At 42.2% G+C, this 288,358-nt stretch overlaps 1 pseudogene; it reads left to right on the top strand.

The window, feature by feature from the left end:
* Window positions 1–4,417: 4,417 nt before the first annotated feature.
* On the top strand, window positions 4,418–6,505 carry LOC142837156 (non-structural maintenance of chromosomes element 4 homolog A pseudogene; annotated as a pseudogene).
* The last annotated feature ends 281,853 nt before the right edge of the window (window positions 6,506–288,358 follow it).

The following is a 288,358-nucleotide window of genomic DNA, read 5'->3' as shown; positions in this document are numbered from 1 at the left end:
CACGGATGTCAACAAAGCACAGCATATCAAGTAAAGGTAGGAATAAGCTCCTTTCTTTGTATTAAGGCTGGGCAAGGCAACCCAATATAGGTTCCCGAAAGCCAGCTCAAATTTTAGGAAGAGGCTCTAATCCCACTGCTAGGAGTCCCACAAATAGACCAAACCACACAACTGTCACACATATGTAGAGGGCCTAGGTCAGTCAATGCAGGCTCCCTAGCTGTTGGTCTAGAGTCTATGAGCTCCTATGAGCACAGATTAGTTGTTTCTGTGTATTCCCTTGTGATGACCTTGACTCTCCCTGGCTCTTACAATATTTCCTCCCTCTCTTTATCAGGATTCCCAGAGCTTGGCCCAGTGCTTGGCTATGGATCTCTGCATTTGTTTCCATCAGTTACTGGATAAAGGTTCTGTGACGACAATTAGGATGATCACCAATCTGATTACCAGAGATGGTCAGTTTAGGCATGCTCTCCACTATTGCTAGGAGTCTTAGCTGGGGTCATTCTTGTAAATTGCTGGGAATTTCTCTGGCACCAGGTTTCTCCCTGATGCCAAAATACCCCCTCACAAGACATCTCCGTCATTACTCTCCTCTGTCCTGTCCCCAGCCCACTCAACCAATCCCTCATGTTCCCATCTCTCTCTTCAGGGTATCTCTTCTACTTTGCCTTCCCAGATAAATCCACTTGAGAACTGAGACTACCTTCTAAAGAAGCCTCTTTGGTGGGACTCACTGTTTGCCACATGGATGTGTTGGAACTTTGAAAATAGGACCCCTGGGGCTGAAGAGGTGGCTTGATAGTTAAGAACACTGGGTACTTTAGCAGAAGACCTGGGTTTGGTTCCTAGCACCCACATGGCTGTACACCACTACCTGTAACTCCGGATCCTGAATATCTAATACCTTCCTCTGGCCTCCAAGGCCATCAAGGACGTACATGGTATAGGTATACACACATAGCCCAAACACTCTTTGCACATAAAATAAAGTAAATAAACCCTTCAATATAGAAGACATCTTGAAAAGAAATCATGTATGATGAAAATTACAAAGTAAAAAATTCCAATCTGAAAACATGTCACTGCAGAATGATCCTTATTGTGTGGTATCTTAGAAAGGTAAGGCCATGGAGGCTATGAAAAGATTAGTAGAGGGCAGGGTGTGAGGCTTAGGGTGGAGGAACTGATAGAATGCAGAGATGCTTTTAGAGTGGTAAATATTTTTCTGAATGATGCTATAATAGAGGTTAGATGTCACCCTATATTTGTCAAAACCCATAGAAAACACAATCCCCATGTGGATCCTAATGCAAACTGTGAACTTCGGGTGATAATGATGTGTCAGTGTTGGTTTATCAACTACAACAAATACATCACTAGGTGTGGGATGCGAATAATGGGCGTTTTATGTGGTTAAAACTATACTTTCTTTCCAATTTTACTGTGAATCTAAAACTGCTCTTAAAAATAGAGTTTATTGATTTTAAGGGTATGAGCCACAGAATTAGTTTAACCCAAATCCAATGACAACAGTTGGGTTAGTCTAGAGGGTGTGATGTTTCTGTTATCTCCATCTTTCCCCATAGCCTGGAACCCTAGACAAGAGAAGAAGCTGAAACGAGTGTCTGTGTACAGAAGTGAAGGGACTAAATAGCATCTTAGCTTTGCCTTAAATTTGGCTTGTTGGGGCTTTTCTTCTCTCTTTCAGTGATGTAATGTTCTCTGTCAGAGACCAGCTTTGACAAAAATAGCACTTACCAGGGTAGGGGCATGGATATTAGAAAAACAAGTAAAGATAACAAAGACACAAAGGAAAAATAATAAAACAGAAAACACAGGATAGTGCTGGGAGAGCGTTCCAGTGAATACTGAAATTGCCCGTGTTTAATTTTTATTTGCTTAGAATACCTCTGACCCCAAAAGGTAAGAGTAAGATAAAACAAAAACAAAAACAAAAAATGGATTAACATTATACAAGGAAATGAAAGACCAGTTGAAGGTTGCAGGCTACATTCTTAAACATTCTGTTGCTAGAACAAGACAAGTAATCTCACACTCTAAACCAAAACATTCTGTAGGCAACCCACTCCCTAGGTGAAATCCATTGTTATCTCCCTGAGGGAGTAGAAACTTAGTTGGATCCTTAGACTTTTGTTTGAGGTAGAAACAGCTACTTCTCTATGCCTGAAATACAAGGTCTGGATATTAGCCACACCTGTTGACAATAACATTGAGAGAGCAGAACTCTCTGGTCTGAATATAGGTGGATCCTTTGTTTGAGGTACAAACAGACAATAACCTTGAAGAAATAGAAGTAAGTTTCAACTCTCTGACCTTTGGTAAGGGTTGACCAAGCAAGTTGAAATTCAACTGAACAAGTTGAAATTCTCTGACCTTCAGACAAGGTGAAAATAGGCTCACAATTTTGGGCCTTCACAGTTCCCTCACCTATTTATGCTATCAGAGACTCCTTGCATCAGTTTCTGCTTCTGTATAGCAAAGAGCATTATGGTTTGACTACGAAATGTCTCTGTGAAAGGCTTATGTGCTGACTGTTGTTTTCCAACTGGTATATACAATCAAAGAAGTGATTGACTCTTGAGGCCACTAACTTCATCAGCAGCTAGATACTGAAGGGGTTATTAGAAGGTGGGGGCTGACTAGAGAAAGTGAGTCATCTGATGTGCCTGTAAGAAATATTAAATATTATTCTTTCTGTCAAATACTGTAAAAGTTTTGTTTATGACAAATAATTCAAGTCTTTTTAACCTCAGCACCTGTGAGACTCTTCTGCAAATCTTTTTGTTTTCCCAGCCTTGAAAACCCTTTATGCAAATGTTTTACTATGCCCATCCTGTAAAACTTTGTTTACATAAAGGTTCCCCTGCATTTTCAGGACTCCAGGGACTTCTGGGACCAGTCTTTTCCTTTTTGCCTTTGTTTCTTTTGCACCAATTCTTTTAAAACTAGCCAATCATGAAGGATTGTGAGGTTGGATCCCAACCAATGGGAAAAAGATGCAGTAGCTACCTACATTAGAATAAAAACCCAAGTGATCTTCCTGTCTCTTTGTGCTGGCCAATCAGGTGTGGTTGATTGTAAAAACCATTGCCTTGCCAAGGTGCTTTTGCTTTGTGCATAGGTTTCTTTGCAAGACAAGACAATCTTTGTTCCTAACTTATATTTGAAAGGTATGGGTCACTCAGACCTCTTCTTGTGTCACCCTCTACCTGCCTACCACCAAGTGAGTGGTTTAACTCCAACACATGCTTCGTAGACTGAAGCACTGCCTCAGACCCTGAACAGACTAGCTGATTATAGACTGGAATTACAAGCCCAAATAAGCCTTCTTCCCTGAAGTTGTTTTCTCGAGTACTTTGTTACCGAGACAATAAATAAATAAATATATATATAACACAGAAAGTAAACTAGATAGAGCTCTAGGGGAATGTTTTAAATCTCACACATTAGTTTGAATCTTGGAATAACTTTTTGCGTAAAGAACAGCTCACAATCCAGAGACATGCTGAGTTCTGTAGCATCTGGAGTTTTCATCATCCCGAGTTCTCAGTAAGGCCCACAGCACCAGCCTGTAAGGGATCCAACCATCCCGCCTCCACCCCCATCCAAGACTAAGGCGTATTTCCTGAGTACAAGCTTTCTAAGCCAGCTACAGCTTTCTTTTGATTACCTTTCCTCTCTATGATGTTTATGTTCCATTACTTTAAGCTTCCTTTTTTCCCCCACTCTGGATCTCCAACTTATCTTTAGGGTATGGAACATGATGCTTTTAAATCAAACAGATGTTTTTTTCTTATGGTGGGGAAAATGTAGCTTTTTGTGCTAAAGATAAATTCTAACAGCTTTAATTGGTTGGGGGAGATGGAGTGTAAAATTTTATATGCCTCAAAGTGAGGAAGAGACCTAAAAGGCAATGAGAGTCTCACGGTCCTCACTTTGGGGCTGACATGGAAGAGTCACTTTTCTCTCTATCCACCGCCCAAAATAGGTCAGGATTTCCTATTCTTCTTGAACATTACCATCTTGGCTGCTTGCCCATTATTTCCTGGGAACCATCACCTTCTCATTGTTAAATTATTTCTAGAAGTTTCATGGCAAAAATAATTTACCAATATTTGGGAACAATGGTTATGGCTTATATTGTTGACAAAGCATAGCCCCTGCTCATGTTTAGATAGGTATTTAATGCTAAAAGTGTTCATTTGAGAGGGTCTAGCTGCTGTGTTCCTCTGGACCAGTGTCGGTCTGCCACAGATAGAGGAAGTGGTGCCTAGAGGAGGGGTGCAATGAATATACTTAGGCTCAGAGAGGGTGGCTTCTTTGCAGGTGTGAGGGAGCAGGTCACAACAGGAGGAAAACTTGTGTCACGCAAGTTTCATCTTCAAGTCCCATGATGAGGTCTGATGCGCTTGCTCTGGTACTGAAAGCAAGATTTCTATCATCCCGTCTCCTAGACCAACAACCTACAGCTGAGGTAGGAAGTCCTGTGGACCCAATTACTCCTTTTTGAGTTGCCGCACTCGCTTTGTACCTCTGTGGGTAAACGCTAATGAGAAACATCCTTTCTCAAGGTCAAAGGATGGCAGCTCTGAGCTGTAACGTGCCCCCGTCCCCTCCTTCTCAGGCTGCAGAGCTGAGCCCTGGTTGTTCTAAGTATCAGGCCCCTCTCAGCTAAAAGTGCAGAGATTTACAGGGGGTAGAATCCTGTTTGCTTAAAGCTTTGTACTTTTAGTATGGACTTAAACATTATAGTTGTGGGAATGGGAACACAGCCTCTTTGGGAACAGTTTGGCACATATATAATATATATGTATGTATATATTGTATGTATAATCCTAACTAGCACTGGAAGGTAGAGATAGGAGGATCAGTTTCAAGAGTTTAAGATCAGCCTTCAATGCATAAAAAGTACAAGGCCAGCTCCAGCCTCAAACAAATATTTTTTGTTTGTTTATGAGTGAAATGTGCAGTTACTATGTTAATGAGTAATGTTACACCTACTTGTTTATCTCTGAGGAATGAAAACTTAGGTTTATATAAAATCTATATGTGAGGGGCTGTAGTAGAGATAGATGTCTCTGAGGTTAGGAGACTTGCCCTTCTTGCAGAGGACGCAGGTTCAGTTCCCAGCACCCATATGGTGTCTCACAACCACCAATAATTCTAATTCAAGGGGATCCAATGGCCTCTCCTACATCTATGGATACTGCACACACATGCATACAGGCAACCATTCATACATGTAATAAAAATAAATCATGAGAACAACAGCTGCCGGCCCACACTAGGACCACGTTTGCTCTCACTCCACTCGTGGTCTGGCTGGCCTGCAGGAGGACATCAACCCATTTGATTTCAGGGACAAGTTGATGGACCTGGCCTGCTTGGAGGCCAAGTACAATCACAGCCTGTGCCACCTGATCCGCCATCTGTACTGTGCTCTCATCAATTCCACCCAACAAAATCTGAAAGACACACTGAATGCTGGTAACAGAGATCCTTGCAGTGGTCACCACTCTGTATAATAAACTATTGTGAGTTTAAGAAATAGTTCTTGATGTCCAGTTTTTTGTTCTTGCTTCAGACTTGGCCAGAGAGAAAGCCAAACTGCTCTACTCTGATCTAAACTCATTTGATGTTAAGACACATTGAAACTCTACTGACACACATGGGTGTAAATTCAGTAGAAGTTGAAGAACTCAACTGTGGGGAAGATAAAGCTGATTTTGATTAATTGTCTAAGACTCCTGAAATTTATTAGGCAAAAATGAGAAAACATCTTTTTTTTTTTTTTTTTTTTTTGGTTTTTCAAGACAGGGTTTCTCTGTGGTTTTGGAGCCTGTCCTGGAACTAGCTCTTGTAGACCAGGCTGGTCTCGAACTCACAGAGATCCACCTGCCTCTGCCTCCCGAGTGCTGGGATTAAAGGCATGCGCCACCACCGCCCGGCATCAAGAAAACATCTTTAATAAAATCCATACATTTCTCTCTCTGTCGGGTTCAATATATGGAGAATTCCCTGTGCCAAAGCCACAAACTGATTGGCTAAGGCAATCTCATAGGCTAGAAGAGCCACGGACAAGGCATGCTCGGTGGAAGTGCATGGAAGAGTCTCATCAAGAAGCGACTGAGAAAGAAGTGGAATCTCCAGATTGTTGCAGACTTGCTTTAGAGAAGACCTTGATACTCCAATGTCCTTATATTATTTTGCGGTTGATCCCTGTATAGTGGAAAACTTCTTTCCTGTTTGTTTCATCATACCGGATGCCTTTGCAAGAGTAAGACTTGATCAAGACTGATTACCACTAATAGAACCAGTGATGAAGGCAGAAAGTGAGGAAATTGACCAAAACACTTAAATTAGGAGTCAAGGAATTATAGCTTTGAGTTATCATGACCGGGAGGAGATGGTGAAGAGCTTTGAAATTTCTGAGCCTGTAATCTCTCTGAGTCAGAGCCAGCAGTGGCTAAATGCCAGCTGACGAACTGAAGGCAATGTGATGTGATGTATCTTGAAAGGGAAGCAGCATATATTGTATACATGTTTTATTAAATGTCTTTAAAGATGAAGATTCAATTAAGTAAAATATAGCTTTTGAGAGTTAGTGGATTTTTCATGGTTATCTCTGATTAAAGGAAATTCAGGGCCATAAAACAAATAAATAAATCAAGATTCTGGAGCGATGATTCAGCAGCTAAGAGCACTGGTTGGTCTTCCAGAGGACCAACGATTGAGTGGCAGTACACTTCACATTTTCTGCAACTCCAGTTCCAGAGGATCCAATCTTTCAGATTCTAAGGGCACTCCATGTGTATGGTGCACAGATACACATGCAGGTAAAACGCTTATACATATGAGTTGAAAAATAATTTTAAATAAAGAATTGTATTTATTTATTTAAATATTTTTAAAATAAATGTTCTGTGAGGAACATTTACATGTGGATTTATTTTTAAATTATTTTAAATAAACCCATAAGGCTTCATTCATCCCCATCATTGAAAAGCTAGAAACAACTGAATATTCTGCAACTGACAAGTGATACGCAACTAAGAACACACACACACAGAGAAAGAGAGAGAGAGAGAGAGAGAGAGAGAGAGAGAGAGAGAGAGAGAGGAGAATGCAATTAGAGATATAAAAAAGGAGTGATATCCTGCACACATAGCTAAAAAAGAAACCTGAAACTCAGATTTATTTTACTCTCCAATGGAGCCAGTCTCCAAAGTTACATAAGGCCAAATTCGATTCATATAATTACCAAAGACACAGGGGAGAAAGATGACAATAGACCAAATATATATATATATAGTAAACTATGGGTTCGTGGAAGTGCCATCTCAAATCATTTGACTAAGAATGCTTTGGGTGCGGTATAAGGGTGTGCCTCAAGGCTGCATGTTCTAGAAGTTTATTCCCTAGGGTGCCTATGTGGAAAAAGCGTAGAACTTTAAAGAGATGGGGCTTAGTGAGAGGTAATTAAGTACTGGGAGATTAATCTCAAAGAAAGTTAATATGAGGGCCTGGGATTGTATAGACCTTTTATCCTAGCACTCAGGAGGCAGAAGCAGGTAGATCTCTATGAGTTTGATGCCAGTCTAGTCTACACAGCAAATTCCAGGCCAGTCAGGGCTACATAGTGAGGGCCTATCTCAAAAAGAAATAATATAACTTCTAACGGACCTCTATAATACTCATAAGAGTATCATAAAAACAAAACAAAGCAATATTGATGTTATGGTGGGGGGAGAATTGCACAGTGTTGATATAAATTATTACAGCCACTATGGAAACAAAGTTTGAATATTTTAAAAACTATTTTAACTAAAAATAAATGTATCTTAAAATGAAGCTGTACCAGCTCTGGGAATATAACTAGAATTTACCACAAAGCTGCCCTGTATCTATGTAACGAAGGCATGAAATCTGCCTTGACCTTCACCAACAGACAAGTGGATTTTTAAATGCCTGCTTTATATGCACAATGAAGTCTCTCTAGGTCACAAATAAGAAAGATGAAATTAAATCACGCTATTTGCAGGAAAATGGGTAGGACCAGTGATTATTTTCTGAATCAAAATTAGCCAAAACATATAGGCAAGTTGTCATGCTATCTCTTGTGTCTGGAAACAAAAAAACAAAACATGGGTGATGGGTTCCTAGGAATGAGGAAGGGGTCTAGAGAAAAGGAAAGAGGCAAGAGAGGGTTGGAAGAAAGGCATATGATCAAAGGTTTGCATAAGCAATGGTAGAAATATGTAAATGTCAAATGCAATCCATTAATTTGACCAATTAATAAATATTGAATAAGCATAACTTATTAAAGAGCCAGTATGACCCATGATTCTTCTCGTTTTGCCTCTCTCTGAACATATGCCCACCACTGTGATACCATCTGCTGCAGGCTTTCATTAGAGCCAAACAGATGTCAGTGCCATGCCCTTGAACCGCAATTACTATGAACTAAAGTTCCCTTTATAAACTAGTTAGCTTCAGGCATTTTGTTATAGTCACACAAAAAAATAAACAAATACAGTGACCTATTTAACAAATTATATTAGTATAACTTAGCAATCATTTCCAAAAAAGTAAGAGGAATAAAGTCATATCTATATATTTTTGTTCATTAGATTATGGAATCAGTTGCACATTTTAATAAGTGAAACCATTAAAATGCTAAAATAAAATGTGTAGAGAAATTTTAACTATGATTAATTTAGTCATTCTAAATGTAGCATCAAAAGTAGTGAAAAATACATGTCTTTGAAACAGCTTATAGAAATGTAGTTTGTGCCAAAGAAAATAATAACAACAAAAATACCTATAGCAAAGGTCAAAAATCAGGAAAAAATTTCAACTTATATCATAGATAAGAGACTAATATTCCTAGCATGGTACTTATGATAAATTAATTGGAAAAAAAAGTCAGCCACATAATAGAAAAGCAGGGCACAGCCATTTCTTTTTCATTTAAACATTTATTTCATGAATAGAAAAAGGGGGCGATTGTATGACACAGGAAATAAAAAACTTACAATGCCCAGGAAGTCCCTGGAACTTACAAAATTCATGAAACCTCTCCATGAGATTATATAGAAGTAACATCTGTTAAAGAGAAGAGATTCTCTGAGCTGACAAGTTGCCTGAAAGCTGTGCCAAGAGCTCTGGGGGTTTAGTTCTCACGAATCATCAACTGCACTGGACTGAGATTTGTTTCTGGTGATGCAGCTGCCCTTGCATCTCTCATGTTCTTATGAATGGCTCCAATAGACTCACGGGTTCTCTCAGTCAGACTCAGGTGAAATCACTTCATTCATTGGTTTGTCATTGTTGCTCTATGTCGGGTGATCAGATGTTCATTCATGTGTCCCCAGGAAAAGTCACACAATAATACCCACATAGAGCTTATAATTCATTGGAAAAATCAACCATACAATAGGAAAGTGGTCAAAGGAAAGGAATTTCAGAAAAGAAATGAATGCAAATGGCTTGTCGGGCACACCTATCCCTGTGAAGGAAATGTACTATGTTCTACGGAAAATTGGTCACAGAGATGGTAAAAGTGTTCAGAATCCATGCACAAATGAAGACTTAGCAACTACAGAGGCCGTTCCCACACAGAGAAAGTGGCTACGCAGAGACTAGGAGGCAAGGCCACAGAAAAAGAGCTGGAACCCTGGTGATGCTGTGGGAAGAGACTGGACTATCGAAGTGAACAATTCCCAAGGGAAAGATTTAGCCAGAGAGACGAACACCTTCCTTCTCTGTTTGGTCCTCTGTTCTGTTCTACCCCTGCTTCATCATGGCCACACTTAGAAGCAAATTGGCAAGGGAACCTGGGAAATGAGATTCCCTATACTCCAAAGGTAAGTGAAAGAAAGCCCAAAACTTGACGGGCCCCAGTTCCCATTTCTGAGTAACTGTGAAAGCAATGGAGGGCTTGGATGAAGCTGGGGGAGGTTCTTGCAGAACCTGCTGCATTAACGCTGTCTGGTGTCCCTGTAAGCAGGAGAAGTCCAGAGACTAGAGTTACCCTTAGCTTTCTGCCTAGGAATCTTTAGCCACAGCACACAGATTCACTGAGTCAATCATCCAAGGCAAGGGCAGAGAGATTCCCTGCAAATCTGACAGGCTCACAGCACTCAGCAGGTTCCACTCCAGGCTTGATTGAAGGAACAAAGGAAGGACTGTGGGGCTGGGATGCCAGGGGAGGAGAGGGACAGCAGGGAGTAAACTTGATTAACAAGCCCCTAGGAAGCTCTTCCTCCAACCCATAACCGATTCTCCTTCCACTCCATATGGCTTTAGTTCACAACATTGAAGTATCCAGATCCCTTATGGAGAATGTGTTTCTGAAAGATAGTACAAAAATAGAAAGGAAAACAGAATCTGTTACTCAACTAACACGGCAGCTGATTCCAAATCATATTTTTAGGTGAATCAAAACTGCTGAGGCTCCAGGAAGTTTGCTCTGGGCGGCCAGCAGGCATCTGAGTGGAGAACAGGGACATTTTCCAATTGGATGCCCAGGGGAACGAACACCATTCTGCATGCATGCACCAGCAAGGGCTGCTAAGAGTCTGACCTCCTGGGCTGCTCATGCCCACTCTGAGCCTTTGGAGCATTTTCTTTTGGCACGCGGAGCCTGCCCTGCTAAATTTGATGCACTTAATACTTAGGAGAGAAGCCTGATCTCTCTCTAAAGTGCTGCCAGGCCCTTCAGTACCTGGCAGGGAAGGAGCCGAGGCCAATACAGCCACGGAGCTGCCATAAGCTATCTCCAGATGCTGTAGAGGTGTGTCCCTGTGGCTTTGATGAACTAGCTTAGGAAGCCTTCGAGTTCAAGGTTACCTCAGAGAAGAAAATCCCACAGGACACACACACTGACACTCCTGCTATCAGGTGTCTCTCTTCTGTACCACCTCCGTTCCACCCTCAGAAATAGGAATCAAATGGCCCTTCGTAGTCTCACAGCAATGGGATACAAACTCCATCTTTGTACAGTCTTAGACAAGTTCCCAAGTTCCATCTTCATGGAGAGAGCATCACAGATAGAAAGCCCCCTGAAGATATAAAATCACTTGTCTTCAGTAAAGAATAAGACAAGAAAGTAGTTGATGTTGAGCTAACTATGCGTGGTATGGCCAGGAAGGCAGACCCAGGTATTCTGAAGGGTGCACACCACTATGGAAGAGGACATGTGAACATTTATCTATAGGCATAAAACAAAACAAGCATACAGTAATACAGTCAAAATAGATGCATTGGTGGGGGCTTTAGGGAGGTGGCTGTTACAGCCTTCTTCTCTGATGTGATAAAGCTCTGACCAAATGCAACCTAGGGAGGAAAGGGCTTATTTTATCTTATATGTCTAAGTCACAAATCAGTCACCATTTATCACTGAGGAAATTCAGGATAGGAATTGAGGCAGGAACTGAAACAGAGACCATGGAAGAACACTGCTCACTGACTTACTTTTCCTGGCTTGCTCAGCTACCTTTCTTAGAGACCAGGATTACTTGCCTAAATATGGCACTGTCTTCAATGGGCTGGGCCCTTCCACATCAATCAACAATCAAGAAAATACCCTTATAGACAGACCCACAGACCAATCTGATAGAAACATCTCAAGAGGGGCTCTCTTTTCTCTGGTGATTCTAGCGTAGGTTAAAACCTAGATATCCCAGTAAGCTACAGTAAGCGAAGAAAATCTTTCCATAGATTTCAGATGTCATTTGGTACCATTCACAGATCTAGAGTTAATGCATGGGAGAGGTCTGCTAAGGCTACTAACAATGTTTGCCTAAGTCACAAGAAAGTTTGCATCTTAGTTTTGTTTCATGTTTCTACCATGAAAACCTTGGCAAAAGCATCTTGGGGAAGGTTTATTTTAGCTCACTGTTTCAGATTACAATCCACCACAGCGGGGCAGTGCCAGGAACGTGGAGCAGCCGGTCACATCATGTCCATAGTCACGAGCAGAGAACAAGTGAATGTACTCATGGGAGTGCTCACCTGCTCTTCTTGCATGTCTACTTTTACATAACTCAGGATTTCCAACCCAGGGAATAGTGCTAGCCACTGAGTGGGTCAAGATTGTGTCTGGTTGACTATTAAAACCAACTGTCACAGGAAAGACACAAAAGTAAAAGTAGACGGGTCATAAAGAGCCTAAGATTACTCAAAGGAAATGTGGCTGTAGACTTACCACATTCTTGTCTGCATGGGTCTCCAGATTACAGGATTCTAGTACGGATATGGCTTCTTCAGGCAACTTCAGCCTCACACTTGTAACCTTATCCAAGATGGACTAGTCAAACATCATAGTAAATCTGCCTCAACCACTCACTCTCCCCTCCATGTGTGCCCCAATCATGCCCTGGACTTCCCTCCCCTCCAGCGTCTCTTAATTCTCCCTGCCTTTTTCAATCCTAGGCCCTTCCATATTGAATTGGAGGACTGAAACATTGTGTGAGGTGACATGAGAGAGACCCCTCCTCCTTGCCAGAACATAGAAGGTTAGATACTACCTCCTCCAGCCCTGCTCAGCACAGCTGGTTATGCTCCTGCCCAGGTCTGTGAGGCCAGCTGAGTGCCAAAACACCAATACATAGCTGCACAACGTACACAGCAGGGTGGGGGCAGGGGAGCATGTGCTCTTTGCGTTTACCAGGGTCTGCAGCAGCAAAAACATTCCTTCATGTGACCTATCTTTGAGGTACAACCTTGACTGCCATTCTCCAAGTTTTCTATGCCTAAGCCCCAGATTCACAATTTTGGTTAATGTAATGTCTACTCAAATTAGATGGCTCAGTGGTTAATTTTTTTTAGCATAAACGTAACCTTTTATTTTAGATAAAGATTGTTTCAGTAGCCAAAATATATTTAATCATTTTTCATGTCTTCTTGATTAGTATTAATATTACTTATACATAAATAATAAGTTTCATTATAACACTTTTACATACATATAATGTATGCTTACCTTGTCCATCCCTAATTATCCTTTCTGTCTTAACATTTTTTAATGATTTATTTATTTTTATGTGTTTGGATGTTTTCCCTGCATGTATGTCTGACTACTACATGTGTACAGTGCCTGTTGAGACCAGAAGAGGGGATCACATTCCCTGGAACTGTAGTTATCGATGAGCTACCAATTGGGTGCTGAAAATCCAGTTGGGTCCTCTGCATAGGCAGCCAGTGATCTGAACTGTTGATCTACCTTCCCAACCCCTCACTATGCTACTTTATCTTTCTTTTCCTCCCTTTGTTTATCTTATAACCCTACTAGTCCCCCTTTTATTTCCATATTCTTTTCCACCCCCTAGAAAACATTCAATATTTAATTTTGTAAGTCAAAATATTCAGTAATTGAATTTGTAGATCTAACTTACCTTGCTGAAATAATCATACCCCTTTTCCACAAACAATCTAATTGCTTTCTTGTTTATGGATGAATAGTGTGGTGGTAGAGGTGGTGTGTGTACCACATTTTCTTCCTCCATTTATTCCCTGATGAACCTCTAGGCTGATTCTATAACAACCATATGGATAATATAAAAATGTAGGTCTTTCTATTGTAGGTCAACTTTGACTTTGATGTTTTGTGGGAGGGGTTGAGTATATACCTATAATTACTTTAGGTGGATTATTGATTCAGTTTAATCCTGGTTTGTCCACTATGACTCAATGGTCATCTAGATATTACCTTCTTCATGAAGCTTTTCTTGATTCTGCCATTTATTCTGAGCTCTCCACACTCAAATACTGAAGCAGCCACATCCTGGCTCTGTTCTCTTGTAGTTTTGTCTAGCCATTGTCAAAAGAACATATTCATTTTTGAAGACACAGTTTAGAACTTTCCTGAAAGTCTCAGAAGATAACTTAAGGCTTATTTTTCTTTTTCCAAAAAACTACACAATGAAACAGGCTAGAAAGTCAGGGGTCATTAAGGGAATATTAAAGCTGGAAGAAGGCCCTCACCTTAGAGACTGGCTAGTCTCTCATCAGCTGAGGCCAGGTAATTGAACAACGGGTAAAGCACTTGTCACACAAAACTGAGGATCTTATTCACACCCCAGCAACCATGTAAAGCATCAGATGTGGTAGCACACACCTGTAACGCCAGCACTGAAGAGACAGAGGCAGACCAGACCTCTGAAACTCACTGGCTAGCCAGTGTAGCTGAATCGATGTGCTCTGGGCTCAGCAAGACACCCTGTCCCAAAAGGTAGGTGGAGATTGATGGAGGAAGACATTGACTTCTGCTTCTGCAAGCATGCACATAAACATGCAAGTTCACCTATATATACATGTAAACATATGTATGAACATATGCAAACAATACACCACACACAAACAAAGATTTAATATGGTTCCTAAACAATTAACATTTACTATGGAGGATGCTGATAGAGAGACAATATTCTTTTTATATAGTAATATTTTCAAATGTTTGAATAGCAATGAATCTTTCTTAAAGACTGGATGTCTATGACCTTGATTATGGCCTTATTCACTTTTCTAGATATTTTCTGGAAATCTCACAAAGAAAATTCTATATACCTATTTACAGTAAAAGCATCCTAATTTCCCTCATGCATAACCCTTGTGAGTCATGGTTTCATTTTATCAGCTGTGATCTCACCCAATGCACACTGGGAACTAAATTGTGGTCTTGCTAAAAGTTAAAAGATTTCCTAGAGTTAGAGAAATGGATATTGATGTTTAAGAGCCCTGGCTGCTTTTGTAGAGGATCTCAGTTGAATTCCAGCACCATATGGCAGCTTACATCCATTTGTAATTCCAGTTCCTGGGAGAGCTGGTACCCTCTTCTGGATTATGCTGGCATTGCATACATAATATATTTTATAGGTGAACACTCACCCACATAAAATAAAAATAAATCCCCTTTTTTTGTGGTGACTCATGGAGAGCCTGTTGCACAATTAATAGAAACCCAGAAACAGAAATTGGGACTCAACCTGAAGGTCAGAAAAGCAAAACAACCAGCCATTGGCTCTTACCTCTACTTCAGTCCAAAATGGTCATCCTAACTCCAGGAATCTCATAATGAGACTGTGCCTGAGAGTTGTCTCCTCTCATTTTATATTCCTCTCTAGGACTGGGATTAAAGGCATGCATGACTACTGCCTGGTTTCTACGGCAAACTTGCGTGGCTACTGGGATTAAACGTGTGTGTCATCACTGCCTGGTCTGTAAGGCTGACCAGGGCAAATGTTTTACTCTTCAAGCAAGCTTTATCTATTAAAATATGAGTGAAATATCACTACAGAAGTCATCCTTTATTCTTAAAGATACATGCTGAAAGATTTAAGAATAAATAAGTATTTATGACATATCATACATATCTCATAATTCTGTGGTGTTTGTAGAAAACCCAGTTAAGGAAAAGATGGCAGTGGTTTTGACCATAAGCCCAGAAGCTAGGAAACCTTAATGTGATTGCAGTGGAGGGATGTTTATAGGATAGATACAAATGATTTCAATCTGTGTGATTATAATTTGGGAAATATTTAGTAGATACCATCAGTGTTTATTATACATAAAAGACAAAGAGTATAATTAACTTCTTTAATTCCATTATCACAATAAAAATATATTATTATATCCATTTCAAAGTTACTATACACAAAGGCTGATGATGAAAATGATTGCCATCTTGTATTGTTTCATAACTCAAAGAGTAATTGTCTAAAAACTCTTCCCCATAAGTCAAAATTGCAAATGTCTTTTCTGATATTATTCAAAACCAAATCATTTAGTGAGCTATGAGAGTATCTCACATCTTTCCATTTCAAATACATTAATGAAATTTCTTATTAAAGCTTTTCTAGAAATAGATGGAGTTATACAGCTCGATTTCTCCCCCCCCCCTTTCTTCCCCTTCTCTTTCTTTTATTTAAAAATACAAGAAAACATTTAGTTGGGCTTATAGTTTCAGAGGGTTAGAATCCATGTGGTTCACACCAAGGCATAGGGGGGTTACAGCAAGGCATAGGGACAGGGACAGCTAAAAGTTTATGGAGCCACAGCAGAAGGCAGGGAACATACTAAAAATAGTGTTTGAAACATCATCCAGTGATAGACCTCCTCCAACAAGGCCACACCTCTTAATCCTTCCCCAAAAGTTCCATAAGCTGGAAACTAAGTACTCAAACATGGGAGTCTGTGATAAGGGCCAAACATGATTTTTTTCTCAATAAATTCAGCTTAATTTCTTAAAAGTTTTCATCAGTCCCATTTCTGAGTGTCCTAGAAATAAACTGGAATGATCCAACCCCACATCCTTCCTCACAAACATATCTTTGTCTTTTACTATAATAATGAAAATGATTCTTTTATCATCTTATTACAGTTAATATATGCTTAATATTTTTTCCATTCATGATACAGAATGAATGTGGAATAGATCTTCAATCTAATGCTTTTTTCTTAATTTCTTCTTCTTTCATATATTACAGCTTGACCACAGTCTCTCCTCCTTCCTCTACTCCCAGTCTCTCTCCGCTACCCCCAGATCCACTCCTACTGTGGAATATTACTTTAACTACGAAAAGATGTGTTACATTTGTTAATGTTGTGGAATATTTAGCTATGTAAAGGTGTGTTGCATTTGTTTATGCTGCATTTGTGTGATGATGTAAAGATGTGTCACCTTGCTTACCTAAGGTAACTAATAAAAGCTGAACAAACCAATTCAGCAGAGGGATAGGCAGGGCTGGTAGTCAGAGAGAATTAAGTAGGAGGAGAAATCTAGGCTTGAGAGAGAAGAGAGAAGAGAATGAGGGAGAAAAAGAGGGAGATGCCTGCAGCCAGATAGCCAGGCAAGAAAGCAGGAAAGTAGAGCTTACAGAAGGAAAGAAAGGTAAAAGGCCCCAAGACAAAATGTAGATGAAGAAAAACAGGTTAAAATAAAAGAGCTAATGGGGCAAGCATACGATAAGCCCAGACATTCAAAACTAATGATAAGTTTCTGTGTCATGATTTGCAAGATGCTTAGGGGCCCAAAAGGAAGCCTTTCATGTCCCTTTAAGAAAGGGCAGGTCTCCCAGGGATATCAATCAAACATGGCATATCATGCTTCAATAAGACTAGGCATATCCCATCATAATAAGGCTGGGAGAGATAATCCAGTAGGAGGAGAAAGGTCTCAAAACAGCCAGAAGACTCAGAGACAGACCCCACTCTCACTGTTGTGAGTTCTGGAAGAACACCAAGATCCATAACCATAATATACATGCAGAGGACCATACAAGCTCTCTGATGGTTGGTTCAGTCTCTGTGAGCCCTATGAGTTAGTTGATTCTGTGTGCCGTTTTGTGGTGTCCTTGTTTCCTCTGGTCCCTACAACCTTTTTTGCTCACCTTGTTCAGGATTCCCCAAACTCTACCTAATGTTTGGCTCTGCATCTTCCTCCATCAGTTGCGAGTTGAAGCCTCTCTGAGGATGATTATGCTAGGCTCCAGTCTAGCAGAATATCATTAGGAAAAGATCAAAGTGTTCCTTCATCCTTTGATATCAAAATCATATTATTGTAAAAGCAACTAAGAGTGAAACAAGGCCACACCGACACATAGATATGTCTTATTCTTTTTTAGCCTTTTTTCCTCTATTAATCCCCATTCTTCAAATCTATGTGGAAAGTTCCTAAGAGACCCAATGGTCCTTCCACGTGTCAGGTCCCCTCATATTTCTCACCTTCACAAAGTGCCTGAACCACTGTCTTCTGTGCTGGGCAGACATCAGCAGAGAAACCTCAGACCTCACTCTTACCTCCGTCATGTTTCAGCCCCTTCCATTTCCAGGATGGAGACTGAGAACCTTTCGGGTGGATTAGGCTCAAGGCTAATGGTCTTCAATGGTGTTTCAATGTGACCTCTGATGTTCTGCTTCTTTACCACTCGTGAATGAAATTTCCTGGACACGAGCTGAGTCTTCAAATGCTGATTAACTTCTGAGAACTATAACGACATGAGGAAGTTGGACTGGTGCAAGTCGGGAGCCTAGTAAAAACACTAGTGAGAGCTTCTGGGAGAAAAGATTCTTGGTCTGAGAGTACATTGGCTGAGCTGCAGTGTCTGCTAATAACACTTCACAGCCTTGGAAGTAGACTTTCATCCAGTACATTGGCACTCTTTTTCATCTTGTGCCTTCCTTGCATAGGCTCTCTAGAGCAGCTGCTACTGTCCTCGCGTGTGAAGAAAGTGAAGCCAGGCATGCTAATACACGATCCACATGGCACAGTCAGGAAGCAGCAAACTCAGGGGCAGGGTCCTTATGCTCTCATGCCAGATTTTTCATTTAGTGAACAAAGAAAAGCATGGAGAAGAGGGCAGAGTCTGCATGGGAAGCCAGACAGAAATGAAGATATTCTTATGAGATACTAGTAGCGTGTTTGTGTCAGAGTGTTGAAACAGTGGGTCCCAGACCAAAAAGAGAGAGACAGAGACAGAGAGTCAGAGAGAATTTCCCAAAGAATATCATTCTGGGATAAGCAAGAGTCATCAGTCAAAGGGAGATGTCTCCAGAAGGAGAATTTACAACATGTCAGAGCAGCTTACAAAGGAGACTAAGGCTGAGCTGATCATGAGCGAGGGGACTGTTGAGATACTTATCTGTTACTGCCTATTTAAACTCTACTCTCACGTTGAGACCTTAAAGATTGACAGGAAGGCTGGATGGCTATTGTCACTGTATCTCTTTGCCTTTTCCCATTGCAGTTACACTGAAGACATATCCTTTTTCCTGCATTTCACTGCTAATTCAACTCCTTTAGTGGGCTTGTTGACAACGAATGGCCGAACCTGGCTTTGTTGGGGCACAGGCTGTGGCCCCAGAGTTTGGTAACATCTGAGCTAAAAGTGTGTTAAGCAGAGGGAGAGAAAATGCCATGCTGAAAAATGAAGGAGTATTTGTTTGGGCTTTAGAGACTGGAAAGGAATTTATCCCTGGAAGGAGAAAGATGTGGGTGCCACAAGCAACATCCCATTTATTGTCCCCAGACTTGTTTGGATACGTTCTAACCCTGTTGAGAGGTATGTAAATCCAGAGTAAATATCACCTTGCTTCAAGCCCTGAGTCCACGGGTAATACTTTTCTCAGTGACATAAACACTCTCTCTATATTCCTATAAAGAATCTCATCTACTGCTCACTGCGATCACTGTTGTAGTATAGCTGCTGCCCGTAGGCACAGCCTGAGCATTGTCATCAAGAAGCAGAGCTGTTATGGTGATCTATAGAAGACTTGGGGTCAGTGAAATAAGCAGAATGATCCTGGGGATACCCAGGACTCTGGTAATGGCAATGAAGCTGTTATCATCCCTCTTCTTCTACCCAGTTAAAGAATGACCTCTGCCATGTAGAAAAAGGCACTTGTGGTGTATTCCTCCACTTGTGTCATACCTTCGGTCACACGTTAAATGTCCTTCCTCTTAGTACAGGACTTCCCCTTACCTTGAGAACCATCAGAGAAAGACACATTGCTTTGTCTGGCAGGGCTCCCATAGTGATGCTGTTGCTTAATAATTCCAGTTTCAGTCAAATTTATGACCCCATCCTTTCTTCTCCCTAAAACCAAACACTCTTAGTTAATTCTTAGGATAGGATAATTTTTATGGTTTAGGGCTTTTTCATTATGTTTTTCTTTTTCTGGGGAACACATTGATTAAAACAACTGACTGCCTCTTTTTGTGGCCATATAAGTATCCTATGCTGAGTGGGTAAGGAAACACAAGGGGAGTCACCAATCCAGGAACATGATGTTCTATCTCAGGAAGCTTCTTCTGAATGGTTAGGTCTGCAGCTTCATAGATAGCAGAGTACTTACGTTCTGGAGCTTTCTTTGATATCTGGGGTTGAAAAGGAAGAAGAAAAGTATAGTCTAGAATGGTGAAGCTGGAGAGGTTTACCTGCAGTTAAGAACACTTGTTCCTACATAGGACCTGGGTTGACATGAAGGTTCACAGCCGTTTGTAGTTCTGGTCTCTGAGGGATCCAATGCCCCTTTCTGACCTCCTTGTGTACCAGGTACACACAAGGTGCACATACAGACACACAGGAGAACATCCATAGACAGAAAGTAAAAATAAGCCCTTCTAAAAATGAGCGGGTTAATGGATCTCATGTGGACAGTGAACAAAAAAGGTGAGTTGTGGAGCCCATTCTCTAGGGGGAGAGACCTCAGCCTAGGCGAGGGATTGGAGATGGAATGGGGTAGGCCTTGGTCCGGCCTCAACTAGGTGATGGGACAGACTTAGTTGTGTTCCCAGGAGAGGTCTTACCCTCTCTGAGGAGCCAATGGGGGGTGAAATGGGGGATTGCAGGGGGAGCAGGAGTTGAGGAGGGAAGGGGAACTGGGAAGAAAAGAAAAAATAAATAGAAAAAAAGTCAGTTTACAAAACCCAAACGGAAAATCAAAACCAGGTCTTTTGGCTGAGATTCGAAGGCCATTGCTAGTTTTTAACTGGAGAGCCCTTAATTTGATTTGCTTTCTCCTGGGAAAGGCTTGAATGGTTTTATGCTTCCTAATCTTTTAATAAAGCTTTGGTTGGAAAAGGAGAAAAGAAAAAAGAATAAAAAAGAAATTTTGTACTGTCTTTATTACTCAAACTTCATTTTTAAATTCATATTTTTGTACAGCATAACAAAAATTTAAAAATAACAGCTTAAATAGTCTTGGAATGGGTTAAAAGGAAAATAGAAGTAAATTGGAATCAATAGTTTTTAGAATTTTTTTCTGAATAATATGTTGGTTAAAAAAAAGCAAACATAATTGTATATTTCTTAAATCATCTTGGAGGCCAAAAAGAGTTAAGCCAAAGATACAATCAATAAAAATTAGATTACTTTGAAAAAAGAAAAAAAGACAACTGATGTCTCCGGGAACTGATGCCTTCCTCAGAAACAACGTGATATATGATATAAGATGTAGCTAAGATCCAAGCCAGTGTCTGTAAATATCGTTTTAATGAACTTGAATTGAGATTAATACAGAATCTCCGAGACAATGAGGAGCTGAGGAGAATTCTTCAGAGGCAGAGAAGGTATAAGATTAGAGGCACAGTTGCCTTCTTGAATCTCCATGCGACTTAAACAAAACAGGTGCGTGGCTGTGTGTGGAAGGTCACTGTCTCAGTCCTGATTGCCTCGATACTCTAAGCTTTCAGCCCTCTCCTCAATAGACAAATCACGAAAATAACCTGACAGTGGAGAGCAGAAGACGAAAGTTTACTCAATGTGGCCCCGTTGAGAAGAGGACTAGCGAGATCCGGGAACTACCCCTACTGTATCTACCTGTGAGCTGAATAGCTAAGGTTCAGGTTTAAATCAAGGATGTCCCAAATGCACCAAGAGGGTTACACATGGCCTGAGATAGCTATGGATGCAGCTCAGCACAAAAGAATAGTCTTCTTCAAAGCATTGTAAGATTGTTCTTTGTTTTTCGAGACAGGGTTTCTCTGTGTAACAGCCCTAACTGCCCCGGAACTCATTTCGTAGACCAGGTTGACTTTGACATCATAGAGATCCTCCTGCCTCTGTCTTCTAAGTGCTGGGGTTTTAAAGGCATGTGCCACCACACCCAGCCTTTTTGTGATTTTATAATAACTTGACTTCACAGTTCTTACAATGAGCTTTGTAATGAGTGCAGTGGTTTAAATGAGAACTGTCCCCTGTAGGCTGACCTATGTGTATACTTTATTTTCAGCTGGTGGCATTGTTTTGGGGGAGGTTATGGAGAAGTGCAGCCTTACTGGAGGGAAGATGTCACTGAGAGTCACAGCCAGTTTATTCTCTGCTTTGTGTTTATGGTTGAAGATATGAGTTCTCCATTCCTGCTTCTGCCACAGTGCCTGCCTGCCTCTTGCTGTCATGCCTTCCTTCGATGATGTACTCTTATTACTCTGTAAGTCTATTTGAACTGTAAACCCAAATAGACTCTTACTTCTGTAAGTAGCTTTTGAACACTGCGCTGGTTAGTTTTTTGTCAACTTAACACAAACTAGAGTCATCAGGAAAGTGACAGCCTTAAGTGAGAAGAAGATACCTCCATCAGATTTGGACTGTTTGCAAGCCTGTGGTCTTGTGTTTCTGGGTTGTATTGGAGAGGAAATTAAGCAAATCGGGGAGAGCAAGCCAGGAAGCAGCTTTTCTCTGTGGTTTTGGCTTCTGTTCCTGCCTCTAGGTTCCTGTCTGAGTCCCTGCTCTAACTTCCCTCATAGCTGGATTGTGATGTAGAAGTGTTAGGCAAATACAACCCCCCCCCACACACCAGGCAAGTTGCTTTTGGTCCTGGTGTTTATCACACAACATAGAAATAGCTAATACAAGTGTCACACAAAGTAATATATATCCTCTCGGGCTCTAGGCTGGACACCACTGCATTAAATGTGTAGCTCAAGGCAATTCTTCATCCACTGTGGCCCAGAAAAGCCAAGAAGTTGGATAATCCTGGTTTAAGTAGAAAGCGACAGACATGCATAACCAAACCACCCTGATCAGGGTGTGGCTACACCAATCTTCAGCTTTTTCTTTCCTGACCTGCATTAGGTTTCTGGAGAAATTTATATTTCTTGGGAACCATTGTTTCTATAGTCTATAGTGTCACAAGTGTCTCTCCTTATAAGATCTTCTTTCTAGTCATGGCAGTTATGACTTTAAGAAGATGTTAGTGTCCTGAAAGGGTATTGGAATTCAAGAATAGATGATTAGTGACCCTGAAATCTTAAACAGGGGAATAATAAAGTCAGCATTGCCTAAAGAGATAACTCATGATTTCCTACAGACATCTAAGACAAAAATACTGAAGACAATAATCTGTGTTTACTTAGGTCCACTCTCCATTAATATTTTAAATTTGTTTTCAAAACAGGGTTTCTCTATGTAGGCCTACCTGGAACTCACTCTGTAGACCAGGCTGGTCTCAAACTTACAAAGATACACCTGCCTTTGTCTCCTGAATGCTGAGACTAAATTGTGGGCTACCACTACCACCAGGCTACTCTCCATTAATTTTAACTCTACTCTTTATTATTTTTTTTCTCTGTTAATTTTTTGGTTTTGCTCATCACTTCTCTTCTAAGACTTTGGCGTATATCATTAGGTTATTTGGTATCTCTCTGAGTTTTAAATGTAGGTATTAATAACTAAGGTCTTAATTTTTAAAGCTCCGCACTGTATCCCACAATCCGCCACATTTTGTTTTAATTTTCAACTGTTCATAAGATATTTTAATTCCCCCATTCTCGACTTCTTCAGTGAACCATTGATTATTCAAAAGTATATTATTGTTCAATTTTCATGTATTCTTAGTTTTTAGGCAACCAGCAAAGCAAAGAGTTAGTTGTTTAAAACCATAGGGTTGGTACTGGAGAGATGACTCAGTGGTTAAGAGTATGAGCTGCTCTTGTACAGAGGTCAGGTTTGGTTTCCAGCACCCATATGGAGGTCACAAGTGTCTGCAACTTCAGTTCCAGGGTTTTTTAATGTCATCTACAGGCACTGCACACATGTGGAGAACATACATAAACATAGGCAAACACTCAAACACTAGCACACAGAAAATAAAGACAAGATAAAAAGAAAGGATTGAGAAAACCTACATCAAAGTAACTTAAAAAACTAGAGAAGATCAAAACAAAGTTACAAAATTAGAGGCAAGAAGGGAGACTCGGAAACCTCTGAAATCCACAGAATTGTTAGGGTTATATTACAACAAAATAAAAGATGAAGATAAATTTCCAGACAAAAAACTACCTACAAAAACTGAAAAAAAAATATAAAGAACAAAAAATTAAGAAGTCAATAAAGAACATAGTCAAATCAGTAATAAAATGTTTATACAAAAACCTAAGACTAGATGGATTCACTGTTGAATTCTCCAAGACCAGTAGGAAGCAGAGTCAAAGTTCATTAAAAGACATATTTATCATAAATCTTAAGCTGTGGCATTAATAGAAAGAGAAATGCTCCTGATGATATTCTATAATATAGAAAGGAATAGTTCCAAACCTCCAGAAATCAATATTACCCTGATACCAAAACTGACACTAAAGGAAAACCATAGCACAATGTACTAAATAAACACAGACATACAAAGTCTCTACAAAATAAACGGAAAGTAAATTTAGCCATACATTAGAAAGATTGTTCATTTCAGTCAAGTTTGTTTCATTTCAGGATGCAAGATTGGTTCAGCATATATAATACAGCATAAAAACAGAATCAAAAACAAAAGTCCAAGATCGTCCTAACATAAGACTTGCATAAAAGTCTTACAACAAAGTTCAACATTCCTGATGGTTAAAAGGTCTGAAGGATGGCCTGGAGAGATGGCTTAGTTGTTCGAGCAATTACTGTTCTTACAAAGAATACAAGTTAGGTTCCCAGCAACCATGGTGGCTGATAACTCCAGCTTCAGAGGATCTGATATACTCTACTGGCTTGTGAACAAGTAATACACATTAAACCACACACACACACACACACACACACACACACACACACACACGGGGGGGGACATAAATAAAACCAAGTCTTCCTAAAAAGACTGACAGATATGAGGACAGAAAGCTCATATGCCAACACAATAAAGATGAACAGCCAATCTACTACTTGATGAGTTAAATCTGAAAGAATTTTCTCTTAAATGAGGCAGAAGACAAAGACATCCCCCTCCACACTCCTATTCAATATAGTGCTTGTAATTTAATAATGGTAATAATGGAAAAGAAAGAAATAAAGAAATTAAAACCAGAATGTTAACAGAGCTCTCTGTCCTGCCCGGTCCCAAAGCTGTTCAGTTCCAAAGAAACACATAGAGGTCTACATTAATTGTAAAATGGTTGGCATCTCGGGCATCTTATTAACTTTTACATCTTAAAATAACCCATAATTCTTGTCTGTGTTAGCCACATGGTTTGGTACCTTTTATCAGTGAGGCATTCTCATCCTGCTTCCTCTGTGTCTGGGTGACAACTGCAGACTGAACCTTTCCTCTTCCCAGAATTCTCCTATTCTGGTCACCCCACCTATACTTCTTCTCTGGTCGACCTGCCTATACTTCCTGCCTGGCTACTGGCCAATCCACGTTTTATTAAACCAATACAAGTGACAAATCTTTACAAGGTACAAGACCATTATCCCACAGCACCAGAAAACAAAAGAATCATCTCTAAAGAAAAGTAGAAAGCCTGGTGAGCTTAGAATACATAATATTAAACAAAATCATCAATCTCAGAAAAACAAAAATAATCCACATGTTTTCTCATGCGGGAATCCTAGCCTACAATGAATGCATGTATATACATGAACAAATGTACGTGTGGGTACATTGTAACATGTAGAAATAAGAACTAGAAAGATTGATATTAGATGACAAGGCAGGATAGAAGACATAAGTGGTGAGAGAGGATATAAAGCTAATTGATTTTCTAGTTTTAGCTGTGCTGTGGATTTTTCATTTTGCGGTAGGTAAGCACATAGAAATGTAATTGATTGATATATTACTTACCTTTCTGTTGCTGTTCCAAAATACTTTGACCAACGCAATTTACTTAAGAAAGAGTTTATTTATTTGGGTTCAAAGTTCCAAATATATAAAAGCCCATCATGGTGGCAAGGCATGGCATTGTGCAGAAGCTCAGAGACTGAATTTCCATCCTCATGAAAAAAAAAAGAGAAAAGTAATTGAAAGTGGAATGTGGTTATAAACTCTCAAAGCTCACCCCATTGATACAATTCCTCCATGAAGGACGCATCTCCTAAACCTCTCCAAACCATGACACCAACTGGAGACCAAGTGCTCAAATACTGGAGCCTGTGGGACTTCTCACTTAAGCCACCACAAAGTGAAATTCCATAGCTTCAGGATGTCTTTGGGTCTGGGCACTGTTGTTTAAGTGTTTGTTTGACACTCTTAGATCTGCTAAGCAATTTAAGCATAACGGGATCAGCATCTTCAAATCAAAGTGTGTTCCTACACTAAAAAGACACTGTAAGAAAAAATTCATGAAAATGATTCCATTAACAACAGCCTCAAAACAAAACAGACAATATTAACAAAACCTATATACAAGCTGAGCCAAGGTGTTCACAAAAATGTCTATGAAGAAAATTATAAAACATCAAAGAAAAAATTAAAGATACTTGAAAAGGGAAAAACTTTTGATGCTCATGGATAGGCAGCTCAACACTGTGACAGTGACCATGTCATCAGCCGTGATCTACAGATTTGGTGCAAGGCCCATCAAAAATGCCAATCAGAAGAGTCTTAAAAATTAATGTGGAGTTAAGAAATACACTGTCATAGCTAGATTACTACTGTTGTTATAAACACCATGACCAAAAATAGCTTGGTTTGGAAGTTCATATTACGGTTCTCCATCACTGAGGCATGTCGGGGTAGGATCTGGAGGCAGGATCTGAAACAGAACCATGGAGAACACTGCTTACTAGCTTGCTCCTCAAGGCTCACTCAGCTTTTGTATATAACCCAGGATGACAAGCCCAGGGGTAGCACCACCCACAGTAGGCTGGTTCTACCTGCCTAAATAGCTAATCAAGAAAATGCCCCACTGTCTTACTTACAGCCCAAACTCATGAAGGCATTCCATCAATTGAGATGTTTTTAACTTGTGTCAAATTCACACACATACATGAGCTATCAGGCATACACCCCCCAATAGGCAAAATGATCCCGAGCAAAAAGAGCAGTGCTGGCGACACCACAGAACCTAATTTCAAATGATTCTACAAAGGCATAGTAACAAAACAATCACGACAGTGTGACCAAACAGTCCTGTTGGTGAGTAGAGAAGAAAGTCCAAAGTAAACCCACACGACTTCAGCCATCTGATGCTTTTAAAGTATATCAAAACACATACTGGTGGAAGCAGTCTCTCTAAGGAATGGCACAAGGTGAGCCAGATACTCAAATGCCAAAGACTAAAACCAGATCCTTACAGTTCTCCTACAAAACTCAGTTAAAAATGGAGACATTCATTGAAGATAAAAGGACCTTAACTGACAACCTGAAGCTTTAAAACTGCTAAAGGAAAATGGGGAAAACCTTTAAGATACAGGCATATAGGCAAGGATATTCTGAAAAGGACTCTAATAGCCTAGGAGAGAATAGTAAGAAATAACACATTAGAACAGATCTTGGTTACTTTTCTATTGCTGTGAGAAACCGCCAGAACCAAGACAAGAAATAAAAACAAAATGTTGAAATTGGGCTTATGATTCCAGAAACTTCGAGCCCGTGGTGGCAGAACAGAAGCACAGCAGTAGGAACATCTGGGGGCTCACATCTTGATCTGCAAGTAGGAGGCCGAGAGAGCAAAACAGGGGTGGTACCTCCTGAAACCTCAAAGCCCTTCCTCAGTGAAACACCTCCTCCAACAAAGCCACCCTTCCAAACCTTCCCAAACAGTTCTTCAGATAGAGACCAAGTATTCAAATATAGGAATCTTTAGGGGGCATTATCACTTGAAAAACTACAGATCATATCCAAATGAAAAAGATTCTAGGGTTGGAAAGATGACTCAGTGTTTGAATGTGCACTGCTCCTTCAGAGGCCCAGAGTTTGATTCACACCAACCTGTTACAACTTCCTGTAACTCCAGTTCTGAGGGAATCTCTCACCATCTTCTGGTCTCTAAAGGTAATGCATTCAAGTGCACGTATACACATCATTTAAAATAATGATAATAATAATAATCCATAGAACAAAAGAAACAATAACCATGGTGTAAAACAATAACCACTGTGAAGAACAGAAACAATAACCACCTACACAATACCCCCAGCTGTATAGAATCCATCAATATGTTTTTTCCTTTCTTCCATTTCCCTTTCATCACAAACGTTGGGGTTTCTCTCTGCCCTCTCTTATCATCACTAAAGCTACTTTATCATTTTCCTGCTAGCCAGATGCCCCAATCTAGCCAAGTTGGCATTTTCCCCTCTCTTCCCCTCCCTTGCCTTTCATCCTTCTATGTGTCTGAGCAAGCAGGTTGTCCACTTGGACAAGACTTGAACATTTCTACTGAATCTTAACACCTCCTCAGGGAAGTTACTGATCCCAGTGGCACAAAAAAATTCTAGCTTAGAAGCCTCCATGTCCTGTAATATCCTCAACAGCCAGGTACAAGTACACATTTCCAGTCCCTACACTGGCCTGGCAGCTCTGGATTCAGGGTCCTTCTAGGGGACAGACCTAGCTAGTGAATACCTAGAATACCAAATACAGAGGTTCTGACAAAGGGGGAGGTGATCGTCGTGAGTTAGCCTAACTCATTTATTCTTCAGCACTGGAGATGTAACCCAGGGACTTGTTGATCCTAAGCAAGAGCTCTCTCTCCTGCTGCTCTGTGACACTGGCTTCTCACTGGTGGGTTCTAAGTAAGCTTTCTACCGTTAGGCCACAACCATCTCTCATTTTACTTTGTATTTTAAGGAAGTTTCTCACTATATTTCCCAGGCTGGTCTTGATCTTGCCTCTGACTCCTTAGGAACTTGGGACCTGATGCTGAGTTGACTGACTTTTCTATTGCTCATCCAAGTGTACACAGTTTACATGGAATGCAAGATTCCAGCCACAGTATGGCAAGATTTCTTTCCTGGTCTCTAGTCCGTAAACCACATCTGCAGCATCCTGACAACTAGTTCAGGACGGATGGTAGTTCGTCTGCAATAGATAACTCCTGCAGAGGCACCAAGATGACTCATTCAGAACAATAACCTTGTAATTCTTCTCCCAGGCCACCAGCCAGGCTCTTTTCTATAATAATGCATTGTGAAATATGTTGGCCCTTATTTTGTGTGGGCTTCAACCTTCCATGTTGATGCATTGCGCTAGAATCGTCCCTTTGCATGGTACACCATGCCTTTGAGGCCCTAAATTGTAGGAAATGTTTTAGAATTGATCCATTTGCAATTTCCACATTGGGAGGTGAGAGCTTCTTGGCAGTGGACACAGCTCCTTCTCAAAGGCAATTATCTTTTACACATAGATCCTGTCTACCTTGTGCAGAAGCCCATCATAAATCTCTACGTTTTTATTATTCTACTTACAATATACCGACTACTGTATTTTATTCATAAATAGCTAGGATTTTGCTTTGAGGCCAGATCATAAGCTGGGATGACATAGTTATGAATAATGTTGAAAGCAAAATTGCTAGAATAACAGATGTCAGAGTGACCCAATTTTTTCCCTTCTTCCATTTCTCCTTAATTGGCAAGGCAGATAACAGTGGACTGCTTCTCCCAGCCTCTGCATCTCGGGCTTTCTCATGCTTGCTTTCCCCCCTTGTATTTTACAACTTCTTGGTTATTTTCCTCAAAATAGGGTCAGGCTTGACTTCTGTACCCAACCTTTGGCTTGGCACAAATCAGCATCAATTTCTCTCCTTCTGTTTGTGTATGTGTGTGTCTGTAAGTGTAAAATGTAGTAACAGTGGATTTTCTATTGTCTACTCTAGGATATATTTGTGCCAGACCTACAAGGTAAAGGCAAGATTAGATCTCAAGCAGAGCACTTTATCAATCAGACTTCACAGAAAAATGGTTCTTGCCAGGAACCCAAAATATTATTATCAAAGTAACTCTGCCAACAGTGCAGAGGATTCAAGGTAACAATGTGCTGAAAGTAACTCTGTTCAGAAGTTTCCTTCTGGATCAGGAACTGTCCAAGCCAGCCAGGTGCATGCTAATCAGGAGGCACCTTGCCCAGCTGGGCCACAGCCCCTCACCGCTGCATCCTAAGTAAATTCTCTCACACTGAGCTATACTCTTTGTACTTTTCATTTGGGATAGAGTCTCACTAAGTGACTCAGGTTGGCCTTGCATTTGTTGTCCTCCTGACTCCTCCTCCGAAGGAACTGTGATTACCAGCCAAGAATCCATGCCAGGCAATCACCATGCTGTTAAGTAATTCAACCTAACTTCAGTAGAAATAATAGTTTAATTCACTAAAATGGCTTTGCAGTATATTAGAAAGAGGGCTAAAATAGGTCTGATGTTATTCATTTAAAAAAATAAATTCCAGATCCCATAAAGTCTTTCAGGTCTACAACTTCCCTACAGATTTATTGTTTATTGCCCTTATGTCTGAAAGAAGTTACATCGTCACTACCGGTAACAACTCATGCGTCTGTCAGACTGCTCCTGGGGTTCCATTACAAGGTGTCTATAGAAGTCTTTTACTTCTGGTCACTCAGACAAGCTATAGCAGGCCATACCAGCCAGCAAAAGTCCTTCCCTAGTTCTTACCTCACAGACTTCCTCCTGCCTCCTGGGTCCCCGCCTCTCTGATTGAAAGACCCTCGACGAGGACCTCTTTTCGGGAGGAGACCTCCCCAATGCCAAGGAACAAGCCGAGACCGCACGGATGCAAATCGCAAGAGGTTTATTGAGTAGACACAGGTACCTGTGGGCAGCAAGTCTTTTGGAGGACTTGCGCACCTGCCAACTGGAGGGCGGGCTTTTTATAGGGAAGAGTAAAAAGCAAGTTTACAGAAGCAAAAGCGTGGTTATCGGTCGACCGGAATGAGGCGGGGGCATGAATGGTTTCCTCTCTCAGCACAACAATCATCCTGTTCCTATCTTATAGCTAACCTGCTTTGTTGACATCTTGCCTTGCAGTCTTCTTATCTCTATCTGATAGAACTCTCAAGCACACGGGATGTTCTTACGGGAGCAGGCTGGCTGCTAATCCGGAGAATTTTTTTAAAAAGCAAACAGGACGTTCCCCCGGGAGCATACTAGCTACGGGTTTTGAGGAGGGGGTCTGTAGGGTCTTTCATGATAAGGACAGTGAAATGGAAATGAGCAATAGAACAGAAAGAGCATTGGAGTCAGAATTACTCACAGCCTCAAATCCTAGCTAAGCGGCCTTCAGAAAGCAACTTCAGCTACTCGAAGAACATTGAATGTGTGTGTGTGTGTGTGTGTGTGTGTGTGTGTGTGTATTGTTAGCACTAGTGCACGTTATACCTCCACTATGACATGTCTGGTGCATGACATATGTTCAATAAACACAGAGCAAAAAGCAAAGCAAATGTGCAGAAGTAGTTCTCTTTAAAAAAAAAAAAAAACAAATCCACGTAAGTCATTTTCAAATACTCCCACATAGAAACTCCATGTTTGTTTTTGATTCTTTCATTGGAAGGCAGGAGTTTGGGGCATCAGAGTTGGTCATGTATGGACATTTTGCCTTTTGGCTCTTCTGTGAGGATGCCTAATCTTGGCTTGAGCACAGCCATGCATTTATTTGACAACATATCACATGTAACCACTTGACGTGTTTGCACAGGTGTGTTAAAATTGCAGCAGGAAGTTTTCTTTTGTCTGTCTATGGGTATGAGTCCATGGTGGTAAAAAGTTAACTTCGGGGCCAGAGAGCAGTGGTGGATCTTCCAGTGGACCTGGACTAGATCCCCAGCACCCACATGGCAGCTCACAGTCATCTGCAACTCTAGTTTCCAAGGATCTTGATGCCCTCTTCCTGCCTCTGTGGGCACCAGGCATGTACACAGTGCACAGACATATATGCAGACAAAATATCTACACACATAATAATAATTTATATTTTTTTAAAGTTAAATTGGCTCCACACACCTGATGCATCTACCTCTATGTAGAGAAATACTCATACACACAAAATAAAAACAAGGAGATCTTTTTTTTTTTTTGGATTTTTGAGACAGGGTTTCTCTGTAGCTTTTGGAGCCTGTTCTGGAACTAGCTCTTGTAGACCAGGCTGGCCTCGAACTCACAGAGATCCACCTGCCTCTGATTCCCAAGTGCTGGGATTAAAGGTGTGTGCCACCACCCCTGGCTAAACAAGGGAATCTTTTTTAAATACTGGTCTTAAAAAGTTATTTTGTTCTCAGGATTAATGACATACTGATTATATTACTCTCCTCTCTCAACTGAGACTCAGAAGAGATATCCTTTGTCAAGAAATTTCAGCCCTTTGGGTATTTGCATGCAGAATTTTAAACAATATGTTTCCACTTGATGTCCCACTCATACTGCGCAGGTTTATGGAAGGTCTCCATGCTACTCCCCACCCAAAGCGTTATTCTGCCTAGTCAGATCTTGAATGCTTCTGTACAGCCTGTAAACACAGAGGCCATGTGACTAGCGCAGCTTTCACGTGCGAGCTTTTCCTTCTCTTTTGCTAAAATTGCACTGGCCCTTTTTTTCCCCCAAGTTTCTTTGTGTGCAAGGGATCCCATCTTGCTGTTTTTGCTGCTCCCCTATCTCTCCTTCCATTATTTTCTTGTAGTAACACATCCCTTAAAACCTCAGCCAGCTGTGGAAATCTCTCCTAAGTACAGTTAGGCATGAACATTTCATTAGTGTTATTTGCATGAGGATAACTCTCTGCATGATAGCTGCTTCCATCTTTAACTGTCTGTGATTCAGCTTTGGAGTAGGAGTACCATCCTCAGACCTTCCCTCACCATCATCCAGGGATTCCTTTCCCTTTTCCTCCCCTCCCCTCCTCTCCCCTCCCCTACTCTTCCCTTCCATGTGTTAGCTGTGTCAAAATGCCTAACTTATAACGAGGGAAGTTTCAATCCGGCTCAGGGTTTCAGAGAGTTCAGTCCATGGTCATTCAAGCTTGTTGCTTTGCATCTGTGGCAGTGAGTACCTCCTGGCAGGGAACATGCAGCTGAGAAGATGATCTCCTACAGCAGACAGAAAGTAACAGGTAGGGGAGGGGATTTCCCTTCAAAGACATCCTTCTAATGACCTAGCTACTTCCTACTAGGCCCCACCTCCTATAGGCTCTTTCCATATTAAGATTCAACTGTGACATATTACTCTTGGGCCTTTGGTTTATCAATTACCAATGCCTTCCTTCACTTAGATTTTGTTAGGGTAGATTCATTAGCTTCTTGAAAACTGGAAGGAGAGGTACCTTGGCAAGATATGAAATTCTAAGTATTGTTGTTGTTGTTTTTTTCATTTGGGTTTTGTTGTTGCTTTTGTTTTTGGGTCAGTCTCATTATTCATCCCATCCTGCCCTATGTAGCCCACATTCTCTATACAGAGCATAACAGAGATCTGCCTGCGGCTGCATTTTTAGTCCTGGGACCAAAGGTGTGCACCACCATGCCCAACCTCCCTTGTTACGGCGTAAACGAACGGCGAACAGAATTAGACAGGCAAGCTCAATACCAGCTTTAATAAGGGGAGAACTTACAAAACCAAAGTTCCAAAAAAAGAGCAGGAAACAAAAGGGAAGGCGGGGAGCACACCCGCCAGATTTATAGGCAAACATACGCCTCAGGGCTACCCGCCCCAAAAGGAAGGTGATTGGTTGGGGTTTCCCCTATACTCCCTGCCTATTTGTAAAGGCCTTTCCCACATATCATTGGTTTATCTTCTTTATTAACTTTCAAAGTTTTATCTTTGCCCCATTATTTTAAAAAATTTACAGCTTTTATGCAGGTCTGTTTCACACGACCAACACATCTTCTCTGTACTTAGCTTTGTAGTATTTTAGTCTTTTCAGGAAAGCTATGGGGGTTCTTATCATGGAGGTCCTTGGAGGCCCTCGACTATCACATGTAAAAAGTAAAAAATGCAAGATTTTAATCCATCTTTATTTTTTCATATACTTTTTGAGACAGTGTTATCACTATGTCAACCCAAGCTTGTTCAAATTTATTTTTTTTTTAATTTATTTATTTATTAAAGATTTCTGTCTCTTTCCCGCCACCGCCTCCCATTTCCCTCCCCCTCCCCCAATTAAGTCTCCCCCCCAGCCCGAAAAGCAATCAGGGTTCCCTGTCCTGTGGGAAGTCCAAGGAACCCCCACCTCCATCCAGGTCTAGTAAGTTGAGCATCCAAACTGCCTAGGCTCCCACAAAGCCAGTGCGTGCAGTAGGATCAGAAACCCATTGCCATTGTTCTTGAGTTCTCAGTAGTCCTCATTGTCCGCTATGTTCAGAGAGTCCGGTTTTATCCCAGGCTTTTCCAGACCCAGGCCAGCTGGCCTTGGTGAGTTCCCAATAGAACATCCCCATTGTCTCAATGTGTGGGTGCACCCCTCGCGGTCCTGAGTTCCATGCTCGTGCTCTCTCTCTTTCTGCTCCTGATTTGGACCTTGAGATTTCAGTCCTGTGCTCCAATTTAGGTCTCTGTCTCTGTCTCCTTTCATCGCTTGCTGAAGGTTAATATTCAGGAGGATGCCTATATGTTTTTCTTTGGGTTCTCCTTATTTAGCTTCTCTAGGATCACTAATTATAAGCTCAATGTCCTTGGTTTATGGCTAGAAACCAAATATGAGTGAGTACATCCCATGTTCCTCTTTTTGGGTCTGGCTTACCTCACTCAGGATAGTGTTTTCTATTTCCATCCATTTGTATGCAAAATTCATGAAGTCCTTGTTTTTTATTGCTGAGTAGTACTCTAATATGTATAAATTCCATACTTTCTTCATCCATTCTTCCATTGAAGGGCATCTAGGTTGTTTCCAGGTTCTGGCTATTACAAACAATGCTGCTATGAACATTGTAGAGCATATACTTTTGTTGTATGATAAGGCCTCTCTTGGGTATATTCCCAAGAGTGGTATTGCTGGGTCCAGGGGTAAGTTGATCCCGAATTTCCTGAGAAACCGCCATACTGCCTTCCAAAGTGGTTGCACAAGTTTGCATTCCCACCAGCAATGGATGAGTGTACCCCTTTCTCCACAACCTCTCCAACAAAGGCTATCATTGGTATTTTTGATTTTAGCCATTCTGACAGGTGTAAGATGGTATCTTAAAGTTGTCTTGATTTGCATTTCCCTGATCGCTAAGGAAGTTGAGCATGACCTTAAGTGTCTTTTGGCCATTTGAAGTTCTTCTGTTGAGAATTCTCTGTTCAGCTCAATGCCCCATTTTATAATTGGGTTGATTAGCCTTTTACGGTCTAGTTTCCTGAGTTCTTTATATATTTTGGAGATCAGACCTTTGTCAGTTGCGGGGTTGGTGAAGATCTTCTCCCAGTTGGTGGGTTGCCTCTGTGTCTTAGTGACAGTGTCCTTTGCTTTACAGAAGCTTCTCAATCTCAGGAGGTCCCATTTATTCAATGAGGTCCTTAATGTCTGTGCTGCTGGGGTTATACGTAAGAAGTGGTCTCCTGTGCCCATGTGTTGTAGAGTACTTCCCACTTTCTCTTCTATCAAGTTTACTGTGTTCATACTGATATTGAGGTCTTTAATCCATTTGGACTTGAGTTTTGTGCATGGTGATAGATATGGATCTATTTTCATTCTTCTACAGGTTGACATCCAGTTTTGCCAGCACAATTTGTTGAAGATGCTCTCTTTTTTCCATTGTATACTTTTAGCTCCTTTATCGAAAATCAGGTGTTCATAGGTTTGTGGGTTAATGTCAGGGTCTTCTATTCGATTCCATTGGTCGACTTCTCTGTTTTTATGCCAATACCAAGCTGTTTTCAATACTGTAGCTCTGTAGTAGAGTTTGAAGTCAGGGATGGTAATGCCTCCAGACGATCCTTTGTTGTATAAGATTGTTTTGGCTATCCTGGGTTTTTTGTTTTTCCATATAAAGTTGATTATTGTCTTCTCCAGATCTGTGAAGAATTTTGATGGGATTTTGATGGGGATTGCATTGAATCTATAGATTGCTTTTGGTAGAATTGCCATTTTTACTATGTTGATCCTCCCAATCCAGGAGCAAGGAAGATCTTTCCATTTTCTGGTGTCCTCTTCAATTTCTTTCTTCAAAGACTTAAAGTTCTTGTCAAATAGATCTTTCACATCCTTGGTCAGAGTTACCCCAAGATATTTTATGCTATTTGTGACTATCGTGAAAGGTGATGCTTCTCTAATTTCCCTCTCTGTTTCCTTATCCTTAGTGTATAGGAAGGCCACTGATTTTTTGGAGTTGATCTTGTATCCTGCCACATTACTAAAGGTGTTTATCAGCTGTAGGAGTTCTTTGGTAGAGTTTTTGGGGTCGCTTATGTATACTATCATATCATCTGCAAATAACGAGAGCTTAACTTCTTCTTTTCCGATACGAATCCCCTTGATCCCTTTATGTTGTCTTATTGCTATTGCTAGAACTTCAAGCACTATATTGAAGAGGTATGGAGAGAGTGGACAGCCTTGTCGTGTTCCTGATTTTAGTGGGATGGCTTTGAGTTTTTCTCCATTTAATTTAATGTTAGCTGACGGCTTGCTGTAAATAGCTTTTATTATATTTAGGTATGACCCTTGTATCCCTAATCTCTCCAAGACTTTTATCATAAAGGGGTGTTGAATTTTGTCAAATGCTTTTTCAGCATCTAATGAAATGATCATATGGTTTTTTTCTTTCAGTTTATTTATATGGTGGATTACATTGATAGATTTTCGTATGTTGAACCAGCCCTGCATCTCTGGGATGAAGCCTACTTGATCATAATGGATAATTTTTCTAATGTGTTCTTGGATTCGGTTTGCCAGTATTTTATTGAGAATTTTTGCATCGATATTCATGAGTGAGATCGGCCTGTAATTTTCTTTCTTGGTTGGGTCTTTGTGTGGTTTTGGTATCAGGGTAACTGTAGCTTCATAAAAGGAATTTGGCAATGACTCTTCTGTTTCTATATTGTGAAATACATTAAGGAGTATAGGTATTAGCTCTTCTTGGAAGTTCTGGTAGAATTCTGCATTGAAACCATCTGGTCCTGGGCTTTTTTTGGAAGGTAGATTTTTGATAACGGTTTCTAGCTCTTCGCGACTAACAGGTCTATTTAGATCGTTCACCTGGTCTTGGTTTAGCTTTGGTATGTGGTACTTATCTAAAAAAATGTCCATTTCTTTTGTATTTTCTAGTTTTGTGGCATACAGGCTTTTGTAGTAAGATCTAATGAGTCTCTGAATTTCCTCTGTGTCTGTGGTTATGTCCCCCTTTTCATTTCTGATCTTATTTATTTGCGTGTTCTCTCTCTGTCGTTTAATTAGTTTGGATAGGGGTTTGTCGATCTTGTTGATTTTCTCCAAGAACCAACTTTTTGTTTCATTGATTCTTTGGACTGTTTTCTGCGTTTCTATTTTGTTGATTTCCGCCCTCAGTTTGATTATTTCCAGTCTTCTACTCCTCCTGGGCGCATCTGCTTCTTTTTTTTCTAAAGCTTTCAGGTGTGCTGTTAAGTCTCCGATGTATGCTTTCTCTGTTTTCTTTAAGTGGGCATTTAGTGCTATGAACTTTCCTCTTAGCACTGCTTTCATGGTGTCCCATAGGTTTGAGTATGTTGTCCCTTTATTTTCATTAAATTCAAGGAAGACTTTAATTTCTTTCTTGATTTCTTCCTTGACCCAGGTGTGGTTCAGTAGTTGACTGTTCAGTTTCCATGAGTTTGTCGGCTTTCTGGAGGTAGGATTGTTGTTGAATTCTAACTTTAATCCGTGGTGATCTGATAAGACACAGGTGGACACTGATATTTTTTTGTATCTGTGGAGGTTTCCTTTGTTTCCGAGTATGTGGTCAATTTTCGAGAAGGTTCCATGGGCTGCAGAGAAGAAGGTATATTCTTTCCTATTTGGGTGGAATGTTCTATAGATGTCTGTTAAGTCCATTTGCTTCATTACCTCCAGTAGTTCTCTTACTTCTCTATTAGGTTTCTGTCTGATTGACCTGTCCATTGCTGAGAGAGGTGTATTGAAGTCTCCTACTACTAGTGTGTGTGGTTTGATGTCTGCCTTGAGTTTTAGTAATATTTCTTTTACATACGTGGGTGCTTTTATATTAGGGGCGTAAATATTCAGGATTGAGACTTCATCCTGACAAATTGTTCCTGTTATGAGTATAAAGTGTCCATCTCGATCTCTTCGGATTGATTTTAGTTTGAAGTCAGTTTTGTTAGAAATTAATATGGCCACACCTGCTTTTTTCTTAGGACCATTTGCTTGAAAGATCTTTTCCCAGCCCTTTACTCTGAGTAGATGTCTGTCTTTGTGGTTGAGATGTGTTTCTTGCAAACAGCAGAATGTTGGATCCTGTTTTCGTATCCAATCTCTTAGCCTGTGCCTTTTTATAGGTGAATTGAGACCATTAATATTAAGTGATATTAATGACCAGTGGTTGTTTACGCCAGATATTTTTATTGTTTTTGGAAGTAGAATTTGTGTGTCTCCCTTCTTTGAGTTGTGCTAGTGAAGGGTCGCTAGATGCCTGAGTTATTGTAAGCAGTGTTGGCAATGTTGGATTCCTTGGGTTGCGATTTTCCTTCTATTACTTTCTGTAGGGCTGGATTCGTGGCTACGTATTGTTTAAATTTGTTTTTATCCTGGAATGTCTTGATTTCTCCATTTATAGTGAACGAAAGCTTGGCTGGGTATAGTAGTCTGGGCTTGCATCCATGGTCTCTTAGCTTCTGCAGTACTTCTATCCAGGACCTTCTGGCTTTCATTGTTTCCATAGAGAAATCAGGTGTAAGTCTGATCGGTTTACCTTTATAAGTTACTTGGCCTTTTTCCTTTGCAGCTCTTAGTATTCTTTCTTTAACCTGTATATTTTGTGTTTTGATTATTATATGGCGAGGGGATGTTTTCCTTTGATCCAGTCTGTTTGGTGTTCTGTATGCTTCTTGAATATTCAAAGGAATATCTTTCTTTATGTTGGGAAAGTTTTCTTCCATAATTTTGTTCAAAATATTTTCTGGGCCTTTGAGCTGTGACTCTTCTCCTTCTTCTATTCCTATTATTCTTAGATTTGGTCTTTTTATTGTGTCCCATATTTCCTGAATGTTTTGTGATGAGAATTTGTTGGCTTTGCAGTTTTCTTTGATCAGAGCGTTTATTTTCTCTATGTTGTCCTCAGAATCTGAGATTCTCTCTTCTATTTCTTGTATTCTATTGATTATGCTTGTTTCTGTAGGCTCTGCTCGTTGACCTAGATTTTCCATATCCAGCTGGGCCTCAGTTTGTGTTTTCTTCCTTGCTTCCATTTCAGTTTTCAATTCTTGAACTGTTTCCATTACCTGTTTGATCGTTCTTTCTTGGTTTCCCAGGGTATTATGTACGTATTTACTCATTTCTTCAAATTTTTGGTTATACTTCTCATCCATTTCTATAAGGGCATTTTTCACATGTTGTTTAAGGGACTCTACAGCTTTCATAAAGTCAATTTTTTCCACTTCTTCTGTGTTATGGTGTTGGAGACCTTCTGTTGTAAGATCATTGGGTTCTGGTGTTTTCATGTTGTTTTTCAGATTATTGGGTGAATTCTTTCCTTGGCGCCTGCCCATCTCCTCCTATCGATGCTATCTAAGGGGTCTTTTAAAACTGGTTCAGGTTCCCCTGCTGGCCAGGGGCTCCTCTTACAAAATGCCCTTGCTCTGTTTCCTGGATCCTGCCGGGGGCCAAGATCCCTCTCACCCCTCAGAAAGGTCTTCAGGAATAGGACCCCGCTCCTCCTTTGCCAGGGACCTCCCCAACCGAAGGCCTACCTCTTTGGTTTAATTGTAGTGGGGCGATCTGTTCTTGGTGTTGCGCGCGGTCCCTGCAGCCTGCTTCTCCTGCTGGGACGGTTCCCGCCGCCAGCAGCCTGTGTCCTCTGCTGCCGCTCTGGTCCCAGTGGGTCCCCGCCGGCTGCGCTGGGCGTCCTCCGGCCGCGTTCCGCCGCCCGGTGGTCCGGCCGCGTTCCGCCGCCCGGTGGTCCGGCCGCGTTCCGCCGCCCGGTGGTCCGGCCGCGTTCCGCCGCCCGGTGGTCCGGCCGCGTTCCGCCGCCCGGTGGTCCGGCCGCGTTCCGCCGCCCGGTGGTCCGGCCGCGTTCCGCCGCCCGGTGGTCCGGCCGCGTTCCGCCGCCCGGTGGTCCGGCCGCGTTCCGCCGCCCGGTGGTCCGGCCGCGTTCCGCCGCCCGGTGGTCCGGCCGCGTTCCGCCGCCCGGTGGTCCGGCCGCGTTCCGCCGCCCGGTGGTCCGGCCGCGTTCCGCCGCCCGGTGGTCCGGCCGCGTTGCGTTCCGCCGCCCGGTGGTCCGGCCGCGTTGCGTTCCGCCGCCCGGTGGTCCGGCCGCGTTGCGTTCCGCCGCCCGGTGGTCCGGCCGCGTTGCGTTCCGCCGCCCGGTGGTCCGGCCGCGTTGCGTTCCGCCGCCCGGTGGTCCGGCCGCGTTGCGTTCCGCCGCCCGGTGGTCCGGCCGCGTTGCGTTCCGCCGCCCGGTGGTCCGGCCGCGTTGCGTTCCGCCGCCCGGTGGTCCGGCCGCGTTGCGTTCCGCCGCCCGGTGGTCCGGCCGCGTTGCGTTCCCGCTTGTTCAAATTTATAGCAGTCCTTCTAGCTTTGCCTCTCAAGTGCTAGGATTGTGAGCTTGGACCACCACAACCAGCTGAATGGCATTTTTAACTGTTTAACATATAAAAATTAAAAAATTAAATATCTTGAGATCTTTGAACTTTAAGAAAACAAAACAAAATAAAAAATAGAGGGCTGGCTTTTCAAGTCAGAGCAAATACTGAGATGTCAGGAGCCAATTTCCTCCTAGGATTATTGCAGGAACCATCACCCTGGGAGAACCCCACACCCATAATTGTGTTAGGAATCGTTCTATTGACAGAGCCTACCCCACACCCAAATTGGCTGTTAATGGAGAGCTATCTGTTAGCGGAACCCGCCCCACATTCCAAACTATCTAGAGAACTAGGTGTGTCAACTCGTGACTTCCTGGCCTACATGACCAACGAGAACCACGTGACCAACGTGAACCACGCGGCAAGAGCACAGGCCCCTGTACCCACCCCCCAACTCCTTACCCTATATAAGCTGTACCCCATCTCTAATAAATGGAGGCTTTGACAGGAACCCCAGCTTAGCCTCCTTCTTGTCTCCTAGCCCATTATCTTCCAGATAGTGCCTCTCCGGGACCCTGGAATTACTGAACTGCCAGGTGGGTTACAACCCCTAGACTAAGTAACCCGCCAAGGCAATCAACACTGAGAGCCTAGTCAGTTTGTGTTTTCTTGCTGACATGAAGGGAGCAATTGAATGCCACATCCTTTTTGCTGTGGGCTCCCACTGCCCTGTGCCAGCTAGGCACCTAGTGTCTCAAAACACCACCACCAACAAAATACTGATAGCTCAGAGCCTCCAGTACTCAAACTGCTATACTTACAGAATCATTTCTTCCACACACGTCTTACTTTCCCTCCTATTCATTACCTTTCATTTATATTTGCTTTGGGGAGCTAGACAGCTTATAAATATGCTAGTAATCACACCTGTGCAAGTTTCCTATTGCTTTGTAATGTGAGCAGCTTCACTGACTACCTGCTCTTATCTCAGAGTTCTAATGTTCGATTGCCAGATTCTAATGTTTTGTCTCTCTGACCTCTTCTGCTACTACCTTTGTTTAAAAGTTAATATTATTATTGTTATCCCTGGATAATATGGATTATACGAGTGATTAGGAAACAAAGGCAATGAATGGTTTGACCCACTGTCTTGAGTGGTAGTTATTATTTGGTTGGTTGGTTGTTGTTATTATTATTATTACTGGTTTGAGAAGGTGTTTTAGTTTAATTCCTATTGCTTTGATATAGACTGTGATCAAAGTATCTTGGAGATGAAAGGGTTTATTTAGCTTATACTAATACCTTGCCATAATCCACCACTGAGGGAAGTCAGGGCAGGGAGTAAAGAACTGGAGTTCTTTACTCAGTTCCTGGAGGCAGGAACTGAAGCAGAGATCACATCACAAAGGAATGATGCTTACCACCCTGCTCTCAATGCTTGCTCAACTTGCTTTTTTATACAACCCAGCACCACCTATCTGCCTTGGGGTGGCACTGCCCACAATAGGCTGGGTCCTCCCACATCAATCAAGACAATGGCTGCCCCACAGAATTATCAACAGTCCAATCTGATGGAGGCATTTCCCAATGCATACAAGTACACTTCAGATTTAACTGTTTATTGTGTTCTATCTGCTGTATTCATTTGTCCTAGACACTGTCATGATGTGGACAAGTAAATTATCTTTTTTGATCATCATATCTGAAACAGTTATTAACATTGTCACTTCATTCCTCTAACAAAGAAACAAAAGTCACAAAGAAGAATAATTTCCTCTGAGACACATTGTTAAGAAGGAACAGTATGACACTGAGTCCCGGTGACCCAAACTCAAAGTTAAAATTAACATTTTACCACACTGACTGCATCACAAACAATAGAAGGCATCTCCTGAAGTCCCCAGTCAGGACTTCCAATGCTAAAGGTGTGTACATTGATGGAGTCTGGTGTTTAAAAATAAAAGAATGAAACGTCAAAAAAAATTCTGTCAAAGCCTAAAACATACAGACAGAAAAATAAAGAAGTTACATTGCCTTTCTATAAACTGAATCTTTACTGATCTTCTCAAGGCCAAACATCTGATCTCATCTGAGTGCAAAGCCAGTAAATAATATGCATGTGCTTTGAGATATATCAACCTGTTTATCCACTTATGCAGCCACTAATGGATTCATTCATTGACTCATCTTTAGCGCAAGTATTTATATCAACTGCCATGGCAGCAATGTGCTAAGTGTTATTCAATTGCTTTCATAGCTCTCCACCTAAGCCTGGAGCACAAAGCACAGATGTGAGGCCTCTCTGGCTCAGAGAGATGTCTCTTTCAGTGTCCTTTGAATAAGAACAGAGGCAGACCCTGGCTTAATGGCAAACAACTCTGTAGATATCTAATAGACTTGGTTTTCCCCTCAGCTAGAGATTTTTCCAGAAGTCAAACACACTTCTTCATAGAAGGAAAAATATCTCAGACATCACCTCGTCAAGAACTTAACTAGAATACAAAAAGAAAAAAAAAAACAAGAGCTGGAGATGAGTCATATTCCCACAGCACAGAATGCATCCAGAGACAGGTCCTGCTCTCTAGTCAGTAGTGTCCTAGATTCCACCCGGAAACCCTTCCTCCAGCCTCAAACCCACAGACTCATGTTGTGGAACAATGGTATCCTACAACAGAGAAGAGGGGAGTTTCTCTGAAGGTGCCATTTGGAATTTAGTTCTCATTTTTTCTTCTAGTATGCCTCTGGCCCATCAGTTACTCTGAAAGAGTTTGAGGCAGAAATGGCATGACTTGCATTCTGCTCCACCTGTAATGGCTGCCCCCTGAAGCTCCAGGGGAAATTCGGGAAAGGGTAGCCTAGATTCTGACTCCAGTGTCATTTTATGCTTGCAATGCGCAGTGGAGGGAAACTTCACACCCACGATGTGGGATCGTGGCCATTTTTATACAACTCCGTTCAGTGCAGACTGAGTCCTCAGTGCTTGCCTGTAGGTAAAGTTTCTCTAGCTCTTTTCTGGCAATCTGTTCCTTCCAAGTCTCACTGAGGCACCAAGCTAGGCATCTGCACATCCGATTTCAGATCCTTCCTTTCTCAAGAATCAGCAGAGTAGTGTATTTGCAGGGAGTGAGACAAGGTACCAATAAGAATTTCTGACCGGCCACATTGTCATTGCTGGCCGTTCAGAAGGACAGTTCATCCATTACAAGGTTGCCAAGTCACACTAGCAAAGAGGCCACCTCAGATGCTCACTGAGGACAGGATGGCCAGAAGAACAGTGGTTACCTCCCAGGATTGAACCTGGATAGCACAGAAACTTGTGTAGAGTCTCTACAGGGATGAATGTCTATTCTGCCACGCCTCCCTTTAGAACTCCCGGTGACCGAGGAACTAGGAGGGGAGAGGGGAGGCTATGGAGTTTGAATCGGCCTGCTCGGTAATTAGCGCGTGTGGAGAAGACAGCTGCTGAAAGGTTGCAGGGAGCAGGGAAGAGATGATAGACTTTTCACATAGGGGTGTGTAAGGGGTGTTGTGGTTTGAATGTGATGTGTTCCCACAAAGAATCAGGTTTGCAGGCTTGTCTCCCAGCTGGTGATGATCCTGAGAAATGAATGGATCACAAATCATAGGACCCCTGGTCTAGCCAACGGACTAAGCCTTTGATGGACTCACATTTGTATGATATTACTGGGAGGTGATTAAAAAAAAATGAAGTTGGGTCTGGGTAATGAAATCAGATCACTGGGTATGGGTGTCACTGAAGCATGCAGACTTTGTCCCAAGTCCTTCCTATCTCATGCTCTGCTTCTGACCACCTTGGGGTATGCAGCTCCCTCCACTTCTGCCATGCTGTTTCTGCCTTGTCAACAGGCCTGAAAGCCATGGAGCAGCTCTCCATGGACTGCTCTCTGAAAGACTATAAATTACTTGTTTTAGGTACCTGTCATAGCAATGGCCTAATCCAAAGGATAATAAGGAAGTTTAAAAAAAAACCTAGCACAAAACCATTTTCAATAATAAGGCATGCTACAAGAAAATGCTATCATGTTCACATGCAGGTCAGGAGCAGAGTTGCTACTAAAACATCTCTTGGGGAAGGAATACAAAGAGAAGTGGTATGACATCGAGCTGATTCCTTAGTGACAAGGAAAGGCCCTAAGGAAGAATAGGCTTGGAGCTCAGGAGAGGAAGGACATGGGATTGAAGAAAGGCCAAAACACAAGTCCCATCCAGAGAACCTGGAGGGACCAATGGACTTTCTTCGGGATGTCAGAAGAGAGATAAGTCAGCTTGGGTCATATTTGAATAGGTGAAAGGAATCAGGCAGGCTTCCTGGAAAGAAGTAGAGGACTGGAAAGTTTAGGGCCAGGTGGCTAGAATTATCATAGTTTGTCCATTGACAGATGCAGACCCTATTTTGGTCTTAGACTAGCGATAATTCCTGGGCCCCAGCTTCCCCATTTTTAACATAGGAAAAAAAAAGCATTTCTGGAAGTTGCATGAAGAGAAGGCATTTAAGTCACGTAAGAAGAAAGCAGTAATTACACTTAAACATATGTATGCTATATTTATATAATGAAAGAGTGGGTTTTCATAGCGTCAGGATCTCCATGAGAGAGAACTTGCAGGAACATGTAGTGTTTGTCTTTCTGGACCCACTCTACATGGGGGATAGTATTACTCCTAGAAGTTACGGTTTGCCAAATAAAAAGCCCAGTGCCAGCTGTAGGGCCCTCCTTCAAGTTGGGGGACTCTCAGAGATCTCCCAAAATAGTTTAGGCTATTGATATGGCTGTCGGTTACCACCAGAGTTTTGTGGTAAGAGAGTTCTGAAGACACTACACACTCTGATCATACCACCTGGAAAAGTCAAACCGGAGCTGACATGTTTCTTCCTGCTACCTTATAACAGAAGGTGCTATGCAGGTTGTTGGGGAAGAAAATCCACCAACAGTCTTACCAAGATTTAGTACTTATGAGATATAATAATGACTGGCCTAGAAAGATATACCCATAGTACAACAGTAATTGATATAAATGTTATGGGGATAGCCAATTCCTTTTTTTAAAAAAAATGGATTAAAAACCTGACCTACGCAGGGAAATGCATGTCTCCTACTGTAAATCTGGCTAATATCATGTGACTGTGGATCTCATAAGGGTGAACCTACTACTATATTTTGCTAAATAAACACAGTACCAAACTGCCTCCTAAATATGCATCTCTGTTCTATAAGCTGATAGAATACCCATGGATTAGTGTACCTCTCAGTCCTCATCAGAGAAGAGTCTTTGTGCAATAGACAGAGACTCACAACTAGTCAAGTGTGGAGAATAAGTGTCTGTGGAGTGTTCAGTCATAAATGGGGCATCTACAATCATCCCCCACAAGGCTCAGGGAACATTGTTGAAGAGTGGACCAAAAGATTGTAATAGTCAGAAGCTGGGTAAGACTAGACAAAACAGTGTCTTCTGGATCTAACAGAACTGCTGCATTCTTCATGAATGCGGGGCAGATGTGGCTGTTACACAAAACCTGCACAGAATTCGGCCAATCAGCATCATGACTGAGAACTCGTCATCAGCAGCTGAGGACATTTTGACAGTTGATGGCTATTACGCAAGAAAGAGACAGTTTTCTTTAGGGTTATGGACCCTGGTAACCTGGTAAGTCAACCATGTTCTAGTAGAGGGCCCCATAGTAATATCTATGAGTAACATGAATCAGACTTAGTAATAAAGAAAACAACACAAAGCAAAAGAAGACATAAAGTTGGAAAAGGGGTGGGCAGAGGGAACCTGGGAGGATTTGGAGTGGTGAAGTGGTAATATGTATAAAGTACACTGTCTACATCTATGAAATACTCAAAGAACATTTTTAAATTCTGTTTGTTTCTAAAAGGAAATGGCCAAAGCTTCCAATGCCCAGCAGAAGAATGGGTCTCGGAATGGAGTCTGTTTTTCCTTGAGCAGTTCATGAATGGAAGACAAGTTAGACTGACTGGCAGTGTGTGGGAAGTTGGGGGCAGTGGTGCAGACAATGGGGAGTGGTGGGACTCTGGAAAGTCGAAGCCTGGTCATAGGTAGGATGTCTAGGTTCACAGGGACCCGAACAAAGAATTTGCATGAGTGAATGATGGGCTAAAAGAGAAACAAAGGGAGCACTGGAGAGTGGGTCACCATCTGTTTACACAGAATGGAGATGTAGGCTACCCTGCAGTCTCACACGGGAAAAAGAGCTAGGGAGGGGAAGCTAGATGTATATGAAAAGCCAAGCGAGAAAAGTGAAACTCAGAGATGAACTTAGGTAAAACTGAAAATCATCCCTACAATGATGGAAAATGTACAGGTTAGAAGCTACAAGTTGGATATTGGAGGAGAGGAAAATGTATAGAGCCCCGCTCACTGCTGGGATTCACTTGGGGTCTCATGCATATAGATCAAGTGCTCTAACACTGAGTTGTTCCACAGACCCCTTTCCTGTGGCATTCTGGTGCTTTATTGATAGCATGGATTCACACACTAATTCTGCAAAATTGTCTTGCGTCTGGGCAGAGATGGAATGGAGTAGGCTTCTACCAGAGTCCAGAATCCTTCCTGGGAAGAGAAGCAAACATTGGGGACCCTGATCTACCCAAAGGACAGGAAGAGTCCTGAGGAGGGAGCTGCTGCAGACATCCATGTGGGGTCCCAACTCTTGTTTATACAATTCTCATTTGGGGAAACAAAAGAAAAATTAAGAGAAGGTATATTACTCTACAGAAGAGCAGAAACTCTTGCCTGGAACTTGAGTAAGACAGAGTGAGAAGAGGCCACTAGTGGAAGGGGATGAAGATGTTTGTGGTGAAGAGTAAGCCAGCCAGTATACATGCAGCAGAATGGGACTCTAAGGGACTTGGGTAGGACTGTATTATCAGGGAAGTTCTCTCCATCTTCAAAATGACTCAGCCGGGGTCTCAGTGCTCACATTGTGGCAAAAGTAATTTGCCTTTTCTACCTGTGCCGTGATGACCTGCTATGTGGCTACTTGGGCAGCAGAGGCCTCAAGGGATTTGGAATGGGTGTTGAGCCAGCAGAGGAAGATGAGATGGAGGTGGAAAGTTCAGTACTGGCCTTTAATTCTGAGACTAATGAAAAATGGGTTCCTTCCCCTCGACAAACATCCCTGTGCTCTCCCTGAAAGAATGCCCATGAATCATACCAGAGTCCATCACAGGAGCAGTGTGGAGTGAGGAGCAGAGGGGCAACTTCATGATTTCAAGTTGTGAGTGAGCAAAGAGCATGACTGGATGGTTTTAACCTCAGAAACGGAAGATGGTTTTTAGCTGAGAAGGGCCCGCTGCTATGTTGTCCATGTGCACAGCAGGACTTGCCCGTGTGTGGATGGAACAGCAGTGCTGAATATGGCAGCCAGCCTGTTTGATGCTCTCTCAGCAAGTCAGATGACGAACGAGCACAGATGACTAGCCAGAACTTTATGACTGACGTTATTGACACAGACCATCTATAGTGGAGGGCTGGCTCCATCCTCTATCAGTTGTGCTTCTGGGAGGTCACATGGCTTGCCAGGGCTTCTGAAGTCTTTCTATGCCGAAGGCGTAATAATGCTGTCCATGTTCAAAGACTGCAAACATTCAATAAAGCAGTGTTTGAAATGTAGATGGCACATAATAAGTTTCCCATAATTGATCTTTTAATTATTCTTTACTCTATCTAGGATAACTTTCTGGTTTCTTTTATGTTTAAGGTGTGCTCATTTACCCTTGTTTGAAATAAACAGACTCCCTGAAGTGCCCCTCAGACCTAACTGGTCATCTTTACCACCTCTACCTCTCTGTGTCTGAGAACCTTTTGTAGGACCACATGTACAAACACTCTGGATGTGCTGGGAATGTCTATCCTCAGAGGCAGTGTGCCGTTGATGACCATCCTGTCTTTACGGTCTACAAGTATCTTCCAACCCCACCTGCTTAGAGACAAACCACGGGAAGTCAGTCTCCAAGCCCTCAAAACAGGACAAAGGTATCTTTGCATAGCTCTGACATAATCTTTCCTCAAGGTGGACCCCTCCTTCCTCAACCACCAAGGATGGTTCCCGTAAATAAACTTAAATGAGAGACTTGTATCCAGCACTGAGACACATTTCTTCTTTCAGGTGATATTGACTCTAATGTGGACAGCATGCCTTTTCTTCTCTGAGCCCAGGCTACTTGCATTCACTACAGGCCACTATGGAGTATTGTAAGGGCTGTGTCAGAGAATGTACTATGAGGACTTTTTCCTGAGAGACTGTGCATTCTAGCACTTAAGGAGATAAGCAAAGATTCTCACTGACAATGCCATTGCCAGACTAAACCTCATAAGGAAATCCTGGCTTACATATTATGGTTGTCTATCTAGATTGTTTATTTGAATAAGCTAAAAAAAATACCTAGGAAGTCAATAAAGTCCACTCCAGTGCCCCGGAGACCAGTTGGCAGCATCTCCCGTCCCCAACCCTACTCGACTCCCCTCTACCATCACATCGGTGACTACCAGAGCCACATTTTGGAATAAGGAAGAGGTAAGAGCCAGTGGCTGGCTGTTTTGCTTTTCTGATCTTTCGGCTGAACCCCAATTTCTGTCTCTGTTTTTTTTAATCATGCTATACCTATCCTTCTGCTGGATACAAGAAACATACCTAAACCACAAAGACAGACATTACCTCAGAGTAAAGGGTGGGGAAAAGAATTTTGATGAATGAACCTAAGAAACAAGAGGGTAGCTATTCTAATATCTAACAAATGGACTTCAAACTAAAATTAATCAAAAGAAATGGAGAAGGGCGTTTTATATTCATCACAGGAAAAATCCAGTAAGATGAAGCTTTAATTCTGAACATTTATGCCTGAAATACATGGGCAACCACATTTGCAAAAAAAAAAAATTTCTAAAACTTAAACCACACATCAAACCCCATATACTAATAGTGGCAGACTTCAACACCCACTCTCACCAATGAACATGTCTGCCAGAAAGAAACTTAAAAGAGAAATAAAGGAATGTTATGACTCAAATAGACTTAACAGACATCTATAGAACATTCTACACAAACACAAAAGAATATGCTTCTTCTCAGAACCTCATGAGACCTTCTGTAAAAATGACCACATACTCAGGAACAAAGCAAGTGTCAATACATACAAACAAAAAGTAGAATAATGCCCTGTATCTTATTGGATCACTGTGGCTTAAAGCTAGAATTCAACAACAATTCTAACTGCAGAAAACTACAAAAAAAAAATGGAAACAGAACAGTGCTCAACTGAATCACCCTGGGTCAAGAAAGAAATAGAGAAAGAAATTAAAAACTTCCTAGAATTCAACAGAAACAGAAGTACAACATACCCAAACTTATGGAATACTCTGAAAGCAAGAGGAAAGTTCATAGCACTAAATGCCTATATAAAGAATGTGAAGAAAGCTCACACTAGTGACTTAACACCGCACCTGAAACCTCTAGAACAAAAAGAAGCACACTCACCTTGGAGGAGTAGGTGACAGAAAATAATAAAATTGAGGGCTGAAATCAATAAAATAAAAAAGAGAGAACAATACAAAGAATCAATTAAACAAAGAGCTGGTTCTTTGAGAAAATCAACAAGATAGACAAACCCTTATCCAAACTACCAAAAAGCAGAGAGAGAACATCCAAATTAATAAAATCAAAAATGAAAAGGGGACAAAACAACATACACTAAGGAAATTCGAGAATTATTAGGTCATACTTCAAAAACCTGTACTTCATAAAATTGAAAATTGTGAAAGAAATAGACAATTTTCTGGATAGGTACCACATACCAAAACTAAATCAAGACCAGATAAGCAATTTAAATAGACTTATAACCCCTAAAGAAATAGAAGCAGTTATTAAAAGTCTCCAACCAAAAAAAAAAGTCTAGGGCCAGATTGTTTCAGTGCAGAATTCTTTCAGAATTTCCAGAAGATCTAATACCAATATTCCTCAAATTATTGCACACAATAGAAACAGAAGGAATGTTGCCAAATTCTTTTTACGGGGTCACAGTTACCCTTATACCCCAACAACACAAAGAAGCAAATAAGAAAGAGAATTACAGACCAATTTCTCTCATGAACATTGATGCAAAAATAATAAAACACTGACAAATCTGATTCAAGTACACATTAACAAAAATCATCCACCATGATCAAGTAGGCTTCATTCCAGAGATGCAAGGGTTGTTCAGCATACAAAAATCTGTCAATGTAATTTATGATATAAAAAACCCTCAGAGATTAAAAAGCACATGATCATCTCTTTAGATGCTGAAAAAGCCTTTGACAAAATCTAACATCACTTCATGATAAAGGTCTTGAAGAGATCAGGGATACAAGGAACATACCTAAACATGGGATAAAGGCAATATACAGCAAGCCAATAGGCAACATCAAACTAAATGGAAAGAAATTCAAAAGGATTCCACTAAAATCAGGGACTAGACAAGGTTGTCCACTCTCTCCATTTCTATTCAACATAGTACTTGAAGTTCTAGTTAGAGCAATAAGACAACAAAAAGAGACCAATGGGATACAAACTGGAAAGGAAGAAGTCAAGCTATCATTATTTGTAGATAATATGTTAGTATCCATAAGTGACCCCAAAAATTCTACCAGAGAACTCCTACAGCTGATAAACACCTTCAGAAATGTGTTCAAGTCCAGCAGACAAGGGTTAATATCCAGAATATATAAATAATAATAAAATTAAATTCCAGTAAATAAATAGCTATCAAAGAAGAGGCACAAATTGATAATGAATTTTGAAAGTTTAAAATCCTTAACCACCAGAAAATTACAGATCAAAACTTCTTGGGGGTCTATCTCACCTTAGTCCGAATGGCTACCATCAGGAAGACAAGTGAGGCTGGAAATATGGATCAGTCATTGAGAGCATGCACTGCTTTGGCAGAGGACCTGGGTGTGGGTGCCAGCATCAACATGGAGCAGCTCACAGCAGCTGGTGACTCCAGCTCTCTATGTACTGATGCCCTTCTCCTAGAGTCTTCGGGCACTGCATTCCCATGCACATACATACCTTCCCTGCACAAATGCAAACGCATATAATGAAAAAATAACAAAAATAAATGATGGACATGGAAGGGACCGGAATGAAGAAAGGGAAGCTGTGAAAGAATGTGATTATATTTTAATTAAGATTTTAAAAATAAACAATAAAAAAACAAACATTTAAAAAAATAAAATAAATTGCAGCATATACTGGTGAGGATGTGGAGAAATCAGATTCTTTATGTACAATGGTATGTATATATATATATATGTATATATATATATACAGCTGCTATGAAAATCAGCACTGATTTGTCTCCATAAACAAATAAATCAATAAATAACTAAATAAAATAGGAGTACCATATGACCCAGCTGTATACCACATGGGTATGTAACAACGACAACAACAAAAACCTCTTAAGTCTCCCTACAGAGACACTTGCACATCCATGTTCACCACTGCCCTGTTCACAACAACCAGGAAATGTAATAAGGCTGTATGTTCATCGATAGGAGAATAGATGGAGAAACTATGGTACATAATCACAATGGAATTTTATTCTGCTTTAAAGAAAAAATTAAATCACACCACCACAAAAATATGGATCAGAAAATTTCTGTTACATTAAATACCCCAGAAAATATGTGGGAATCTCTCTCTCTCTCTCTCTCTCTCTCTCTCTCTCTCTCTCTCTCTCTCTCTCTCCGTCTTCCTGTGTGTCTGTGTGTGTGTGTGTGTCTGTCTGTCTGTCTGTCTGTGCCTATGTGAGTGTGAGATTATGAAGCTGGAAAGGGGACCATGGAAGGGGAAAAGAAATCTTAAGAGAATGATAAAGAAAACAGGAAAGCATATGGTATGAAAGCAGAGGAACACTTACAAATGGGGAGGGAAGGGTATCAGAAAGAGAGGCCCAGGGCATGTGGGGAGAAGAGATGGAGAGAAAGACCCATGAGAACGAAGCATCTATAAAAATGTCACAATTGAACCATGCCTATGCAATCTGAGTTTACGAGAGTAAAAGCAATAAATTCTTCTATAACCAAGGAATTTACTTCAAAGCACAAATTCTCTGTGGCCTCCACATTTCTTTAGGGAGGGGCGCTACTAGGAAGTGTGTCACTGAAAGTGAATTTTGATGTTTCCGAAGTTCAAAACAGGCCTGGTGGCTCACTGTCTCTTCCAGCTATTGACCGATCCAAATGTAGAACTCTCGGCTATCTCTCCAGCACCATATCTGCTCGTGTGCCACAATGCTATCCACCAGGATGACTAGACCTTTAAACTGTGAGCTATTCCCAAATAAATGTCATCTTTTAATGCCATCTTTATAAGAGTAGCCATGGTCATGGTGTCTGTTCATAGAAATGGAAATCCTAACTAAGACAATATCCTTAAGCATTTTGAACATCAACTTTTAAATTGATGACATATTTTTTTTTAGGATAGGAAGAGAAGTATTTTCAGATAGTATGCATTTTCTTTTAACACCAGTATAAAAAATTTTCCCGAGACCAGCCTGGTCTACAAGAGCTAGTTCCAGGAAGGCTCCAAAGCCACAGAGAAACCCTGTCTCGAAAAACCAAAAAAAAAAAAAAAATTATCACATTGCCAGGTGAAAGGTCATTTCTCTGAATCATTGGATCTCTCTGCTGTAATTTCTGTTACTTTTAAATTCATCCAAAGTCCAATATTAAGTCATCTTCTAGGTGCTGTACCAAGAAACAGATGAGGAAGACACAGCAGCCCTCCACTGCCACATCTCACTCTGGAAGTGGCACATCTTCGTACTGCTCACTCTAGAAGCTGGAGCTAGTCATGTAGGCACAGGCTAACTGTAAAGGAAGCTGGGTGTTATGGCTAATCTTGGTTGTCATTTTGACACATCTAGGAAGATAGGAAGCCTCGGTTGAGAAATTGCTTCCATCAGATTGGCCTGCAGAAATATCTGAGGGACATTATAACTGGTGGAGAAGGGCCAGCATCTTAGGCAGTGGGTTAGGACTATATAAAAACGGAAGCTGAGCAAACTATGGGGCACAAGGCAATAAGTGCCATTCCTCTATGGTTCTGCTGCAGACCCTTCCTCCAGGTTCATGCCTTGACGTCCCTCAGTGATAGACTGCAAACTCTAAGACAAACAGACCCATTCATCCCAAATTGATTTTGGTCTGAATGCTTATTGTAGCAACAGAAAACAAAGACATTGGGACTTCCTTGAAAACACAGTAATGGCGGTTAAGTTCCAGATGCCCTTCTGTACTGCATAGTTTTATCCATGCTCAGCACTAAGCACGTTACTACTGAGTAACACCTCAACTCCATACAGTGTTCACACACACACACACACACACACACACAGAGAGAGAGAGAGAGAGAGAGAGAGAGAGAGAGAGAGAGAGAGAGAGACTGGAAAAACACTAGTGTGAAACTTAATTTAGCACCTAACATGATCTAAGAAGTATGATATGTATTAGGGAGAAATTAATAAGAATCATCAATGGATTCTTAAAAGGATACAACATAGTAGCCAAAATTAGCCATATAAATATAATAGTATGATGAAGAGAGCAATATGTGATATTCCTTTCTGCAGAGGGAAATAAGCAATGAGAAGAGACCCCAGGATGAGAGGGTGAGTCTAGAAAGATGAATCATAGCTGGATAGGAAGGGATGGGACTCAAGGGGAATTTCAAGCAATGAAAACACAAGTAGAAAAACGGTAGAGGCACAAAAGTAAGAAATGCAGCTTCTGGAGGTCAGACTATAAAGCAACAGAACAAAGAGGGGAAGATGGGTCCAAGATCCATAGAGTTTCAAAAGCCATGTCTGGGAGTCTGGACTTAGGCAACCACATGAGTTACTTTTTGCTGCTGTGATGAAACACCTTGACAGAAAATGACTTATAGAAGAATGGATGTATTTTGTCTTACAGTTCCTGGGGGATAGAGCCCATAATGGAGAAGAGGCATGGCAGCTGTTGGCAGGAGCAGGAAGCTGCCTGATTATATCTTGAACCACAAAAGCTAAGCAGAGAGCAAACTGGAAATGGGATGAGGACATAAAAATCCCAATGCCTGCCCCCAGTGATGTGCCTTCTCCACCATGCTTGCTTCTCCTAAAGGCTCCATAACCTTCCCAAACAGTACCACTGTAGGAAAAAGAGGCCAAAAAAAAAAAATCACTCTGCCCCTAATCCACCCAGAGACTGGAAATCCCCTCCCTATTGAGTCAACATAAGTTGAGCAATGTTTCAGAGTTAATGGCCAAGCAATACATCTGGTCCACTGTACTTTTCCACCAGCTCACTGCACATGCTCCAAATACCCCATAAAAGCCCTCCCTTATGCCCAGGCCTCTAGAGCAGTCTCTGTTCCCAGTCAAAGGCGATTGCCATTCTGGTCTCCACAACAAATCTCTTGTGTGGACTAATGGGTGTAAGAACCAGGTGCTGGGGAGTAGAAAAAAACCCAGTGTCATTTTCTTTAAAACTCAAAGGTTATTTTGGATTTAATATACAGAGTTCTATAATATCCAGTTGGAAAATACAAATTCATTTTATCATCTTACAAACTTCTTACTCCATGGAAGCTGACCCTCTACCTTTGTGTCACCTGTGGATGTCCAGTTGGTTCTGCTACAGCAGTCTCAGCTGCCTTGTGCGTTGCTTCATGGACCACATGGAGAATAAACTGAGATACTGCATGCCAAGTGTCTCTTGTGGGGGATCTGGCATATAGGATGCTTCAGTCAGTGTTTGCTATTGTTATTAAAATTGTGATGATATTAAGATCATGGAAACTTTCCTATCACCACTTGTTCTCACCAAGGCTTCAGATCAACTTTCAAAGTTTTCATTGGTATATATTTGATGAACAGAATAACGGACTTGATAATGACAATTTCTTCCTTGCGTATCAGGTACTTGGACTGTATCTGCCCATCTCCTCCAAACACACATCTTTCTCTCCTGTCCCCTTCCTTCTAGGCTTCTTCCTTCCCTAAGTCTCAGTTTCCTTTCTTTAATAAGAGAATATCTGTAAAGTATCTGCTTAGACACTTGACCATCTTCAGGTATTCTTTTCCACCGAGTATCAAACATTTCTTAATTTCCCTTCAAGAATCCATTGCTTTTTAAGTTGGTATAGCAAGCAAAAATTATTTAACCAAAAAAATTCACATTTCTCATGATTATATAATAAAAATAGCAGGCTTTCAGAGAGGTCAGCATAAACAAAATATGTAAATAACATATTAGAACTGATGAGGTGGCTCAGTGAGTAAAGGTGCTTGCTGCCAAGTCTGATGGTCTGAATTTGATTCCCAGGATTCACATAGGGAGTGGTGAGAACTGCCTCCTAAATGTCCTCTGACCTCCACACATGCCCAGTGGCACACACACACACACACACACACTATAAATAAATAGCTGGGTGTGGTGTGGTGGCACATGCTTTTGGTCTTCACACACTCAGGAAGCAGAGGCAGGTGAATCGCTGTGAGTTCTAGGCAAACTAGAGCTGTATAGTGAAACTCTGTCTCAAAAAAATAAGCAAGTTAAAAAATAAATAAACATACTAAAAATTTCACCTTATCAAATTTGATTATACCTGTCAATTTGTATCCCTTGTATGATCACTCCTAGGCATGAAAACATCAGACAAGTGTAGAAAGATATAAAGGCCCTGCCAAACAACAGGAGAACAAGAAGTCACTCAAGGTCGGGATTACTTCCTGAAGCAATTCATACCATTCTGGTTCTTTTTGATTTCCCTGGAATTGCCTTTTTCACTTGCCTTGCTACTGAACACACTAGGGAATGACAAGCTACTGATGTCCAAGCATTCTCCATGCACTTTGCTTGTATGATGATGTAATACAGAAAGTGGGCCAGAGACCAAACCCAACAGAAAATTGTACTAAAATGGCCGATGTTCATCCTGGCAGGATGGTGCACACTCACCCCAGCACTCAGGAGGCAGAGCCAGGAAGATCCTTGCATCCTTGCAAACTGAAGCTTAGCCTGGAATACAGTAAGGAGATGACTCCCCCCCCCCCGCCAAAAAAAAAAAACTAAAAAGAAGACTGAAATGCAAAAAGTCCCAGAGACTATGCTTGAGCAAGAAGCTTGCTTACTGTGCCTCATCTGTAAGTTCAAACCCTTGTCAGGCTGTTCTGACTAGCATGGCCTCATAGAAGCAGGTGGAGTTTGGAGCTAGGCAATCTCTTATTGGCTCTGAGGCCTGGACAATGGCTTGACCTTCCTAAATCTCCAGTCATTCATGGGATGTCAGATCAACAGTGTCAAGGCTGTGAAAGTACAGTTTCCTGAAAGTCCATAGAAACTACCTGAAACTCAATAGATCTCATTTAAAGTTATCCCACACCCATTCTGCACATTCCTGGGAACCATGCAGTGGAAAGAGAGAACCCCTCTGACACTTATACTTACGGTGTAGTCTAACAACAAAATAAATTGAATGTAATAAAAAAAGGAAAAAAATCACATTTTGAGTTTTACTTCTTTTAGTATTTAGACATATAAGAGGAAAATTCAACTAAATTAAGCTATGGTAATAAATAAATGAAAAAAATTAATGTATGGTTTGGGATAATAGACTAGGAAATGGGGTGAAGGCCAAATTTCCTTCAGAAGTTTGATTTGCCATACTTTATAGAAATTTGTTAATAATGACCAAATTGGAGAAGTCTGTATCCTGTGAGCATGTCCTGATGAACAGACATCATTCAGAAAGGAGGTCACACTCGAGAGAAGAAAGGAAGGGGCTGAAGAACCCATGCAAACCTCCAAACCCCTGCAGCACACCGTCCTGCTCATTTTTGCTCTTGTGTTAGCGACTTTCACTTCTCTGTGACAGAAAGTGCCTGCCAGAGCAAATCAGAATGAGGGGAGAGTTACTATGATTCAGGGTTTTAGAATCCTCAGTCCATCCTGTCCAGAAGGTAAGGTTGAGATCAAGGTGATGAGAGTTCGCAGTAGAAGATTTCACATCATGTCGGATGATTAAGCAGAAACACACCTTCCCCTGTACCCCTTCCCACTCTTCTTTTTTGCAATAATTGTTATTTCATGTATTTATGCATTGTGTGTATATATATTTGATGAGATGTATATGCTATATTAGACACATTGTATGTATATATATTTGATTATATATACATACTATTTGTTCTGTGTAATTTTACTTGTATGTATGTTTTTAGCACTAAATAAGACAACAAACTTCCTCCCTTCTTCTTAGGGGGAATGTTTCAATTCGGAGGAACCTACAGTACAGTCTTAATTATGATGAATTTTACTCCTGTGCAGCATTGAAATCACCTAGCATTTGATGAATGCTTTTCAGTAAATTATGACAAAATCCTCTCAAGCAAAAGCATTCTGACTGCTTCTAGGATCGGGAGACAAGAGGCAGCTGAGGCTGAGTCTCAGAGCTCCTCTTAAGTTTTGGCCAGCTTCCTGTGTTTGCTGTTCAAATCCCCTTTGTGCCAAATTTGCCTCCCAGACCCAGGCCTGGCTGTTCCTCCTTTCTTTTTGATCCTGATTCCTAGAAAATTTTGCTGTTTATTTTGCTTTAAGGCTAATAGGTCAACACCTGACAGGTTTTTGTTTGCTCGTTTTTATATTTATTTTTAATTGTGTGTGTGTGTGTGTGTGTGTGTGTGTGTGTGTGTGTGTGTGTGTGTATGTGCATTTGAGTGTAATTCACATAGGGACATTAGATACCCCTGGAGCTGGAGGTATGAATTTCCGGAATCAGCACTGGGAATCCAACACAGGGTCTTCGCACGAGTCATATACACTTTTAACCATTGAGTCATTTCTCCAGTCACAGTACTAAACAGTGCCCCAGACCTTGGCTGAATGTGCTATGCATCTCTATTCTAATGCCCAAATACTACAGTGATTAAGAATATATTCCGGCTCCACATGGCTATAGCAAGCATTTGGTAAGAGGTAAAACACACGATTGTCATTACAGCTTGAGTGGCATTAGAGTAACAAGAAGGAACGAAAGGCTTGTAAGGGGTGATTCAGTGCACTACTTTATATAATGGTGGAATTAGTTCCCCAAGTACTGTGGCTTAGGAAGTGGTCTGCTGTGCCAGTTCAAATGCTGCACATCATAAAGGCTGTGAGGGTCTGTGCACATGATGGACACATTTTAAAGAAGGACTGGTTTGCAAAACAAATGTGGTCTCCAACCCTCAGCGCTTGCCAGAGCTAGCAAGAAGGGCAGAGGTCAAAAGGACTCTGAAAATTGCCTGCAAAGGTACAGGGTAAGTGGAAATAGAAAATAAAATAAAGATAAAATCTTTCTAGATCCTCCGAGCCAATATTCATTTTTTTTGCAATGCTGCACTATAGAAATACACCACTCAAGGCTAATTCTGTAGAGCTGCTTTGCAGCTTGAATATTGAAATCCTGTCAGATGTGGAAACTAATTCCCTCGATTTGTATTTTCAATTTTTACTGTTTGTATCCTTCTTTTGCCATTACAACGATTTCAAGAAAGCAGCTTTGTTCACAATAGCAGTATACCAGGAAAAAAAAACCAGCAAAAATCCCACACATTCAAATTTCCATCATTTTGGAAAATGGATAGTGAATTGAACAGTTTTCATATAATGAGATATTCAGAGCAAGAGAACACATATGTGTGTGTATACAAAGACACATAATGTGGTATAAAAGAAACAAAAGACCAAAAGCTTGAGAGACATGAGGATTTTGATTTGAAATCTAAAAGCAGGTGTTATGCTTTAAAAATGAAATGTCCCCCTGAGGACATTTGGGGGCCCGATTGCCAGCTGGTGGGCTTCTGGGAAGTGGTTGGATCCAGGGGGCTCTGGCTTTGGGGATGGATTAAATCCCCTGATGGAATGTAATTAATCCCGTGGTGGAGTCTGGTAGTGTTACTGGGAGGAGGAGAAAGGTTGATGTTTGGCTGGGTGGTCCTGAGGAACATGCCCAGGAAATATGAATCCCAGGTCCTTCATCTTTCCTCTCCATCTGCTGGCCTCATGAGGCAGACAGCCTTCTGCACCAGTCACTCCTCCTACCCCGATTTCTGCCTCACCCCAAGCCCCTAACAAGCGCCAAGCACAGACACTGTAACTTTGGAAGCTGTAAGCCCAAACAAATCTTTTCTGCTTCCAAGTAGTTCTCTTTCCTTCCATATTTTGTCACAGGGATGAAAACCATACCTAGCACAAAGGGCCGTACTACTGTTGGCCAGAGTGGCAATTATCTCTGTGGGATTATTAACATGAAAGGTGCGGGGAAAATCGCATTTCTTGATGGGTGGTGGTTACGGAAATAGATACCTTTATAAAATGTAGCGTGACAGCTTCCATTTTCTTCTCAGAAATACTGAGAGCTGTCAGCCACCACTTGTTCCCATCTCCCTAGAATCTGAGAAGAGATAGGTGCCTGGAGGAAGATGGGATATGTGGACATGGGTGTGTAGGAGATGACTAGCCAGAAGTCCTGGGTAAAACCCAGCCAGAATAGCCAAGATGCAGGCACCTATGGGCTGGTAGCTAGAGAAGGTCCCGAGAGTCACAAATGTGGGTAGAGGGCAGAATAAACTCCTGTTGGCTTTTTGGATTTTTCTCCACAAATTCTACTAGAAATAATGAGGGAGGATTGCTAGGTGAAGGGGTGGAGAAAGCTCCCATACGACCTGGAGTAGATCAAAAGTGAGCAGCAAGGATTAATGAGAAGCCTGCCTCCTCTTTGCCCTAGGAAACAAAGCAGGGGAAATGTGGTTCCTTGATTCCCCTGAGGAAACTTGCTGCATTTGGGGAAGGGAATATAGAAAATATGTTGCTACTTTTGGACAAAGGATGCATGATGACCTAGGAATTATGCAGAGTGAGAGGCAGATATTCCAAATCCACAACCCAGAAGACTAGATAAGAGCCTGAGGAAGACAGATTATTTAATATATATATAATATTATATATTTTATATAATTATATAAATTTATATAATTTATTATATATATATTTGCCAGAGCATCAGAGAAACTAACCTTCAGCTTTCCTGCAGTCAGGAAGACACAATGGAACGTTGTAGGCCACTTTGAGCAAAGGAGACTTGCCTGCACAAGGTACAGTCTATTTGAGGACAGCTCTGTAGGACCTAGAGCAAACCTGCAATGCTCCAAGATGTCTGAACCTATTCCAGATACCACTCAACAGGGCTTTGGGCTCCTGGAAGAGCCACTGAGGAGCTTCTGTGCAAGAGTTAGGTGAAGACTCAGCCACTCTGCCATCTTGTGGGAAGGAGGGAAGTACCCCTTCCCTTGCAACAGTAACAATAACACTGAGCACAAATGTCAATTACTGACTTATTTTTAACCCTTTGCAAGAGCTGAGCTCAGTCAGAGCAGACAAACTGGACACTGAATCTGAGGCAAGGGTGCCATCTGGAGGAGAGAGTAGATAGGAGCACTTGCTCTCAGGAGTGGACTCCGTAGGATTTGAGTCAGAAATTTACGAACTGAATCATGAATAATTTCAGGGTGGGCTGAAGTTGAAGCACATATTTCCCCAGGGCAAAGTCCTTTCTCCACTCATAAATCCAGAAGGATGTTTACCCAAAACAACATAGAACAAAAGCCAGAGGAGTTCGCATTATAATACAGATCAGTGGACAAGGACCAGCACCTGTCAGAGAGCCCTGAACGTCATTTAAGGTGTTCTGCTTGCTAACCAATATGGGGAGGGGTTGATTAAAACTCTCACCCGAGAAGATCAAGGATGAAACCAGAGGGCAAATTGATCTATTTCTGAGGAGAAGCAGGGGTGCGGGCACATGTATTAGACTCAAAATTCTACCTGCTGGGGGGGGGTGGAGCATAAGAAATCTGAGAATTACAGAGACTGGAGGTTTGAATGAGACTGGCCACCATATGTTTGAAAACCTGATCTCAACAGTGAGTGGAACTGTTTGTGAAGAATTGGAAGGAGCTGTGTTACTGGGGATGGACTCTGAGGCTGTAAAAACCCATGCTAGCCCCAGTCTCTCACTGCCTTCTAGTGTTGCATCAGGATGTAAGCTCTCTTCCTGTCAGCATGCTCCTTGCTATGACGATCATGAATTAACCCTCTAAAACTGTACGCAAGCCCTCAAATGTTTCTTCCATAAGTTGCCTAGGTCATTGTGTTTTGTCAGAACAGCAGAACAATAAATAAGACAAACACTTTGCTTACCTTACTGCACTGCTCCCTGAGACCAAAGGCTGGCTCTGTTCTCCCACCACTGAGCTAAATTTAAGACTCTTCTGGGGACAGCTCCTGGCATTAGTGAAAGGAGCCTGAAAAAGGTGAGGACTCATATGCCTGTAGTCTGAAGCCATGTGCCAGCCACTGGGCTATCTCCAGCTCACCACTGACTCCATTTGAGCTCTTCCCGGGTCCCTGTGCCTCTGTAAGAGTGGCTCAGGCTAGCCTTATGCCTCTTCTTTCTGATAGGTTAAAAACTATCATGAGTGTGATGTCACAATTAAGAGTATCTGACCAAGTGCCAGGCCTCCTTAGCCTTATTCCCCAGGGAAAGGTGAGTGCACTATCTGGCTATTTCGCAGCCCCATGATGTAGGACAATCAGACGTGGTAGGAAGTCGAGACAAGTCAAAGCAGTAACTCAGTTTATTACTGTGAGCATCAGTTTATATAGATTAAGTGACATTGTTTTATGTGAGGGTACCTCCAACCAATGAGAGACAGCCAAGCCCTCCCTCTGGCTGGAAGGGTGTCTACCTAGATTTTGCGAACTCATCCTCATTTGCTTCCCTCAGATTTGAGCAAGGCTTTTGTCTGTCCTATAGACCTTGAGGTACAGGTACTAAGATAATTTTGGCCCAACATCTCCCCCTTTTTTGTTTTATATCCCACCCCCTACCCCTGTCACCAAGTCAGAATAGCCCCATGGGGCCACCCCTATCTAGAGTTTCTGCCTGGATACCCCCTCAAATTGACAGTTCATCCATGGGGTGAGATGTATTGAGCCTATCATAACGTACTTGAAGGACCATGAGTTGTACCTGTTGTATCTGTTTTTGGAATGTTGTTTCAGCCTTTGGAGAACACAAGGGTCAAAAAGACAGATCAATAAACAAATAGCCATTGGCCCAATTAGGGAAGAGATGAGTGTGGTAAGCCATGGTGATCAATTAAACCAGGTCTCATAGTGGGTCCTTGACTTAAATGAATCGATATCTTTTCTTAATCCATCTAGGGTTCTTGTAACTATCCCAGAATGGTTTGCATAGAAGCAACATTCTTCCCCAAGTGCCCTGCAGATTCCTCCCTGTTCCATAAACAGCCTGTCCTCCATGGGCATTAACTTGCAAGCAAGCCCCAGCATCTGAGGTGGTTCCTCAGGAAGTATCTCCATTAGAAGCGTAAGTATAAGGCCATGATCATATCCCTTTTGGTATAGCCTTAATCCCCACATCTTCCCAGATAACCAGGATGGGTTCCTTTTCTTCCCCTGATCTGTAAATGTTAATATCAGAGGGTTACATCTAAATTGAGAGCATCTTCCATATAGAGGGTCCCAGGATAGGGGTACCTGGGAGACCCTGGAGATCATTATTTCTCTATGTTGTTTTGTCTAATGTCCAGTCCCAGTCTGCTCACATCCCCAGGAAGAACAATAGTAATTAGGGGTCCCCTCTCCCACGGAGACAGTCTGGTTGTTTCCTGGGCATACATAAAAGGGTGTCTGCAGGAGGGCATGTCTCCTAAGTGTCAGGGACCATTGTCCTAAGGAAGTTTGCAGAGAGCCCCACACCCCAACTATATTGAGAACTATTTGTTAACAGAACCCGCCCCACATTCTAACTATCTAGAGAATTGTTTGTTGTTGGAATCACAAAAGGAACGTTTCTGCTTGCACAGAAAACACTAGGTGTGTTGACTGGTGACCTTTGCTGCCCCGGCAAGGTTCCTTCTTGCCCCTGCCCTGCCCCTGCCCCCCATCCCAAGCCAAATTCCTCATTCAAGGGCTATATAAGCCGCAACCATTACCCTAATAACGTGAGACCTTGAAAACAGAATCTTGCTTGGTCTCATTTCTCTCTCCCGCCCATGATTCTTTCAGGTAGCACCTCTTCAGGACCTTGGAATAACTGAACCTGCTCGATGGGTCCACCTAAGGATATGAGAACACCCAGGCTCATTAGGGTAAGATGCCTGGGGTTGGGTTCACCCCTGACAGCCTCAACATTCAGGTCTCCTTTGATCCCTGGAATCCAGTCTTCCACATCCCAGCTCCCATGTGCCAAATCACAGAGATCAAACCTCAATTTGACTTCTCCCCCTTTTAGTTTTATAAGGACATCTTTGAGATATTGGTGATGTCTTCAGACAATAGCTTGACCCTGAGGGTTGTATGGGATCCTGGTGGTATGGAATATGTTCCATCTCTGGAAGAATCCTTTTAATGTTTTACTTATAAAATGGGAGCCGTTGTTGGTCCTGACCTGTTGTGGTAGTCCCAATGCAGCAAAACATTGTAAGAAGTGGCTTTTGGCATGGGTTCCCTTTGCCCCTGAGTGGGCCGTAGCCCAGCATGCCTTAGAGTATATGACTATGGTTACAAACATGTATTTTAATTTTCCAAAAGGAGGGTAATGTGTCCCATCTGTTTGCCAGATGATATTGGGTCCTAATCCCTCTTGGGTTCACTCCTGGTCCTTGTAAAAGGGAGGTGTGGAGAAACTGTTGCCAAGTCTTACATGTATGAAAAATCCTCTTTAATTCTGTTGCAGGGATCTGGGGGTATAGATATTTGAGTCCTCTCCAGTTGACATGAGTTAAGTCATACATTTAGGTAGAATTTTGTATGGGCAGAGTTGAGGCCTCTATGAGACAGGCCCCTGAAGCTGCAGCATCCGCAGCAGCATTCCCTTGGGAAATGAGGCCAGGGAGGTTTTGGTGTCCTCTGTGATGTTAAATATATACTTTTTTTCTACCTTCTAAGAGTGATCTGAGTTGTATCACCAAGGTAGAAATAGGATTAGCATCCATTCTGATAGAGGTATAGGGTAAGTGTGGCAGTAGGTTAATCTTTGTCTTGGTCCCACCACAGGAAAAACTACAAAGGCGGCCCCATTTTTCCTGCCATCTGTGCAGTGAATGCTTGGGGCAGAGGCCTAGAAGAAAAGACTAAGGGGACTCTCCGGTGTAGTTCTTGATATAGCTTCACTAACCGGACTCCCCAAAGTGGGTGTTCAGGGTCCCCAGAAATCCCCCCAGGGTGAGGCTCAATTGAGAACAATGTCTGGCCACCCATTCTAAATCCTTAATTCTGAATGGAATTATTAATTTAGAGGGATCTTTTCCATAATGTTGGAGGGACGTGTCCCTCATTTTTATAATCATATCAGCTATTTGATCAACTAGAGAGTACACTCTGGGAGTGCCCCCCCCAGAGTGGTGTGTACCCATTCTAGTGGTTGTGACTGCTGAACAAAGGCAGCCAGCATGGACTTTTCCCCTAATAATATCCAGCCTTGGATAGGAATGTTAGGCTATATCTCGCCAAAGAAGCCTGATGGAGCTCGTTGACAAACTCAGTGAGTGACTGACTGCCTTCAGGGGGCAAGGAAATAATCTCATAAGGTTGCCTCCCTTTTAGGGAAACATCTAGTTTCCTGGTCTCTATAGGCCACCAGGGCCTTACCAAGTTCATTTCTCCCCATATCTTTGGTAAACCCAATAAAGTGAGAGGCCCAGGCAGGATTAATTGGGGTCCATTCACTTTGGCTTGAGTGAGTGCTAACTGGGATCCCTGTTAGGCTTCATGAGGCCCAGTGTAACTTCCTAATACTAACTTGAGTTTGGGGAGGAGTGACTCAGCACAGCCTGACCTAGGCCTGCCCAGTTACTGCTGATGTGGCAGGATATTATTGGCTCTTATTCCTTACTCCACCTCACCCCATCCCAAGACTCCAACCCACTACCTCAGCCCTATATAAGTTCCTGCCCTGATGCAATAAAGTGAGATCCTGCTTTGACAGAATCCTGGTTTCTCCCTGGTGGCCAGGGGGGAGGTCTGGGTCATTGGATACCCACCATCCTGCTTAGCCCCAGGGTGAAACCAGTGGGTCCAGCTCTGCCCCCACCCTTTCCGTCAGAGAACCTGGCAGATCCCAGTACATAAAATGGGGGTACCTTTTGTATTTTGTTTAGGGCTATTTTAAAGCCATGTTGTTAGAAGATATCAACAATAGTGGTTACCCAGGGAGCTAGCTCTGATTTCTCCAAATGCCCAATGATCAGATCATCCATATAAACATATAAAAGAGTATTATCTTTGTCAAAATAAGGAGAGAGAATGCTATACAAATATTGCTGACAAAAGGCTGGACTATTGGACATCCCCTGTGGGAGAATAGCCCATTCATATCTCTCGTCAGGTTGAGAGAAGTTAACTGTAGGAATAGAAAAGGCGAACTTTTTATCCTCGTCATGAAGAGGCATTGAGAAGGAGTCCTTTAGATCAATTGCAGTGAGGTGAAACTGGGAAGGGATTGCTGGGGCCCAAGGTAAGCCCTTTAAAGGGGCTTCTACTAGCTCCACATGGGCACTAAATGCTCGTAGGTCCTGTAACATTTTCCAGGTCCCAATAGGCTTACATATCACAAACACAGGACTGTTCCAGGGGCTCATTGAGGGCCTTATCTGTCCTTCTTTAAGCAGATTTCTGGTGATTTCTTTGAGCATCTTAAGTTTAAGTCCAGGTACCAGCTTACCAGGTGCCCACCTAATGAGGGGATATCCTTGGGGCAGTGGCCTCTACTTTTGGGGGTAAATCCAAATATCTGGGGTCTGCCTGATGATGCCTGCTCAGTTTTATTATCATAAAAGGCTAGGTGGTCAGTGGTAATAACAGCATCCATTTGTCCTAATAATTCTTGTCCCAGGAGGTTTGCAGACAACCCCGGGAGGATCAGAGGCCTGAACTTTCCTTTGTCTCTGCCTGGCCCCACCCAAGTGTATGTTTATTTCCTCCTGCCAAGGATGGAGCCCCCTTATTTGTCCTATTCCCATCTCCCATTTTATCCTTTCCAGGATTGCTGGGGAGATAAGAAGGCACCCACTCCTCATCACAGACAATATCTACTTTCCGTTTTGTCTTTGCCTCTGCCTGCCTTATTCCTTCACCCTGGGACCGCTCTTCAGTAAATTGTGTGCATCCTTGTTCTTCCCCCTTGTCTGTCTCCTTTTCTCCCATTCTTTTGGTTAATTGGTTACTTTTGGATTCTTCAGACCTCTCCTGATTTTTTAACTTTTCCTTCCCCGCCATTGGGGGAGGCAGTCCTGTGGGGTGAAAACATGCCTTAAGGGTTGTAATAGTTGGATAGAATCCCAATGGCGGGTGTATATCAAGGTGTTTTTCCCTTTCTCTGTCCAGAGTCTCCACCTGGTTCCATGTGTCCCATGAGAAAAGACTCCTGGTGGATACCAAAGGGCCAGGGTAATTATATTCTCCCATGCTTAGATCGCATTGTGGTCTGACAATTCCAGGCCTCGGGAGAGTAGCATATATCTCAGTGCCTTGATACCTCTGCCCTACAGACCTCGAGGTACAGGTCCTGAGATAATTTCGGCCCAACAACCAAGTAGATGTCAAAGTTTGAATTATTATTCTCAATTATAGCTATTATTATTCTGTTGAATGATTTGACTTTCAAAAAAAACACATCATCCCTAAGCATGTATGTACTAATTCAGAGAGCTTCAAAATATGTGAAGAAAAAAATCAAAACAACTTGGATGTGCGGGATCTATGGTTGTGGTTGTCCACAGGTCTTACTCTGTACGTCCCAGGGAGACTTAAGTGAAATCTGTTTGTCAGTCAGCTTCTCCTAATTGATACTTACTGAATGCCCTTGTGAGCCCAACACACCACTTTTAGTCCAGCTGAATAGAGTACACTCACCAAGATACTACATGTTCTGAACCATAGAAGAAATCCTAAGAAGTGGAAAGTACTAGAATTTTATGAAATATACTCTTGAACCATGAGAGACTTGAACTGAAAATCAATAGCAGATACCTAGGGAAATCCCTATATTTTCTTAAAGTAGCAATAAAGGCCCATTAAGAAAAAAAATGCTGTCTGATCAAGAAAATAATAGAATCTCTGGCCTGGGTAAGAGACCTAACATTCCAGTTGGGGTAGATCAAGTACATGACCAAGTGACCACCCCTAGGAAGACTGACTCACCTTAAGCCATGCTTCAAAAATAGCAGAATAATTATTCCATGAATAAGAAACTGTACTTCCCTGCCCCTAGAACAGCTAACCAGGCCTCAGTGATACAACATCACACCTGCTTACTTCTCTAAATTATTCAGAAAAGGGCAACTTCTCTGTGTTTCCTTTCTCTGTGTCTGTTGGGCCTGCTCCTAATGCTCTGGGCTTCCTTGGCATCCTGGGCTCTGACCCTTTTTCTAAAACTCCCTTCTCTGTCATGTTACTGCTTGCTTGCCATTGTTTGACTTCCATTTTGGCTCTCTCTCACTTCTCTCCTCCATTCTCTTCCTCTAAACAGCGGCTCAGGTTTATAGATCATCATCCCTGCTTGTTTTTAACTCTATAAATATAAATAGTATTTGTATTTCTTTTAAAAAATAAAATTATTCTCAATCCATTCTTAAATTCTTTTATTATTGACACCACAAACCCCAAGAGTTGACCCTAATTTCCCTTGAATCCTCAGATAACCATGAAAAGACCCCAAAGGTCTAATAGCAATATTTACAAACAAAACTGATTTTCCTATGCCCTGGAATACTTTTCAGCCATTAAAAAGTAGAAAGTAGCTGGATTGCTACAATATGGATGAAACTTGACAACATTCCAGGCGAAAGAATCCATACAGAAGGCTATATATGCCACTGTTATGAAATGTCCAGAATAGATAAATTTATAGGATCAGAAATCTCACTATCAGTTTCTATAGGCATTAGATTGAGGCTCAACAGTCAAAGGCTACACATATTTTTCTCTTCTTTTCTCTTTTAGTTTTCTTGAGACAGGATGTCTCTGTGCAGCCCACACTGGTCTTAAAAATGGAATTAGAAGTGTCCGACCACAGAGACACCAAACTGATATGACATAGAATTTATAGTCCTCATGTCTATGCCTCCATTACCTGCTTACGCCAGGGTACCTGACGCATGCTGTCTTTGCATAGTGATGAATGTATTGTGGAATTAGATGATAATGGTCACTCAGTTTGTGAATATAGTAAAGGTCAATGAATAGCAACGATGAACATTTTAAATACTTAAGAATATATAATTTGGAGTATTTATATTCCATCATCTGTAGTCTTTCAAGTGGGCCAAATATTTCTGAAAGGAATATTTATTCTAACATTCAGCCTCTGAAGAATTTCCCTGAGCACAGAAGTCCTCACAAATACTTATGAAGGCTGAAAGGGAGAAATTTGGATTGATCACCAAGACCTGCTTCTACAGAGACATGGTTTGCTTATAGTCTGAGGAAGCCCAGCAAATCCCTTCTAGCATTTAGGAAGACTGAAAAGCAGGGCAAGAATAACACACAGAACCCTTGTGACTGTTGAACCAGAGAGTGCTGTGGACACACTGAGTGTGGCAGAGGAGACGAGATCCACACAAGAGCTTGGTCTGACCTGATGAGGGTGCCCTGTGTTGTGATAAAACTGTGGCAACTGTTGGAAACATTGCAGATTTCGTTCAGATCTTTATAAAAGCCATTTCTTTTAAACAAAGCTTTATTTGCAACACAGTCTGTTTCTCATGGTGTGGAACACAATACAGACCAGTAAGATATGTCTCTCTACCCTTCTTTGCTGTTTAGTATGCCCCAGGTTAAATAGACTACTGGAAGTCATTTTATTTATTTATTTATTTATTTATTTATTTATTTATTTATTGAGAAAAAGTCTCTATGTGGCCCAGGTTAACCTCAAATTCAAGAGATCACTGTCTCTGTCTCCCAGATTCCGGGATTCCTGGTGTCACCTACATGCTTGACTGCAAGTGGAGTTTAGTTCAACACTGAGCTTAGAAATGTCCAAATACAGAGACATCAAACTGTTAGCTATAATCAAGACATGTAAAACTAGTGCCTCACCTAGCATTCAAGAAACAGATGAAGCCAAATTTTTCCTCAAACCTCAGAAATTAGCCTCATACCTGGAGAAGAGTGTCCCAAATCACTACTCTGGGCAGGGCTTTCACTCAAGATGCTGCAAGAATGAGAATCTTGCAATGTCCCTTTCTCAACTTCATTTAAAACACATCTGTAGAAGCTTGCTTTATAACCCCTGTTTGACTGGGGTGCTTCATTCCTTGGCTCTGTCATCCATCTTGAAATATTCGGTGGAAAGTTCCATTTCAAGGCTCCCCTCCCTGGGAGTTGCCTCAGTCCAAACTCTACCTCCAAAAAAGTCTGCCAAATGGTGATCCCTCCCCAGGGAGTGTCAGTACCACTCCTACAGGCTATTTAAACTGCCCCCCCCAGAGAATGAACACATGGTCTCCTCTTTTCCCTCTCCAGTGGTCATTCCAGTCCACCTTCTGTCTCTGTGTTTTCTCAGGTTTTACCCGGTACCCTTAGCATCCATTAAACCAGTGTGTCTTCTAATTTGGTCTGATTTGGTCTAATTTGGATTATTGCGTGGGCGGAGAGGTTTGTCAATTCAGAAAATACTTAACACCTCCCTACCCCCTGTGCCTTCTCTTAGGGATTTCACTCTTTCATTTATTCGGGAAATACTTTTCTAAGACTCTTCTGTGGGTTGGATAAGTGTAGTCACCCCCAGGACAGAATCTGGACCAAGATAGCCTGGACCTCACAACTCTTAGACTATAGAGCAAAGCTCTATCACTTATTCCTCTTAATAAACAGTGCAGAAGTGGCTCAGATGCCAGGAAGGGGGATTGTGAGGAGCTGTTAAGGGGACTATCTTAGATATGACTTCAAAGGATGCCTTTTGCAGGAGTAACACTTACACAGGATGGCTAGGGGCCGTGGATCAGTCATGGTAATGGCAGTCATTCAGACACACATTCATGGCTGTATACCAGGCTCTCCTGGTAGTGTTAAATTAGGTCCTCTAATGAGGAATGATACTGAACATTTTTCATGTGCTCATTGGACTATCTTTTAACTCTTACTGAAATGTTCATCTCTTTATTCTGAGCTATCTGTCTTTTGAAGATTCTAAAAACAAGGCCTTCTTTTTTTTTTCAGGTTGTACTTTGCCAAAAATATTCTGTCAGCAACTTAGATTTTCATTTTCTAAATGGTCTCCTTAGAAAGGAGTAAGTTTTAATTTGGAAAACGCAAATTTATCATTATTTTTCTTTTACAGGCAGTGTACTTTGTGTTCTAATGGATCTTTGCCTATTCCCCAGGCAGAGGGATTTTTTTTATCTTGTGCTATCTTCTGGAGCTTTAGAGTTTTGTTATTAACTGTGAGACCTAGCAAATCCTAACACTTAGGTCTGTGGCTCATTTTAAGATGATTTTCTAAATGATATGAAGAAAAGATTGTGACTTACTTTTACCCATGTGAATGCTTAGTTTTCCTATTCCATTTAGTAAAAAGGCACTGCTTTTTTTTTCACTAAAGTGCCTTCAAATTCTTTTGAAAATCATTTGACAATATACATGCACTTCTGGACTGTGTTTGGTGGTCCATTGATCTGCTTACTTGTCCAACACCAGAACTACATTCTCTTGACTACTCATGAGAAAAAAAAACATGTTCAAGTCACACAGTGACAGAAACCCTCTCCTTGCCTTATCACACAACAGTTCCCCCACATCAGGATTTATTTTGGGAGTAAGCCCATTAAACCTTTCAGGGATCATAAAGGTTCACTATAGTAGGCAAAAGCTGGCTAATTGGATCTGAGGATAAACGAAATAAATCAACTCATGACTCTAAATGTTCTTTATTCCTTGGGCGAAGAAGTAGAGAGAAGGGGTGATTTCCACCAGGTTTTTAGTTTTTACAGTCTTGGTTTAAAAAAATTTATAGGCAAAGACAATGATATCAACATGCATTTCAGAATCACACACACACACACACACACACACACACACACACACAAACAGGTAGAACTTGACAAAACAGCACTCTAGGAAAAGGTGACACCACCTAGGACCTAGGAGGGGTCAGCACAGGAGGGGAAATACTTGACATTAGACATAATCACTAAAAGTCCCTGAACCCTGGACTCACCCATCCCTATTTGTCTGTAAAGGTGGTATGTTTCTATCTTTTTGAAATTCCTATGTGATCTGTTAGCAAGGGTAATTGTGGGGTATTGATTTTATGTAGATTTGGCTATTAGAACAAAGAGTGAATGTTATTGCTCTAAGGCCCCATGATGTGGGGGAATGTGGTAATTTCATTCTGTTGGTCCTACAGGAGGAGGAAGTTACACTGTTGAGGTATTTTGGTAATGTGTGTGGGGCAGTGGAGTGTGTGTTTATTTCTAGTTAGTCTAACTGTTGCAAACACATTAGAGGTGGTGTAGATCATGTTTACATTCACTGTTTTTCTTGTTAAAGTCATCATAGTTCTTTTGGTATGCATTGCTGTATGTGGTAATATATGTTCTCATAAAATAAATGAATCCCATTTAGAAGGGAGAAACACCATGATTTGAAGATTTTTACAGAATTGACAATGATTTATCCAAAAGACAAAAGACAAGTGTTCCCGCAGCTCTGCTGAAGGGGTTCTCCATGTGGATGTGTACATAGACACTTCCTATGAATCTGTCAGCTGTGTACTTGCTGTATAATACCTGTGAACTCAACACACACACACACACACACACACACACATACACACACACCTTCCTTTTCAAAAATTGCTTGGGTATGTGTGTTGTACCCACCTCAGAACCTCTTAGGAAATGTTACACTGTGCTTTTAGTGGGGTTTATTTCAATTGCATTGAAATACGACCAGGAAACACTGATGTTTTAAGCTATTAGATTATCTCATTCAAGCCTCTTCAATTATTTAATCAGTTCCTTCATTTCTCTAAGCAATTGTTAGCGGTTTTAAGTGTAGTTGTTTTACTAGATTTTAATAAATCTATACTTTTCTAATGTTGCTTATCACTTGGTGGTATTTTAAAGGGACATTTTAATATAATTTTTTGATTTTTAGTCATTATTTGAGGATTTCATATAACGTGTTTTGATCATATTCACCCTCCAAGTACTAGGCCGTAACTTCTCCCAGATTCTTTCCCACCTCTTTACTCCCACTCAACTTTACTGCTCTCTCTCTCTCTCTCTCTCTCTCTCTCTCTCTCTCTCTCTCTCTCTCTCTCATAACCCATCTGCTCCAGTTTGTGCTGCCCATATGCTCCTGAGTATGGATTCATCCACTGTTCTGTGCTGAGTTTTCATTTTTAAAATTTTGTTATTATGTTTCTGAGGCATGATCTAAGTTTGCAGTCCAGGCTTACCTGGAACTCATTATATAGCTCAGGCTGGCCTTTAGCTAATGGAGAGTATCTCACTGGAATTATGAATATTGACCACTGTAATCATGGAGACAAGCCCCGCCTACTCCCCCCACCCCAGGCAAGCAGATCTTCCTTCTGCTTCCAGCCTGAGTTCCTTCCTTTCTGTCTCTCTCCCAAAGAGGCAGCTTCTGCCTCTTTCCCTTCTCCTCACTTCTCCCTTCCTTCCTCCCCCCTCTCTCTGTTTCTCTCTCTCTTCTCTCTCTCTCTCTCTCTCTCTCTCTCTCTCTCTGTTTCTCTCTCTCTTTCTCTCTCTCTCTCTCTTTCTCTCTCTTCTCTCTCTCTCTCTCTCTCTCTCTCTCTTCTCTCTTTGTTCTTCCCCTTCTTTACTTATTCCCTTTCCCTTTCTTAACCCACTAAGTAAATACCCACTTCCTCTGCATGGCGTGCCTAATATGTCTCTGCTAATATGTCTCTGTCTCACCTGCCACGCAGCTCCCTGCCTAGGACATGCTGTTCCTCCTGGCCCGCTGTTCACTGCTGCTACTCGGGACCTGTGGTGTTTTATTTTTATTATTACAGGCACCACACCTGCTTTTTTATTATGCTCAAGTCAAGTATTTTCTAGCTCTATCTTTTAATTTCTTCTTTGATTACTAGAATGAAGTAATTTAGCTTTTAATTCCTTGAGTATTTGCAGATGTCTTTTTATTACTAATTTCTAATTTAACTTCATTGTGGAAATACAGTCCTTCATATCTTTAAGGCTTTTCAATGTATTTCAATCCCCTGTCATGGACAATCTTTTTCTACAGCCTCACTGATAGTTAAGGTTGTCAAACATTTTTTTTTTAAAAAAAAATATTGGCCATTTGTGTTTCTTCTTTTGAGAATTGTCTCTCTATTTCATTAGCCCACTTGTTGATTGGCAGCTATGTGTTTTTGTTTAGCTATCAACCATAGCCAGCTAAGAGTGTTTTCCCATTCTATAGGCTGTCTTCCAGCCCTGCTGACAGTTTCTGTTAAATATCACACAGTCTTATTATGATGCTCAGGACTACTTCCTGTGCTGAAGTGCTGTTCAGAAAGCTCTTCCCTACACCTAGAACTTCCAGTGTATTCCTTGGGTTTTCTTCTATCAAATTTGAAAATGGTAATCTTTCATTTTTTAAAAATTTTTATGCAGAGTAAGAGATGTGGATTTAAATTTATTCTTCTGCAGGCAGCGGTGTAAGGGATTCCCCTGTCCTTCCATGAAAAGGCAGAGTTTATCCCTTCCACCCCTCTCCAAAACCACACCTCCACTTGGACCTGAGAAGACCTTGTGACATTTGCTACCAGCCTGAAGAAGTGACACCATTTCCAAACCTGTGCCTCAAGGGTGTGCACATTCCTTCTGCTTGATCCTGCTCCTTTCCCATAAACACAGGAGCTGGGCCAGCCCTCTGTGGTGATGAGATGAATCAAAGACAGTTGAGGTGTGAGGGCCAGCCATGATAATCTAAGTCTGGGCAGAAAAGAGGCTCTTTACTTCCTCCAACCACTATCAACTGGGACTCTGGCCATTGATAAATTTAAATGGAGTCTAGAGTCTTAATAGTTTATCCTGAGACAATGCCTGGCAGGCCGTGATTACCTGATTCCCACCCAAGAGCAGACCATTCAAAAGGAAATTCCTGGCATTCCAAGCACTGTAAATAGAAACACCTACCAGCACTTCACCAGGACACCCTTAGACAAATGTCAGCCAATCAGGGGTCCTGGACCTCACCCCCACCTTTATAAAAACCCCAATTCTAATTGAGGTTGGGGCTCTCCAGATATTCCATTACGTCGGACTTGCAGAGAGACCTAGTTTGCAAACTCGATTAAAATAAAGGCTCTTTGCTTTTACATATGGGACTTGGTCTCCTTTGTTGGCTTTGGTGGGGACCCACGGATTTGGGCATAACAGAGGCATGATCCTCAGGTGGCCATTCTGGATCAGCCACTGAGGCAATGCCGTGATGACTTCAGATTTAGGGCCTGGTTTGGCAGAGATCGAAAGAGGTACCTGTGGGACAAGGGTCTTACTTTACACCACTGTGGTTTAGAGCTGCCTGATGCACAGCCTCAATGACTGCATGCTTGCTTTCATATATGCACAGAATAAAGAAGAAGGCCACTAGGGAGATGGGAGGGGAGGGAGGAATAATAAAGGGGGCCAGAGAAGAGTGTTATCCAAGTGCGTTGTACACATGTGCAAAAATGTCATGATGAAAACCATTACTTTGTACAATTAATTTAGGCTAGTAAAAATGATAAAGGGAGGAAAAGCAAATTTCTTCACAAATAAAAGAATCAAAAGTCAGGGAAATATCTAATTAATTAAAGCTGGAATGAAAAGGAAAAAGAAACCAAGAAATTTTGTTTCACAAAAGGCCAATTAAAGATTACAGATATTACTAGTAAAGCCTTTAAGACTGACTGCCAGAGAATTGAGGATTAGCCACAAAACAGTCCTTCCTTTTCTCAGGCATGCAAAGTCAATGTTCAGTCTCCCAGCAGCTCCTTATGATGCGCAGGTCACACAAGTCACACAGGCATCCCCAAGGATACACAGAGCCAGGAGGTTTCATCAGGGGACCAGTGACTTACCAGAGATAGCATGGAGTTCAGACGAGGATGATGCCTGCTTAATACAGGAGATAGGAAGGAAGGCAAGAGTCACGTGGCAATCAGTTGAGGATTCTCTTAGGTGAGTCATCTGTGCAGACCCTGAGATTAACAAAGTAAATAAAAGCTTGTAAATACCCAGAAACTATAAACTGTTATAAACTTTGCTAACAAGCAAAGGGGGGTCTGAAGTATCTTGACACCTCATGCTATGAGAACATTAATATCCTGAAGAGCTTAAAATACTATTCTATAAAGCCAGTCTGCCTCTCTGCTGAGTGGCTGAATCTTGCAAAAACTGACCCCGGTTTCCAGAACAGGCTGATGTGGTTTTCCCTGGCACTCAGAGAGGGCTTATCTGCAAGCCCATTAGTGGTAATGTGTGCTGTCCTTGCCAAGTGATGGGCCAAGACCCAGGATCTGATGGATATCACAATCCCGCAGAAAGAAAATCAAATCCTTTTTCTTACTTAAAGACACGGGATGGTTTTGTAACAACTAATAAAATATTTAATCCTTATCTGCTTACAGGAAAATAGCTGTTTCTAATTGGAAAACAACTAGTGATTGATTTGGTTAATTCATAATGACTTAAACCTATCCCTGGCGTCTGGACAGTATCTCTGGAGAGCTACATCTGCTTTACGGTCACATGTTCCAGGGGTGCTGTGAATCCCTTGCCACAGTCTTTCTGAGAAGATCAATGTTTCATTTACTAGAATCATTAAAAACCGCATACTGATCACCCCTCTGAGCCATCCAGCCAGAGAGAGAAGCATCTAGAACTTTCCTGAGCTGCCACTGTCCACCATGTTTGCCCTGGAAATAGAGCATAGATTATGATTTGCTCAAAGCAAATATGTGGTTGTCAAGAGTCACCTTTGGGGGAAAAGGAGATTCTAGACACAGTAGCACTTGCACACACAGATTGAAGCCGGAACATAACCTACCCCACAAGCCAATCCACTTTAGCATGTGCTAAGAATCAGATTTCCTGTGTGTGCCGGAAATTTTAAAAGCATTATCTATTAAGATAATAATAATACTAACCTTCCTAGCCAGACTAATAAATGTGCCTGAAAGTCCTGATTTTGAAATACAAAGAAGTGAAAGAGCAGAGATGCTAAAGGATTTGGCACAATCAGAAATCAGCTAAACTGCCATGCCCTTGGGTTTCAGCCAAATCCGGGAGCCTTGACCCCTCTGCAACTTTATTTCCTCTGCCTCCTGATGTCTAAGTGTCCCATGGTTCAGTCTTGGTGCATATTCCTCCACATGTACACAGTCCTTACCACCTGGACCTGAATACATGACTGCAAGTTTTTTGACCCAGGTCCTTCATTCCTTTGCTATCTGGGGTGCCTGATCCATTTCCTGATTTTCTGTTTACATATCGTTTGTGCCATGGTAAGGTGTCTACGCATATCTAGTCTCCTCCTATTGATTTTGTATGATTAGGGAAAGCACAGACACTGTGGAGTACACAGAACCTTGACATGTTCTCTGTAATAGATCATAAACTTAAAATAAAGTTATCATATTTATTTATCTATTTAGGGGGGTTACACATATGCCAAACATGCTTGGATAATTCGAAGGACAACTTTTGGGAGACATCCTTCTCCTTCCATTAGGTGGGTCCCTGGGATTTGAACTCAGGTTGTTAGGCTTGACTGCATGTGCTTTCACCCACTCAGCCATGTTACCTACCCCACCAATTCTTTTTCACTCACATATACATTTTTATTATACTTCTGATCACCTGTATAATGGCTGAACCATGGGTAAATCACTATTTTAAACGTTATCTAGGAAATGTGTTTAAGTAATAATAAAACTTAGTTCTGATGTACAAAATAAAATATGCACTTAAAATTATGCCAAACTTTGTTTTCTATGCTGGGGATCAAAGCAAAGTCAAGTACTTTATTTCAGCCTTTGATTTTTGTTTTTGTTGTTGTTTGTTTGTTTTGTTTCTGACACAAATTCTTGCTCTGCAGCCCAGACTGGCCTTAAGTTCCTGATTTTTCCCACCTGAGTTAAAGGGTATATACAGCTTCATACCCTCTCTGTCTTAATGGTATTCCAAAATACAATCTGCTGATGTTACTAAATTTTGAGACACATAAGATCCCATTTCAGTATCTTATTACAAACCCATAATGCAGGCCATGCTTGTAAAACATGGTATTCTTTAAAACCCTTTAAAATAGCTCAACCCCTTTGGGGTTGAATGACCCTTTCACAGGGTCACCTAAGATCACCCCAAAACACAGAAGTTTTCATTCGGATTCATAACAGTACCAGAATTATAGTTATGAAGTAGCAATGAAAATAATGTTATGGTTAGGGGTCACCACAACATGAGGAACCATACTAAAGGGTCAGCATTAGGAAGGTTGAGAACCACTGCCCTAGAAAGATGTAAGTAGGCGGGGCGAAATTCTAGTCATTTGAATGATCTCAAGTGTTTCTGGCTCTTTTTTTACATCCATAGTCTTCTCTAACAGCTAAGTACCAACACACCCTCAGGAAGAGTTGCTGTAATTAGTCATGCATACATGTCAAATTATACAAAATTTATTCCCATAAATTTCTAAATGTTTTAGGAAAATAGTCAGTGCCGGCATATGTGAACATCTGTCGCCTCCCACTGCCCTACCTGAAGCAAACAGCACTTCTGCCGTTTTGGGAACATGCTTGCCCTAATTACCTGATGGCGTGCACTCTATTTTTTTATTTTCTTCCTAAATACCGTAGTAACCCAAGATCTTTTCTTTTAATCTTCTAAAGATTTTATTTTTAAAATAAGTGTTTATATAATAAAATATACATTTTTCTAAACAAGGGATAAAATGTATTCGACATGCTAGGCAGGTGCTTTGTTCCTGAGCTAAGTCCCCAGTCCCTGCTTTCACGAGACAGGGTCTCATTAAGCAGCCAAGGATGGCCTTGAACGCGAGATCTTCCTGCCTCAGCCTCCCAAGAAGTGGTGGAATTATGAGAGTGTCACAAGGGCTGACTTAAAATGTACTATTTAAAATGACAATCTGAGTAACTGAAGAGATGGATCAGGGGTTAAGAGCAAATACTACTCATATAGAGGATTGGAGTTTCCCATCATGTTAGGTGACTTGCCACGACCTGTAGCTATAGATCTAGGGGGATTTGGTGCCATCTTCTGGGCTCCATAGGGACCTTCATGTACCCATACTCAAATGCTTGCACACACACACTCGTATGCAGATGCACACATAATTAATGTTTATTTTTATTTATTTATTTTATTTTTATTTGTCTTTCTGCAACACTCAGATGCAGATCAGTGGAGTCTTAGTAGACAGTCTCATGACAGGTTGTGCAAACCCACACATTAGAAAAAGGTTATGAAAGAAAACAGACTGGAGGTGTTTTAATAAATAATCAATTATTATACTGATAATCTCCTAACTGTTCAGATTCACTTATTATCTAAAAATTTGAACAAGTAGTTTGAATAGTTTCATGAAATTAAGACTTAACCTCATTTTCATCCAAATTGTTTTAATTTTGTTTATAAGAATTTTTCCATGTCTAGTTGATTTAAATGGAAAGATTTTTATTCACAAAGAATAATCCGTCAACTCATTTTTTAATTCAAATAAAGATAAATTCACTTTCTAAAATATAAACATCATCTTAGCAGAATTAAGGCTTCTCTGTTGGCCCTTGATGCTTGAAAACCATCAGAGTTTGTACAACAGAACATTAAATTTCGGTGTTCACTGACAGTAATCTACACATTTCTCTGACAAAGGTAATTTTAGCCCATAAATGAGGACAACAGATGTAAATTCTAAGACAATTCTGGAGTTCTGGAAAGAATTCACAAAGAACAGGTCATACAGGTTTATAGAAAACATGTCAATGAGGGAAGGGAGTCTTCTAAATTTGAAAACAACCCCAAGGATGGAAGGATAAGAGTCATCACAGAGAGTTCTAAGGAGCCTTGATAGGAAGGAAAAGTATCAACTCAGGACCCCCCTACCCCCCCCCCCACAAGACCAAGTTCTCAGCACAAAGAAAATTTATTTGCCCTGGAGAGACAGAGGGCAGAGATAGGGGACAAAAGCAGGAGAAAGAGGAAAAGAGAGAAGGGAAGGGAACCAGGGGAAGGGGGCAGGACTCGGGAGTTTATAAAGGGAAAGGGAAGAACCCTGTGTTAGGATGAGGTGTTTAACTTTAATTGGGCATGCTAATAAGGTGAGCCAAAGGGGGCTTTTGATTGCTTGACTTTAATACTTGGATAGCTGAATCTTGGTACTCAGCCTCAGAAGGAAGAAGTGGCTGAATAAAGGCTCTTGTGGCTAGCTTCAGAAAAGTGGTCTAACAGGTTTTAGTAAGGCAGGGACACTGGGGAGAAGGCCAGGCCTGCCAGTTCTAGTGGTCTAGTGTCTCTTCAAGAGTGGAGAGTGCCGTCACCCTATAGGAACTTGTACAGTCTTATTCTTGGGCTGGAATTTTGCTTCACCTCCTCAGACTGGAAGACGCTCCCTGTATTAGTTACTTTTCTATAGTTATGATGGGAATACTTTGATAAAAGCAATTTAGGGAAGAAAGGTTCATTTTGGCTTACAGTTCCAGAGCTGTACAGGAGATAGACTGTAACAACAGTCGGGAAAAATGGCAACAGGACAGGAAGCCGGTTGTTCACATTTGCATGCCCACACAGGAAGGAGAGAGAGAGAGAGAGAGAGAGAGAGAGAGAGAGAGAGAGAGAGAGAGAGAGAGAGAGAACAGAAAGTTAGTCAAGGCTATAAACCCTCAAAGCTGCCCCCAGTGACACAATTCCATACTAAAGGTTCCATAATCTCCCTAAATAGTGTCACCAACAGGGGACTATGTTTAAATACACGTGACTGTAGGGGATGTTTCTCTTACATAGCCCCAAATCCTCTCTCTTCAGAACAACACACTGCCACTGCTGACCGAACCCGGCATCTCATAGTCAAGAGCTCTGAGATACAGAACAGTAATTCTGGACTGTTGACTGCAATAAGGTTTCTCCATTTCACCATGTGTGGGCTGATGGTGACAACCTTAGGGCAAAATCCCGAGAAACCATTAGATAAAAAGAGCAACATTTACACTCTCCTGGCAGGAATCCAGTGACATGAGGGTTTTCATGGAGGAAAATAGTTTTCATTTTCTTTTTGTCTTTAGACCTGAGGCTGCCTATAAATTGTTACCTAATCTAGGCTAGTCTCAAATCTGTGGTTTTTGGACGTCAATCCCTCTTTGAGGCACCAGGATTATGACCATATCCTGTGCCCACATGACCTGACTTCATGGCCTCCTGATTTTTGTCGAGGCTACAAGTAACACATCTTTTTGGCTGAATTTATCAAAGCGTAATAAATGACCAAGACAAACAGCATTCCTCCACTTTCAGGTAAACAGGTATATTGCATTAATTCCCAAAGGGTGATGCTTTTTTGTTGTTGTTGTTATTGACTGTACTTCATACAAATTCCTGGACACTACTAAGCCTCAGGCCTCCTGACCAAAAGCACAATTAATAAGCTCTGCAGGTCATGTAGCATTGTAGTGATTGTCACCTGGGTGGCATCAGGGCCAACTTTTTTTTAATTAATTAATTTATTTATTTATTTATTAAAGATTTCTGTCTCTTCTCCGCCACTGCCTCCCATTTCCCTCCCCCTCCCCCATCAAGTACCCCTCCCTCATCAGCCCAAAGAGCAATCAGGGTTCCCTGCCCTGTGGGAAGTCCAAGGACCACCCACCTCCATCCAGGTCTAGTAAGGTGAGCATCCAAACTGCCTAGGCTCTCACAAAGCCAGTATGTGCAGTAGGATCAAAAACCCATTGCCATTGTTCTTGAGTTCTCAGTAGTCCTCATTGTCCGCTATGTTCAGGGCCAACATTTTATAGCTAATAAAAAGGAAAATAGTATGGAATAGAGGAGGCTAGGGAGGAGGGGTTGGATAAACAGAGAAGGGCTTTCTATGTAGAACTAAGTCCTTGAAAGGAAAATTCAATTTTAACAATAGTTGAGTGAAGGAACGGAAAGTGAAACCCATTTACTTAGAAATGATACAAGCTAAGTCCCCTAGCACTGCTGTTAAGAATATAGAAATGGAGCAGTGGTGGTGCATGCCTCTAATTCCAGCACTTGGGGGGCAGAGACAAGCAGATTTCTGAGTTCAAGGTCAGCTTGATCAACAGAGCCTGTTCCAGGACAGCCAGGGCAATGTAGAGATATACTGTCCCAAAAAATAAAAAAAGAATATAGAACTAGCCTGGGTCTCATCTAGATTTCATTTCCCTATACCATCTTATTGCAACTCTTATCTCATGGTGATAAAATCTCAGAGCTTTCACACTGTCTGAACCATGGAGTTGCCTTCTTTATTGAGCAGAGAAAATTGATAGAAGCTAATGGATTGTCTAGAACCCCACATACGGGAAACAAAAACAAAAGTTGGTAAAAGATACTATATCAAACTAAAAGTTTCCAAATAGCAAAAGAAGCAATCACCAAAATTAAGAGATATCACATAGTAGCAGAAAAAAAAAGGTCAACTATTCATGTAATGGGCAACACTCAGGTAATATAAGAAAACACACACCAGTAATATGGTTTATATATTTATAGATGACTCTCAAAGGAAGAAATGCAGATGACCAACAATGGCCAATAAACATTCTGTATCATCAGCCACCAGGGAAATACCAGTCAAAATATGAGATGCCCTCTCACCCTAATTAGAACAGCTATTATGAGGACTGCTGAGAAGTCAAGAACAATGGCACTGGGTTTTGATCCTACTGCACGTACTGGCTTTGTGGGAGCCTAGGCTGTTTGGATGTTCACCTTACTAGACCTGAAAAAAGATGAGAGGTCCTTGGACTCTCCACAGGGCAGGGAACCTGGTCTGCTCTTCAGGCTGATGAGAGAGGAGGAGTTGATTGGGGGAGGGGAAGGGATATGGGAGGCGGTGGCGGGGAAGAGACAGAAATTTTTAATAAACAAATAATAATAATAAAATACATAAATGTCAGTGAACGTTTGAAGAAGGACTTCTAACTCACTCTAAGAGGAAATGTAAATCAGTGCAGCTACTCCAGAGAATGATGCAGTGAGAAAAGGCATTAATATCCGAAACTCAACAGAAAAAAAATCAGGAGCTTTTCAAAGGGCATCTACAACACAACCCCTATGCCAAAGCCCTGGGAGCATTGAAGAAAGGTGGACAGTAAGATTTTAAAAGACAGATCAGAAAGTCTCCTGTGAGATAGTGTCATCTAGCATATGACAGGAAGGCTGCACCCATGAGATCTCAAAACTATGACTGCCTAAACAAAACCTATAAAAGGACAGCACTGTTTGACATTCCAACATAGGTGGAGAAATTTCACAAGATGCCACACCTAAATGAAGAGCTTCAAGTTGATGAGGGAAGAGGTCCAATCCCGAATGACCAGCCCTAAACAGGCACACATACGAGTAACACATAAAAGATCTGTCAGGTTTTATATATAATTGAATTATTATATATAATAATTCAATTAAGAAGTCATAAACTTGAGAGGAAGGGAGCACAGGGGAGTTTGAGATGGGAGAGAGGAGTGTAAATGATATAAATAGAACACTCATATTTGATATTCTCAAAAACATTTTAATTAAAAGATAAAAAGACCTATCTTAGAAAGTTGAAATATGTGTTTGTATAAATATTATAGCAAGCATTATCCCCAAGTTTATGAAAAATCAGTTGAAAAATAAAACTAGTTTTAAAAGAAAGCCACTGAAAACTAAAGGTGGATCTAATACATGAGTTAGCTTTCCGCTTTTGATCACTTACACAAAGGAACTTAAATGAACATATCACACACACAGCCATGCTAATGGCAGCTCTATTCACAACACACACAATCAGCATAGTACTCAGCAATGGACAGAGAGTATAATATACGCACACAATGGAATACTATTTGGTGAGGACAAAGAACAAATTCCTGTCATTCGATGAAACTGAAGGGTAAAAGGTTAAGTGGAATAATCCAGACACAACAACACAAACCCTGTGTAATTTATTCATGTGCAAAGGTGGAAAATTGAAAAGTCAACCTGACTATAGAACAGTGGTACTAGAAGAGGGGAAAAGGGGTCCTGGATTTGATCAGTACATGGTATGCAAGGGTAGCGGTGTCTCTCTGAACCTCATTATTGTCTATGATCGCTCTTTAAAAAGTTTTATAATATATTATTAGCAGAGGCTGGTAAGTCTCATTATAAGAGCTTCATATAAGCATGCCACATAAATTATCATGTTCATTCTTCTTAATTACATTTCTTTTTCTGTGAAGCGGCAGCAGGACCAAGTTAACTCATAGAAGAAAGAGTTCATTGGGGAACTTACAGTTCCAGAAGGTTAGAGTCCATGGCCACTATCTCAGGAAGCATGGTTCTAGAGAAGTAGCTTAGAGAGTGCCTCTGATCCACAAATACAAAATAGAGAATAACTGGGAATAGTGTGGAGTTTTGAAACCTTAAAGCCAGAAACACAACTACTCCAACAAGGTTGCACCTCTTAGTCCTTCCCAATTTTCCACCAACCGGAGACTAATCATCCTAACATCTGTGGGAGCCACTCTCATCTCAAAACACAGCACATCTCCATTACTGTCCTCTAGACACCCTTCCCTTTCCTCTGCTAGTCTTCCCTCTTCTTATCTGCCCCCCATTCCCACTCCAGATCCCACACATGAGATAAAAAATGTGTTACATGTCCTTCTGAGTTTGGTTTACCTTGCCTAACATGATGACCTTTGGTTCCACCCATTTTTCTGGCAATGCCATAGTTGGGTCCTTCTTAATGGCTGAATAACATTCCATTCCATGTTCACAGCGTGTGTCCCATCCATTCATCAACTGGTTTGCACTTAGGATGAGTCCATATTGTAGTTCTTGTGAATAGTTTGGTTACGAACTTGCAAATGCCAGTGTTTTACAAATTGACTGATTTTTTTTTCACAAGCCTGCCTAGAAGTGCTGTGGCTGCCTTACATTTGTTTGCATTGCTAAGGAGTCTGCACACTGATTTCCTTAGTGGGTAAGTAATATCCATTTCCCCAACCATGCACAAATATCTGTGTTCTCACATCCTTTTAAGAAGCTTTTTTCCTTTTACACTGATAAGAACTTATTCTGGAGAGGATGTGGGTAAAAGAAAAACTCCTGCATTGTTGGTGAGAGTGCAAATTGGTATAGCCCCTTTGGATGTCAGTATGATGATTTCTCTGAAAATTAAGAAACAACCTACCTCAAGATTCAGCAATACCACTCTTGAATATATACCCAAAGGATGCTCAATTGTACCACAAGGACATGTGCTCAACTATGTTTATAGCAGCATTGTTTGTCATAGCCAGAACCTGGAAACAACCTAAATGCCCCTTGACTGAAGAATGGATAAGGAAAATGAGATACATTTACACAAATGGAGTATACACAGCAGAAAAAAAAATAATGACATCTTGAAATTTGTAGGCAAATGGATGGATTTAGAAAATACCATACTGAGTGAGGTAATTCAGACCCAGAAAGACAAATATAATATGTACTCACACATAAGTAGTTTTTAGACATAAATCAAAGAAATATAAGCCTACAATTCACAATCCCAGAGAACCTAGACCACAATGAGTACACTAAGAGAGACATACATGGATCTAATCTACATGGGAAGTAGAAAAAGACAAGATCTCTTGAGTAATTGGGAGCATGAGGATCATGGGAGAGGACAGAAAAGGGGGCAGGAAGGGAAGGGAGTTGAGAAAAATATATAGCTCAATAAAAACAACTTTAAAAAAGAATCTTTTTTACATATATGAAGTATACAAATAATGGATTTGGGGAGGGAATAACCTTTCGGTACACTGAGCTTTAGTGATGTCGTGGTAGTCACCCATTCAGTCGGAGCTGCCTATGTCATCCATCTCCACCTGTGCCCTTTCTCATCCTTGGCAAACCTTTCGCAGTTCCTTTTTCCTTTGTGTCCCTTTCTCTCTAAATTCCATGTGAGAGAAAGAGAAAACTGCAATACTTGTCTTTGTGAGTCTCCCTTCGTTTGATAGCCATAACTATCTGACATTCCAATCACCCTCCTGTAAACAGCATAATTTTATTCCACAAGGCCAAATGAATCTACAATGTGAATGTGCACCATATTTTCTTTATGCCCTGTGTGTTCCCAAGCATCTAAAATGTGACAATAGACACAGCCAGACAAGTCTTCTGTTGTCAATAGGACCTGACTCACTAGTAGACGTGTAACATGAATGGGGCCAGGGCTGCTTGTTGGGGTTTTTGTCCCGCCTGATACTTCCCAGCTGTTTAGTCCCAGAGAAAAATCACACAAAGATCTCCATAAGTTATAAAGCTGATTGGCCCATTAGCTCTAGCCTCTCACTGGCTCTCGCATCTTGATTAACCCATTTTTCTGATCTATGTTAGCCATGTGGCTCAGTACCTTTTTTCAGTAGGGCAGATCACATCCTGCTTCTTCGGTGATCTGGGCAAGAGAGGGAGGAATCAACTTCCTCCTTCCCAGAATTCTCCTGTTCTCATTACATCATTTCTACTTCCAGTCTGGTTTTCCCGCCTATATTTCCTGCCTGGCCAATCAGCGTTTATTTAAAACATGATTGACAGAATACAAACAATTCTCCCGTACCACTTAAAAAAAAAGAGGGAAAATTGGATAGATAATAATGGCATTTGTGAGTTATTGTTTATAGATAATTAAATTGGTATGGATTTTTGTATATGGATACAAAGTTAAATTATATTGAATAATTTATGCATGCATGCATCTACCTATGTTTAAAACATATATATATATATATTGATATATGTATACCATATTGCAGTGTACATTTCTACCTCTGACTAAGATACTTATATATTGTTTATATATTGATATTCATTGCTTACATTTGGAGGTAATTGTCCTCATTTATTGCACAGTTGTTTATTCTCTTAGTCTTTAAGTTAGATAGGTATTAAGAATTGTAGATCAATAGTCATCTATGTCTGTCATATTTATAGTTAGACTAATCAGGTTCTTTATATACATAGAGATTATATTTTGTATAAATAGTCTTCAACCTCTTCGAAGAGCTGTAGAAAATAGCATTTATTGTAATCCTAGAGTTCTGTGGTAGTGAGACACAATCACTTCTGGCAACACCGACCTATTCCCAAGAGACTGTTGAGCACCAAAGACACTCCACTTGGAGCTTGTCTTCTTCTTGACAAAACCGGCCTCTGGGCAAGGAACTGCCCATACCTCAATTACTGACAAAATATACAGTATCCGGAAATGGATAAACAAAACTGTCAAAGACAGGGTAAAATGGTTTTGAAAAATCTCTTGCCTGTTAAAATCTGGAAATGGATAAGCAGAACTGTCAAATCTTGCCAAGACAGGGTAAGATGGTTTTGAAAAATCTCTTGCCTGTTAAAAATAATCTGTCAGTTATTCTAGGCCTTAGTCAAAGTTGGTTGTTTCAATGCTGAAAACATGAGTTTGGGTGATTGCCCAGGTAGGCAGTTGTCTCTGTGATTTGTTGCATGGTTTGGAAGTTGTTTGATTGCACTTCCTAATTGATCAGGTAACATTATTTCCCTTCTCGGATCTTCTATGGGGTTGAAGACTAGGTAAATGTAGCAACTTTCCTCTCATGACTTGTCCAATTTATTTATTATGCAAGACTTGGGATAGTTAGGATAAAATATTTGTTCTTATTGTATATAATTTTGTAGTATGATGTAATTGGAGCGGCAGGCTACGTTCCTGGCACCCGGCCGCCCGCACGGCTAGCTTTATACCCGAAATAATTACAAGGAAACTGTATTCTTTTAAATACTGCCTGGTCCATTAGTTCCAGCCTCTTATTGGCTAGCTCTTACATATTGATCTAACCCATTTCTAATAATCTGTGTAGCCCACGAGGTGGCTTACCAGGGAAGATCTTAACCTGTGGCTGTGTTGGGTGGGAGAATCATGGCGACTGCCTGACTTGGCTTTCTTTCTCCCAGCATTCTGTTCTATTTACTCCACCTATCTAAATTCTACCCTATCAGAGGGCCAAGCAGTTTTCTTTATTAATTAACCAATGAAAGCAACAGATAGATACAAGACCCACCTCCATCAGTAGCAGAATTAGAATGCTCTTACTTAAACAAAAAGGGGAGGTGCTGAGGGAGGACCTTCTGCTTCTTCAGCCAATAGTCACTATTTTTTAAAGATAAATAGACCACGTCCCAGTGGGCTGGTATTTCAACAGCTATTGGCTGAAGGAGTGGAAGGCGCTTCTGCAGCACAATTGGCTCGTACTTCAGTGACTATTGGCTGAAGGAGCAGAAGGTCCTCCCGAAGCAAGAAGAGCTGTGCTACACAGTGTATCTACTTATTTTCTCAGTGACTGGACCAATTTACATTATCACCGACAGCTATCCTTTCCCAGAACCCTTGCCAGCACCTGTTGTTTGTGTTCTTGGTCACACTCATTCTGCGTGGTCAGGTGGAGTCTTGCAACACTGGTGATATGTCTTCCTGATGGCTGAGGTTGCTTCATTTTTCCACATGTTTACAGGCCACTTGTTTAGAAACATGTCTGTGTAGTTCATTGCTACTTTTATTGACTGGATTACTTCTGGTATTTTTATATGATCCAATTCCTTATGCAGTTGGCACTTAAGCCCATGGCAGATGACCAAAAATCATCTCCCATGGTAAAACTATCCTTTCACTCTGTTAACTATTTCTTTTGTTGTGGGGAAGCTTTTCCGTTGGTTACACTATTGCTTGTTAATTTTTGCTATCATCTCTTGAACTGTTAAAGAAAGTCCTTGCCCATGCCTAGTGTCTTCACAGGTTCCCTATGAAGTTTTCAACAGAAGCATCAGCATTCTGGACTTGGTCTGGGTATAAGGACTAGAAACAGGGACCTACTTTCAGTCTTCCACATGTGAACATCCTGATTTTTTAGCACTGCTGATTCAAGAGACAGTCTTTCCTTTAACATATTCTTGGAAGCTTCATGTTCTACATGGATATGATTTTTTTATTAGTTCTTTGATGTGTTTTGATCACATTCACTGTCTCCTCCAACTCCTCCCAGATTCAGTCACCCCCCTACCCACCCAGAGTTGACTCCATGTTTTTTAACCATCAAGTCCAATCTGTATCATCCACATACTTCTGGATGTGTGAATTTCCAGTGGAACATGGTCAACCTACCAGAGTCCAGAAAGCACTGCTGCATTTAGCCATTCTCTGCCTCTGGCTCACAGTCTTCCCACCGGCTGTTTTGATCCCTGTGCCTTGGGAGGAGAGGCTGTTATATAGATGCCCCATTTAGGACAGACCAAGCTTCAGTCTTTTTTTTTTCTATGTACCTGGACCTGTATGGTTCTCCAGTGCTTGTGCTGTTGTTAACTGTGTTAGAAGTGGTGCGTTGTGATAGAGTATCTGTTCCTCCATACCCAAAGAGTGCTCCATTGATTTCTAGCACTGTGTGGGAAAGATGTATTAGCAGCAGGGTCCGCACTGAGCCAGATACATACATAACTTCAAAACCAGGCATAAATTCAACACCCAGATCTTCAACAACAAACACAGGAAAAATTATATACATGCAAAAATTAAATCTGGGCTGGAGAGCTGACTCAGTGGTTAAGAGCATTTGCTGCTCTTTCAGAGGGCCTGAGTTTGGTCCTGAAAACCCACATGGAAACATACAACTAACCATAATTCCAGTTCTGGAGGATCTGATACTCTCTTCTGGCCTCTGTGGGTGCTTTATGTTGGCATGTGCTTGCACGCACATACACATGAAGCAAAACTCCCCTATACATAAAATAAAAATAAATAAATAAATATTCAAATAACTAAATATGACAGCAAAAGTATGGAAAATAAGTAATAAAGATTATAAAAAATGGAAAACTGTTTTTTTTTAAAGTAAATATATTCCAAGAGTAAAAACGTAAGAGCCCAGAGAAAAGAAGAAAGAGAGGTCTCCACTGCAGGTCACAGTGAATATTCATACCTTAGCCAGTCAGCACTTTCTGGTTTTGTTGTTGTTGGTTTTTGTTGTTATTGTTGTTGTTGGGGTGTATGCTCTTAGGAGAGAACCAAGATTCATCTTCTCCTTCTTTTATGTGTTGCTTACCAGCAACCATGAGGCCTGGCTTGGTATGTAGCTGGTCAGAATAGCCTTCAATTTTCCTGTTTGCTAGTTCAAAGCTAGATATAACCAAAGTTTTTGAGCTGGAATTTACTGGAAAAAGAAAAAGAGCATTGCAATGAACCTCCAGGGCTGATCTGACAAGGCTGTACTGCCTGTCTGGTTCTGGTTCACAGGCAGCCCTATGAAGTTCACAGGGAAGGTGGAAGAATTGCCTGTACTGGCCAGATTTGACCATGAAAATTCCCATGCTTTCTACCTCCCATAAGTACTACTCCCATAAGAACATGGGGTCCATGTTCTTCACTCAATCATGGAAGCTTGCTCAGTCTTCCCACCCTCTTAACAGATTTGAAAGCCAAACCTAAAGAAAAGGTGAACCCCACCTCTGTGCTGTCAAGAGAAATCCTACTACATCTTTCAATGGGCTTGCTTCAGCTTCATTCCACCAGGGCCATGTTAGGGTCATAAAAAGGATGCTGGTCAGGACATTCTGGTAATATTTTCTCTAAGTTTCAGGGGACAAGAAGATGCATAGACTGGCATAACCCCACACAGCAAGCCTGGACTCCAAGGAGCTCCCGAGTCTCAACACCGTACTTTGCAGAAAGACAAAATTCATTGCAAATGCCAGCCTCTCAGTGGTTCGCAGTCACTGCCTTTCCATATTGCTTCTGTCTCTGTGCCATGTTTCAGCTGTGCATTGACGTTCTCAGGAAAAGCTGCACCTGCATTAAACAACTCTAATGATGATTTACTGATTAGTACTTCTGTGATGGCGCAGAGCTGGGCTGAAGATGAGGGAAGAACCAATTATCTTGGACTATCTTTAGCCCCCTAGATAGCAAGTTATTACCCACCTACCATCTTTGTGACTACCAAATAAAATCCTTTTGAAAAATACAAACAGCTTCCACCAACCCAAATGCTAAGAATGTCACCCAAATACACCCAAGTCACATAGTAGAGACTTTTCCACTCTTCTGTAACCTGCGTTTCTGATGCTTCCACCAATGAAACTGTAAAATTCTTGACTCATGATATTCTTATTTCCATTGCTATGAAAACATCATGAAATTGCTGCCATGTTGGTACATGGAATTTTAGGTAACTTGAATCTGTGTTCCAAGCCATAGACATCCAAATTTGGTGCTAGAATAAACTAACCATATTGCTCCGAGGTGAGACCTGGCTCAGTGTGTGTGTGTGTGTGTGTGTGTGCGCGCGCGCACGCGCACTCGCATGCGTGCACACACACATGTCACATGCATGTGCACACACAAGCGGTGACCAGATATGGACACTGGATGTCTTCAATCACTCCCTACCTTATTTTTTTTTGAGGCAGGATCTCTCATTCAACTTGGTGCTTTCCAACTGATCTAGATTCTCCTTTCTCTGCCTCCCCATTCCTAAGATCCCAGCGTGTGCCACTGAGACTTGCAGTGGAAGGGCACTCATGTCTTCATGCTTGTGTGTCATGAACTTTTATTACTGATCCCCCTCCCCCGCTCTGAGAGACTTTGACACTGTGCTGTATTTCCCTGTTGGTGCTTTGCATCTCTTTTCCTGGCGGCAGCTACAAGGTTATGGATGGTGTACTCTCTTTCTCCTTCTGTTGCCCAGGCTTCACCAACCTGAGACCTGTCCAATCCTTACTTCTGTGCACTCCTTCCTTTACCCACCCCACTCCTAGCATTAATTTCCTGACTTCTACTCAACTGGCATAGCTCTTCTTCTTATTTTATTTTATTTTATTTTATTTTATTATAAGTCATTTTTTTTCTCTTTCAAGGAAGCACAGAACAAGCTTCTTGGTAGATAACAATGTATTTTACAATTTTCTTTTTCCTCTTTGGCAGTATCCTCAGATAAACCTAAAAAATAGCATCCTTCAAATAAAGCAAAAAATGAACAAACAGAAATACTTCAACAATAGGGCAAACTAAGCCATTACTTTGCCGCAGAGCATTGGGGTCCTCAAAGTTGGCTGCACTTAGACTTTTGTGGAAGAGCTTTTTGGCCTCTGAAGTGTGTCTTCTAAATGGAGGTAAGTATTTATTTTGGTATCTCTGGAGAGGCTGTAGAAGAAAGGCCAGGTCACTGCAGGGGAGATAGTCTGACTCACATTTATATAGTCCAGGCTTGGAAAGCTGGCTTCAGAAATTAGTTCAGCCATAAATCGTCCAGGCTGTGCTCTTTCTCCAAACATTGCATTTTTCATTACATCGGGGAGCTAATAAATATCATCTTTTATTAATGTAGGGCAGCACCCTTGACTCAGAGGATTTTGTTATGGAAAAAGACACAGCTTAAAAAGAAAGTTTGCTGTGGAAGCTTTCAGGGAGACTAGGTCGTTTGTAGAAAATAAGTGCAGAATCACAAAACCCAGGACCCAGCACAGTATTGAACAGCCATGACTGGATAAATCGATCTCTGTCTCCTTTGCCTTTGGCCCCTCCGATCATGGAAAGACCCTGGGTTGGATCTCTGGGGAGCTGTGATGATAGAAAATGTCTGTTTGGATGCAGTAAAGGGACAGCTAAATGAGAGGAAGGAGAGCTGTTAGCAAGCACTGTTGGGTAAGTATTGATGGCTGTAATCAGCAAGGGGTCTGGTGGGATTGTGTGCGCATGTGGGCATGCATACGCACACACACACACACACACTCGCAGCCTATCTCATCCATTTAGTGTTGCTCTTCTGTAAACATGTATAGGGCTGACCTTTTGGCATTGACTAACCTATTTGGGGAGCTCTAATCTGGTGAAGACTGATTCTTTTTCTTTCAGCATTAATTGTGCACAGCTCTTCGTCTAGGAGCAGGGCCTTGTGAGATTGCCTCATCTACACTGGCATGGCAACTAGTGTTGTCATTGTTCAGGTCTTCATTAGGGGACCATATTGTTGAGGTTCCCCGTCATATTTAGATGACACTGTCTGACAGCAGGAATTCTGGTCCTCTGACTCGTATACTCTTTCTGCCTGCTCTTCCCTGGGCCTTAGGTATAGGGGTTGTGCCGTAGATGTATCAAATGGGATTGGGCATCTCATGATCAGTTATTCTCTTCATTTTAATAGGGTTTCTGTAATTGTCTCCGCCTGCTGCCAAAGTCACTTCCAGGAAGTCACTTACCAACCCTATCATGAAGCAAATCACAATTCCTCATAGGAAAAAAGTCCTGATTGGAAGTACACGCCAGAACAGGATCTAAACATTTAGCATATTAAGCTATGACCAAATTGACCCAAGGACAAATCACTCCACATAACAGACTGTGTCTAAGTCTCACAGATGAATATACGCTGCCTCTACCCATCTTGAATGTGTCTGTGATTTAATCCACATGTAACTTAATCTACAACAGTTCCACACTTGTCATGCAAGCCCCAATATCAAAGTCATCAGTGTGGAGTCACAGTATTGTTGGTCTGAGAGGACGGAGACTATTGAGAGACGGACTAAATGTCTAAGCAAAAATGTCTTAGAGATGTCTTGGAGGAGACTGAAATTTTATATCGTGCTACATCACCCCGCTCTCAGTCCGTATCACCTCTTGTGGCCTTCCAATCCATTTCCACATGGCAACTGCAGTGCCGTCTAAGAATGGCAGTCTAATCTCAATAGTGTGCTTAAAATGCTTCCACCAAGGTTGACAGATTCTTTGAACCGCATGCCCTGATAGCTGAATCCTGTGTAATGTGAGCCCTCGGTGTAGTTTCCTGATTGGCCTCACCCTCCAGGCTCTAGACCAGATGTTCTCAACCTACCATGGTTGCATATCAGATATCCTGCATGTCAAATGTTTATATTACAATTAATAACAGTAGCAAAATTATAGTTATAAAGCAGCAATTAAGTAATTATATGGTTGGTGGTCACCACAATATGAGAAGTTGTGTTAAAGGGTCACAGCACCAGGAAGGCTGAGAACCACTGCTCTAGAACAATGGGACTTTCCTTTCTTCACATATTGCCCTTCTTGTTCACTGTTTGCCTCTCTCTAAAACTCAGCTTCTCGCTAAACTTCTCCACCAATCCCTCACCATCCTCAGATCACCACTCTAGGACGAAAGGCCTCCATGATCTTAAGGACAAACCTAGCTGCCTTTATTGCCTATACATATAGAACCTGACCTTCTTAGCAAACACACACACACACACATACACACACACATGATAGATAGACAGATAGATGATAGATAGATAGATGATAGATAGATAGATAGATAGATAGATAGATAGATAGATAAGATAAGATACTTATAATGTTCATTTACCTTTACTTGATTCTCTGTTCTCTGTGATTCTTTTGGCTGTCTCTCTGGCTCATTTCCATGTTTAGCAGCCACACCAGTGTTATTTCCTTAACAGGTGCTTACAGATATATGTGGGATAAGATTGCTTAGACAGAAGGAAGGGAAGGAGGGAGAAGAAGGAAGATAAACAGAAGAGAGCTGCAGAGAGAGGATGGACTAGAGGTTGAAGAGAAGGGAAGGGAGACTTTGGGTCTGTATTAACACAGCCTTCTAGCTAGAATACCTAAGGGGAATGGTTGGCACATTTCCTCATATAGCTAACATAAAGATAATTGCAGTGCTTCATATAGGGCCTGTTCTGAGCATCCCAATCAACCTCAGCCTCAAGTTGAGTCTTTTGTCTTCGTAAGAAGGGAGAAGAACAGGATACAGAGCTGATACATGGTCTAAAATGAAAAGGAATCTTTACTGTTCCCACGTCTATCATCATCACCCCTAGTCCCAGGGTGCAACTCTCTCTTTTGCGATAGATGTGGTTTCCAATGGATGCAAGAGAAATGATTCCTTCTGAGCTAAATCTTAGATTCTGGGTCTTATTATTTACCTCCTGTCTTAGATACTTTTCTACAGCTGTGATAAAACATCACCACCAATATAACTTATAGAAGGAAGAGTTTATTTGGGGATCATGTTTCACGGGGGATAAGAGTTCATCACCATCACATCAGGGGAGTATTGCAGCAAGTACCAGACTTGGTGGCATGGTGTAATAACAGCTGAAAACTCACAATTCACATCATAAACTGGAAGTAGATAGAGCACGCTATTAGTTCCAGAGGGCTTTGGATCCCTCAAAGCTTATCCACAGTGAGACACTTCCTCCAGCAAGGACAAACCCCCAAAGTCTCCCCAAACAGGACTACCAGCTGAGGACCGAGTTTTCAAATGCCTGAGACCAATGGGGGCCATCGCATTCAAACCACCACCTGCTCCTGAAAAGCTGGAGAAGAGCTGTACGAGTATATCCTCCTGAGTGGGGGGAAATTTAAGTTTCATAAATGGGAGTATATTAGCCTTAACTGCAAATGTGTTCCCAGCTTTTAACATAGTAATCTGACGTTAAACCAGCAAAAAACATCTGTTCATGAATGAAAAGAAATAACAGTAACATTAGCGTTACTGATTTTGGTCTTCTGCATGTATATCTTTCTCAGCATCCTTCTCCATCTATCCATGGGTACTAAGCCACCTTCTCTAATCCCAATGTCAAGAGGAATTAAAAGAGTTATGATTTGGTTTCTCCTAATGTGCACTAGGGAATGAGGCTATAATTTTCTTATTTTCTTTTAGAAAAGAACACATTTAGGAAATAAAAGCATATTTTTTGGCTTTATTGCATTGAACTGAGTCAAGTTATCTGATTCAGGAAAAAAAAACCCTTTACTATTTGAATGCTGACTTGCCAATATTGCTATTTCTGTCTTCATTTCTGATGAAGGAGAAATATCTACAGGGTACAAACAAGCACCACCTGTAAACTGACACCTGCTTTACCTCCACGCTAGTGCCTGAGTTTTAATCACCACAAAACAAACATTTAGGAATTGTTGTGTAGAATAAGTACCAGTGACTTCAGAAGCTCACAGAACACTGAGCTTAAAAAGCTAAATCCTTTTTTTTTGTTTTTTGCAATTGAAAAGAAAGAGGCATTTTAAAAAGCTGTCTACAGGAAGAAAGCAGCTGAACTATCTACTTTCATCTGCTTTATAGACTCCAAACCAGACAAATTCATCACAGTGCGTCAGCTATTTGTTCCCAGGTCACGCCCTTCAGTGAAGATGATTAAACAGACTGAAAGGCTGAAGATGCCACTCAGCATTTCAGCCCCTCAGGAGGGGGTTAGAAAGGACCACCAATTCTGTCTGAACAGAGCAAGCAAGGAGTAATTTACTTAGCAAACTTCTCAAGCTTCCAAAACATAGACATAACAAGATTTTGGCAAGCTCTGAAGGTGATTTCTCAACCTGGCTATAGGAATACGTATACTGATAATATGTTCTCGAGTGCAGGAGACACACAGTGATGTGTGAGTTGCTTGAGGATTTGATTCTGAAAACTCTTAAATGTCTTTGAAAAACTTAAAGCAGATGGTGTAAAATGCCATAACTCCTTGTACTGGAGAAAATCAGTGATAACTGGTTGTAGCCTGGTTCAGTCCTGTCACCGGTCATCCCTGTTGGCATCAAAAGCCACATGGGCAGTAGTCTCTGCCACTAAACTTTGTTGGATCTCGGGTTCTTTACAGGAAGGAGACTACCATGTAGGAGTTGGCGCCAGTCTATGAAACATACATAATGCAAAGCCTACTGTGGCCAACACAACCTAGCCTAAGTTCCACGTGGAGGTGAAAACTTGCAGGCAAATAATATTTTAACAAGGATATTCAGGAAGGGAATTTTTCGGTAGGTCAAGCTGAGTCATAGCCAACAGATGCATGGCTTTGATGTGGTTATGGGTGGAGCAATGTTTCAGGCAGAGGGAACAATGACTGAGACAGCTCAGCAGATGGTGAATTGCTTAGGTGCAGAGATGGTTCTAAAGCAGACCAAAAAATTACCCCATCAATTGTTGATGCCAAGCAAAAATGATGCTAGAGTTCATCTGTTCATTACTGAGCTTAGGATTTGGAATAGCAGAATAATGACACCCCGAAATGTCTGTGTCTCAGTTTCTAAACTGATGATGGAAGCAAAGAGACTTTGCAGGAATGTTCAAGAGTGGAGTCTGTGATATGCGGAGAATACACCAGAGCCCACAGGCTGTCCTTTTCTGTGGGAGAACAAGAAGTGGGTGAGGGGTGCAGTGACACAAGAAGAGGCACAGAGATCTTGTATGTGGAGGACATGGTGCCCTGTGCTGCTTCTGAGGGCCCAGGAGGCCAGATGCAAGAGCCAGAATGCAGCACATTATGGTGATGCCAGATGAAGGGAGCATGGAAACTCAGACCTTGGTATCACAAGTACAAGGGACCAAACATTACCAAGGCATGAAGGAAGGATGAGATGCATCTGCCTCCCCATTAACTGCCCTTGGAAGGAGCACAGTCCTTCAGTATTTGGAGGTCTGCCTCCTGGGAGGCACTCTCGACTCTGACCTGAAGGCTGTAATTAAAGACTTTTGCATTGCTATCAAGTTAACAAAATTTGTAGAGCCCCATTACCATAGCACCATAAAACTCTTAGGGACTTACGTGCAATTTTGATTGCTAAATAATTAGTCCTGGATCTCAACTACAGGAACTGAGTAGTCACAGGATTAGTATAACAGGTTTTTTTTTTAGTTGTTCAATGGTTGTGTACATTTATATAATAAATCTTAGTCATTTTCATCCCCAATCCTCCTCTCTTGTCTCCCTCCCCCTGGGAATGCTTCTCAATCACTTCCTTCTGTATCCTTTTCTAAAACTGTTGTTGTTTTTAAATATGTATGAATGTTTTCCTTCATGCACTGTATGCCTAGTGCCTGAAGACCACAGCGAAAAGCATTAGATCCCCTGGGACTGGAAACACAAACAATTGTGAGTTGTCATGCGGGTGTTGAGATCGAACCCTGGGACTCTGCAAGTGGCCTGCTTACAGTTCAGAGGTTCAGTCCATTATCATGGCAGAGAGCAAGGCAGCATGCAGGCAGACATGGAGCTGGAGAAGTAGTTGAAAGTCATACATCTTGCAGGCCACAGGAAGTAGTCTAAGACACTTGCCAGGATCTTGAACACATATAAGACCTCGAAGAAGCCCAGTGACACACTTCCTTCAGCAAGATCATACCTGTTCCAGCAAAGTCACACTTCCAAATAGCACCCCTCCCTTTGAAGACCATTTTTTTTCCAAAACATCACAGAAGATAAGGCTTGTCTTTAGCTGTTGATGTTTTTCTGTTTTGGTTTTGTTAGTTTGTTTGGTTTTTTTGTATGTATGATGTAGATGGCATTGTAAAGGGATAAATCAGGGCTAGCATTTAGATTGGTTGTTTATTTCTATGTGACCTTAAATAACTGACTTCTGTGAGAGTCAGTACTTTATAGAAAGAACATCCCTCAAAAGCTGGGTGCAATAGTGTGAGCCTGCAGTCCCAACAATTTAGGAGCTGAGGTATGAGATCTGTAAGTTCAAGGTCAGTCCTGGCAGCTTGGCAAGTACCTGCCTTAAAAATTTACACACACACACACACACACACACACACACACACACACACACAAGAAAACCATTTACAAAGTACCTAGTTCTCAGGAAATTAATATATTCCAGTTTCTGGTGTATGTGTTTACTCTTTGCTTGCTTTCCTGAAGGCTGACTGTGTGACTTTCCATTACAAAGTCAGAAACAAACAAGGCAAATTTGTTTTTTCGTTAAATATAGTGTGACGATATTGATACTGATTCTACCCAGAAATCCGCACTATGTGCCAATCACAGAAGGGTTCAAGAAAGGTTATCTTCCTGGGATGCCATGGTCTAGAAGACAAGGTCTCTGTCAAAATATGAGACTGGAATCCTTGAGGTGGGAACTTTTAGTTGCCAAACAAATGAGCATAAAATTATCACACAGTGGAACAACTATTCCAAGAACCGTATGTTCTTGGTCCTTTGGAATATATTTAGGAGAAAGTCTCCACTGCGAGCAGGCTTACACCTTCTCTTCCTTAACTCCCTGCAAACAGAACAAGCTTGTGTCCCTGGCCAGTAGCAGGGTTCTGCGGGAACCTCCCTTGGCACTTCTGAGCCTTGCCTGCAGAAGTGAGGTGAAGTTTCCTTGACACGTTTTCAAGAGGCCCCCTTTAAAGATGGGTCTTAGGATAGGCTGCACTATCGATGAGGCGAGAGTGAGCAAAGGCATGCAAACTTCACTGCAAGGCTGAGTAATGAGGAACAGACTAGCTGCTTCACAGTACCTAGATAAGTGAGGCTGGTCAGCTTTAGCTGAGTGGAGAATCACTTTCCTTAAGATAGAGGAACAAGCAGTATTGAGAGTTGAAAGAGGTGGGAATGGAGATGCCATGGTGGCAGAGAGTGGTGTGCCCACAGGCTCCTGAGCAGGCAGTTTTCTATTGTATTATACACCAAGAAGCTTTTACTTTACCTAAAAACTTTGCTGTTTCTTTTTATTCCCCAGAACTGCATTAGCTTTGCTTATATTCTAAGCCTAATTTAAATAAATATGTTTATAAACTTGCCTAGGAGGACAAGGCTGGCTATTTGGTTGCTAAGAGCTTTGCAGGCAAACACACACACACACATACACACACATACACACACACACACAATTCTTCGCTATTGCTCAGACAGTTTCTTTTGGAAGACTAGAGTCAAAACCTAAGTCTCATTGCATTCTCGGTGACAGTGTCAATAATAAATCTCTTGCCAACCTCTGGGATTCTTCCACGAGAACCTGCAGGTTTCAAAAAGGGCACCAATTCCTTTGTAATTAAGAACACTCCCTCTGGGCATCATTCTTTGTGGAGGATTAAGAACAAAATATTTTGGGAACGCATGTTCTGAGCAGAAAATATTTCTGCTAGAAATCTTCTTAATAATGGCAATCGAAAACAAAACCCAGCTGGAATGAGCCTGGTATATTTTCACATGAAAGCAAGTCTGTTTGAGATTGGATCATCTTCCCCCAGAGGGACTGCTCAGGCTTCTCTCCAGAAGTTTCTTTCGCTGGGTGGCGTAAGTTTGTAAGGTGATCATGCAATGTTCTAGTCCAGGCCTAACAGTAAAACCCAGGAGTTAGAAGGTCAAGTTTGACCACAGACAGTCCAGAACCTTAAGACCAGCTTCTCCAAAATATCACACACCACTTTCTCAGTGTTCTTGTAGTTTTAAATGGGCATCGTAGTTTCTTGTGACTAAAGCCATGCACACTGCTTGGTGCAGAGCACCTGCCTAGGATGTGTAGGATAAGGCTCTTCGGGATAATGCAGCAGTTGGATGAATCCCGCAAGTGCAAAAGAAGACCTTTGAAGGCTTGTACACCAGAAAGGAGAAGATGTTTCACAGACGGTCATTGGCCCCTTCTGCAGTCATACAGGCAAGAAATCCCAAATTCTGTAACTGGAAGAGGAAACAGTTTATTGTCTTGATCTTGGCCATTGGCAAACATGAGACTGGATCAAAGGCAGATGCGTAGGTAGGACCACTCCATCACCAGGCACAGTGGGATCGGATCTGGTATTGCAGGGATTATAGATACAGACACAGTTGGCTTGCTGCGGGAAAGGGCACAGCAACTAAATCAAAGCCTTGGAAGATAAACAGGATTTAACAGATGCCAAGGGCAAGAGGCATCAGAGGTGGAAGGAGCAGCAAGGGCAGAGTCTAGTGCTGGCTACATGAGGGGAAAAGGGAAACAGAAGCACCATGTCAGTTACTCAGATCATTCCAGGAAAGTGGTTAGTTTCCATGTTCAAAGGATTGTAATAACAGAACACAGGATGTGTGCTTTCCGAGAAACATGATGCCTGCTTTCAGTGTTCTTTTGTTTTCTACTAGAAACCTTTTAGCCATATTCTGGCTTTTCAAACACTGCGCCCCTGTGAAGCCCCCCTGAGGCAGATGTCACATCTAGCCTCCATCAGCTAACAAGCAAACAGAGCCATTAATTTGTCTTCTATCGTCCCTTTACTAACGCTCATAGCACTACGAACACACTAGATAGCCAACAAGTACCCTCTTCATCCCCCAGCACTCAGTGAATGTCTGTTCTATTTGATTTTTCTTCTTTTAACTTGACACACTAAGAAGAGGGAATCACAATTTAAAAATAAAAAAATGCCTCTGTAGGGTCAGCCTGAAGGCAGGCTGTGAGGTACTGTCTGAGTAATGATTGATGTGGGAGGGTCCAGCCCACTGTGGGTGGTTTCAGCCTTAGCCTCGTGGTCCTGGGTGCTAAAAGAAAGCTGAGCAAGCTGTAAGGATCAGGCAAGAAAGCACTATTTCTCCACAACCTCTGTATCAATTCCTACCTCCCACTCTTGCCCTGGTTGAGATCCTGATTTGACTTCCCTTAATGATGGGATGTGGCTGAGAACGGCAAGCCAAAAATAAATCCTTTTCTTGTAAGCTGCTTTGGGACATGGTGTTTTTTATCATAGCCATAGAAAGCCTAATTAAGACAATGTCCAGCGTGTCACCTCTGTTCTCGGGTATCTATCTGCAGTGGACATCACCTCTAACCAGCTAAAGCCACCAAACCGTGGACCTTAGACACTAGACAAAAGACTCAGGCAACTTGTGACTGATCATCTGTGTTTGTTATCTGTCTCACAGCTGGGACAAAATGCCAGACAGGAGCAGTTTAAAAGACAAGGTTTCATTTTGATTTAAAGATTTAGAGCTTTTGGACATCACAATGGGAAGGAGAGACAGAGTAGCTCCTACCTGTGGTGGCAGGCGTTTGTGGCTACCCCTTCATACTTTGTGGACTGCTACAAGCCACATTATAGAGTAACTGTTCAGTCATCTTTTCAGGAGCCAACTGTCAGAACCAAGGGATCTGGTAAATGCTAAACCAAAAGGCAAGGATTTTTGGCGTTATTGCTTTGTGAATAAAGGGGCTGTCCTTTGTGGTAGATTTTCACTGTAGCTAACTCCCTTTCCATTACATATTTGGGGATTAATTCCCTAGTTGAGAACAGTTTCCTGCTGCCAGGCCTTCATTCCTCTTACCTAGGTAAGCACAGAGATCTGCCATCCTGCAATTATCTTTATCACCAGGCATTTGGGTCCAGGCACAGAGCATCCCACTTAAGATAGTCACAGATATCCAAGAGCATAGAATTACTACTTGCCCAAGGTGCTGTTCTGGTTTTGCCCCACTTAAAAGATTCTTAACTCCTTACGCACACTTTCACCTCAGTTTACCGGTGAATTTATTTCAGGAAATGTACAGCTTCTATTTTGCTCTCAAGGACAGCAGAAGAGAAAATTAACTGCTACCAGAGAAAGACTTCCTTCCCACTGGTGCTACAGACACACACCAGCCCACAGCCCAGAACGACTGATAACAGCATCCCTTGGAACTGATCATTTTAGAGGCCTGGCTCTTCCCCTTGTCTTTGCTGCTTAGGTGTGCACTCCAGAGCTGTAAACCCATAGACCTTGCAGTGTCTGGTGCATATGTTATCTGATCAAAAGCCGCAGCTTCTACCTGACTGTTCACATAGATTGCTTGGCTACCTGATTCTAGCCTGCGAGAGGAAAAAAGCTGTATGAGAGAAATAAACTTTTTAGTTTTTTACTAACCACCTAAAAATGTAGTGTAGCACATTAACCTTCCCCTCTAGAATTCCCTGATGGATGACGTAATTCCTTTCTTAACTAACTTTCTTCATTAAGGAGTTCTCTCTCTCTCTCTCTCTCTCTCTCTCTCTCTCTCTCTGTGTGTGTGTGTGTGTGTGTGTGTGTGTGTGTGTGTGTGTGTGTGTGTGTGAAACCCCTTATCTAATTTTCTATGGGGCAAAAGAGTCCCTGCCCTGAAACCTGCTATGGGGTGGGGAATTGCTGGTTTTAAGGATATATATGACTTGGAACGTTGGTAATCAGTAGAACTAAGAACAATGTAGAACAAGAGAGAACAAGGAAGAATAAGGACAGAGGAGAATAAAGAAGCATGGACAGACAATTCCCATTGTATGTAGACTTCTTTACACTTTAGCTTATCCTGGCGTTCTTAATTGAACCCGTTAAGGACCCCATTAGTGGACCGTGAGAAATAGAGCTAGACCTGAGATGAGTGTAGACTTGAGAGGTCAATTCCTAGTGGTCTATATCCACCAGCTACACTCTTATTATGTTCCTAAGGTCCCACAGTCTCGCAGAACAGCATCGACTGGGGATCTAGTGTTCAAACATTTGAGCCTCTGGGAGATACAGCATATTCAAAGCAACTCTGAGCTCAAGGTTTTCACAACTATCTTCTTAGTTTAATACTTTGCTAAAATTGTCCCAAGAATGTAAGAAAGCTATTTCTGTTTATTTATTTATTATAAAGGATACACCCCAGGAAGAGTCTAAAGGATGGAAGACTAGAGCAGGCCATGGGCTCCAGTCTTCCCTAGGCCCCCACCTCCACCCCAGGACTTCAGTAGCAGCCAGTGTTTTCAAAGCCCCTGACTTTTAGGGGACCGCAAGTGAGTTTCATTCCAAAAGCATGGAGAAAAATTACCATTCATTCATGACTGAACTTGGCTTGATGCCCCCTCCCCTCTCAATAAGAGAGAAGGTAAAGCTGACAGGCCCAACTCTCTAAAGAAGCCTTGATCTTTCCGGAAACTGGCCCCTGTTCCTATCCGACAGTCTCTAAAGATTATCTGAAAGTCACCTCTCTGACACAAGCTCAGATTTGTTCAAAGCGACTCCTTGTGAATAAATAACAAAAATTGGGTCTGTAACTCAGGAAATCTCAAGGAACCAAGAAGAGGACAAAGACCAAATACATATTTCCTATCACACTGTAAATAAGTAAATGAACTAGTGCACCAAAAAGGGAAAGGAATGGAAAAAGGAGGGAGAAGAGGAAGGAAACCAATTCTTCTGCCACTAACTGTTCTTGGTTGAACAAAAATGTTTCCACACTGGCTTCCACAACTCAGAAAACACTGTGTCGTTCACTGGATGCTCCCTATGACTACTAAATAAGCCCACCTACTACAGACCCAATTACGCTCTCCCGCCCACAGCCAGCCAGATGAGGAGGAAATATCATGGAGTCCCATCCTTAGACAAAGAACCAGAGATAACTAAGGAATACTGAGAGAGGCAGAAATACTCTTATCCAGGAATGAGCCCCTAATAGGGTTTTCAGTACCAAGTTGCACAGCCCGGAAACCATATACATACAAGTAACTCCAAATGAACTGAGTAGGTCATATATATATTTATATATATATATGTATATGTATATATATACACACACACATATATATGTTACACATATATAAAACAAAAAAGAAGTCATGAACTAGAGAGACAACAAGGAGGGCGTGTCAGAGGGTTTAAAGAAGAAAAGGAAACAAGAAAAGTGATGTAATTATATTTTAAACAAAAAATAAAATTTTAAAGATGCATTTTTATTTTGTTACTGTTTTTGCCAATTCAAATTATTTATTTTCATTTTATACCTTTGCCTGCATGTACACCACGTGCATTATCTGATGCTCTCAGAGACCAGAAGGGAGCATCAGAGTCCCCTGGAGATGGAGTTACAGGTAGTCATGAGCTGTCATTATGGGTGCTAAGAACGAATTTGAGGTCCTCTGCAAGAGCAGTATGCACTTTTCAACCTCTGAGCTGTGCCTCTCCAGCCCCCTACCCTTTTAAGACTTATTTTATATAACCGTAATAAGGAAAAGGCTGATACACAAGAAAAAATCTTTGCAGTCTTTCCTCCTTAGAAAGGAAGTCAAATGGCAACTAAGGAGGGTCTGTTTTATTTAGGCTACATAAAGGGAGGCATCTCCAAGAAATACTGAAGAACAGCTGAGACTAGTTCCAGAGGGAGCTGTAGGAAAAGAGCAAACTTGCTGCCTTCTAGAATAGAATAAAAGCCAACACGGCTGGGCACAAGGAGGGAATGCTAGGAACTCAGGCAGGGCCAGCGTATGTTACACCGCAGAAGTGGAGTGGGAATCATGGATGTGTTGCCAGTGGCAACCCTGCAATAAATCCATTGCTATGTTCCATTTTTAGTGTGAGGTGTGTCTAGAGTTCAGCAGAGTTACAGCAGGAGGCGCTTGGCCCCATCTCCTCTAGCTGGCAGTTGGCACCTGCTTGTGTCAGAACTCTGAGAGGTGAAGAAGCACACGTGATCTGCTATGTGACTGGGCCCACTTTCAGAAAAGAAGGCAGCTGAAGACCCAAATTATTCATTAGATAAGACTTTGTATCAAAACCAATGAGATAGGGGAATTTGGGAAGGGAGCTGGTCCCAGCCTATGGGATAAGGGGACAGGAACTTCTTGCAATGGGGGGGGGGGGGACTAAAAATCCCCTATCTTGTCCCAGACCAGCACATCATTTTTGCCTTTTCTCTGTTTTAGTGTTCCTCTCTGAAGAATGATATATTAAAAACTACTTTGTTTTTCACTAGTCTCTTAATTTTGTTATTATCTTGTTTCCAACAGCCCTAAGCTAGCATCCTCCTAATGAACACTGAACATCACATTCTTCCTTATTTCAACCACCCAGCCTAAGTGCTGAGTTCTCATGGGTTTCAAAATTTCGGGCTTATAGTTCCAGGGATAAGGGTTCATTTTGGCAGGGAGGCATAGCAGCAAGTGGCAGGTAGGAGGCCAAAGTTCACATTTTTCATCCCAAGCATGAAGCGGAGAGGAAACTGGGAACCAAATGTTCAAATATCTGAGTCTATTAGGAACATTTTCATTCAAACCACTATAGATTTTAAAGAAAATCCTGCCCATACTACATCACCTCTTTTCCCTTCAGAAAATGATCCCTGAATCTAATCACCTTTGTTTAGCTTTTTCCTTGACTGTGATTAGTAACAACTTGTAACCAACCCCCCAAAATGATGACAAACATCCATAATCCACTAAATGACCAAAAACTGCACACCCCACTTCTTATGAATATGGGCATCATGTTTCCTAGACTGCTTCCTATTGTCGAGAAGGAAATGGTACCTTTGGGGGACCCTGAGAAAACTTGGATAATGTTCAAGTCCTGCGAGAGCTAGCTGAATTTTTGTTGTTGTTGTTGTTTAGTCTCTATGTGATGGGTAAGTATAAAACTTATCTGCAGTCTTGAGTGAACAGTCTGAGAGGCGGGGCTCTGTAGCAACAAGATTTATCATGTCTCATCCAGTCCTATAGCTGCTCCCATACCAGAGGGATCAGCTGTCTTGTCACCTGTCTTGTAGTCATTTTTGTTTGGTTTTATTTCTGTATCTAAGATATTTTAGTAGCTCTCCCCTAATCAAACCTGATCTTCATTAATTTTGAAAAAAACAACATTTCCCCAGTGGGAAAAAAAGCATAACCTATCCCCTTAATGCAATATTTCTGAGTTTCATTTTGAAGTTAAACATTTTAAAAATATATAGGTTGGCTTAATTTAGCAGTTTCTATAATTTAACATCTCTTAGCAGCTATTGTATTTTGTACATTAGCATTAAAAAAATCAAAAAAAGCAAACTCAACACCCTATCATACAAAATCCAGATACCCTGTGTATTTTTCACCTTTCTGTGGCTTCTTTTTTATATATTAATTTTATTCTCTCTTTAAAGACTTTATTTTTTCTGTGACTGTCTATATCCATTTTTTACTTTGTCTGTTTAAAAGTTTTCTTGGTCTAGATTGCATTACTGTGCCCCCACAGCATTTTCAGAACACAAAACGAATTTTATATGGCCATGCTAGCCCCTTCAAGGCTCTGGCAGCTGAGTGAGGGGGCTCAGTTCCCAGAGACCCTAGCCTCATGCCTGTGTGTTTACCACCCAAGCTCAGAGAAGCTGTTATGTCCTGATGTGACAGGCGTTTTTTATCTTGTACACTGTCTTCTCAAATGTTCTGCTGCACAGCAGCACCTCTTAAAAGAGCCTGGCCTCTGTACACCGAGCCTACCAGAGAGATGATGGCTGTCAGGAAGCCTCACCAGGAAAACACATCATTGGAACCTTTTTTCAGCTTTCTCAGGCCTATGTGTATATATGTGGTCTCATGTCCGGCACCATATGTAACCTGTTTTATCATCAGCTGCCAGCTCCACATATAATGACATGGAGATTTACTATTAATTGTGAAAGCTTGGCCTATAGATTAGACTTTTTACTAACTAATTCTAGTACTTTAAATTAACCTATTTATATTAATCTATGTTCTATCACATGGCGTGAACTCTCTTCTATCTTACACCTCTGTTTCCTCTCTGTGTCTCCTGGCATCTCCCATGTGTCTAGATTCCCCCTTCTCTTCTTTTATTCCCCCCCAAATTCCACCTCCAGCCTACCTATTGACTGTTCAACTTTTTATTACACCAATCACAGCAATACAACTTTGATGGAGGAATTACTTTCATTGGTTAATAAAGAAACTGCCTTGGCCCATTTGATAGGCCAGCCCTTAGGTGTGTGGAGTAGACAGAACAGAATGCTGGGAAGAAGGGAAGTGAGCCAGACACCATGCCTCTCCTCTCTGGTCATATGCAATGGAGCAAGCCACCAGTCAGACATGCTGAATCTTCCCCGGTAAGACACCACCTCGTGATGCTACACAGATTACTAAATATGGGTTAAGCAAGATGTGAGAGTTAGCCAAGAAGAGGCTAGATATAATGAGCAAGGCAGTGTTTATATGAATACAGTTTGTGTATTGTTATTTCAGGGCATAAGCTAGCAAGGTGGCCAGGAGCCGGGCAGGAACGCAGCCCACAGCTCCATCTACACAACTTCACACAGTATACAAATATCTCACAACATCCCCAGGCATTGGGCAGAACATTTCCCACTACTTTTGACAGCTATCTTTCCTATTGCCTTGTTTTACCTAACAGATGGGGCAGCCTTTCTACCTAGTAGTCCTTATTTATTCTCTATTTGTTTTAGTGTTGGTATACAACCCATGCTAGGAACATGCTCCAGTACCAAGCTACATCAATCCCTTGCTTACCTTTTAAACTTATTACATCACTAAGAAAATGTAAGTTCCCTGAAAGCTCACACCCAGAGGTCTGTTGGCAGCATAACTCAGACTCCTGCATAGTCCTGGCCCTAGTTTGTTTTTCTTTATTGTAATAAAACGTCATGACAAAAAAAAAACCAACTTATGAAGGAAAGAGTTTATTTGACTTGCATACACTAATTATAGTAGCTCATTGAGGGAAGTTAGGGCAGGAAATGAATCAGAACATGGAGTAATGCTGCTTATTGACTTGCTCACAGGCTCAAGGTCAGCTACCTTTCTCATACCTCCCAGGACCATCTACCTAGAGGTAGCCCTATCTATGGTAGTCTAGGACCTCCCAAATCAATCATTATTCAATAAGATTACCCACAGATACCCATAGGTCACTTTTATGGAAGCAGTTCCTAAGTTGAGATTCCCTCTCCCCAGCTACGTTTAGGTTTCTGTCAAGTTGACTAAAGTCAACCAGCACCATCCCAGATCACTGCTGGTACACAGATCTTACATGCTGAACAATGAGCAAATGGGTAATGGATATGGGGTTTTGTCCGATTATCTGTACAGCATTATACACAAATGGGTAGTAGTTGGGTGAGGGATTATCTGTTCAACATCTTATAACTGACAGTACTTAAGCCCTCTGGCTCTATGGAATAGTGGTGACAAAGTTGATGGAACATTTTTAAGCTATGATTCTGCATCTCAATACCTTATTTATCTACACATATATTTAGTCAATAAATGGTTATCAGGTCCCTCTCCAGTGTCTGACACTATCCTAGGTATTAAGGAAAAGTTATCTGTCCTCCAGGAGATGCCTTATTGGGCTAAAACTACCTAAGCATTTGCTTAAGATCTGACCTGATTTCAGGAATGAGTTGGTGTGTAATCACAGAGAAAGACAGATTGCGTTTGGGGATCCGGGAACCACAGGCGGCTGTGTACAAAGGAAATCTATAGGCACTGGGGGTAAGATTGAACAAGGAGGCAAACAGATGATGAGTTGATGTCACAGAGACAGGAGCCCTGCTCTGTAGTCAGAGTCTTCAGGCCCTTTGTTCTAAGTGTGATGTCAGAGCTGTGAAGATTCTGAGTTGGGGAGAGATGGTAGCTATGGTCTGTTTTACATCACAAGATTACTACAGAGGCTTCCATGTGAAGATGAGTGAAGTAGAGTTTGAAACGCATGCCTTCAGCCTGGCTAGCCCGGAACAACTTGGACTGGAGTCCCTGAACCAAATGGACGGAGGGACCTAGGTGGAGAACTGCTATCATCATGGACCTGCTTTCTCAGGATGACATGAAAGTAGCAGGAGTTTGTGCACACGTGAATATATTGCTGAGGGAATGTTTGTTACATATGTGTATAGTTTGGTGTGAAGTTTGAGTTAGACATGGAATGTCAATAGTGAGTGCATGAAAGAGAGTGATGATTAACTTAAGGGTCACTTCTATCAGGACTCAGTAGTTTCCTAGTTTGTTGCATTAATGGACATAAGGTACATAATGAGCACTTCATGTTCTGTAAATACTACAACTTAATGTAGTTCTCCTTTCTGCTTCCTGCTAAGCTCAGCCTCCAACCACAACTTATAAACTTCAGTATAAGTTTATAACTCAAGGTCTACTTATTATTGTTTCCACCATTAATTTTCCCAAGGTTTCCTGTGAATTTTGAAAAAAAAATTCCCATCACCTGGGCATAGCTCCTTGGAGCTGAACTTATAAGGAGGACATAGCTTAAATAAAAGTTTTTATGAGCCACCAAGGCTAGTTTAAATTTGGTTTACCCCAGGGATAGCCTTCAAGGAAAATAACCCTGTGGCTGAAGAGTTCTGGTCTACCTGCCTTCTCCTTAACCTTCTAACAACGTCCTCCTAGTCACTCTGATCAGGATTACAACTACTCATGGTAAGAAAATGGTGGGTATGAGACTAATAGAGGCTCTAAGGCAAGGACAATAAATCCAGCTGAAGTTTACTACAAGGATTACCATTTTGGCTTGCCATTCCTTTAGTCAATCCTCAATTCCAATAACTAAAATAAACTTTTATATTTTTGCACTATTAGATATGTTCTGCCTATGACACCTTGTTTCCTGGGGAACAGAGTGAAAACAGCCATGCTCCTTTCTCTTAAGCAGAGATGCCCCAAGTCAGAGGACACTTTCCTTGACTGTATGCCTTAACCTTCACCACCATTGTTGAGCTGCTTTGAGTGCAAAGTGGAAGCAAAGAAACTGATGCTCCTCAGTGTTGTGAAAATTTTTGTATACTATGAATATATATTACGCTTATTAGCTAATAAAAGGCAATTGGCCAATCACAAGGCATAGAGTATAAATGGGTAATCAAACAAGGAATGCTGGGAAAAGGATGGAGTGAGAAAGTTGAGAGGAGACTTGGATAAGCAAGATGAATGTGCCACCATGTGGCAGAACTTAAATAAGGAATATGGGCTAATTTAAAATGTAGGAGCTAGATAGTAATAAGCCTGAGCTATGGGCTGAGCACTTACAATTAATACAACCTTTTGTGTGTGGTAATTTGGAAGCAGTTCCCAGAATGGGAAAAACTCTGCCTATATATGGCATTCCAAGGTAGGGTACATATATCCACATAAAGCCCAAGAAAGCTTTATAAAGGGGTTTTAAACAAATAAAAATGAAGAATTTTTTTTTTCAATGTGGGAGCCAATTCACAGAGATGCATCCCCTGGCCAAGGTCTGCAGGATTGAGCTGCCATTACTGCATAGCAGGTTTCTGTAGTCTTTATGCTGGCTACAGTAGAGATAAGCCTCTCCTGGTTTAAAGGTTCATAAGGTCAGAAAAAATACACAGTAAGGGCAGATTCAGACAAAAGGAGCCTATAAATGGGTCACATTGTGTTTGAAAATATACATAGACATGAGAGAGAGAAGAGAATTATGCAGTCATAGATTGAAAAATATTGTTTTAAAAACTGTAAAGACCTTAAAAAGGGAATAAAGTAATATGAAAGAAATATGCCACATAAAGAAATACACAGTCTAGATCCTATATGTTACTGTGTTGTCTTTAGATTTTTTGATCATTAGTGATCAAATAATACCTGCTAAAAGACATTTGATTATGAAAGCTACTAAATTAATCCAACTATTATATTTTAAAAATATATCAACTTCAAAATTTAAGCCAAAAATTTTGTTGTGTTGGGGGAGAAGTTGTGCTTATATTTTCACAGGAAATAAGAGACTATGGATTCGCTCTGGGTTAGGAAAAATCAGATTTGATTGAGGAAAACCCATGGAAAATTCTGACTACAAACATTAAAACATAAACTCAAACGAACTACAAGACATGTGATGAATATATTATTTGTTCACACATAAAAACTCATCTTTGACTGACTTGTGTACAATGCACAGTCTATACTTACATTAATACAGATATGTAGGCTATCTTTAAAATTTTAAATATTTCAGAGTAAGGGTAGCAGACATAAAAACAGATGGCCCAGGTGATGCAGCATCTTAAAATGCCTCTGTTGCAGTTTCCTCAGAGTTCTGCATCCAGAAGAACTCCATGGTGCTAAGATATTCATCCTCACAGACTACTCCAGCCAAGACTTAACCATTATCCTAAATTTTCTTCAGGGACCCTCAAAGATTACCAATGCCCCCAATCAACAAGAAGTAATCTAGAGAACTAAGTGCCCATTTACAATTTTAGGTATTTGTCATTATTTTGTAGGTTTGGTTATAAATTGTTTTATGTCATAGTCAGGAGAAAAGCTAAACAAAGAAGGTGAATTCAAGGATCTCTTTCTAAAGAAAAAAAGAGTGATTGATAGGATAAAAGGGTAGACTGTTCAATCTACTTTAATCCAAAAAAAAAAACCTGTTACATTGACATAGATTTAGTTTATTGATTTAATTAATTAATTTATTTATTTATTAAAGATTTCTGTCTCTTTCCCGCCACCGCCTCCTGTTTACCTCCCCCTCCCCCAATCAAGTCCCCCTCCCTCATCAGCCCAAAGAGCAATCACGGTTCCCTGCCCTATGGGAAGTCCAAGGACCACCCACCTCCATCCAGGTCTAGTAAGGTGAGCATCCAAACTGCCTAGGCTTCCACAAAGCCAATATGTGCAGTAGAATCAAAAACTCATTGCCATTGTTCTTGAGTTCTCAGTAGTCCTCATTGTCTGCTATGTTAAAAAAAAGATTTAGTTTATTGATATAAATTTAAAGTTATTTATGTTACATTGTATGTGTATTTCTACTCTTGTTTGGGATATTGTGCTTAAGTAACTCATTTAAAAATATAATGTAGATTTAATGACACAGGCTAATAGTCATCTATAATAGCCAAAGTTATAGTCATATTAGGTATATTTTCAAGGTTAAACATATATATTTAGATAGATATATGGTCTTCAAGCACTTCTAAGACTCACAGAATATGGCATTTAAAATATTTTAATAACATAAGACTTTACAACACTGAGACATGTCTACCCCTGGCAGCGCCAATCTACTTTAGATAAGATGATGGGCATCCAAGAAGCTCTATATGGAGTTTGTTTTCCTTATGGCAAAAGCTGGACATATGGTCAAAGAAACTGTCCTTGCCACAGTTGCAGATGGTATACTGTCCAAACGGAACCAGTAGGACAGAGAAAAGTCAACTGCCAAACTTAGACAAGGTAGGATAGTTATTTAGAATTCCCTGCTTCACAGGAAAATCTGTCAGATATCATAGGCCTGTAGACCAGAGTTGGACATCCCAACATTACAGAAGAACTTAGGGTGACTATCCAGACAGCCTACACTTGCATGGAAATGACTTGGAAAAGTTGCATCCCTGGAGCTTTCTGCCCAACTTTCAGGCAACTTCACTGGAGAGCCTCTTATCTCCAGTGATCATTGATTATTGTATACCTGGAGAAGAGGTTAGTGACTCTCCTAAGTTTTCTGAGCCTCCTCGCTCCTTCCTTGAATGAGTGTTTCAGCTTGGAAGAAATAGTTGCCCAGTAGTTTCCCAAGGGTGCTCTGATAAAAGATGACAAACTAGAGGCTTACACTGTCTTATGCTCCACCACCATCCCTGTATTTTCTCCTCACCACAAATGCACAGACAATAGGCCAATAAAAAGACACAGTGAAAATATTGTTGTCTACAGCCAAGCAGAGTGAATCACTAGCCCAATGACTCTTGATCTGTGTTTACAGTCTTCAAGAAAATTTCTGTTATGCAAGCTTCCAAGTTTGTGACATTCTATTATTTCAGTCTAAGATAAAATGCCCTCTGATTCCCCTAGCAGTCACTGACCCCTCACCTAACCCACTTCCTGACTCCTGTGGCCCAGGCTCCCTTCATTCTTCTAGGACCATCCTAACACAGTTGCTGAGGGCACCATACTTTGTTGTAAGCCTGGAAGTATGCTGGCTAGCTGCAATGCAAAACCGATAGCAAAATCACAAATTTAATTATCACAAATTTAATTAGAAACATCACTTTTCATAGAGATAAAACTAAGTAGCACCCCCAGCTTCATGTCGAATGCCCCACTGCCTTTATACCATATTTCTGATCGTTTTTCACCAATGTCTTATTACAACTGACACATTCTTCCCCTCCTTCCTAGCATACCCTTAGAAACTCAATCAATTGGGCAGAAAATACTGCCAGTCTTTACCTTTATCGTGCAAGGTGTGCCAGATGGGCTTGGGTAAGTGCGCTTGTCTATGACAACAACAAGGCTTCCAAAGTTGTGTTCCCTCTCTTCTGGCTTCTGAATAGTGCCATCGGGTAACAACAGCAGATGCAATTGGTTTTGTTTTACACACACACACACACACACACACACACACACACACACACTTGTTCCTCCAGGCTATGTGAGATTAAAGCTTCCTGAACTTAAACAGTTTTCAGTGATTAGGATTCTACTTCATTCCACCTTAATTACTCATCATTTCTTCTGAGCTCTAGTGAGTTTAAGTCATTCCCATTTCTCAGTTGATTCAGCCACAAAATTTGCTTTCACTCAGAGCTGTGCTGATGAGAGGAGTTGTGTTCCTGTTACTCTGTGTAAATCCAATTTGATTTAAATACACTTCAGAGATAGCCTGTGTAAACAGCCCCAAGAAAGAATCCATATAATCCATGACCCATCCCTTGTGTGACAAATGGGCTGTGGTAGTTCTCTGGTACACAAGTTTACAGTTTTGGAGGTCAACCTGTCTCACACGGATGCTCTACCTCTGTAAGCAAAGTTCATTCAAGCCAGAGGTTGGAAGAGGCACAGCTACAACTTGAGGCCAGGAAAACATTGTTATAATTTACATAACTCAGAAAAATACCTCATTCAGCTTACTAAATCTGGAGCATGCTGTTTACACTTAGGAAGAATTCAGCCAAAGGAAAGGAGTCTAGGATTTTGAAACACGTAGACTGCAGAATGGTGTTGGTTTATTTTGTAATTTTGTTTTAACCACATGGTTACTGAAGCTGAGTGATAATGGGCCAATAACTGACCCTGTTAGCATTTAAATTTCATTCTTAAACAATAAGACAACAGCAATGCTTACATCATGTAAAACATCGTGTAAAAATGCTGACACAAATGCCTGTTTTTGGTTGTGTTATTAATATTCACAAAATTAAATCATCTCATTCATATTGTGACCATGGAGGACTCCTTATGCCTCACTCATAATCATGCCAAAATCATAGAGCTTTGTGAACTTGGGTGAAGAGTGGCCTCTGGTCTAAAGATTCTTCAAGGCTGACTGACAGATTGTGATCATGGAGGACTGGAATCTTGAAGGTCTGAATTCCTAATATCTTCCAAGGGCTATCTTTTTAGATTTCTTAATAGCCTTTCATTGCCCATCTCTGTGTTTGATTTAACATCCATCTTTGTGACTATTGGGTAAATAATTTTGGAATGCACAAATAAACTTCTAATTTCTACTAACTGAAAAGCAAAGAATGCCATCAAGAACATCAAATAATGTCAGGGGATTAGGGACTTTCTTTGCTATCATCTGTCCACCAAGTCTTTGCACCAATACATATTTAAAATATTTGATTAATATTTTTTGTTTTATTTTTATAAAAATATCATGAAAATATTGAATTTTTTATTAAAAAGTTTACTACTAGATTAAACATCATATTTTGTGTAAGTATATTTTTGGAATATAGTCACTCATATTTAACTCCAGAATGAATTATCTATCTCTTAGTCTCTCCATGATAAGAGGTGTGCTTTGGTGTCAACAGCTTATTGGGAAGATCAGTTGAGGGAGTAGAACTCATGTCAGTGAAGGTGGCCTAGGAAATGGCTTCTTAGTGTTGTAGCTAGAAGACCATCTATCTGTTCATGGTCCATCAGGAAGCCTTCCAAGACCAGATCCCATGGCTGGAGAAGACTTAGGTAGAAGGCAGCAGTTATTTTCTTACCCAAATCATGAAACCCCATCACTACCATCTGAAAGACCATATAGGAAAACCACTCGTGAGTCTTTAAATATTATATTTGTATTTCAGACATGAGATCCTTTTCCCTCATAACTGGTTTTCATGAAGGAGCTTTAATTCCAATTTGCAAATGAAGGAGAAGCCCCCAAAGCGTATAAAGGGTGAATGAGTCCAGTCTCTGTCTCAAGGTGATCATGGGATAGTGGAACAGATCAGAGGCATACACCAGAACATAGCATAATAAGTAAAGCAGTCACTCACACCCAGTAAAATGACTGGGATGGAAGACTATGGGGTGGTGTCCTAGGATATGAGCTAAACATTAAAGACCGCGTGATGATAGCAAAGAGAATCGTCCCAACAGGATGTGAGCCTCTATCAGCCATATCGTGAAATAAGAGACAGCGTCACTGTTCTACAAGGAAATAAATGGCTTAGAGGGATTGGGTTAGTGTCCATGGACATGCACCAGCAAGGACAAATAGGTTGGGATTCAACCCAGGTTTGGGTAGTTCTGGCACCCACGCTCGTGTGTACGCAGCCTCTTCAGTACGGATGGAATGTGGGCCTTTGATATAACCTCTGTGGTGCTGTAATTGAACTGATGCAGTAATGGATATATATGGTCCTACATGCAAAACAGTTTCTCTTCTTATTTTCTACTTCTGATGGACAAAGCAGCTGTCTCACTGTAGCCATTGAATAAGGAAACAAATATGATACAAAACAAAACAAACTTGGTACTGGTTCACTTGGACTACACTCCTACTCTCTGGAAGCCAGGCAACTGCCATTGTCTTCTTGATGCCCCCCCCCCTTTTCACTATGAGGAATTCAGAATATGGCCTCACCATCTTTTCTGAAGAGGTCTGAATATGCTCTGTATGAGCTCTAGAGAGGGCCATGACATCATTTTGATAAATGGTATCAGAGGCCTCGACTTGTTACAGAGAAAAGATAATACCCGAGTGTCCTGTACTAAGAAATCGCTGCTCACCATGTGATCTAAAGTTGGAACAGTCACTCTCCAACTCATTGTTCCATTTAAAATAAAATACAGCTATGCAGTACATGACAATATGTCACTCAGTGACAGGCTACATTTGCAATAGCTGTCCCATAAGACTAAGTTACCCAGCATTTCGTTGTGTACAAATATGCACTATGATGCCTGCACAATGACAGCATTCCCTCCTGACGTCTTTCTCAGAACATAATCCCATCATTAACTGAACCATGACTCTGGGGTGTCTTTGACCACCACCGTCAGCAGAGTAAGAATCTGCAGGAAACAAGAGTGTAGTTAGGTTCCACATGCCTCAGTAGCCGGTGCTGGTTCAAACTTTAGGAGTCTGATGCCAAGTAGTTTATTTTAGGCATATTTAAGCATAGCATAATTTGGTGAAAAATTCCCTGGTGATTCAATCCTGTGTCCATAATAAAGTTTAGAACATGACTACATTGAGACTGTTTGTAAAGTACGTGTGATACCTTCCGTAAAGATAGGTCCTATAGATTGACAAACTCAAGATTAGAGTCTAGTGGGAGGATCCAATGTAGTCTAGGCCACACAGATTACACGAAGGTCACCAGGTTATTAACCCATCCACTCCCAGGCTTTTGAGTGGATAACAGGCTATGCATTTCTCCCTTTGAAAGGAGAACCCTCTATGTTTAACATTCCTGGTTCCCCTAATTCTCATCTGTGAGCACAAGGACTTCCATGTCTTCCACACATTAGTAATAACGAGTGGATTATTGAACATAAATTGCACACAGACTAGGTGTGTGACTCAGGCTTCACATGCATACCTTACCTACATGAGGCCCTGGGTTGGTTCCCAGCACCTTAAAACGAAACAGAAAACCAGGAAAAGCTGCCGGCAGAACTTGGTCTCTTCTCGTTCATTGACTCCCTTACCGAGATGATCCGAATCACAGCGCATCCTATAATGCAATCAGCTTTTCTTAGAAAAGCTTGAGTGACATTTGTGGAATTGGTTCAGGGAGTCATAGCTACTGTGACACCAAAATGAAGACATGAACAAGGAGAAAGAAAATTCAAGAAATGTAACAATTAAGGTGTTGCAACTCAGTCTAGATTTGTTTCATTACCATGGAGCCCACTAAGAGACATGAAGCAGTCTTCATGATCACCTGAATTTGAAATGATAATAATTCATTTACTCTTCTCTCATGACATTGGTCTCATACTTGGTTGCCTCCCTATCACACTGGCTTAGCCTAGGTTTCCTTCTAATCAGATTTAGAGGAACCAGGTGCCTGTGGGCAACGACTCTGGAATGTGCCTGCAAGGGGACAGAAATTCCCACCAGAATACTAAAATGGAGAGAAGGGAGAGACAGGCAGGGATATGTTACTGAGAAAGGTTGTAACATGGGACAGCTAGTACTCCATCTGAAGGATGACTCTCAATGGAGCCTTGGGAAACATAGTTCAAAATATCCACCCAGAGCATGAGACAGCAAGGCATCTGTCTCTTGATCTCTGTTTGCCATCAGTCAGAAGTAGCCCCATTACCTTTATTTCCTCTCAGCTTGCTAGGTTGTGTGTATGAAACTGCAGCCTGGAGTTAGGGTGGAAGTATCCCTTTTGTACCATAGACATTCCAAGGGAAGAAGTTAGAAGCATGTTATGGTGGGTGAGAAAAAGTTACCTGTCACAACAGTCTGGGCTGATGTAGAACCAGTTACCTCAGCAGCAGGAGGAAAATTGAGGCTCCTTTGAACAGGTTACAAAATGCATGCTATGCACTTTGTGTCTGATGTAGTCCACCCTCTGAATTGTTCATCCTCCTTGTAGCCCACATTAACTCCCGTTCATCGTGTTGCCCGGTAACAGAGGTAGATGCCTGCATTCTATACATGCTTAAGATTACAGTTACTAAAGGAAGTCTTATTCCCGAGTACTACAGCACACCTTGGGCCATAAAGGAGCTTGCCATTTTTCTCCACCAGTTACTTTTTTCCTCTCTCTCCACCAGCCCCTTTGCTGCTAAAGGTCACAGGCTTCATGGAGTCACCCATGTAGCACCTGGTTTCCTTGCTAAGATGCTACCTATGACTTTTCAATACAGATTCCAGCAAAGAAACAAAATGAGACACCAGAGAATTCTGTGGATCTCAGAGATGATTTTCCTGATTCTATTGTGCAACTTCCTTTGCCTATTGACTTTTGTGCCTGAGAAATCCAAAGCAAAATGTTCCTGTTTTCCTTCAGGTTTGCCTAGAGGCAGAAGTTGAAAAGCTTTGTATTTGGGAAGTTAGCTGGGAATAGCATTCAGGAAGAACCCTTGTGGAGGACAGAGATAGGATTGGGTAGAGAGAGTACCAACGTTGAGGTTCCAGAGCTGTACAGGATTTCACTCTGAGCCCTGAGGCTGGAACAACTTTGCATATTGACTTCAGCTTAACATAGAGACATTTTATTTATTTTTTTAAAAATGCTATTTATCCTTTAATAATTTCATACATTATATTTAATCTTATTTTACCACCTTCCCCAAATCCTCCCCACCTCTGTTTTATGATGGTCTACTATCCTTAAGCATGGGGCCTGCTCTGGAGTATGGTCAATACACCCAGTTGAAGAAAACTCATTCTCCCTATCCCAGAAGTTGTCAGTTTTGAGTAGTTTCCTAGTTAGAGGTGGGATTCTCTGCCTACTTCCTTTCCCCATGCTGGGTTTTGTCTGGTTTGAATTTGAATAGCTTGACTTACTGCATAGTTGCTGTTGGGTATCACTCAGCTCCTCTTCAGAGCCAAGAGAAGGTTCCCAAGAGCTGCTGATGGCCCACAAGCATCATCCTCAGCTATTGCTCTTAGTTAAATGGAGCTGTTTCTTTCGAGTGATTCCTCTTCCTAGGAGATGTCTCACACGTAACATCTGATCAAGGGGGAAATGAAGCAGATATTTAAATGGAGAAGAGGGTGGGAGGGCAAGGGAGAGTAGGGGTAACACTAAAGACTTCTCAAAAGCCGTATGAGAACTTAATACTCTAGATCCTTCCTAAAACATGTACATATATAAAAGGAGTTTAAATGGAGTTACCGTACAATGAGTGTGAAAGGGGATACACAAATTAGATATTATATGCTACCAAATAAAACCACTAGTACTAGAAATATGTTACTTTGTTTTGAGCTGTTGGGTAACAAGATTCCATAGACCTATTCTATGGAATCTATTCTATAATCAAAGCTCTTTCCCAAAGAGAGTTCCTTTGAGTCCTGCCACAGTCTCTGCAAGCTCATATGTGCATCTGCCCCGTTATGTCTGAAAACACTCTTTCCGAGAAGTCACCCACCATCTCTGCCTTTTAGCATTTCCCCCCTCCTCATTCACATAGATCCTGAGACTTGAGAGGAGAGGCTAGATAAAGACATCCCATTTTAGGACTTCAAAATCTCCCACTTTCTACACATTCTCCATTTGTGGGCTTCTGTGTTCATTATCATCTACTGACAGAAGATGCTTCTCTGATGAGGACTGAGCACTGCATTGATCTGTGGGTATAGCAATACATCATTAGGAATTGTGTTATTGCTATGTTCATTTAGCAGAATAAAAGTAATAGGACCCTAGAGATCATTTCCATGATTCTACTGCATACCTCCCTTTGTCTATTAACCCTATATGTCTGAGACACCCAAGGCAAAATATTTCTGTTTTTCTTCAGGTTCACTTAGAGGCAGAAGTTGAAAACCTTCGTGTTCAGGAAGTTTGCTGGGAATAGCATTCAGGAAGAGCTCTCTTGAGGAAGATAGATAGATAGCATTGGGCCTGTGACCTATCTTTCCTCAGGTTCTTGATTTCATTAATACTGTTAGATATGGGTTCTTTCTCATGGAAAGGCCTTAAGTGTGATCAAAAGGTTGTTAGTAATCCCTTAATTGTCTTGCCATCATTATAGCAATGGGCTTATCTTTCTGGCAGGTCATTATTGTAGCTTACAGATTCATAGTTGGGTGACTATTACTTTTCTCTTCTAGTAGAATGTACCTTCTCTCACTATGAATGTTAATCAGTAAGAGTGACACTTTCAGTTGAATGCCAGTTAAATCTGTGTTCTATGTCATAAGTATGTGGTGCCTTCAGCAATTGATCTCCCTATCAATAACATTGACAATAGCCTCTCTCATTTTAGAGGTCTATGGAATCCTGTTGTCCAACAACTCAAAACAATCTAACCTATTTCTTTTACTGTTTTTTTAGTAACTTATGATATCAAGTTTGTGTATCCCCTCCCACCCTCATTGTATGGTAACTCCATTTAATCTCCTTTTATATACATATGTACTTTAGAACGTTTCTAGACTGTTAGGTTCCATACAGCCTCTCAGAAGTCTTTAGTGTTAGTTATCCCTACTCTCCCTTGCCCTCCCACCCTCTTCTCCATTTAAGTCTCTGCTTCATTTCCCCCTTGATCAGATGTTACATGAGAAACATCTCCTAGGAAGAGGAATCACTCAAACGAAACAGCTCCATTTAACTAAGAGCAATAGCTGAGGATGATGCTTATGGGCCATCAGCAGCTCTTGGGAACCTTCTCTTGGCTCTGAAGTGGAGCTCAGTGGCACCTAACAGCATCCATATAGTAAGTCAGAGCTTTAAGTTTAGTGAAACCTCTCATGAGATCACCTTAAGTTCAGCAGAACCTAAGGAAGCAATAGAGCCTACGAATGGGCTGAAGATTTGTGTGAAAGCACAAAATGACATATCCAATTTATAGCTCCCAGACTTATGTATTCCATATACTGGAGACAAATATACAAACTATATATCATATGTTGTTCAAATAATATACAACAATGCTTCTGGAATCCAAACAAGACATGCCAAATGCTTTATTGAGCCCTTTCTTAGCAAGAGAGTGTGTGGCATCCATCAGCCCGCACTCCACTCTACAGCGCTTTCCATGCTAGTGAACCATGCTCTGGAAATCTGTTGCCTTTATATTCTGCTGTGGCTGTGATGTGCATTGGCTTTGCAAGAGCAGCTGGAGTGTTTGGCACTTCCCGATAATCAGTTACAACTGGCGTGATAAATTCATTATAACAAACCAGCATATTGTTCAGAAGATTATTCAAATGATCTCTGACTCTGCAAACTAGATTATGAGCATTAAATGCTCTGAAGCAATAAAGTAAGAGTACATTGTCAATTTCATGTAGAGGAGAACTGACTTTGACCTTGTTTACTGACAGCTGTTGATAAAAATGCAATTGATCGCTGAGCATGGCTAATACGAAATACCATGGGAATCATTCTACCAAAGGTTTTACTTTTGCCTAAGGAGGACAGCTGTGACTATTACTTCATTACACCTTTTAAAATAAGATATATTATTGTTGTTGTTATTATGCTAAGTGTTTGTGTGTGTATGTGTGTGTCTCTGTGTGTGTGTAAAACCTAGTGAGTTCATTTAGTGTAACTCCAAACACGAGCATGGAGGGATAGCCACTTGAAATTGGAATTTAAGGTAGTATAATAAAACCATCTCCTAGTCCCTTATGTCAAGTTGAACCTAGTACATGAATAAGCACCCCATGTAAATGAACTCTTTTTTCTGGTCTTATGCTCCACCCACCTGTTTTAATTTATTTAACGTTTTAAAATTATAATGTGATTATATCATTTTACCTTGTGGTTTTCTCCCTCCAAACCTTCCACTATCCTAAAAGCATGAGTAATAGTCTTCCCTAAGGCAGAGCACACCAATTGGTTATTTACCTTTGTTTTTCACATTTAAGATCTCCCATTGTTTTTGTCAATATGTGTCAACTAGGAAATTCATTTACATTGTTGGATCATCACTTTTATTTTAAAGCAAGGCTTACACTTAATTGTGTAATACACAATTGTGTAATATACAATTGTGTAATACAGAGACATAACAATACTTATCATCTGGAGGCAATGGGAATAGGGTGGCAGGTAAGTTCATATTGTAAGACACCTGCCATAGGCTAGACCCTTTCAGAAGAACCAGCCTTGGAAAATAATAATTGAAACAGGTTTTAGGGTATACCAAGTATTCTGAGAAATCTGGAGGTTCATACTGTCAGGCATTTCATTTAAGTATCTTCACCCTAGTCTGTAGACTTTTACTCTTTCCTTTTAAGGACCCATATTTAAGCATAAAAACTCTGCCATGGGTAGATAGACATCCGTAGCTCTGCTTCATTCTCAAGATTGTGGGTGCATTGGTCCCCAAGGGTGGAGGGAGGGAGCAGAACTGGGAAGCAGGATTTGGACGGCTGTGGGTACGAAGGAGAAAACCTTCCAGGAGATGACGTCTATGAAACAGCTTATTCCAGAGTATAAGGACTATTTAGGATTGTGGAGCCTGGGGATAAACCCTAATTTGCATTAAATGTCACTGTCCTATCATAAGGCTTCGTATGTGGCAGCAGGATTCTATAGCAAAGCTTCTAGCACAAGTCTTAGTGACCTTCCCTGTACCACAGGGAAGGCTTCTAGCAGAACACTAAGCCAAGGATCACCCCAGAGATAAATCAGGCATGCAGGCTTACAGATAGCTTTTAGATAAAGTCAGTCCTCTGCGTCCAGTAACATTCTTCAGATAAAGGCAGGTAGAAAGCAGGAAGTCTCACTGGGAAGAAGGAAGTTTCATGGTGTCCAGCTTAGAAATAGAGCTGCCAGGCCATGATTGTTATCGTTTTCATCACCCAGTGCTTTGGTAAAATGTCTAGGCACCCCAAGCGCTGACACTTCTGGGTTCCAGGGCCGCGTATGTGCCATCAAGTGCTCAGACTACTTATATAGCCACCCAGGGCCCTTAAGCCATACATGACATACATGCAGTGTGGTCACATGATCTACGCATGACACAGCCACGTAAGCCCCTGTGTGCATGCTCTAGGCAGCCATTAAAAGCTGGACATGCCTACTCCAAGCTCTCTTCCTGGACCAACTTCCTTAGGCCTGCACACAAGTCTTTCTCTCTCTTAATGAACTCATAAAGTGGGTTTCATTGTGTATCTTGTGATCCATTCTTGCTTGTGCCTGGTAATTTTATTGGTGCTGAGACTCTCTAGGCTCTCCACCCACCTCTCCCAGGGCTGGGACCCTGGACTGGGTTTCTCTACAACAACCCGCATCCCATCTGCCTGGCTGCCAACTTCTGCACGCACCAGTAGCTTTGATTGAGTTTTTCCCCTCTGGTCAGCGTAACCATTTCTCTGAATCTGAGGACTTGACCATTGAGCTCTCAGCAACCCTCTGGTGTTGCTATAAATGGGGGGAACACCCCTAACCATACCATCAAGGCTACAGTTGAGCCCTTCGCTGACATTCACCTCTGGTTATTCTCCATAGCTAAGGATTTGGTACCTTGCTGCTCAGACTTCTGTCTTCTCTTTGGCTGGCCTTATTTGGTTCCCAATTCCTGGACCTATGAGTCTCGAGTTCGTCTGGTGCAATCTTCAACCCTCGCATTATTCCAAAGACATTCATGATTAACTGCCATTGGGTCCTCGTCTTTCTAACATTTAAGCCATGGGAAATAAACCCTCAAAAACTATCAGCCCACCCTCCCCATGTCTTTTAGAGACCCTAAAACCTCAAATCTTAATGTCTTACTTAAAGATTCCCAAGCTTATCTGCTTATCTGCCTTTGTACTAAGAAATGCCCTAAGTACCCTTTAGATAATAACCCAAAGTACCTGCCTTTGATCCCAATATTCTGCGGGAACTTCCTAACTTTTGTCAGAGCACAGGTAGATGGAAAGAGCATCCTATATCCAAGCCTTTTTCTATCTGAGCTTTAAGCCCTCTGTCCTTGCAAGCCATTCATCTGCTCACAAGTTCCTGGATATGCCATCTAAGCCAGAGGAACACCCTGCTTCCTCTCTGGACCCCACTAACAAAGAGATCTTTCTGACTTCAGCAGACAGCTACTTCTACCTGCCCAGTTCTCTCTCTCTCCCCCACCAACTGCTCTGTCAGCCCCTCCAGATCCTTCCTCTTCTCTGGTGCCATGCCGTGGCAGCTGCCCGACTCTATCACCGACTTTAACCCCCCCTCTCACACGCTCTTGTGCTGCTAAGGAACCCGACCCTCACCAAACCAAGCTGACTGTAGTTCTCTCATTGTGAGAGGATCCAGTGTGGATGGAATGGTGAAGATACATGTTCCTTTCTCGCTCTCAGAACTCTCTCACAAAGAACAAAACCTGGGTTCTTGTATGTCTAATTCGACCTCTTTCATAAAGCAATTCCAATACATTACTCAATCTTATAGTCTCACCTTTCATGATATTTTTATGATCCTATCTAATGACCTACTTGAGGAAGGCAGGCTAGTTTGGGAGCAGGTCATAGTACATGCAGATGAGCTTCACCAGATTAATGCACACACAACCCCCAGGGCAGAGGCGGTCCCCGAGAGGAATCCACACTGGGATTATAACACCTCAGGTGATATTTTAGCTAGAGACCGGTTTATGACTTGCCTCCTGGCAGGTTTCCATAAGGCTGTCCTCAAGCCAATAAACTATGATAAACTCTTAGAGGTTATTCAGGATACAAAAGAAAATCCATCTGCATTCTTAGAACGCCTTACAAAAGCTCTCTGGCAGTATACTAATTTAGATCCAGCGACCACAGAGGGCAAACAGTTCCTCATGACCCTTTTTTTTTTAGCAGAGTTTCCCCAACGTTAGGACTAAGCTTAAGTATTTGGAGAAAAGCCCCTTGACCCCACAGACAGAAGTCTTAGGGCTGGCTCTTAAGGTGTACCATGGAAGCATGATAAAAATCGTAGGCACAAAAGCCAAGTGCTAGCCACAGCCATCCAACCTGCTGGAGTGAACATCCTGCCCATGCTGCCTGGGCTGCTCTCTTGCCCCCCAGGGCTTGAGGGCCTCCAGGCCTATGTTTCAAATGTGGTAAAACTGGGCACCTGGCCTGGACATGTCCTAATCCTCATATTGGTCCCACAAGATTGTGTCTGAAGTGCACATAGGGAAGGACATGGGGCTATCAATTGTCCTAGTGCACATTGTGGCATGGAGACATCAGACCCAGATAATTCCCAAATGGACCTTCTAGGAATGGCCATGGATGATTGAAGCTGCCAGGCTACTTTGACCCGACCACAACCATCATCTGTAACAGGGAGCCATGAGTAAATATCATGGTATCAGGATGGTCTATCTCCTTTCTCTTGGACAACAAAGCAACATACTTGGTACTGAGGGAGTTTTGGGGACCTACCTTTCCTTCTAGTGTCCCTATTGTTGGGGTAGGGAGCAGCTTTATCTACCTCATCAGACCCCACCACTTAACTATATCCTTAGGGGTATTTATCCCACTAATTCATTTTTATTGGTGCCAACCTGCTCTGTACCTCTTGTGGGAAGGGATTTTTTAGCTAAACTGGGAGCTTCTATTTTGTTTCCTCCTTCCATTCACCTCACCCAGGCTCTCCAACAGCTCCTCTCCTTCTCTTCCTAGCCTCCCAACCTCCCAGCTCCAACATGCCATTTCCTTTGCCAGCCTCTCAGGTGAGCCTCCAAGTCTGGGACACTCAAAACCCCTGTTGCTAGATACCATTCCCCCAATGTCATGGAATTACAGGATTCCATTACCCAAGCTCAATACCCTCTCTCACTCCAGAGCCTTAGGGGACTTAAATCTATCATCTCTGACCTTCTAAGAAAAGCTACTTTGCCCCACCTCTTCTCTTTTTAACATTCGTGTAGTTGCTGTTAAAAAACCTAATGGAACCTATTGCCTGGTTCAAGACTTCTGGCTTATTACTTCTGCAGTACTCCCTTTTTATCCTGTATGCCTAATCCACTGTCCCTTCAGGAATCTCCCACTTCTCAGTTCTGGATCTCAAAGATGCTTTTTTCTCTTTTCCTCTCAGCTCTCAATCTCAAGGTATCTTTGCCTCACCTGGACTGACCCTGACACTCACCTCTCCACACAACTCACCTGGACTGTCCTTACCCAGGGATTCCAGAACAGCTCACATCTGTTTGGCCAGACTTCAGCTTCTGATCTACTCTCATTGTCTCTCCCCAAGTCTAAACTCATACAGTATGTAGACAATATTTTACTTTCAGTCCATCCTTGGAGATTGGCCAAACTAATACCTCAACTCTTAAAAATTTCTTGTCCAAAAAAGGGCTATAGAGTCTCACCTCCTAAGATCCAACTGTCTAATTCTCAGGTCATTCATTTGGGATTAACTATTATACCAACCCCAAAAGCTATTGCCCTAGACAGAAAAAAAAAAAAAACTAATTGAGTCCCTTGCCGTTCCTTCTACAAAAGATGAGATTTTATTGTACCTAGGAATAGCTGACCTTTTGCATTCCTGGATCCCCTCTTTTTTCTCTCCTTGCCCACCCTTTATATGAGGCTGCTCTTTGTTCTCTGCACAAGCCCCTCCCCATCCCATTACTAAGCTCTTCCAAAGGCTCCAACAGTCCCTTATCCTCCCTTATCCAGGCTCCAGCTCTTCATCTCCCAGACCTAACTGATCCCCCCTTCTCTCTCTCTCTCTCTCTCTCTCTCTCTCTCTCTCTCTCTCTCTCTCTCTATATATATATATATATATATATATATATATATATATATATATATATTGGAAAAGGAGGGATATGCCTTTGGGGTCCTAGGGCATCACCTGGGACCTTCTTTTGCACCTGTAGTGTACCTGTCAAAGAAGCTAGATCTCACCACTCAGGGATGGGCACCCCAAATATGCACTTTAGTGGCTGCTGAGCTCTTTATTTGTGAGTCAAGGAAACTAAACTTTAGGTCACCTACCACTGTCTTCTCCCACCACAACCTGTCCCATCTCTTAACCTATAAAATAAAGGCTTACAAACCTTACCTACTTCCCTAGTTTTTTGCCTCCAAGTGGTACTAGTAGAAGATGCCATGCTTACTTTCCAATCTTGCCCACTCCTTAATTTCTCAAATCTCCTACCTCAATCTAATACTAATTAACCCCCATCTCATTCCTGCATAGAAACCTTAGAAGACCTACTATTATACCTCTCATGCTTAGAGGAGGGCAAATTGCCCCAGGCAACTTATACCTGGTACACAGATGGCAGCTCCTTATTATATGAGGGGACCTATAGAGCAGGCTATGCCATAGTGTCAGATACTGGGGTGGTGGAGATACAGAAACTCCCTACCCATACCACTAACCAACAGGCTGAATTAATAGACTTCACCCATGCCTTCCAATTGGTACAGGGGCTATCCTTAAATGTTTGCACAGACTCCAAATATGCCTTTCATATCCTGCTGTCCCATGCAGCTATCTGGAAAGATAGGCTTCCTATAACAAAAGGAAGATCCATAACTAACCCAGGTTATATTATGGACTTGTTAAAGGCTTCCCTTTACCCCAAACCTATAAGAATTATTTCTTATGGAAATAATTAAGCTGACCAAACAGCCAGGACAGCAGCACTCCAGGGTCCAAACTTACCTCAGTCACCTCAGGGGATTCATACAGTACAACCCACATTCTCGCAGACACCTCCTGACACCCAGCAAATTCTGTCCTACCTACCTAACCAGGCTCTGTCTCATTTTGTCAAGGCTCACCTCCAATCTACCCCTGAGGACTTAGAGTTCTTAAAAACTATTACTGCCTCTTGTAAAATGTGCCAAAGGTCGGATCCCAAGTCCAAATATCGTAGCTTCCCTTTTCTCACCCACCAGGCCAGGGACTCCCTTCCAGGAACTGGCAGCTTGATTTTACTCATGTGCTCACAGTCAGATGGATTAAATATCTCTTAGTTTTGGTAGAAATCATGTCTGGGTGGATTGAAGCATTCCCCACCACTAACAAAAGGGCCCAGACATTTTCTGATGTCCTTCTCTAGGAAATTATTCCCTAGTTTAGAATTCTAACCTCTCTTTAGTCAGATAATGACCCATAGTTTACCTCCCAAATCTCTCAGACTTTATCTAAGACTCTTAACATTCCCTGACATTTTCATATCATTTACCATCCTCAGTCCTCAGAAAAGGTGTGCCAACTACCGTTCCTTAAAAAATACTTATTAAGGACCTAACTGGGGGCCTCAGCTTGGGCACCTGGGATCCCCTCTAGGGTCAAGTCTCCTGCCCATCCTAAAGTGGGTCCTTTAACTAAGAAATGGGGTTCCGTGCTCCCCTATCCAACCTTCCTTTATCCCGATCCTCCTGTTTCCCCAAGTCCCCCCTCCTTTCCTTCTACCTTTTCTCTCCCCATCTCCCCTTACCCCCATCCCACCCCACCCCCAACATCCCACTTTTCTCCCCGGCAATTTTGTATACTTCCCTTATCCAAGAGGATAACTATATGTTTTTCCTTGGGTTCACCTTCTTACTTAGCTTGCAATTTGCTGGCTTGGTGGGAGCCTAGCCAGTTTGGATGTTCACCTTCCTAGATATGGACGGAGGGGGGAGGACCTAGGACTTACCACAGGGCAGGGAACCCTGACTGCTCTTTGGACTGGAGAGGGAGGGGGAGAAAAGTGGGGGGAAGGGGAGAGGGGTGGGAGGAGAGGGAGAAGAATGGGAGGAGGGGGAGGGAAATGGGAGGCTGGGAGGAGGTGGAAATTTGTTTTTTTTTTCTTTCTTTTCTTTATTCTCCTTTTATCAATAAAAAAATACATAAAAAAATTAAAAAAAAAGAAATAATACTAAAAAAAAAATACTTATTAAGATGTCACAGGAACTTCACCTTGACCTGGTAAAGCTTTTGCCGCTGGCTCTTTTCAGGCTCTGGGTCCTCCCCAAAAGACCCCTTTCCATCTTGGCCTCTGAACTCATGTATAAGAGGCTGATTTTAACTCCTGGCCTCTCACCTGAACCCTCACCCCTCCCTGATCACCTGCTCACCCCATTATTACACCACTTTTGCTCCCTCTTATGGGATTTTACTGACTACTCACTACTTCAACCCTGCACCAACCCTGAATTAGGTCATTTTCTCTCCCCAAGACCAACACCCCTTACCTCTTTCCCCTAAATGGCAGGGCCCCTTTAAAAATTATTTTAGCTCCCACAGCGGCGAAGCTCAAGGACCTCCCTCATTGGATTCACCAATCTCATCTCAAACCTTTTACTCTTCTGGCTCAGAACACCCTCTCCTCATATACAGTAACTCAAACAGGTCCCAGTTCCCTTAAATTCCAGAGGACACCAAGATCAGCTGCTTTGTCTCCAGTTCTAGAAAAATAAAGTCTCACCACCATAAGTTAAGTCTTCTGTACCAGTAACTCCATATGCTATACTTTCTGATCTTCCCCCTTTTCCTTTCTCTTGTCTGCGTTACCAATTTCTCTGTCTCTCCAATGTCATACTTAAATTTCCAGTTAATCATTCAACTGTTGTTCCAGGGACTATCTTTAAACACAGCCAGATATGTAAAGACTGTCAGGTGCCCCAGTGGTAAGAAACAGTAACAGTCTAATGACATTCATAACCCCAGACTCCAAAGGAACACTCACAAAACAGATTTTAATATAACAGGTTTATCATCGACTACAGCAGTATCTCCTGGATGTTAAGGTAATACCATGATACTAAAAGAAACAAATGCCTTAAGGTTTGCTTCAGGTAACACATTAAAAGATCTAATAATTCCCTTTTCTTTCCCTTCTCCTCTCTTACTATATAACCATCCATAATATTCTATTCCAACACTATACTAGTGTAACTATAAGCTTTTAATATGTCTAAAATTTATCTCTTTTTATAAATTTAAACATTGTCATAAGCCCAAGAGAGCTAAATTGAACCTACCTGAACAGACCAGACTCTCTCAGGAAAAATATCATTTAATTTCTTCTCTGGTCTTGGGACCCCTGGGAAACTCCCTCCTTCACCTCGGGAAGCCTGGGAAACCCCCCTCCATCTTCCATCTTTGGACTCTCCTCCCTTAATCACCTGGATCTAAATTTTTTTAAACATAATCTTCTGCCTTGCCAGAATCTTGTCAGGTCCAAGCTGCTAGCTGTACAGTTCCACAGAGCCTGGAAAACACTGAAGTAACAACCAGCTACCCCAGGACATGGCCAAACACCCCAGCTCTCTGATGCCCACAAGACATCAGGAAGTAGCCTTAAGAGACCCAATGCCTCATTCCCACCTATTGGCTACCTCTACCCCCCCCCCAAATTTTACAATAAGCAAAAGGGTGAAATGTTATCATTTCCATTATCAAGCGCTTTGGCAAAATGTCTAGCCACCCCAAGTGCTGGCACTTCTGGGTTCCAGGACCATACATGTGCCATAAAGTGCTCAGCCAATTTACATAGGCATCCAGGGCCCTCAAGCCCTACGTGACTTATGTGTGGTACAGTCATGTGATCTATGCATGACTATGCATCTAGGCAGCTATGTAAGCCCCAGTACACATGCTCTAGGCAGTCTTTAAAAGCTAGACATGCCCACCCCATGCTCTCTTCCTGCACCAACTTCCTCAGGCCTACACATGTGTCTTTCTTTCTCTTAATAAACTCTTAAAGTTGGTTTTGTTGTATGTCGTATAAGCTGTTCTTGCTCGTGCCCAGTAATTTCAATAACAGGCTATGACCTCTGACCAGCCAAGCCTTCTAACAGATTTCTAAATCTCCTTGGCAATCCTGTCACTCTTCCAATTAGAACCTCTGCATGAATTGAAATTACCTGGTGCAAGTGAGAAGGAAACATGAAACATGCAACAAACCCGCTTAGGAGTTTCTTAGAGGGGGCATTCATTACAGGCCTGGGGAAGTCAGCACGCAGTCAGAGAGAGAGGAAGATGGCGTATCCAACTTTTAAAAGCTGTGCACAGGGAGTTGATATGGCTACATCATGTGCAAGTGATGGGGCTCACGCATGTTCGCAAGAACTTAACTGAGTCATACATACATGATATAACCATGCATGCATACAAGGGATTAGCTGAGTCATATGTGGATGATCTAATCCATGCTGTAGGTGGGTCATGCAGGGCCCTTTAACATCTCCAGGGGCCATTAGGCACTTCTGCCTGAAGGCTCATCTGCACATGCATGGCCTCTAGAACCCAGAAGTATCAGCCATATTGTGGATAAAATCATTACATTCCACCCTTTGTTTATTATAAAAATTTGAGGAGTTTGAGGTTTTTTTTTTTGTGTGGATTTTTCGAGACAGTGTTTCTCCGTAGCTTTTTTGGTTCCTGTCCTGGAACTAGCTCTTGCAGACCAGGCTGGCCTCAAACTCACAGAGATCTGCCTGCCTCTGCCTCCCGAGTGCTGGGATTAAAGGCGTGCGCCACCACCGCCCAGCACGAGTTTGAGGTTTTTAATGGGTGGGAATGGGGCATCATGTGGTCTCTCATGACTGCTTCCTGCTGATTTTGTGGGTTTCAGAGAGTTAAGATGCTTGACCATGTCCTGGGGTGGCTGATTACTTTTGTGTTTTTTTTTTTCCAGGCTCTGTAGAACAAGCTGGCTGGCAGCTTGGACCTTGCAAGATGCTGGGAAGACAGAAAATTATGTCTGGAAAAATTTTAGGTCCCAGTGATTAGGGGGAAGAAGAGTCCCAAATGGAAAATACAGGGAATTTTTTGGGGGGGGAGGGGGGAGAGTGGAGGAGGTAATTTCCCAGGGGTTCCCAAGACCAGGAATGACTAGGGAAGAATTAAATGATACTTATTCTCAGCAAGTCAGATATATTTAAATAGGTCCAATTGGTTCCCTGGAGCTTATGAAAAAAAAAAACGTTTGAAAAGAAATAAATTTTGGACATATTAAAAGCTTATAATTATGATGGTATAGTGTTAGAATAGAAGACAGTGAAGAGGCGCAGGAAAAGAAGGGGGAATTATTGGAAAGGGGAATTATTAGACCCCTTAATGTTTTACCTGAATCAAATCTTAAGGCACTTGTTCTCTTTAGGATCATAGTATTACCTTAACATCCAGGAGACACTGCTGCAGTCAGTGATAAACCTGTTATGTTAAAGTCTGGTTTGTGAACTTTTGGAGTTTGGGGTTGTGAATGTTCCCAAATTCATTATTGTTTCTTACCACCTGGGCTTTGGCAGTCCTTGTACCCCCAGCTCTATATTTAATGATGGTCCCTGTAATAACAGCTGAGTGGTTAATCTAGAAATTTAAGTATAACATGGGAGATATAGAGAAGTTGGTAAAGCAGATATGAGAAAGAGGAAGAGAGAGAGAGTATGTAAAGTTTTTGGGCACGGAAGAGTTGAGTATGGTGATAAAACTTTTATTTTTCTGGAACTGGGGAAAGAGTGGCTGATCTTGGTGTCCTCTGGAACTTAAGGGAGCAGGGCCCTGTTTGAGTTACCACATATGAGGGAGTATCATGAGCTGGAAGAGTAAAAGGTTTAAGGTGGGACAGGTGAATTCAATGAGAAAGTCCCTTGAGTTTGACAACTGTGGGAGTTACTAGAGTTACTTTAAAGGAGCCCTGCCATTTAGGGGAAAGGGGTGAGAGGTGTTGGTCTGGAGGACAGAATAGTACCTGATCTCCTATTTTAATTGGCAGTGGACATGAATTGGCATATAGTTGAAGTTACGAGTAGTCCATAAAATCCCATAATAGGGAGCAAAAATGGGATAACAGCAGAATAAGCAAGTGACCAGAAAGGGAAGAAGTTTTTGGTAGGAGGCTGGGAGTTAAAACTGGCCACCCATACATGAGTTCAAAGGGTGAGATGGAAAGGGCAGGAGGTAAAAATTTTACCCAGTCAAGGTGAAGCTCTGTGACATCTTAACAAGAACATTTTTTAAGGAATGGCTAATGCATTCTACCTTCCCTGAAGACTGAGAATGATATGGGATATGAAAATGCCAGGGGATGTTAAGAGCCTTAGATAAAGTTTAAGAGATCTGTGAGGTAAACTCTGGGCCATTATCCAACTGAAGAGAGGTGAAAGAAGTTGATTTGTTGAAGGAAGCAGAAGGGAGTCAGTGTGGCCCGAGCACCCAGAATTACTGCAGGCTGTGGATGTTGAAGAAAAGTATCACCATAGAGTGAAACAAAGGGTTATGAGGAAGATAAATCTCAACACGGCATGCCTGCTAGGTACCGACCTGATCAAGACCCCTGCATCAAGGGCAGGCAGATCGATTAGCTTTTGATGGAACTGCTCCTTGGTGTCTTCAGATGTAAAATGGGGTTATTGTAGTGGTCTGTCCTGTCCCTTTAAGAGACAAGCCACAGCTACTTCCTCCCCCATCTGCTGAGGCAAGCTGATCTTCAGCTTCCAGCCTGAGTTTCTTTCTGTCTGTCTATCTGTCTGTCTGTCTCTCTTTCTCTCTCTCAGCCACTTCTGTCTCTCCCTGCTCCTCACTTCTCCCCCCTCTTTTTCTCTCTCTCTGCCTCTCACTTTACTCTTCCCCTTTCTACTCTTCCCCTCTATAACCCACTAAATACATATCCAACTTCACTCCATATGGCATTCCAATTCGTCTCGGTCTCTCACCTGCCACATGGCTTCCTGCCTGGGACATGGCTGCCTTTGTGGCCTGCCAAGGTCTCAGGACCCACTGCCCACTGCCTGTCACTGCTTGGAGAACTGCAGCCATTCGGGGACCTTCAGCATTTTACTTGAACCATTACATAAACTTCATTGAGGTCTACTCCAGCAGTTAGTACCATATAGATTTCTCAGAAGCAGACTATGGGGTGAAAGGTATTGATTTTGGACAATCACCTGTGCATGGAAGGAGCAAAGACTGACAGAAAGGAAGCTGTGTTGTATACTGGATATGACTCCAACTAATATGACAAGAAAATCTCTGTTCCTGCCATCAGAGTTATATCCAGTAGGCTGAAATATCCAAGTCCTTATAGGTTTGCCTAGCTCAAACTCCTTACATGAGCATTGAGTAAAATGAATTTGTTCATTTTTTTTTTCTGGCTTTGCTTTCACAGCTTAAGCAAACCAGTCTGATAGCTGGGGATCATCTGAAGTTTGGACTTGTTAAAGCTGATAAGTGCATCTCTAGGTTTCTTAGATACCCTAAGATAAACACATAGAATATCTGATTTTTATAGCTTTCATATAATACCCCTCTAGCTGATAATCAGCTATCTGGAATATAGTGTTGACTTCTCTCTGAAGATTTTTGAAGCAGTTTTAAAGGCCAAATCAGTTTACATTATTCAGCTGTTAGGGCAACGTATAAACCACTCCTCCATCATCCAACTCACCTCCAAATGAAAGTGTTAATGATCTTGATGCTCCTGTTAGCAGATGACATGACAACCCCTATAGAAGTTAATTCCTTCTGGATCATCGTCAAAGGCCCATCTTAAGGCTCTGTAGTCTTCCTCCAAATGAATGCTGAGACAAAGATTTATAGCAGTATATTTTTGGAATAGTGTTCTAGCCAACAGAAATACAATATGGGAATCATGAAAAACGATAAAAACAAAATACTCTTTTAAAAGGACTGTTATTGATGACCTGTGATATGAGTCATTGAGGCCTATTTTATGAAATATGTCCTGGGATTTTCACCTGCAAGATGAAAGAAGAAACTGTCTATACATCTCTTGACTTCTGCCTGCCATTGACTGAGGATGGCTTGATTTGATGCTCACATTTCCAGCATGCATACCTCAGAGAAACAAGCATATCCTACCTAATGTATCCTAGAAGTTCCTGCAGCTACAATTAAGAGGCACCAGGTGGAATCCCAAGGAAAGTGAGGAAGCTCCAGCTCTTCCTGCAAGAATGGATAAAATCCTTCCTGTGTAGAGTATGGCAGGATGGTGTGAAGTGTGTGTAAAAGGCATTCTACACACAGACTGACAACAGAGGTAGGAAAGTAGGGCTTCTGTAAAATAATGTAAAACAAAGCCTGTGCTAAGTCTCAAGCTGTTGATAAATGGCTACTTAAGGTATCATTAACATATAAAAGCAGATCTACCTACCAGGTTCTCCCAACAGCCCACAGTCTCTACCTGCTACAAAGCCCTCTTGGTTAGCATAGCCTGCCCCCTGTCCTAAACTCTCTAGGCCACGTATTAGACTGGGCTTCCCTCTCCCCAGCTGTTCTGGCCCCTGTATAATTCATCTATTTTGTCTATGCCAGTTTTTTGGTCAGTCTTTTGGCCTAGGGTGCCCCTCTTGGTCAGCGACTCTTCCATCATCTCCTCACATGGCCCAGGTCAGGGTCATTTTCACTCGGGACCCTCTTAGATCTCTCTGCTTCTGGCTGTGCTCTCCCTTTTATCTGCAATAAACCTTCTCCCCCTCCATACCTAGGTGCAGTCATGTCCTTTCTATGTTATTTCTTTTTTTCATTCATCTAATGTCATAACTCAGGAATGACATAAATGAGTTTCCTCCCTGCTCTGAACCAAGCTGCTGATCTGACTCTTCAAATGTATGTATGGATTATTGTTTCTGTTGACTCCTGCCACCATCAAACTTGACCCAAATTCTACAGTCTGCTTTCTCAGCTGCTTCCCCCCTTCACATGCTCTAACCATTTGACTCCCTGTGTGTGCCTTAAGTGTTTCTCTGCCTTCTAGAGCCTTCTATATCTCCCAAAGCACCTGTCCAGGCACTCAACTCTCACCATTTGGCTCTGGCCTGCTTTACCCTTCTGGGAATCTCTACTTAAAGACACTTACTGTCCCCCCCCCCATATCTCTTTACTGGTTAAGTGTCACCTCAAGATGCCTCCATTGTTTACTATTAAAAGTCACACCAACACCAGAGTGCCAGTCAAGTCTTCTCACCCCGCTCAGCTCCACACTGAAGGTCAAGGGATGCCTTTTATCTGTGACTTAGAATATACTCTTTGTCAAGTTTCCTATTCTGCTTCTGGACACCCCAGATGGAAATCCTTGTCTCAATGATACTTTGTCCATCTCAGCTACTTCCTCTTACCACCCCTCTGCCTGCAAATCCTGCAGCTTCCTTAAGCCCATCCAAGGTAATGGGACCCTGTTCCCTGGTCTCTCAGCTCCTGTTACAGTCCCACAGCTTCTGCTTTCAGCTCCCTCCTAAAGTTCCCCTGCCCCTCTTGGACTAGCTTCCTCTATCTCTTCCTCAAACACTCTCAGGCTCTTGGGTTGAGCTTCTCTGTAGCTTTTCTAAGTCAGAGCCCATCTGGACCACTATGTGCTCTCACTCAGCTTCCTCTTAGAGTTTATAGAAATTCCTTCCAGTGGAGTTTGTTTTGGAACCTTCTCTCCTCTTCAGACTATAGACAGCTTGGTCTCAGTATACAGATCAATGGGCAAAAACTGGCATGCTTGATTTCCAAATTCTCACAAATCCTGGCAACTGCCTCTGCACAAATAAATGATCCCCAAATCTCTACAGCCAAGCTTGCTCTGCTCGACACTTCCTCTGCTTGCCACTCTTTAAAAAGTCCTTTATCTCTACTCTGTGCCCTGCTCTCAAAAAAAAAAAAATCTCTTAAGACTATGCTGTAAACTCTCTCAGCATTTGAGACTTTATTGGGTGGGATTAAAGAATCTATAAAATCTGTAAAAACATTAGCTTGACACTTTTAAGAAAATGCTGATAATTATAAGTAATCTTAATTTGCAACAACATATATGTTATTCAACTCTTGTTTAAGAAAATAGATGTTCATAAATAATAACCAAGAGGCTCTCCTCCATTTTGGCTGATGACTTCATTAAGAGGAAAGCAATCACATGACTGGAAGCCATCTTGACTAAAGTTAAAGAGTGCATGTCATATAATTTTCACCACCATCTAAAGATTACCGCATAATATAAAGACAACATTCATAAAGCTACTCAGTCCTTCTGAGCTCTTACTTTATAATTGTATCTCTTTTTGTACTAAGGAAACAACAACAGATTTCCAAATTACTTTCGGTTGGTATGGATTTTCGAGTGATGATACAATTTTAAGGTTATAAAAGTCTACTCAGGTTAACACATGCTGACTTAGAATTTAAGTCTAACTACTTATGTCATTTCTTACTGTTCAATACCAGGGTTTTAGAAAATTTATATAGATAATAACATATGTTTAATAAATAAAGTGTATGTGGTAGTTTGAATGTAATTGACCCACCTAATCTCATAGAGTGTGTAATTATTAGGAGGTGTGACTTTGTTGGAGTGAGTATGCTCACGGAACTGTGTCACTGTGGGGGTGGGCTTTGAGGTCTTCTGTTATGGAATATTAGTTGAAGATGTGTTATATCATTTATGTTGTAGAATATTTGTTTAATGATGCAAAGTCGTGTTTTTTTATTTGTTATTTGTTTTATTATTTGTTTAAAGCTGTGTTGCTTCACCTGCCTAAAACACCTGATTAGTCTAAAACAGAGCTGAATGTCCAATAGCTAAGCAGGAGAAGGGATAGGCAGGGCTGGCATTCAGAGAGAATAAAAAGGAAGAGAAGAGAAGGAGTGAGAAAAGGAGGAAAGAGGAAGCCAGGGGCCAGTCACCTAGCTACCCAGCTACCAGCCACAGATAAGAAGGAAAGAAAGGAATATAGAATAGAGAAAGGTAAAAGCCCAGAGGCAAAAGGTAAACAGGATAATTTAACTTAAGAAAAACTGGCTAGAAACAGCCAAGAAACCATAAGAAAGAATAAGTCTCTTTGTATTTATTTGGGAGCTGGGTAGCAGGCCCCCAGAGAGCAAAGAATTAAAAATAAAACAAAAACTACAATTTCCTATACTAAGGATGCCACCCAGTGTCCCAGTCAACTTCCTGTGACCTGAATATCAAAATGTAGCCAGCGCCACATCTGCCTGCACACTGCCACTCTCTCCATCATGGTGATGACGGACTGAACCTCTGAAACTGGAGGTGTGATACCCCAATTAAATGTTTGCTTTATAAGAGTTGGTGTGATCATGGTGATTACAGTTAAGAGATTTCATGAATCTCAGAAGAGACTTTAGACTTCTGGCATGCTGGCATACTCTCCATCATGGTGATAACAGATTGAAACTCTAAAACTGTAAGTGAGACACCCCAATTAAGTGTTTCCTTTATAAGAGTTACCATAGTCATGGTGTCTTTTCACAACAATAAAAACCCTAAGACAGTATATTTGATAAATTAGATTTATTAATTCCTAAGGTCTACTCAGATTAACATTAATATTTATCTACCTTCTTTGTCTTTGCCCCTTTTGATAAACTTTAGCTATTTGGATAAACCAAGTCAAAAAACTGATATTCTATAATGATGCTTTATAAAAGTATCAGAAAAGTTCTCAGTCTCTATGGATTATATTTACTATTTAAAGTTTACTATATTTATGGTTTAATGTTTTATTTTGATGCTAAAAGGATCTTCAATTAAATCCTCAACTCAAATTTTAAAGCTCACACTTAACAGAGATAAAGCTGTTAAGTCTTATAAAAGTTACTAAAACTTGTAAAATGTTATGAAATTCATTTAGTGACAAGCTCAAGCCCCCTGTATAAGGTTTCAATATTAAGTCTAAAATAAGGTATATTTAGTAGGCAGATGATCCCCAGATTCTTCAGAGATCTGCTGACAATGGCATGTAAACTCTTTGATGAAAAAGTTTTCCATAATAGACATGCCTCTTCCTTGTGGGAACACTATTGCCTCCAAAGACAATTGATGGGGCACAATGACTCCACCTAAATTATGGTAACACTAACCATTTGGCAAAACTGCCCCATGCCTTTCCTGCTGCCAGGGCACTACCTAAGCTATAGACACTTTTGAATTGATTGCTCTGTCTGATCAAAGTAAGGTAAACCCCCAAGTTCCTTCTCCACAGGAAAATCTCTTAGAGCTTGCTCTGGAAGCCGAGGGCCAGTGCTGCTCTATGTGGCTGCTGAAGGTTAAATGTTGTCCTGCAAGACATCCAAAGACTTATGATCACTGCCCCAATGAAGTCATTGAGACTACAGGAGCCTAGGGCAACTATCTAGGTTGTGACTAAGTCTCTCATCTTGATTGATACATATGCCATTTGAATGTTACCTTTTCCTATAATTTATCCTTCTCAGATCTCTGATGCTATTGACTAACTATAACTTCCTCAGTTTATCAGCAGACACACCAGCTCTTCCCCCAAAGACAGGGCTGCCTTCTCAGCTCTCTTCGTATATAAAAATCAGGCCTCGGGTTTCACTTCCCAGAGCTACTAGGCCTTCTGCTGAGGAAGACAAACAGTTTTCATTGCCACCAGACTCTGAAAGAGGCAGACTCACAGATACCTTTAACCCAAAATCATTTTTGGGTTCCCAAGTTTGATTTACTATGACTCAAAGGCATGGATATAGTACCTTTTCTACAATGTGAATTTCAAATGGTGCTAATGCTAACATATCTAAAACCTTTATCTCTTTTTATATACTTTTAAATGATTTGTGTAAGCTTTAGGGAATTGAATTGAATCCATCCACCTCTTGAAGATAAAACAAACTCCAGGTAAGTACTTCTAAGTTTCCCTGAGGGTGGGATCTCTCTGTCTTCCCTGGTCTTGGGACTCCACCCCCTCAACTTCAGGGCTGTTGGTCCTGAAAGTTCAAATGCATACCCAAGATAACAATTTTCTTTTAAACTTCTTTGTTTGGTTGGAAGTGTCATCCCAGCCCTCTGGCACTTCTATATCCAAAGGGTTTGGAATGTTTGGGTCCAGGTGTCACCCCAGCCCCCTGCCATCCATATATCCAAGAAGTCTGCAATGTTTGGGTGGAAAGTTCCATTTCAAGGCCCCTCCCCTGGGAGTTGCCACAGTCTAGACTCCACCTCTGAGAAAGCCCGTCAAATGGTGACCCCTCCCCAGAGAGGGTCAAGACCACTCCCACTGACTATTTAAACTGCCCCCCAGAGAATGAACACAAGATCTTTCTGGTTTTCTTTTTCCCTCTCCATGTTTTTCTGGAGGGCCACCCAGACGCACTGGCATCCACTAAACTTGGGCTTTTGCTAATTTGGTTTGATTTGTTCTGATTTGGGTTATTGCATCAGCAGAGAGGCTTATTAGGTCATCAAAACTTTACATCTGGAGGTTCCACTGAGGGGGCTGTATTTTTCCCACTGGCCCAGGGATACATGTTGGAAAATGCCCTTCTTGCCTGTGCTTTCTGCCAGGTTAAGATCAGCTTCATCTGGGTAAGTCCCCATTCTTGAGTCCCTGCCATTAGGGCCCAGGGCCTATATGTTTGTTGGACAGTCTGTTGAAGTAGCAGGCCTTTGCTAGCCACCAAACCCCACTGAAAGGGGCAAGGCAGTCCTATGCCCACAGGAAGTAACCAGACTTGAGATGACACCCCTATATCCAAGGAGTCTGAGATGTTTGGTTGAAAGCATCAACCCCCTGGTACTCCTATATCCAGAGAGTTTAGAATGTTTGGGTCCAGGTGTCACCCCAGTCTCCTGGCATCCATATATCCAAGGAGTCTGGAATGTTTGGTGGAAAGTTTCATTCCAAGGCCCCTCCCCTGGGAGTTGCTACTGTCCAGACTCCCCCTCTGAAAAAGCCTTCCAAATGGTGACCCCTCCCTAGAGAAGGTCAAGACCACTCCCATGATTTCATTTAGTCTGATTTGGACTATTGCATCGGTGGAGAGTCTTATAAGGCCGGAAAAAAAAACTTTACATTACTTTTGGTCCCATATATATAGCCTTTGTTAACTAAAGACAACAAAGTACTCCAAACTCATCATCCCTAAGTGCTTCTCACAAAACTTCCAACCAGCCTGAGCCTCTGCATCCTAGATGCCTCCAAACTGGCTAGCCCCAAGTGGTCCAGTCTCACAGACATACTCTAAAGCAGCCTGTACTTCCCTCCCCAAGATGGTCTTGCAAAAGCCTGGACAGCAAGTGAAACATCTTGCTCTTCATAGTCTTGGTCAGCATTATAGCTTTCTTAGTCCCCCCAAATGATACCCTACTGACAACAGGAAATAGTAAAAAAAAATTACATTGTTTCTTATCATTTAAAAACGTAGAGGGGATGTTGGGTCTCAAGGCCAGGACAAATAGGTAACTGAGATGCCCATTAACATATAAAACTGGATCTGTCCTCCAGGTTAAGGGGTCCTCCTGGTTGACATACCCCACCCTATCCCCTAGCCCTAATATTGGACTGGGCTTCCCTCCCCACAACTTCCCTGTAACTCAACTATTTTGACTATTCCAGTCTCTTAGGCATTCTCTCGGCCCAGGCTGTCCCTCCTGGTCAGCAGTAGCTTCTCTCCTCTCCCTCCTATTCTCTAGCTGCTCTCCTCACATGGCCCAGCTCAGGGTCATGTTCACTCTGGACTACTCCAGATGTCCCTGATGATGCTCTTCCTTTATATACAATAAGCCTGCTCCCCTACCATACCCAGGATCAGTCATGTCCTTCCTTTCTTATTTCTTTTTTTCATTCAACTTTTGTCCTTTCATTTGTTTCTGTTATATGCTTGGTTACAGCTGTGATGAAGATTCCTTCCCAAGAGATCATTTTCTGCAGAGGGAAATTAAATTAATTTCTTCTTCAGATCCACGGGGTTTCAGGAGGAAAACAGCAGCTAGGCAGGGAGTGGGGCGCTGACTCATTCTGTGATCTTCTCTGACTAGTGAACAGAATTGTGGGCAAGCTTGAGCAAGTGGGCTATGAGTGTGGACATAGCAGGTGCTTCAGGAGCCTGCAGAAAGGAGGCTTCAACAACTATGGCACACAGAACAATGTCTGGAACAGAGTTCAGTCTCAGTGACATGAAGGGCTTCCTGAAGAAGTGGGGTTGGAGGAGGAAGCAGAGACTTGGATGGGTTCTGGAGATGCAGGATAAGTGTAAAGGATAGTAACAATCCAGATTTTGAAGTGTGTGTGTGTTGTGGGGTAAATGCTACTATTTGAGTGTCTAGGGAAATCAATCTCTGGTCAGCCCAACAAGCTATAGGGAGGCCTGGCCTTTGTAAAAAGAGAACCATGCAACAGGAAGTTAATAGATAGTGGTGTTTGGTGAGGGATTGGGGTGATTTGGGGGTGCAAGGTGATCTAAGAAAGCTGAAGTTCTTTCTAATAGGTTTTTCTGTCCCCTGATAATAGGATTCTCTGCTGACTCAGTAAGCCAAATCAAGCCAAAATGAAAACGTATAAGAACAGGTTTATTTGAGAAAAGCAATTTCTGGGCAGGTTCTCCAGTGCAAGAGATCTGCTTGCCTCAGTGAAAGGGGGAGGAGTAGGCGGTGCTTGCCTCTTAAAGGGACAGGGTACGCAGGCCAGCAGATCATAAGACCAAGTACCACATAAAAAGGCACAAACTCCTCTTTCCATCAGCATCACCCACAATAGTTATAATCCCAGCACACTTCCTTCCAGGTGCTTCAGTCCTGACCCAGGTGCTAATGAACTTGGGATTTAAGTTCTTAAAACAAGAAATATCTCCCATGTAACTTGCTCTTCTCTTAAGGAGGTTTCCATGTCTCCCTTTAAAATCCCCCTGTTCCTGGCTTTGAAATTGAGCTGTTCCTGGCTCTAGTAGAACTCAGATAAACACAGTTTGTTATCAGCAGATGGAAGGGAAGGCCCATCCCATTTACTTGTTTCCTTTTTCATGGGAGGTTCAGGCTTGCTTTATCTGGTTATGGAAGTCAATGACAACTTGCAGCCAGTCTAAGCCTCCTGGATGGGAAAGGTCTCCTAGGGGTTCCAGTGATGAGCTTTTGCATTTTGCTTAAAGGGCACCTGTAAATTATCTGGGTAAGGTTGAGCCAGTGATTATAAGGAAAGGATGCTAATGTCCCTAGGTCCCTGCAGATGAGTGAGAGGTTGCACCTCACTAGGGGCCTAAGGAGGAGAAGAAACTGTCACTGGGCACTAAACAGCCTATGTGTGAAACTACCCTTATTTTACTCTTCTGCTCCCTAGTTCTCTGATACCAAATTTCTCCTGACCACCAGGAAATGGTCCTGCCATGTATTTTGCTAATGGAAACAACAGCTGATACTATCCTAGAGTTCTACAAAGTCCAGGTGCCAAGCAGGAGGGCTCATTAATGACAGCATTCTTCCCACCCCATCCCTTCCACCACACCTTTCCATTTCTTCTTCATCTCTAAGCATCTCAACCCCCCTACTTCCCCTTTCCTTCTATTTAAAATCACTTTGAGCAGGATATTATAGAAAAGGAAGGCACTTGCATGCTTTTTTTTGACAATTGAAACATTTACTTTTTTTTCTATTGATATTTCTTATCATCATAGAAAAAAATTCTCACTCTGAAATTCAGTGTAGACTCATAGTTGAGAATAATGCTAAGGATTATGCTGGGGTCCTGGACTAGAGATCCTATTCCAAAATTCCAGTGTTCATTTTCTGTTGACAGAGGTTTCTGTCCTGCCCAATCCTACAGCCATTCAGTCCAAAACAAATGCACCGAGGTCTACATTAATTATAAACTGATTGGCACAGTAGCTCAGGTTTCTTATTAATTAATTCTTATATCAGCCCATAATTCTTGTCTGTGTTAGCCACGTGGCTTGGTACCTTTTTGGGCAAGGCAGTCACATCTTGCTTGCTCTGTGTCTGGCTTCCTTTGCATCTGGATGAGGACTGCTGACTGAACCCATAATTTCCTCTACCCATAATTCTCGTTGCCATGCCTCTGCTTCCTGGCTGGCTACTGACCAATCAGCATTTTATTAAAAATAATACAAGTGACAGGATAAAAGGCCATTGTTCCTCAGCAGTTTTCCAGAAAGAAGAGAGAGATGGAGGTGACCTCATAGCCTGGGTGGCTGTGGGAACTCTGGGCAGAGCCCAAAAGTGTTGCCAGCCTGGCTTACTTCAGAAGGGGAAAGGAGAAGCAAAGCTCATAGCTGCAGCCTGGGTGCCGCAGGCAAGGAAAGTGCAGCTGTTGTGGGTGGTCAGAGTCACTGTGCTCATGGAGAAGCATGTTGTGGAACACGGGTGTTCTGATTGCTTGTGCTGCACCTCACTTTCAAGTGAAGTCAGTACAATAAGAAAGAGCTGGAAACTTGCCCAACCTGTTGAATAATGGCAGACCAGGTGTTGGCTGTACTTTGCATGCTTGTTCTCCTACTTGAGGGTCTTCAAAGAGACTCACTAAACATGGTAATTGTAGTTGGGGGAACTACATAAAATGAGGTAACCTCTCCCTATAATCTTGCAAGATGGCAGACGATGTCAAGTAAAAATCTGGACTGCAAACAGTTTCTGAGTTTGGTCAGCCGCTACTTGTCTCTTTCTTCTGGCATCTAGGATGTTGGGCTGAGGCTTTCCCTAAAGGTGGGTCTAAGAGCCTCTTCTATAGAGCCTCTTTGGCTGTATGTTCCTTAAAAACGAAGGTTTCTAGGCTATTTGTTAGACCTCCTGAATTGGACTTCCTGTGGAATAGAACAGAGGGAGCCTGAGAGTGATTTGTGTGGATGCTCATGTTTAGACAACATTGCCCCAGATAGAAATTCTAACAAAGAAACCACAGCTCTGCATTGTCTGATGTTGTTTTCAAGTACTTGGCACAGAGCCTGGAACATACAAGGTAACTCATAAATGTTTGAGCAGTGACAAATGTGTGCCCGAGGATTCCCCAAGATGCACTGATGTAAGCTTTTCTCGCTCTTATTTCTCACTTTCCTCTCTGCGTGTACGGGCACAGCAGGCTCTTCCTGTGTTGTCTTGAAGAAGAATGGAAGATCCATTACAGCCTAGTTGGCAAAGTCTCACCATCCCTTTTATTTTTTAAGTCCTTAGGAGATGAGTGGGATATCAGTAGAAATGCTGAAGAGGGGATGCCAGCGAGGAAAGCAGAGATGCGGAAGGATTTTTCCAAGATGAGAATGAGGTTCTTGATATATAGAAGTGGGAAGAAATTTGTGGCTTTCAGAATATTTAAGGATTTTGTGGTTGCAGAAGGGCCAGTCTTAAGTAGTTGTATACCTGAGATACCCACTCACTAGGATTAGTTATTTTTGCATCATTGTGATTAATAATTAAAAGGAACGACTCAAAGAATGATGGATTTATTCTGGCTCACCCAGTGATTCAGAGTGATTTTAGTTGTGGCAGGTGTACCAGTTACTTTTTTTGTTTGTCTGTTTGTTTTCAAGGCAGGGTTTCATGTGTAACTTTGGAGCCTGTCCTGAAATTAGCTCTTGTAGACCAGGCTGGCCTTGAACTCACAGAGATCATCCTGCCTCTGCCTCCTAAGTGCTGAGGTTAAAGGTATGTGCCACATCGCTGGGCCAAGTTACTTTCCTATTGCTGTGATAAAACACCATGACCAAGGCAACTTATAAAAGGAAGGATTTACTTGGGCTCATGATCCCTAAGAGTCCACCACCACCACCACCATCATCATCATCATGGCGGAGAGCATGGCAGCAGGCAGGCAGGCATGGTGATTGAGCAGCTGTTGAGAGCTGACATCTTGATCCACAAACAGGGAGGCAGAGAGAGCAACTCTAGATAATGAGAGTCTTCTGAAACTTCAAAGTCTGCCCCCCATACCTCCTGATCCTCCCCAAGTAGCCATCAACCAGAGACCAAGTATTTACATTTTCTAAACTTATGGAGGAAATCTCATTCAAAGCACCACAGAAGTACTGGAGAAGGTGTATATGATCCCTGCTTGATGGAGATGCTGTGAGAACTAAGTAGGACATGTAGAAAGCTCCTCACATGTTGGTGGACCAGGAAACAGTGACCACCTTCAAAAACCTGTTCCCAGTGAGCTACTGTCTCGAACCAAGACCTTCAAAATGGAGTCACTAGTTGGGGACCAAGTGTTTAAAGTTCAAATATGTGAGGGGCATTTCAGACTCAAACCATAACCTCCAGAAATTCTATACTATGTGGGTGGTGATGGGGCTACTTAAAGAAGATGAACAGTGCTTGGGAAATGATGAAGTTAGAGGACTTGGGGATCAGAATTAAAATGATGGCAGCTTCAAAGGGAAATGCAACATTTCTGCACACCTGGACTTCTTAAAAATTAAATTTGCTTTATTGTTTGTGAGCAAACTCCTAACAGTAGGCAAAAAACAAAAATCATTGCTATATTGGAATAGTTCTACAAGTTGGTATCTGCAAAAACTAAAACAAACTAAGGTTATTCATAGAGGTGCAAGAAGGAAATGAATGTGGAGATTTAAGAATGAATATTTCAATCACAGTGGCAAAAGCATGACTGTCCCTCACTGTGTTCATGTCTCTCCACTGTCTTAGGCAAGACACTGAGGGGCTGTCCCAGAGGAATGGATCATCAAGGGTCCTCGTGTTTCATCTTCTTAGCTCATTGGTTGTGGTATTCTTTGAATCTTGATGTTCAAGATAATGTTCTTCACCGAGTCTGTCCACAAGACTGTTCAAAGATGGGCATTTCACCCAGGTTCTTAGAGTACATTGTGTCCACCCTCAGCAAGGCCTGGCTCATCCACTCTATTTCTCGGATTATGATTGGGTCTGGGTTCATGTTGGTCACAGCTGAGTAATTTGCAGTTAGTTAAATCTACCTAATTATTGGTCATTCAAACCCAAGCAGCAAGTTTTATCCTCTGATGCCAAGGCCTGAATTTATCCCAAAGAGGTTAGGAAGTACGCGGTACCTGGGCAAGTCAGCAACCTCTGCCCCTAATCTTGATTGAAGGGGATGTTGGAAATTCCCGCAGTGACCGGTGCTTGAGTCCCTCAGTTCCAGAAGGTTGCATGAGTGCCTTAGGTTGGAGTCTATGAAGCAAGCCTTGAGACATGGTTGTGAGCATCCGGGATTCTCTGGGTAACCTTACTTGGAGTGAATAGGGTAAACCATCATCACATGGTATGTAAATGAGATTACGTATATCATGAACAATAGGGTTTCATCTGTTTCAGGATCTCTATGAGGTGATCAACATTGTCCCCTAGAGTTGTCCTGGCTGAGGATCAAAAAGACTAGGTGTGTGTTCTCAAGTTTCTACTTGACCTTATTGCTTCCTAAGGACTAATGGGAAGGGAGATGGCCTTAATGCCTTTGCACCCAGCCTGACCTTCATCTTGAGGCAAGCAGGTAGGTACAAGATACCTTCCTTAAGAACAGCACACGCAGAGAGGCCATGCAGGGAACCTTCAGCTGCCTCTCCAGGGCTGGTCTTTAACAAGAGCCTCTAATGAGAGCTACCTTGTGGTTTTCACCATCAGCCACAGTTGATCATTCCTTGTGACTGCTTGAGGAACTAGTCAGTTTTGCAATTAGTGCTCTGATCCTGCCAGCTTGCAGACTGTCTGCTCTTTATTTTTATGGAGGCTTGTTAGAGGCCATTACTGCATGGGCTGCTTAGGGGAGTGCAGCCTCCATTTCGCATTGAGAAGCCTCTGCAAGACACTTTGTCTGAGGAATTAATTAACTTCCTCTGGGAAGATACAAATTTGCTGAAAGAAAATGGAGATAATTTCAAACTGTGTTGTGAATAAATGAATAGTTTTACACGGGACCCAGTACAATAAACGGTTTTCCAAAAGCATAATGAGGCCTGGTGTGAGGACTCTGAGGGCTAGCCGGCTTGCTGGTCGGGACCATCTTTGGGGAATCTCGATGTGTCTGTTCCTCTTTAGTTACCCTCTTGATGGTGTTATGTCCACATCTATATAGATGTATGAGATATGAGATGCATATATACACATATACATTCATATATTTTTGCCTGATGTACAATTTTTCAGTTAAGTTTATTTGCTCTTTTCTTACTTATGTTTTCATCTTATGAGAAAATGCTTCTTACTCTTGCTTACAAATGGCCTCTGGACTCAGCACAGGTCACTTCAGCAAGAGAGAGAGACAGGGACAGAGAATAAAGACACACACATGCACGACAGAGGAGACAGAGATAGACAGAACAAGAACCAGTGTTTGAAGGCTGCATTTGGTCTGCAGACTTCTTTCCCAGTTTTTAAACTTTCCTTCAGTCACCTGTTCATTTGCCTACCACGTGATTTCTCATTACAAAAGTTGCATGCATGTGACAGATTGGTACGTCCTAAACAGACTAGGAAGTGTTGACTGCCTGATTCTTTAACCAAGTTGCCTACCTAGCTCGTGCATTCATTAACTTTAAGAAAAGGCTTGCTGTGCACTTAGGTATGTGCTCAGTGTCCTGCTCTTTATCTTCACCACTCTGCTTTGGGCCCCGGGAGGCTTTCTTTGGTTCAGATTTAGACTTTGTATTATTTACTTTTTCTGTTTCTATGATAAAACATCATGCTCAGCACAGTTTATAAAAGGACCAGATTTAGTCTGGGTGTATGGTTCTAGACGGATAAGAGCTCTTCACCATCACCGTGGGGAAGTGTGGCAACAAGCAGACATGGTAGCTAGAGCAGCAGCTGGGAGCTCACATCTCCATCCAGAGAGAGAGAGAGAGAGAGAGAGAGAGAGAGAGAGAGAGAGAGAGAGATCAGCTGAAGGGATGTGAGTCTTTTCAAACCTTAAAGCCCATCACTAATGGCATACCTCCCAACACTCACCACCACCGCCACCACTACTAGTCACTAACTGGGGACCACCACAGACAATCTATAGGAGGTCAGAAGCCATCAGGAAGAAGGAGTGGGTCTTCTCTTCAGAGTATTTGATTGGCTGCCTACCTCTTTTGGCCAGCAGGCCATAGATCCTGTCAAAGCCCCCCTCCTCCCAGTATTCTGCCCCTCCTCTTTCTCTGATGTATTACTAACCTTAAGATTCTATACTTTTCTTCATGCCTTTCCCATGTCCTGCTCACATCTTTACAAAGAATACCATATGTGTGTTAATTATTTTGTACATGTATCAAAATATATTGAATATGTTTTTCCTTATACCCCCCATTCTGCTTTTCTCAGCCCACCACTTTCCATTAGTATCTGTTGGTCCCCTGGAATTACTTTTATTTTCATGTTATATGTACCTACATAAAATCCAGGAACCACAAATGAGAAGAAACATACAGTATTTGTCTTTCTGAGGTTGGTTTAATTCATTTTATGTAATTATTTTTGCTGCACCCATTTTCCCTGTAAACAACATAGTATTATTCTTTGTCTATGGCTGAAAACATCCGTTGTGTATATAAGCCTTATTTTCTTCAGCAATTCTCTGTTGTTAGACACTTAGGTTTATTTTTCATTTTAACTAGTATGATGAGCAAGTGTTACACATTTGGCTGGGAACAAGAAGGATGGATGCACTGACTGCTCAGTATTCACCTGAAGCTCTAGTTGGAATGCAGATTCCAGAACCGTCCATGGATGTGCAGTTTCTCACCCACCCTTATGAATGTGGTGATCAAATCATCCTGTGATTCCTTGATGGTGACACTATGCCCTCTAATAAGTCTTGGTGGGGGGGGGGGCATGAAGTCATCACTTGTGATGAGGAACAGGAGGTTCTTCAGGAAACGTCTGTGTCTACAGGGCTTGTTCAGACTGCATGTTCCCTCCCCAGACTCCACAGCTTTCTGCTCTTGAGAGATGAAGGGTAATTTCCCCACATCTCCAGAGTCTCTGTCTGGAGAGCTACCTTTAAATGCTGGGTAGTAAGGAAGGGATGGTAGCAAGGAAACCAAAGATAGCCTCATACATTGATTTCCCCACAAGAGCTAGAAAGAATGCTTCCCATGTCCTGAAGATCTCTCTAATCTTCATGTCCCTGCTTGGATCACCAAAGGGAATCTTTTCTGTTTTCTATACATCAATATTGCCTCATAGTGGGTCAATGTGATGGTTATGTGGTGAAGAAGCTTGCCACCAAGCCTGTTAACCTGAGTTTGAGTCCTAGTATAAGGTGGAAGGAGAGAATAGCCTTCCAAGTTGCTCTCTGAAATCCACACAAGAGCACACATGCAAAAAATAAGAGTAAAAAAAAACTCAAAGCAAGTTCCCTTATGCTATGGATTCCATTTCGTTTAAAACAATTTGCAGGGCATAGTCTGTGAACCAATATTCTGAAGAGGCAGTTCCTAACCCCAAGAGTTTGGGGGAGAGAATGAGAAGAGCAGACCTGGTATATCTGAAACTGGGCAGTTCAGAGGACACACACCTCTGGCCTACGACGCACCCATATCAGCTGGATGTGTTTTGTTCTCACATGGCCCTAGTAACTCCCTGTGAAAATACGAAACTCTCTGACGTCTGTAGACTCTCTTTGATGCCACATGCAGGCAAACTGAGGGATATAGAGAGTGCTAGAACATTGACACTCCAGATAGCGCACTCAGTAGTGAGTACTGTTGGTACAGAAATAATTACATCCGCAAAGGTAGAACAGTTCCAAGCTTTGGCTCCATCACCTTTAAAGGTCGCTGAGTTCTGCTGTTGTCTGAGCAGTACCTGCTCACGGCTGCCCAGTAGTAGAAAGGCAACTTTACCTTCCCATCAAGTTCCCCATTCATTTGTAATTGCTCCCTGGGAGCCTTTCTCAAACACACCTTGGCACTCAAGTGCTTGCTTCAGGGTTTGTTTGCAGGAAATTCAGTTATCTTATCAGGGGCTCAGGTAACTTGGAGAATAGAAGGCAAGAGAGGCAGCAAGAACTTTCCTCAAATCAGTACCCATAGTCATCAACCAAACTGTGACTGAGAAGGTATTTGAAGAATGGATAGTGGGGTTCTTTGAAGGAGAAATGAATGTCCCCCCTGCCAGGCTCAGGTGTTTGAGCACTTGTCCCTAACTGGCAGCACTGTTTGGGGGAGGAGGTGCAGTTATACTGGAGGAAGTGTCGCTTGTGAGAATTTGTAGCATTGCCTTATGTCTAGTTTGCTTTTCTGCTTCCTGTTTGTGGTAGAAGGTGTGCTCAGCTGCCTGCTTCAGTTGTCTGCCACCATGTGGGCTGTCCCCTCCGCGCAGTAGACAGGTAATAGATATATACTACAGATATGAAAATAAAACACCGAGTTTTAGAGACAGAACAGATGCCATTAATATGAGTTCTAACCCTGGTACTGATCTGCATTTCCCCCTTTGCTCCATGGTCTGCCTACTCCTGACCATTTACAATTCTAGTGAGATCCTGTTCCAATCACGTGGTAGATGTACGAAGTCAGCTCAGGGTAGGGTCCCTGACTGAAGAACAACCATGGAATGGATTACATTTTATTGTATGACTTGGTGTGGTGTCAGTTGGAGTTAGGAAGAAAAGCCAGCCTTAACACTCTGAGCAGACTAAAGAATCTTAGAGCAAAGACACTTGGCTCACCTCATTTACGACACTGGCCCTGAGGATCATTCACTAGACCTGGGCTGAAATGCAGCTGTTGACCACTGATAGAGGATGGGAGATTTTGTACTTGATATTTTATGAGCTCAATCAAAAGCCTCCCTGAACTCGTTCAGAGGGCAGCATCTATGTAGGAAGCCCATGTTCTCTCTGGCCATCTTATGGATCTGGGAGCTTTGGGGAGGGTGGCCCTGTTTGGTTCAAATCATCTCTCATTAACCATAGCTGTCAGTTCTTGGGAAGAAGGATAATGGAACACTGTGGGAGGGATCTAAAGGGGCTGGAGTCACTGATTGGAAACAACTGAAACACAGGTTTGTCACAGCTGTTGTCATCTGAGGAGAGAACCTTATGGTTTTGGTTGGAGGAAATGTATTTTCCAGTGTGATTGAGCTCAATTTTCTAGGACTGTAGCCACTAGCTCTGTTTCAATGTGGTATGTTATTGCCTCTCACCCAGAGATGAGTGGCCAAACCCACAGAAAATCATTTTTTAGTTTTCTACTGGTCATATAGCTTTAGTAGAAAGTAGCATGCCGAGGTCACCCAGGGAATGGCACTGTGATTGACTCCTTCCCATGCACAGCCTGTGCCTCCTCCATTCTCAAAGTCTATGGGTAAGTTCCAGGATAAAAAGCTTTAAGTTCCCTCAAATGTCTGAGAAATATTTTATTTGGGAGGTAAGAGCCTTGGCAAGAGCAGAAACATGAGTTTGGGTTTTTTTTTAAGGTAATTAATTTTACTAAGAATGGAAGCTTGACCCAGATTCTTTTGTTTCTTAGTAAGGGCTTGGGAAAGGGATTCAAAACTTTCCATGGTGCTTCTTGTAAGAGTTCCCTTATATCCATGATGACATCTTCTTGTTCAGGATTGTAGGAGGCCATGGCACAAGCTCGGATTCCTTTAGACGGCTTCTGCTGCTCATGCCTGTGTGATAGGCTCCCCCACTTCTCACCTTGCACTTCCCAGAAATCAGGGTGGGATTGAGAATTGTAGGAAAAATAGAAGTCCTTGAGTTGATAATTTTAGGGCACATTCTGTCTTTCTCAGGGGTTCCCAGCAGGACAGAGCCCCTTTGCTAACAGGGGCTCTCTTGTGTGAGCCTCTTTATATCTTTTGTTCCATATCTGTTTCCCACACCTTCACTTCCTAAGATCACTTCCCAAGTGAACAGACTGCTTCCCAGTGTTCTTCACAGCTCTGAATGTGATAAAAATTCATTATGGCCTAACACTTAACACCTCCCAGCATCTCATTTCCTTGAGATTTGGGCCTGGATTCAAGTCTATTCCTACATATTTTTTGTAGTTCCAAAAAAAAGTTTGATTTCTTACTTGACCATGGTTCCCAAAAGGCTCTGATTACATGGCTCCTGGTAGTCTTTACTTTCTACCAGATTTGTGTAAAGTGCTTTGGTGTAACAAAAGGAGCTTACCTGCTGCCTCAGTCCCTGGTCTATTGCTGTGAAGAGCCACTGTGACCAAGACAACTCTTACAAAGAAAGCATTTACCTAGGGTCTGGCTTACAGTTTCAGAGGGCAAGTTCATGACGATCATGGTGGGAAGCAGACAGGCACAGCCCTGGAGCAGCAGCTGAGAGCTTTACATCTTGATGTCCTGGCAGCAGGGACAGAGAGAGAGAGAGAGAGAGAGAGAGAAAGAGAGAGAGAGAGAGAGAGGGAGAGGGAGAGGGAGAGGGAGAGGGAGGGGGAGAGGGAGGGAGGGGGAGGGGGAGAGGAAGAGACAGAGAGACAGAGACAGAGAGAGACAGAGACAGAGACAGAGAGAGAGAGACAGAGAGAGAGAGAGGCTGGACCTGGTGTGAGCTTTTGAAAGCTCTCCCCTGTGACAAACTTCCTACTCCAACAAGGCCACCTCTCCTAATCCACTAACTGAGGATCCAGTATTCAAATGTATGAGCCTAAGGAGACCATTCTCATTCATAACACTGCATCTGCTATGTGACATAAAATGAGGTCTCCTGAAAAGACAAACGTAAATGCTTTAAGAAGAGCAGTGGCCTTTGCTTGCCTTGCGTTCATGCTCTTCTCTTCTACTGATAACAGGTTCCCCTGATCATCCTTGGCACCTTTCTGTGAATCAGGCTTGATGGTCTCATATCTGATGTCTGGGGAAAATTCAGGACTGGTTAATTCATTACTTCCATCTCTTGGTCACAGCTATTATTGGTCTAGGGACATCTCTATGACTCAGACTGTTCAGTAATTCTCAAACCTGAGATTTTTGTGGGAACATTTGTTAGCAAGATATTTTTCCTCCCAAGCTATAGTTGTCAAGCTGATGGGAATTCAAGCCTAAACTGTGGGGTTTTGCTACTATAATGTGAGTCTATTCAGCATGATGACAGCTTAGAAGGAAGCAAGGTAGAGATCAAGACCACATGGTACCCTCATGCTTCCTGAGAGGGTGACAATTCTTTTCCTGTCATTAGGTTTCAGTAGAAATTATCTGGGTTATCTTTCAGCACTAGGTGACAGTACTTCCAAATGTGAAATCAAAGTATCATCATTTGAAACAGAAGATGGCAATCCCATCTTTTGTCTAGGTAGCGTTTCCATGAGTTGGTGGACAGGGAAGAAAAACCACAGACAAAGTGCATGCTCTGGTTCAGTCTGCACTGGTCAGAAACACACTTTTCTGTGCTTAGGGATGGGGAGCACAGTTTGACATCTGCTTTTTCTCTAGATAGAGCATCTCCTTACCGCTGTGATAGAACCAGGACCCTGGTAAGCTAGGTAAGAGTCAGCAGCAGAACTTTTGTGATGGGGGATGTCCTTCTGTTTATGCGTTGCTTTTATTGGTTGATAAGTAAAGCTGTTTTGGCCAATCGTTTAGCATAGTAAAGCCGGGCAGAAAATCTGAACAGAGATATAAAGAGAGAATAGACAGAGCCAGAGACACACCATGCAGTTGCCAAAGGAGAACACCAGAGGCTTATCAGCAAGCCACAGCCTTGTGGCAATACAAAGATTAATAGAAATGGGTTAACTTAAAATGTAAGAACTAGCTAGAAATATGCCTAAGTCACTGGCCAAACAGTGTTGTAATCAATATAGCTTCTGTGTGATTATTCAGGTCTGGGAGGCCAGGAAATGAACAAATGAGCAGTCACCATTTACATAATGATGCCCAACATTTGGCAACGTACATCCATACAAAGCCTAAGGAAACTAAAAAAAAAAAAAAAAAAAGGGCTCCTAGACCCACAAAAATGTGATTCAATTGGAGCTTCTTGGTAGCCGACTTTTTTTTCAGATAGGCTCTGTTTGCTGGTGGCAAGCAAAGGGGAAGCTCTGTTAAAGAAGGCTTCCTCACTCAGAATTAGCAAAAACTGCATGACTTCTTTAATAGACAGCTTCCTGGTTCGTGCTGGCAGCATGAATGACTCTGGATCTTTGGGGAGTTCTGCACTTAAATGGGGTTTGCGAGCAGCATGCTACTAGTTCCTTAATGGTGACATAGACCCACTGCATACCTAGAGCTGAGGCTATGAGCGTAGCTAACAGAGGCAGTGAGCATGTCTCTGCCATGTTGTTTGGGGCGGAGCCAACAGACAGGGCCATGGAATTAGTCCTAGTTACACCCACTTAGCATTTTTTTTTTAAAAAAATGGCACTCCTAGTCAGAAAAAGATTACAGATACACAATAAAGACAGATTGAGACCCCAAAAAGAGGCCTCTAAAGGGATTCATACAAAAAAGAAGACCTCTAAATGGGTTCAGTGTTGGACAGATGTATGTGGGCTTAAGAGAGAAGAAAGAGCACAGTCATAGATTAAAGACAATAAAATAAATATTAAAAAGTAGTAGAGGAAAAAAGATAAGCCATATAAAGATGGAATATATACACAGAGAGTCTAGATTATTTATATTATTGTGTTTCCTTTGAATTTTTTGACTGCAGAGAAACATTTGATTCTGGGGGCTGCTGAATTAAATCAACATAAAGGTATTTTGACTTCCAAGTTTGGGTCTAAGGATGTGTTGCTTTGGAAAAGAGGTTCTGCTTTGGATTCCACCAAAGATGAAAATCTGTTGATTCCTTCCAGGCTAATGTGGTTTGAACAAGACTCCCAAAAGGTTTCCATAAATGCTAAAAATATTTTGCCTAACAAACAGCAGGAAGCAGTTTGGAGAAAACTAGGCCTAAATTCCCCAAATGATTGTTTATAAATATTTGTTTTCACTTAAAGGGGGATATAACATAGAGATGAATACTTTGCATTGGTATGGATCTTAGTCTATTGATACAAGTTTAAGATTGATTTTGTTACACTGTGTATATGTACTTCTGCTCTTGCTTAAGGTATTGTGCTTCTGCAACTCATCTAAAATGTAATGTATAGTTAAGATATGCAGATTAATAAATAGTCATCTATAATAGTCAAACTATAGTCATGTTCATTAGATTTTCTGGATGTACAGAGATATATTTCAGGTGGATGGGTATTATTCAACTTTTTCAAAGACCTACAGACTATGACATTTAAAATGTTTTAAGAATTTATATATTTTTTCTTGACAGTGAACTACTTCTATTTCTGGGAATACCAATTACTTCAGAGAGGTTGATGGGCAATAAAGAAACTTACTATGGAATTTGCCTGCAATGTGACAAGGCTAGCCATTTGGGCAAGAAATTACTCTTGCCTGCACTATTTGATGGTAGGCTGTATGAACTGAACATGCAGGACACAGAGAAAAATGACTGCTAAACTTTCCAAAAGATAGGATGTTCCGTCAGGGTTTCTGCTTCACAGAAGAAACTGCAGCACATAGAAGATAGCAACTGATGCTTCAAATTTCCAATTTTCTGGAAAAGTCTGCTGGATACTATGGACCTGTAGGCTGAAGATGGTTGCCCCAACATTACAGAGAAACATTTGGGTGACTCTCCAGGCAGAGAAATGTCTTTGTTAATTCTAAAGTTTTGGAAGTTGCTTACAATGTACTTCCTGTTTATTTAAGTAATATTATATCCTTCATGGGTCTTTGATATAATTGAAGATAGTTATAGTTTTCCTTAGTTATGATAAAAGATAAATTAGATACGAAACTTTAGACTTATAAAGAAATATTGTAACTGTAATTCTTGCTTAATACTTGTTTTGTTATATGTAATTTTATCATGTTAAAGTTAAGACTTCCTTTTTAATTAAACAAAAAAGAAGAGAAGATATGGGATGTCCTTCTGTATATGTGTTGCTTTTATTGGTTGATAAGTAAAGCTGTTTTGGCCAATGGATTAGCAGAGTAGAACCATGCAGGAAATCCAAACAGAGATATAAAGAGAGAGTAGGTGGAATCATGGAAATGCCATGTAACTGCCAAAGGAAAAAGATACCACAGTCTTACTGGTAAGCAACAGCCTCATGGTGATACAAAGTTTAATAGAAATGGGTTAATTTAAAATGTAAGAGCTAGCTAGAAATATGCCTGAGTCATTGGCCAAACAGTGTTGCGATTAATATAGTTTCTGTGTGATTATTTGAGTCTGGGCAGCCGGGAAATGAATGTGCAGTCTCCATTTACACTTTTCTTAAGACAGATGCTGAAAAAAAAAATCTTGCCAGGCACTGGTGGCACACGCCTTTAATTCTAGTATTTGGGAGGCAGAGACAGGTGAATCCCTATGAGTTCAAGGCCAGCCTGGCCTACGAAGAGAGCTCCAGGACAGGCTCCAAAGTTACACAGAGAAAATCTGTCTTGAAAAACAAAAAACAAACAAAAAATTCTCAATTCTGGTTCCTGAGTTTGTAGTAAGATTAAACTAGTGCTAATAGTGATGGCCCTCTTCTCCCCTTGCCAGAAGTTTCCTTGATTGACCTTCACGCTTGTCAACACAGGACAGAGCTAGATTGAGAAGAAAGGTTACTCAGAGGAGAGCAGAATAGAAGGAAACAGAAAGCTGCTACCTGGCAACAGTAACTAAGCTGTTAAGACTTAGAATAGCTATGGAAATGTTTGAAGCATTCTTTCCGTAAAATTCTCAAGAGGTAGGGTACTTTCAACCAAACTATTTCTACCCATAAACATGGAGTTCATGTGCTTCTGAGATCAAACAAATAGGTCAAAGTTTTATAGTACCCTAGATAAAGCATACTAATTATAGCCACTGCCATCTTACACTAAAAATGTATCAAAGACAAAAGAAGTTTCCCTGTCTTGGAGTTTACATTATCCAGGGGAGATGGGCAATAGATCCACAGTAATAAGTTATGGTAGTGGAAGAAGAACAAATGCACCAGGGATAGAGAGTTATGGCCACTGTTCAGAAGGGTCTAATGGGACGGCCTCACTTTGAGCAGAAGTTAATCAGACTTCTGACTGGTGCTGAGAATGAGCTACGGTGCTCTTCAGCAGAAAAGAACTGTAACCCGAGGGGACAGCAGATGTAAAGCCCTACCCAAGGGCACACCTCACACTTAAGGCGCAGAAACAGGGAGCTTAGAAGGGCTCCTTCCATGCCAAATGCCACTTGTCTTAGTTACGGTTTCTATTGCTGTGAAGAGACACCATGACCAGAACAACTCCTATAAAGGAAAACATTGAATTGTGGTGGTGGTGGTGGTGGTGGCTCACTTACAGTCCAGAGGTTTAGTCTATTATCATCATGGTGGGACATAACAGCGTACAGGCAGACATGGTGCTGGAGTTGAGAGCCCTACTTCTTGATAGGTAGGCAACAGGAAGTGTACTGAACCACTGGACATAGCTTGAGCATAATGAGACCCTAAAGCTTGCCTCCACAGTGACACACTTCCTCCAACAAGGCTGTAACTACTCCAACAAAGCCACACCTCCTAGTAGTACCATGCCCCATGAGGTTATGGAGGCCAATTATATTCAAAGTACTATACCACTACAAATCAGACATGTTCTCATAATTGGCCCCTCCCCTCATACCATGTTTTCTTGTTTGAGCCTTGGAACTAATGACTTTAACTACTTATAAAGTGATTAGAAAGTTTGGGGACCTTGGACCTAACTTCCAACTTTAAGTAAGAGCATTTGAAGAAATTTGAGCAAACTAGAGACACTTTCTGTATTAGTTACTAATACAACATTTTCTACAATTGTGACAAAGCAATACGACTCAAGGAACTCATAATAGGGAGTGTTTATTTGGGCTTATGGTTCCAGAGGTATGAGTCCATCACCATCACATTCAGGAAGACAGAAATGACTGAAACAGAACATCTCAAACAGCAAACAGGAAACAGAGAGAGCAAGCCTTGAAAGGTATGAGTCTAAACTGTTGAAGTCCATATCCAGTGCCATACTTCTTCCAACAAGATCACACCTCCTAAACATTGCTCAAACAGTACAATCAACTGGGACAAAGTATTCAAACGTCCAAGACTGTGGGGGGACATGGCATTCAAACCACCACAGTTTCTGTTTCTCATCACTCAGGCTACTTTGGTCCATTTTCTCTATCTCTTGCTCAAAAGGCATACAACTGTCTGGTAAAGGAACATCTCAGTTATGTCAGGATGCCAGAAACAGCCTAAAAATGTTAGTTCCTGTAGTGTAGAGAATGACCCCAAAGGTTCATATATTTGAATACATGGTCCCCAGTCAATGGGACTGTTTGAGAATAATAGAGGTGTGGTCTTATTGTAGGCAGTGTATCACTAGGGATGGGCTTTGAGGTTTTACAATGTCCATGCTGACTCACAGTTGTTGTCTCAATGTGAAAGCTCTCAGCTACTGCTCCAGCACCATGCCTGCCTACCTGCCTGCTGCCATGCTCCCTGCCATGATGGTCATGGATTCACCCTCTAAAACAATAAGCCCTCAAAAAACTTTATTCTGTAAGTTGCCTTGGTCCTGGTATCTTAGCACAGCAATAGAAAAGTAACTAAGACAGCCTTCCCTCTAGCTTCTGTTTTCCAAGGCCATTTGTAGGTACATAGTTTTGACTTTTTTTACTCCTGGGCTACCCTCACAAGCCTGAATCCATAGTAATTTGAGATGCTGAACCTATTTGCACACACATTTTACAGACAAGAAAATTCAGACTCTGAGATTGCCAAGTTTCAGGTCTAGATGAAAGCAATTCTTTAACAGGGAGCAAGTTTTGGGCTCTCAGATTTGTTCTTTGAGTGTCTTAATTCCCCCAGAAGTGGGCCTTCAAGCAGCCTTAGGCTGCTACTTGGTTACCACTTCTATGTCATTACATGATTACATGGGGTGTTCTCGGTGTGCCTTGGTTCCCTATGTCTACCCATTTCCTACTTCTAAATACTCCATTTCAATAAAGAACCGCTTATAGATCTAAAGGCCACCTACCAGACACTGAGAGACAGCCTTGTGTGCATTGCTTTATGGTATAATGAACACAGCCAGAAAGGCAGAGTCAGGCTTTCCCATTTATAGATAAAGGACATTGCATTTTAGAGGAGCGGAGAAATGTGTCTGAACCGGAAGAGCTCATGGACTGCAGTCAGGTGCCAGCCCCAGGGGTTCAACCTCTCATCAGCACATATTCACCTTCTAAATTGCTCTCCATGGTGTTCTTTCTCTGCCTCAGGCCCTCCACTACCGTGCAAAGATGTGCTTGCCTGTGTCAGCAAACTGGCAATTACGATCACCCATCTCGTGGTACAGTAGTAAAAATTAGAGCCAGATGATGCTGGATTCAAGACAGTGCCATTGTGAAATGTATTCACGAACTTGCATGTGACCTACAGTTTGCACCAAGGTTGATTTATATTTAAGTTGTGTCTGCCTGATTGGCTACAAAAGAGTTTGTGATTTTTTAAAACATCACTATACATTATTCCATAGCATGGTATAAAAATACCATCAAGTGCGTTTTCAGAATGGTAATACATTTTATAATGATGGAACTTTGATGGTGTAATTGAGGTTGAACTGAAATAATATGGTTCAAGGGAGGGATTCGAGAAAGATATTCAGAAAGAGAATTTTCTGTGCAGCTGAGCAGTGATGGTTTTAATATTCAACAAGTAAAATGCAGCCTTCTGCAATGGTACTTGGCATATCTGTAAAATGCAGAAAAGATCTCTCCGTGCTTCTGGGGCCTTTCTTCTATGGCTAATTGACCATTTGCTCATCCTGACCTTGGAGATCATTTGTGTAAATGCAATTGAAAAACTACATTTAGATATGACTCTAGAAAGCTTTTCATAATGGCCATTTAAAGAAATCAAAGCGATTTTATTAATTCTCAATTTCATAAACTCAGCCAAATGAAGAGCAAAATTCCGAGACCTTACCAGAGTGGAGGAGCCAGCAAAGCCTCTCTTTACAGCTTTTATTTCCCCCCTGATTAACCATTCCCTGACCTGCAGTGTCCCAATCAGTTTCCTCTTTACACCACTCAAACCATTTCCTGTTCAATGTTTCTTGCCTACCAGGATTCATTTTAGTATATCCCTCGGTCTATGCTGGTTACTGGCTCTTTTTCTGTGTAGAATTTTTAAGTTGAAGGGATGCACTTTTATTCAGGGTCAAATATAACCAAAACGAAAAGCAATTATACCGCCTCAGAACAAGGATAAAAATGACTGTGATAAGACTCCATCATTTACTATTTCAGCTTCTGTGTGGAAATTTTTCCCAACCAGGGATTTCCCCCTTGAAAACTGAATTTAGTACTATATGGGGAGAGAATCACAAGAAACAAGGAATGCAGACGGGAGGGCAAGTAAACAATGTCATCTATACAAATGCGCAGGTCACTGCTACAGGCAGCTCAGGCTCCTTCCTGCAGTGGGCCTCTGAGTGCTGTTGTGGGACTTCTTTCTAGTTAAGTTTACTGAGAGGTCAGGGGTCTGGAGTACTTATCTTTCATCTCCCATTCATTGTCAGCTAAAAGTGCTCTTTGGAGTGGTGACTCCCTGGACCTTTGCTTCTGATGTGCTGGAGAAGAGAGCCTTAAGTTGGGAAGTCGGGAGTGCCTGTGACGAGTACCATTGACAGATGGGTGAGGAGCTTATGTGCGTGGAGAGAAGCTACAGTCTGCTTAAGCCTTGTTACAAAAGAATCTTTTCCCTGGGTGAGATTCCAGTGATGAGAAGCTTCACATGTGTGTATATTTTAAGGTTTTAATGTTATGTGTGTAAAGTGTTTGCCTGCATGTGTGGTATCGACACCATGTGCATGTCGTGCTTGTGTAGGCCACAGGAGGGTATCAGACCACTTGCATCAGGCTTTATAGATTCTTTTGTGAGCTACTACTAGGTTGCTAGGAATCCAACAGAGTTTTTCCCAAGAGCAGGAATCATTCCTAACTACTAAGCTGTAACTCCACCCCCAGTAGTTCAAGCTATAAGTTTTCCCAATGAGATGCTGGTTCTACTGAGTCTTAGCACCACCAAGAACTCACTTTTTCCTTAGCCTTCTTTTATAGACTTCTTCATGAGCTGTCTCCCATTTAGGCCTTCCTTGCTATCCCAGCTTTCATACCAGATAGAACAGCACCTCCAGTGTAGCGAGTATTGAGCGGATAGTTGTTTCTATGGATTTTGCTATTATTATCAATGACAATATGTTCTCCCATTTATCTGGGTTTCTTACTCCTCTAACCATGAGTTGATAGTAAAGCTAGAAGAACATGCAATGGCTGGGAAGAAAGGGATAAGACCTGGATGGAAACCTGGCACCTATGGAAGAATAGTTGACCCAGACTTTGGATTACTGAGAACAATTCACAATGGCAGGAGCATGAAGGGGCTGAGCACATCATGAGCCCCAACCATGAAGCAGATGGGCAATAACTGGAGATAGGTTTAACCTCTAAGGCTGGCCTTTGGAGGCCATTAATTAGACCCCTCCTCCTAAAGGTTCTACACCTTCCAAAATGGCGCCACTAGCTAGAAACCTGGCGTTCAAAGCAAGAGTCTGTGAAGAATATTTCAGACTCAAACTATAACAGTGCTTAAAACTAACATTGTGACAAGCCATTTTTCTATTCTCTCTGGAAGTGAGTGCAGCTGAGATCAAATATAAAAACCACAATGGCTGTCACAGTCACAGGCCTAGGAAGAGCAAAGGATGGGCTGAGTCAGCAATGGTGCTGAGGGTGCAAATCCCCAAATCATAACACTTTATAAAGACTGACATATCCAATGCTGACCTTAATGAGAATAATGTCTGAAACAAGCTGTGGTTTGTGCCGTCCATATCTACCCTTGAGTATGAGGCTTTGCTTTTCCATCACAAAGTGCACAGATCTCTGCAGAGCCTGCAGGAATTGCCATGGTGACCAACCCTCACCCATTGTGTTCTGTCTCCTTGTTGCCTTTCTGTTTTCATAGTCGCAGGTGGGAGACACTTGGGGTTGCTTGGCTTTCTACTGTGAGTACCTACAGGAGTCACTCACTGGCGTTACAGAAGCTCCTGAAGCCAACTCTCAGGGACTCTATGACTTTGAAGGTCCTGTATATCAATGTCACAGAGACAGCTGAAGAAGCTGGGGCACGAGGATGTAAAACAAAGGCAGGATATAGGGCCAAGGCTCAAGGCAGGTGCTCAGTCAAAGACCTAGAGATTAGTATTAGCATCCTGGAAACAAGTAGATGACTGGAATTGTAAAGAATTTGCGTGGAAATGAGACTGGTGGTGTCAGTCTGGCAGAACCTGACCTGAGCAGTGGGAGGAGGGAGACTACTACCCTTGATACCAAGAGTGGTGTGTGTGTGTGTGCGCGCGCATGCATGTGCTGTTGACTGCCCCATGGAAGAAGGGCAGTATGGACTGAATCTGACCGACAGCATAAGGGAAATCTTAAAGTCACCAGATGGTGCTTCTGACACTTGTTTTGACTTTGAATTTGTCCACTGACTTTAGTGTGACAGAAGCCAAGGACTGCAGACCAAATGTCCAAACAAACTGGCATCCAGTTTCTACTTCTCCACCTCATATCTCTTCGGTGACTCCTACCCCGGTGCTAACCAGTGTCCTGACTGTCTTCAAGGTTCACTTCCTACACATCAGGCCCTCGGGGAGCTGTGAGCTTTAGACAATTCTTCAGGAGATTGACATGCATCCTGGCTGACTTTGCTCTCTGGAAAGATTTGGTTTTGTTTCGACAAAAAGGCTTAATTCAATATCTGTGTTCCTTGAGGCTAGGCTAAAGAAGAATACTATTGTCTTACTTAATTCAGACTCCCTGATTTGAACCACAAAACCACTTTCTCAAAGCTTACTTAAGTTCTGCTTCTGTGGCAACCAAATTTCCGGATAGAGAACAGACTGCCCATACCTGAGTCTTCTCTACTCAGTCAGCAAGGATATGATCTCCGCAGCGGTCTCCTTATCGCTTCCACTGGCTGCAGTGACAGTCTCCTGGTTGCAGTAAAGCCCTGGATTCTGCTTTCCTCTGCGCAGCTGAAGCTTGCGTATGTAGAACAGTCGTTTTGCACTTTAATAGAGAGCAACAGCAGCCTAAGTGTTGAGAGTGGGTTGAAAGGCTTTGTAGGGGAAGAAATAAATCTTTTCAAAGCTCCATTTCCAAAAGTCCGGGGGAAGAATATCAGGGTGGAAAGATTTATGTGTCTACTCACAAGCCAATTTAGTGAGTCCCTGCTTTCTTTAGAACCTTCTTTTAAAAATATTTACTTAATATTTCCATTTGTGAATGTGTGTGCCTGTCTGAGTTTATATGTACCACATGCATTTGAATGCCCAGAGGTCAAAAGAAACAGAAGCTACAGGTGGTTGTGAGTGCTGGGAATTGGACTCAGTTCCTCTTCAGGTGCAATATTCTTTTTTCTGGTTTTTCGAGACAGGGTTTCTCTGTGGTTTTGGAGCCCTTTAATCCCAGCACTTGGGAGGCAGAGGCAGGCAGATCTCTGCGAGTTTGAGACCAGCTTGGTCTACAAGAGCTAGTTCTAGGACAGGCTTCAAAACCACAGAGAAACCCTGTCTCGAAAAACAAGAAAAAAAATAATAATTTGGAACAGGTGCAATATTCTTAACAGTTGAGTCAACTCTCCAGCTCCCTAAGATCCTACTAATTGCTGTCAGAATCAATTTTAAAAACTGGAGTATTCACCTCTGAGCAAATCACATACAGTATGCCCACAGAGCCCCTGGGATGTGATCACAAGGGCTCTTGGACCTCCATATCTGCTTCTTTTCTGTTTCTTACGTCCCCCGAAAGCCCACACTCAAGTTAGGAGAAGGTGGGGAAAGGCAGTCTCAGTCTATGAGTATCTAAAAGAATTTCTAATAATTGAAAGAGACGGTAAAGCGTTCTTCTCAAACACTAAGTTTAAAAAATAAGAAGTATATTAGAACTAAGCTCAGTAAATAACAACCAAGAATCAGAAAAGAATTTTAGAACAAAAAAAAAATCCTTCATAAAGACCATGAGCTAGAGTTTTAAATTAGGTACCTAACAATGCTTATATAAAATGATGCTTAATGAACTAAGCAATTTTTCAGTACATATAAGCATACCTATGGAAGAGACAGGGTAATGAAACAAAATCATGAGTATGTGATGATTTGGGGCAACTGTTGTCTGCATACCAAGCATATCCAAATAGAGACAGGGCTTATTAGATACAGGTATCCTGAGAGATTAAAGATGGAGAACCGACAACAGGAGAAGAGGCAGAAAGTCTACGAAGAACAGAACTGAGAGAAAACAGTTGGAGCTTGGCAGTGCTGGGCCAAAAAGTTCAAAGATTCTAAAGAACTCCAGTGGATGTGACTCTGGTCCCTGGATTCATCTTCTTGGACTGATTTCAGAGTCAGAAGCACTTCAGTCCATTCTCTGTCCCTGCTCTGTTGCTTAATGTGGTTTCCCTTTCCTCGTAAAGTCATATATTAAACATAAAAAACAAAAACAAAAAAAAATGTGCTTATAGTCGTTGAAGCCGAGCAGCAGTCCTCTATCTGATTCTATTTATTTTGGCATATTTAGACTTTTCTATGATAAAACACATGTATAAGACATAAAAATGGGCTCTGGAGAATAGCTCAGCTGTTAAGAGCATTTGCTGTGTTTGTAGAGGACTTGGGTTTGGTTCCCAGCACCACCATGGAGATTCATAACCATTTTGTCTCCAGTTCTACCAGACATGATGCCCTTCTCCGGCCTCTGAGGGTCCTGCATGCATGTGCACACTCATGCATATAGGCAAAACACTTTGTACAGATGAAATAAATACATAAATTATCTTTTGTGTTTTCTTGGCATCTAGGAAGGACTAATTCTGGATTTTTGTTGCTGCTTTGTTTGATTCTATTTGTTACATAAGTTTAGGATAGTTCATCAAGCTCTACATGAAATATACATTGTTCAAATATATCAAGCTTTTAATATACATTATGGTGCACATGTTACACTTCACTGAACATTTTAGACATAAAAAAATCAGAGTACTGAGATTTTAATTTTATTTTTACCAATATAAATCATGGCCCTTTTGCCTCTCTGCATCTAAGTTTGTCCAATTTAGAAAGCAATCTAATTTAGAAAATAAATATCTAAGGAATTTTAGGATTTTTCAGTTGTGGCTCCATTTATATTTTATTTATTTACATATATATGCATTTTTGAGACAGGAACTCCCTATGGAGTCTTGGCTACTCTAGTGTTCTCTTATGTAGATCAGACTGGATTTGAATTCATAGAAATCCCGCCATCTCTACCTCCTGAGTGTCATGATTAAAGGCATGTGCCACCATGTCCAGCAGTGTCTGCATTTATAAACGATGACCTTGTGCTCAAAGTTAAACTCTGTTTAGTCTAGGTTGGGAGAAAATTCATAATCAATCTGAGAAAGGCTCCTATACAAAACAAATTGATTGTGCACTTGCTAGCTTACTGGTGTGGAATAAGGCAGTGTAAATCCAACAGACATTTTTCAAATGGTGTGTGCAGAATAGGACATGGCGCTTATAGGAAAAACGAAAGACAAGGTAGGTGAGCAAGCAATTCTGTCTGAGGGCTGTGCTTTTATGGAAGTGGAATGAGTACATAAGGCATATATGTGACCTAAGCACTAGGGGAGGCAGAGCGCACCAAGGGAGACTCTTATGTATAACTTAAGATCTGAAAGGCAACCAAGTTTATTCAGGCAAAGGTTAGAAGACACAAGATAGTAATGTTTTCATTTCCATATGAAATACTCCAAATATACTCATGTTCTGAATATTTGGTCCCCAGTTGGTGCACATTAAAAGGAAAAGTTTTAGAAATCGTAGGAGGTAACTCTAACTAAATGCAATTGCCTAGGAGTCATGCAACTGGGAACGACCATCAGACTGTTTCCAAAGAGGTTTATCTGTAGAGGGAAACCCCACCCTGACTGGAGTAATAGCATCTTGTGGTCTAAGGGCCCAGACTGAACAAAAAATGAAAAAAAAGGAGGAAACCGTGGTGATGGACACATAAGAACCAAAGTAAGTCTTAAGTTGTGTACGATGCCAGACTCAGTCACGGTGACACCTAAGTAAATTGACAGAGGAGAGGCAAGTTAAAGGAAACTGCATCCAGCACAGGATCTGGAGGAGAGCCCAGATGGCACTCCCGAGAGCTTTTCATGCTCTTGCCCTGGGTGCTTTTGGAAAGACTTTATACCTTGCGAGGACTTCTGTTGATTTCTTCTGATCCAAAGGAAACACCCACATTGCTGTCCTCAAACTGCAAGCCTCCTTCATCTCAGCATGTCTTGCCTGCATCCTGTGGGGTAGCTCACCACAATCTTTATTGTCCTTGCTGCTCACCAAAACAGTCATCCAAATCACAGCCAGAGTATTTCTTGTGACTTACCCCTATGTTGTTTATTCCTTTTGTAGCCCTCCATAACATTTTTAAAACTCTCAGTGTATGTGTGTATTCAGTTGCTAGCATGGCCAAGCCTGAGTAAAGCCAGTTGGTAATGCCCTAGTCTCTGGTTGAATAATCTCATCCTGACTGTCTACATGACAGCCTCAATGGTCTCCAGCAGTGGCCTTCAGAGGAACTTTTGCATTCCAAGGTACCTGTATATTCTGAGGGGCCTTTTCATTCTGAGGGATTCTTATATGCTGAGGGCCTTTGGCATATATTCCATAAAGGCCTGTCTGCAGTCTCAGCTAGCTGATAAGCGTCTGTGCCCTGTGGTGATTTTTTTATTTTTATTTATTTTTACGTTTGTTTCTGGTTTTCCTGGATATTGGTTTCTGGAATAAAGTTTGCTACTGATTATTAGACTTTGGTGGTCTGTCCCCATCTTTTTGTGACCCCACCCTCCGTACCCAACACTATGAACATAATTGAGTACATGTCTTTGTGGTACAATTGAGCATCCTTTGGATATATATACCCAAAAGTGGTATTACTGGGTCTTGAAGAAGTTTGTTTCCTAATTTTCTGAGAAATTGCCATACTGCTATCCAAAGGGGCTATGCCAATTTGCACTCCCACCAGCAAAGCAGGAATGTTCCCTTTACCCTACAACCTCTCCAGCATAAGTTGTCATCAGTGTTTTTGATCTTGGCCATTCTTACAGGTGTAGGATGAAATCTCAGAGTTGTTTTGATTTGCATTTCTCTGATGACTAAGGATGTTGAGCATTTCCCTAAGTGTCTTTTATCCATTTTAGATTCCCCTATTGAGAGTTCTCTGTTTAGGTCTGGACCCCATTTTTTTATTGAATTATTTGTTCTTTTGATGAACAATTTCTTGAGTTCTTCATATATATATATATATATATATATATATATATATATATATATATATATATATAGTATGTATGTATGTGTGCAGTACCCAAGGAGGACAGTGTTAGGAATTTTTCCTAATCTGAGCTTTCTGCTGACGCAAAAATCCCATTTTTTCTGATTTGAAAAGCATCTTGACACTCCACTGCACAAGGCTACAGTTCCAGTATATAATTTAAGATACAAACCAAAGCATGTGTGTACCTAGGAATTAATCCCCGGGGCTGGCTTCCTAGGTATAATCTTAGTTGCTGGTGATACAGACCTTTGTTAAGATCCCAAAGGCAAAGAAAGTTGTCATTGAGTTCCCTGGAGTTGTGCAATTCATTCCAAATTGCACTGATCAGGACAAGGAGAACACACAGTGTCCTTTGGGATTTTGCAATGCCTAGCATATAACAAATTATACAGAAATAATATTATATATATATGTGTGTGTGTGTGTGTGTGTGTGTGTGTGCATACCATAATGCATAGATAGATGTATAGATATAATTTCATGTGTATGTGTGCTTGCCTGAATTGATGTATATATACTATGTGTGTGCAGGATCTTGTGGAGGTCAGAAGAGGCATACTATTCCCTGGAACTGAATTTACAGATGGTTGTAAGCCCTCACATGGATGCTAGGAACTGAATTTAGGTTGGTCTTCTGCAAGAACAGTAAGTGCTCTTAGCCACTGAGCCATGTCTTCATCCCACAAAAAGTAATCTAAGTTAAAACAATTCATCTCACTGAGCAACAAAAAGACTTCCTGTGTTCCCTCCTTTCAAGACCACTGAGTGCTGAAATGAGGCTGTTGAGTGTATCCACTCAAGAGAAATTTCTTCACAGAGATCTTGTTCTTCTCTTCTTTATCTTTTATTCCTACACAAGTCAACTGCTCAAAAGTTTCTTAGAAGCCAAACAATTGGAAATATTCAAATCAGTTCTAAATTTACCTCTGTTAATATGTATGACTTAATGCTTAGGATATGAATTTCAAGTTGTCATTGTTCACCCAGTGTTGAAATAATTAACATCCTCAGTGTGATAGAATAATACATATTCATTATCAATGAGTCCTGCAGGCTGAATTTGTCAATGGTATCCAGTTTTTCTCACTGGGTGGGTTATGTTTGCCTTGATTTTTCTGGAGAACAGTTTGCCCCCACACTTTCGTGTTTGCTGCAAACTTAACATCCATAATAGTCAGCGCCTCCTGCCACTTATAGGAAATAGATTGAAATTTAAGAAACTCCTGTTACTTATTATTATTATTAATATTATTATTATTATTGATCTCCAGTGTCTTGCTGGTGTGAAGTGTAATATACCTATGGAGACCTCCCAAAATTCATCTGTGACAACACAATGAACCTGGGTGGACATTATGTTTCATGCAATAAACCAAGCATAAAAAGCAAATATATGATCTATGGACTCTAAAACCATGGGTGCCTAGCAGTAAAACGTCCTGGTTTATACTTCTCTGTTGATGTGATTTAAAAAAATAAAATAACCAAAGGCACTTTGGGGAGATGGATAGGAACATTTGGGAGAAGTGTTATCCTCTTGAACAGGGTAACTCGATTGAAACTCTTTTAATATGTGTATATGGTTCAGGATGATCCTACAACAACAGGCTTCCAAAGGGCTTTTTCAAAGGACTTTAGTGTCAGCTGTTCCTCCCATACTCCCTTACCCATCCCTCCTACCCCCACCCATTTAACCCTTCCCACCCCATTAGTCTCCTTTCCCCTTCATACTGTCTGTGCTATACTATACATATCTGAGATGGAATCTCAAAGCAGTTTAATGTTTCTTTTTCTCATATGACTAATGATATTAAAAACTTTAGGAAAGAAAATATTCACTGGCTATTTGTGATTCTTCTTCTGAGAACTGTCTGTTCGGTTGATTTGTTGACTGTGCAATTCTTACAGCTACTTAGGAAATCTAGTTATTAACCCCTTATTTCCTCATGTACAGTTGCTAAATTTTCTCCATTCTATAAGCCTGGAGACTATTTTCTTTGATATTCAAAACCATGAAATATTTTTATGATCTTGTCAGTTTGGGGAGTTCTTGTCTTTGCTATTAGGTTCCTTTTCTGAAACTTGTTGCTTCTGTCTGTGCCTTGAAATGTTTTATCTATGTTTTCCTTCAGTAGTTTGAAATGTGACGGTCTTATATTAATGTCTTTGAGATATTTTGAGTTGATTTTTATGCAAGGAGAGAGTTTCAGTCTTTCATAAGTGAATATCCAGGTTTTCCTGTACCTTTTGCTGAGGAGATTGTCTTTTTTCCAATGTATGTTTTTAACACACTTGTCAAAAATTAAGAGGTTGTAGTGCTCTGGTTTATTTCTGTATCATTCTATTCTGTTTTCTATTCTGCTTTACTCTGTTCTAGTATACTCTTCATTCACATGCTTGTTTGGGGGTTAGTATGATGCTGTCTTTGTCACTATGGTGCTGTAGTATAATTTGAGGTAATATATTATGGTGATCTGTGTTATTTCTGCCAGAATTGTTTTGGCTTCTACTAGTGGGGCCTTTGTGCTTACATATCAAATTTAAAACTGTTCAAGACCTGCAGTTAATGCCAAAACAATTTTGTATGGGGCTTGTGTTGAATCCACAGACCCTTTCTGACAATATAGCCATTTCCACAACATTAATTCTACGAAACAACATATATAGGAGATATTTCCATACTCTAGTGGAATGCTTCTTTAAAGTTTTTCCACTTCCAAATATTTTTAAACCCAAGACAATTACATGTTATCTCAGGTATATACATATATAAAAATACATATTTTATATAAATAAATATGAAAAGTTTAACATACACATAATCTTATCATTTATTAAGATAAAAGCAAGTTTATATATTAACAAATTGAGTGTGCTTCTTACTTTTATATAAAGAGTTAAATCTTGGCTGAACATTTGATACTGCTGGATGCAAAACATCTTATACATAGTTTTCATAGTTGATCAATAATTTTACTTTATAGTCATCAATGATGAAAATCTACTTTGCATAAATAATTAGTACAAAATGGTAGAAAGAGATTGAGGGCTACTTTAGAAGTTGTTGGCCAATCTTTCCTAATCCTAAAATGAAATTCATTTAATGGTTTATTTTTAATGAAACTCAAGTAATCAACTGAAAAAGCAATTTTTAAAATTAAATACTTTTAAAAATCCAAATATATACAAACTTGACGCTTATTCACTGAAGTAAGTAGGAAAATATTTAGAATCTTTCTTATCCTTAATGATGTCATTAATTGTATATGATCATAAAACGTTGTACAGTAAAAGTACTCCCATCTGTAGCATACAGATGGTTTCTCAAGACAGGGTTTCTATGTGCCTTTGGAGCTTCTCCTGGAGCCTCTCATGGACCAGGCTGGCCTTGAACGCAGAGATCTGCCTGCCTCTGCCTCCTGAGTGTGAGTGTTGGTATTAAAGACATGTGCCACCACCGCCCAACTTGCATACAGTAGTCTTGAATCTGAGCCCGAATATTTCTTTCAGGCAGTATTTGTTATGTTGCAGAGAACGACAGCATACACAAGGCAGCGTCATGTGTGATGTGCTTGAACCAACGCTGCTGTGAGTCCCTTGATACAACCCAGGTGAGCAGTGCCAGAAATTCCTTGTAGTTAATCAATTGTTAGTTGTTGAGTCTCTTGAAATCTTTACTGTTGTCATATTTGTGACTTCCCCATGTATCTGTGTAGCTTCATGTGGTTTTATGACGAAAACTTCTAGTGGTTTGTAAGAAAGATTTTGTTTAGTTGGTTTATTTTATGCAGGTGACTGTTTTGCCTGCATGTATTCTATGCACCTTGTACATGTTAAGTGCATGTAGGGGCCAGAAGAGAGAATCAGGTGGTTGTGAGCTACCACACGAGTGCTGGGGATCAAACCTGGGTCTTCTGGAATAGCAGCTAGTGATCTTAACTACTGAGCCATCTCTCCACACCATGAAGTGGAGTTTTCTTTTTTTTTTAAAGTACAGGTTAGTAATAAAACTTGGTGTTTTATCATACAGTGGCATATGTATGATCCTAGAACTTGGGGAGGGGGGCAAAAACAATATTACTGCTAGTTTGTAGTCACCTTGGTCTGCTACATAGTTCCAGACTACTCAGGGCTTTGTAACAAGACTCTGTCTCAAAAACGCTAAAAAAACTAAACAAAACAAAACATTTTTATTCAATTGGGAGGAATATGAAAAACCTATCGAATAATACAGGGAACAGAAAAATATGCAACAATTCTTATTACCAAATATAATTTTAAATTTGAGATAGTATCTCAGGTACTATAGCATTCCTTTCCCAGAGATATTGTGGAAGGCACTTTCCTGTGTTATGAGGACCACTAGTGAGCATGCTTTCTAGGGGCAGCATGACATGAATTTGAAACGCTATGCCATTTGAACTTATAAGCTTACAGGCAGAGATAGCTGACTGAAAGAAAGCTTTTGAATAGGGAAGTTAGCCTGTTTTTAATTTAAAATTTAGTTTGGGATTATTGTGATTTAGTTCCTTTAGCTAACATACTAGTTACTTTTCTTTTTCTTGTGAAAAATAGCTCTCTGGGGGAGAGATTTGCCCTGGCTTCCAGTCTCAGTCCACCCCAGCACGGTAGGCTCCTGGTGGTGAGGACGTGTGCCAGAATCTCCTTGGATCTTCGTAAACTGAGAAGCAGAAGGCACAGGCAGAAGGAGAGGCAAGTGTAACCTCGACTCCTGACCCCAGTGTCCCAATTCTGTTCTCCAGCCACACATCCCAAGACTCCACATCCTCCAAAACTCCACAGCACCCCGAGCCGAGGACCAAGTGTTGGACATGTTGCTGTGAGGCCCATCTTACACTCAGTCACGGCCAACTTCTCTGCTTGAAGAAGAAGTGCGGTCAAGGTCTTCTGCACTGAGAGCCCAGAAAATGCCCTGGCATCTGAGGAAGCTCTGACTCTCACATTGGCAAATGCAAATGATGTGGATGAAAAGCCATCGAGGTGCCAAAGCCTTACAGCAATAAGATAGCTACAAAAGCTATTCTTGGTTCTTATGCTTCTCATAACTACTAACGCTATGTTTGATGCCCAGGATTTCCACCTCACTGCCTCTAGGGGTGCCGAGAAAGGCAGAGACAGAAGCCAAATCTCCCCTTTTATCTTGGATTTGTGGGTTTTATTTTTGGGTATTTTTTTTCTTTCAGAATTGGTTAACATTTCATATACCTTCAGGGTGCAGCATGAAATTGCTGTTGGTCATATTCTCAGAAACACATCCTTAGAAACTCTTATCATTTAATCATTACCTTGCCATGGTTCCTTCAGGATCATAATTCCCATTGCTACCTGTCTATTCTTGGTGATTTTGCCTAAGATCTGTTTCTGTTGTTTATTCCCTCTTGGTGGGAACATTGATAGACAGATGCACATGAAGTCTTTGGGGGATTTTTCAGATTCCCCCCTTGCTCAAAGTGATCTTCTGCATATAAGACCTGTAATGAAAGGGACACAGTCCAGCCTTTGGGGTGTGAGCCTAGGGGCCTTTTCTGCTCACAGGCCTGATGAGTGTCAATATGACTAGGATTTCAAGTGAGGCAGAAATTACTTTTCTGAGTTGTATTGTACAGTGAAGAGAAAGAAGGGGGAGAGAAGTCCTGTTCTCAGAGATACAGTCTAGTCCAAGCCTATGAATTTATGATATCTGAATGCATGAACCCCTGACTTCTCACGAGATGGAATGCCCATTCCCTTCCCTTCCCTTAGTTGCAGGTACATGAGCAGTTATAGGAAGGCAGACGAACTCCAGGGAGGGCATTTTAAAATAACCTTTCAAAATAGACTTTTTGAGGAACTGTATGGCCCACTCCTCCACTGTCAGAGTCCTGCCTGGTTTGCCATTAAAGATTTATTGTTAACTGCCAGCAGGGTCACATAGCCCAGAAACCCTACCCCCCTCCACTACTCCCTTTCCACTGCCCCCCCCTCCATTGCCACCACTCCAGGAGCTTGTCACCCACTACACTGCTCTAAAAAGTTCTCCCCTGCCACCTGTCCTTGCTGCGCAGAGCCAAAGTCTGCCACCAAAGCCTGCTGGAGCCTGCCACCATCAGAACTCCAGGAACTTGCCCAAACTCACTAGGCTGCCCTTTCCCATCTCCACCTCTGTCCACTTCCCAACTTAATCCTCCCCTCCCCTCCCCTGTCTCTCAGCTCTCACCTACAGGACCCACAGCTTCTGTTCTCAGTTCCCTCTGAAAGTTTTCTCTTTCTAGCTTGGAGTTGTGTGCTCTTTCTTAAAAGCCCCTGGACCTCTCCTCCTCCTGCCACTTACACAAGCAGATAATCCCTAAAATCTCATACATCTTTCTACACTTTCAATAGTCTCTTCTCTATCTCCACTTTAAACTCTTAAAAATCTTTTAACTGCTAACTTACAAAGTATTACATAATTTATTTAATGATAGGCTTTATTTAGCCTTTTGTACAGGCTTTCAAAGTTAAACCTAAAATAAATAAATCAGACATATTAGATAGATGGCCCCCAAACTATTCGGAGTTCTGCTGACTATGGCATTTTAAGTATTTAATAATTATAGAGACATGCCTATTCCTAATAAAAAATATGTCACCAAAGAAGTCATGGGACACAAAGATTCCACCTTGATTGTGGCATTGTAATCACTGGACAAAAATGTCTTGCCTGCCCCAGGGTTCTCCTCAAAGTGTGGACACTTTTGGCTAGACTGTTGTACTCCAGCTGGCCAAAGGAAGGTCAGTTTTCCCAAGTTCCTCTACAAGAAAATTTTCTCAGACCTGCACTGCCCTATGTGACAGTGGAAGACTTACCACTACTTCCCAGCTGTTGAGACCATGGGGACCTAGAACAACTGTCTAGGTAATGAAAAAGTCTCTGTCACTTTAATTGATACATAGGCCATTTGGATTATACCCCTTGTTATAATTTATCCCTCTCAGATCTCCGATGGCACTGACTGACCTGCCTAAGCCCCCACCAGACATTGTCCAGGAACCTAGGACCTCACTTCTTATGTCAGGTTGCCTCATCACGTTCCTCCTAGACATAGGAGCCACGTTTCCAGTCCTGAGAGAATTCTGAGGTCTCACTCACCCTGTCCTCCACCCAGAGTCAGAATGCACAGCCAGTCCTCCAGAGGCCTCCAGATCTCACCCTTCGCTTGCTCTGGCTTTTCCTTTTCCCACTTCCTTCTCTTCACACCTTCATGACTCTTCCCTTAGAAAAAGGAATAACTTTTCTGAAATCGGCATGAATTTTTGCCTTCCACTCCAAAACAGCCCCCAAGACACCCTTCATCACTTCTCCCCCTTTCCTCAACCTGTTTGTACATCCCCATTCTCCAAAATCCCCAAACCCTTCTCTTCTTAAAATCTCTTCTGCCTACATCTCTCAACCCCGTCATCCTCTACCCTTAGCCAGCCTCAGAGGCCTCAAACCCATCATTCAATCCCTTTTATCCAAGTTTCTATGCCACACCTCTTCACCTTCCAATATTCTCATTTTGACATCCAAAAAAACTAACAGCCTTCTGCCTAGTCTAAGACCTTTGCTCCATCAACACCGTCACTGTCTCTCTCTGCTCTGTGGTCCCTGACTATTACCTTATCCTATCCATTATCCCTGACAACACTACTTACTTCTTAGTCCTAGGCCTTAAAAAAAGCTTTTTTTTAAATTAATATGCCTGTATGCTTATTCTCAAAATCTCTTTGCCTTCATGTGGATAGACCCCAATACTCACCAATCCCCAAAATTGACCCAGACTGCCCTTCTGCGGGGATTCTGAAGTAGGCACTCACTACAGACCTGGCCTGCCTTCACCCTTTCCCCTCCTGCCTGCTTCAGTAGGTAGATGGCCTTCTCCTTTACACTCTTTCTCTCTGATAGCCAGTCTAACATTGTCTCACTCCTCAGTTTCCTAAACTCTGGGGGTTACTGAGTCTCACCTTCCAAAGCTCAACACTTCTCTCCCCAAGTCACTTATCTAGTATCCTCTTTCACCCCAACCCAGGAACACCTTACTTTAGGTCACTTTGCCCATCTCCACTCCTTATCTTTATGCCTCCAACAAAATCTGAACTGCTCTGCTCTTGGGGGATGGCCAATTTCCTCTGCTCATGGGTCCCTGGATATTCATTTATGGTACATTCTCTATATCAAGCTGCTTCTGGATCTGCCCAGGAGCCTCTTCCTCCCATTGACAAACAATCTTTTAAACTAAAAAGTAGTCTCCTTTCAGGTCAGGCATTCTGCCTCTCAGATCTATGTAGATCTTTCTATCTCTACACTTCTGAAAATCAGTTATGCCCTTGGGGTCTTGGGACACTTTCCAGGACTGACCATTAACCCTGTAGTTTACCTTTCCAAAACTCTAGACAACACCATCTGTGGCTGGCCTCCCTGTCTACACACTCTTGCCCCAGCCTTTCTGCCCATCTCTAAATCTAGCAAAGTAAGTAACTCTGGCATCTCCCCCCATCACACAGTGTATTCTCAACTCACCCCCTCTCCTCCTATTTACAAAGGACTTCACTGCCTTTCACTGTCTTGGACTCTCCCTCTCCAAACTTCTCTTATCAAAAGCTCATAGCTCACATTTTGTACCTGTCCTCCCCTCAATCCTTCCTCCACACTTATGCCTTACTTCCAGTGTTCACCAGACCCACTTTACTCCTGCCCAACGACTTCCGAGGACCTCCTCCTCCATCCCTCTCACACACAAGATGGTCTTCTCACTGCTTCTGCCTGTGCTTTTTTTTTTTCCAGAATTTTAAAGTTTTAATTCACATATATTTCAAAGTTTAAATTATTTGCCTTTCTGTGTAGCGAGATGGCACTTTGGGCTGTTCCATGGAACTGGGCCTGGTTGGGCCAGGTCTCTCGTGACAGGATGCTTGCATGGAGGTGGGTGATCCTTGGACTTCCCACAGGGCAGGGAACCCTGATTGCTCTTTGGGATGACGAGGGAGGGGGACTTGATTGGGGGAGGGGAAGGGGAGGTGGTGGCAGGGAAGAGACAGAAATCTTTAATAAATAAATAAATAAAATAACTATGAAGAAAAGTGGTAGAATAGCAGCATCCCATGCTCCTGCGTTGTAAGACCCTGTAGGTTATGAAGATGTCGCTTCAGCATGCCTGTGCTTTTTATATAGATGGCAGCTCCTTCCTGTCAGGTGGACACCTATTACGGCATGTGCAATGGTCTCAGATGATGTCAAGGCACCTTCTTACTTTCACATACTATCAATCAAAAAACAAAAGTAATAGCCCTCACCAGGGCCTTTCAAATCTCACTACAAATATATCATTAAGGATATATATAAACTCCAAATATGCTCTCCATGTCTTGCTAATGCACTCAGCAGTCTGAAAGGAACGAGGATTTCTAAACACAAATGGCATCTCAACTTCTAAGTCTTCATATGTCCATAACCTATTTAAGGCCTCCATTTTACCCTATCAAATTGGCTTGGTTCATTACATTAACACTAGACTGACCCCTGCATTATCAGTAAAGGCAATAATAGTGCTGACATGGAAGCCCATTAAGTTACCCTTTCATTCCGTATGATTCCGTTTCCCTCCAGGTTACCCTACCACATAACCTAGATGACAGCATGCCTAATTGCCGGCCTCGAGTTCTGCTTCCTTCATTCACATATGGTCAGACTATTGCTCACCAGCGCAACTCGGGGGAACTGAGCACCACCGCAGCCAAAGGTGCATCCTGAGAGTTTGTCAGTGGAGTGTCATCTTGTTTATTTGGAGGGGGCAAGGGACAGTTATAACCTAGAAAGAACAGCCAGTTGGGTCCATGTTGTAGTATGCCATTGGTTGGGGAAAGAATATGGAAGGTGCTTAATTAGATACTTGGGGGCAACAGGGGTCAGAGGAACAAACCTTACAAGGTATTATAGAAAGTCCAGTCAAGATAAGCAGCCAGATAAGCAGCAACCAGTCCCTGTAGCCTTGGAGATGTTTGGCTTATCAGTTGCTAAGTGCTTTGGGGCTCTTCCTCATTCGGAGAAACCTGACTGCTGGAGTCTGCTGGCTTCTAAGTAAGGGAGCTGGGCAGTTAAACTCCTGCCATTCTCAGGATGAGAAAATTGGGGTTTTAGCATGTGTCAGTCACCCTCCTCTTAGCTTCAGGCTAGCCCTACATCAAATCCTCTTTCAACCAGGACATGATTTGCTATTGGCATCAAATATTTCACTCTAATACCAAATCTCGGCTATCCTTTCTCCACCTGACTCTCACCCCAGCAGAAAAGACTTGTTTACAGAACTAACACAAACCTACAATGTAGGACAGTGAGAAACCTCACCGTCACTCTACAGCCCTATTTTTCCCACTCGCCAAGTTATAAAGCTCTGAAATTGTAAGACTCTAGAACAAAATGTTTTAATGTATGAAAATACAAGCTATAGAGGTCTGCAGATGTAAAAGTTTAGTTGTTAGAGTCTGCAAATGCAAGTCATAAAGATCTAAAAAGGTGTTTTAAGGCTGAGAATATGTAGCTTCAGTAGGGCTTTGAGAAAGTGATTTAAGGTATGTGAATACTTCCGGATTTCTTTTCCTCTCCCTATGCTATTATTTATGTCCACAAATGTTTTACTATGACACAGAGACACAAATCTACTGCCCTTTCTGCCTTTCTCCTGCAAGCTACCTCGGAAGAGACACCTGTTGTCTATCTTTGTCCAACCCAGAGGCAGCACCCCTTCACCCATTTGTCCCTCCAGGGTAATACATCTCCTTGGTGCTGAGAACTTAGTGTCTGGGTGTGTTCTGGACTGGTTCCAATGTGCCCCCTTATGATAGGTGCACAGACACATATGGCTTGCAGTAGCAAAGGTTTGGGGATCCGTGTGGATTTGTTGAGATTTTTTTAGAGGCTTCAAGTTCCCAAAGTTTTGAAATTGAAAGTAATATAACAAAGGAAATGAAAAGTTAAAAAAAAATTATGAACCTGAAGATTTTCTAATGCTAGCATCAGAGAAGAGGACTCGAGTTTGAGTGGCATCCCTGTCAGGGAAGATGTAAGGTTAGTCAGTACCAAGCACTCGGAAGGAGGAAGACACTGAAGAGAAATGACAAGTCTAGGAGCTTAAACATCCCAACTCCACAATGCACTTAATTATCATCAACTCTCTTGGCTTGAGTTCTCTGCCTAGAATATATCATTGGAATTGTAAAACCAAAGTCCTACATTTCTCACTTGTCTGAGAATCTCATCAAGAAGATGCCCAGAGGCTGTGGCTAGTCTTTTTCCTAGGCTGTCATGCCACAGTACAGAAATGAGACCTTGAACTGTTCTTCCTAAGGTTCCACTCTGCTGACTCAATCAGAATCAGGGAAACCTCTTGAGATTTATGATTCAGGATTTTCTTTTTTAATGAAGACCATTATCATGGAAAAGGAAAAGCAATAACCTAACCACATGCCCCTGGATTCAGTTGACAATTAGCCTTGACAGAAAGTCAAGAATCAATAGACAAAAGCAAAACCATTGTGAAGTTGTGAAGATCACCTACAGAGGCAAAACCCCTTTTTCTGAGAGAGTTCTCTAAGAGTGAAATCAACCCATTCCTCTCCAATATGTTTTTGGTCAATATTTTATCACATATATATATTACCATGACAGATGTGAAGTCATCCTATCTGTGCTTGTACTCAAAAGCTGCTTGTAACATGTAGTCTCTGTTATTCTTGTTTCTGTCTTTCTTGTCTGTGGGATTAGAGAGTGGAGACTTTACGCGAGACACACGGCAGTGTGGGGTTAGCAAGGAGACAGGAACATGCGGCGGTCCCACGTGGGTTCACTTTAATGGGGGGGGGGGAGTAACAACAAGTAAGGGACGGGTGTGCAGAGACAAAAGGAAAGAGGGGGAGAGAGAGGAAAAGAGAGGGGGCTCCTGGCGACCCCGCTTTTAATGGGGAATGCAAGGGCGTCTGGGAGAAATGCCCTGTGCCGTTGCGGCTTCCAGTCCAGGGGGATGCTGGGAGCTGTAGTCTGCAAAAGGAACAACAGTCTCTTAGGGTGAGGTGTAGTATAATAAACAATATTTGCTTTTTGCTTGTTTGTTTGTTTGTTTGTTTTACTCAACATGGACTATTGTGCATGATACAGCCTGAACTCAATATTTTGCTTATTTAAATGTCAATCTCCAATGTTACTTGAGTTTTTATTTCTACTGTGTCCTTAAAACAAGAAAACTGGCAATGGTGATATACATCTTTAATCCTAGCACTTGGGAGGCAAAGGCAGGCTGCTCTCTCTGAGTTTGATGCCAGCCTGGTCTTCAAAGTGAGTTCCACAATAGCCAGGGCTGTTAGAGAAACCCTGTCTTGAAATCCCCCAAGACAAAAACAAAAACAAACTAACAAACAAAAGCAAATGAAGGTGGGACTATTCCCAAGTAAGATGGCAGATCAGAAGCTCCCTTCATGATACCTGGAAAAGATGAGGGAAGAACACGTAAAACAAGCTCTATTTCAAAAAGAGAAGTATAGACGGTTTCTATCCTGCTCAATTCCACAGCTGTTCAGTTCCAAAGAAACACACAGAAGCTTACATCAATTATAAACTGTTTGGCCTATTAGCTGAGGCTTATTATTAACTAGCTCTTACAACTTAGATTAACCCATAATTCTTATCTATGCTTAGCTACATGGCTTGGTACCTTTTCTCACTGAGGATTCTCATCTGGCTTCCTCTGTATCTGGCTGGTAACTGTATCTTTCCTTTCCTCTTTCCAGAATTTTTCTAGTTTGGTTGCACAGTCTGCAGATATCACCCAGATACAGAAGAAGCAAGATGAGAATGCCTAGCTGATTAGTGGTACCAAGCCACATGGCTGACTCAGACAAGAATTATGGGCTGATTTAAGATGTAAAAAAGAGTTAAAAAGAAGCTTGAGCTAATAGTCCAACCAGTTTATGATTAATGTAGACCTCTGTGTGTTTCTTTGGGACTGAACGGCTGCAGGACCCGGCGGGACAGAAACCTCTGTCAAGATCTTCCTTTTTCTCTCTTCTCTCTTCTTTTTCTTGTTTGTTTGACAAGTGTACTTCCCCTTTTTTTCATTTTACTGTGCTTTTGGCAGTGACTTTATTTTATATTTAAAAGGCCTTTTTAAGAATTATTCTCTTTTGGGCTAGCAAGATGAGTCAGAGGTTAAGAGCTCTGGCTGCTCTGCTCTTCCAGAGGTCCAGAGTTTAATTCCCAGCAACCACATGGTGGCTCACAACCATCTAGCATGAGATCTGGTGCCCTCTCCTGGCAAGCAGGTAGACAGGCAGAATGCTGTTAACATAATAAATGAATAATTCTTTTAAAGAATTATCCTCCTTTATATATTAAGCTAATTTCATTTATGCATTTAGTAGTCTACTTTATTTTCTTTTTTCTTTCTTTCTTTTCTTTTTTGACCCTGTACCACACACTTGTTAAATTTTTTTTAAAGATTTATTTATTATGTAGACAGCATTCTACCTGCATGTATGCCTGCACACCAGAAGAGGGCACCAGATTTCATCATAGATGGTTGTAAGCTACCATGTTGTTGCTGGAAATTGAACTCAGGACCTCTCGAAGAGTAGCTAGTGCTCTTAACCTCTGAGCCATCTCTCCAGGCCCCCACTTTTTATTTCTATTTTATTTTCAGTATTATTTTAAATTTATCCATTTTAATTATGTTTAAACACTTGATTTTATTCTCCTCAGAATTATATAATTTTAATTTTTAATTCTCTCATTGTTGAGAACTTTTATGCTTTTCTAATATATTGCTTTTTTCCTTTTATCTTCCCCAAATTCTTCTCCATTTCTCATCACCTTCTTTTAATTAACTTTGTGTGACCTCTCTATTTCTTCTTCTTCAGTCTTCTTGCTTCACCTTATTCACTTCCTGTTTTCATATTTATCCTAAACAAATTTTAACTTTGCACATTACATATTAACTTTGCCACTTTGTATCTTACTGTCATTGGTGGTCAGTTAGTGGGATTTTATTTATTGCTAAAAATATTTCTATGTCCTTTGCTCTGGTGTTTCACTGCTTGTTTTCTCCTCTCTGAGGGATAACTGGAAGTTTACTCTTGCCCTAGTGTGCCTTTGTTGCTGTGATAAACACCATGAGAAAAACAACTTGTGAAGGAAAGAGTTTATCTTGCATACAGTCCATCATTGTGTGAGCAAGACCCTGGAAACAGGAATTGAACCAGAGGCCCTAAAGGCTTGTTCAGCCTGCTTTCTTATGCCACTCAGGACCCCTTGCCCAGGGATAACACCACCAACAATGGACTGGCCCCCTCCCTTGTCTGTCATTAATTAAGAAGATATCCCACAGACTTGCTAATAGACTAACTTTATGGAAGCATTGTATTGACTGAGGTTCCCTGTTCCCACATTGCTCTAGCTTGCTAGCTTGTGATAATGTGGCAAAAAACTAACCCTTAAAAGTCCTCAAGAGAAGTCTACTAAATAAGACTTGCAAACAAAACCAAGAGAAATGTTTTTTAAAAATCACACAAAAAAGAAGCATAAAAAAGCAAGGGAAAGTTGTAATTTGACTTTGTACTTATTGAATGAGGTAAACTGACAAAAGATTTCAAAAGCTTCCTAGAGAATAGAGAGAAGTAGATAGTGCCAATCCAAGACCTAGGGAGTAAGGTCAAAACATAAAGGGAAAAGTTAGCAAAATGAATGAGAAATGAGAAAATACGTGAACTCAACCGAAAGGCAAACACAACAGAATGACATCAGATCTTCCATCAGTAAACGCCTCGCAAACCAGCAGAGTACAGAATATACTTCATGCCTTAAAAAGCAATAACAGCTGACACAAATTGCTGTATCAACCAAAACTAGTTTTGAAAATTGAAAGAGAAATAAGGACCACGTTAAGCAGGGTTCTCTAGAAGAGCAAAACTCTATTAGAGTAATGTTCATTAGATTTTCTTGCAATAAAGAATACACAGCCAAACAATGGCCATCTGCATTCTGGAGAGACTGAAAACCTGGTAGTAGCTCATCCAGCGAAGCAGGTGTCAATGCAGATACAATCTGGCAAAGAAGGCCTGGACATTTCTTAAAGGGTCACTGGTTTTCAATGCACAGAAGAAGGAGGAGGGGGAGGAAGGGGAGGAGGAGGAGAAGGAAGAGGAAAGGGAGAAGAAGAAGAAGAAGAGGAGAAGGAGGAGGAGGAGGAGGAGGAGGAGGAGGAGGAGGAGGAGGAGGAGGAGGAGGAGGAGATGGAGGCACTCACCAACAAGAATCATTTCTTTTTTTCTTGGACCTCTTTATATCCTGGCTGCCACCAGAAAGTGCTTCTGTGGAAGTTAACTCTTCCTGAAAAGAACTTTGCTGACATGCCCAGAGGTATGTCTCTTAGTTCATTACAGAATCAATTGAGGTGGCAATCAAAATTAGCCATGGCTTGCCTACTCATCACCTTGTCGTCCAAACTTATTTTATGCCATGCTTAATTTTCAGATGAAGACCTAACAAGGTCATAATTCAGTTTTACTTGATTTAAATATCCCTCCCACATACAGCTCCAAACACACTCTCTCACCGTAATAGACGACAAAATCCCTTGAGGACTACTCAGTCTTTAAATATCCCACAGTGTAAATGTGATAATGTGAATTTATACTGAGTTTATGTCATCTAAGTCAATGCTACATAACATGGCAAATAAATGAAGGGAATGAAATACAAATACCTATGTATCATATGTGAGTCTATGCAAGCGATGGTTACTGGTGACTGTCATCTTGACAGGATCTAGTGTGACAGGCCAAGGCAGTGCAGGGTTCTTCTATCTTGTATTCCTGCTGAGGCCATTTCAGGTTTAACTAGAATTTGATCTCCCTGATGGAGAATCTGTGAGAAATTACCTAGCTCTATTCTAGGTCCCAAGGCCAAGATACCCAGCTAATTCATTTTAGCTTCTGTTAAACTGCCTGCCTGTGCATTCACTGCACCCCACCCCACCCCCAGCTAACTGTTTATCTTAGCTTCTGGAAAACTGCTTGCTTCTGTAACCTTCCCCTCTGCAGCCACAGAGACACCAGGAATTGTTTCTTTGCTCAAGTTCTGAATACCTGACTCTAATTCCAGCTGGCTGGATTAAAGACTTCTAATTGAATATAAACTGTCTGAATGCTCATCTCATCTCGGGTGGGCTCCCTATAACACTGGCATCACCTAAGAGACAAACTGGGAGGCAAGCCTGTGGGAAAGTTCCTAGACTGGTTTAGTAGAAATAGAAAGACAACCTTGAATGTGGTCAACACCGGTCTATGAGTCAGAGTCCTATATTTACTGAAAAGAAGAAAGCATGTTGAATACCAGCAGTCTCTTGACTACTGATACACTGTGACCAGCCACCTCATGATCCTGCCGCCAGACTCCGCTGCTGTGATAGATCATGTCTTCAAACTGAGCCACAATAAACCCTTCCTTTCTTGAGTTACTACACCTGGTCTTTTATCATAGCAATTTTTAAAAATACAGAAAATTAGTATTGAGAAGTGGGGCTGTTGCTGTAATAAGCCTGACCATGTGCATTGTGGGGTATTGGAAGTGGTTTGAGAGATGAATTTATGAATTTGCAGCTGTAAACTAAAGGAGTCCTGGAATGGTATGATTATATATTTGAAGAGTCCAAGAATAAGAATACAGACATGTAGGTTCCAGAAATAAGAATGTAGAAATAAAGAAATATAAAGTTGTAAGCCCAGGAGAATGAGAGCAGGCTGTCAGCAGCTTTCTCAGCAGCTTAAAGATTAACTATTAACAGTGGGTTACTTTGCTTTACAACCCATAGCTCTGTCTGCAAATTGAGAGTCCCTCTGCAAACTGAGGGTCAGCCTTTAGATAATCCCCCAGCCGCTCATGCATCCCAGCAACTGATGTGAGCTGAGTTAACTTTTAAATGATGGGATGTACCTGACTTTTGGTTGTGCATTGTCCCACACCCTTCCCTGCTATACAAAACTGGCAGTATCACTGAAAAAAAAATGTCAATGAAAATTGTAAAAATAAAAAGCGATTTGTATCTGAGTTTTATTACCTTGAGATTCCAAAAATATTGTGTTCATGCTAATCCTTGCTTCTTGCTATAAAAAGGGGGGTTTGGAAACAGCCCACTGCCACAGCTATACAAGTCCATCTCTGGCTGGAGTCTCAGCTAGCTGATAGGCTTTGTGTACCCCATGGAGATTTTTTTTTTCTGGAATAAAGTTTTCTTCTGGTTTAACAGACTTTGGTGGTATGTCCCTGATCTTTGGAGAGTCTCATGGACCCAGCAGATTAATTAGATATTTGGTGGTATTTGGAAGATCAGAATGCTAAGAAAAATGTATGGAGTGTATCATTTCATGATATCTCATTTCTACCAAGAATTAGGCTAAAGGCCATCTGTCTTACATTCTGTTAGAAAGACTGACCATGTTCTGCCAGTGTCGTGAGAACTGGAATGAGACTCAGTGAAAAAGTGTGGAACTAATTTGTTTGGCAGAGGAAATTCCAAGACATCACAGCATCCAGGCCATGGCATGGCTACTGCCCCCTGCTCTTAGATCTATAGTAAGGAAGTTTAGAAACATATAAAAGTTTTGAGGAAAGAAGTATGGAAATGTTTAAAGTGGCAAACAAGGCAAATAAATACTGATAAATAACCTGTAACTGTTAAATAGATTAGCACCACTGTAGAAAAACCGGAGGCTCTGACTAAAACAATAAGAAAGGTCATGCATGTCAGGGTCAGAGTCCTTGCAAGGAGATCCTAAGAAGTCCCTGAGACACTGTGAAGGTGAAGCCGAAATTGTTATGGAGCCCCCAGGATGTTGGAGATGCCAGGACCTTGTGATGTACACCAAGGAAAACCATAGGCACAAAGTGGAGAGGACTCAAGAGAGAAGGTCCATGTGCTATATAGGCAGCACAACTGGAGGGTAAGGACCTCCTAATCCTTTTGAGTCCAGATGTTTCACCATGAGTCCCAGATGCTAGACAAAGAGTTGAAGGATTTGGTGTTTGCCTTGCTGTCTTTTAGTCTTTCTCTGGTCTGGTTATTCCTTGCTCTGCCTACACATTTCTACTTTGGTATGGGAATGTGTATTCTGTGCCATTGTATGTTGGAATTATAAAGTTTGATTTTTATTTTATAGGCCACCACAGTTAAGAAATTTTCCTGAGTCTCATGAGACCAGACTTCGGATTTTTAAACTGTTAGACTATGGAGACTTTTGAAGTTGGGTTGAATATAATTTCATATTATAAAATGGCCCTGAGTCTGTAGTGAGAGCAGAGGAAGGCTATGGCTTAACGGAGTGGCAATAGTTAATATATTATCACCTTGACAGGCTCTTGAATCACTTAGAAGGCAAACCTCCAGGTATCCCTATGAAGGGTTATAATAATAAAGTTAATAATAATAGTAACAATAACAATAATGTTAATAAGGTTAGCAGAAGAGATAAGACTGTTAGAAGTAGGTGGCTCCATTCTCTGGACTTGGGTCTTTGACCTCATGTAAAGAAGAAAGCTCGCTAAGCACAAGCAATGACTGCTGTGTGCTTCGTAACTGTGAATCAAACATGACAAGCTGTCTGAAGCTTTGGTTGAGGCTGTGACTCCAGCCATGAAGGACTGTAATCTGAAACTGTGAGCCAGAATAAACACTGGCTCCCTTAAATTGATTTTCAGAGTATTTTATCACAAGAAAAACCAAATAATTGATACCATGTATAAGAACATTTCTTCCAAACCTCTTGCCCTGCTTACTTTTAGAAAGACTGGAACACGTGACTAAATCTTTTAAGTCTCTCCATTCTCTTCAGGCTGCCCTTAATCTCTCCAGTATCCCACTGAGCCACCCAGGTACTGAGACTACAGGTGTGTTCCACCATGCTCGCTGTCCCTTCATTTCAATTCTGAGAACTTCCCAGCTCGTGCCTGGACAAATTTCTCAGAAGGTATCTCAGATCAACTGCAGTACTGTAGTTTGGTCTCAACCTTTCCTTACTGATAAGATGAGCGTCATCTTTGCTGCTTTGATTGGGTGATGGGGTTGGGGTGCCATATTGGTGACAGGTCTGAGTGCCATGTGGGTGACATGGTCGGGCTGACAAATGGTAAGGAATCGATGTCACTAAATCCTTTATTGGACAAATTCAAGCAACTAAGAGGTGTGGGTATTTAAAAAGTAGGTCTTGTATTGAAATGCTCCTTGACCAATGAATGGAAAAAGATGTGGTACATTTACACAATGGAGTACTACACAGCAGAAAAAAAATAATAATGACATCTTGAAATTTGAAGGCAAATGGATGGATCTAGAAAACATCATATTGAGAGAGGTAACCCAGAAACAGAAAGACAAATATAATATGTACTCATTCATAAGTGGCTTCTAGACATAAGACAAAGAAAAAACAGCCTACAATTCACAATTCCAGAGAATTTAGACAACAAAGAGGACCCTAAGAGAGACATACATGGATCTAATCTACATGGGAAGTAGAAAAAGATGAGATCTTCTGAGTAAATTGGTTGTATGGGGATCATGAGAGAGGGGAGAAAGGGATCAAGGAAGAAGGGAGGGGAATGGAGAAAAAATATATAGCTCAATAAAATCAGTTTAAAAAAGTAGGTCATAGTCTAGATTAACTCAACTTCAAGTCCAATTCTATTTATACTGTGCGTGTTTTTCACATCTCATTTAGCTTGTTTGTTTGTTTACTTGGTTGCTTGCTTTTCAAACAAGGTTCCTCTAGGTAGCCCTGGCTGCCACAGAACTCCCTAAGTAAACCAGGCTGGCCTTGAACTCAAATACCTGCTCCTGCCTCTGCCTCTCCAATACTAGGATTAAACGTGCCTGCCACCACATCCTGATGGCTCAGGCTATTTTGTTACAAGCTGTGCTTCTGTGTATGAACAAAATTACAGTGTTCCACAAGGAAAATACAAAGCAAACCAACAAGAGCAAAGATTTAAGACACGCTCACAAAAAGAAAAGTATCTATCTGTTAGAGTCATTTTTTTTTCCTGACTGGATTGTAAATGTTTTGGAGAAGGAACAAAATTATGGATGATGAAAGGCTTTAAGCAGACGTGGTTAGAATTCTGAAGACGGTTTAACAATTGACAAAGTATGAATTTTTCTTACATGCAGCATAATGATTATGATTGACAGCACTCTGTTACAGTTTGGTGACACAGTTTATCAATAACACACTGTTTTCATTAAAATCTCCATTCAACTTTGTATTTTGAAAATAAAATTTTTCATGAGTTTATAGATGGCTCAGCAGTTAAGAATGTGTACTTCTTTTGTAGGGAACCTGACATTGGTTCCCAGATGTAAGCTGGGTAACTCCTGTAATTCCAGCTCCAGAGAATCTGACACCTTTGACCTCGAAAGACACCTGCATTTAGGTATATATTCCCTTACATAGATATATACATAGACATAATCCCAATATTCTGGTCTGTCTACTCCACCCACCTATGTTCTGACCTATCAGGCCAAGCAGTTTCTTTATTAATCAACCAATAAAAGCAACAGATAGACAGTTGACCCTCCTCCATCACCATAACTCAAAATAGTTTTAAAATTTTTAATTTTTTTCTAAAAATGTAGAATGCACTCCTTTACAGATATACTTCCTAGGGAATCAATGTCCTATACTTTCGGTTTTTGGAGAGGCACTAGTCAGTGCCCAGTGTTCAGACTGTGGGTCCAAGGAAAAGAAAATAAAAATGTAGATTCCAAAAATAGGAATGTAGAAATAAAGAAATAGAAAATTGTAAGCCTAGGAGAATGAGAACAGACTGTCAGCAGCTTTCTCAGAAGCTTAAGGATTAACTATTAACAGCGGGTTACTCTGCTTTACAACCCATTGCTCTGTTTACAAGGCCAAAGTAACTCTCTGCAAACTGAGAGCTAGCCTATGGATATGAACTGAATCAACTTTTTGGAAATAGATATATGACATCTGGGTTATGCATTATCCCTGCTTTGTGAAACTGGCAGCATCAAAGGGGAGAGCACAGGGCTTCAGTAAACACCACCTGGAAGGAGACAGTAGATTAAGTGCAAACACTAGTTTAACTGAAAAACTCTGTCAATGGAGATTGTAAAGTAAGGCAATCTGTATCTGAGCTCTACCTTGAGATTGTAAAAATTCCCTGTTCAAACGGAATGCTTGGTGCCCCTACTATAAAAAGGTGGGTTCAGAAGGTGGGCTTCACCACAGACTTATACAAACCATCTCTGGCTGTGGTCTCAGCTAGCTGATAAGCTGAGGTGTTTTTTTTTTGTTTGGTTGGTTTTTTTTTGCCTCATAGAGATTTTTTATTTTATTATTGTTTTTTTTTTTCTGGATTCTTGTTTCTGGAATAAAGTTTGCTTCTGGTTTATTAGACTTTGGTGGTCTGTTCCCATCTTTGTGCGACCCCCCTGGACCCAACACAGACATGTCAGTGATGTAGTCAGGATCCATCTAGGAGCAAAGCCAAGCCTGAAAAACATCAGCACCACTAGCAGTTCTCATGTGAAGGACACCAACCAGGTATTCTCCCAAGCATTCAATGTCGGAAGCCCTGTGTAATTCAAAAGGGTCATAAATATATTTAACACACGCATCACAGCTACCCAGAGGGCCTTTCTATAATGAAATCAGAGTCTACCTTCATATAAATGTTTAGGATGTTTGGCTCAGTGAAGGAATAGGTCTGTACTTTTGTAAATAGTAGTAGTAGTAATAATAATAATAAAACTTTAGGTTTCTTACAAATAAATAATAGATTTATTTCCTAGTGTGAGAGTGAGTCTATTTTTACACAACCACAAAGGGCTTTATTTATTCAATTGCAGAAAGATGTCATAAATGTTTTAAATGGAAGTACTGTCCAACTGGTAAGAGTCTCACTTGAATGGTACTAATTATCAGTAGCAGGAATGTCAGAAGAATTTCATTAGCCATTTTAACTATTGAAAGCCCAGATAGAACAGGTATTGCTTAAAAGAATGCCTGTCCATTTTGTATGTACAAACTCACATACATTTAATTTTTCAAAGTTTTGCATAATCCTTAGACAATGCTTGGTACCTTCCTATGCATTTCTAGTCTCAGATATGTAAGGTAGTAAAGAGATTAGAATCACCTTAAGAAATAGTTGTTTATAAAATAGTCTAAAGACTTACACAGACAATTAAATGAACCTAGACCTCGGCAGAAATCAGTTTTCTTGTGTGGAAACCTTGACAAAACCAGCAGAAAACATATGTGATGATTTTAATAAAACCCAAGCTATTTGGTTCTTCACATCAGCCTTCCTTTCAAACGCCACTGAGAGAACAGTATTTTATTTTGCCTCAGACACAAGAATTTCAATTCTATCTTCACATTGGCACATTCGATGGATTTAACCTTAGAAAGTCCTTCAGATAAATGTGCATTTGGAAACACCATTTATGGCATTTTGGAACTTAGACAAAAATCTTTTCTCAAGAAAATAAAACGCTTCATGCTCTTCATAGTTTCCATCAGAGCATGGCTCAGATGATTTCGTATTTTCTCTGTATAGGACTGTGCATGTTAATTGAAATTTTAACTCTTCTTTATCTTACTCTAAGCAAAGACCCAGGAGGAAGCAATCTTAAATTATTTCACTGTTTGTTAGCAATTAGGAAAGCATTTATTAGGAATCCCAAGTACACTGCAAAAGAGTTGAATCCACATTCTTCTTAGGATAGAAGGAAACCTATTAAAATTCCTGTCTACTTGGCTGAACTCTAAGACACTAAGGCCCTTTGTCAAGCCACTGAGTAGACAGCAGCTCAGTTTGAAAATGACTAGGGACTGTCTTTCCTTCTCACTCTTACAGTATACAGTTAGTTCTCATTGTGTTTCCATAGGCCTGGTTAACAGAGGACTTTGAGTGACTTGTTCTTCAAAAGAAGCAGCAACTAACCAGGAGGGGAGCGGGGAGGAAGTGGGGGAAGGAGAGGGGCAACAGGGATATTGGCAAGACTGCCAACATATTAATGCTATAATTGTTAAGTCTAAAAATTATTCTCAAGTGTTCACATCCATAGACACACAAATTACACATGCCAAGAATAGTCATCTTAGTGTGAAATAAGTTGCTTTTTTAAAGTGCAAAAACAAAGTGGCTGCAGACTTGTTACTAGGCTATTTGGGAAGATTTTAAGGGGCAGGTTAGGTGTCTTTTTGAAAGATGCCTGGAATATTCTTTGCTAACAATTTTCGTGTGTGTGTGTGTGTGTGTGTGTGTGTGTGTGTTTAACCCTTACCAATACAAGATCATAGCATCCACGTTTCCCTGCCACACCAGCTCGTGCCCAAAAAGGTTAAGGGAACCCAGATTTTCCGAAAAGACCATCAAAGATAATGCTTCTCAGACAGATGGCTCAAAAGACCTCCAAATTCAGAAGGCAAGGAAGGGCAAGTGCCAGGGAGGACCTGTTGGGGGATGGTACCATACTCAGATCCACACACATTTTTCTCTGCCTCACCGAATGGTGACAGAAAGTTACAATACCATGAGAAAAAAATCCCCGAAATAAAGGGAGACCATTCAGTCTTAGCCCTCTTCCCAAGGCCTACTGACTACATGGAAGCGAGGCCAGCAAGATGTATTATGTATGACTCAGCTTGGCTTCACCAAAACTTGTAAGTAGAGTTCTTATGCAAAGCTGGGCATCTTGCAACCAGAGCAGGCTAGGCTCAGCTGCCCATCCCTTACACCGCTTAGATAAGTGATTCTGGAAAGCTTTCAGCTTTACTGAGATTTACTGTGTGGATGAGACCCTAAGTCTGTCTTTGCGGCACTGACATGAGGTTTTAGGGTTTAAACAGAATAACAATTGGGGCAAAGAACAAGAAGTATGTATAAGAAAGCAGTCTCTGTCAAGCTGTGGTCCTGCTCATCTTCCCGTGGCAGTGTCTCAGGTGGTTAATAAGTTATCAGTTGCTGTTATCATTTAAGGAGACAAGTCTTTTTTTTTAACCTAAAGAGATAAGAATTTAATTTATTTTCATTATTATTATATTATTATAAATTTATTATTATTGTGTGGTGGTGTTTTGCCTGCATATCTGTGCACCAGAGTCTGAAGAGGCCTGAAGAGGGGGTCAGATACCCTGGAACTGGGGTTTAAAATGGTTGTGATCTGCCATGTGGGTGCTCCTATCCAACCCAGGTCCTTTGAAAGAGCACCAGTGCCCTGAACCCCTGAGCCATCTCTCTGACTCCTTATTTTGATTTGCTCTTAGGCTTTATTTTGTTATTTTAATAAATACCAGAAGGCTTTTCAACAGAAGAGGCTCTGGACAAGGGTGATTTCTTGGGTGTTGAAGATGCACTTGTTAGCGTTGAAAACGCAAAGGAAAATTGGACATAGAAAATGAAAGAGCTCTTTATCACTAGCTGGCACTATTACCTCATCAATTCACCCCATGGCAAGGACATGGTGACAGTAGCTGTGGAGGAGGCCCTCCTGCTTATCCCTTTGCCTTCCAAAGAGATTTCAGAGGCTATGCGGAAGCATTGGAGTCACTAGAAAATCCTAATACTTAGAACAAGGGGAATTTGAAGATTTGTGCAATTATTTATTTTTAAGATTTACTCGGTCTCTATTTCTCTCTGTGTGTGTCTCTGTCTTTCTCTCTCTGTGTGTCCATGTGTATGCATGAACATGTCGTGTGTGTGTGTGTGTGTGTGTGTGTGTGTGTGTGTGTGTGTGTGTGTTCATGTGTAGGAGTTTCCATGCAGGCCAGAAGACTGGGATCTCCTATCTGGAGTTACAGGCAGCTGTGAGTTGTTCAATAAGGCTGCTAGGAACCAACTCCAGGTCCTCTGTAAGAGTAGCAAATGCTCTCAGGGGTTGAGCCATTTCTCTAGCCCCCTGCTCCCTGGGCAGGTGTTAAATAGTCCTTAAAAATAATGACAAACTGTCCAAATACAAGGACTAAAAGGATAAAATACTGTAGGAAGAGAGTAATCTATGGCTACCAACCTCCCTGTCCTGTTGCTGAGGACTCTGAGAATATGTCGGGGGTTTCCAACACCAACAGGATTGTTAGCTGACAGTTTTGGAGGAACAAGTCTTTAATCTACCCTCAGAATTTTGCTCCCCACAATGTTAGTCCATCTAGAATAAAGTCTTGGGGAGACTGGGGTGAATCAGAGCTACCCTAAACCTAATAGCCTTTAACTAGTGTGTGAGTCAAATACTCTATCATCTAGCAGGCAAATTCTGAAATACATACACACACAGAGAGATACACACACGGCAGATAGCAAGACATATGCAAGCATAGGAAAACTTTAAATTCCCAAAGATGAACCAATCTAGGAGCTAGGAAGTCAAATATCTCTAGAAGTTAATGGGGTTGCCAGAAGCAAGAGGCAGGCTGGCCTGGCCCTGGCTAGGAACAGCTACTACTTTGTGCCCCTAAACTGCTGCTGGGAATCTTCTGAAATCACAGTTGTCAGATCATATGAATTTCTAATAAAAACCTAAAAATCTAGATTTTTGTCCCTCTGATGGCTATTCTCAGTGGTCAACTTGACTACATCTGGAATGAACTACAATCCAGATATGATCTAGATCTTGAGGCTGGAAGACACAGGATTTTGGTCTAGATCTTGAGGCAGGGTAGCACGTGTCTTTAATCTAGATCATCAGAAGAGAAGGCACACCTTTAATCTGGGCCACACTTTCTATATAAGAATAAAAATAAAATAAAATAAAAGATAAATTAAAAAAAATAGACATGCATGTGACAGTTCCCTAGGATAAGTTTTGTCATACAACATCACAAAAAGCCCTGGTTGGAGGTGTGTGTGGGGGGTCACAATCCTGACACACATGCTTACTTAGCCTCTCTTTGAATTCCTGGCTTCAAGCAACCTCCTGCTTCAGCTTCCGAAGAAGCTGGGATAACAAACACATGCCGCTGCTCCTGGCCAAGTTTGCATTAACATTCTTCACAGGAGATCAACTCATCAGATATCACTAGAGCATAGTACAGTCAGACTGCACGGTGCTGCAGGTGCCATGGGAGTTTGAAGAAGTCAGTCAGACTCTTGGCTGCTTCTAGGAGTGACCAAAACATCATACCATCTCACAAAACACAGACTGGTAGCAAGGGCACATTGCTGCCTTGGGGGAAGTGGAAGATGGCAAAGGACTCGTTTTCTCAGGGCAGTGCTAATGATGAGTGTAGTTTAGCAACTCTGAGAGGAAAAGCTTTCCCCATGGCCATCTTGCAGCTCTGAGGGGCGGGGAGGCTTACCCAGTGCAAGTGTTACAACTCTGAAGGGAAAGGTATCTTGGAAGTCAGGAGCCAAGGAATACGGCAAAATCACACACACCACACAACCAATCTTACATAAAACACTTATTGGGAGAGACAGAAGAGGATGGTTGTCTCTGCTCGGGAGGGAAGCAACAAGGAGCTGAGCAGGAGACAGTCTTATATAGGGCTTCGGGGATGGGGAGGAGATTGGTGAGATTTCAAGTCAAGCCAGAGCTTGGTCGAGCTTGGTAACTTTTCAAACCCAGAAGTGGGCTTGGACCTTTTACACGACAATGAGTTCTCTTCATTGACCTCTGGTCCGTGAATGGAGTGAGGTGGAAAAGCATGGAGCCCCAGCTATCCCCATAGAGATGGGTGCGACAAGGGAAGAAAGAGCATCAGATGAAGCTGATCAGCTGGGCGCAGAGAAGCACACACTAGGTGCAAACCGAGGAAGACTTTCTTGTCTGTTTTAATTGATCACTGAATCCCTCTCATGATAGGGAACTTTACCTGCTTCTCCCTGAAGGAAAGCACACAGACGGAAGATGCTGGATATTTTTAAAGCTAAAATATCTCCTCGCTTACATAAAATGCTGTGCCACCCTTCTTTATAACCTCATAGATTTATTTCTTGCTAACAAAGAGAAATGAAGGCGTACGTCGGGCCTCTTCCCAACCATGTCTGTCACCTCTCCTCCAGGAGAGCTTGTGTTCTGTTCCAGCAACGCTGTGTTTAAGTTATGGGTCTAATTGTGTCTCTGTCCTACTTAGCATCCTTCAAAGCTGACCCTCAGACACTAATGACTGGGTGTCACAAAGTAGGGGCATATGTGTCAGGTGAGAGGAAGCCTGCTTGTAATATCCATGTGCCTCGCACAGTAAATGGCCGTATATTCTGTCTGCCCAGCCTGAAAGGACAGCAGCGGCTAGACACCATTGCACGTATGAAATGTCTTTGAGAATAGTTGAGGTAGACGGAGGAAAACGTGAGAACAGATTAACTGGGACAAAGTTCGCACTAAAGCAGGACACCTGACGACCTGCTCCGGTATTCCCCCGGAGCCTGGGATGAAAGGTGGTACGAGCTAAGAGAGCCTGGATAAAAATCACACTGAACTGTGGAGCAGAAGTATTTTTAGCTTTTTGAAATTCATCTTACCCGTTTTATTGCATACAAGAAAGGAGAAAGCTTTAGTTTGGACGAGCTTGCCTTCAGCAGGACTCGGTCACAGCAGGGTGACAGCTGTTTAAAGATAATCACCATGCCCACATCTCAGCAGCTTTACGTGCTACAGCTGTTTGTCGCACCGTGGACATGGTCACTGGGCAGCCTCCCACAAGGGACCAAGGGGCCAGGAGTTCCCACCATTCTGTTGCTCTCTCATCCACCAGACTCTCCTAGACTTTCTTTAAAAAAAAATTGCTTGGGCTCCTCTTCACTCAACTAGGAGATGAGAAGAACATCAGGAGTATGAAAGATTGCATGGCGGATTACGATGTTTCAAGCCTTGAGGGGTTCATTGCTTTTGGTTCATTCTGTTGACTAAATTCAGTCACACAATTGTGCCCCACTGCATAGAATGCTGGAAAACACAGTGTCAACACATGCCACAGAGTGAATGCATGCAGAGGTGCTGGCAGATCACTAAAGGTTGATGATGTAACTCCAAGAATTTCCCAGGAAGGGAGTGAAGGCATGACTCAGTGGTAGAGCATTTGCCTGGAATCCACTAGTGAGGTGTGGGGGCTGGAGGCATGGCTCAACAGTGGAACTTGTGTATAGCATGCGTAAAGCCCTTGGTTCCATACTCAATACTCTCTTTCCCTGCGAAAGGCAACTGGATGTCAAGCACGGAGTCTTTCCAGCAATGCTATTTTCCCTAGAATTTACAACAGTGCTGTGTTTTCATTCTACTTATTTTATGTTACTGTCTAGTTTGGCGAGGGAAACTGCTTTGCCAACACTCTGCAATTTTCTCTCAAAATGAATCTAAGCTAAACAAGTGAATGTATTTAAGGAAGAAGAATGCTAACTAAATAAAAATCAAGCGGAAGACGAAAATGGCAACAACGTCTGTTCAGGACATGCTTCCGTGGTCACTGCACCATCTGATCCACCTGCGAATGAGTTCCCAGTTGACGGGGACACTGCTTCTGCCCTGAGTTTTACACAAAGTCCCAGGATTAACCCTTCACCTGTGATGGATCTGACTTTCTGAGAATGAGGATACAGCTTTTATGCCTCCAAAATAAAAAAGAAAAGAAAATAGTGACATTTTCTCAGTTTTTCAGGGGAGAAAATAATTAAGTGAGCAAAGCAGATAACCAGATGTTTACAGCTTTTCATTTTCCTCCCATGAACTAAAAAGAAAAAAAAATATTTGGCACTTAGCCAATACTTGAAGCTCGTGTGAGACCAGAGGATAAAATTACAGATTTACTTACCTTAGATTAAATTTTAGTATTTCACAAGCTCATAGTAGTCTATGATAAAAGAGGGTGTAGGGATGTCCAGGTGGCTTTGGTAAGAGAACAATGTCTGGACATCTGCTGTGATTTCATCTGCACCTTACCATTCTCCCTGGGCCACTCAAATCACCCTATGCCATGTCTTATATCCTGAGGTCCCCCAGGCACCATCCACTTCTCTCTACACTCCCCAGCACTGCCTATGGGACAGCATCTTGTCCGCCTCACTTTCCTCTCTGCCCCATATTCCATCTTCCTTGTGGTCTCCATGAAATGCAACCTGTATCTTTTCATTTCCAGATAGAACCTTATGTGACCGACTTAGTCAGGGTGTCGATTACTGTGACAAAACACCATGGCCAAAAGGCATGTTGGGGAGGAAAGGGCTCATTGGAATCACACTTCAGCATTGCTGTTCATCACTGAAGGAAGGCAGGAACTCAAAACTCAATTCCCAGAAGCAGGAGCTGATGTAGAGGCCATGGAAGGGAGCTACTTACTGGCTTGCTTCTCCTGGTTCGCTCAGCCTACCTTATAGAACCCAGGACCAACATACCAGGGATGATGCCATTCACCATGAGCTGAGCCCTCCCATTGATAACTAAATGAAAAACTCCTTATAGCTGGATCCCATCAAGGCACTTGCTCAGCTGAGGCTCCTTCCTCTGGTGACTCTAGCTTGTGACAAGTTGACACACAAAACCAACCAGCACAGCGACTATTTGTTCATAAGATGATTGTCAGACTGTTGGTTCTGATCCACGGGACCCTGAATATTTCATCCCTGTGGATACATCTAGCCGTGGGTTCCTTCAGCTTCTTCAGAATACAAGCCTAGCCCACCCCTGCATTGAGCGACTGACAGTATTTTCCTCCTTACCTTGGACATCATTCCTTCCCACCCCAGGACACTAACAAAGCTGAGTTAAGACTTTTCTGAAGAGCTCCCCACAACCCTGTGCGAACTGTTCCAGATCAGGCCAATGCAGCTTATCCTGAGCCTCAGAAGACAGTGGGTGCATTGTATTCATCTTTCTAGACCATGGATGAGACTAAATAACTTTTGGTAGACCCTAAGCTATACCCAATCTTTTTTTTTCTATTCTGAAAATCCTAACTTCTTCCCACACTCATATTTTCCTCCTTTGGAGAATTGTTTGTCCTTTTTCCAGTCATGGGGGCTTTAGAGCCTCCTCGGCAAAGCGTCTTTTGATACCCACCTTTCTTCAGTCAGCCCAAGCCAACCTCATCCTGAGGCTCTTCAAACTGGAGTTCAAGAAATGGTGCCAGCCCTCTGGTGACAAATGAGTGAGGTGGATGGAGAAAGAGGCCAGGGGAGCAAAACAGGCAAACATGATGAGTCTGTCAGTACTTGACCTCAGGGCTCAGTGTTGCCAAGGCCGGACACTAGGCTGCCCTGCCACAGTGGCTCAGTCTCTTCATAAACTCTCCTTCTCTCAAGTTGGTCTTTGGGCTTCTGTCTCAGGACATCCAGCCTCTTGAGTTTTCAGAGCCCCAAGACTCGACGATCCCTCACAGCAGATGGATCTTCCCACAGTTCGTCTTTGGAAACCAGTACAGGATTTGTCAAGCAAAGTGCGACTTTGAAGTGATAGAAAAAGACCTGTACATGACCATACTGTTCACCCACAGTTCCATGTTCCCAACACGCTATTTTCTGGCATGAAGTCTTCCCTCCACACGTTGTATTCTGTGATGTGCAAACAAAGTCAGTAACAGCATAAAAGGCATCCAGGAACAAAGGGGCTGTCAGATTCCTCCATCTTTTCCATACATTTTAAATGCCTAGAGGAGATGGTTTGGAGGGTTCTTGAACTAGGTCTAAGATACTACAAAACAGTAGAGCAATTCCTGGGCTTAAAATTATAATCCACTAGGTTCAGTTTGTGAATGTTTTACACTTTTCTATGAGCACAGCATGTCAATGAGTCATTAAGTTTCTTAAGGTATAAGTGTGTATGTGTGTGTGTGTGCATGTGTGTGTGTGTGTTTATGCCTTGCTTAAGGCTATGCATAGAGTTGGTGATTATAAATAGGAGCAGATAAAATGAGTGAAAAAGTGAAGGAATGTGTGCCTGTGATGTCTCAAGCTGTATGGCCCTAGAGTTTAGAGATAACTTTAGTTCTAGAATGCAGATATGTGCTACATCCTAGGTCACCTTGTCACACCATGCGCTAATGCTATAGCTGTAAGGGACACTGCTTCTCTGTTGCTGTGAGCCCCATAGATTCTTGCACCTATGCACACCTTCTGTTGGGTCCCACGGCGGTTGGAGTCTCAGAGTTGAGTTTCTACACAGGTTTTCAGGAGAAAGAGCAGCACGCCAAATTTTTCATGGACTTTACATGGGGTAAAGGGGTTGGAACACAGAACTTTCATGTCTACCCTGACCCTGCCTCTCTTTCCCTCTCTCATTTTCTGTCATGCTCTTCTCCCAAAATAAGAAACAGATTTTTTTTTCCACCGAGTTCTGTGAAATACTTATATCCAGGTTCTTCTGGATCCCATATTCTCTGTGCTTTAAGAAACGTATTAAATGCCTTCCAAACACATCCAATAGCCTCCCAGGAAAAATGATGATAAATGGTACCTTCTTTCTTACATTGCATAGTGGGTCTAAAAGTGCAACAGTAATTGGGAATTTTCAAGTGAGATCTTCCAGGTTTTACAGCCTATTCAAAACTCCTCCTGGTAGAAAGAAAAACAGAACTCAAAGCAGTGGCTAAAGGTGTTTTGAAATTAATTGCAATTGAAGCCAAACTCCAAACGATGTAAGGTTTCTAACACACATTCGCCTTTTTGGAAAAGCGGCCTGCCTATTACACTGCACTCTCAGCTATAGCGCCTCGGAATGCTCAAGCAGGAAGGAGGTCTACCCGAAAGGAGGTGTTGTAGGAGACACTTCCAGTCAGCAGGCACAGCCCTCAAACAACAGACCCCTCCAGAGCAAGGCATGCCACACTCGGATGGGGCTGGCGTCTATGTACAGGCAATCAGCACAGGTCTGCACTGATGGGAAGGTCCCGAGCCCAGTGTCAGCAAAGCCAATCATGCTGCACATTGAGACTAGATGAGAAAGTCTGTGGGGGGCTTGAATACAAATGCAGGTGCCTGTCCTACTTTCCTTCGGTGGCAAAAACCAGTATGGCTGGAAGAGAATTATCTACTGCTATGTGGCTCTGACTCTTTTCATAACAGGAGAACTAGATCACTGAATTTCCAGCTTCCCCCTCCTGTCTCATCGAAGGTTGTGTTCTTTAATTTAGTTTAGTTTTGTTTTACAACTTGACAAAGGCTTATAAACTTGTCCATGCATCCTCAGCAAAGGATGCAGCGTTGATAGAGAAATACCGTCTCCCTCTTCTCTCCCCAGGAGTGACGTTGTGTTGCAAGATCCAGGTGGAGCTAAGAAGCAGGTAAACACAGAAGTCTGAGAAGACAGAACCTCAACTGAGAAAATGCCTCTATCAGTTTGGCCTGCAGGCAAGTCTGTAGGGGCATTTTCTTGATCGATGATTAATGGCATAGGGCCTAGCCTACTGTGGGTGATGTCACTCTGAGGCTGGTGGCCCTAAATTGTATAAGAAAGCAGGCTGAGCCAGCTACAGAGAGCAAGTCAGTAAGTAGTATTCCTTCATGCTCTCTGCTTTTAGTTCCTGTCTCCAGGTTCCTGACCTATGTTCCTACTCTAATTTCCCTTCATGATAGAGGCAAAATACACTCTTGCCTTTCCAAGTTGCATTTGGTCTCGGTATTCATCATTTCGATTGGAAGCAAATTAATACAGGGATTACTTGGTTTATGGCCCTTACAGGGGGCACAAAATGAGCAGGCTTCCCCATGGAAGAAGCAGAAAGTGGGGAAACGGGAGGCAGACCACTCAAAGGCAACAGGTACATAACCGTCCAACACTGGAGAATGTGTGCTCACCTCCACCTCGAAAAGACGCCATCACTGTGCACAGAATGTACCTGATCAATGTTTTCATGCTAAGATTTCCATGCATCCTCAGCACAGGATGCAGCCGTTGATAGAGAAATACCATCTCCCTCTTCTCTCCCCAGGAGTGATGTTGTGCTGCAAGATCCAGGTGGAGCTGAGAAGCAGGTAAACACAGAAAGCATCGCTCAGCTCTTCCAACAGAAGCCAGCCATGGTTGAGCATCACAAACGGTAAGGGTCTGTGTTATCATAGTTGAGTATGTGAGTGTGCAAGTGTGTGTGTGTGTGTGTGTGTGTGTGTGTGTGTGTGTTTGTGTGTGTGTGTGTGTGTGTGTGTGTGTGTGACTTACGTGTCAGGCACTTAAACTAAGCTCTGAGAAGCTTATTGATTGTCAAATATACTATAGAACTAACAGTAATTAAAACAGTATGAAGGCTCCAACTAGAGGGCCTTTGGGGTTCAGTGGACAAAGAAGCATCTGGCTGGGTAATGGGAGAAGGCTTTATGTGGGGAATGGCACACAGATGCATTTCAAATGTCTGGAATGTCTTGCTGCAAACTTGTTTGTAAGGATTCCCGCAGAGCCTGGCTGTGCCTGATAAATTGGTTGGCTAGTAGTTCCTCCAGGTATCTATTTGCATAAGTTAAGATCATAAAATGAAGAAGGCCTGGAGCAAGGTATTTCATAGTCAGATGCCTGGGGACAGAGTAGGTAGAGGCAGAGAAATGAGAACAATGCCACCCAGAGGGACAACATCTAGGTGCAGAGCAGAGGCCCTGCAAGGAGAAGACGGGATTATTGCCGTGAGGGATGTGGTGAAGTCTGAGGCACAAGCAGCCCTGTTTCAGGAGCTGAGAAGAAGAGCGCAGATGTGCCCTTCCTGTGTCCGTGGAGCAGTGCAGGAGCAGGATCAAGATGTGAGAATGATGGAGAGCTGGGAATGTAGGAGGCAAGGCAGAGTTTCAGTGAGCATGTCCTGAAGTGCAGGACTCTCTGTGGCCATGAGGTGCGCAGCTGGCTAGAGAACAGAGGTGACTGTGGCTTTTCTCTGTCTCCTCTGCTCTGGTGCCCAACCTATGACTCAGACATCAGAGTTACAGAGATAGTGAAGAACCACTCTGCCTCCACCTTAGGCTTAAAACCCATCTTGTAGTAAAGACAAACTAGGTTCATCCCTGTTTATAATTAAACTTCTATTTTTCTTTCTAAAAGTTAATTCTTTATTGATTCTCATGATCTCACTTACCTCCCTCCATATCTGTCCCTTACCCCTGTAGGTTGCCTTCACCAAAATTAATTAAAAACAAAACAAAGCAGAGAAAAAACTGACCTCCCTCCTCCATCTTTCCAACATCTCTTCATTCATCCTAGTGGCATTGGGAGCTGCTGTGTGTCACATAGTGTACCCCTTTGTCCAGTCAGCCCACCTACAAAGTGTTCATTGTGATGAGGAGCTGGTCTGCTTCAAGGCCTCCGGCTCACCGTCATCACTGGACCCTCACCAAAACTCCTCTCGGATATCCCGTTGTTGCCCCAGTCATGGAGATCCTGTGGGTATCCTTCCGCATAAACAGTCCCTTAGAGCACTCCAGCAGGGCACAGATGGGCCAGATGTTAGGCCCAGGATGCAGGACTGGGTGGTAGCTGAGCTGGTTTGTGAGGGCCACTGGGGCTGACCCCGCAGGCAAGGGGCAGAGCCAACTTTCCTGGGGCGGGGGCTTATGCCATGATACCAGCTTTCCCATGCCTGTGGTGAGGGATGGGGCCATCTGTCCCTCCCGAGCGTGGGGGTGGAGTGGGGGAGTATCAGCAGTTCTCCATGGGGTGGTAGCACCAACTCTGCTGCTGTAGTGTGGAGGGCCAGCTATCCTGGGACCAGTGAGGGACAGGACTGGCTCAGCACTGTCCTCGGATTTCAACAAGCATGGTTCCTATGACTCCCCCTGTCCCCCATGGTAATGTGAGCCATAGACATCAGCCAGTCATGGCTCATGTCAACAGCCTGGGGCCCAGCCCCATGTGGCTGCACAGGTCATTTGGATTGACATGGTTCCTGTGGCAGTGAGGCTTTCGGACACAAACATGGCCCCAGGTGGTGGTCCAGACCCAGGATATTTTCATGATCTCCGGTGATGTCAGGAGCCATGGATATCATCCCAGACAGTGGCTGCGGTAGGGTCACAGACCTAGACAAGGCCCCATGCATCAGCCTGGGCTGGGATGTCACCATGGCCCAGGGTGGTACCACAGACCGTCCAGATTAGCACAGTCCTGGCAAGAGTGTGGCCCTCAGAGACCAACATAGACTCAGGTGCTTGACTATACCCAGCTATCCACACAGCCTTGGTTACTGATGCCATGGACGTCAACACAAGACCCTGGCTGCTGCAGGGTCACAGACCCAGACACGGTCCCTGGCAGCAACCCAGGCCCACACCTCATCATTTCCCCTAGTGGCAGCACAGGCCATTCAGACAACATGGCCCTTGAACACAAAAATGGCCACAGGTGGGAACCCAAATCCCAGGCTACCCTGTGACCTTGGTGGCAACATAGGTCATGGATGTCAACACAGAACCTGGCTGTTATGAACCTTGGTATGTTGGTTCTTGCTGGCCACTGGCCTTGCTGAACACTGATTCTCTCCACCTTGGTGTTCTCTGTCTCTTCTACAGAGTAGTGGAGCAGGCATTCAAGGCTCACTGTGGGAAAGGTGAATTTGTTTTTTATTAAATCTACCTGCTTTCCAGACACTAGAAGAAAGAACTAGGCCTCACGGGCAAAGTAGCCTTCCCACTATCTGGAACGCCACACTTCCACATCCTCAGACATGAGCATCACTGGGGGATGGGGGTGCAATGGTTCCACCCCCACCTCAGAGAAAAGCAAGACTTTGTGTTTCCAGGCTCCCACGGGCAGGAAGCAAAGAAAAGAAGCAGTTTTGTGCCTTAAGTTCCTCCTCCTTTCTTGTTGGTCTTTGGTCACAGAGGCACAGCAGTGACTCAAGAAGGCAGAGTGTGAGGAGAAAGCTGCACACCAGGAGGGAACCCTCTGTACATCAAGACCTTCTGCGCAGGGGGAGAAGGTGGAGAGGACACCCTGGCAGGGGTCACAGGGCTGAGATGTGAGGTAAGGAGTGGGGAGTTGCAGGTCAGAAGCACAGGAAGAGAGCCTCGGAGAAGCCGGCATTGCACACTCTTTCTAAGGCTCAGTCTCTGTCATTTGCTTTGCCCTTTCCTCAAATAGAGAAAGATCAAGAGGAAGAATAGAATGGGTGAGTGGAAAGGGGTGAAAAGGTTAAGGAAAATGGCTTGGTTGAAATACCAAGCTCTCCTTGGCTTCCTCCTTTACTTAGAGTCAATTACCTGTTTCCACCCTCAGAGTGAGCGTGGCACTTTGAGCTGTCATTCTTCTTTCCAACTTTGTCCCCACTTAGCTCTAGGATGTCGGAAACAATGTCTTCCCAGGTCCCTCACTCTTCACCTTCTTCCTTCCCTGATTGCATCTTCCCAGCCGAGGACACACCTTGGATGGCCTTTCTGGTACGGCCACACCTCTTGATTTTCTTTAGTCTTCATTAGCCTCTTCCTCTCTTTGGCAGTACCAGGGACAAATGATCCTTATTATGCGACTACTGATTTCTTATTTTGCGTGGCTGATTACTTCCAAGCTCTAGATATTTAATCAGAATAAAAACAATCATCTTTCTTTATTCTTTTTTTGTTGTTGTTTTTGATTTGTGTATGTGTTACATGATGATTTTTTCTGGGGAGATAAAATCCACTTGTCTACTTCACCCCGTGGGGAACCTATGACAGACAAGGGTACAACACTACCGAAGCCCAACTTGGTAAACCAATGAGTTTTATTATGGTTACTCACAGGAATATGGGTGAGTGGTTACTTACAGGAACAGAAATGATTCAAAGACAACAGCATCACCAAGGCCCACCCCAACATCTGGGAAACCTAAAGCACACTGCACAGCCTGCAGGCAGCTCAACAGGTTGGAGGACATCCTTTCCAGGTGCCTCGGTTGATCTAATCCTCTAAAGATCAACCAGGCATCTTGTCTGGTTTCTGCTTCTTCCAGGAAGCTGGGCTGGTCCCAGCGTCTTCCTTGCTCTTCAGCTTACCTGAGAGTCTCATTGGCAGCTGGACTCTGCTTACTCTGGTGCTGGGGAGGGTGAGCAAATCTGGCTAGTTTCAGGGAGTTCTTGAAGCAATTTTTTGTGTTGTCTACCTCCTTGTTAAAGGAACACCCCTGCAAGGTGGAACATTTTAATTTAATCTAGGAGGAGACTGTTACACAACAGCATGTTTGCATATGCACATGTACATGAATTAATGTATGCATGCATAAACATGTGTGAAGCTCAAAACACCATTTTTATAGTTGATTCTTTCCATTCATCTTTAAAAAATTATTATTTTAATTTATGTGTGGGGTTGTTTTGCCTTGCTTGTGTGTGTGTGTGTGTGTACCATGTGCATATCAGGTGTCCCAGGAGGTCAGAAGAAGGCCCTGGATATCCTAGAACTAGAGTCATAAATAGTTGTAAGTTATCATGTGAATGCTGGAAATGAAACCTGGGACCTTTGGAAGAGCAGCCCGTGCTTCTAACCACTGAGCTATTTATCCAACCCATTTTCCATCCACCTTTATAGGAGTATCTGGAATTGAGCAAGGTAGCCAGACTGGCTCAGCAAGTGCCTTCACCTATTGAGCCAACTCTTTGGCCTCTGAAAGTATTACTGAGGAGTAGGCTTCTAAACTATGCTGGGTCCTGCACAGAGACAAGAGGGATTGGTTCAGAGATGGAGGGCTACCGTGAAGATTTCTAACTGGGGCTAGTAGAAGTAAGCACTTACCTTTAAAGGCAATGTATTTAGCCAGGGTTCCCTAGAAGAACACATATACATACATGTGTACAAACACGTGTGCATGCACACATATGCAGAGAGACACACACACAAGCGAATGGAGTAGACTGGTGTACATGATAGAGGCTGGGGTCTAACCACGGCATTGTGTAGGCAAGAACGTTCAAAAGGTTCTCAGCCCAAGAAGATGAAAGACTTAAATCAAGGACCAGTGATATTGCCTCTGTCTGAGTTTAGGTCTGAATGTCCCTAAAGAGTCACTACCTGTGATAGTTTAAATAAACAAATTTCCAAAGTAGATGGATGGCCCATGTGAATCCATGATGAAAGGCTGAAGAAGGTGGAATCTGATTCTTGTAACCATGACAGCAGGAATAAACGCTGGGTCCAAGATCTGCTCAGGAAGTATGGATCTTGGACACACTTTTCCACCTTTGTCTGTCTTGGTCATGGAACCTATCAGATGATTCTACACTCATTCGAGAGAGTCTTCCACAATTGCCATCACACATACCCTAGCAGACACCCAGGAGTATGCTTTACCATCTCCTAGGCATCTCTCTGTCCAAGTAAGTTGACAATCGGCATTACTTATCACAGGCAGAAAGTGTAAAACTAGATAAAGGTCAACCAAATGAGAAAATGTCGAAGGCTGTTTATCCAGAACAACTATAGCAATGGAGGCAGCTATCATCTCTTGCATTTTGGCAGGTTCCAAAGCAGGCAGGGGAGTGGGAAAATTTCACTGTGAAATGAATAAAACTTCAGGTAGATCCTATTTGTACATCTCAAGGGAATGCATAGGCAGGCTTAGCAGAAGAGAGCAGTCAGCATGTTTGATCTAGGTTGCTTATATGCCTATGTCTGGCTAGTGCAAAGTTGGAATCAGGAATAGAAATGGAAAAACTAGCAGTTATCAGTGAACCCCTGGCCCTTTGGGGGTCAAGTACTATAGAATTAATTGTCGGCATCTTCAATTATGCTAGAGATGGCCAGCTGAGTTCCTATTATTCTAACTTTCAGGAGGCTCATTTCTTGCCCTATTTATTGAGTGAGGGAATTGGTTTCCTGGGAAGGTTATTAAAGACTGCAGGTCAGATATCCTTGGTTCTGTCTTTCTATATTTTCTGTCCACTGCCCCTTCCTTATATCCAGACTCACAGTAATCAAGACGGTTAGTACTCAGTTTTGCTGTTAGAGAAGTGTCCTTTATGAAAAAGTCATTCCTGTGGTGAGATAGAGTATGCCTGTAGTGCCAGTGACTGAGAAGTCTGTGGCAGGAGGGGCCCTTGAGGCTAGGAATTGAATGCTAGCCTGGACAACATAGGAAGACTCTACCTCAAGACATAAGAATACCATTCTGAAGCAACAGACTAACAAGAAGAGAAGAAATCATGGTTTGACTACACTAAGAACCCATCCCTTGTTGCAGTTTGTTGAACCCATCCTCCCTTTGATTTTTGTGTCAATGATCATCAATTTTTTATTGAGTTTTGTTGCAATAATGAATCCTGCCCAGTTTATGCACCAATGGTGATTCTGTGGTCACCCAGTCCATTATCCCTTCTCAAAACTCATCTCCTGATGATGCTTTTGAAAACCCAGTGCCACTATTCAACATATGGTCCGCCTCCTGGGTGTTCTCCTCTGCCCTCCCCTTTAGTTCTGGCCAAATCTCCTCCATTACTCCTATATCTCCTTCACTGTCTCACTTCCTTCACACCCCAACTTTGGGCAAGACTATACTTTTTTTCCACACACCTTTCCCCTTGGCAATCATCCATTCGTGCAACCTCCATATTTTTTTCTTTGAGGTTCTTCCCATATCCTAGGTCCAGTTTGAGTGATCTCTTATCTAAGACCCACTCATGGCTAAGAACACAGTTCTCTCCCCACTACACACAACATAGTCCAAGAGAATCTTAGTGCCTTCCACAACCAATGCAGCATTTCTGACAGCTGAGCAACAGTCCTGATCCTGTAGGACTATTAATAGGAAGTTGTCTCTGAGTCTCTTCCCAGCCCTCCTTGTCTCATCTGTAGACGTCATCACAATTGATCTCTTTGCAGGAAACAAAGCATAGAGCATAGAGGGTTTCCCCAAAGACTAATGGGCACCAGAGCAGAACTTGAGGTTCTGCACTGATGGATGCTCAAAGACATATTGCCTCGGAGCCCTGCAGGAACTCATCATCACCGTCAAAGCGAAAGGTTTCCACTAGCATTGAAGATATGGACATGTTCAACTGCCCAGAAGTGGCTATCTTACTGTTCAAACTGGGGAGCAGAGACTTGGAAATGTCATTCATATATCATATTTGGTCTTTATATCATCACCCATTTTTCTTCCCAAAATAATGCCAAATACTATGAAACCAGATCTCCACCAGGTGTGGCAGTCCAAACTGAACTCAGAAAGTCTGGAGATTTCCATGGGAGGGAACCCGAGACCATGTAATATCGACGTCTGTTAAACACAGTTCCACTGTCCTCTTCTAGAGCAGAAAAATGGCCCTCAAACCTGAGATTGAACACTAGAAAACTCATAAAAACATCCTTGTAATACTTAGGTAACTCTAAGAAAACCTTCCTTTTGTGGAGGTAAAACTATGTCTGTATGTGGGCACATGGAACATTTCTAAAACTTGAAGACTATCCTTAGTCAATCCTGTCTCTATTTTGCCCTTTATAAACCCTGCAAGCCCCATGATTTCCATGTTCTTTCTCCCCTAGCTTGTCCCCTCTAGACCATATTTCACAACCTAGGCATCCTTCACAATGCCTACCCAAGTGAACTGATTCCTCTTTCCACTAGCTAGCTCTCTGCTTCAGGAATGGCTGTACTGTTCTCAAGAACAAATTCTTTAAAGATTTAATTTATCTCATGCTGCCCATTAACAATATTGACATTTGAATGATTATTTCAGGCATATTCCCAGGTTTTTTGACCAAATTGTGCCATCAAATTTAATTCACCAACCATCACATTAAATGGATGGAGGTGGGTGGTCCTTGAACTTCCTACAGTTCAGGGAACCCTGATTGCTCTTTGGGCTGACGAGGGAGGGAGACTTAATTGGGGGAGGGGGAGGGAAATGGGAGGTGGTGGCAGGGAAGAGACAGAAATCTTTAATAAATAAATAAATAATATAATAAACATACAAAAAATGCTTCTGAACCATGCTTCAAGAAATTTTTTTCTTTTAAAATATTAGTCTTTCCAGGTTCTGACTTTTACGAATAATGCCGCTATGGCATAGTCGAGTAAATGTTGATTGAGCCTCTTTTGGGTATACGTCCCAAAGTGGTATTGCTGGGTCATGAGGTAGATTGATTCCCAATTTTCTGAGAAATTGTCATAGTGATTTCCAAAGCAACTGCCCCTCAACTGTAGAATGGATAAGAAAAATGTGAAACATTTACACAATGGAATACTACTTGGTGGTAAACAAAACAAAACAATGACATCTTGAAATTTGCAGGCAAATGAACAAAACTAGAAAAAAACCATCCTGAATGAAGTAACCCAAGACCTAGAAAGACAAATATAATATGTACTCCTTCAGACAAAGCATGAGCAAGGAACTCAGGACTGCGAGGGGTACACCCACACACTGAGACAATGGGAATGTTCTATCGGGAACTCACCAAGGCCAGCTGGCCTGGGTCTGAAAAAGCATGGGATAAATTTGGACTAGCTGAACATAGCTGACAATGAGGAAGAATGGGAACTTAAGAACAATCGCAGTAGGTTTTTGATCCTACTGCAAGTACTGGCTTTGGGGGAGCCTAGGCAGTTTGGATGCTCACCTTAGGAGACCTGGATAGAGGTGGGCGGTCCTTGGGCTTCCCACAGGTCAGGGAATCCTGATTGCTCTTTGAGCAGATGAGGGAGGGTGACTTGATCGGGGGAGGGGGAGGGAAATGGGAGGCTGTAGTAATATGGAGCGGCGGCGGGGCTGCGTCCCCAACACCCCAGCCACCTGCCCGGCTAGCTTATGCCCCGAAATAATTACACAGACACTGTATTCTTTTAATCACTGCTTGGCCCTTATCTCTAGCCCTTACTGGCTAATTCTGATATCCCAATCAACCCATCTCTAACAATCTGTGAGCACCGGTCTTACCAGGAAGATTCTAGTTCAGAGCTTCATCGCGTGTGTCTGCCCAGGAGCCGGGAGCATGGCGTCTCTCCTGAGGCGTCTGCTCCCGAGAGGAGAGCTGTCGGGTCTGACCTCACTTCCTCTTCCTCCCGGCATTCTGTTCTGTTTACTCCTCCCACCTATCTTCTAACCAATGAAATGGGCCAAGGCAGTTCCTTTATTAGCCAATGACCTTCCTCCATCAGGAGGCGGTGGCGGGGAGGAGGCAGAAATCCTTAATAAATAAATAAATTTAAAAAAATGTACTCCTTCATAAGTAGATATTAGACATAAAGCAAAAGACAGCCAGCCTACAGGTCACAACCCCAGAGAGCCTGGGTAACAAAAAGTACCCTAAGGCCCACATGGATCTGCCTAGGAAGGGGTAAAAAGACAAGACCTCCCGAATAAATTGGGAGCATGAAGGGCAGGGGAGGGGCTGGAAGGGCAGAGGGGAGGAGGGAAGGGGTGGAAGAAAAAAGAAGAAATAATTAAAATTAGTTTGTTAAAAAAATATTAGTCGTTTTGTATTATCATTTGTACTTCTCACAAGACACACGGTAACAAGTCTGCCTCCAACCCCAAAACAGCCACACTTTCTGAAGGCAGAGGGGGTTACTATGACCTCTGTATTTGTATTGCTGCCAGAAAAAGGTTCTGCAGGAAATGCATCCCTTTGTTAAATGCCTCAAAGAGCCTCTGACTGTAAAACAGGCAGATGCTGACAAACTGTGGCAGAAAAAGAAAGAAACACAAATAGGAAATGAGCGTTCCATCAAGCAGCAAGGCCTGGGTCCAGGATGCATTGCCTCAGCTCATCTCATAAATCCATACCTGAACGTCTATGGCTTTACATGAAGGATCTGCTTGCGCGGGCTGCTTGTCCGCATGACCACTTAATTTCACATCCAATTTGCCACTAATTTCAAGCTGTTATCAAACATGACAGACAGGTTTGTTTTCAGCTCTGGTAGATGGAACGGCCTGCTTTAAGACTGAACAGACAACAAAGAGATCGGTATTGAGAGGCACCAGAGAAATGAAAATGCTTTCCAACCTCCCAACAGTCATGCTCGAGCTTAAACCTGCATGGGCAGAAGAGCTGGGCGAGGCCATGCTCCAGCCTAGCTGTATGCCAACCACTCATGGTGTCACAGCCAGAGCCTGGAGCTCAGACCTTCTAACCATCACCTTAGACTGGTCTACATGGAGCTTTCGTTTAGAAGACCCTAAGAGACTCAAATCACACATTCCCTTCTAGAAATATCCATAGGCCTTTCTTTGGGCTCCCTACTTTTTCTTTGGATCACCTCCTCTTTCTTTTCAACTGGCAGGTTTTTTTTTTTCAACAAAAAGGGGGAAAGAAAAGAGAAAAAAAGAAAAAGACAAGAGTAATCTGCCTGAAATTTTGACTACCCACTTATTTTGACTGACATTGAACATGTGATAAGTGACAATATGTTTTTGTTTGATATTCCCATCTGTTGTTTTCAAACAAAGAAAATCTCCGAATCTTTAAGAGACCTCAGGCTAAAGTAGAAATTATAGCTTTGAGGACGTTCCCTGCCAAATCATAAAAGAAAGTGATAGATAATCTGGCACTGGTGCTGGTCAAGCCCTTCTCTTGACGCTGTAAGTGAGCCTCAGCCCTGCTGTGACATCAAGACAGGTGTCATGGGAGAGAAAGCTATCATGGAGCAATGTCAATATCAATTAGAATGCCTATTGGTGCCTATTTACTCTCATCATTGCGCCTACAATTTTTTTTGTCCATATCGTACAGTTAAATTCTCTCTTCTATGACAAGCCCTTAAGGATTTACGGACATTTTCTTACAGTGTAACAAATGACCATTCATGCTGGTGATAACCCCAGTGGAAAAAACACAAGCAAGGGAGACCATGAAGACACCATCGACGTGAGCCCTGGCAACTGAGAGGGGAGCCAACAAGAGTGATTTTAGTCACAGTCAAGATGAAAAGCTTAAGTCGCAGCCATGTCTCAGACTGAAAGAGCAAAACAAACCTAACTTTCTCCTCCACTGTCAGCTCCCAAAGATGAGATCATGAGAACAAATGGAAACTGGGATTGGTTTTTCCTGTGTGTATGTTACACTGCTCTGAATAATAAACCCATTTATTTCTTGGTCCGGAGCCACAACCTGGTCACTATGCTAAATGTTAATATTTACATGTTAACAGACTACTGGCCATACAGGCTTGGCAACTGGGAATTGACTGAAACCGTTTCTCTTCTTTCCAGATGTTTCTGGGCCCTGGGGACTTAAACAGACCCCAGAAATGACTGTATTGATGGAGGAATGAGATGTGTGGGGTAATGTGTGTCTCTCAGTGCCCCCAGCTCTCAGGCCTGCCATCTCACTCCAGTCATCTGCTAAGGTGCTGTGCTCTCACCAGGCTCCTGATAGCCAGGCTGGTGCAGACAGTTGCTTCTGGGCATACCTGTGGGGCATAGGCCAGGCTCACTCTAGTCTAGTTCACTGCAGGCCTCCTCATCAGTTCTTAGTGACCCATTTCAATCTTTCCTTCACCACGTGAAACCCTACAAAACTGCTCCGTTCCTCTAGTTTGATAGAAAAACATAGTCATTTCCTCTCATTCATCCTAATAGGCGGAGCAAACGTTGCATCAGTGGCACCCGTTCTTCTTAGTATTTATTTATTCACAGAGTCTCACTCTGTAATTCTGGCTAGCCCAGAAGTTAGACTTTAGCCCAGGCTGGCCTTGATTTCACAGCCATCCTCCTGCCTCAGCTTGCTGAGTGATGGAATTCCAAAGGTGCACCACTATGCTCAGTCCAGTTCTGGTATAGCCACTTACCCAGAGCCACGTGTCTTTTAGAAAGCCTGAGGTTCACTCGAGGCCCTTTTACTTGCTGTGATAACAGGCTGCTGTGGCACTATTCTCATTGATGTGTATTAAGCAGTCACTATCAATCTGTCACTTTACCCATTGCCCTGGCACCTCCTCGGAACCCAGCATCACGTTTGATTCATCAACAACCCCTTAGGAATACCTCTCCCTGTTGCAGGATCGACAAAAGCAGGCAGGAAGAGAGGTGAGCTGACTTCCTGAAAGTCACACAAGCAAACAGGAAGGCTGACACCCCTGCCTCCCAGGGTAGTACCCTCTAGACTAATCATGTTGTCGCTTCTGGGGGAAAGTGAACACACAAGACATAGGGTGTGCACAGACCTGCGTCAAATGCTTACCGGGGCTTGTCGGATACAGCTCCTGGAATATACAAGGGAGCAGGACACTGAGCTGAACTGGGAAGCATGTGTCTTGCCTGAAGGAAATGTTGCTCCTGGCCTGCTGTTGCTAGCAGGCCAGGTGGATACAATCTCTGCAGAGGGTGGAAATCTGGACTTTTATGCAAAGTTTTGGTTATTTGGAAACCCAGCAGGTAAGCAGTCATGTTCTAGCAAAATGCAATGCTCCTGCATAACAGGTGCAACTCACAGCTGGGGCCTGTCAGTGGTAGAAATGGCAAATGGTTGTCGTTCCTCAGTGGCCACTCCTTCACCAGCAACAGACATGAGCAATCAATCTTTGCACTTGGGAAGCATGCTGAAATGCCACCTGGAGCTCTTCAGAATAGGACGCACCTAGCAGCTGCCTCCAGTGGGTCAGAAGGGTTCAGTACTTCCTGCCTAGCCTGTGTTAAAAGGGAAAGAAGCCAAACCAGTTGATAGGGCTCTTCTTGGAGGTGGGACTATAGCTCACTGGGATAGCATAAAGAAGACCTCAACAAAGTACTTACAAAATAAACAAAACAAAACCCACATATTTTATACACAGCGTATATTTAACCTATCAGCCCACATAGGAAATAGAGACATTTCACTTCATTTCATTTTGAGACAGGGCCTCACTATGTAGATGTGGCTAGCTTGGGACTCACTGTGCAGAACAGGCTGGCCTGGAACACACAGAGCCCTGTCTGCCTCTGCCCCCTGAAGGCTAGAGCTAAAGGGTGTGCCACCATACCTGGCAGAAATAGGGAAATTTAACCTTAAATTATCAATCATCTTTTTACCCAGAGAAACCAAAAACAGCCTAATATGAGGATTATATCCAAGGTTTCAAACCCATTTGCCTTAGTTAGGGTTCTACTGTTGTGATCAATACCATGACCAAAAACACCTTGGGGAAGAAAGGGTTTACTTCAGCCTACGTTTCCCATCACAGTCTATCATGTAGGAAGGCAGGGCGCGAACCTAAAGGTGGGAACTGAAACAGAAACCATAGAGAAACACTGCTTACTGGCTTGCTCCCCATGGCTTGCTCAACCTGTTTTCTTATACACCCCAGGGCTCCCTGTCAAGGAATGGCACCACCCACATCAGATTTATCAGATTGGGTCCTCCCACATCCATCACTAATTAAGAAAATGTCCTAAATATAATTCTCAATTTGTGTCAAGTTGACTATAGATAGATAGATAGATAGATAGATAGATAGATAGATAGATAGATAGATAGATAGATAGATAGAGTGAACGCCAGGACGCCATCTTTGAATGATATCATAACGAACTCACCTTCACACACACACACACACACACACACACACACACACACACACACACCCATCCTCTTCCGCCCCCTTCCCTGCCCCATGCTCTCCCCACAAGCCTGGCACTGGCTGAAGGAGATTGGGAAGTCAAAGCAACCAGAAAAGCCATCAATATGGGCTTCAATTTTCAACTTTGTTTTACCCTGTAAAATCATGACTTTTCAAAATACTGATTTGAGGCAAAGGGAAGTCTTCTCAGTGTTACAGATCACATGGCCCTGGAAGGAAGTCCCCTGTGGGGGGCTGCAGCTGTCTATGCTGTCTTGCAAGCAGCTTTTTAATAGGTTCTGTGGGCTGGTTAACCTTTCGGTTTGAATCATGCTCTGAGCTCTTCTGAGCACTTGACAGCCAGGCTCCCGCACTGAGATCTCATCACAGCCCAGAGCTGGACTGCAAGCCTTCTCTTCCCAGATGAGTGACAGTGAAAAGATTCTGCAGAGACAGGACTGCGGGGTTCTCGAACCTGTTTGTTCTGCCTTCTCTGCTTAGTAAGAAAATCACTTCCTATGTCCACGTCTCTACAGTTTTTTTTCATCCTCTGCTGAAATCTTACTTGCAAATTCAGCAACGATCATGGTTAATCCTTATTTTTAAAAAAATGCTTTCAAAAGCTACCATGTTGGCCAGCAAGATGGAGCTGTAAAGGAGCTTGCAATAAATCCAGCATCTACATGGTGGAGGGAGACTAGCAACTGCTCCAAGTTGTCCTCTGACCACCATGTGCAGACCACAGGGTCTTGCACATGCAGACTAATGAAACGAATCAATTTTTTTAAAAGAAATCTTAAGGTGTGTGTGTGTGTGTGTGTGTGTGTGTGTTATGACCCCAGTCTCTTCTTCTTAAACAAAAATTTAAGCTAAAACTTTCACAATTTCCCAAAGGATTATTTTAAAAAGGGATTTTGCCAGCCTGGCTCAGAAATAAAGTCAGGGCTGTTAGCTGGACCTGTCTGACTGCCCGGTCTCTATTGTGTCTCCTGTCCTCTGCTGGATCTGCTAGACCAGGGCCTCAGCGAAGATGCTCTGACACCAGAGGGATCTGAATACACAAGTCTTGAATTCTCTGCAAGCATCTTTGGGGATTCTGAACTTCTCAAGGTCAACTGTGCTCTGCTCCTCTTTGCTGACAGGTCGCTGGCAAGTGGACAAGGCAGGAAGCAGGCTGGCTGCTTCTCTGGCAGAATCTAGTGTCAGAGACAATGAAATTTTGGATAGTCAGTCTTAGTGGGCTATGACTCCCACGGACTGCACAGTCCGGGCAGGTTGCAATGCCTATAACAGGCAGACCAGGGCTCTGTTCACAGAGCTGTTGTAAAGACTAAGGAAAACTACATTGAAATAGCTTTCCCCCACCAATTTCAGCAACTGTCTATCTTCACTGTCCCTCACCTCTGTGGTGAGACCTCCAGGTCTGATAACACACGCTATGTGAAAGGCCATGAGACACATCTGATGAGACCACCACAGGATGGCTATGCTTGAGACAAGGTATGCAGACTTCTTTTTTCCCCTACTAAAGTGCTTGACAAATGGGTCTGTCTGAGGGCAGCTGCAGTACCTGGCAAGCCTCTATTCTTTGCGAGCTGTGAGGAGACAATGAGCCAGACGTTATCCAGAGTCCAGCCATGATTCACCAAGCACATAAAGCCACTCCTCATCCAGCTGATACCAGGCATCTCAATCCTATTATTTAATTGAAAAGAAAGGGACTTGAAGGAAAAGGGGATAGCACAGGGAGAAACTCAGAGAGCAAAGAAACAGACAAAGATCAGACATTTTACCAAGTTCTTGGAGGGATTTGGGGCTCGTTTGTCATGAAGATTTTGTAACAGATCTTTTCTTCTTGGATTAAGGGAATTTTTCTTCTATGTAAGATACAAATCCATGTATGACCAGTTTGTCCCTGGCGTTATTCTTTATCTTGCTTATAAGATAAGGGAAAAAAAGATAGGTACATTCCGTGCACTGTTAACAAAGAAAGAAATTCTGGGAAACTGGTGCACAGTTACAGGCATAGACGCCTGTTATCCTCTGTCCCCTGTCTGCTATTTTATGACTACTGGATGAATGTGTATGATATGGATTGCCATATCATCCTCCAGGAAGACATGACACCTCCTCATTGGACTGAGAAAAAGAAAGGATGGTGCCTTCCCCAAATTTGTATGTTCTTACCATAAGACAAGGGAAGAGCTGTTGTCTGTCTCACCCAGCTCCAGGGACATGCAGCATCTGTAAGAGGGACCTGGAGGCAGAGGGGTCATGACAGCAGTACCATCTTAGAGCGCAGATGGATCACACTTTGAGTGGTAATGAAAAAGAGTCCACTTGATGAATTGAGAGGAAACGCAGCTATTTGGAGAGGGGGAAGAGGGTGGAGCCAAGATAGTTCGAGCGGTGCTCCATCATCCTTTTGTCTGCATAAACAATGCTCCAGGTGGTATGTAAGACTCTGACTGACCAAGGGAAAAACAGAAAGGAAACAAGAGGCTGTGAGTACAATCCCTCCCCTCAAAATGCGGTGGGCTGATGGCATCTACTGGTTGTGCTCGAATTCAAGTCATTTTTTCTTATTTTCCAATATCCTGTTCCCAAGAGGCAACCTGAGCAACCACAATGACCCTAGCAGCCATCATTTATGAACACGTTCTGGCATCAACTTATTTATTCCTTTCTGCAAACTCTAAGGCATAGGCAGTGTGATGTCCTCCCTAGACTTACTATGTCTTGAGCAGCACAGCTACTGATACTCTTCTGGAAGGTTCTAGAAAATTTAGAAGTTGAAGAAAGTAGGTCACTAGGGATGAGTTGTTGGGGACACCTTTCCCACGACTCCTTTCTGCTTCTCTCTCTCTCTCTCTCTCTCTCTCTCTCTCTCTCTCTCTCTCTCTCTCTCTCCCTCCTGCCCACCATGAGGAGGGTCTCCTCTCTTCTCTTCTGTCAACCACACTCTTCATAACCAAGGTCTATGGACGGAAATCTCTAGTACTGTGAACCAAATTAGACCTTCCTTTTTGTATCAGTGACTTTTCTATCGCTGTGATGAAATATCCTGACATAAAGCAACTAAGAAAAGCAAGTTTATTTGAGCTTACAGTTCCAGAGGGATATAGTCCATCAGGATGGGCAAAGCAAGGCAGTAGGAGTGTGAGGTCAGGCTTTCAGCAAGAGACCAGAGTGATTACATTTCGTCTGAGCACAGAAAGTAGAGAGAGGACAGGAAATGGCTATAAAGCCTCTAAACCTTAGTGACATACTCACTCCAGCAAGTTTCTACCTTCTAAAGGTTCGATAAACTTCCTAATCAATGCCACCAACTGAGACCAGTGTTCAAACATATAAGCTCATGGAGGACATTTCTCATTCAAACCACAACCACAATTTTTCATCCTACCTTTGGTCTCTGTAGGTTTATGGTGTGTCATGATGCAGAATTTATTTAGTTCAACTTCAGACATCCATAGTCTTTAATAGTCTTGGCACTGTTCAAAGCCCCAAATTTCTGCTTCTGAGGCTCAAAATGGTCTCTTAATTGTAACCCCTTGAAAAATCAAAAAGGTAAGAAAATTACATACTTCTAACATAGAAAGGCACAGAATATGGATTACCATTCTAAAAAGGAGAAATAGAATATAGCAAGGGAAGATTGACTCAAAGAAAATAGGAGCTCCGGCACCTCCAACATCTTAAAGTCTCCTTTACAATTCAAGCTTCTTCTTCACAGTGTCTCCTCAGGACCTTCTGGCAAGACCTCAGCCCTGCCACATATTTCCTGGCCTCCATGGTTCTCTGAACTGTAGCAGAAGAATCCACTACTCCGTCAGTCTTGCATCTTTTAAGTCTAAAAAAATAAAAGTACACAATGGCCGGCACTGCTGAGTCCAACTGCCAAGGTTGTGATGGACCCTTGCCCCTTGGGACCATACTTATAACAACAGTTTCTGTATGCTGAAGCTGGTGAAGAACTTTCCTAAGTATTTGCTTTCCAGAATCAGCAAATCCCATGGGCTCTCTCCTTTCAGAAATTGGAGGTTTAGTCTGTGGGATCCTGTCCTCCTGGTCCCTGTTCTGCTGTTACAGTGCAGAGCAGGAGGCTGTTCTCTAATGGCGTTAACCCTGGCAGGTCTTCCCATCACTGATGCCGCAACCTTAAGCTTTCCAGTGCTCCTTCCCTCTCTGAGCTACACATCTCTTATTTTCACCTTCCTGGCTTACGGTCCTCTCTCACTGCAGACTCACATAGGGTTTTTCTCAGCCAATGTTCTATTGCTGTGAAGAGACACCATGACCACAGCAACTCTTATAAAGGAAAGCATTTAATGGGGCTGGCTTACTGTTCAGAGGTTTAGTCCATTTTCACTATCACAGAAAGCAAGGCACCATGCAGACAGACATGGTGCTGGGGAAGGAGCTCTGAGTTCTATATCTGGATCCACAAGCAACAGGGAGAGAGAAGGCCTGGGCTCTAGAAATCTCTAAGCCCAACTCCAGTGACATACTTCCTCCAACAAAGCCACACCCACTGCAACAATGCCATACCTCCTAATCCTTGTCAAGTAGCAACACTGCATAATAACAAAACATTCAAATATATGAGCCTATGGAGCCATTTCTGTTCAAGCCACCACAAGGGAAATCAGAAATAATTATTCTATAGACTTGGTGTTATGCTGTATTGAAATTTCTTCACCAAAGAAATTACTCCAATACTTTTTTATTATTATATTTAGCCTCACGCAAATTCTCAGGATATGAACAGAATACAGCCTAGGTTCTTTGATTTAAAAAAAAATCACAGAAATGGCTTCTAGTCTAGTTGCTATTAAAGTCCTGTTCCCCTCTAAAACCTCATAAGCCAGGTGCCCACTATCCTTGCTACATTCAGTACTTCTTTTTCTGAAGGTCTCACAAGAATGGCCCACTAGACTCTTCCCATGTTACTAAGTGGATTTTTTAGGCTGAAGTTCCAAAGTCTCCCAGATTTCTTAAAAAACAAAATCAGATTTGACGACCTCATTCCTGGTACCAATATCTGTATTGGGTACTTCTCTGTTGTGATAAACTATTTCAGAAGAAAGTAACTTAAAGGACAAAATATAATATTGGCATTTTTATACAAGAACAAAGAAGGCATGGTGGCAAGAACACAAGGCCAGCCTGGCAGCTGGGCAGGCAGCATGGTGTTTCATCTGTACACAGGGAGCAGAGAGTGAAAACAAGAAGGGGAAACCAGGCTATAAAACCTCAAATCCCACACCCAGTGAACTACTTCTCCCAGCAAGGCTCTACATCCTAACATTTCCACAGCCTTCCCATGTGAACCGATATGGAACACTTCTCATTCAAACCACAACATCCCTTTAATGATTTATGTCAGGTATTGTCACAATAAGGCAAAAAAAGGGCATTCACAGTGACAAAAAGATGTGTGAAAGGTACACAGGCATGAAATGACTGCTATTTTATTTTTTTCTTTAAGATACCCTTCTATTATTTTTAGTTATGTGCTATGTGTGTGTTGGGGGGGATATGTGCATGTGAGTTCGGGTGCCCACAGAGGCCAGAAATGTCCGATTACCCAGAAACTGGAGTTATAGGTGATATAAGCCACCTGACATGGGAGCTGGGGACATGACTCAGGTCCTCTAGAAGAGCAGAACATGTTCTTAACCGCCGAGCCATCTCCTCAGGCTCCTCCAATGGCTACTCTCCATCCATGAACCTCCTTCGGCACTCACTCTTTACTGGGGCACCCTAGAGTTCACCATCTCTTGTTACGGATTCTCCTCTGCATTCTTCAGAAAGTTGTTTCCTGTCCAATGGGTTTGGCTTCCAGAAAAGGAAATCTTGGTAATAAAAAATTCAATACGCAGATACCCCCAACCCTCCATTCCCAACATGCAGTCGTCGAGTACCTCACCACTCTGAGCAGGACCAAGGTGGACAAAATCATCCAGAAGACCCTTCAGACCCAGGGTAGGATGGAACCATGGAGAGAACTGCAGAGTATGTGAGAGGACAAAGCAGACTCATTGGCGGAGTCAACATCTCATTAGTCATTGCTGCACTACATGTAGCGTCATCCTTATAGGGAAAACCATCCTGGTTTAGGCGCTTATTAATAAATAATATGGCCATAGTCAGTGAGAATGTGGGAGAAATATGGCTTCTTGGCAACTGGTGGGTTGGTCACTGGGTTTAATTTTTGTTATCAAGTCAGTAAAGGCAGGAAACAAATACTTCTCAAATAGGAGGGAAGAAGATGACAAATTTTATGGAAATGAATCACCTTTTGCGTGTTGAAGTTTTTTTGGTTGGGGCGCTGGTTAATGTGGGTGACAGCCCTTTCTGCCTGTTCCTTGGCATGCGGTTCCTGGGAGCCATTTGTAACACTCCCATTTTGTCTGTGAAAAGACATTTTAATTGAAAAATCATTTGCCCATAAAATTATTATCATCAATTCACATTCCACCAAAGGGCTGCAATATGACCATAAAACAATTTGTAAGTAGATTCATTTCACCCACTAAATCACCTCACATTATGTTGTGAACGGAATGATTAAAGCAAGTTAGCATTTTGTTGGCAAAGTAATTACATTATTATGCATTTCATCCACAGAGATACTTAAACTACTGAGTCCATTTGTCTTGTTGACACAACATCTATACGTATTGGACAGAACACATTTTATTTAGTTGATGCGATTAATTTTATTCACCAAGAGCTTTTAAACTTAGGCTAATTTTTTTCCTCACAGGCAGAGATTTGACTGGGTGACAAAATTAACCTGGCCTACATGATCCTGGCTCACAACGCTTTCTCAGACTGTGTGGAGACTGGTGAGGTGTCCCACTCCTCCAAACCTGCTGGCTGGGGACATGGATGCACACACGCTTTCAGGGGGACCGCTGGCATCCCCTTGAGCAGCCCATCAGATAATGTCTTCTTGCTGCCAACTCCTTTAATGGCTTCAGACTTTCCTAGGATGGTGCCAAACTCTGAGGAAAGTCAGGATTTGGGAGACAGCCCTCGCTATGGGGTAAAGACCTTCAGACCACGGCTCGAATGGGGAGTCTGGATTAAGCCTGCTGGTAGCTGCCTGTGGGAAGGCATGTCCCACTGAGCAGCCCGAGTTCACATGACAGTGAACACAGAAAAGCTACAACCTGGCTGACAGTTACAAGAGGAAACAAGCAAGCAGCTTAACAAGAGCCAATAATATGCAAATTACTATTACTCTTGCTCTTGTTATTGTTGTCATTTTGCAGTGCTAAGGTTGAAACCTAGGACTTTGTCCATGTGAGGTAAGTGATCTCCACTGCACTGTATCTCTAACCTTGAGTTTTTTTTTTTTTTTGAGACAGGTTCTTACTACGTAGTCCAGACTCTCCTTGGAGTGATGAGCCTTCTATTTCTTCCTCCTTAGTGCTGGGATATTAGGAGCATCCTGCTACATCTGGTCCAAATCATCCTAAAACAGTCTGCAATGTGATAATGCAACTGAGTCTCAATGGGGATTGTGGGGTTTGAACCAGAAATGACCCCCATCACAGTCTCAGGCCCTTGAGAGCTTGATCCCTAGTTGATGATAAAGAACTTAATGGAGGAAGTGTTTTACTTGGGGCAGGATTTGAGAGTGCAAATCCCCATCACTTCCGACTCCAATTCTTTCTCTCTCTCTCTCTCTCTCTCTCTCTCTCTCTCTCTCTCTCTCTCCCTCCCTCCCTCCTTTGCTCTCTTCCTCCCTCCCTCTTCCTCTTCTTCTCCCTCTCTCTCTTCCTCTCTTTCTCTGCTTTCTACTTATGGTTCAACATATATTCTTTCTATTCATGCCACCATGCCTGCAGCTACCCTTGTCATGGTGAAAACTTATCCCTCTGGAGCCATCAATCCAAATAAACTCTTCTATTCGTCACTTTGTTCATGGTATTTTATCACAGAAAAAAAAATACTAGCACAAAGATTTAAGACACTCCTTGAAGGAGAGGGTGGGCTGAGCAGAGAGGAGACAATCCTTGCAACCTGAAATATGACTGTTGGAATGAACTGGGGAGGCTGGCCATCCATCCTTTGAGCTTACATGGGGTCTTAATTAGTTTTGCTGTTGCTGTAAGAAAACACTGCCACCTAAAGCAACGTGGAGAGGAAGGGGTTTTTTCCCATCCTACCACTCTCAGATCAGGATCCTTCACTAGAGGAAGTCAGGACAGGAACAAGAGCCTGGAAGCAGGAGCTGAGCAGCGAAGGGGTGTTGCTTACTGGTGTGCTTCCCTTGGCTTGCTCAGACTGCTTTCTTATTCAACTCAGGACCACCTGGCCAGGGATGGTACCTGCAGTAGACTGCACCTTTCCACATCAATCAACAATCAAGAAAATGTCCTACAGACTTGCCTACAGCCAATTCTGATGGAGACATTTTCTCAGCTGAGAGACCTTTGCTCAGACAACTAGCTTGTATCAAGTTGATGAAACGTAAACAGGCATTTTCTGCAGGGCAAGTGCATGGTTTGTGGGGCTTCAGAGCATCTTTGGCATCTCTTCTACCCTTCCTTGTACTGGAGACATGGTGTCTTACCTCCATAAACCCATCCATCTTCTTAACCCAAGACTCTCTACCAGAGAGTCCCAGGTTTGATAAAACTGCCACCGGGTACTGTGTAGTGACCTGGGTCAACCCCCAGGCAACCTAGAGGGATGACCATTGTGGCACTGAATCTTTAATGTACGTATGATCATATTTGGGATTACTTAAAAGATTGGGGCACAAGTGTGGGTATGTCTGTGAGGTGTTTGGGAATGATCCCCAAGGCAAGGAAACCTACTGTGATTGTAGGCTTTGCCTTCCTGTGTACTGGAATAAAACAGATAAATGGAGAAGATGGCTAAACACCAGCTGGCATTCCTCTTGCTACCTCGTCACGCAAGCCACACTTCTCTGCCATGACTCTACACTGAATTAAACTTCCTAACTCCAAATGAATCCCCTGAACCAAAATAATTCATTTCTCCCTTTGTTTCTGTCAGCTATTTTGTTGTAGTAGAAAGCAAAGCAACTAATACAACAAGGCTTTTAGCTAGAGAAGCTTTTGTCCATCAAACCCCTTCCCAGCTCTCTACTCAAACTATGTAGAACCCAGCTAACATTGGGGCTTTTTAGGAGGGTTGCTTTTAAAATCATCCACATGGGCCTGGGGAAATAGCTCAGTGGTTAAGAGCACAAGCTGCTTTTCCAGAGGATCAGAGTTCAGTTCTCAGCATCCATATCAAGCAGCTCACACCATCTGTAACTCCAGCTCCAGGAGATCAAATGCCTCTGGCCTCCGTGGTCTCCTGTACACACAACGCACTTCCACATGCACATGCTTGCATATAATTAAAAATAAAAGATCATCCTTGTGCAGAAAAATCTGAACATACATCAATTTATTATATATCGTATAAACTCGCAGCTTAACATGTAAGGTGACCCTGCAATTGAAAGGAGGATCTATGGATCATTACATGATAAGAAAAATAGCAGCAGACTGTTATTGGCTATGCATACCACTACCCTTGGAGGCAGATTCTATATCCATATATGTACATGTTTTGTATAAGAAAGAGATGGGCAGCATGGTTATGCAACTTTCCCAAGGGCTGGCCGTCAGGACATTTGGGTACCATGATCAATACCCAGATCGTGTCTGGAGACTTAGGTGAGAAATGTCCATTATAGGCTCAAGTATTTGAACAATGATTTCCCAGCTGGTGGCACTGTTTGGGGAGGTTTAGGAACCAGAGACTTGTTAAAGGAAGTATGTCACTTAGAGTGGGCTTTGTCCTAATTTTGGTTTGCTTTCTCTGCTTAGTAGTTTTCATTGAGATGTGGTCTCTTAGCTTCCTGCTCTGGCTGCCACACCTGCCTCTTGCAATAATACCTCTTCACCATAATGGACTCCTGCCCACCTGGAACCATAAGCCCAAGTAAACTCTTGATTCTAAAAGTTACCTTTGCTCATGGTATTTTACCACACCAACAGAAAAGTCATTAATGAATTCACCATCTGATACCCAAGCTTTCTCTTCTGCTAAAGAACCAGCTATTCAACTGCCACCATGATCACCTACCTTCATCTTTTTTCACGTGTTAGTCACTTCTTAACTTCTAAAACCAGGGTGTGGTTCCTTGACATAAACACTTAACCTGAATTTTATGTGATCTCTATAAAACAAACAAACAAAAAAACCTCCTAAAGAGCCTCACAGCAGACAAAATCCCAGAGGTACTATGGTGTCTCTGAAGATTCAGGAAAGCTTTTCTACATCCACAGGGATCTTTGGTGATATTACCTTATCTAGAAAAATAAATGGAGAAACAGACTTTGCTTACAGTGTATCAAGTTTCTTTAAATTCTTGGAAACCCTTTGTAAATGACTCTTCTTCACATATTTGAATCTGGGTAAGGATACTTTTTCATCCCCCTGACACTTCCATGAAGTACTCTCCACTAAGATCAAGGCAGTAACTTTTTTTTTCCAGAGAGGGTATTTTGGAAAATGTGGTGTCCAGAGAAGTGGGTCATGAAGAGACTCAACAAAGCTAGAAAGTCAACAATTGGACTTTAAAGGAAGTGATGCTCCTTCCAGCCTGTCTCATCACTCATGGTGAAAAGACAAGCTCAAAATGACAAACTGTTGAGCAGAAGGAGATGCACCATTGTCTTGATTTTAATGGACACAAAAACGGGCCCCACAGAGAGGATTATATCATGCTATCAGTGAAGCATGTCTGCAGTCTGAGGCTTCGTGACACCAACCCAACCAGCTAATGCAAAGGTTCAGTCAGTGACACAGATATCAGATTGATGATGCAGCGAAGGTGAAGGTATTCTTTGAAAGCCATGGATGAAGGAGACTGCAGAGACCTGGCTACCCACCAGCTTGCCTGGAGTTTATATTAAGCACAAGATACAGCCAGTCATGGCAGTACATGCCTGTAATTCCAGTACTCAGGAGGCTGAAACAGGAGAATCAAGAATTTGATGCCAGTCTGGGTAACGCCGAATTCTATATAACATGGACTACATAGAAACATCACTTTCTTCTCTGTCTGCCTCTCCCTCTCCATCTACCTCACCCACACACAAAGAAGCAGTCTAGCTATCAACCTCCAAAATTCTAGCTAAGTAGTTCAAGTGCGTGAGCAAAGGACCTTTATTTTCAAGGAACTCCAATTCATTTAGATGCTGGTGACCCTAGGACTGAGAGTCACACAGTTCATCAATCTACAGATGAAAAAGCTATTCATCAAATCCTACCCATGAAGGTTCTTGGGAAGGCTGTGGACAACCTGTGAACACAGGCACCTCCAGATGGCCTGGCTCTCTTCTAACCTATGTGGTCAAATCCACTAATGTTGAAACCCTTTGTTGAATTTATGTTAAAGTGTTTATGCTCTTACCTCATTTCAGTGATTAGTATTTGAAATTTTCTACAACTTCTCATTTAGGAAGGAAGGAAGGAAGGAAGGAAGGAAGGAAGGAAGGAAGGAAGGAAGGAGGGAGGGAGGGAGGGAGGGAGGGAGGGAGGGAGGGAGGGAGGGAGGGAGGGAGGAAGAAGGAAGGAAGGAAGGAAGGAAGGAAGGAAGGAAGGAAGGAAGGAAGGAAGGAAGGAAGGAAGGCACAAGGCAATATTCACATTGTCTGATGTTGATAGAGTTATTGAGGAACTCCAGGAGAAGTTTTATGCAAGATTTCAAACACAATACATGGAGTGCAAGCTCTCTATAAATGTTAATTATTGTTTCTTTGATTCACTGTTTATTTATACAGGTTCTCTCTATGTAGCCCAGGCCACTCTCACACTCCTGACCTCAGGCTTCTCAGTGTCATTGTCATCACCATTGTGTGCCACCACTGCGACTGCTACTTAATGTTCATCCACATGTATGAGGAGACATGACTGTCCACACTGTAATAGTTCGGCCAGTTTGTCACATTGTTTAAGTTTGTCATGCCCAAGGATTTTGGTGATCCCTGCTTAGGTGAAGGCTAATGAGAACAGGAGTATATTTTTATGTATCTTTCAGACTGAGCCTAAATCTTGAGTCCACATACTCTAAACTCAATCCTTCTGGTCTACCTATAAAGGGACAGAAAATATCTAAGCATAGTTTGAGACGAGTTAAAAGCATTTACTCCAACTTTATTATGATCGCCTGAGATTGTCCATTTGGACAGATGAATAAGTTTTGTATACTCACACAATAGGATATGATCTAAATTTTAAAGAAAAATCAAGTCTGACAAATATGTCATTGTGACTAAATATCACAGATACTGAGACGAACAAAACAAGGTGGGTTTGGAACTAGGGGAACAGCTCAGTGTGCAAAGAGCTTGCCTTGAAAATGCAAGGATCCAAGGTCAACCATCATAACTCACCTTAAAGAAAAGAAAAGAAAGCAAAAGGTAGATGTTAGTGCCTGAGGTTGACCTTTGGTCTCCATAGGCATGCGTGTACACACAAGCATAGGCACTTATTAACCAGATTTTTAAATGTGTATTGATTGACTCATGAAATATTTCAAAGCAGATAAAACAACTCTGTGGGGATAAAAGTCAGGTCTGAGGTTATTCCTGGGGGATACAAAATAAGAAGAGATGAATAGACTCTTCCAGGGTGCTGGAAAAAGTTTATGTCCTCTTCTGTGTGGTGCTTACATGGATAAAGATTAATTAAACCATGTGTTCAATACCAGCACACTTTGTAGACTTCTACACATGTATTATTCCTTAATTAGAAATTCAAAGTACAAGATGTTTCTTATTAGTTTGAAGAGAGCTTTCACACCTTTTCAATAGATCTGTGATGAGTCTGAGGGACCCTTTCACATGTGGCAGTCCCGAATGCAACGGGGCAAAAGACCTTTTCTTCTCTTTCTGCTGCTAATTCTCATTCACCCTTTTCCCAGCATTTAGCTTTTTGAAGCTTCAGATGATTGTTTGTGAGCACTAATCAGATGGCTATCCCGTCTGATTCATTCAGCAAAGTCACTTCTTCTAAATGCCTAAACAAAATTTAGCCCTTTCTGATGCTGGCTGGATTCTCTCCTAACTCACTGTCCAGCAGTCAGGATGGATGGCTCTGCTCAGGGCTGGATGCAATTCCCATGCAATAGGTAATTAGAGGATCACATTTGTTTAGTTTTCTGACAACCTAGATCGACCATAGACCCTCTGATGACTCGTAAAATGGCTGAAGTAATGGGCTTGGAAATTTTGCCTCAGGAAGAGGTCGGCTGAAGCAGAGGAAAGCAATGAAGTCTCCTCTTACCCACCATAGTACTGTGCCCTCTGGGCTTCACTCAGACCTCCTTTCACAGGCCTCTCTGGAAGAGAGAGCCTGAGTCACCTTTTCAGGACTTTTCTCCCAGGATTGTCCAATGGGCTAGGAGACACACCTGAGACACAGCATCTCTGTTGCTGTATACCAGAGCACAGTCCCCAGTGTTCATGCACACGCTCGCTTGTTCAGCCACTTGGAGGTCAGTTATTGAGTACCTGTTACCTCAGCATACAGCTGCAAGCAAAACAGAGCCCCTGGCCTTGTAGAACATATATTCGAACTGCAGAGGCGTAAAGTAAATGAAGTAATCTCATGGAACAGTAAATTCTCTACTATCTCTCTTTTTTTTCCTTTACTTTGAGATGCAGACTCCCTCTGATGGCTATCTTGAAACTTAGGACATTTCTGCCCTTGCTTCCCTGGTGCTGAAATTACAAGAGGGGGTCGTCACACCTTGGAATCTTGTTCCTTTTATTTTTCTTTTAAAAACTGCTTCTTTATTCTTGAGAACTTGATACATGTATAAAATAGAATATGATCAGATACAACCCCCATTCCACACTCCAACTGCCCCTCTATCCTTCACATACCCTCAGCATATGACCCCTTCACACACAGACGAGAGTTAGCATGTACACAATTCACTCACAGCAAGGAGGAAAAGATTAAAGATGATTATTTAACAGATATTCATGCCATAGATGAATAAGACATTAAAATGCCTCATGAACTGGTCCTTATATATGACAAAGTTGTATCCAAAGATTTTAGAGAAGCCCTGTGTAAATGGCATGTATTATGTATTATATCGTATACTTCAATCAATATTAGCTGGTTTCCCAAGCAACAGAAACAGTGCACAAACTGCTACTACCAGTCATAGATACTTGATTATTTTTAGCTTTATGTATACATCATAAACTGAAACTGGGGGCTGGGTCAGTGGGTAAAGTACTTGCTATGCAAGCATGAAACCAAGAGTTTAGGTCCCCAGCATTCACATGAATGTTGGACTATTGTGCTGGCCTGCCTATAATCCAAGGCCTCAAGAGGGAGAAACAATGGATCCTTGGAGCAAGTTAGCTACTCATTACTCTAACTGAATCAGTGACGCAGGTCTAGAGAGAGATTCTGACACTATGTATAAGGTAGAGATTGATGGAATAAGACATTGATGTCAGTGGGATGGTGGTGGCACATGCCTTTAATCCCAGCACTCAGGAGGCCGAGGCAAACAGATCTCTGTGAGTTCAAGGCCAGTCTGGTCTAAAAGAGCTAGTTCCAGGATGTGCTCCAAAGCTACAGAGAAACCCAGTCTTGAAAAGAAAGAAAAAAAAAGATACTTGATGTCAACCTTTGACCTTTATACACAAATTCATACATGTACACATATGTGCATGCAAACATGCACCTATGTACACAAATACACACACACATAGCATAATATAGACATGGAAAAAATAAAATACAATATATGGTTTTCATTCCTATTATGACATATAAAGAGTCTGGAAGAATAAGCAAAAACCCACAATTTCTTTCAGAACCATCGTAAAATTGTTGTCACAGACCCACTTGTCATAAAAACCGTAGATCCAGACTGGCCAGATATAAAGTAAGAGTCTTGAAGGGCTGGGAGATGGTTTATATTGATAGTTCTGACCCAGCGTAGGGCTAATTTTAATTGTTAACTTGGTGGATTAAGAATCACCACAAATAAAATGCTGCTTTGTTTCTTGATCTGCAACAGTGACCCTTCATAATACTCATAGCTACAGCACTGAGCTCAAGAGAAAAAAAAGCAATTAAAATATCCATTGTGATCCTATCCTAAAGCCCTGTTGGAGAAATGATCACTTCCTGTGTCCTAGCTCAAGTTCAGCTGAGACTCCCCACTCCCTAAAAAAAACCAAGAAGGGCTCCTTTAAGGTCATGTGGTCTGTGTGGGACCCACTTTTATGAGAGGAGCAGGGTTGGAAAGCTCAGGCTGAGTGCACCAGGACAGCAGAGCAGATCAATAAGCAGCCATGAGAAAGGACAATGTTCACAGTTCCACTGTCAAAACTCATCACGCCTCGCTTTCGGTAACAAACTCTTCCAGAGCAAAAACTTCACCACCCAAGGGAAGACACCATACTGGGGCTTTGCATCTGACATTTCAAATAATTAGAATTTCACAGTTCAGACAACAGCTTCATATTTTATTCCTGAAATCGAAGCCGTTAGTCAATTAAACAAGATTCACTCAGAGCTGTTGACATGGACAAACACGGCGAGGATATGATGACAAGACTCATTCAGTTGCCACCCTTTCCCCCTTGGGCTCTTGGGTCCGACTGAATGCAAAATCTAGTAAGAACATTCACAGCCTTGTGGACACTAGCAAAGCCTCATAGATGCTCAACAGGCACAGCCTTTCTTGAACTTTAAATGAAGGAGTGAGACAGAAAAAAAGAACCATAAGTCCCAACCCAGGTACTCAGAGATATTTAGAAGGAAAACAGAACAGGCACGTGGAATGATGGTTAGAAGCATAGACCTTGATACCCCACACCCATGCCCTCCAAAGATAAACTGACTTATTTTTAAAATGTATTTTTATTTATTGTGTGTGTGTGCATGTGCTCACACATATGCATGCAGTTACCTGGGGAGACCAGAAGGTGTCAGATTTCTTTTTGTTGAAGGTACAGGAGTTTTTGAGCTGACCAATATAGGAGCTAGGAACTGAACTCAGGACCTCTAAGAGAGCCAAAAGTGCTCCTAACTTCTGAGCCATCTCTCCAGTCCTAAGATCTGTTGAAATAGGAGCAGCGGGGCTGCGTCCCTAGCACCCCGCCTGCCTGCTAGCTTATGCCCCGAAATAACAACACACAAACTATATTCTTTTAAACACTGCTTGGCCCATTAGCTCTAGCCCTTACTGGCTAATTCTGATATCCCGATCAACTCATCTCTAATAATCTGTAGCATCAGTCTTACCGGGAAAGATTCAGCATGTCTGACCTGGCAGCTTGCTTCATGGCGTCTGGCTCAGAGAGCAGAGCTATCGCGTCTGCCCGGGAGAGAGTAGCATGACCTCTGAGCTCACTTCCTCTTCCTCCCAGCATTCTGTTCTGTTTACTCCTCCCACCTATGTTTTAACCTAAGAGGGCCAAGCAGTTTCTTTATTATAATTAACCAATGACCTTCCTCCATCAAAGATCCCATTTCTCTTTCTGTCTCTTACAGGCTGTTTGACCACACATACCTCATACCACCTCATCTCTCCTTTCCTCCTCTGGAGAGAGAGAGGCAGCAACAACAGCAGGGGTGGACCGTTAGAGGTCAGAAAGGCTGGGATGTCTGCCTCTCTTCTCACTCTCTGCAGTTGCAGTCACCAACTTCCTTCGTCCGTGACCACAGCTTTCATAACTTGACCCCTCTTCCCAAAGGTTCACAAAAATATGGTACCTTTGATCTTTCCTATTCGGGCCAAAAGGATATTTCAAGATGGCTTGTCCAAGAAAAAGACTGTGAAATGGACATTCTCTGGGCATGGTGACTCATATATCCTAGCACTTGGTAGGCAGAAAGATCATAAGCTTGAGGACTTCTTGCGTTGCACAGCAAATTTGAGGCCATCTTGATTTACACAATAAGACCTTATCTTAAAAAACAGGTAGGTAGACAGACAGACAGACCGACAGACAGACAGACAGATAGACAGACAGACAGACAGACATATAGATAGATAGATATGATTATATGATTATAGGGCTGGAGGCACAGCCTAGTGATAGTGTACTTGCCTTATCATGGGGCAAAGCCTTGTATCCCACCCAGAGCAAAGCAAAAATTTAAATACATAAAAATTTAGGAGCTATCAAGTGTAGGTCCTTAATTCTTGTGAAGGTGGCTTACCAGAAAGGGCATTTTGGAGCCAGTCGTTGTGGAAAGGGAAGGAAGCAGAATTGAAAAGAGGGAGTGTGAAGTCTGAAAGATCTCTGCTGAATCTGTGGAGGGTTGTGAAATCACAATGACCCTGTAGAGTTGGCCCAAGAGGCCCAAATTCCTGTCCTTGTGTGGACAGACATCATGCACTGGTGACTTTCTTCAGGAAAGGCAGTGCTCAGACAGCATGCTGACAGGTAGTGCTAAGGGTATCAGCTGCTGCCAAGGGGGAACGAGTCCTTCAGGGGGCTTAGACAGAGCATAACAATATCTACCACAGAATGACCTCTTATTTGTGACCAGTCTTTCAGGGACCTCCATAGGAGGTTTGTTTCTCTAATTTCACTCATTTATCTAGAGTTATCTATTTATGTGTTCCTTGAGTTATCATTGGGCTCTTGGTAGGACCCAGATGAGTCCTAATATACTCTGGTATTTTCTTCCCTGGGGCTTTCATAAATCAGATGAGCAATGAACCCTACAGGGGAGCCAGGTGGTGGAGCAATTTCAGGTTGATATTTTCCTAAAGAAATTGTGAGCAACTTTTGTTTTCCGTTTATTTGGTTGGTTGATTGGTTGGTTTGGTATTGGTTTGAGACAGAGTTTCTCTGTGTAACAGTTCTGGCTGTTCTGGAACTCCCTTTGTAGACGAGGCTGGCCTCAAACTCACAGCCTGCTTTTGCCTCCCGAATTCAGAGATTAAAGGAGTGTGCCACCACTCTCCAGTTTGTGCTCAGTTTTTGAAGGTAAATTAAAGGTTATATAATGGGATTATGCTTACAAAACACAGCAAGCACATCCTTTATCTTTTGTTTAATGAATATGTTTTATGATATTTCAAAGATGGGCATCTGTCCTACCCTCGCATTTACAGTCCAGAAGGAGAGGCCACCTGCACAAGACCTTGAATAGCTCTGGAGCTGCATGCTGCGATGTATTTACTGAAGGATGCTTCCTATTTCCAGAAATGGGGATGAGTAAGTGTAAGGGAGCTAAACAGATAGTTGGCAGTAACAATCTGAGGAGCTGCTGGTTTGGCCAGAAAATGAATGTGTTTGTTCATCTTCAGGCTCGTTGGGTGGCAAATCTACTTATAATTCAGTATGTAAAGAGAGCCTAAGATCCAGGAAGAAGAATGTGAAGAGCAGTGTGGGAGTCTGGGAGGTGGCATCGAGCCTTGAGAACCATGAGAAAGGTTTTTTTTTTTTTCAGTATTTTTTTTTTCATCAAATGGAGAAGTAAAAGTGCATGTGCCTGCGATGTGAGAGGGCAGGAGAGAAAATGGACGGGGAGACCCTCCCCATGGGCGAACAGTAGTGGGTCTTGACTGCTCCATGCATTGAGAGGGAAATATAAGAGAAGACCTGTTCTGGAGAAGTCAAGGATTCCATTTAGAGAAAATGAAGTCGGAGGCTGCAGCAAGAAGCCATTTTCAGCTCCTACTCTCCCTCCCAACTTCATTTCCTCTTTTTTGTTTTTGTTATTAATAACATCCTGAGGCAAATTCCATATTCAAAGTGACTACTGGCCAGAGGACAGGTGACAGTGGTCACCTCAGGCTCAGTGGACTCCCAGTTGTGTGGTGCAGCTAGATAAGACCTTGAGTTACATACAGGTCAGAACCTTGTCCCTTCCCTCCTCTGGTTCATCCCTCGCCAACAGGCTTGTCTCAGATGTTCATTCCATCTGCTTCCTAAAGGTTTCAGGAGACAAAAGCCATCTGCTTCTTGTTACGGTGTCATTAGAACAATCATGACAAAGGAGTGTACAAGCTTCAGATAGTCGGCTTTCCCTGGAGGACGTGGGCTGTCATCTTGCTAATTTTTTGCTTACATTTTCTATCTCCAAATTTCTCCCTCCAGACCAGCCTGGGACTCACCCAAGCATCTTCTCAGTCTAGAAGAGTGTAAAGAGTGTAGCAGCAGAGAGTGTAAGAGGTTCCTATGTCATTCCTGCCTCCGGGGCATTCATGGACTCTAAGTGACCAGCTAGCTGAAAGGAGGCAACTCAAAGAAACAAATTCAAATGGAAGACTTTCAAGCATCAATTAGACACAAATTCGAGCTCTAAAAAAAAAAAACCATTTAATGCTTTTTATTAGCATTAGACACCAACTTTCAGATAAAGCTGTTTTCTGTGCGATGAGTACCACTCCAGAGACTGGGACTGAATGGAAGGCTAGGCTCTCTGGCCATCCCTATAGGAACCAGCCAAGGATCCAGAAGAAGAAATAGTGAGAAGACAGTTGTCCTGCTTTGCCTCCATTGTCATGATAAACACCATGACCAAAAGCAACTTGGGGAGGAAAGAGTTTATTTTGTCTTACAGATTACAGTCCATTGTTGAAGGCAGTCAGGACAAGAACTCAATACAGGAACCTAGAGGAAAAACTACAAAGTAAGGACTGCTGCTTTCTAGCTTGCTGCCAGGGTCATATTCAGTTGCCTTTCTTGGATAGTCCAGGTCCACCGATCTAGGGATGGCACTCCCCATCGTAGGATGGGCCTCCTGCATCAATCAGGAATAGGAAAACATCCAAAGCCTTGCCTACAGGCCAATGCGATGGGGATAATTTATCAGTTGAGGGTCCCTCTTCCGCAGTATGACAAGTTGGTAAACAAGATTCTCCATCACAGCAGTTCATCATTATGATGCCATGCTCAGAATTTAAGTCTTCCCCGACCTCGGCATACTATTCCCAGATGAAAGTAGAATGATGTGCAGAAACGGAACAAACATTTTGCTAGAGTGGCAACCTTCCTGCCCACCTCCATCCACTCCTTAGAACCCACATCTGTTTACCAATAGAGGCATATTTGATGTGAGAACTTTTCCCTTCTAACAGACGAGTAATCGAATAAGGCCTGAATTATCTAGATTTTACACATTTTAGCATGAGATTAATTAGTTTGGAGGATTATGCAGCAGATAAACACACTGAGCAGCTAGACCTCCCTAATTGCATGTTTACATTTTACACCCAGCTCCTTTCATTATCCCAAGAAGCTGCCTGTAGCATGACTTTCCCATTTAGAGGGAAGAAGCCCACCAAACGATTTCATTTCCCTGTCTGCAGAGCTCCTGATAAACCGACAGCACCACCGAAGCTCTCCAAATACATTTGATTTTCATTAAATGGCTAATCTAAAACCAATCAACCAAGACGTATAGAGAATAACTGCGCAGAATAAGAATGTGTAGCTCCCCTGGAAAACCCGTGAGAACAAATCCACGTAATTATTCAGACAGACGTTACCTAGCAGAGAGAATCCGACTTCAATGCCGTTGACACTAGCGGGTGTGTGCTCCATGGTGATGGACAGACTGCAAGCCTGGGTTTGTCAGCTGCAGGGCAACACCGGGAGGGTAGGTGTGGGTGTGCAGATTAAATTACGCGTTGCAAGCAGCTTAAATATGGAAACGAGCCAAGATTTGGGAAGTATGAATCCAGCCTTGTTGCCTGACAGAAACCATCTACAGCTGTGCTGAACAAAAGACAGCAGCCTATCAGAACACATTAAAATCTATTAAGGTGGTTAGTAAGAGGAAATGGATGTGAGAAACAGGCCACGTTGGTGCTTCTAAAGAATTCAGCCTTATGTCAAAGGAAGGGCTATGTGGACCCCGTGATAAAAGATAAGTTTCCTGATGTGGGGTGCCCCTCCGTATGCTTCTGGTGCAGGAGAATTATCTGTATTCTGATAATCATGTATTTTAATAAAACGCTGATTGGCCAGGCAGGAAGTATAGGCAGGAAAACCAGAGAGAAAGTAGAGGTAGAAAAAAGAGAACAGAAGTATTCTGGGAAGTAGGAAGCTCCTGCTCCCAGTCCTGACCCGACCATGGAAGAAGCAAAATGTAATCTGCCTGGCTGAGAAAGGTACTGAGCCATGTGGCTAACATAGATAAGAACAATGGGTTAATATAAGCTACAAGAGTTAACAAGAAGCCTGACCTAATGGACCAATCAGTTTATAAGTAATGCAAGACTCTCTGTGTGATTTTCTTTGGGGCTTACCGGCTGTGGGAACTGGGCAGGACAGAAACCCCAATAAGCAGGTCGCGTTACATGTTGCGATTATGTTTTGCATTTATTAGTTGATGAATAAAGCTGCTTTGGCCTATGGCAGGGCAGAATGTAGCAGGCGGGAAAGCCAAACAGAATACAGGGAGAAAAAAGGTGGAGTCAGAGAGATGCTAGCAGCTGCTGGGGAAGCAGGATGTGAAGTAAGAAGCCACCAACCTTGTGGTAAAATATAAACTAATAGAAATGGCTTAATTTAAACATAAGAGCTAACCAGAAATAAGCCTGAGCTATCAGCCAAACAATTATAATTAAAATTAAGCCTCTGAGCGGTTATTTTAAAAGTGGCTATGGGACCAAGCGAGATGGGAAACTTCCAGTTACATTTTCCATTTGTAGTTTTAGTATATTTTGGTCAGTCTTATAACTGGAAAAAAGATCGGTCCCTTTAACATGCAACTGAAACTCTCTTCATTTGGGACCTGAACAACGAGGAATGGTCCCATCCCTCCAGCATGGTAGAAGCAAACAAAACACTTTGCCTCCTGAACAATATGGCAGCTGGGACTGTCCAGTGCTTCCAGCTGTGCCCTGTGCTGGTACAGATACGAGTATTCCTCAGCCAGCTCTCTATCTATGCTGAACACAGAGACATTTACTAGCTTTTAGAGTGGCCTAGCCATGAGCAAAATGTGCTTACAAAGTCAGCCCTATCTATCCCTTTTATGTCTGGGTTAAGCAAACAGGCATATTTATGGAGCACTGAGCTTCCCTGGGAGAAATCCTCGAGGAAGCAGGACCTCCCTACCCCCATATGGAGGAGGCCAAGGCCAAAAGGAAGCTATTTCCACCTCTGGCTGTGGAGCCATTACCAGGCTGACACCCACACACCATCTTCATTGGCTTGTGGCTTGAGAGCCAGGCTTCTCTGCTCTCCTTGGCTATTTTCAGATGAAATAAAAATTTAAGAAAACCTCAGTGGAACAATTAACTCTCAAATATATGAGATGCTCTGGGAAAGCGGGGCTTTATAAACAAGCCTTTTCCCGCACAGGTCACACTCCCGTCTCAGCAGATCAACTGAAATGGATTTTCTGCCTCTGGCACTGGAAGGAATTATTTATGTTCTGAAATGAAGCTAATGTGTGTTATAAATAAATCCTGAATGTACTTACCTCTCTATTTCTGGTAGTCTGTGCACCTTGCAGGAAGGAGCTCCGGAGAGTCTTGACTGGCCCGGGCAGCCAGATCTGGGTGGACTGCTCCAAGGAGGTTATCTGTATCACCTCAGATGCTCTTGTCTGGAACACATGAGCTCCAAAATCCAGTCTCCAAATGGCTAAGGAAAAAATCAAGATGTAAGGGGTGGAGCCAAAGCTCAGCAGTTAAGAACACTCTCTGCTCTTGCAAGAAGACCTAGGTTCTGTTCCTGGCATTCACATAGTGGCTCACAATCCCCTGTAACTCCAGTTCACATGGATCTTAGGCCTTCTTCTGACTTCCTTTGGCATCGGTACCCCCATGGTCACACAAACAGGTACATACTTAAAATATAAGCTAAATGAGTATTTTTAACTCCACTTTGAAAAAGTGAATCATGGGTGGTTCTACTGCCTGGTTTTGTGTATCAACTTGGCAAAAGCTAGAGTCATCAGAGAGGAAGCAACCTCAGTTGAGGGAATGCCTCCATGAGATGCTACTTGTAAGGCATTTCAATTAGTGATCAATATGGGAGGGCCCAGCCCATTTTGGGTGGTGCTATTCCTGGGCTGGAAGTCCTGGATTCTATAAGAAAGCAGGTTGAGCAAGCCATGAGTAGCAAACCAGTAAACAGTTTCCCTCCATGGCCTCAGCATCAGCTCCTACCTCCAGGAGCCTGCCCTGTTTGATTTTTCTATCTTGACTTTCTTCAGTAATGGAAGTATACGCCAAACAGACCCTTTTCTTCTCAACTTGCTTTTTGGTCATGTTGTTTCATAGCAGCAATAGAAACCCCGAGACTGTAACATACATCTGTTATCCTAGCACTTGTGAGGCTGAGTCAGGAAAATCAAGAGTTCAAAGTCAGAAGCTGGAGCAATGGCTCATTGGTTAAGAACACTGCCTATTCTTCCAGAGGACATGAGTTCAATTCCCAGCACCCACATGATGCCTTTCTACTGTGTGTAACTCCTATTCCAGGGAATCTGATGCCCTCTTCTGGCCTTCATATGTGTACCAGTCATGCACAAGGTGTACAGATACACAAACAGGCAAAACACTAATACACATACAAATGAACTGTTTCTTAAAGCGCTCAAACCCAATATGAGCTATACAGAAAGACCTAGACACAAAATAAAACAAAATGGAAAAGACTGTCTTCTTTGTGAAAAAAAAAAATGTTTAGTTACACTGGGTGTATATTCCTCATTTGTAACCAGTATCTGACTCAGAGCCCTGAGCCTCTGCACACACACAGTTCTTACCGCTCCATATTGTCTGTGTCAGTCGTCCAGGATCAGCTGCCTTAACACTCATGGGGCTCATGAATGGAAAAGGGACATGTACTAGTTATTACCTTTCAAATAAATCTAGAGAAAGAAGAATCTAGGAAGCTATCTGGAATGGTAGTGCATGCCTTTAGTCCCAGCACTCAGAGAACAGAGGCAAGCAGATCTCCGTGAGTTTTAGGCCAGCTTGGACTACAAGAGTAAATTCTAGGACAGCAAGGGCTGCGACACAGAGAAATCCTGTCTTGAAAGAAACAAACAAAAAACCAAAACAACAATACATGATCATCTCAAAGAAAATCTTACAGGGGCATTTATCATAGGCAGCAGTCCTCTCTGAATCCTCCCATCCTGTTCAGTTACCCAAATACAGCATGGAACTTGAGAAGGAAACACGCAGCCCCGCTGGCTCAACCCTCACTGATGGCATCAGCAGGACTGTGAACGCAGCTTTCGCTGCATAATACGCTAGGCCCAACACTATTGGCATAAGGAACGAACTTTACCATTTCTCCTGATTGTTATTTATTTTGGCTTTTCTGGCCCAGATCTTGCTAGTTTCTGATAGACAATCATATGCCCTGGTTTGACTGGTGCTGAGTAATCTAGAATGGTCTTGTCCTAGTAGGTGGAGGCCAGAGGCCAGTTCTCACGGGACCACACATTCTCCAGCCAACCACCTTGGTTCATAGTGTGCCATCTTTAATATTCCACAAAAAGACAAGAACTTCTCTACTCTCTACTCTTGTTACTTTCTGCAAAGTTTAGAACCAGTCTCGCGTTTGACCATGAAGGTTTCTTAGAGTACCTGATTGGAACTTTTTTTATAGCATAAAACTGAAAGATGAAATGTTAAAAAATAGATAATGAGCTGTGACTAGTGGTGTACACCTTTAGCCCCAGCACTCAGGAAGCAGAGTCAGATGGAGATCCTTGAGTTTGAAGCCAGCCTGGCCTACATTTGGAGTCTAGGCCAATCATGGCTACATAGCCAGATCTTACCTCAAAAATTCTAAATGTTAAGAAAGTATTAGCACAGTCTATGCTTTATACAGGATTTTCCCAAAGCAAAGTATAAAATCAGGATTTGAAAGATGAGTCCAGAAAGCACCTACAGGGACACAGGCAAGTGGAAGAAAACAGTGTTAGTAAGCAGGATGCCACTATGAAACCAGGAGATATGGAGGTTATTGAGGATAGAACCTAAGGAGTTTTATACTAGACAATGCTCTGCCATTGGGCTGTAACTATCAGCCCTCTCTCATAGTATTTTAAAGAATTAAAAGTGTCTTCGATCCATAGTACTTAGAATAATATGGTGTGTTAGTTGATACTGTTGCTCATATATTGTTATACTATGGGGTCAAAACCCATCAGATTGCCTGGAGAGATGGCTCAGGGGTTAAAAGTGCTTCATGCTCTTTCAGAAGACATAGATTCAGTTGCAAGTGCCCACATTTGCTGTGGGATAACCCTTCTGTATTCTGTGAATATGTTTTATTACCTTTGGTTAATAAAGAAGCTTCTTTGGCCTATAGCAAGGCAGCATATAGCCAGATGGAAAATTCAAGCAGAGATACAGAGACAAGAAGGGTGGAGAGAAGGGAGATGCCTGTAAGCTGTTGGAGCAACAAGATATACTAGAGAACAGGTAATGCCACATGATGCCAAGCCCAAAATATAGATGAATATAGGAATGGGATAACTTAAGTTGTAAGAGCTAGTTAGTAATAAGCCTGAGAAATAGGCCAAATGGTTTGTAATTAGTATTAAGCCCCTGGGTGATTATTTTAAATGTGGTTGCACATTGGACATTACGGAGAAACCTCTGATTATACACATTGTTGTTTATAATCAGTTGCAACTCCAGTTTCAGGGGATCCAGTGCCCTCTTGTATATTCCATGGGCTCTTCTAGGAATACATATGCATCACATAAACTTAAAAATAAATAAATACTTTTTAAATTACAAAACAAACAAACAAACAAAAAACCTTCCAGAGCCTGCTCCCATGAACCAGTCCTGGGATCCAAAAAAGCATTTCAATAGCCAAGAGGAAAAATAATCCAGAGCCTTTGGTTTCTAAGCTGGAAGAATTACATGATTAAGTACAGAAGATAAGACCATTGTCATGAATAAGTTTTTACAGTAGTGAGGAATAAATCATGAGCATACATAAGTAATCCAGGGAGAAGCCCAAGGCTGGCAGAGGACCATGAATTGAATTTGGGCACAAATCATCATGTCAGTACTCAGCCCTGAAACCAGGCAGCTTAACAAGTCCAACACCGGGACAGAGGGCTGTAGCATGTACTGTGCTTCACTGGACAGACAGAACCATGAATGGCCTCTGGATACTCCTGCATTCATTTAGACTTCTGTAAATGTGTTTAAGTCTACAAAGAACTTGGAGCCAGCCCAAGGATTGGGAGCACAATAGACTGTGAGGGGCGCTGGCTCTCAAGTCACATTTGGGGAGTTCCACTGCCTGAAGCTCTCTTCTCTGTTTGCTCTAGACATTCTTTGCTCCTCACCAGTCTTTTTGAGGTGAGTAACAGTGAGCCTCGCCTTGCTCATCCTTCCTTGTCTCTTAAAAGATTACTTGTCATGAAAACTTAATGAACAGAGTACATATGCCAAGGTCTGTGCTGGGTTCCCGTTCTGCGTGATTGCTGTCACTGCAGACCCACCTTGTTAATGGGAAACGTGAGGCTCAGCCGCTCAAAGCGGGTAGATAGTACAGCTCCAAGGGAGCCACAGAAACACGCATTCACACAGTGACCTCTTCACGGACCCTTCATCCCGACCCTTAATTGTACTGTGTGTTGGTTACACATGTCTGATCTTCCCGGTGATATAAATTACTTATGTGGAGTCCTTGCTATTCTTTAATTAGTTAATTATTTCTTTGAGACAGGGTTTCTCTTGTATAGTCCTGACAGTCCTGAAACTTGCTCTATAGGCCAGGCTGGGCTCGAACTCAGAGACCGTCTGCCTCTGCCTCTGTGCAGCACCACTGTCTGTCTTAGTCAATTTCTAACGCTAGAACCTGAACCCAGGGCCTTGCACACGGTAGGCAAGCACTCTGTCATTGAGCTACATGGCCAACTCTTGTTTTTGAGATCGTATCTCACTATGTAGTCCATTCTGGTCTCTAAACTCCCAGCCTCCTTGACGCTGGGGTTACAGATGTGTTAGCATGCTCAGCTCTCAAAGTTCTTAATTACAACATACTCCAGGAGAAAATTTCATTTGACCTAGAATCTTCCCTCAAGGCTGTTGATTTCTTATCTGCTTTCATGGAACCCTTGCTTGAACCATGCTAATGAAAAACGATCCTCCTCATGGGCAGCTGCAGGGGTTTGAATGAAGTGTCTCCCCATAGGCTTTGTACTGAACACTTGGTTCCCAGTTGGTGATGTTTAGAGAGGCTCAGCAACTCTAGGATGTGTGGCTTTGCTAGAGAAAGGACGTCACAGGGTTGGTCAGTGAGAGTTTTATAACCTCACCCCACCTGCACTTCACTTTCCCTGCTTCCTACCTGTGGATGCAGAGTGACGTCTCAGCTTCCTGTTACGGCCACATGCTGCCCTGCCTCCTCCTCTGCTGTGGTCTCTCCTTCTAGAACAAATCAACATAAACTCTGTCTTCCACAAGTTGCTTTGTTTAGGCTATTTTATCACACCAACAGAAAAGTAACTAACTAGCCGGGCGGTGATGACACACACCTTTAATACCAGCACTTGGGAGGCAGAAGCAGGCAGATCTCTGTGAGTTCGAGGCCACCCTGGTCTATCACACAGCTTTCCTAGTTATACTTTGTTCATAACCGCTGTCTTGGTTACTTTCCTACTGCTCTGCTAAGACACCATGACCAAGGCAACTTATAGGAGAAAGAATTCATTGGGCTTATAGTTTCAGAGGTTCATGACCATTTTGGTGAAGAACATGGCAGCAGGCAGGCAAGCATGATTTTGGAGTAGTGACTGAGAGCTTACATGCTGAGAAATCATAACACAGAGAGCGAGAGAGAGCACTACAGAAATCATTTTTTTTTAAATCTCAAAGCCCACCTCCAGTGACACAAATCCTCATTCTTCCCAAGCAGTTTCACCAACTGGAGACCAAGCATTCAAGCGTCCAAGCCTCTGGGGGCTGTTTTCATCCAAATCACGATATGGGTCACCTTCCAGTCAGCCCCTTGTGTGCTCAGAATGATTCCACATTCACGTGATAGTGTTTCAAGCATGGGAAGACAGTAGTCTGTCCTTCCCAAAGTCCTTTCTCCTCCACTTCAGAACTTAGACATTTAAAGAGGTAGACCAGGTCAGAAGAGACACGCATTTCATGACACAGCTAGAGTCTCCTCTCATTCCACCTTCCTTCTAGAAACATCATTCTGGTGGCCCTACCTGCTTCCCAGAACACCAGTTAAACACTGCCGCCCAGAACACCAATTCTGTCCACTACAAATGGTCTCTAAGATTCCATGAAAATGCTGCAAACCATAAAGTCTTCTTTATTTCGAATGGAAATGATGCAATCCGGCTTGCTTTGAAGGTTAAATGAGGCAACAAGGGTGAATTGCTTAGCATATGCCACTTGTTAAACACAGACATATTCTTCTGTGCTATGCAAAGACACAGCAGTACTTTATCTCTACCTGTTTATAAGTAATTCTGACATTAATCATAGAAGTCAAAGGTGCAGAATTACACCAAGCTACAATTGTAAATAAGAATTTGGATCTAGCACACATAAAACAAATGCATAAATATAAAGCAATTTTTTAAAAGATTTGGATATGAAGATGCACTCTACAGGTAGGGATAAATGAGGGAAGGACCCTGAGGACAAAGCCACTTTAGAATTAATACAGTCTCTGTCAAAGGCTGACATGTTCCATGTAAAACTGTTTGGTTGAATGAATGAATTAGGAGTTCTCCAGAGAAACTGAACTGATAAAGCATAATGGATAACAGAAATGACAGGTAGACAGACAGACAGACAAAGATTATGGAGAGAAAATGATAGACAGATGGACAGACAGATTGATTGACAGGTAGACATGCAGGAATTATTGGAAACAAAAAGCCTCCTGACCAGCCATCTGCAATACAGAGACCCAGGAAACACAGTGGTATAGATCCTATGAGATACTGTGGTTGTATCTATGAGTGTATATCCAGAGAGGGTTTACTGAGAGGAAGTCTTGCCCTGAATGTGGACGAAGCCATCCTATGGAATAGGCACCCAGACTTAATAAACAGGACAAAGTCAGCTGAAGCCTGAGAGTGTCCTCTTTTTTCCTACTGACCCACGATGATGTGAATTGCTCCACCCTACCCTCCTTCCCCACCATGATGGAATCAACCATCTGAAGCCTTGAGCTAAACAGACCCTTCCTTTCTCAAGTCGTTTCTGTCATATATTTGGTCAGAACAAGGAGTTCAAGTCTAAAGACCTGAGAATCAAAGGACGCAATAGTCTGAACACAGATGATGAGAGGAGGTGGAAGAAGAGGAGAGGGGAGGAGAGAGGAGAGACCCATCACAACAAACGTCCTCATCTCCTAAGATTGCTTCGGGAAGATAGTACCTAACTTTCCAGACTCTCTCAGTACAGAACACTTAGAGAGGAACCCTGTGCTAGTGTGCCTCTAAAGATACCCAGTATTAGTTGGTTTAAAAATGAATAAGAAATGTGTCTTTACATTCTAAAGATACTACCATTTAAGGCTTATAGCAAATCCTCTATCTCTTTTCCTCTCTTCCTCCCTCTCTACCCCTTCTCACCATTATCCAGCCCTCATCACCATCACCATGGCAGCCATCCTCATCATAGCCACATCCATTCATGCGTCCCGGAGAACTTCTTTCCTGTCTGCTCTGCCTGAAAACTACTCTTTCAACTTCATTTTCTTTAGCACATTATGAAGACTATGGAAAACTTAATTATTTAATTATGCCTCATCACGTAAGTACTTTACCAAATCAGATTCTGACCCTTCTAAAAAGGTTCATTTACATATTTTCTGGATCCTTAAAAGTAGCAATTTTATACCAATGAGGTATAAAATTCACTACCAAGCAGGGAGATTATTTGCTCAGTTCACAAAGGAGGAAAAAGAACAAGGATGAAAAAGAAAAGGGGAAACAAAAGAAAGGGGGGAACTTTTAGACACTGTTTTTGATAGAGATGATAATTGTCATTGTTGTCAGTATGCCTGTTCCTTTTCTCACAGGCACCTATTAAGTAAATTATTCTTAATTTTCGCGAGGACAAATAAGTTTCCTATTTTTTTTAAATGTGAACTTAAAAGGTATTGAGAATACAGTCTCAGAAATTCTAGAACTAGAATATTCTAGAAAAGACGTTTTTCAATCTTCAGTTAGTGAATACAGAAAAGAACATTTTCTATCTATGGAAAAACCCGGTTCTCTCTCTCTCTCTCTCTCTCTCTCTCTCTCTCTCTCTCTCTCTCTCTCTCTCTCTTTCAGAATCTGAAATTTAGATCCTTATGGTCAACTCAGTGGTCCCCATTTATCCTCCCTTAGGACACTCATAGAAAAGAAACCTCTTTAAAAATGAATGTGATTGGTGTGAAGTTGTCAGCTGTCCCTTTTATAGATGGTTCCTCAGTCCTTGAAAGCAAATGACCAGAGACCTGCCATTCCCATATTGTGGTTGACTAGAACATGACCTACCCTCGCAGCTAGGTAAAGCCCATCCTACTGGGCATCCAGCCTGGGAGATTACACAACACATTCACTTGGACTGTTTTAAGCATTCAAGGCAAGTTGCAGCTTCCATTCCGTGGTTTGGAGTTTTTATTTTTTAATGAGAGTTTTGAGTTTGAATAGTTTTGTTCTTTGGTTTTGGCTGCTTATTTGTTTTTTGGGGGGTTTTTTTTTGTTTGTTTGTTTGTCTGTTTTGTGTGTATCTGTGACTGGGTTTTTTTTTTCGATTTCTGTTAATTCTTTGGGAATTTCACATCCTGTATCCCAATCACACTCATGTTCCAGTCCTTCTGTATCTGCCCCTCAGTCTTGCAGTGCTTCCCAAAGGAAGACTAAAAGAGAATAAAAATAATTTTAAAAGAATTAAAGGAAAAAGAAAACGCTTCACTCCTCCATCTTTCCCACCTCTCCACTGCCTCTTCATCCATCTTAGTGGCCCTGGGAGCTGCTGTGTATCATGCAGTAGACCCTTTCGACCAAACAGCTGTACTTGCAAATGTTCATTGTGTAATGAGTTGTTGCTCAGTCCAAGGCTTTGGTACACCATCAATACTGGACCCCTACCGACATTCCTCTCTGATGTTGTGCTATTCACCCTAGTCATGAAGGTCCTGCAGCTATGGCTCCACAGGATCCATCCTTTCACACATTCCAGCAGATCATAGATGAGGTAAATGTTGTGGTGTGTGCCAACTCCAAGCCCTGGATGTGTGTGCCTGGGTGGCAGCTGAGTTGTTCCGTCAAGGCCATTGGGACCACTCCTCTCAGGTTCTCAGGACCCTGGGTGAGGAATGGGGCAACCATTTCCAAGTGTGAGGATTTGGCTTTCCTATTAGGGGTGGGGTCAGCTTTCCAGTGCTGGGGTCATGAGGGTTTATTATTCTAGGGCTGGGGAGATTTGAGGTCAGCTCTCCTGTGAGTGGGATGGGTGAAAGGGTCACTCCCAGCCAGCGAGTGATATGGGAGTGTCATATATCAATCTGTTGATTTCATTGGTTAAGCAATAAAGAAACTGCTTGGCCCTTATAGGTTAAAACATAGGTGAGAGGAGTAAACAGAACAGAATGCTGGGAGGAAGAGGAAGTGAGCTCAGAGAGACGTGATAGCTCTGCTCTCTGAGGCAGACACATGAAGCTCAGACCCAGGATGGACGTAGGCTAGAATCTTCCTGGTAAGCGCACCTAGCGATGCTACACAGATGATTAGAAATGGGCTAAATTAATATATGAGAATTAGCCTAGAAGAGGCTAGATAGAAATGGGCCAAGCAGTGTTTAAAAGAATACAATTTGTGTGTTGTTATTTCGGGGCATAAGCTAGCCAGGCGGCCGGGGTGCTGGGGAAGCAGCCCTGTTGCTCCTATTACTACAAGTGAGGGGTGGATTGGCCCTCATACTTCACGTGGTTCAACACATGTTTTGCATGATCCCATGTATAAATATGGGCAATGGGACACTCACATAGACCCCAGCTGTTGCAGGGCCACAGACCCTGATGTGGTCATTGATAGCAGCTTGGTATTAGATGTTACTATGGCTCCTGGTGGCAGCACAGGCCTTTCAGATCTGGATGGCCCCAGCAGCAGTATGGTCACCAGGCTCTAACCTGGCCCCATGTGGTGGTTCAGATTTTGGACAGTTTCAGCCCCCAAAGGCCACAGACACCATGGACCTCAACACAGGTTTTGGTTACAGCAGGACCACAGACATAGAAAAGACCCCAGCCACAGCTTGGGTCCAGGCATCACGACAGCCCCAGGTATCATGACAGCCTCAGGTTTCAGTTCTGGCCACCCTGATCTGTATGGTCCTGCCAGCAATGTGACCCTTGGATACCAAGATGGCCTCAAGTGTCAGCCAGATCTCAGGTATCTAGATATACTGCCTTGGGTGTAACCAGACATTGCAAAGACCCTAGATGTGGTGGAGCTAGAGATGCAGATATGACCCTCAGCAGCAGTTTGGGCCTAGGAAATACCATGGCCACAGATAATGGCCCAGAAGCCAGGGGTTCTTGTAGCCTTTGGTGGCAATATGGACCATAAATCTCACCACAGAGCCAGGTTGTAGTAGAACCATGGATCCAGACATGGTCCTTGGTGGCATCCTGGACCTTGGCCCCAGATGGCTGCACAGACCAATCAGAATAGCATTGCCCCAGCTGCAAGGCAGCTCTCAAACAATAACATGAACCCAGGTGGAATCCCAGATCTCAATCATCTCTCTGGCCTTCAATGGTACCAGGAGCCAGGGATATCAATACAGTAATGGCTACAGCAGGACCAGGGACCCAGACATGGCTCCAGGCTGCAAGTCGGGCCCAGATTTCACCATGGCCCCTGGTTGCTGATCACAGTACTCAGATCTGCATGGCCACAGTGACTGTATGACCTTCAGACACCAACATGGTCTCAGGCTTTGGTACAGACCCAAGTTCCTACACTGCTATAGATGGTAACAGGAACCAGAGACATCAACACAGTCCTAGCTGCAGTAGAGCCATGGACCCTCCCAACATGACCCTATGCTGCATCCTGGGCCCAGACATCTCCTAGGCCCTAGTTGGCTGATCTATAAGGCCCTAGTGGCAGTGTGACCCTCAGGCACCAACATGACCTCAGGTGTTGGCCCATATAATAGGCATCTGCACAGCCTTCAGTGGTAACAGGAGATACTGACCTTGATGTAGATCTCATCCACAGTAGGGCCACAGACCCAGACATGGCCGCCTACAGCACTTAGGCCCACTGGTGCCAATACAGGCTACCCAGATAATCATAGCCCCAACTATAGCACATCCCTCGGGCCCCAGCATGGCCACAGTGATGACTCAGAACCCGGGCATCTGTGTGCCCTTGATAGAGACATGGGCCATGGACATCATCACAGAACCCAGTTGCTGTAGGAACTCGGACTCAAACTTGGTCCTTGACATGGTATCATCTGTTCCTGGGCTGCTACCAAGGGCCATGTCTGGGTCCATGACCCTACTGCAGCCAGGGTCTGTGTTGATGTCCATGGCACCTGTTACCATTGGAGGTCATGTTGATGCCCGAGGTCTGGGGTCCCATGTGAGACCGTATTGGGGTCCTAGGGCCACCCTGCAGTCAGGGTGATTTAGATCTATGCTGACACCCGGGGGACTGTAGTGGCACCCATGCCTGGGCTGTTTGTCTAGTTTTGTTTTTTGGGGTTTTTTTTGTTTTTTGTTTTTTGTTTTTTTTTTTTGTAACTCGAAATGAGAAAGGTCTAGTTTAAGGTGAAGTTTTTAAACCTTCTCAACTCTGCAGTTCACTAACTGGGCCTTGCCAAGTTTGGACCATTGCGTACTGGCAGAGTGAAGACATCAGGCAGATGGAGAACTAGCTTGTGCCGAAGAGTGAGTGTGTTGGCAGGCTCCATAACTGTGACCCCCACTGATGAATCCAGAGGCCAGGGACCTAGCTCTTATCCTGAAATAAGGTATGTGCCACCAGAAAAAAAAATTCTAACAAACACCTTGGTAAAAATCCAGCAGGTGGCAGGAAACTGAGCCAGAAATAAAATCTCTTCAAAAATTTCATTGTTTTGATTGTGGAGATGATGAAAAAGGCATGTCCTATGACCAAGGAAAAGAGATGAAATGGCCTTGTTCTTCTGAGAAAGAAAGGGATGGGAGCGTTACAGAAGTGGGGGAGAGAAGCAGGAAGGAAGCAGAGCCTATCCGGGGTATTACGGTTGTGAAAGAATCAGTAGAGGCAAAGGCCCAGGCCAAAAAAGGGACTCAGGTAAGAATTTGGCTTATGATGAAGATGGTATAGAAAAAAAGAGTCAGAATATACAGAATTTTTCATGAGAAAAGTTCAGTTTAAAGCATGTTCCCAACACAGTACACAAAGTGGAATTCTCAATGGCTCAATGAGCCAAGTAATTGAAAAAATTAGAAAGCTACCTTTTTGACGACTGTAGTGATTGTGTGGTATATGTGTCTCTCTATATTTTTGAGGTATACACAACATATGTCATGTGTATGTTTAGGTATAAATGAATGCGTGTGTGTGAGCATGCAGACAGGCCAGAAGTAAACATTGAGAGTGTATAATTTTTCACCTTAATTTTAAAAGGTGCATTCATTTATTCGTTTTGTGTGTGTGTGTGCTGGTGGAAAAGTATGAATGTGGGTACATGTGTATCACAGCCAGTGTGCAGAAAACATAGGACAACTTTAAAGAGTTGATTCTCTCCTTCAACCATGTAGTATGAGTTAACAGGCTTGATGACAAGTGCATCTGCTCACTGAGTCATCTCACGAGAACCTCTGCTTTAGTTTTTTAAGGTATGGACTCTCTCTGGAATCAGGTGGGCATAGCCACATCCAGCTTTTCTGGGGATCCCAACTCAAGTCCTCGTAATAACACAGAAACCAGAGGAACATATAACACTCTGTTGCCTATTTACTTATACTTGTTAAGCTTTTAAACAGCAAATACACAAAAGAAGTTAACCTGTATTGTTACCATAAAGTTCTTATGTCTATTAGTGGACTAGTCCTGTCCTTATGGGTGAGAAAATGGAGGAAAAGAGAGACCCCAGTTTCCAAGAGCCACACCAGGAAAGAGAGGGATCAGCTATGTGCTTGGGTTCTGTTGCCTCTCCCCTTCTTGCTCAGAAAAACTCTCTGACACAATAGGAACACGTGCCTCTGAGGCAGGCCTGGTGAATCCTGCCTGTAATCTCTGCATTCTGGAAACTGAAGCAGGAAGATTGCAAGCTGGGACCAGCCTGGGCTGTGTGGGATGTTCCACCCACCCTTCGCTACGTAGTGAAATCAATCCTCCCACAAACCAACAAACACATAATAAATAACACTCACCTCGCACACTATATTCGGAAGTGTTTCCTCTGCCTCATACCCTCAGCGTCTAGTACAGCCTGGTATACAGGGACCATGGTTGTCTCCAGTTCACAGACAAGGAAACCATGAGCACTTATAGTGTGGCTGCTTCCAATCCGGACCCAAAGGAGTAGGAATATGGTGGAACTCCAAAGCCCCTTTGTTTCTTGCTAAAATCTTGTTTCCCTTCATCTCGCTGTTCCTCAGGGATGCTGACCAACAGCTGGAGCCTTCTCCAGTCACCAGCCTGCCCACATTGTGTAAATGTGCTTCTGCCTGTGACAGAAGGAAAATCAAGCCCACTGTGGAAGAAACAAGCAACAGACTTCTGGTTGCCACCCTCTAGCTTTACCCTTAATTCCAGAGATAGTGTCACCCAGAAACCAGTCTACAGGCAAGTAAGAGAAAAAGCAAATGTTTCAGTGGGGCTTCTGGGATTAAGGGGAAGGATGGGAGCCCTGGGTAGGAACAGAAGAACACAGACTCCGTATTTACCTCTTTATGTTTGCAACACATTTAATTCCTCTGCATTCTTCTTCCTATGGTGTCTGAATAGATTCTAATAACTGATCTAACAAGCAGGTGGAGTGTGTGTGTATAGACATATTCCCTGCCAGGTACAAATAGCTCCAACTTAATTTATAATCATCCTTCCTCCATTGAGAGACTCCACATCATAAGGTACCATTAATTCAACTGCGTTATGGTATAGATTCACTTTATCGAGGATAATGGAGACAATCTCTTAGCGGAGATTCACTGCGGAGGACCTTTCCAAGTGAAGTGATGATCGGGCACGGTGTCATGAGATGGCATCAGATAATGGGCCATCAGCACGACATAATTATGCTTTATGGATTTTAAAGTGAGTGGCTTCCCTGGAGTCTGACATTAGTGGGTTTCCAAGGTGTTTGATTGTGTGAAAGCAGGGTGGTTTGCTACTGTTTGCCCTGAGGCACAAAAGGTGGACCAGACTAGAGAATGCTAGAAAGGCTGAAAAAGAAGGAAGCAGTCCAGGTGCTGGGACACATAGGTTATCAGACCTGCCTCTGCCACTGGTGCCTGTAAGGCTGCAGCTGACTGCTGTAGATAAGGCAAACTTCACAGCACTTGATCCCAGTGTTGTATGGGGATTCAGTTGAGAACTGCAGGAGGAGAGGAAGAGGTCTAAGGGAAGGGGTGAGCTGGAACAAGGGAGGGTAATAGAATACCTGCAACATGAAAGCCAAAGGAGAGGCTCAGTGATTAAGAGCACGGGCTACTGTACATTCACAGGGCATCTCACAACCACCTGTAACTCTGTTTCCATGGGTTCTGATGCCTTTCTTCTGGATCCCTCCGGCACCAGTCATACAGGTGGTACACATGCTTATATGCAGACAACACATTGATATGTATAAATAAAAATAAATAATTTTTTAAAACATAGAAACTAGGAGAGAATATTTGAGGGAGGAGACCAGCAAGCCGGACAGCAGTGATGGGAAAGACAGTGGGGAGCAGGACAAACTATAAGAACAAACTATAATAATACAGATATATGAAAATGTAACAATGAAACCTATTAATTTAAATGCTAGACAAAAAATGACATGTGATGCATAAGAAGTAACCAGAAAATATCAAAAGTTACCTTTCATTATTTTAGAAGGCAAATCTTTGCACAATGATTTTACATAAGAGACTTTTCATGCCCTCTTTCTTTAAGTCTGTCTCTCTCTCTCTCTCTCACTCTCTCTCTCTCGTCATCTCTCTTTCTCTTCTCCCTTCCTTACACATTCTAGGAAAACACTTGACGACGGAATAACATCACCAGCTCCTGTCAGGCACTCCCTGGGGAAACCATTCATCCTCTTGGAGGATCAAAAGAAAATATTCTTCAAAACATGTTTGTAACAGATTTTCTTAAACTCAACTGGACAAGTGGGGAACCTACCTGTAAAAGTTGTATATGAATTGTCTGTATACCAAACCATACCTTATTTATTTATTTATTTATTTACTTACTTACTTACTTATTTTGGTTTTCGAGACAGGGTTTCTCTGTGGTTTTGGAGCCTGTCCTGGAACTAGCTTTTGTAGACCAGGCTGGTCTCGAACTCACAGAGATCTGCCTGCCTCTATGGTTTCCCCTACTCTTCCACCGTCTCTGTGTAACAAACCTCACTTTTGATGCCAGCTGGCTCTGCTCTTGTGTGTGTCGATACCCAGATGCTTCCCACTTCTCCTTTGGAGCCCTCTTCTCTCCCTGCTCTCTGATGAAGCACTTAGAGCCTCCACACTCTGAGTCCTCAGCTGAAGAACAGAAGCAATGGGAGATAGAAGACTGTACTAAAGCTCTGGGTCCTTCACTCAGACTAATGTGCTTCTACAGATGATACCCTTCTAGTTTCCACTTTTGTTTCTTCCCTTTCCCCTTTAGGACCTTGGGATGGGCTTGAGAGCACTTGCTGCTCTTACAGAAGACCTGGTTTCAATTTCCAGAATCTATCTGGCAGCTTACAACCATCCAGTTGCAGGGGATCTGATACCTTCTTCCGGATTCCATGGCACATGGCATGCACTGGTGCACAGACACATAAGCAGCTAACACACCCATTCACATGATAAATAATAATGAAAAATAAGATGCATTTAAAGCATCACGATCTTGCAGAGACTTTATTTTGGCTTATGGTTCCAGAGGGGAAAGACTTCGTCATGGTGGGAGGCATAGCACAGGCAGCAGGCATGGTGGCAGGAGCAGAAAGACAAGAGCTCACATTGACTGCACACACAAAATGGGGAGAATGAACTGGAAATGGAGCAAGACTATGAACTCTCAGAACCCACGTCTAGGTTTCTCCACCAAGGCAGCACCTTCCCATAACCCCCATAAACAGTGCCACCAGCCAGGAACGAGTGTTCAAATACAGAAGCCTATGGGAGATAATTCTCATTCAAACCCTGTGCCCCATCCATAACTTTTCAGGCAACCCTTTCCTGAGTTAGTATAATCATTTCTACTATCTATTATCCGTTTCTTTGTCATTTGTCAACAATGTCCAGTTATGTAGTTATGATTCCTCTTTCCTTTTGATGTAGATTCCTATTATACTTTTCAGTGTTATTTTGATTGAAAATGACAGAAACTCAATTCATGAGATGTAATAAAAATGAATGTGATTTCTGGGCATATGTCCAGAATCTTGATGTCATTGGGCACCCTCCCTCCCTTCCCTCCCTTTCATCTCTGCTTTCTTTGGTATTATATTTTCACTCCACGGGTTAATCTAGATCTTAGAAAAAAATAGCCACCAACTCTAATAGCTTACATTAAGTGAACAAAAACTACTTCTGTAATGGATTGTGTCTCTTTCCCTCCATTTCAGCAGGCGTTTTCACATGGCCCTAACTGTCTTGGTTGTTGGCAGTGCCAGAGGGGTGGGCCTTTGTTCAGCCAATGTGATCAAATGCTTTAACACAAAGGACTGGATTGATCACACAGGCCATGGAAGCTGCAAATAACTAAAAAGACATGGCTTTCCAAAGAGTGGCTAGTCTCGAAAAGTAGAGCACATTAATTATAATGTCATAAACTCATTTTATTATTTAATATCATTGTATTTGTATTTCCTCATTATAGAAAATAATAGGTTTTGTTATCACACTCTCCCATTATACTCTCTTGTTCCCCGTATGCCATGATACTTCTACATTGGTTAGGATTTCTATTGCTATGAAGAGGTACTATAACCTTTGCAATTCTTATAAAGGAAAACATTAAATTAAGTGGCTTACATTTTAGAGGTTCAGTCTATTATTATGGCGAGACATGGCAGCACACAGGCAGACATGGTGCTGGAGAATGAGCTGAGTTCTACATCTTGTGCAGGCAATAGGAAGTGAACTATTTCACTGGGCATGACTTGAGCACATATGAACCCTCAAAGCTGTCCTCCACAGTGACACACTTCCTCTAAAAAGGCCAGACTTCCTAATAGTGCCACTCCCTTTGGGGGCCATTTTCTTTTAAACCACCACAACTTCTCAAATAACTACTTTCATATATTATGTATTTTTTACTTTAAATTCTATATATCACATATGAGAGAAAATGTATTTGTCTAATTTATGTTGTTTAACATAATGATCTCTAGGGCTATCCATTTTCCCACAATTGATATTATTTTGTTCTTCTTTGCAGTAAGTAAAATAGTACTGTGCATATGTGCCATATTTTTAATCCATTATACATCTGTTGACAGACACCTAAGCTGATTAAACAGCTTAAGTATTGGGAACAACAGAGCAATAAACTCAAGTATCAAGGATCTCAGTGGTATACTGATGTGGAGTCCTTTCAGATCTCTGGTCAGCCATGCTAGAGCTGGCTCCTGTAGTGGGTCTCGGGTCTTCTGAGAAGCATCCACACTAATGTCCATAGTAGCTGAACTATCTCTAATCTAGTAACAATATGTAAGAATTCTTCTTTCCCTACATCATCACATCAGAATGGTGTAAGATATAATTTTATTGTAGAAAAACTTTTTCGTAATAAGTTTGGTTGATCCCTAATTTCTTTTAAAAAATAATGGTCCTTCAAAACCTGCTTGGAACCTGTGGTGGTTTGAAGGAAAATGGACCCTAGTGGGGCTGGCTTTGTTGGCATAGGCCTTGTTGGGAGAAGTTTGTCACTATGGAGGCGGGCTTTGAGGTCTCATATATGCTCAAGCCATATCCGGTATCTCAGACTACTTACTGTGACTGCAGGACCAAGATGTAGCTCCTCCTCCAAACTCAGGTTTTTCTCCAGGCCCATGTCTGCCGTTAAGGTGCCATGTCCCACCATGATAATAATGGACTAAATCTCTGAAACTGTAAGCTACCCAATTAAATGTTTTCCTTTATAAGAGTTGCCGTGGTCACAGTGTCTCTTCACAGCAACAAAAACCCTAACTAAGGCAGATCCCATATCCTTCACCTCAGACTGTTCTGAATATAGCTGTGCCTCTCTCCTTCACAGAAAAGTTCAAGAGCAAAGCACCGAGAAACTGCACACAAGGCAACTAGTGAATGGATGCACAGTAGAGCACACCCTACCCTTGCTGCAATGGTGCTTTATCTTGGATCATAGGCTCACCCTAGCACCTGAGAGATTTCCTAGGACTAAGACTTAGAAACCTAGAGTGAAAAAACAGGTGACATCAGCTTTTAAGGAAAATACGAAGCTTAGAAGACAAGAGTTAAGTGCGAAATACAAACAATGGGGGGATCGTCAAAGATTAAGTCATGACCAGTCAGTCATATGAATATCATATGGTCATACGAATTTCCAGGGTCCATGCACAGCCCCTGCACTTGTCCAAGGATACAGTGAAATGGCAGTCAGACATGATTCTTTTTCTTCCAAGGGTTTATGGAAAGAGATTCAAACAAACAGGAACAAAACAGTAAGGTATAAGTGCAAAGAAGTGAGCACTCAAGTAGTGCAGGAATAAGTGCAAGCATGGGGGCTTAGCATCTCAGAGGTATCTAAGGAGGTGGGCAGAATCGGTGTACATAGTCTTTGTTATTTATAAAGAACAGAGATTTATTTAGCGCATGCTTATGACGCCCAGAACATAGCCTGACATCTGAGGAGCACCTTACTGCTACACATAACATTGTAAGGTGAGCCAGGAAAAATGAGCTCACTATGTGAGGACATTAGTGCTTTGGAGGAGCCGGTCTCATGCTATGATCTCATCTACTTCTAATTACCTCAAGGCCCTGCCTCCAAATACTGCCAGACTTTGATTTGAGGTTAAATTTCCAGAATAGGGAAATAGTGTTTGAGTCAGAACATAAAGAAGGAAGAAGGTTTCAGGCTTTTGTACAAAGACCTGGAAGAGGGAAAGAAAAGGGTATGTGAGGTAAAACTAAGAGGCCCATGTGCCTTCATGCACTCAGCAAGCATCTATGAGTCAATTATTGGGAGCCAGAAGTATTTGAAGAGAGGATGGAAACTGATAAGAACATAAAAATTGTAGAGCATCCTCTAAGAGAAGAGCAAATCGGAGCCGGGGACCTCACAGGAGTAAGGGCATGTGAGGCTCTTTCAGAGAACCCCAGATCACTTCTCAGCACCAGCATCAGGTAGCTCACAATGGTCTGTGACTCCAGTGTTCCAGGTGATCTGATAGCCTCTCTGGCCTTCTGAGGCACTAGGTGCACATAGATGCATTCAGGCACATAACATAAACACTGAAGTAAAATGAGAAAGAGAAAATGCACAAAGAAAAGCAGGGGGGTCACATTAAGGCAGTGGCGGAAAGACCCAAACCAAGTGTTAAAAGATGACAGGCAGCAGCATCTGTCCGAGGAAAGGAAAGAGCATCCTACAGGAGAAAACAGCAAGAGGAAAACTGAGACTGACAGGGTGGTCAGATTGAGGAAGAAAACAGGCAAGTTTGAGGAAGTGGCCAGTGTTGAGATCCATAAGAAGAGAAGCAGTTTGGGGTGAGACGGTGATGGAGGTGGGTCTTGTATTTATCTGTTGCTTTCACTGGTTAATTAATAAAGAAAACTGCTTGGCCTTGATAGGACAGAAAATTAGGTAGGCGGAGTAGAGAGAACAGAATGCTGGGAGAAATAAGCCAAATCAGGCAGTCGCCATGATTCTCCCACCAGACACAGACGCAGGTTAAGATTCTCCCTGGTAAGCCAGCAGCTCGTGGTGCTACACAGATTATTAGAAATGGGTTAATCAAAGATGTGAGAATTAGCCAATAAGAGGCTAGAACTAATGGGCCAAGCAGTGTTTAAAAGAATACAGTTTCCGTGTAATTATTTTGGGTAAAGCTAGCCGGGTGGCGGGAAGTGGCCTGCCACTGCTCCTTCTACAAGATGGACTGGCTGATTAACCCATTAACTAAGCCTGTACATCTAGGGGCTTGGACCACTGTGCTGGCTGGTAGTAAAGCAAGAATCTCAAGGAAGACCAGGAAGGATATTACCTAGCAGCCAAAACAAGAGATGACAATGGCTTGACAGAGTTGAAAGTTGATAGTCGTGGGAAATAAAGAAAAGTGGAATAATCTGTAATGTTATCTCATGAGTAGGTCCAGCAGAATCACCAGGATGGGGTGAGGAGGGTGAAAATTAACTGTTGAGTTTGGGATCATCCTAGGCTGGAGTCCAGTGTGTGAAGCAAGAGGTGAGCTTGCTGTGGAAGCAGGGGAATGAAAGGGGAGGTATATAGAAGCTGAGCAAGGAAGCTTCTTACAAGTTCCACTAAGGAACAGCATTTTCACCAAGTGCAGTGGAAAGACATGAGTGGCTTGAAGAGGTTGTTTTGCTGTTGATCGTGTGTAATGGTATTTCAATAGCATTTTAATAAATAAAGACAGCCTGAAGATCTGAGAGTAAAACAGTCCCACTGGTCAGCCTTACAGACCAGGTTGTGGTAACACACACCTTTCATCCTAATAGCCACACTAGTTGCCATAGGAACCAGTCGGTACATGCCTTTAATCACGGTAGTGCACGCCTTTAATCCCAGCCCTAGAGAGGATTACAAAATGGGAGGAAACAACTCTCAACACGCAGTCTCCTTCTGAGATTCCAAGAGGCAGGATCGCCATTTCAGACTGAGGTTGAGGTAAGAGCCAGTGGCTGGCTGTTTTGCTTTTCAGATCTTCAGGCTGAACCCCAATTTCTGACCTTGAGTTTCTATTAATTATGCTTCAATCATGTCCACTATGCTGTCCCTGGTATCCTGGAATCCATCCAAAAGGGCCAAAAATGGTAACGAAGGGGAAGTGGAGAAGGTGCTGCATTGCAGCGCTGGAGTGCAGGTGGGGGAGGGGCTATGTGCCATGCCCTGCAGTGACTCTGGGCTCTAGGCTCTATATCCTCAGGCTGTGGGAGTGAAGTGCACTTAGCTCTTAAGCACCTGTCAGGATATCCTCGTGAGTCACATGGGGCTGATGGTGGAGGCTGGTCCTTTTCATGTCTCCAACCCCAATCCACAGCCTTCAGCCTTCACACCTCTCCTGTGTAGCAAACCCCTAGTGATTCCACCTTCCTGTCTAGGATGGACGCTCTTACACTCCCAGGAAACACCCAGAAAAGGCTACTCAGGCTTACTCCCATTAAATTTAATTTTCAATTACTGTATTGTTCCTCCACAATTACATTTCTCTTTGAGATATTGCATTAGTCAAACACCGTCCTCCCGCTCTCAGGCCTCTAATTATCACAGCCATGTAATCTGTTAAGAGAGGGATCAAAGTGCTTAATATTTTTAGCACGTGGATTTCTAGGACAGGGTTTCCTAAATGTCCAACCTTTGCTAAATGAAGAAAAGCACAGAAGCCGGAGAGATGGCTCAGGGAGTTACGATGCATGACTGCTCCTCTAGAGAGCCCAGCTTCCACTCCCAGCACCTCTATGGTAGCTAACTCTGGGGGATTGAGACCCCTCTTCTGGCCCCCTCAGACATTGCACACACATGATACACAGACATACCTACAGACAGACAAAACACCCATATTTATAAAGCAAAAATAAATCTTTAATTTTTTAAAAGAATATATGACCATTGTATCTGGAGAACAGATGCCAGCAAATCAGCAGCGGGTGGGTGGTCTTCTGTCTTGTATCTTCCTTGCTCCATGCCACAGAGCCCAGCTTCAGCCACTGTTTGGGCCACAGACTCTGTCTTCATGTTCAGCCCTGACACCACCACTGAGGTGGCTCGACTCCAGCCAGCAACTGCTTTGGTACCCTGCGCAGTACAGAGGTGACTGGCGTGGTCAAATCTGCAGCTTGCTTCTGTCTTGTCTCCCCAGGTTGTAATTAGTTCAAAGCGATGATGTGTGATATAAAGGCTGGGTTTTCATCTCTCCACTGCAGCACATGTTGAAATGTAGTTCTTTTGTGAGGTATTAAGAAGCACAAGTGGGACCCCAGGTGGTGACTAGGTCACAAGGACTCTGCTTTATTAATGGTGGAGCCACTTATTATTAGTGGATGAATGGGTTGTCTAGAGACAAAATCTGTTATGGAATTTGGTGTGGCTCTGCCTCTTGCATGCAGTCCCTCTAGCCACGTGTCAACGTGTACTGCCTTGGGACGTCTTTGTTCCTTGTGCCATCAAAGGACCTGTGGTTATGTAGGTCATGGGCTTAGGGGGGTGGGGCTTGGGGGTGGGGACAACTACTATTATTCTGATAAGAAGACATCGTGTGAAACTGACTTTTAAAGACTTATTGTTCAGACCACAGAATAGTGCACTTCTTAGCCCTCATGGGCCAAGTTTCTTTTAGCAGATACTGATGACCACAGGCCCACAGCTGGGCAATGGGCAGAGAATAAGAAAGTGTAGAGTGCTTAGTCCTAAGTGGATGTCTGTATCACACAGAGAGAGACATAAACACACACATGCACGCCCTCCCAGTTCTCAGGGATATGGAAGAGGGCGCAGAAACGGTGTAACAGACAGAGGCAGCAAATAACTACAGAGAAATGGCATTTTCCCGATACAACAGGGAAGCCACACACACAAATTCATAGCAGTTCTAACACCATACACAAAATCAAGCCAGACAAAAATCCCAGCGTGGAGAATGGAGATGGGTAAAAACATCCCATATCGAACTGAGAAGCTATTGGCAAGTAGAGCAGCTGGGAGGACAGTCTGTTTTCTTCAAGGAAGCAGCCCCTGGAGCACAACCCATGACCTAGGAGATGGCCCTGTTCTCACACACATACGTCAGCACCAAACGTACTTACTGAGTTTAAAAAAAAAAAGAAAAGAGCACATGCAAATGGGATAGAAAAGTCATGAGGAGATAGAGGAGAAAATGGAAAGCAAGAAATAGGCAGTGGGTGTAGCCAAAATATCTAACCCACATTGTATGCAAGTATGACATTCTCAAACAATAAAAAAAAAACTTTCTTGGGGAAAGTTCTGACTGGTTGGTCATGTACTCTGGTGTGAACTGAGATACTGGCTTCACTGTGTATGAGGAATCTACAATACAGGCCTAGAATTCAGAACTTTGTGATAGAAGAAAATACATTGTTTTTGTGTTCAAAGAACCTTGAGTTGAAGAGGGTGAAAAGAAAGGCCTGTGGTTAAAACAAACAAACAAACAAACAAGCAAACTTGGCTACCAGGGTAGGGTTTGCTGGGTTGGCTCCACTGGCCTGGGTTCCAGGCAGAGCCAGCTGGGCTCACCTTTTCTTCTCCATCTCCGTAGCCCCCAGCAGCACATAATATTGTCCTAATTTTGAGCAGACTCACCCAAGGAAGAAGAAATATCGGAGGGCTCTTATTGACTCAAGAACCTTTAATTTACAGGAAGATTTCCCACTAAAGGCTCTGGCTGAAGTTGCTATCCAACTTGATCCTCAGAGAAAGAGAGGGAATGGGCAGGAGGCTCCATTCCCAGGGGGCCACGCTGGCCAGTGCCTGTGAGCATAGCTTTAGACAGCCCTGAAGCCCGCCAAGCCCTGGATTCCAACAGTCACAAGGCAAAGCAACAGAAAAGCTGGGTACTTTTTATGTTAATGGATCCAAACCAAGTTGGATCACTATTTAGAAAAATGATTCAGTTTTCCTTTGCTTTTCACTTTTTTTTCATTCAATCAGTGATCTAATTATGAGAAGAGCGAATGGTATTAAAACTGCACCAGGCACCAGAGTCTAAAGCTTGAGAGGGTAAATACAATTATGCATTGTAATGAAAGCAAGCGGAGCGCCTTCCAGCCTCTGCTTCAATGCATTCAGCTATGCTTTTGGAGAGGCATAAACAATGCAAAAAACCCTGTAATTGCTGTGTCAGTCACAGCATCCATTCAGAATACCAAACAGGACTCTGAGCCGCCAGCTCCCTGGCTTTGAAGAGGGTACAGAGCCACACCGTCCTCTAGTGGGAGGGCCTCAGGGCCATGTATCCCTAACACCCTCAGAATCCCTCCCTGACCAGGCTTCCATCGCCACCCACAAACATGTCAATAAGAATAAAACACCCACCCAGTCTCTCACAAGATACAGAACTCAGAAAGGATGGGACTGTGAACAGGTATTGTTTCTCTTCACTTCTTCCTATAGACCCTCAACCTCAAGCCCTATGGATATCATGGTCTTCAGGCTACCTAACTGAAATGAAATATAAGGGGCCAGGTGTGGTGGATCACACATGAGTGTGATTCAGTGCTAGGGAGGCTGAGGCAAGAGGTTCACACGTTCATGAACAGCCTGGCCACACAACAAGACTCCACCTCAACAAACCAAGACCACATTGTGTTATTCAACGGTAGAAGGCCTGATTGGCAGGAATAAGACCAAAATTCTGTTTCTAACACTGAAAGTTTTTTTTAAGATGTGATGTAAGCCACGTGTGTAACTTCAAGTTTTCAGGTAAGCAAACTAAAAATAATAATTGAAAAACACAAAAGAAACAAGAAATGGGTGATACTGTGTGTGAGACCAGGTATCTTATATAATCACAGATATCCAAAATATTATCATTTGATGTGTAGGACATATAAAAGGCTGTTAATAGCTAGATACTATGGAAGAAGCCTAGAATCCCAACATTTTGGAGTCTGAGGCAAGAAGATTGAGAGTTTGAAGCTAGACTGGGCTACATAGTTTCTGTCAAGCAAGCAAAAAAAAAAAAAAAAGATTAACAACTACAAAGTTTTAGCAAAGTATTTGGCGTCAAGAGGCTGGAGATGTGCTCAGTGGTTAAGAGCACTTCCTACTCTTCAGTTCTTTAGTTTCCAGCACCCACAGTCAGGAGGCTCACGACCACCTATATCTCCAGCTCCAGGAGATCTGAAGCCCTCTCTGGCTCTTATTGGGACCACACTCATGTGCACAAACACCACACAGATACACACATGCATAATTAAAAAATAAAATTAAATATTAAAAAATTGGAATCAAGTGTGTATGCACAGGGTTCCCGGGTCTTGTGAATCTGAAACTATTGGCACACCATCCCCTTCCCAGAAGCTTTGGAGATAGAGGCAGGGAAGGGTGGGTCTTCATTATGTAGGGAGAGTACTGGGTCTTCATCATATAGGGCTGTGCTCCGTGCACAACACAGGGAAGATTAGCCAGGCATAGGGCTGTAATCCCAGTAATGTGGGAGGCTGAGGCAGGAGGTTCAGCAGTTCAGGTACTGTCTAGACTACTGCTGAGTTTCTTGGATATGTTGGTGAGATCCTCTGTAAAAAATAAAAGCGGAAAAACATGTGGGGATATTCGAAATTAGCCTAATGTTCATCTGCAGACGAGAAGATTAAAAAAAAGGTGGCATACATACACAATGGCAATTTAGTTAATCACAAAGATGAATAAGATTATGTGATTTGAAAGAAAACAAATGTAGCTGTCAATGGATGTTCTCTGGAAAAGCCACACCGGTGACTCTGCCTACAGACTGACTGGTTGGAACTTCTGATTTCTGAGAGTCGGAATGTAAAAAATCAGAATTGAAATTTTTCTTGGGCTACTTTAGTCCTTGTCATAGCCACATGTAACCCACCTCTGCATCGGACTATCACATAAGGGAATTCCTCTTGTATACATTTGCTTTGAAAACTGTTGGCTTCCCGCAACCTGAGAGCTCTGGATGTCATTGTATCTGAAATCTGTAGCAGACTGCACAGTTTTGCTGTCACCTGCCTTTTCCTTGCATTTGCTAAGTACATTGACTTAGAACTTTGTTTTGTTCCTATAAAATATCCATGTTACTAATTGTATGATAAAACCTGTCACTCAGGACAATGTGAATCTGTATTTCCAAGTCCTGGTCACCCATATTTAATTCAGCCATGCTCTCCGCTCCCGAGCAGACGCGATGACGCTCCAACCCAGGATGGACGTGGTTAAGATCTTCCCTGGTAAGCCATCTCGTGGGCTACACAGATTATGAAAAATGGGCTAGTCCAGGTGCGAGAGTTAGCCAAGAAGAGGCTAGATATAATGGGCCAAGCAGTGTTTAAAAGAATACAATTTGTGTGTTGTTATTTCGGGGCATAAGCTAGTCAGGCGGCTGGGAGCCAGGTGGAACACAGCCCACAGCTCCTACTACAATAAACTAGTCCTTTTTTATCCCCTTTGGAGAGCTGAGGTTTTTGCTATTTTGTTACCCAGATGAAACACTCAACATGATGCACTTTTACCAGGTATCATCCAGATCATCACTAGGGACCAGCATGAGCCCTCTGGCTTGATCTTCTGTGTTATCTCTTTGAATGGATGTTGATGAGTTCCTTCATGAGGCTATTATATGATGCAGTTGCATCCATCAAACTTTTTCTGAACTAGGTATTAAATATGCAGTTATTTGCATCATAACATTTATCAGAAACTTTGTTTGCCTTATTTCTGCTAACCATTCCCACCAGCTCTGAATTATACTTTCTTCTTTCCTATTATTGCACACACATGCATCCGCTTCCAAACAATGCACATAGCAACGAACCAATTAGTAACCTAAGACCCCCCATCTGCATGTAGCTACATATAGTACACTCTTAATATTGGAATAATTTCTTTTCCCTAAAATAGTCCTTAATGATAAACAAGTTCTATTCAAATATGACAAATCAAAACATTTCCAATGCATCCTCACAATAGGGTAGGAGGAAATATTAATGAGGCCTAGAATGTGTTTTGGTACCTGTTCAAAAAAGACAAACTATGGGGGCCAGTGTGATGTCTCAACAGGTTAAGGAACTTACTGCCAATCCTGACAACAAGAGTTCCATCCCCAGAGCCCACATGAGAAAAAGAGAACACAAATTCCTATAAGTTGCCCTTTGACCTCCACATACGCACTGCAGAATCCATGTGCCCGCATATGTAAATAATAAATAACACAATTAATTAAATAAAATAGGCCAAACTGTGTTCCTTAAGTGAACTTTTATGGAGAATATTTCCAATATTATTCCTATGCACAATCGGGCAAGCATATGACTAAAATCAGATTCACTATGGGCAGGGACATGACTAGTGAGCAAAGGCTTATCTTATCCAAGCTCGTTGATCAAAATTCAGAATTACTCATGCTATGTCCCTTAGCAATCAAGTCATTCTTCCTTTGATCTCCATAAAATTAAGCACCAATCAAAGATACGGGTCACTGAGTCCTCATTCATGTGGCCTGCTGTCATTCTTGACAGCGTGACTCTTTCTGATCTGTACTATCAGGGACTTTTGAGTAAAGTTTTCCTTATACTTTTGCTATCTTTATGAACCGTTACTTCAGTTCCTTGAATAGAAGGCCGAGAACCTGGAAGCACCTGGTCCAGGTCCTGACCCTCAGTAACAGAGTGTAAATGGGAATGCCCCAAGATTCAAAGTAGCCTCATTGGGAAGTCAATAAAAAATACACCATCCCTGGAAAGAAGGTTAGTGTCTCAGCTTTCAAGGCACACATAGGTGTGACCACACAATTTCTTGAGACCTTTGATGTTCCTGTAACCACTCAGGATAATCCAGAGACAGCTAGAAGAAGTGGTCTTAAGTTGAGATTTTAAGTAGCACATATGTCTGTCCTATACAAAAGCAGCTCTTTGTAAAGAATATTGTAAGAAGGTTTGTAAACTATAATACTTAAATATATACATGAATTAAATACTTCCTATTCAAAATTAAATATACTTCTATAAAACTAAAGCCCTGTTTTTCATTTACAACAATAAAGTTATCCTCTGAGGAGGAAAAGTGTAAGAGATGGGTTTTGTTTCAGTCTTTGTCTGAATGGGGCAATTGAAACCTGATGATTAGGGTTGACCCAAACGCCTCTGACTGGAGCATAGAAAATGTCTTATGTTGAATTTGTATCCTTTCTTTGTTGAAAAGCTATTACCTAAACAGTAGGAAAAAAATTCCATTAGTAAGAATTATTCCTTCGTGGGACATTTCTTGCAAACTACACAGTGATTGCGGAGCTTGCTTCCTGGCTAAGTACATAAACCTATTTGTTAAAGTTAGCCTACCTGCGGAGCGGTATTTTCATTATGTCTGTGACCTTCAACCCTCTGAAGTGGTTGAATGAACAAATAGCACTATTAAAAAAAAAGTGAGTTGGCAGCCTTCAGTGACGGAAGCCTTCAGTGTCTTTAGTCAAAGACACTTCCATTAGTACCCTTAAACCTAAGACCCATACCATTTGGAAAATATCAGTGATTTTATAACGTAACTACTGGGCATCCTATGAAAATGACAAAGGAACCATATGAACCATCTCTGCTAAAGGAAGATAGGGCAAAGTATGACAACAAAGTTTTAGTTGTGGTAACTAAAATTTCAGTATTGGTCAGAGTCTTCCCACCATGAGCTCCTGGAACAGGTAGTGCAGCAGAGCAACAGCTGACACTGGTGATTTCTGTCAAGTGGAAAAAATATCACATCAAAGACTCCCTTCAGCATGGATGGAAAGGACCCGCTCAGGTCCTCTTAGCCACTTCCTGTGCCGAGAGCTTCAGGAAATAAATGGTTAGAGTTGTATTTCTCACCAAAGCTTGTGCCAACCCCTCTGGGGGACACAGACACAAGAATTTCAGAAGAACTAGGTAGAACTCATCTGCCGGTTAACTGAGTTCCTCAAATTAACTGAACTTCAAACTCAGACAACATTTCTGCTCTCGTTCTTTTAACTTTAGAGCTTTGAAAAATTGGCTATCTGGAATTCACTTTTGTGTGGTTTCCCAAATTATAGGTGTCCTAGCTAGCTTTATGTCATCTTGACACAGTAAAAGTCCTTTTCGAAGAGGGAACCTCAATGGAGAAAATGCCCCCATCAGATGGACTTATGGGCCAGCTGATGTTACAGTTTCTTGATTGATGATTAATGTGGGAAGGACCAGGTCATTGCAGATAGCACCATGCTGAGGATGGTGGTCCTGGGTGCCATAAGAAAGCAGGCTGAGCAAGACAGTTAGCAACATTTCTCCATGGTTTCTGAACTCAACTTCTCTTGAGCTCCATTAAGCTCCTGGATAATGGACTGCAAGCTGTAAGTGGAAATCAACCCCTTCTTTCTGAAGTTGTTTTTGGTCCTGGTGTTTTATTACAGCAATGGAAACCTAAGACAGTATGGCTAATGCTGGTTTGGGTTTTAGAATAACTAGAGATGAGAAGCTTTCACTGGCTGCTTACTTCCTGTTTAAAAAGAGCCAATTTCTTTTTTGCTATTTTCATAAAAGAATTTTCTTGTGTTTCAGTGAAATTTGGATTAAAAAGTAACTACAATTTTTGATTGTAACAGACCTATTTTAAATTTCCCAAGAGGAACTTCTAAAGAGGAATAGCTCTATTTTAGACACAGAGTTCTTACAGCCCAAAACAATAGAATTTCTTCCAACAATTAAACAGAGAAGCCCATTGGCTCTGTCCAATAAAGCAGATTGCTGTGTTACCATTGATGCTGGGGATCTTAATATACAATGAGTTCCTGGATATAATGGCCAATCTTTTGTAGCTGCCTTTACCTCCCATCACATCCTAACCTGTACCAATGACCTTGTAAATATGTTTAGATACCCCCACACTGTGGGGCCTCTCCAAACCTATCGACCACACGAACCCCAGTATATAGGACTCAAATTCCAGATGCACATGTTCCTGTCAGGCTTGGAAGGCTCTTGGAAGTCCCATGGTAGGTATTTATCTCTCTCAGAGTAAATGTGACAATATTAGCTATTGATAGGAACACCTAAAGATTTGGGTATTCTATCCCAATTTTATTAAAACAACCAGTCTCAGTCTTACGGGTAGGTTTATCATTGTCGGTCAAATATTAAAGCCAAAGGTAACTTCTCTGTGGGTATAGAAACTGGATAATAAATTTTAGGATGGAATTATTAAATAAAATAAAATGAAATACTTTATAAAGGATTTGTGTTCAAAAGTCAGTCATAGAGAAAGAATGCTCTTTTAAAAGGGGAGAAAAATAAGGGCACTTGGAGTATAAGAGACTGTAGGCTAAGATCTCATGATTCCCAAGTAAATGTGTCTATAAGAAATTCCATAGAGTAGCTAAGATTGGAAAAAGCAGTACACAATATTTATAGTGCGGATCAAATAAGCGTTATTACAAAGTGACTCCTTGTATGTCTCATTTCTCCTTGTGATTAGAAAGTAAAAAATAAGATTTTTTTTTGCTCTCCAAAATCTATGGAAGTGCAATATATCCTTAATCCATTCCTCTAACACTAACTATATTTGGTACATGAAAAAAAGATGATTTTATTTGGAAGAACTTAAGTGTTATCTGGCTTCTTCTGTATTATGACTTCTTACTTTATAGAACAAATAAAATTGACCACAAATCACTATAGTAATCTGAACAGTAAAGATTAATATTTCCTAAATTTAAAATTAGTCAATCCACACAAGGTTGTGGCTACAGAATCAAAATGATTAGAATGAAATGGAAATTTAATAACAAGCTATTTTAAATATTCAATAAAATAGACTTGGAAGAGAAAAATGTAGTCAGTTTTTCTTAAGAGGACAATGGCACTGACAGAGTATTTTTATTAAGATACTGGTATCCATCATCTGCTACTTTTATGCTATGCTATTTGTATATATATATATATTGTGTTTATTTATATAATGTGTGTGTGTTAAGGTAAACGCATGTGACAGCAATTGAGAGTGTGCACCTCCAAGGACAGCTTTTCAGAACTGGTTCTGTCCTTCAACTGTTGGATCTGAGAGTTGAAACTCAGATATTTTATATTCTCTGCCACCTCACTCTGTGCTCTGCTTTGTGCTTATGGTTCAGAATGTGATCTCTCAGCTTCCGGTTCCTGCTACCATGCCTCCCCTGCTGCTATGGACTCTCTCTGGAACATAAAACAAGATAAGCGTTTCCTTCCGTAAGTTGCTTTGGCCATAGTGTTTTATCAAAGCCATAAAAAAGTAACTATTACAGAAGTACAGTGATATAGGTTTATGGAAATGTTTTGATGAAATCATTATTTTGTATGGTAACTAAAACGTGTTGTTATTTGAAAAGAGGTTGTGGATATAACACAAGGATAGAGTGCTAGTCTATCACACATGAAGCTCTAATTCGATACCCACTGGAGGCATGAGAGGGCAGAAAGGGGGTGACATTTGTGTTGGTGGTCTACTGGTCTAGCCCTCCCTTCACCATCTCTTGCTGCAGAAGAAAACACCTCTCCGCATTTCGCCATCCCCGTTAGTGTCAGCTCAGCCTGTTCCCTTCCTCTTTCCCCACCCCCTCAAGCCAGCTTTTTTATTGCCCTTGTAGATGTCCCACAAAGAGGCCCCCTTGGGCAGCAAGCTGGATTTCTAGGGATGAAATAAATGAAATAAGATAAAGAGTAAGACCAAGCTTCTTCTTCCTCAAACAAGAGAAACCCTAGTTCGCTTGCCTCTCACTAGCTAGCAACCTCCTGAACAAACACCCTTCTGAAGAGTCTCAGGACACTGCCCCTTTAGCCCCAAGGTCCCCAAGGCCATCTTTCCTCTCCTAAGTAGTCTATTCCCACGTTCCCCTCCTTATATCCCACATCCTGGGGATGGAGAGATATTTATTTTCCTGGTTCAAGGAAAATCGTACCTCTTGAGGGCCTGGATCATTCTTTACCCTATCCTCACCCCTCAGCGTAACCTCTCCAGCCATCCTTTTAGTCTCAGTTTCTACTTTGTGGAACCCCAAATAAATTCACCCCTTCTACCAATCACACAGTAGCATAACAGTCTTCTACTTTCTGCTTCTGGCACTTCCTGCCTTCCCATGCCTTGGCTCTGCTCTTCCTACTACCAGTCAGAGTCCTGAGTATGATTCTTGTTCTAAACTGACCTGCCTCTTAGCTCGCCAGAGCCAATGCTCCTTCCATACCTACTCTCTGAATATCTCACAGGCACATACACCATCCCCAGACAGAGATTAACATCTTTGCTTCCCTGTACTAGGATCTTGATAGGAGAACAAAATAACAGTTGTCAAGGTCATAGATGCCTTGATATCAGGAGAATTACAACCACCTGCTCATCTGTGAATGGAAGTTCTCTGAAGAAGTCATGTTTGTATTGAAATCCTATAGGCTGACTAACTGACTGACTGACTGACTGACTGACTGACTGACTGACCAAAGAACTCACTGACTGAGGGACTAAATAGGATTTCCTGATTGTGAAGAGATGGAATTTTGCAGATTGAGGGCCAGAATCCCATCTGGGCTATTTTTAAGTTTCTTTAAAACTATCTGTGGCTGACTTTCCCTTGAGGAGTCCATACCGACATTCTCAGTGTGTCTTACTCTCTTCCTGAGTGCCTTTCTTCCTTCAACTCTAATGCTTAAAATATGTGTTAAAATTTAATAAACTCAAATTGTGCTTACAACAACAACAACCAACTAAGATTTATAGACAACATGTATTGGAACTAACATCTCTGTGACTATTAAGTAAAACATTTGTAGTATGCTAGTTACTATACTAGTCGTATTTGCCTCCTGGGATCTACTTCCTCTGACTTGGCTCCAGGCCCTGAAGTTTCCACCATCTCTAAAATAGCACTCTCTGCTAGGGATTTTATGGGAGCCTCCCAGAGATGACTACTCAGACACAGTATATTGCCAATTGAAAGTCTTTGTTACAGCCCATTAGGAATATTCTCATCTATATTACTATCAGGAACCAAGTATGGCTTGGAGTGTTTAGGGTAAGGGGTTTATAAAGGCAAAATCTAATTCCTGATATCTTGCTTGATAGCTGCAGGGGGGGTTGTGCAAGCAAGCAGTTTAACAGAAGCTAAAACAAGCGGTTTGCATAAACAGGCAGTTTCAAAGAAGCTAAGTTAAGTTACCTGGGGCACCGGACCATAGGCTCCTAGAATAGGGTTGGGTAATTTTTCATGGGATTTTCCATCAAGGAGATCAAATCCTAAAGCCTCACCAAGAATACAAGATGGAGGAACCTATGCACTGTCGTGCCCTGTCACAGGAATAAATGTTTGACATGTAATCCTGTAGGACACCTTTCAGAAAAAAAATGCATGTCAGTCCACAGCTATGCTTTTTAAATATCAGTGATGCCAAGATACCACTTAGCTACATATCAAATGAGTGAACTGCCCGGTATATTCCTTACAGCTCAATAAATCTGAGAAAGAGAGAGAGAATTGAAATGAGCTAAGTCTGTTAGAAAAGGTATATAGTCCCTATCCTGGGTAAGCAAGAGACAGCAAAGATAGCATTGAGGCTCTCAGTGGCCTATACTTATCACACTTGTTGCTCATGCCTAACTGAGAAGGTTCCCAGAAACCTTCCTCAGGCATGCGAAACTTTGGAAGCTGACCAGAGGAAGCTTAGTCTAGTTAAATATTCAGCATCCAGTTTCTCTTCCTTTAGACTAAATTCACTGTACTGTCTACAAATGGAAACTGATATCTTTTAATTCAGTCCTTCCTCCTAGGTCACCTGTTCTTGGGCCATGGGGAACTGGTAGACCCATAGAACATCCCCTCAACCCCCAAACTGTGGACATTACAAAGAGCCCTGTTCCCCTTCTGTGTTAGCTATGTAGGGCTTCCATCCTTGAGTGTTCACAAAGCCTACTGTGACTCATTGCAGTTGTTCAGATCAACAGCCTACATCTCCCTTGCTCTTCTTTTAATCACTTGAGCTTGTGTGGCTATAGTTGACCCAAGATGAAAGTGTGACATGCCCTTCAATCCCACCTCATTGAAATAACAGTTTCCTCCATTGACTTATCTCCCCTACAGAAACATCTAATCGGTTTTAAAGAATGACATTTCTTAATGTCTGTGCTGCTGGGGTTATACGTAGGAAGTGGTCTCCTGTGCCCATGTGTTGTAGAGGACTTCCCACTTTCTCTTCTATCAGGTTCAGTGTGTTCGGACTGATACTGAGGTCTTTAATCCATTTGGACTTGAGTTTTGTGCATGGTGATAGATATGGATCTATTTTCATTCTTCTACAGATTGACATCCAGTTTTGCCAGCACAATTTGTTGAAGATGCTCTCTTTTTACCATTGTATACTTTTAGCTCCTTTATCGAAAATCAGGTGTTCATAGGTTTGTGGGTTAAAATCAGGGTCTTCTATTCAATTCCATTGGTCGACTTCTCTGTTTTTATGCCAATACCAAGCTGTTTTTAATACTGTAGCTCTGTAATAGAGCTTGAAGTCAGGGATAGTAATGCCTCCAGACAAACCTTTATTGTATAAGATTGTTTTGGCTATCCTGGGTTTTTTGTTTTTCCATATAAAGTTGATTATTGTCTACTCCAGATCTGTGAAGAATTTTGACAGGATTTTGATGGGGATTGCATTGAATCTATAGATTGCTTTTGGTAGAATTGCCATTTTTACTATGTTGATCCTCCCAATCCAAGAGCAAAGGAGATCCTTCTATTTTCTGGTGTCCTCTTCAGTTTCTTTCTTCAAAGATTTAAAGTTCCTGTCAAATAGATCTTTCACTTCCTTGGTCAGAGTTACCCCAAGATATTTTATGCTATTTGTGGCTATCGTGAAAGGTGATGCTTCTCTGATTTCCCTCTCTGTTTCCTTATCCTTAGTGTACAGGAAGGCAACTGATTTTTTGGAGTTGATCTTGTATCCTGCCACATTACTAAAGGTGTTTATCAGCTGTAGCAGTTCTTTGGTAGAGTTTTTGGGGTCGCTTATGTATACTATCATATCATCTGCAAATAGCGAAAGCTTAACTTCTTCCTTTCCAATACGAATCCCTTTGATCCCCTTATGTTGTATTGTTGCTATTGCTAGAACTTCAAGCACTATATTGAAGAGGTATGGAGAGAGTGGACATCCTTGTCGTGTTCCTAATTTTAGTGGGATGGCTTTGAGTTTTTCTCCATTTAATTTAATGTTAGCTGTCGGCTTGCTGTAAATAGCTTTTATTATATTTAGGTATGACCCTTGTATCCCTAATCTCTCTAAGACCTTTATCATAAAGGGGTGTTGAACTTTGTCGAATGCTTTTTCAGCATCTAATGAAATGATCATATGGTTTTTTTCTTTCAGTTTATTTATATGGTGGATTACATTGATAGATTTGCGTATGTTGAACCAGCCCTGCATCTCTGGGATGAAGCCTACTTGATCATAATGGATAATTTTTCTAATGTGTTCTTGGATTCGGTTTGTCAGTATTTTATTGAGAATTTTTGCATCGATATTCATGAGTGAGATAAGCCTGTAATTCTCTTTCTTGGTTGGGTCTTTGTGTGGTTTTGGTATCAGGGTAACTGTAGCTTCATAAAAGGAATTTGGCAATGACTCTTCTGTTTCTATATTGTGAAATACATTAAGGAGTATAGGTATTAGCTCTTTTTGGAAGTTCTGGTAGAATTCTGCATTGAAACCATCTGGTCCTGGGCTTTTTTTGGAAGGGAGATTTTTGATAACAGTTTCTAGTTCTTCGCGACTGACGAGGGAGGAGGACTTGATTGGGGGAGAAGGAGGAAAATGGAAGGCGGTGGCGGGGAAGAGACAGAAATCTTTAATAAATAAATAAATTTTTAAAAAAGGATAAGATATAGACAAAAAAAAGAATAACATTTCTTCATCAAGTCAGGTTAAAGCTGTGGCAATGGGACACATGCCAAATTGCAGAACTGTGTCCTGATCATTGAGCCAGAACCTGGCCCACTGGGTGAATTGTTACTACTTACCAAATGTGACTTGTTTCTGGTCCTGAGACAGTATCTTGGTTATAGCTGATATCTTGGTTATATGTGGCACCTGTTCTCTACTCCAATGTGGTCTTGAAGTCTCAGCAAACTTCCTGTTTCTGCCTCTTGAATACCTGGGTCATAGGTGTGCCCTGTCATGCCCTGCAGGGGACCCCATCTGTGACATATTCATTTCTTCCGAAAGGCTATTGACTTGTCCAGGGTCACATAGCCAATAAACACTAGACTAACCCCCTTTCTTTTCATTCTCAGTCCCCATCTTTTCCTTCGCTCCAGGCTACCTTTCATTGTCAACAAAGGTCTCTTGCCTATGATTAGGAAACTGAAGTGGAGTTGAAAGGGTGAGTAAAATGTGACACCCAGAAATCATCGCCCACTTTGTGGATGAGCTACTCTGGACAGGATGGCTTTGTCTCACTCTGCACTCTGCTTGCCAAGGCTATGAAGACACTGTGGAGCTATACCAATTGATACTCTGAGCCACAGGAGTAGGCTACGCAGTCCAGTTTAGGAGAGAGCTCTGTCCTGGATGGCAGGCAAAAAGCCGCAAGAGAGGAAAGAACATGTGTAGTGGAAGATGCCCAAACCTGAACTGTGTGAACCTCCAGCACCTACTATGTCTTAAGGACTTTACACCTCACCAGGATGGACTTTTACACATCCATGAACAATACCAACTTCGCAGCATTCATAAAACTGACTCTGCAAATGTCCAGTTCATTCAAGTACGTTTTATGCTTTGGTTTGGAAAGTCCTATAGCTCTTATTGCACCTCTCCTCCCTGGATGTCCTGGGCTGCTTAACTGTACCTGGAAGGGGGCACACACTCACATTTCATGTCATCCTCCAGTCCAGTGCAGTTTGCATTGTGACCTGCCAGTTCAGAGGACTCCTAGACTTTGGAGACTAACAGCCAACCATGCCTCCTGATTCTGTCAGGGAACTCAGGAAAACAGTGACAGAAGCAGCCAGGATAGGGCTAAGGAGAGTTTCCTATCATCTTTAAAATGGTGCCTACCCTGAGTTCCTCACTTTAGCTTCTTTCATCCCTCACATTGGAGAAAAACTAAAATATAAAGAAGAAAGTATGCTGTTTCAGGCCTATCGTATCATGTGGTACTCAAACGGCTGAGGTGGGAGAATTTTGGTCTTTGAGGAGATCCTGGCCTGACAAGACTGTTTCAAAACAAAACAACAAAATGTCACTGGAACAGTTGTGGGGGGGGTCACAGTTTTTTGCTGTGGGAGCACATTCCGCTCCTTCAGCCAATAGCATTTATGATACCAGCCCACTTAGGCATGGTTTCTTATATTTTAAATGCAGCTGTAAAGCCTGTGCTCACTCTCTTGCTTCCAGCTCTTGCTTCTAGCTGCTAGACTCTGTTCCTGTTCACACAAAGGACTGTGATCTATGACACTGATCTGTAAGTTTCCCTTAAACAAACAACCCTTTATTTTAATTCATAATTCTGAACTGGTGTGGGATTATTTTGTGACTTCCACCTTCAGTTTTTCTCCTGTGTAAATGGGAGCAGAACCAATAATCCTACAAGATGATTTTGACAATAAGTGAAGCGGGCTAAGTGCCTCTCTGTAAAATCTGTGCACGGTGTGAATAAAGTTTGACTGCGCAGAAGAGATGCCAAGAACCAGCAGGAGCTCTGGGAGGCCTCTGGCAGGACCTGGAGCCCTGCCTACATGTCCTCAGAGTTAGAGCCCAGCCCTACTAAGCCCTTGCTGAAGTACCTGAGGTACTCCTGCCTGCACAGCATTTTCCTTTGAGGCCCTTCCCACTTGGTGCTCAAGCTGAGTGTCTGGCACCAAGGAATATTGTCAGCTGAGCTGTGTTTTGTGAGATCCTTCAGACACCTGTGCTTATAAATTCCCCTCGGAGTTAAGCCGAGTGATAACTGGCTTCAGTCACTGGAGGTCACAGATTTTTTTTTCTAGCGTGGCTGGATTTAGAAACCATGGCATATAGGGTGGGGCTAGGTCTTGGGTGTTAAAAGGTTTCATTAGCTGAGCTCTCCTAGGTGCAGAAAGCTCCAGGAACTTACTGCACTAGCACCAATGAAATTTTTCTCATACTGACTGGTGGGCTCAAATGAAAGACAGCCATGAGGACATGCAGCTCAACTCCTGGCTGACATATGGCTCTCAGACAGCCTCAGAGATGCAACGAAGGCCAGAAAAACGTGACTACAGTGTATCCATGGGTGACTTGTACTGAACCTCAAGAGTCAAGGTGCTTCAGACAAAAAACTAGCTAGCACTCACTCTGAAGTTCATTTTCCTCCGGACTCCTGTTTGAGCATTAATGAAGATGCCACATGTCCCGTGGTTTGCATATGAGAGTTTGGATAAGGAAGAACCATTTTGATCATGGAATGTTCTGTCAAGGCTAAAATGAATGGACTATTTCCCAGCCCATAAAGATTCCTAAGGCAGATTGTCTCCTTGCCTCCTGGGAACTGGGACCATTCTAGGTAGAAACCGTATCAATGTTCAACCCTGGCAGGCAGATCTGGGCCACCACTGCCTATCACAGTATTTCTAGGTTTTAATATACGGGCTCCAGCTGCCTGGGGTTTTCTTGCCCTACCTCTGCTCTATTTCATTTCCAACCTGCTACAAACCAAAAGGGTTCTTTTGTCAAGTCATGTTTTATAACCATTTGGGGGACTTGGAGGCAGAAACCAGCGTTGTCGTCTCATTGAGCTTTCATAAACTGCAGCCATTTCCTTCTGCCCAGAGGATTGAATCCGTCAAGCTAGGAAGCCTGAAAGGCTGCATAATCGTGCTCCGATGATTTATGTGTTTGGCAGAATCAGTCTTCAGTCCAGCCTCAACACACAGCACAAAAGAAGCCGAGTCTGTTGGGAAGTGCTCAGCCATCAGCTGCTTCTCCTCGGCCACTTTTCACATAGCGCTCCCTTGTCAAAGAGACAGCCCTCCTCAAAAATGGGCCACAGGATCTGGATGTGAAAATCTGTCATAGTACATTCCTAACGTGCTGCCTTAGCGTGTTTTTCTTGATCAATTAAAATTTCTGGTGTTGGATAGATTGTTTTTAAAAACTGAATGTGTTTAGTTTATGTTCTGACCTCTGGAAGGTTCATCAGCTGTGGACCAGCCCTTCCAGCATGCCGGACAAGGTCTCATGATCATCTGGCAGAAACGCATGCAAAAGTGGTGCTGAGAAAGAAAAGAAAAGGGAACCTGATTCTCACAAGAGCTAACTGCGTTCCCTAAGGAAAAGCTGTTCTCCTTCCCTCACAAGTGTCTGGTCTAAACTCCACCCTGAAGGTCAGTCCTGCCTCAGCTCACACCAAGGACCAGCCTTCACCACGAGTGTCTGTGGAGATAAATTACTTTCAGTCCTTGCTTTTTAAAGCCACCAAGTCTAAAAGCTAAACGTTCTCTGATCCATTGGGTTTCAAATATTTTTCTGCACTGAAAAGTATGATTTTTTTTAGTGAAATATTTATATCAGTGTCCTAGTTAGCTTAATGATCCACTGGAAACAGCCTAGACTCATCTGAGGAAGAACTATCAGTTGAGGGATTGACCAGATCCGATTGGCCTGTGGGCATATCTATGGAGAAGTGTTTTGATTTTTAGTTGATATAAGAGTCCAGCCCATTGTGGGCAACACAATTTCCTGAGTTGGTGGTCCTTGTGAAAGACCCCCCATGTGGGGAGACTCTCACTAGAGTCTTGGGATAACACGACCCCCCAGTAACTCACTAGAGACCGTCCTTGCTGCAATCACACGAGGTTTATTTGATAAGACAGGAACCAGTGCACTGGGGCCGAGACTCATAACCCACACAGGGGAGGAGTTCGACCCTGAGTAACTGGGAGAAGGGGTTTTTAAGGGAAGAAACCACAACCCAGTAATCCAAAGGGGGTAGGGAGGGCGTCATAGAAAATTTTGAAAATACCAGTGATGACCACAAGGGGGTAACTCCCTGTTTCTCAAGATTATAATCAGCTAGTTCCTGAAGCAGAGTATTCCAAAAATACCAGTGATAATCACAAGGGGACAACTCCCTGTTTCTCAAGATTATAATCTAACTTTATCTTCAGCTAGTTCCTGAAACAGAGTCACTGAACCTAGATTTTTGGCTCTATTTTTCCTGCTAGAGGGGTCTGGATTTATCCAGGTCTTTCACTGGATATATACAAAAAAAAAAAAAAAAAGCTAAGTATGGGCTACTGGGCAAGTTATAAAGTAAAATTCCTCCTTGAAGCATAAGCCAAATAAATACCTTCCTCCTTTAAGTTGCTTTTGATCATGCTGTTAATCATTTTGATGGAATGAAACTAGAACAGAATTTGGTGTTACAGAAGTGGAGTGCTGCTCCGATGATCTTGGCCATGTGAGGTTCCATGCCTTCTGCCTGTTTTGTTGGAAGACTATGGAGGATTTGGGAGATCCGGGAAGAAAAAGCTAGAAGTTCATGGGATGTTCTTGTGGGAGTTTGAAAGTTATGAGTTCTGAGAGAAATGGGGGCTGTGGAGGCTTGGCTTGTAGTTTCAGACCAGAGCAAAGACTCCAGCTGAACTGAGCCAGCAGCTCTTTGTGTAATATTTTGGCGGAGATTATGTGACTCTGTGTGCACTGATCACCTGGAGCTAGAGAAACAGCTGTGGCTAACAAGAGAGCATTGGATGAAATCATCTGTTCTTCACTAGGTCAGTCAGAACATGTGTTCTCAGTGTTGGCACACAGAAGCTGTGGTCCTTGAAAGCCAGGGCTACACTTCCAACTGAGAGATGAATTTGACACTGCACAAGAGTCACCCACGTGGTACTGATTTTGAAGATGCAAAAGTGGCAGAATTGAAGGAGTCATGGAGAGAAGCTAAGGCTTGGCACTGTGTGACAGGGTTAGAGTCCAGGAGGAGAGGCCAGGAAATGCCTCATGTTGCCCTAGGTATGCCATAATATTGGAGATTTCAGGACTCCTGGATAGTCACCAAGGACAGTGGCAGGCGTGGAGTGCAGTCTAAGCCTACAAGAACAGCTCTGTGTGCTGTAAGCAGTAGAGATGGAGAAAGTGGCACTGCCCAAGCCAAGGTCATTGATGAGTCTCAAATGCTGAACATTGAGCTACATAGGGATTTAGATTTACATAGCTGTGTTTTGGTTTCGACTTTTTGCTATGCCCCAGTTCGTCACTTGTGGAATGGGAATATTTAAGGATATAACTTGTTTGTTTGTGTTTGTTTGTTTATAGGAGCCAATGGCTAAGAGGCTGAATTTTTAAAGAGACCTTGAACTTCCAAAGTATTGAAATATTTAAGGACTATTTTATTTTATGGTATTAACATGAGATCTTGGAGATAAGGAATAAACGGTTATAGATTAAAATGATATCTTATACGTCAAATTGAAACATCCTTATTTTTTTGTTAACCTGACGCAAACTAGAGTCACCTGAGAAGGGAGTCTCAACTGAGATATTACTTGGGTCAGATTTGCCTGTAGGTGTGTCTGTGGTGAGCTGTCCCACTGTGGGCAGCACCATTCCCTGGGCATGTGGTCCTGGACTTTGTAAGTAATCTCGCTGAACATGAATCTGCAAGTGAGCAAGCATGTGCATTCCTCAGTGGTTCTGTTTCAGGTTCCTGTTTGTACAGACATCCTGCCATGATTTCTCTCAATGAGAAACCGTGTCTGAGAAATGTAAGCCAAATGAATTCTTTCCTCCAAATTGCTTTAGGTCAGGGTATTTGTCACAGCAACGGAATGAAACTAAAACAAGCAGAAAATGTTTACTAATCTTGTTTCCTGTGTTATCTTTTGCTAAGTGATTTCCATGTGTTTATTACTTACATTTTTTCAATAGAACTCTGTTATGGTCCCCCTTATTTTACAGAAAAGGGAGCAAAATCATTTATATAAATCCCCACAAACCTATGAAAAGGATGAACACAGGAATTATTTGTAGACGGGACTGATAGCAATGGATTTCATGTGGCAAGGGACGTTTTGGGATAAGAATATAATACAGAGGACACGGGCCAAACTTGCACTAGAAATAAAACACAGAAGCATGGAATCTTTCTTAAATATTCTAGGAAACGCCTTTTGGTAAGTTACCTGCAAAACTGCCCCCATCTCTCTGTACTCCCCAAAGCCTATTTCTAAAGCTCAGGACACACATCCATATGGATAACTGAAGGCCCTGGTAGGCATTAGTTGGATCTCAGTATAATATTTTACTATCAGTTTCACACACTGCCCTTGTTGGCTGCATATGAAACAAGTGGAACGGTGCCCTCACTATGAACAAATGCGGCCTAACTCAGGAGACAGCCACGGTTACAGCATAAACTCCTCTGCTAGGTAGCTTAGCAGCAGTGTATGGACGTATGACTGAGAAGTGTAGGCAGCTGGGTTGCCACTTGGCGTAAAGGATAAGACCTGTCTTCAACCATTTGACTGGTGTTTATTGAGCTCTGACAGCCATGTGCCAGAGAAGCGGATTCCTTGGTGGGACATCGTGGCATTTAACTGATCGTGGGAAACGAGCAACATTCAAATAGAAAACATAATGTTGCATGGCGAGGGATGCACGGATGAAAACTGAACAAGATTTTGAGCGCCACACCAGTGCAGAGGGATGCGATGTGGAAAAACCTGATCTTCTGGAAAGAAGACACCACAAAGGCTGGGGAAAGGAGTGAACTAGGGGGGAGAATCCATTCAAAGGCACTGGGGATGGAATGAGCTGGGCATTTACAAACAGCAGGAAGGGGACTACTGTGGTGGGCCTCAGGGGCAGGAGAGAGTAATCCCACACATCAGAAAACAAAAGGACTTACTGTGTGATCATTTCTCTGTTCTTGAATATGCCCCAGCCTGATGGGGATCCCCAGAACTGCTCAGCAGTCACAGCCCTGCTAGCTCTTACTTTCACTCTCTCACACTGATCACAGTTTGCCATGGGTGGTCACTCTGCTCCACCCCCAACCCCCATCCCCGCCAACATACAGCCTTTCAACAAGGAGGCTAAACTTCCAATCTCCAGCTTCATTGGATCCAAGCCACCGGATTAATTATGTTCAGTTTGGAGTATATTTGTTCAGAAACTTTCCTTGGGTTCCTGAAGGCTGCAGAACCAATACCAAGTGCTACAGTGTGGCTTCTGAGGCCAAGTCTATGCCAGCCCAGCCTCCTGTGAATCCCATTTCTCCATTGCTCCCCCTCAAAACTCTGCCCAATCATAGCCACCTACTGTGCTTGCTGATTTCGTCAGGAAATCCTCTGTCCAGGTTCAGGACCTTGGTGTAAGCTGTGCCCGCCTCATAAAATAATGTCTGTGTACAAATAGCGATAGGTACACTTGACAGAGGAGTGCTACGTAGATATTCACAGAGCCCTTTCTTATTTGTCATTTCTTCATCTTTACAATTTCCTGGATGGGTTGCTTCCTACCAAATGGCCCCACAGTGGTCACCATATGTAAACAGAGGTTTCTCTCTGCTGGGTCCCACAGTTGTTCAGTCCAAAATAAACACACAGAGGCTTATAAGAGTTACAAACAATTTGGCCTATTGCTCTGGCTCACTACCAACTGGCTCTTACAACTTAAATTTACCCATAATTCTTATCTATGTTTAACCATGTGGCTTGGTACCTTTTCTCAGTACGGCATTCTCATCTTGCTTGCTCTGCATCTGGCTGGCAACTGTCTCTGTCTTTCCTCTTCCCAGAATTCTCTTAGTCTGTTTGCCCTGCCTATACTTCCTGCCTGGCTACTGGCCAATCAGCATTTTATTAAACTAATACAAGTGACAAATTTTTACAGTGTACAAAAGCATTATCCCACAGGAAGTCCCATGGAGGTCTACGTTATTCCAGACAGAGATCCCTCAGGAAACCTAAATCTCTCCTCCTTTTGTATAATCTAAGCCAACTGTCTGCACATAATAATATTCCCCATGTTCAGCCATTTATATTCATCAATGCCACATTCTGGTTCTCTACACAGTAACCCATTACATTGAGGATGAGGACTGTGACCAGACAGACCATGACCATGGCACCCAAAAAAGGCAGAAAATCAGGTAATGCTGTTCATTGAAAAGAACATCAACAGGCAAAAGTGAGTCTATACAGGATGAATGAGCACATGAATAAACCCCAAGTCCATTCTTTATCTCTAAAGATGAGGAATAAGACAGTTGAGCATGGTAGCACACCCCTGCAGGCCTCGCATTTGGGGAGCTGAGGCAGGAAGATTGCAAGTCTAACACTAGGCTGGGCTCTTTAGATCCTGTCTGAAAACAAACAAACCCTTTTCTATAAATACAAACTTCAAATCTCAGTGGATATTTACACTTCAAGTAATCAGAAGATGTTTAAGAGATAAGTAAAACAACTCCAATGGATTTAAGACATTGTTTGTTTGTTTTATACTTATGAGTATTTGCCTGTGTGTTTGTCTTTTCACCACGTGCGTGCAGTGCCTGCAAGGCCAGAAGAGTGCATTTGGTTGCCTAGCAATGGAGTTACAGACAGTTGGAGTCACCCTGTGAGTGCTGGGAATCCTTTTGAAGAGCACTCTTAACTGCTGAGCCATTTCTCCAGCCCCCTTTGGCTTTTATTGCAATCCCAAGACAAAATTCCAGCAGAGGACAAACTCCTTTCTTCAGACTCAAGCAAGACAGTCAAAAATTCACTAATAAATTGCAATGTGGACTCTGAATTAGTTTCTTTTTGTTGCTTTGGTAAAATCCCATGACCAAAAGTGACTTAGAAATAGCTTTATTTTTTTTTATTTTTATTTTTTATTTTTTGTTTTTTCAAGACAGGGTTTCTCTGTGGCTTTGGAGCCTGTCCTGGAACTAGCTCTGTAGACGAGGCTGGTCTCGAACTCACAGAGATTCGCCTACCTCTGCCTCCCGAGTGCTGGGATTAAAGGCGTGCACTTTATTTTGACTTACACTTCCAGAGGGAGAGTTCACAATAGCAGACAGCAAGCATCTGGAGCAGGAAACTGAGAGACCACATCCTCAATCACAGGCAGGAAACAGTGAACAAACTGGAAGTAAGGCAAAATTATAAACCCTCAAAGTCCTCTCCCGGTGACATATTTCCTGCAGCAAGTCTTCGTGTGCTAAATTTCCATAACAGCCCCAAACAGCACCACCAGCTGGGGATCAAGTGTCCAAATAAATGAGTCTATTGACAACACTTTTTCATTCAAACCACCCCAGATTTGGATAGAGTGTTGTATACCTGGAATTTTAGAAAAGAATCTGTTAAGGAGTTTGTGACCCCTGGGAAAAGACCATAGACTCGAACCAGTTACAATTAAAAGATTTATTGATTAGCTGCTAGCAGGACTTTATCCTTAAAGCCCAGTCTCAGGCATGTCATGAAGGAGGAGTGTGGGGAAGGGCTTTTAAAGAGGAAACTGCTAGAAGAACTCCAATATCTATGTGAGCAAGCAAAATCTGGTCTGTTCTGCCAAGTTAAGTGATTAAAGTGACTCAAAACAGTCTCTGGGTATCTGTGTAAGCAAGTTACAGAAGCCCAAACAAAACAAAACAGTTAGTCATAGCATACATAGTAAGTAGATAGGTCAGGATCACTGGGAATTTATCTTCCAGGTTCTGGAGTCAGACACAAACACTTAGTGAATATCAAGATGGATGCCTGGCATAAAATGAAGTTTCATTATCCATAACAAAGCTAATGCAAAAGGATTGGGGATTAAAGGCCAGCTTGGGCTACATACCTAGAAATAATAATAATAAATAACATGACTATTGCTATTTATTAATTAATATAAGGTAGGAAGGAGGCAAGAAGAGAGGGAAGGGTTAAAGGAAGAGAGGGAGAAATTGTAACATGTGTCCTATAAAAGCCTGACAAGAACTTAGCCTTAAGTCTCCCCTCCACGCTTACAGCCCTTTAACAGCAAGGGGGCCGCTCACGCTCACTGCTGCATGTGGAATGTATTTGAGCTTACACATGTGAATCCTTTCATTTCATTAAGGCACGAGTTTCTAGGCACAGAAACAAACCCCTCTATTCCTACAAAGACCGTATGGCCCAGTCCATCATCCATGAGCCGATAACAGTGCCTACCCTCCCCGCTACATCAAGAACTTGCCAAATGCTATTCAGAACCACTTCATCAGACGTGAAGCCATTTCCCATAGCTTTGACATGGTGCTCTACTTTGCCACTCTGAACTTTCCCCCAGTCTTGAAGTCAACTGAATAACAGTGTCAGATAGCAGCATTTTCTAAGTATCTATCCATCACTTTTTATATCAACCCTATGCAGGGAGGTAATATTGATAGTTTTATTTTATGTAGGGTGAACTAACAGACTTAAGCAGCGCTACCACAACCATGGAACTGAACCCAGACAGTATGTTAATCTTCCTTTTAAGGTCAAAATCTCTAAGGTCCAGAAGTTGATGGTCTCTCCTGCTTCCCCAGTATCTCCAAAGAGGCAGACCAACCCAAACTACCGGCCCTGAGATTTGATGGCTGTCAGGATATGTAAGGATGATATGATACAGAGTCAGCAGAGGAACACATGCTCTGCCAAGCTGGTGGGACAAGATTTTTTTGTTGTAGATTATAAGACTTCTTACATTTGTTTATGTTGTAGAACTTTTGATGGTGCAAAGATGTGCTGTATTCTTTTATGTTGCATTTGTTTAACTCTGTGAAGCTGAGTTGCTTTGCCTGCCTAAAACACCTGATTGCTCTAATAAAGAGCTGAATGGTGAATAGCAAGGCAGGATAAAGGGATAAGTGAGGCTGGCAGTCAGGGAGAATAAGTAGGAGAAGAAATCTAGGGGAAGAGAGATCGAGGAACAAGAAAAGAAGGAGAAGAGGACATCAGGGTCCAGCCACCAAGCTACACAGCAAGCCATGAAATAAGAAGTAAAGAACGGTATACAGAATAGAGAAAGATAAAAAGCCCAGAGGCAAAAGTTAGATGGGATAATTTAAGAAAAGCTGTCTAGAAGTAAGCCAAGCTAAGACAAAGCATTCATAAGAAAGAATAAGACTATATGTGTATTTATTTGGAAACTCGGTGGCAGGCACCCAGAAGAGTCAAAAACCAACCAACAATACTTCTTCCTCTGGGCCTCTATGTCTCTTCTGCCTTATTTGTACAATAGAGTTAGTGGTAGTATGACCTGGCTATTTCTCCAAGATGCATGTGTGGCGTGCTTAGGGCACGGCAGATGTTCAGACAGTGGTCCTGTTGTTTGCTTGTGCCCCCTGAACATGGATTCCTAATCTGGTAGATCCTGCATTGTTCTATGCAGAGGCACGCTCAGAACCTGACAAAGACAAGTCTACCCATCTCACTACTGAAATAGACAGGCTTCCCCGGGGATCAAGTAACTACATAAGATCCTGATACATAGAGTCCTTAGCTGCTGGAAGCTCTGTGGCCTTGGAGATCTTTAGCAAAAAGTCAATAATGTCCTCTGAAATTATAAAAGATGTCCATTGCTGAGGTCACAGATGGGTTCTGGCCTCCTTAAAGAAGGAGCATGATGCCAGAGCAAATGGGATGGTCAGCCAGCTGTTTCCTTTGTTTCCCAGTAAGCATGGAGATTTCCCAGGCAGCTACCCCTTGTAAGAAGCCGAATTCCCCGCAAAAATGACTACTATTTACTGACTGCTTGCCAGAGTTAAGTTGCCTTTCGGCTGCTCTCACTATTTCCTGTATTCGTCTCATGACTGCTATTATTATTTCATTTTATAAATGAGAGAAACAGAGCTTTGTGGATTGTCCAGATTCACCTAATCAAATTAAGTTTGATTTCCTGTCCCATCAACTATTGAACAATTCCAAAGCCTAATGCCCTCACTCAGTGCATCACCAAGCTTTAAAGTCAATGACATCAGCCCCCTATTTTCGGTCACACCATATGCCTATATCACATGACCCTCCCTTAAAGTGACAGGCATGGGCTGATGATATCAGCTACTGTCCTTGTCAATGCAAAAACATGGGAGCCAAATATTATTTATTCAAATTAACTTATTGTACTCTAAGTAATTTTATTATTTAATTTGTTATTACTATTCTGAAGCCAAAAAATAATGAGCCTGGTCTAAGGAACATGAATTAAGGTTGCCTCAAGTCCCATATATCATCATGGTAACCATTTCGTGAAGTTTTTCTATTAACAGAATACAATGAAGAAATAAATCAAAGCATTTTAAAAATACATTAGTGGAGACATCAGATAGGTAGGTTACAACAAAATAGGTAAGTCTTTGCTGTAGTTTGGGATCACAGAAAGCCAAGTGTGAAAAGAATGAATTTCAGGAGAAACATGGAGGTAGGCACTAAATGGCTACTCAAGGAACTAAAACTGTCAAGAGATACGTTAACTCTGGGCCTACACACTCCAGCTCTCCACAATAAGAGAACTGAGAGCCCCTGCACATTCTCCTTCAAAGACATCACTTTGTGCACTTTTGAATTTTGTCAAAAATGTGATTATTTCTTTATGATAGTTTGGGACCTCCTTTCTTGGTCTAGATGAAGCTTTTAACCAATAAAATATAGACAGGACTTTGAGCATCACAAAGAAACCAACATGTTTTTAAATTTTTATTTATTTTCATTGTATGTGTATGTTTTTTTTCTGTATGTATGCATCTGTACCATGTTCATACATGGGACCTGTGACGGCATTAGATCCCCTGGAACTGAAGATACAGGCAGTTGTAAGCCACTGTGTGGGTACTGGGAACCAAACTTGGGTCCTCCACAAGAAAAACAAATGCTTTTAACCACTTAGGAATCTCTCTATCTTCCTGGCAACATATCATTTTATCGGTAATTATTCTGTACAATCAAGCAAGTACAATTCTGTTTAAATTCTTTAAAGATATTTTGACTACTTCCCAATATTAAACACTCTCTGAAACTACATATTTGGCCTGATGTGGCGGCATGTAATTGCAATATCAGCACTTGGAAGCTGAGACACCAGGATTTTGAGTCGTAGCCAGCCTGAGCTATATAGCTAAGCCATTCTAAAAAAACAAGGGGTTGTTGAGATAGCTCAGCAAGTGAAAAGACTCGCTGCCAAGCCTTATGACCTGAAGTGGATTCCCTGGGCCCTACATGATAGAAGAGGAGAACTAACTTGAACAAATTGTCCTCTGACCGTTACATATTTGCTAAGACATGTGTACACAAAGTAACACGTAAAGTAATAAAAAAATTAGAAAACAAAGCAACACATGACTATCTCTACTCCTACGCAAATCTGCGCATAATGAACAAGAGTTGTGTTCTTCCTAGAATGTGTTAGATGGTACATTACCAAAAACCTAAGGCATGCTGGTCAAGCAACAAGGGGTGCCATCTTCTGCAATAAGCAGAATGAAATAGGGGATTTCCCAAATTGTGTAGTTCTGATCAAACCATCATTTTCATCATTTCCTGCTGTGTGTGCCACGCTGCTCTGATCCTCAGCTACACTCTTGGCCCCAGGGTGGCTATTGATTCAGGCATCAAATATCACAGTGCCATGTATAGAGGCTACAAAGAAACAACTTCTTCCATACGCCTTAAACATTTCTCCCTGATTTTATAGTTCAGAGGTCCTGACAATCTTCCTGTCTTCCTTTGCAGTTTTGTCTAAGCACCTCTACACCCCCATAAGCTGTTTACTTGAGAAAGGAGTCCTTTTCTCAGCCACTGGTCTGAAGCAATCATGTGAATCCATTTCTCCTTGCTAGAGGCAGAACCAGGAATGGCATGACATATGCATTTAGACAGTGAAATAAGAGGAGAGATGGCAACCTATGAGAAGGGCATCCTTCCATGGGCAGCAATATGGATGAGGCTGGATGACGTGTTGGCAAGAGAAACAAGGCTAACACAGAAAGCCAGTATAAAGAATGATATTTGTTGTTGGGGCTTGGGGAGGAGTGGGGCTGGAGGGATTGCTTTGTGGGTTTGCTTTTATCTGATTCGATTCTTGAGACACGCTCTTATTGTGTATCTCAGGCTGACATTGATCCTCCTGCCTCAGCCTTCTCAGTACTAGGACTAGAGTCATGCACCATTACACCCTGTTACAACATGACTATTTTTGTTCTTGTTTTTATTGCTTTGTTTGTTTGTTTGTTTGTTGCTGTTATTGTTCTAAGACAGTGTTTCGCTATGTACTCCGGCTAGTCTGGAATTTGCCATGTAGACCAAGTTTGACTTGAACTCACAGACACCTGCCTGCAGTTGCCTCCCAAGGGCTCAGCTTAAAAGTGCACCACCACATCCCACTGATGTCTTGTTGTATAAATGCTGTGTGAAATTATTACTAAAAGCAAGTGAATCAACATATTCATCGCCTCCGTTTTCAGCGTGACTGTGTGAGTGTGTGTGCATGCATGTGCATGAACACAGCCCCTGTGTGAGCAGTCAGAGTACCTGACTTCTAATCCTTTGGCAAATTTCACATAGCAAGCATTATTATAGACTATAGTCGCTATATAGACTATCTGATCACCAAAATGTATTCAGTTTATGCCTGAAGTTCAGACGTTTGATCGCTGTCTCCAAATTTCCCCAACCCTGACCCCTGCGTGTACCATTTCACCCTCTGTTTCTGAGTCTGACATTTTTTATATTTTCATATAAATGAAAACAGGCAACACTTACCCTCTGTGTCAGTCCTGTTCCTGCCATTGTGCCCTCCAGCCTCATCCATTTTGCTGCCCATGACAAGATGCCTTTCTCATTATAAAGCTATTGGAGACACCTCTCCCCAATGCCCGCAGCTACTATCCCTCCTCTTGTCTTATTGTCCAAATACATATTTCATGCCCTTTCTGAGCCTGTCACTAGCAAGGAGAAAGGGATTTGCATGGTTGCTTCAGACCAATGATATTCTTCCAGGCAGCTAAGAGACGAACTCCTTCCCTCAAGCATACACACTTGTAAGAAATAATAATAATAACAAATATAATAATAAATAAAGACTTAGATACAACTGCAAGTAAAAAGAAAGGTCATTGGGCTGCTGGTAGGTGTGCAAAGGTGGCTTCCCTACTACTGAGAGATTACACAATGGTCCAGAATTTACAAACACTAAAGAGACATCTTTAGATATTCAAATTCTAAATCCTGGAGAGTTTCTTTAAAATCAGCCAAATTATACTTTATTCTGGCAGTGCAAAGAAGTTCCCATAACAATTGAAATGAAATACCATGATTCAGTTAGTATTAAAAAGTTGTAGAGAATCAAACATGATGAGCCAATTTAAATAGGGGGTGGGGACTAGTCTAAGGACAAGGTAGAGCTCACAAGGCCAGATCCTGAAAATCCAGCATCAGAATACTATAAGCTAGAGTCATCTGTAGGCACTGCAGAGAACACACTGATAAGGCTTCTCCCTTGGGCCCTCTTCCTGGCTTAGGAAGAGCTGTGAGCTCAGACCCCATGCTCCCTGTCCCCTTTGCAAACAGCCCTCAAGGACTGAGAGATGACTTTTTAAAACAAAAGTATGGTTTGTAGTTGAAAGGGCTGGGAACTAGGTGGCCCCTTGAGGAGACCTGCATCACAACGTCCTTGTCTAAGAGAACAGATTCTGACTCAGCAGACTCGCCCT

This window comes from Microtus pennsylvanicus, chromosome 17, assembly GCF_037038515.1.
Source record: "Microtus pennsylvanicus isolate mMicPen1 chromosome 17, mMicPen1.hap1, whole genome shotgun sequence".
In the NCBI taxonomy this organism is placed as follows: domain Eukaryota; kingdom Metazoa; phylum Chordata; class Mammalia; order Rodentia; family Cricetidae; genus Microtus; species Microtus pennsylvanicus.
This window is presented reverse-complemented; position numbering and strand designations above follow the sequence as displayed.